Source organism: Plectropomus leopardus, chromosome 2 (assembly GCF_026936395.1).
Source record: "Plectropomus leopardus strain MGB_pleo_1.0 chromosome 2, ASM2693639v1, whole genome shotgun sequence".
In the NCBI taxonomy this organism is placed as follows: domain Eukaryota; kingdom Metazoa; phylum Chordata; class Actinopteri; order Perciformes; family Serranidae; genus Plectropomus; species Plectropomus leopardus.
Window position 1 is genome coordinate 17,372,041 of NC_142177.1, and position 222,781 is coordinate 17,594,821.

A 222,781-nucleotide genomic window follows, 5' to 3' on the forward strand; every position below is an offset into this window, starting at 1 on the left:
TGTGCTCCGGCAGTGAGCATGAAATGGGAAGCAACAGAGTGAAATGAACTGCTCATCTGATTTATATTGGAGTTTGTTCTGGTTTACGCCGGTCATGACCTTGAGTTATTTCTTGTATCACTTCGAGCCGCAGTAGCTTCAGTTAAAGTCAACACAGTGAAGACATCACAAGAAATGCTAATAATATGATTCACTGTAAGTAGTAAGCCCATTAAGAGGTCACTACTGGGCATCACAGAAACCCTCCAACCCTGCAATTAAACTAATCATTCAGCAACTATTCAGTCATTAGCATTTGATTGTTGCCCCAGCTGACACCAAGGAGTTGTTTATGTTTCCATTAGAATATTGTAACAATAATCTATTTCAGGAAGCTGAAATGTGTTTCTGAGGTATCTTCTAAAGTTATCACAGGCGAAAAACCACAACAGAAACTGGCATTTTTAGAAATCAGTCATGTAGTCTAGTGAAGTGTAGAGAGGAAATGTGTGTGCATGTCACTTTAAGGTAAAAAGATAAAACTCCACTCTTCATTATAAAGCAGTTATCACAGTAAACACTGAACTGGAGGCTAATGTGTTTTATGTAATAACGGCACTCATCTGAGAAACCACAGTCTTAATTCACGCTCTTCAGTTTGGGTTTAGAGTTGTTTCAAAGATTCGCCTCGACAAGTGTATTTCTGCCAGTTACTAATATAACAGGAAATAAACTCGGAACATAGCTGTTACCAACAATAATTTACTCAAGTACTGCGGCAAATGAAGGCCCGAAATAATAAAAAAAATTAAATCTGAAAAGTAAAGTGACGATTTCAGAGGACTTTGAAACTGAAATCTTAGATCAGGGGTTCTCAAAGTTTTGATGACTAATTGACATTTTAAGTTGCGAGCATATGATTGATGACTTTTTTGACATGCTACATTATGACTTTTTTTTTTTTTTACATGGCTTGAAATGTCATCATTATGTCATGCCAAAATGTGATTTTTTTGGTAATTTGTTTTTGAACGACATACCACACAAAGGCATTTTATGATGTTATAAATCAAATTCTATACTATGACTTTTTTGACAAGATACTATAATATGACTTTATTGTGCAATATTGGATGAAATATTACACTAACGCTTTAATTTTGATTTGGACGTCATCTCACACACACCATGACTTTTTTATGGTATTTTTGTTGACATACTATACTGAGACTATTCAATGACTCTTTAGAGTATTTTGAATGCCATACGATACTATGACATTTTTTTGAAAAACAAACTATACAATGGTATTTTCATGATGATTTGATCGAGGTACTTTATTATGATATTTTTGTGATGTTTTGTACGACATACTATACTATAAAATTTTATAATTTTTTGACTGTACTCTGACTATTAAAGCTATTTAGGACAGCATAGTATACTGTGACTTTTTTACTGTATTTTGGACAACATACTATTTTTGGAAAGAAATACGTTACACTGACATTATATGTTTGACGACATATCATAATATAACTTTTTAATACAATTTGTAAAACACATTACGGTATGACTTTTTTTTAACATATTTTGAATGACATTCTATACTATGACTGTTTTCTGCTATTTTGGATGACAAAATATACAATGACTTTTGTATGCTATTTTGGTCGACATATACTAGTTTGCACAACATACAATTGTATACGTTTTTATACTATTTTTGATGACACACTATATTATCAAATTTTTAAGCTGTTTTTGACGATATACTATACAATGACTTTTTATACTAATTTGAACAGCATATTATACAAAGACTCTTTTTGTGCGATTTTGAAAGACATACAACATACTATAGTACAAATTTTTGTGCCTATTTGGACAGCATACTTTACTATGGCTTTTTTCTGCTATTTTGGACAATACATGATACTATTTGTTTTTTTATACTTTTTTGAACAACATACTATACTTTGATTTTTCCGATGCTATTTTGGATGACATACTGTACTATGACTTTTGTATGGTATTTTGGACAACATAGTATACTGTGACTTAAAGTGATCGCAAGTCACCAGTTGGTCAAACCACCCTCATTGGACTCATCTCTGGTGGGGATGAGCTCTGAAGACAGTGGAGATGGTTGTGGATTTCAGAGGGATCACTGCCGCACTCAGCCCCATCACCCCCTGTTTCCACTGTGGGATCTTTCCGCCTCCTGGGGACCATCATCACCCAGGACCCCATCAAGAAAGCCCAGCAGAGAATATACTTCCTGCGGCAGCTAAGAAATTCAACCTGCCAAAGATAATGATGGTGCACTTCTACACCGCCATCACTGAGTCCATCCTCACCTCCTCCATCACAGTCTGGTACGCTTCACCCACGGCGAGGGACAAGAACAGGCTGCAGCATTTCATGCGAGCTGCAGAGAGGGTGATTGGCTGCCACCTGCCATCTCTCCATGACCTGAACACCTCCAGGTCCCCGATGCGTTCTGGTAAAACTGTGGCCAACCCTTCTCACCCTGGACGCAGACTGTGTGACACCCACCCCTCTGGCAAGAGGACCAATACCTCACTATTCAAGAACAGTTTCTTTCGCTCTGCTGTACACATCATGAATACTCTGGCCCTACCCCCTCCCTCTCCACCCACATGACACAAGCTCTAATCCAGCCCCAGAGTCTGAAAACATTACATTAATGTTAGGCTAAATCAGTTTTTATGTGTTACATAACTGTGTAACTTCAATTTCTGCACGGATGTACAATCCCTCCATTTTTTTCATTTTATGTTTAAAATTGCTGCTATACACTCTATTGTATTTGAATTCACTGTCACTGTCTATTATTTGCAAAAAGAACTGGATTCTAAATATGATTTTTTGACATGTGAGATGATAATGTTGTGGGAATGTTTTTCCCACGTTGTAAAGTGTGAATGGTCTCTACAAGCTATAGTATGTTGTTTGCAGCCAATTTTAGCCGTTGTTGCAGCATACTATGTTATGGTGTGTGTCTGCAGTCTTTTATGCTGTTTAGAGGTGTTTTCTGCAGTTTTTAGGACATGTCATATTTTGACATCTTTTGCCACACTATAGCCTTGCCTCTTTGGTAATTTTTTCAACATACGATATTATGAAGTTTATTATGGTGTTTTTGGACGTATTTGCAAAATTCTATGCTATGGCGTGTCTCAGCACGCTATTTTATACTGTTTTGAGGTGTTTTCAGCTGTTTTTGGGACATGTCCAATTTTGACATTTTTGCCATACTATAGCCTTGCTTTTTTGGTCATTTTTTCGACATGTTAAATTAACTTGTTTTTCACCATTTTTTGCAAGTTTAAATGCTATGGCGTGTCTCAGCACGCTATTTTATGCTGTTTTGAGGTGTTTCCAGCCATTTTTTGGACATGTCCAATTTTGACATGTTTGCCATACTATAGCCTTGCTTTTTTGGTCATTTTTTCCACATGCTATATTATGTTGTTTTTGGCCGTTTTTTGCAAGTTTTAATGCTATGGCGTGTCTCAGCATGCTATTTTACACTGTTTTGAGGTGTTTCCAGCCATTTTTTGGACATGTCCAATTCTGACATTTTTGCCATACTATAGCCTTGCTTTTTTGGTCATTTTGAAGACATGCAATATTATGTTGTTTTTGGCCGTTTTTTGCAAGTTTTAATGCTATGGCGTGTCTCAGCAAGCTATTTTATGCTGTTTTGAGGTGTTTCCAGCTGTTTTTTGGACATGTCCAATTTTGACATTTTTGCCATACTATAGCCTTGCTTTTTTGGTCATTTTTTCGACATGCTATATTATGTTGTTTTTGGCCATTTTTTGCAAGTTTAAATGCTATGACGTGTCTCAGCACGCTATTTTATGCTGTTTTGAAGTGTTTCCAGCCAATTTTTGGACATGTCCAATTTTGACATTGTTGCCATACTATAGCCTTGCTTTTTTGGTCATTTTTTCGACATGCTATATTATGTTGTTTTTGGCCATTTTTTGCAAGTTTAAATGCTATGACGTGTCTCAGCACGCTATTTTATGCTGTTTTGAAGTGTTTCCAGCCTTTTTTGGACATGTCCAATTTTGACATTGTTGACATACTATAGCCTTGCTTTTTTGGTCATTTTTTCGACATGCTATATTATGTTGTTTTTGGCCATTTTTTGCAAGTTTAAATGCTATGACGTGTCTCAGCACACTATTTTATACTGTTTTGAGGTGTTTTCAGCTGTTTTTACGACATGTCAGTTTTTGAAAGTTTTTCCATACTATAGCCTTGCTTTTTTGGTCATTTTTTCGACATGCTATATTATGTTGTTTTTGGCCGTTTTTTGCAAGTTTAAATGCTATGACGTGTCTCAGCACACTATTTTATACTGTTTTGAGGTGTTTTCAGCTGTTTTTTGGACAGGTCAATTTTTGAAAGTTTTTCCATACTATAGCCTTGCTTTTTTGGTCATTTTTTCGACATGCTATATTATGTTGTTTTTGGCCGTTTTTTGCAAGTTTAAATGCTATGGCGTGTCTCAGCAAGCTATTTCACACTGTTTTGAGGTGTTTTCAGCTGTTTTTTGGACAGGTCAATTTTTGAAAGTTTTTCCATACTATAGCCTTGCTTTTTTGGTCATTTTTTCCACATGCTATATTATGTTGTTTTTCACCATTTTTTGCAAGTTTAAATGCTATGGCGTGTCTCAGCATGCTATTTTACACTGTTTTGAGGTTTTTCCAGCTGTTTTTTGGACATGTCAAATTTTGACATTTTTGCCATACTATAGCCTTGCTTTTTTGGTCATTTTTTCCACATGCTATATTATGTTGTTTTTGGCCGTTTTTTGCAAGTTTAAATGCTATGGCGTGTCTCAGCACGCTATTTTATGCTGTTTTGAAGTGTTTCCAGCCAATTTTTGGACATGTCCAATTTTGACATTTTTGCCATACTATAGCCTTGCTTTTTTGGTCATTTTTTCCACATGCTATATTATGTTGTTTTTGGCCGTTTTTTGCAAGTTTAAATGCTATGGCATGTCTCAGCACGCTATTTTATGCTACTTTGGGGTGTTTTCAGCTGTTTTTTGGACAGGTGCAATTTTGACATTGTTGTCATACTATAGCCTTGCTTTTTTGGTCATTTTTTCCACATGCTATATTATGTTGTTTTTGGCGTTTTTGCAAGTTTAAATGCTATGGCGTGTCTCAGCACACTATTTTATGCTGTTTTGAAGTGTTTCCAGCCAATTTTTGGGACATGTCCAATTTGACATTTTTTGCCATACTATAGCCTTGCTTTTTTGGTCATTTTTTCCACATGCTATATTATGTTGTTTTTGGCCGTTTTTTGCAAGTTTTAATGCTATGGCGTGTCTCAGCATGCTATTTTACACTGTTTTGAGGTGTTTCCAGCTGTTTTTTGGACATGTCCAATTTTGACATTTTTGCCATACTATAGCCTTGCTTTTTTGGTCATTTTTTCCACATGCTATATTATGTTGTTTTTGGCCGTTTTTTGCAAGTTTAAATGCTATGACGTGTCTCAGCACACTATTTTATACTGTTTTGAGGTGTTTTCAGCTGTTTTTAGGACATGTCACTTTTTGACATTTTTGCCATACTATAGCCTTGCTTTTCTGGTCATTTTTTCAACATGCTATATTATCTTGTTTTTGGCCGTTTTTTGCAAGTTTAAATGCCATGGCGTGTCTCAGCAAGCTATTTTACACTGTTTTGAGATGTTTTCATCTGTTTTTTGGACAGGTCAATTTTTGAAAGTTTTTCCATACTCTTGCCTTGCTTTTTTGGTCATTTTTTCGACATGCTATATTATGTTGTTTTTGGCCATTTTTTGCAAGTTTAAATGCTATGGCGTGTCTCAGCACGCTATTTTATGCTGTTTTGCGGTGTTTCCAGCCAGTTTTTGGACATGTCCAATTTTGACATTGTTGCCATACTATAGCCTTGCTTTTTTGGTCATTTTTTAGACATGCTATATTATGTTGTTTTTTGGCCATTTTTGCAAGTTTAAATGCTATGGCGTGTCTCAGCACGCTATTTTATACTGTTTTGAGGTGTTTTCAGCTGTTTTTGGACATGTCAATTTTGACATTTTGCCATACTATAGCCTTGCTTTTTTGGTCATTTTTCGACATGCTATATTATGTTGTTTTTGGCCATTTTTGCAAGTTTAAATGCTATGGCGTGTCTCAGCACGCTATTTTATGCTGTTTTGAGGTGTTTCCAGCTGTTTTTTGGACATGTCCATTTTTGAAAGTTTTGCCATACTATAGCCTTGCTTTTTTGGTCATTTTTTCGACATGCTATATTATGTTGTTTTTGGCCGTTTTTTGCAAGTTTTAATGCTATGGCGTGTCTCAGCATGCTATTTTACACTGTTTTGAGGTGTTTCCAGCCATTTTTTGGACATGTCCAATTTTGACATTTTTGCCATACTATAGCCTTGCTTTTTTGGTCATTTTTTCGACATGCTATATTATGTTGTTTTGCCGTTTTTGCAAGTTTAAATGCTATGGCGTGTCTCAGCATGCTATTTTACACTGTTTTGAGGTGTTTCCAGCCATTTTTTGGACATGTCCAATTTTGACATTTTTGCCATACTATAGCCTTGCTTTTTTGGTCATTTTTTCCACATGCTATATTATGTTGTTTTTGGCTGTTTTTTGCAAGTTTAAATGCTATGGCGTGTCTCAGCAAGCTATTTCACACTGTTTTGAGGTGTTTCCAGCCATTTTTGGGACATGTCCAATTTTGACATTTTTGCCATACTATAGCCTTGCTTTTTTAGTCATTTTTTCGACATGCTATATTATGTTGTTTTGGCCGTTTTTGCAAGTTTAAATGCTATGGCGTGTCTCAGCAAGCTATTTTATGCTGTTTTGAGGTGTTTCCAGCTGTTTTTTGGACATGTCCAATTTTGACATTTTTGCCATACTATAGCCTTGCTTTTTTGGTCATTTTTTCGACATGCTATGTTATGTTGTTTTGGGCCGTTTTTGCAAGTTTAAATGCTATGGCGTGTCTCAGCATGCTATTTTACACTGTTTTGAGGTGTTTCCAGCCATTTTTGGACATGTCCAATTTTGACATTTTGCCATACTATAGCCTTGCTTTTTTGGTCATTTTTTCCACATGCTATATTATGTTGTTTTTGGCCGTTTTTTGCAAGTTTTAATGCTATGGCGTGTCTCAGCATGCTATTTTATGCTGTTTTGAGGTGTTTCCAGCTGTTTTTTGGACATGTCCAATTTTGACATTTTTGCCATACTATAGCCTTGCTTTTTTGGTCATTTTTTCCACATGCTATATTATGTTGTTTTTCACCATTTTTGCAAGTTTAAATGCTATGGCGTGTCTCAGCAAGCTATTTTATGCTGTTTTGAGGTGTTTCAGCCATTTTTTTGGACATGTCCAATTTTGACATTTTGCCATACTATAGCCTTGCTTTTTTGGTCATTTTTTCCACATGCTATATTATGTTGTTTTTGGCCGTTTTTGCAAGTTTAAATGCTATGGCGTGTCTCAGCAAGCTATTTTACACTGTTTTGAGGTGTTTCCAGCCATTTTTGGACATGTCCAATTTTGACATTGTTGCCATACTATAGCCTTGCTTTTTGGTCATGTTTTCGACATGCTATATTATGTTGTTTTTGGCCGTTTTTTGCAAGTTTTAATGCTATGGCGTGTCTCAGCATGCTATTTTACACTGTTTTGAGGTGTTTCCAGGTGTTTTTGTACATGTCCAATTTTGACATTTTTGCCATACTATAGCCTTGCTTTTTTGGTCATTTTTTCCACATGCTATATTATGTTGTTTTTGGCCGTTTTTGCAAGTTTTAATGCTATGGCGTGTCTCAGCAAGCTATTTCACACTGTTTTGAGGTGTTTCCAGCTGTTTTTTGGACATGTCCAATTTTGACATTTTTGCCATACTATAGCCTTGCTTTTTTGGTCATTTTTTCGACATGTTAAATTAACTTGTTTTTCACCATTTTTTGCAAGTTTTAATGCTATGGCGTGTCTCAGCAAGCTATTTCACACTGTTTTGAGGTGTTTCCAGCCATTTTTTGGACATGTCCAATTTTGACATTTTTGCCATACTATAGCCTTGCTTTTTTGGTCATTGTTTCGACATGCTATATTATGTTGTTTTTGGCCGTTTTTGCAAGTTTAAATGCTATGGCGTGTCTCAGCATGCTATTTTGCACTGTTTTGAGGTGTTTCCAGCTGTTTTTGGACATGTCCAATTTTGACATTTTGCCATACTATAGCCTTGCTTTTTGGTCATTTTTTCGACATGCTATATTATGTTGTTTTTGGCCATTTTTGCAAGTTTAAATGCTATGGCGTGTCTCAGCATGCTATTTTACACTGTTTTGAGGTGTTTCCAGCTGTTTTTGGACATGTCCAATTTTGACATTTTGCCATACTATAGCCTTGCTTTTTTGGTCATTTTTTCGACATGCTATATTATGTTGTTTTTGGCTGTTTTTTGCAAGTTTAAATGCTATGGCGTGTCTCAGCATGCTATTTTACACTGTTTTGAGGTGTTTCCAGCCATTTTTGGGACATGTCCAATTTTGACATTTTTGCCATACTATAGCCTTGCTTTTTTGGTCATTTTTTCGACATGCAATATTATGTTGTTTTTGGCTGTTTTTTGCAAGTTTAAATGCTATGGCGTGTCTCAGCAAGCTATTTCACACTGTTTTGAGGTGTTTCCAGCTGCTTTTTGGACATGTCCAATTTTGACATTTTGCCATACTATAGCCTTGCTTTTTTGGTCATTTTTTCCACATGCTATATTATGTTGTTTTTGGCCGTTTTTTGCAAGTTTTAATGCTATGGCGTGTCTCAGCAAGCTATTTTATGCTGTTTTGAGGTGTTTCCAGCCATTTTTTGGACATGTCCAATTTTGACATTTTTGCCATACTATAGCCTTGCTTTTTTGGTCATTTTTTAGACATGCAAAATTATGTTGTTTTTGGCCGTTTTTGCAAGTTTAAATGCTATGGCGTGTCTCAGCATGCTATTTTATACTGTTTTGAGGTGTTTCCAGCTGTTTTTGGACATGTCCAATTTTGACATTTTTGCCATACTATAGCCTTGCTTTTTTGGTCATTTTTTCGACATGCTATATTATGTTGTTTTTGGCCGTTTTTTGCAAGTTTTAATGCTATGGCGTGTCTCAGCATGCTATTTTATGCTGTTTTGAGGTGTTTCCAGCCATTTTGGACATGTCCAATTTTGACATTTTTGCCATATTATAGTCTTTCTTTTTTGGTCATTTTTTCGACATGCTATATTATGTTGTTTTTGGCTGTTTTTTGCAAGTTTAAATGCTATGGCGTGTCTCAGCATGCTATTTTACACTGTTTTGAGGTGTTTCCAGCCATTTTTGGGACATGTCCAATTTTGACATTTTTGCCATAGTATAGCCTTGCGTTTTTGGTCATTTTTTCGATATGTTAAGTTATCTTGTTTTTCACCATTTTTTGCAAGTTTAAATGCTATGGCGTGTCTCAGCATGCTATTTTATGTTGTTTTGAGGTGTTTCCAGCCATTTTTTGGACATGTCCAATTTTGACATTTTTGCCATACTATAGCCTTGCTTTTTGGTCATTTTTTCGACATGCTATATTATGTTGTTTTTGGCCGTTTTTGCAAGTTTTAATGCTATGGCGTGTCTCAGCAAGCTATTTTATGCTGTTTTGAGGTGTTTCCAGCTGTTTTTTGGACATGTCCAATTTTGACATTTTTGCCATACTATAGCCTTGCTTTTTTGGTCATGTTTTCGACATGCTATATTATGTTGTTTTTGGCCGTTTTTTGCAAGTTTTAATGCTATGGCGTGTCTCAGCATGCTATTTTACACTGTTTTGAGGTGTTTCCAGCTGTTTTTGGACATGTCCAATTTTGACATTTTTGCCATACTATAGCCTTGCTTTTTTGGTCATTTTAGACATGCTATATTATCTTGTTTTTCACCATTTTTGCAAGTTTAAATGCTATGGCGTGTCTCAGCATGCTATTTTACACTGTTTTGAGGTGTTTCCAGTTGTTTTTGGACATGTCAATTTTGACATTTTGCCATACTATAGCCTTGCTTTTTGGTCATTTTTCCACATGCTATATTATGTTGTTTTTGGCTTTTTTTTGCAAGTTTAAATGCTATGGCGTTTCTCAGCATGCTATTTTACACTGTTTTGAGGTGTTTCCAGCTGTTTTTTGGACATGTCCAATTTTGACATTTTTGCCATACTATAGCCTTGCTTTTTTGGTCATTTTTTCGACATGTTAAATTAACTTGTTTTTCACCTTTTTTTGCAAGTTTAAATGCTATGGCGTGTCTCAGCACGCTATTTTATACTGTTTTGAGGTGTTTCCAGCCATTTTTTGGACATGTCCAATTTTGACATTTTTGCCATACTATAGCCTTGCTTTTTTGGTCATTGTTTCGACATGCTATATTATGTTGTTTTTCACCTTTTTTGCAAGTTTAAATGCTATGGCGTGTCTCAGCATGCTATTTTACACTGTTTTGAGGTGTTTCCAGCCATTTTTTGGACATGTCCAATTTTGACATTTTGCCATACTATAGCCTTGCTTTTTTGGTCATTTTTCGACATGCTATATTATGTTGTTTTGGCCGTTTTTTGCAAGTTTAAATGCTATGGCGTGTCTCAGCATGCTATTTTACACTGTTTTGAGGTGTTTCCAGCCATTTTTGGGACATGTCCAATTTTGACATTTTTGCCATACTATAGCCTTGCTTTTTCGGTCATTTTTTCGACATGCTAGATTATGGTGTTTTGGGCAGTTTTTGCACGTTTTAATGCTATGGCGTGTCTCAGCATGCTATTTTACACTGTTTTAAGGTGTTTTCAGCTGTTTTTGGACATGTCCAATTTTGACATTTTGCCATACTATAGCCTTGCTTCTTTGGTCATTTTTTCCACATGCTATATTATGTTGTTTTTGGCCGCTTTTTGCAAGTTTTAATGCTATGGCGTGTCTCAGCATGCTATTTTACACTGTTTTGAGGTGTTTCCAGCTGTTTTTTGGACATGTCCAATTTTGACATTTTGCCATACTATAGCCTTGCTTTTTTGGTCATTTTTTCGACATGCTAAATTATCTTGTTTTTCACCATTTTTGCAAGTTTAAATGCTATGGCGTGTCTCAGCATGCTATTTTACACTGTTTTGAGGTGTTTCCAGCCATTTTTTGGACATGTCCGATTTTGACATTTTTGCCATACTATAGCCTTGCTTTTTTGGTCATTTTTTAGACATGCAATATTATGTTGTTTTTGGCTGTTTTTTGCAAGTTTAAATGCTATGGCGTGTCTCAGCATGCTATTTTACACTGTTTTGAGGTGTTTCCAGCTGTTTTTGGACATGTCCAATTTTGAGATTTTTGCCATACTATAGCCTTGCTTCTTTGGTCATTTTTTTGACATGTTAAATTAACTTGTTTTTCACCATTTTTTGCAAGTTTAAATGCTATGGCGTGTCTCAGCACGCTATTTTATACTGTTTTGCGGTGCTTCCAGCCATTTTTTGGACATGTCCAATTTTGACATTTTTGCCATACTATAGCCTTGCTTTTTTGGTCATTGTTTCGACATGTAAAATTATCTTGTTTTTCACCATCTTTTGCAAGTTTAAATGCTATGGCGTGTCTCAGCATGCTATTTTATGTTGTTTTGAGGTGTTTCCAGCCATTTTTTGGACATGTCCAATTCTGACATTTTGCCATACTATAGCCTTGCTTTTTGGTCATTTTTTCGACATGCTATATTATGTTGTTTTTGGCCGTTTTTTGCAAGTTTTAATGCTATGGCGTGTCTCAGCATGCTATTTTACACTGTTTTGAGGTGTTTCCAGCCATTTTTGGACATGTCCAATTTTGACATTTTGCCATACTATAGCCTTGCTTTTTTGGTCATTTTTTCGACATGCTATATTATGTTGTTTTTGGCCGTTTTTTGCAAGTTTTAATGCTATGGCGTGTCTCAGCACGCTATTTTACACTGTTTTGAGGTGTTTCCAGCTGTTTTTTGGACGTCCAATTTTGACATTTTTGCCATAGTATAGCCTTGCGTTTTTGGTCATTTTTTCGATATGTTAAGTTATCTTGTTTTTCACCATGTTTTGCAAGTTTAAATGCTATGGCGTGTCTCAGCATGCTATTTTATGTTGTTTTGAGGTGTTTCCAGCCATTTTTTGGACATGTCCAATTTTGACATTTTTGCCATACTATAGCCTTGCTTTTTTGATCATTTTTTAGACATGCTATATTATGTTGTTTTTGGCCGTTTTTTGCAAGTTTTAATGCTATGACGTGTCTCAGCACGCTATTTTATGCTGTTTTGAAGTGTTTCCAGCCTTTTTTGGACATGTCCAATTTTGACATTGTTGACATACTATAGCCTTGCTTTTTTGGTCATTTTTTCGACATGCTATATTATGTTGTTTTTGGCCATTTTTTGCAAGTTTAAATGCTATGGCGTGTCTCAGCACGCTATTTTACACTGTTTTGAGGTGTTTCCAGCTGTTTTTTGGACATGTCCAATTTTGACATTTTTGCCATACTATAGCCTTGCTTTTTTGGTCATTTTTTCGACATGCTATATTATCTTGTTTTTGGACGTTTTTTGCAAGTTTAAATGCTATGGCGTGTCTCAGCACGCTATTTTATGTTGTTTTGAGGTGTTTCCAGCCATTTTTTGGACATGTCCAATTTTGACATTTTGCCATACTATAGCCTTGCTTTTTGGTCATTTTTTAGACATGCTATATTATGTTGTTTTTGGCCATTTTTTGCAAGTTTAAATGCTATGGCGTGTCTCAGCACGCTATTTTACACTGTTTTGAGGTGTTTCCAGCCGTTTTTTGGACGTACAATTTTTACATTTTGCCATACTATAGCCTTGCTTTTTTGGTCATTTTTTCCACATGTTAAATTAACTTGTTTTTCACCATTTTTTGCAAGTTTAAATGCTATGGCATGTCTCAGCACGCTATTTTATGCTGTTTTGAGGTGTTTCCAGCCATTTTTTGGACATGTCCAATTTTGACATGTTTGCCATACTATAGCCTTGCTTTTTGGTCATTTTTAGACATGCTATATTATGTTGTTTTTGGCCGTTTTTTGCAAGTTTAAATGCTATGGCGTGTCTCAGCATGCTATTTTACACTGTTTTGAGATGTTTCCAGCTGTTTTTTGGACATGTCCAATTTTGACATTTTTGCCATACTATAGCCTTGCTTTTTTGGTCATTTTTTCGACATGCTCTTTTCTGTTGTTTTTGGCAGTTTTTGCAAGTTTAAATGCTATGGCGTGTCTCAGCATGCTATTTTACACTGTTTTGAGGTGTTTCCAGCCATTTTTGGACATGTCCAATTTTGACATTTTGCCATACTATAGCCTTGCTTTTTGGTCATTTTTTCCACATGCTATATTATGTTGTTTTTGGCTGTTTTTTGCAAGTTTAAATGCTATGGCGTGTCTCAGCATGCTATTTTATGCTGTTTTGAGGTGTTTCCAGCCATGTTTTTGGGACATGTCCAATTTTGACATTTTGCCATACTATAGCCTTGCTTTTTGGTCATTTTTTCCACATGCTATATTATGTTGTTTTTGGCTGTTTTTGCAAGTTTAAATGCTATGGCGGTCTCAGCATGCTATTTTATGTTGTTTTGAGGTGTTTCCAGCCATTTTTTGGACATGTCCAATTCTGACATTTTTGCCATACTATAGCCTTGCTTTTTTGGTCATTTTTTCCACATGCTATATTATGTTGTTTTTGGCCGTTTTTTGCAAGTTTTAATGCTATGGCGTGTCTCAGCATGCTATTTTACACTGTTTTGAGGTGTTTCCAGCCATTTTTTGGACATGTCCAATTCTGACATTTTTGCCATACTATAGCCTTGCTTTTTGGTCATTTTTTGACATGCTATATTATGTTGTTTTTGGCTGTTTTTTGCAAGTTTAAATGCTATGGCGTGTCTCAGCATGCTATTTTACACTGTTTTGAGGTGTTTCCAGCTGTTTTTGGACATGTCCAATTTTGACATTTTTGCCATACTATAGCCTTGCTTTTTGGTCATTTTTCCACATGCTATATTATGTTGTTTTTGGCCGTTTTTTGCAAGTTTAAATGCTATGGCGTGTCTCAGCATGCTATTTTACACTGTTTTGAGGTGTTTCCAGCCATTTTTTGGACATGTCCAATTTTGACATTTTTGCCATACTATAGCCTTGCTTTTTTGGTCATTTTTTCGACATGCTATATTATGTTGTTTTTGGCTGTTTTTTGCAAGTTTTAATGCTATGGCGTGTCTCAGCATGCTATTTTATGCTGTTTTGAGGTGTTTCCAGCCATTTTTGGGACATGTCCAATTTTGACATTTTTGCCATACTATAGCCTTGCTTTTTTGGTCATTTTTTCCACATGCTATATTATGTTGTTTTTGGCCGTTTTTTGCAAGTTTTAATGCTATGGCGTGTCTCAGCATGCTATTTTACACTGTTTTGAGGTGTTTCCAGCCATTTTTGGGACATGTCCAATTTTGACATTTTGCCATACTATAGCCTTGCTTTTTGGTCATTTTTAGACATGCTATATTATGTTGTTTTTGGCCGTTTTTTGCAAGTTTAAATGCTATGACGTGTCTCAGTACGCTATTTTATACTGTTTTGAGGTGTTTCCAGCCATTTTTTGGACATGTCCAATTTTGACATTTTTGCCATACTATAGCCTTGCTTTTTTGGTCATTTTTTCGACATGCTATATTATGTTGTTTTTGGCCGTTTTTTGCAAGTTTAAATGCTATGGCGTGTCTCAGCATGCTATTTTACACTGTTTTGAGGTGTTTCCAGCTGTTTTTTGGACATGTCCAATTTTGACATTTTGCCATACTATAGCCTTGCTTTTTGGTCATTTTTTCCACATGCTATATTATGTTGTTTTTGGTCGTTTTTTGCAAGTTTTAATGCTATGGCGTGTCTCAGCATGCTATTTTACACTGTTTTAAGGTTTTTCCAGCTGTTTTTTGGACATGTCCAATTTTGAGATTTTTGCCATACTATAGCCTTGCTTTTTTGGTCATTTTTCGACATGCTATATTATGTTGTTTTTCACGTTTTTTGCAAGTTTAAATGCTATGGCGTGTCTCAGCACGCTATTTTACGCTGTTTTGAGGTGTTTCCAGCTGTTTTTTGGACGTGCAATTTTGACATTTTTGCCATACTATAGCCTTGCTTTTTGGTCATTTTTAGACATGCAATATTATGTTGTTTTTGGCTGTTTTTTGCAAGTTTAAATGCTATGGCGTGTCTCAGCATGCTATTTTACACTGTTTTGAGGTGTTTCCAGCTGTTTTTTGGACATGTCCAATTTTGACATTTTTGCCATACTATAGCCTTGCTTTTTTGGTCATTTTTTCGACATGCTATATTATGTTGTTTTTGGCCGTTTTTTTGCAAGTTTTAATGCTATGGCGTGTCTCAGCATGCTATTTTACACTGTTTTGAGGTGTTTCCAGCCATTTTTCGGACATGTCCAATTCTGACATTTTTGCCATACTATAGCCTTGCTTTTTTGGTCATTTTTTCCACATGCTATATTATGTTGTTTTTCACCATTTTTTGCAAGTTTAAATGCTATGGCGTGTCTCAGCACGCTATTTTACGCTGTTTTGAGGTGTTTCCAGCTGTTTTTTGAACATGTCCAATTTTGACATTGTTGCCATACTATAGCCTTGCTTTTTTGGTCATTTTTTTCGACATATTAAATTAACTTGTTTTTCACCATTTTTTGCAAGTTTAAATGCTATGACGTGTCTCAGCACGCTATTTTATGCTGTTTTGAGGTGTTTCCAGCCATTTTTTGGACGTCCAATTTTGAGATTTTTGCCATACTATAGCCTTGCTTTTTGGTCATTTTTTAGACATGCTATATTATGTTGTTTTTGGCCGTTTTTTGCAAGTTTTAATGCTATGGCGTGTCTCAGCATGCTATTTTACACTGTTTTGAGGTGTTTCCAGCTGTTTTTTGGACATGTCCAATTTTGACATTTTTGCCATACTATAGCCTTGCTTTTTTGGTCATTTTTTCCACATGCTATATTATGTTGTTTTTGGCCGTTTTTTGCAAGTTTTAATGCTATGGCGTGTCTCAGCATGCTATTTTACACTGTTTTGAGGTGTTTCCAGCTGTTTTTGAACATGTCCAATTTTGACATTTTGCCATACTATAGCCTTGCTTTTTTGGTCATTTTTAGACATGCTATATTATGTTGTTTTTGGCCGTTTTTTGCAAGTTTTAATGCTATGGCGTGTCTCAGCACGCTATTTCACACTGTTTTGAGGTGTTTCCAGCTGTTTTTTGGACATGTCCAATTTTGACATTTTTGCCATACTATAGCCTTGCTTTTTTGGTCATTTTTTCGACATGCTATATTATGTTGTTTTTGGCCGTTTTTTGCAAGTTTTAATGCTATGGCGTGTCTCAGCATGCTATTTTACACTGTTTTGAAGTGTTTTCAGCCATTTTTTGGACATGTCCAATTCTGACATTTTTGCCATACTATAGCCTTGCTTTTTTGGTCATTTTTTCGACATGCTATATTATGTTGTTTTTGGCCGTTTTTTGCAAGTTTAAATGCTATGGCGTGTCTCAGCATGCTATTTTACACTGTTTTGAGATGTTTCCAGCTGTTTTTTGGACATGTCCAATTTTGACATTTTTGCCATACTATAGCCTTGCTTTTTTGGTCATGTTTTCGACATGTTAAATTAACTTGTTTTTCACCTTTTTTTGCAAGTTTAAATGCTATGGCGTGTCTCAGCACGCTATTTTATACTGTTTTGAGGTGTTTCCAGCCATTTTTTGGACATGTCCAATTTTGACATTTTGCCATACTATAGCCTTGCTTTTTGGTCATTTTTCCACATGCTATATTATGTTGTTTTTCACCTTTTTTTGCAAGTTTTAAATGCTATGGCGTGTCTCAGCATGCTATTTTACACTGTTTTGAGGTGTTTCCAGCCATTTTTGGGACATGTCCAATTTTGACATTTTTGCCATACTATAGCCTTGCTTTTTTGGTCATTGTTTCGACATGTAATATTATGTTGTTTTTCACCATTTTTGCAAGTTTAAATGCTATGGCGTGTCTCAGCATGCTATTTTACACTGTTTTGAGGTGTTTCCAGCCATTTTTGGACATGTCCAATTTTGACATTTTGCCATACTATAGCCTTGCTTTTTGGTCATTTTTTCGACATGCTATATTATGTTGTTTTTGGCCGTTTTTTGCAAGTTTAAATGCTATGGCGCATCTCAGCATGCTATTTTACACTGTTTTGAGGTGTTTCCAGCTGTTTTTTGGACATGTCCAATTTTGACATTTTTGCCATACTATAGCCTTGCTTTTTTGGTCATTTTTTCGACATGCTATATTATGTTGTTTTTGGCTGTTTTTTGCAAGTTTAAATGCTATGGCGTGTTTCAGCATGCTGTTTTATCATGTTTTGCGGTTTTTCCAGCCATTTTTTGGACATGTCCAATTTTGACATTTTTGCCATACTATAGCCTTGCTTTTTTGGTCATTGTTTCGACATGCTATATTATGTTGTTTTTGGCTGTTTTTTGCAAGTTTAAATGCTATGGCATGTCTCAGCATGCTATTTTATGTTGTTTTGAGGTGTTTCCAGCCATTTTTGGGACATGTCCAATTTTGACATTTTGCCATACTATAGCCTTGCTTTTTTGGTCATTTTTTCGACATGCTATATTATGTTGTTTTTGGCCGTTTTTTGCAAGTTTAAATGCTATGGCGTGTCTCAGCAAGCTATTTCACACTGTTTTGAGGTGTTTCCAGCCATTTTTTGGACATGTCCAATTTTGACATTTTGCCATACTATAGCCTTGCTTTTTGGTCATTTTTAGACATGCTATATTATCTTGTTTTTCACCATTTTTTGCAAGTTTTAATGCTATGGCGTGTCTCAGCATGCTATTTTATGTTGTTTTGAGGTGTTTCCAGCCATTTTTTGGACATGTCCAATTTTGACATTTTTGCCATACTATAGCCTTGCTTTTTTGGTCATTTTTTCGACATGCTATATTATGTTGTTTTTGGCCGTTTTTTGCAAGTTTTAATGCTATGGCGTGTCTCAGCATGCTATTTTACACTGTTTTGAGGTGTTTCCAGCCATTTTTTGGACATGTCCAATTTTGACATTTTTGCCATACTATAGCCTTGCTTTTTTGGTCATTTTTTCGACATGCTATATTATGTTGTTTTTGGCTGTTTTTTGCAAGTTTTAATGCTATGGCGTGTCTCAGCATGCTATTTTATGCTGTTTTGAGGTGTTTCCAGCTGTTTTTTGGACATGTCCAATTTTGACATTTTTGCCATACTATAGCCTTGCTTTTTTGGTCATTTTTTCGACATGCTATATTATGTTGTTTTTGGCCGTTTTTTGCAAGTTTAAATGCTATGACGTGTCTCAGTACGCTATTTTATACTGTTTTGAGGTGTTTCCAGCCATTTTTGTGACATGTCCAATTTTGACATTTTTGCCATACTATAGCCTTGCCTTTTTGGTAATTTTTTCGACATGCTATATTCTCTTGTTTTTCACCATCTTTTGCAAGTTTAAATGCTATGGCGTGTCTCAGCATGCTATTTTATGTTGTTTTGAGGTGTTTTCAGCCATTTTTTGGACATGTCCAATTCTGACATTTTTGCCATACTATAGCCTTGCTTTTTTGGTCATTTTTTCGACATGCTATATTATGTTGTTTTTGGCCGTTTTTTGCAAGTTTTAATGCTATGGCGTGTCTCAGCATGCTATTTTACACTGTTTTGAGGTGTTTCCAGCTGTTTTTTGGACATGTCCAATTTTGACATTTTTGCCATACTATAGCCTTGCTTTTTTGGTCATTTTTTCAACATGCTATATTATGTTGTTTTTGGCTGTTTTTTGCAAGTTTAAATGCTATGGCGTGTCTCAGCATGCTATTTTACACTGTTTTGAGGTGTTTCCAGCTGTTTTTTGGACATGTCCAATTTTGACATTTTTGCCATACTATAGCCTTGCTTTTTTGGTCATTTTTTCGACATGTTAAATTATCTTGTTTTTCACCATTTTTTGCAAGTTTAAATGCTATGGCGTGTCTCAGCATGCTATTTTATGTTGTTTTGAGGTGTTTCCAGCCATTTTTTGGACATGTCCAATTCTGACATTTTTGCCATACTATAGCCTTGTTTTTTTGGTCATTTTTTAGACATGCAATATTATGTTGTTTTTGGCTGTTTTTTGCAAGTTTAAATGCTATGGCGTGTCTCAGCATGCTATTTTACACTGTTTTGAGGTGTTTCCAGCTGTTTTTTGGACATGTCCAATTTTGACATTTTTGCCATACTATAGCCTTGCTTTTTTGGTCATTTTTTCGACATGTTAAATTAACTTGTTTTTCACCATTTTTTGCAAGTTTAAATGCTATGGCGTGTCTCAGCACGCTATTTTATACTGTTTTGAGGTGTTTCCAGCCATTTTTTGGACATGTCCAATTTTGACATTTTTGCCATACTATAGCCTTGCTTTTTTGGTCATTGTTTCGACATGTAAAATTATCTTGTTTTTCACCATCTTTTGCAAGTTTAAATGCTATGGCGTGTCTCAGCATGCTATTTTATGTTGTTTTGAGGTGTTTCCAGCCATTTTTTGGACATGTCAAATTTTAACATTTTTGCCATACTATAGCCTTGCTTTTTTGGTCATTTTTTCGACATGCAATATAATGCTGTTTTGGGCCGTTTTTGCATGTTTAAGTGCTATTGCGTGTCTCAGCAAGCTATTTCACACTGTTTTGAGGTGTTTCCAGCCATTTTTTGGACATGTCCAATTTTGACATTTTTGCCATACTATAGCCTTGTTTTTTTGGTCATTTTTTAGACATGCTATATTATGTTGTTTTTCACCATTTTTGCAAGTTTTAATGCTATGGCGTGTCTCAGCATGCTATTTTACACTGTTTTGAGGTGTTTCCAGGTGTTTTTTGGACATGTCCAATTTTGACATTTTTGCCATACTATAGCCTTGCTTTTTTGGTCATTTTTTCCACATGCTATATTATGTTGTTTTTGGCCGTTTTTTTGCAAGTTTTAATGCTATGGCGTGTCTCAGCATGCTATTTTACACTGTTTTGAGGTGTTTCCAGCTGTTTTTTGGACATGTCCAATTTTGACATTTTTGCCATACTATAGCCTTGCTTCTTTGGTCATTGTTTCGATATGTTAAGTTATCTTGTTTTTCACCATTTTTTGCAAGTTTAAATGCTATGGCGTGTCTCAGCATGCTATTTTATGTTGTTTTGAGGTGTTTCCAGCCATTTTTTGGACATGTCCAATTTTGACATTTTTGCCATACTATAGCCTTGCTTTTTTGATCATTTTTTAGACATGCTATATTATGTTGTTTTTGGCCGTTTTTTGCAAGTTTTAATGCTATGGCGTGTCTCAGCAAGCTATTTTATGCTGTTTTGAGGTGTTTCCAGCTGTTTTTTGGACATGTCCAATTCTGACATTTTTTCCATACTATAGCCTTGCTTTTTTGGTCATTTTTTCGACATGCTATATTATGTTGTTTTTCACCATTTTTTGCAAGTTTAAATGCTATGGCGTGTCTCAGCACGCTATTTTACGCTGTTTTGAGGTGTTTCCAGCTGTTTTTTGGACGTCCAATTTTGACATTTTTGCCATAGTATAGCCTTGCTTTTTGGTCATTTTTCGACATGCTATATTATGTTGTTTTTCACCATTTTTGCAAGTTTAAATGCTATGGCGTGTCTCAGCATGCTATTTTATGTTGTTTTGAGGTGTTTCCAGCCATTTTTTGGACATGTCCGATTTTGACATTTTTGCCATACTATAGCCTTGCTTTTTTGGTCATTTTTTAGACATGCTATATTATGTTGTTTTTGGCTGTTTTTTGCAAGTTTAAATGCTATGGCGTGTCTCAGCATGCTATTTTACACTGTTTTGAGGTGTTTCCAGCCATTTTTTGGACATGTCCAATTCTGACATTTTTGCCATACTATAGCCTTGCTTTTTTGGTCATTTTTTCCACATGTTAAGTTATCTTGTTTTTCACAGTTTTTTGCAAGTTTAAATGCTATGGCATGTCTCAGCACGCTATTTTGTGCTACTTTGGGGTGTTTTCAGCTGTTTTTTGGACAGGTGCAATTTTGACATTTTTGCCATACTATAGCCTTGCTTTTTTGGTCATTTTTTCGACATGCTATATTATGTTGTTTTTCACCATTTTTTGCAAGTTTAAATGCTATGGCGTGTCTCAGCACGCTATTTTACGCTGTTTTGAGGTGTTTCCAGCCATTTTTTGGACATGTCCAATTTTGACATTTTGCCATACTATAGCCTTGCTTTTTGGTCATTTTTTCGACATGCTATATTATGTTGTTTTTCACCATTTTTTTTGCAAGTTTAAATGCTATGGCGTGTCTCAGCATGCTATTTTACACTGTTTTGAGGTGTTTCCAGCCATTTTTGGGACATGTCCAATTTTGACATTTTTGCCATACTATAGCCTTGCTTTTTTGGTCATTGTTTCGACATGCTATATTATGTTGTTTTTGGCTGTTTTTTGCAAGTTTAAATGCTATGGCATGTCTCAGCATGCTATTTTATGTTGTTTTGAGGTGTTTCCAGCCATTTTTGGGACATGTACAATTTTGACATTTTTGCCATACTATAGCCTTGCTTTTTTGGTCATTTTTTCCACATGCTATATTATGTTGTTTTTGGCTGTTTTTTGCAAGTTTAAATGCTATGGCGTGTCTCAGCAAGCTATTTCACACTGTTTTGAGGTGTTTCCAGCCATTTTTTGGACATGTCCAATTTTGACATTTTTGCCATACTATAGCCTTGTTTTTTTGGTCATTTTTAGACATGCTATATTATGTTGTTTTTTGGCCGTTTTTTGCAAGTTTTAATGCTATGGCGTGTCTCAGCATGCTATTTTATGTTGTTTTGAGGTGTTTCCAGCCATTTTTTGGACATGTCCAATTTTGACATTTTTGCCATACTATAGCCTTGCTTTTTTGGTCATTTTTTCGACATGCTATATTATGTTGTTTTTCACCATTTTTTGCAAGTTTAAATGCTATGGCGTGTCTCAGCATGCTATTTTACACTGTTTTGAGGTGTTTCCAGCTGTTTTTTGGACATGTCCAATTTTGACATTTTTGCCATACTATAGCCTTGCTTTTTTGGTCATTGTTTCGACATGTAAAATTATCTTGTTTTTCACCATTTTTTGCAAGTTTAAATGCTATGGCGTGTCTCAGCATGCTATTTTATGTTGTTTTGAGGTGTTTCCAGCCATTTTTTGGACATGTCCGATTTTGACATTTTTGCCATACTATAGCCTTGCTTTTTTGGTCATTTTTTAGACATGCAATATTATGTTGTTTTTGGCTGTTTTTTGCAAGTTTAAATGCTATGGCGTGTCTCAGCATGCTATTTTACACTGTTTTGAGGTGTTTCCAGCTGTTTTTGGACATGTCCAATTTTGACATTTTGCCATACTATAGCCTTGCTTTTTTGGTCATGTTTTCGACATGTTAAATTAACTTGTTTTTCACCTTTTTTTGCAAGTTTAAATGCTATTGCGTGTCTCAGCACGCTATTTTATTCTGTTTTGCGGTGCTTCCAGCCATTTTTTGGACGTCCAATTTTGAGATTTTTGCCATACTATAGCCTTGCTTTTTTGGTCATTGTTTTGACATGTAAAATTATCTTGTTTTTCACCATTTTTTGCAAGTTTAAATGCTATGGCGTGTCTCAGCATGCTATTTTATGTTGTTTTGAGGTGTTTCCAGCCATTTTTTGGACATGTCCAATTCTGACATTTTGCCATACTATAGCCTTGCTTTTTGGTCATTTTTCGACATGCTATATTATCTTGTTTTTGGACGTTTTTTGCAAGTTTAAATGCTATGGCGTGTCTCAGCACGCTATTTTATGTTGTTTTGAGGTGTTTCCAGCCATTTTTTGGACATGTCCAATTTTGACATTTTTGCCATACTATAGCCTTGCTTTTTTGGTCATTTTTTCGACATGCTATATTATGTTGTTTTTGGCCGTTTTTTTGCAAGTTTTAATGCTATGGCGTGTCTCAGCATGCTATTTTACACTGTTTTAAGGTGTTTTCAGGTGTTTTTGGACATGTCCAATTTTGACATTTTGCCATACTATAGCCTTGCTTTTTTGGTCATTTTTTCCACATGCTATATTATGTTGTTTTTGGCCGTTTTTTTGCAAGTTTTAATGCTATGGCGTGTCTCAGCATGCTATTTTACACTGTTTTGAGGTGTTTCCAGCTGTTTTTTGGACATGTCCAATTTTGACATTTTTGCCATACTATAGCCTTGCTTCTTTGGTCATTGTTTCGACATGTAAAATTATCTTGTTTTTCACCATTTTTTGCAAGTTTAAATGCCATGGCGTGTCTCAGCATGCTATTTTATGTTGTTTTGAGGTGTTTCCAGCCATTTTTTGGACATGTCCAATTTTGACATTTTTGCCATACTATAGCCTTGCTTTTTTGGTCATTTTTTCGACATGCTATGTTATGTTGTTTTTGGCCGTTTTTTGCAAGTTTTAATGCTATGGCGTGTCTCAGCAAGCTATTTTATGCTGTTTTGAGGTGTTTCCAGCTGTTTTTTGGACATGTCCAATTTTGACATTTTTGCCATACTATAGCCTTGCTTTTTTGGTCATTTTTCGACATGCTATATTATGTTGTTTTTGGCCGTTTTTTGCAAGTTTTAATGCTATGGCGTGTCTCAGCATGCTATTTTACACTGTTTTGAGGTGTTTCAGGTGTTTTTGGACATGTCCAATTTTGACATTGTTGCCATACTATAGCCTTGCTTTTTTGGTCATTTTTTCGACATGCTATATTATGTTGTTTTTGGCCGTTTTTTGCAAGTTTAAATGCTATGGCGTGTCTCAGCATGCTATTTTATGTTGTTTTGAGGTGTTTCCAGCCATTTTTTGGACATGTCCGATTTTGACATTTTGCCATACTATAGCCTTGTTTTTTTGGTCATTTTTTAGACATGCAATATTATGTTGTTTTTGGCTGTTTTTTGCAAGTTTAAATGCTATGGCGTGTCTCAGCAAGCTATTTCACACTGTTTTGAGGTGTTTCCAGCTGTTTTTTGGACATGTCCAATTTTGACATTTTTGCCATACTATAGCCTTGCTTTTTTGGTCATGTTTTCGACATGTTAAATTAACTTGTTTTTCACCTTTTTTTGCAAGTTTAAATGCTATGGCGTGTCTCAGCACGCTATTTTATACTGTTTTGAGGTGTTTCCAGCCATTTTTTGGACATGTCCAATTTTGCCATTTTTGCCATACTATAGCCTTGCTTTTTTGGTCATTGTTTTGACATGCTAAATTATCTTGTTTTTTCACGTTTTTTGCAAGTTTAAATGCTATGGCGTGTCTCAGCATGCTATTTTATGTTGTTTTTAGGTGTTTCCCGCTGTTTTTTGAACATGTCCCATTTTTACATTTTTTCCCTACTATAGCCCTTCTTTTTTGGTCATGTTTTCGACATGCTATATTATGTTGTTTTTGGCCGTTTTTTTGCAAGTTTTAATGCTATGGCGTGTCTCAGCATGCTATTTTACACTGTTTTGAGGTGTTTCCAGGTGTTTTTTGGACATGTCCAATTTTGACATTTTTGCCATACTATAGCCTTGCTTTTTTGGTCATTTTTTCGACATGCTATATTATGTTGTTTTTGGCCGTTTTTTGCAAGTTTAAATGCTATGGCGTGTCTCAGCATGCTATTTTATGTTGTTTTGAGGTGTTTCCAGCCATTTTTTGGACATGTCCGATTTTGACATTTTGCCATACTATAGCCTTGCTTTTTTGGTCATTTTTTAGACATGCAATATTATGTTGTTTTTGGCTGTTTTTTGCAAGTTTAAATGCTATGGCGTGTCTCAGCATGCTATTTTACACTGTTTTGAGGTTTTTCCAGCTGTTTTTTGGACATGTCCAATTTTGAGATTTTTGCCATACTATAGCCTTGCTTCTTTGGTCATTTTTTTGACATGTTAAATTAACTTGTTTTTCACCATTTTTTGCAAGTTTAAATGCTATGACGTGTCTCAGCACGCTATTTTATGCTGTTTTGAGGTGTTTCCAGCCATTTTTTGGACATGTCCAATTTTGACATTTTTGCCATACTATAGCCTTGCTTTTTTGGTCATTGTTTCGACATGTAAAATTATCTTGTTTTTCACCATCTTTTGCAAGTTTAAATGCTATGGCGTGTCTCAGCATGCTATTTTATGTTGTTTTGAGGTGTTTCCAGCCATTTTTTGGACATGTCCAATTCTGACATTTTTGCCATACTATAGCCTTGCTTTTTTGGTCATTTTTTCGACATGCTATATTATGTTGTTTTTGGCCGTTTTTTGCAAGTTTAAATGCTATGGCGTGTCTCAGCATGCTATTTTACACTGTTTTGAGGTGTTTCCAGCTGTTTTTGGACATGTCCAATTTTGACATTTTGCCATACTATAGCCTTGCTTTTTTGGTCATTTTTCGACATGCTATATTATGTTGTTTTGGCCATTTTTTGCAAGTTTAAATGCTATGGCGTGTCTCAGCATGCTATTTTACACTGTTTTGAGGTGTTTCCAGCCATTTTTGGGACATGTCCAATTTTGACATTTTTGCCATACTATAGCCTTGCTTTTTTGGTCATTGTTTCGACATGCTATATTATGTTGTTTTTGGCTGTTTTTTGCAAGTTTAAATGCTATGGCATGTCTCAGCATGCTATTTTATGTTGTTTTGAGGTGTTTCCAGCCATTTTTGGGACATGTCCAATTTTGACATTTTTGCCATACTATAGCCTTGCTTTTTTGGTCATTTTTTCGACATGTTAAGTTATCTTGTTTTTCAACATTTTTTGCAAGTTTAACTGCTATGGCGTGTCTCAGCACGCAATTTTTGTTGTTTTGAGGTGTTTTCAGCTGTTTTTAGGACATGTCACTTTTTGACATTTTTGCCATACTATAGCCTTGCTTTTTCGGTCATTTTTTCGACATGCTATATTATGTTGTTTTTGGCTGTTTTTTGCAAGTTTAAATGCTATGGCGTGTCTCAGCACGCTATTTTATGCTGCTTTGGGGTGTTTTCAGCTGTTTTTTGGACATGTCCAATTTTGACATTTTTGCCATACTATAGCCTTGCTTTTTTGGTCATTTTTTCGACATGTTGAATTAACTTGTTTTTCACCATTTTTTGCAAATTTAAATGCTATGGCGTGTCTCAGCACGCTATTTTATGCTGTTTTGAATTGTTTTCAGCCATTTTTTGGACATGTCCAATTCTGACAGTTTTGCCATACTATAGCCTTGCTTTTTTGGTCATTTTTTCGACATGTTAAGTTATCTTGTTTTTCACCATTTTTTGCAAGTTTAAATGCTATGACGTGTCTCAGCACGCTATTTTATGCTGTTTTGAGGTGTTTCCAGCCATTTTTTGGACGTCCAATTTTGACATTTTTGCCATACTATAGCATTGCTTTTTTGGTAGTTTTTTCGACATGCTATATTATGTTGATTTTGGCCGTATTTTGCAAGTTTTAATGCCATGGCATGTCTCAGCACGCTATTTCATGCTGTTTTGAGGTGTTTCCAGCTGTTTTTTGGACATGTCCAATTCTGACATTTTTGCCATACTATAGCCTTGCTTTTTTGGTCATTTTTTAGACATGCAATATTATGTTGTTTTTGGCTGTTTTTTGCAAGTTTAAATGCTATGACCTGTCTTAGCACACTATTTTATACTGTTTTGAGGTGTTTTCAGCTGTTTTTTGGACATGTCCAATTTTGACATTGTTGCCATACTATAGCCTTGCTTTTTTGGTCATTTTTTCGACATGCAATATTATGTTGTTTTTGGCCGTATTTTGCAAGTTTTAATGCTATGGCATGTCTCAGCAAGCTATTTCACACTGTTTTGAGGTGTTTCCAGCCATTTTTGGGACATGTCCAATTTTGACATTTTTGCCATAGCCTTGCTTTTTTGGTCATTTTTTCAACATGCTATATTATGTTGTTTTTGGCTGTTTTTTGCAAGTTTAAATGCTATGGCGTGTCTCAGCAAGCTATTTCACACTGTTTTGAGGTGTTTCCAGCCATTTTTTGGACATGTCAATTTTTGAAAGTTTTGCCATACTATAGCCTTGCTTTTTTGGTCATTTTTTTCGACATGTTAAATTAACTTGTTTTTCACCATTTTTTGCAAGTTTAAATGCTATGGCGTGTCTCAGCACGCTATTTTACGCTGTTTTGAGGTGTTTCCAGCCATTTTTTGGACATGTCCAATTTTGACATTGTTGCCATACTATAGCCTTGCTTTTTTGGTCATTTTTTCCACATGCTATATTATGTTGTTTTTGGCCGTATTTTGCGAGTTTTAATGCTATGGCGTGTCAGCAAGCTATTTCACACTGTTTTGAGGTGTTTCCAGCCATTTTTGGGACATGTCCAATTCTGAGATTTTTGCCATACTATAGCCTTGCTTTTTTGGTCATTTTTCGACATGTTAAGTTATCTTGTTTTTCACAGTTTTTTGCAAGTTTAAATGCTATATACTTGCTGGCCTTGCTTTTTTGGTCATCTTTTCATCATACGATATTTTGGTGTTTTTGGACGTATTTGCAACATTCTATGCTATGGTGTGTCTCAGCACGCACTTTTATGCTGTTTTGAGGTGTTTCAGCCATACTGTAGCCCTGCCTTTTTGGTCATGTTTGGGACATGCAATATCATCTTCGTCTCTACAAGCTATAATATGTTGTTTTCAGCCATTTTCATGACATGAGAAAATTTGACATTGAGCGACATAAAATACTATTGCCGTTTTGGCCATGTTTATGACCATTTTCATGACCTCAAAACATAATAATATAGTATGTTCTCAAAAATAACCAAAATGGCTTAAAACCATCATAATACAGTATGTCGTCATACTATTCTCTGACATTTAGGGTCATTTTTGATGACATACTGTACTATGACATTTTTTAGTCATTTTGGGTCATTTTTGACGACATACTATATTATCATGTTTTCGAGCCATTTTGGGGTCATTTTTGAAGACATACTATACTTTGACATTTTGAGGTCATTTTTGATGACATGTCATACTATGACGTGCTTGAGCCCTTCCGGGTCATTTGTGATGGCATACTATACAATGACATTTTTGGGTCATTTTGGGTCATTCTTGACAACATACTATACTATGACATATTTGGGTTATTTTTGACGAAATACTGTACTATGTCATTTTTGATGACATACAATGCCATGATGTTTGTGTGCCATTTTGGGTGCTTTTTGATGGCATACTATACTAAGACACTTTCTGTCGACATACCACACCATGATCTTTTTTTTATGATTTTTTATGATAACACATTATAGTATGGTGTTTTCTCATGATTTCAGACGGCCTGCTTTTACTATGACATTTTTTCATTATTTTTAACGGCACACTACAGCATGTTTTTCATGATTTTTGATGACATACTTTACTATGGCATTTTTTTTATAATTTCTGGCACCATACTATACTCGTCACAGTGTGAGGCAGGATGAGGACCAAAAATACAGAAACACAAAAGGGGAGCCAGGGGTACAAACAAAAGGGGAGCTTTAATGCTGATAATGACTCAAAAACAAACGGGTGATGAAAAATGCAAAGTATAAGTAAAACATGAAACAAAACTGGAACAAACCAGGATGATGTGGGTAGCTGCCCAGCGGGAGCAGGACATGTGGGCAGCCAGCCAGCTGGAGCAGGGTTAGGGGTTGTGGGCGGTGGTCCAACCGTAGCAGGGTTAGGGGTTGTGGGCGGTGGTCCAGCTGTTACAGGGAAAGGGGTCGGGGCAGGGGCCTTGCCCCGTGTCACCAGGCGCTGACCACTGACAGGGAGCAAGGACATGAGCAGGAGCTGGAACAGGAGCCAGCATGGGACGGAGCCTCTGCGTTGTCGAGAACCATGCTTGCCAGAAAGAACCCTCCTGATTGCGAGGCTCCCCAAAATGTTGAGCTGTCAGACTCAACCCCAACCACCACTAGGCTGAAAACCAGCCAGCGTGTGAACTGTCTCAGGCTGGGGGCTAGCATGCCAGTGGCTAGCTGGCACAGGGCAAGAAGGCTGCATTCGAACAATCCCATGCCTAATTGAAGAAAGTCCAGGCTGGTTAACAGCAGGCTTGGATGTAGGCTCAGGCTTTGGCTGGTAGTTAGGAACCTGGGGCTGAGGCTTGGCAGCTTAGGATGAGACCTCAAGCTCCACAACCTCCCAGCAAACCTCCATTAATCTTGCCGCCAGAGCTAGTTTCCCCTTAAAAGCTAAACGGAAAAACATCTTCATGGACTCAGCATCAGAGTCATTAGGGTGAAGAAGAGGCTCAACAACAGGTACAAAAAGTTCTGCTGGGTCCATGATTGGTCAGTTCGTACTGTCACAGTGTGAGGCAGGATGAGGACCCAAAATGCAGAAACACAAACAAAAAGCGAGCTTTAATGCTGATAATATCACAAAAACAAAAAGGTAACCAAAAATGCAATGTATAAATAAATGAAACAAAACTAAACAGAAATAAATCAGGTTGATACTGAAGGACACAGGAGAAGACACGAGGAAACACTGAGGATCACGAGGAAGATGAATGGGCAGGATACACAGCAGGAACAACAGCAGGGTGCACAAAAGCAGGGAGAACAGCAGCATGGACAACAGACAAACTCACAAAGAACAAATGACACAGGGCCCCCCTGTGTGTTTCCTTTTGTTCCTTTTGTTCCATCAAGGTGGCATAAGGAAAAGCTTGTCTTATTTTGGTAAGTCTCAATAGTTTAAGTGAGATATCTGCTCCATGAGCGTGGCTTATGTGAGTTTCTGCTCAGTAACCATGGTAACTTATGCTGTCTGCTTCATGGCAGGATAACTGTCAAGCTTGGTTTAAGCTGCATGTCAAAGAATATGAAAATACAGTTCCTTACAGCAGCCTATTTTTACTTTTGCGCCATGCTTTGGATGTTTTTCTCACAACGAGCATGAATGAAGATGTTTGACTTAGTTACATATAACGTGATGATAATTAAGGTTACAAAAAATAATGTCCCATCACTTTCACGGTCTTAAAAGTTTTTTATTTAGGCCCGTCCGTTTCAGTTAATTCTCATTTAATTCACAATCACTCTCATTTTAAAGATTTTAGACTGTAAGATATGTTGTGGCGATGTCCCATTTTGCATTTTGTATTTATTTTTTTCCCAATTGCATTTAGTCTGTCAGCATTTCTCTCCAGGCTGACTCCCACGCCCTGTAATGTAAATATCACTTTGTAATCTTTATAAAGCTCCATAAGCAGCATTTGTTCAGCCACTGAAAAATACATCGCTCTAATTTTTCCCTCTTCCTGACTAACTTGATCGTCTTTTCGTGCATCCATTCATCGGGGCTTCTTATGGACCCGGGCTGTGAACACAAAGTGAGGCTATGCAAGTCTGCCTTGATTAGACGAGGCTAGAATGACTTAGCGGAACGACTTGAGTCTTAATAGGGAGATGGCGGTGGTTTAAGCTGGGCATTTTCAGGTGCGCTTGGCTTTTTTTTAAGCTACATTGATGAAATATCCCCCTCAGGTATATATACAAAGGGCACTAATCAAGACAATGACACAGCTGGGTAAGTGTCCACAGGAACAGGAGGGAAACATAGTGACTGGTTAACTAAAGAAGGTGTGACTGGGAACATCAGGGTGGAGCAAATGAGACTTAGAAAGAAACAGGCGTGAAAGAGAGACTGACAGGGAAGGATAGGCAAGACTGATGTAGACAAATGAGGAATGGAAATACAGGAAAAAAAACAGGAAACACGGAAAACAATAAAACTGAAAACCTCAAAACAAGACTACTATAAACTCAAAATCCCACAATACTATGACGTTTTTTTCATGATCTTGATGACATGCAATACCATGATGTTTTTTTTTCATGATTTATGACAACATCGTATACTATGAAAATGTTTCATGATTTCTGATTAAATGCTGTAGCGTGACTTTTTAAATGATTTTTGATGACGTGCTATACTATGATGTTTTTTTCATAATTTTTGCCGATTTACCATACTATAACATTTTTCTATGGTATGACAATTATTCATGATTTTTGACGACTGTACTATGATTTCTTTTTTATGATTTCGGAAGACATACAATGACCTTTTTTCAAGACTTCTGACAACCCACTACACTAACATAATATTTTAAAATTATTACATACATTACAGAAATATATTTTAGACACATATTACGCACATACTGTTTTAGTTACATAGAAACATTTAGTTTTTGGTCAGTCTCCTCTCTCTCTCTCCGTGCTTTTGTCTTCATATCTCCTATCTCTCTCTGTCTCATCTCTCCTCTCTCTGCTTGTTTTCATATCCTCTGTGTGCTTTTGTCTCAATCCCTCTTCTGTCTCTGTCCTTTTGTCTTCATCTCTCCTCTCTGTGTTTGTTTTCATACCTCCTATCTATCTCTCTCTCTGTTCTGGCATCTAAAACTTGACTTTGCGATACTTGGCTTCAGCAAATCTTGCTATCACATCTTTCATTTTTCTAAGGTTACTATGAGCGGGCGGCGCGGCTGGCTGCTCTTGTCTGTTGACAGGCAGTCCCGCCAAAAAGTGATTGTCTGCCAGAAACTGATGGCCGTCTGCGGGAGCGCAAGCAGCCTGTTAAAACTGTATCGCCCAGTATTCCCGTATTCAGCTGCTCTCACATGGATCAAACAATTGTAGCATGCAAATACACACATCTGTGCTAAGAGCATTTTAATGTTTCTTGGAACCAAATTATTTACGATTTATAGTTTGATCAGGCAAGACATTTACACAATTCTAGACAATATTGTTGTTCCGCTGTTTGTATGTCAAAAATCTTGGTTTCATTTGGAAAATAGTTGATCATTATCTGCTATTATACTTATGAGCCTGCATTATATTACATGGAAGTAATTTTGAGGCAGGAACAACTCTCTCTTTTTGGCAGGTGTTTATATGTTGTACTGGCTCTTCAAAGGTATTTCAACAGGTAAAAGGAGGTTAAAAAGGATTGGAGAGGTTATACTCTCGGGCACAGAGCAGATTATATAATGCAGGCTCATAAGGATAACAGCAGATAATATCCTTATTTTTACATTGCCCATCTGGAAAGTATGATAGACTACTTTCCAAACGTAAACAAGATTTTAGACATATTACACACATACAAACCATGGAAAGAACAATATTGTCTGTAACCGCATAAATGTCATGCCTAATCAAACTATAAATTGTCGACACATGAAAACTATGTTTCAAGAAACATTAAAGTTTTACAAAGACGTACCTATGCTCTTACCACGGACATCAGGTTATATGTATTTAAATGTTACGACTGTTTGATCCATGTGAGAGTAGCTGAAGACATGAATACTTGGCGATACAAATTTAACAAGCTGGTTGCGCTCCCGCGGACGGCAATCAGTTTTCTGGCAGATGATCACTTTTTGGCACAACACCTGCACTGCTTTAAAAAAGGTACATACCTATTGCAGGTTTGTTAAAAACTCTGTTTTTTTCTAAATCGTCTTCTTTTTCTGTGAACCGCTCTCGTTGCTTAGCTTCATGGTTTATCTCGATTAGTCTCTTTTTCGTATTTTGTTTACACAGATTTCACTATAATACATCCATGTGTTTACATGAATTGATTCTTGGCGCGCTGGAATCATTTCCGCATAAGCCCTGCGCAGTACCGTGATGCGCATCATGGAATAGTCCATGTAGTGCCGACAGGTGGGGGCGAGGGGGGGAGGGGCAAATGGCCTAATGGGAAAGTCCGCCTAGGCCTTGGATTGTTGTTGTCCAACAACTGCAGCCTGTGAGTTGACAGATACACAATAGCAAGCCGGATAAATCGTTTTGCTATGGAAAATAATGTGAAGCTATTTCTATTTGGCATAACAAGAAACGTTAGCGTGTGCTTTTTGCAGTGCATGCATTCGGTAATAGAAACGGTAGTAAGCAGAGATTTAACCATGCGGTAGAACAGTGATAATGACAACATTATACAGTGAGAGCATACATAAATATCAGTAATGAACCCAAACTGATAAGACTGTTTGGTCACTTCACAGATTTTTTTCAGCCACTCTGCAATGAAACAATGCTAACCATCGAGACCAAGCTAACGTTAGCTCCACATCAACATCAGAGTAAGGCAAGATATAGCCTGTCACCAACTTAGCAACGTGGCTTTATTACAAGTTTAATCAAACAGAAATTAACCAGGCGTTACATTAATTTGCTTTAATGCAGAAATGAGGCGAACTCACCATCGTTTGGAGTCCTATCGGGTCCCTTTAGCTCTGGCCACCTCGGAAAAGCAGCTCCGGTGTTTACCCTCGTTTTATCTCGGGCTCGGTTGAATTCTTTCTTTTTAGCCCGCTTTTCGTCTTCGGTCTGCTTTTGTGACTCTGTCTTCACCGTGCACGCCGTTGTCGGCAGAGGAATGGGCAGTTTTTTTCATTGTTGATTGTTGTTTTTCGGCCTTTGTGTTCCTAATTATCCTCCCGATGCCGCGCGCTGACAGTCGTGAGCTTGACTGAGCGTGCGCGAGGGAGGGGAGGGGGTCTGCGCAGCGTGTGCGCGAGCAGTGACTGACACTGCGTAGAGACCCCCTGACTCTGATTGGTTGAGCTCTGCCGGGGCGTGGATGATTTCAATAATTCCCAACATAAGCACCAGAAGAAGCCAGAGGAACCTGATTATTTTAACACAGATCACCTGTCTCATGTAGCCTACTCCTCTCAAAATATTGTGACAGTCCTGAGAAATGTGACAAAAACGTATTTTAATAGTAGTTCCCAAATGAAGCTTAAAAATAAACATCCAACTCTGCTCCGTTTCCTCTACTGTTGTTGCACTGTGCCCCTCAGCAATCAGCGCCCCCTGCTGTCCACACCGTGCCCCCGCGCCTCAGCAGTGTCAGACCCTCCCTCCAGCCTGTGGGCCCCGTCTCCTCATTTACATACAACTCTAAAATCCAAATGGAAAATGCAAATGGAAAAATGGAAAAGATTACATTTAAATGGAGAATATAAAATTTAACTTTCGACATGATTAAGTGAAACGCAAGTTTTTGATATAAGTATTTCAATTTCACATTTTAAGTGTCATATTTGATGTTTCCCTTATATTTTCCCATTGCCATTGACAGTTCCTTACAGTTTAAGATTTCAGTTTGAGCTTTTCCATTTAAGCTTTTGCATTTTAAATTTCACCTTTCTGATTGTCACTTTACATTTCCAAATTATCATTTAAAATTCTAAATTTGCTTTTTCGATTTCCTTTTTCTTCTAAAGTCTTTTATGACCTGATTATTCCTAGTTAGGTGGTTAAATTAAAAATCTTTTCAATTTTATGTCTTTTAATCTTCTTTTTGAAATTTTAATTGGAATTGTGTCCATGAAACAAAGTCAAAGTCAGCTGTACTGCCAATTGGGACATGTAGCCTATGTTAGACATACTGGAATTGAAATTGCGTTTCTCTCCATCATGCCCACGGTGCAAAAAAGTACAAAGAGAAAATAAAGAATAGGCTACTGGAGCCTTCACTTAATCAATTTGTCGTTTGTCCACATGATGTCCTCAGTTTTCCTCTTCTCCTGCCCAGACACTATATAATTCACAGGTCTTTGACGACGTGAGGAGCTGCCTTTTGCCAAACTGTAAGCTAATATTAGTCAAATATATTCGTTGTGTCCACTTCTTAACTGAGCAGCTTATTGTTTATAAATTGCTCGTAAGGAAGCATTCAAACAAAGGGTCAGACAGCAGTGAGTCCTTAGTCTAATCCAGGTGTTGTTAATTAGTGCTGAGGTAGTGAGGGCGCTCGTGTGGCTGCACTTGCGGGAACACTCAAGTGAAAAGTAAGTCTGAATATAAAAATAAGCTGTCTTTGTCTTGGGTTATATAATAATTTGCTGTCTACAAAGTAAAACAAGGTAGTGCATAGAAACCACTGTTTTTCTGTTACTTAAAGTTTAACATTATGTTATGTTGGTATTTTCAGATTCTCATTAGGGTGACCAGTTGCTTCATTTTCAAAGGACTCCACTTAAGTGGTTGTAAAATTAAATTTTTTTATACCTCAGTTTGTTAATACAACAGGTTTTGTTCTATCCGACTGCTGAATATATGTGTATATTTTCTCCAGTTGAGATGGTTTTATGTTGTGTTACTCAAACAGGTGAACCCCAAACCTCTACAAGTTCGACACTTTATTTCGGACTGCAGATAGTCTTTTTTTTTTTTTTTTTGCAGTTGTAGTTGTGTGACCATAAAGATGAACAGTAGATTACAGACTGTTCAGTTGGCAAATTATGCACTTAAAACCATTACGTCAGGACTGTGTGTGTGTTCCTTATGTGTGATGAGATTAAGTTTTACTCTCATGTCCTCTGTTTCCTTTCATGATGCCTCAGTTGTGCAGGAGTCTGCTGAGTGTGAATGATATGCTGCTCAGCTGAGCGTAAACCTTCAGAGTCACAGATATTGAAATGTAGCCACTGGCAATGAATTGTGTGAGAGAACAGCAGTGTGTGGCCTTTCATCTGAACCCAAAGTTTATGTAAGAGGGGCAGTCATTGGTAAATCTCTTTTAACATCACATCAGGTGTGTCACACCGGGTCACTTCTGATCCACTGAGTTGTTTGTGTTTTTTGAGACAAACATACAGAAATCTAACTTTTTAAACCATTTAAAGAGCATTATTAGCTGGATTACTGGGCTGAACTTGGCTCGTGTGGCCCTAAATCAGACCCTCTGCGCGAAGTTGCTGTTACTGACTTTACATTTCTTGTCACATAGTTAAACTTAGTCATTCATGTCGATAACAGAGCCCCAAAAGTCCCACTGAAAAACAGAGAGAATAGCCTTTACATTCACTGTGAACGTGTCACAAGACAGAAAACATAATGATACATTTTAAATGAGTGTTGGTCCCATCATTTAATCTAAATGACTTTAGAGGAGCTAAGCTGTCTATGCAATCTGGGCCCTTCAAGACTGATTTGATGATCATTTGAAGAAAGCTTTTTGATATATTGTGCATGCCAGATAACCTACATTGAGGGATTTTTTTTATTATCATTCATTTATTTTGTGATGTTTCACTTGACTGTATACTCCTTAAAATGTGTAACTGAATAGTTTTAAGGGCCCCACCTCTGCAAAAAAACCCCTATTTTTGTGCAGATATAATAATGTCAATTCAGTTGTCGTCATTTTTTAACAAAGAGAAGTTTGTCTGGACTACAAATGTCAATTCCCATTACATTAATGGTTGTGGAAACTGGTCCGTTAAGGCCAAATTAGTTACCGTGCCCAGGTGCTCATTGTTTCATAATCTACCTATGACATAGTAGATGTGGCTCTGCTTCTTCCCACTAAAACATCAGATGTGCCTGGGTAATAATGCTTTCACATAACTTTCATATCAATTTGTGGGTTTTGATTGTTGTGACGGCGAGACTACGCAGGTGATCTCAGGCTGCCTGTATATCTAGTTGTGTAACATGATGTGATAACAGGGAGGTGTGGGCCCTCATTGCCTACACAAGGCGGTACACCAAGATAACGTGTGAATGTTAACCCAATGACCTAATGGGGAAATTTTTCAAGAATTATGCTTTTGCAGCAGTTGAATTACTGTCAAATATTCTCCACAACCTCTGAGACAGAGGGAGTGAGGTGAAAATTGTTAAGTATTGTAAGTTTTCTCAGATGTTGAAGTTAAAATAGGTCTATATGAAAAAAAATCTATAATTTTCTCCTTTTTAGATAATGGGAATTTATTTTTTGTATAATCAACAAAAAGTCTTTTGACTGCATTGAGAAAATTCAACTCAAACATGGCAGGTATCACTTCTTCATTGTCTGTGTGTTTGTTAAAGGTTTTTTGTGTAGGATTTAGACAGATTAATTGGCAGAAATGGAAAATAATATGTTTCCTACAGTATAATCACTGGGAAAATAAGAATGGTCATGTTTTCGTTACCTTAGAATCATCCGTTCTTCAAACTTCTGGTAGTTTTGTCACAAACCCTGTGTTTTCTTGAGAGGGTTGATTCACCGTTATTAGCCTAAACAAATCATATTTTTTACACCAGCTGTTATTTAACCATGCAGACAGAGGTTTTCTGCCACCAATCCAATACAGTGGAGTTAAACAGAATGTGTTCTCCTCTTATCATTAAAAGTTACGTTTTAATGTCTTTTGAAATATTTCCAACAACAGTCAGCATGTTTTCATGGGGACTATTTGTTCAGTAGAAGTTGTTCCAGTGAAAACTGGGGCTTTCACAGGGGAGTGTCACTTTGAGTGTTCATGGTGAATTACTCAATAAAGCTTAAAACTAGCTCACCAGTCATCAGCACAAAGTTCAGTGACCAAGTGGTGCAAGAAACAGCAACAAGAGAAGAGAACGTGTGTTATCAGATTGGTCGAATGGAGTTAAGAGCCGCACTTCAGGATCTCAAGGACAGCTACAAGGATTACACTCAAAAAGGGTCAGGAGGACAGCTTCCGAAATGTCAACTTTTAAAACATTAAGATTTATGTTGCAGATTTCTTTTGTCTCTTTATCTGAACATTAGTGTCAAGTGTTTTTTTTGGAAAAAAAGGTTTAGTTTTAGAGATTAGAGTTGGTTGTGATAGATGTTGACATAGACATGAAATAGAGCATGTGGTACCAAAATTTACTGTATTAGTATTCTCTCAAAGTTACTACTTGTGCCCTCTGTGAGGCCTGTTAGTAATGTTGTTTACTAGGGATGATGTGCTGCCTTGTAGTTTAGTCTTATTGTTAAACTGACGTTTCCTCCAATTGCAGTTCAATGACCACTCAGATGGATTATGCGATGAGGTCTCTCAGCCTTCTGACTCCGTCCTCCCTCTCCAAGTAAGAGCACTGCTCCGTGGGGTGAATGGGATCGTCAACAATCACCAGTTGAGTGTTTAACATAATGACTTTGTATCTTTTTCTCAGGCGTGTGGCAGACAGCGTCTCAGCCAGCGCCTCCATGACCCAGCAACTCCTGTCGGGTCGAGCTCCTCGGCCAAAACCCTTTAGGGTCACAAATGCTGATCGCAGTATGAAGAAGGGCATCATGGCGGACACGTTACAAGACCTGATGAACAAGGTAAGGAGTGTGTGTGAAGTGTTGAGAGGGCCAGGGAGGAATATTGATGTAGTAGATGGTTAATGATGTCCAATTTGACAAAAACTAAAATTAAGGACATTTCCTGTATTTTTATTTTCTTTCAGCTGGTTTTGTAAGAACACAATGTCCTTTCAGTTACTTTAATCGAATTTTTATTTTTATATTTTGTTGACTAAAATGTTTTTTTCGCACCTAGCTTACTCTTTAGCTTTAGTCAACCATAATAATGTTGCAACAGACTGGCCTGTGACTCACTTATTGCATCACCATCTGTGAACTAATGCTGGTGAAAGTTCACAAGAATGAGGTGTACATTTGGTATCTGACTGTAATAGTGCTCTATCTGTGTATATGAATTGTCTTCTAATGAGTAATATGCCCACATGACCTGTGACCTAGTTATGTACCATGTGATGTATACCTAAGATCTGTCTGCGCTTGCGCTGTCAGGTCAGCGACTCGTTGAGTGCACCGTGCGTCAGCACCCTGGTGTTGGATGAAGACGGCACGGGGGTCGACACAGAAGAATTCTTCCAGACGCTGCCTGAAAACGCCGCCCTCATGGCTCTAGAGAAGGACAACAAGTGGACCCCACATCCGGTATGATGGTGTTTGACTCACATCAACCACTGGGTGACACTGTTGATCAGCTGCACAGTGTGACGCTCAACATCTTCATCTTCGCTACTTTTACTCAGCTTTTGTTATGCCAGTGATTCTTTGATGTGGTGACTGAACAAATATCTGTTGCTTTAATGCTGCAGCTATGAATGTGGATGGTACAGGGCTCTGCAGACTGAAGAATAATACACTGAGTGAAATTTAATCAGCAAATATTGTATGCTGCATAATGAATAGGGGAACAATATGTCAGTTATTGTGCAGAGGGCGAACACCAGAGATTAGTTTCCTCCTTTATATAATTTTTGAATCAAGAAGAATCAAAGGCTGGGGTTGAATATTAATCAGACCCAGAGGTATTATCAAATCTGAATGCCGTTCACCCAAAAGCAATTCATTTCCATAGAAATGGATGCATGCATTGATCTAAATCTAGAATAGTGACCACACATTGACCTGGCTTCATTGTCCTTTACCATTCCCATCATCATTGGCAGGAAATGCTCCATTCTGCAATCCAGCTGTCTGCTGGTGGAGCTGCTTTTTGTCCAGTTTGCCGGCTGCAATCACACCAACAAAAATGTGTCTGTACCCTATTGACCCGACTTGTGTTTCTGTCCCTGTCGCCTTACAGAACAGCCTCTCCAGGGATCAGCTCAATGCGTGCAAGCCACAGCAGCGGAAAGATGTGGCCAAGCTGACCTTTGACCTCTACAAAACCAATCCCAAAGATTTCATCGGCTGCCTGAACGTCAAAGCGACCCTGTACGGTGCCTATTCTGTGTCCTATGACCTGCGCTGCTACGCTGCAAAATCTATGCTGAAGTGAGTGAAGGAGTCGGCCAAGTTTCTGAAACCTTCTTGTGCATTTGTGTAGAACTATTATGTAATTGATGTCTGTTTGTTTCTTCATATCAAAGCATTCCCCTGGTGACTTTACTGAAGCACGCTTTGGAGCCAGAGTAATAGTTTAATCCAGTTAGAGATGAAAATTGCTGCATTTGAATTAGTTTCTAATCCATAAAATACCACGCTAATCATCACCTTCTGCAGTTCAGCCACCCACAAACAATTCAGTTTTTTACTGTAAATCAACTGTTTTTCTAGTAGTAATATGCATAAAACCCCTAACATGCAAAGTCTAAATGTATATTGTGCTGTGTATACCTATGTGGGTGGTGGAGTTGAAATGATCAGATTGCAGAGGAACAAAGGCTAGATTTTACCGAGATTAATTTTGGGGGAAGTTATGTCATCGCTGCTGAGATCTGCTCTCTTTCAGCTTTGGCACAGAGCTTCAGTCAGAGAGGATTACATTTTGCAGAGTTGTCAAATATGGGGCTTTTGTGCTCACAGTGCAGTGGGTTTGATTCTTAGGTCCATTTTTAAGTTTTTTTTTATTTCCTGTCAGTCCTTTTCTCGTCAGCCTGTTTAACCTGTCATGCTTGTCTATTTAATTCTGCATAACCATTACTCAAGACATGATAAAAGGTATATAAAAGCACGCACATCCAGATAATGAACACTAGGTGCTGGACTACAGATCATGCAAAGACGTTTAAACAAAGTCCACATACTAGTCTGTCCTTCCATGAATGTTTATTTATTTTAGTTACCAAGGGGGGGACGTTTCATCTTTACGTTTAGTGGAGAGTGTGAAGCTCAAAACAACACCTTGGTGGTAGTTCAAATAAATATTCATGGGAGCATAGTCTAGTATTTTGGACTCTGCTTTTCTGTCATTTACTCAAGACATAACATCTATTTTTTTTGATAATATAATATTTATTTATAAAGTGCTTTTCAAAGCAGTTTAAAAGTGCTTAACAAGCCAACAAAATACAAGACATGTCATAAAAAATAGGTTTTAAAAGAAAACTTTCACAGGAAATTCAAACTCAAGTAAAATCAATAAAGACTCTCCGACATTAGTTTGTTATAAGAAGAAACTCAAAAGACTCGCCCGACCCAATTTTCTCGGGCAAATCATTCCAGAGCCCCAGACCTCTGACAGCAAATGATCTGTTTCTGATAATATTCTAATACATAGGGAAAACCTAAGTAGTTCAAACACTGTGCTTGTGCTTGTCTTTAGCTGTTTCTGCATGTGAAAGTTTGCTATCTATATTCACTCCCCCCTTTTCTCTCTTCATTGTGCTTCCAGGGAGGTTCTGCGATGGACCATCTTCTCCATGCAGGCCACAGGCCACATCCTGCTGGGCTCCTCCTGCTACATCGAGCAGCTGTTGGAGGAGGAGGAGCGGGCAGAGAAGAGCCTGACACTGCCTCAGGAAGGCCGGCTCAGACAGCTGCAGAGCATGCTGCTGGGAAAGATATCCCACTGATGATGGACTAGAGCTGACAATGGTGGAGCATCGTCCTCTCGTAGACTAAGGGCACATTGTAGATGGTCACGGATGAAACTGTTCTCCACATGTTCAGTTTCCTGTGAAATTTATTGACATTGCAACAGTCTCACTGTCACTTTCTCGCTCTGTTACATTTATGTACCTCAAAGCTGTCACCACAAGTTATTCCTCAGAAAGCACTTTTACTCACTACTGTAACTTTTTCCTATGGAGATAAATAAATAAAAGTAAGACTTTTTTTTTATTTTCTCATTCCTGAAAGTCCATTTAAGTACACATACAGTGAGTCCACATGGGAGCTTAGATGTGCAGTGTGAGCCCATTAAGCTGGTTTTGTGTGTGTGTGTGTGTGTGTGTGTGTGTGTGTGTGTGTGTGTGTGTGTGTGTGTGTGGTGCCTGGTCAAAGTCAGTGTAATTGGCAACAGGTCCAGCTGTCTCTCCCACGCTTCCCTAATTGTCCCCTGGTCCGTACTGTCCTGTCAGCTGCAGCCTGCCTCTGCCTCAGAAAATCAGAGGAGGAGAGCGAAGAAAGAGCAAGCAGCTGCAGGGGGCGAGGGGATGGAAGCAAGCCATTATACTGAGAGAGAAGAGAGAGATGATTGCTTCAGCTGGTGACAGAAGTGCTACTTTTGCCATTTTGTCCTGGAAGGTGGCAGCAAAAAATCTGAGGGCAGATTTTGAGCCAAATTGGCTGTCTGATACACCTGACAAAGATAAAAGTCTGAGGTATATATTCAGGAAGTCAAGAGTAGGATGGTCCACTCCTCTTTCTTCTCATCTGCTGGTTTCTTTTCTTTTGTTCTATACAGTACGAACATTGTGACCAGAGAGAACAGAAACCTGTGCAGAATCGGTCATTTCTGATTCAGTCCATGTTTATATGAAATATAATAAATACCCCACTTTGGTTTATTGTTTTCTTATGTATTGATGGATGTTTAAATATATAATGAGGTGAATCATTGGATAATCAGTACATTTTCCTATTTTGTATTGGCATTGCATCAATTAAATTACATATTGCATGAACAATGGTTGCATGCACACTCAACATAAAAGTGAATGGTCATGTGCAATTTTTTGTTCGCACTGAAATGAGTCATGGGTTGCATGCTGACTGTCTTGTGCTCTAACCTACATTTTCTATGGTTCACAGTATTCCTAAATGGCACTACCAATACAGTTGTCTGCATTTACACTGGTTTCTTCAGAATCAGCTCTTTGCCAGTCTATTCAACAGGTTTGGCAAGTGGTTTATCCCATTTCTTTCCCATTTACATTTTTTCTCCGTTAAAGGTTTCATTTCGTTTTATTCTATTTAATTTTATTTATTTTTTAGGAGTTTTTCTTTAGTCGCTGTGAGGGCCCAAGGACAGTGGGATGTTGTATGCTGTAAAACCCCCTGAGGCAAATTGTGATTTGTGATAATGGGCCTTATAAATACAACCGAATTGAATTGAAAAATTGCGGACTGGTGCTCTAAGTTCTACCTCAAAGACAGAAACCAGTATCAAAGACAAATTTGGAGTAAACCTTTAATCTGAATGACCTCGTTGGTCGATCCCTCCTCCCTCCTCCTCCTGTCAGTAGAAGTCATCCAGACAGCAGAGTCCTCTGTGGCTCCAACACAAAGCTGAGCTCTTCCTGCGGACAGCCTTCAGTCCGTCAGTCCCACTGAGCTCAGCTCTTGTCAGTGGCCCCTAGTGGAGCTGTTGCTGCTGCTGCTGCTGCCGCTGCTGCTGAGCATGTGCTCGGCTGCTCCACTGGAGAGGAGGGACGCTTCCCATCAACACACAGGTTGCAGACATGGATCGCTGAGCGGCTCCGACTCCAGAGGTAAGAGTGCAGTTTTGCTCATGAATCTCCGTCCTTTTAACAACATCTCCGTTTTCTGTACAGCTGTTCGTCTAATAAAGACATGTAGTGTAAAATTGCGCAGCCGTTTGGCAAGCATATTGGCACGCAGGTGGCCCCCACCTATCCAGTCCATCAGTTACTTAAAATGCCAGATAATATTATTTTGTATGATAGGAGCATGTACATTTCACACATTAAAATGCCTGTTTAACTTTTGCCTTGCTTGAAATTTTACGCAGCGTTTTTAAATCCAATTCTAACCTTCCGTGGAGACATTTAAGTCTTCATAAACTGGACACACTGTGTTGGTGATGCATATATCCAACTTTTTTATTTGATGCCTACTTGCACTCCTCCCGTGCAGTGCACAGCGCACCGCTCCGTGTGCTGTTTGGCACCTGATGCTCCACAAAATATCGATTTAGCAGAGGAATCAGGGTTTTATTAGAAACCACGGGCTGTATGTGGGAGTAGGTGCTTGACACAGTTACGGGCTCTGAGGCTGTGTATTTCTCCCACGCTCCCGAGGGAGTCCTCACTGCAGCCCGCTGCAAACATCTCACCATGCATACTGTACATCAAAGCGTGGTTGTCTGTGTGGATGGTGGTGTTTTTGTGTTTGAGATGTGTTGCATTTGTGTTTTTGTTGTGTGCGCCAACAGCCTAGGGGCCAAACATGCCTTAAAATATCTGTAAAATGCATAAACATCTCGTGATCTATTCTCACAGTCTGTCAGTAGTAGTATCAATGGCTGAATGATAGTTATATATCTCTTTTATTTTAGCAGTTTTAGGGAACAATAAAATTAATACAGCTTTAATTAAATAGCTAAACCTTAATCATTCATTTAAGGGGAGAATGAGGAGCTTAAGAAACATGAAGGGTTTCCACTGTCTGTTACACAATCATTATTTTTCTCTGAAAGTTACAACAATTGTGCACATTTTACCCTAGTATTAAACTTTTTTAAGGTATACAGGTTTCCTGCATGTGTGTTTATACTTATTTCATCCAAAATGTGGATATCAAGTTTAATCAGCCATTTGATTAACAGCTAATTGAAATTTCGAGTGTCAAAGTTGCATTTAAAATTAACTATTGTAGTGCTGCAGAAATGTCCTTGCCTGCATATTATATTCAACAGACTGAAGAAAACATATGTTTGGTATAGATTAACGCAAAAATGTATTATTCAATGAAAATGCAAATAATAATGTGGAAACAGTAATTCCCTCTAATGTCGCCAATTATATCGTAATTACAATATCAGTCAAAATAATCCCAATTACAATTTCTTTCAAACTCATTAAGCTCTGCACTCAGTGGACAATTCAATGTATCTGCAAAGCAGAATACCAAAAAATATCTGGTTTCAGTTTCTCAGCTGGGATTATTTACTGGTTTTCTCTATTTCTTTTGGGCTGTTTGCTGGCAAGAACGTGCAATATAGTTGTCACTGTGAGTCCTAAGAAATTGTGACTTAACTATTACCCATTTTATAGACCAAAATATGAATTGAGAATATAATCGGCAAATACATTGATAGTGAAAGTTGGTGTTTCTGGTATGGTGCATGGCTTTGTGTTTTGTAAAGTGAACAGTATCTTCTAGAGTTTTGATGGATGGAAAAATATTCTTCAGATCTGCAACATTAATCAACTGGTTACTGACTAATGAATTAATCAGCAACTAATCTGATAAGAGATTAATCAGTTTAAGTCTTTTTTTAGCACAGAGTCAAAATTCACTGATTAGGCCCATAGCTTCTAAAATGTGCATATTTTCTGTTTCTTTACTACTCTGTGAGAGTAAACTGAACATCTTCAAGTTGCAGACAAAACAAGACATTTGAAGACGTCATCTCTGGCTTTGGGAAAGCCTGACTGACATTTTATATTATGTTCTGGCATTGTATAGACTAACCAACTAATAAATTAATCAAGAGAATAATCAACAAATTGATTGACAATGAAAATAGTCATTAGTTGCAGTCTTAATAGCCCATTCAGCATTTCAGCACTGCAATCTGCCCTCACAGAATGAAATAACTGAGATTTACACTCTCATACAATCCACGTGTTATATCACGCAGTTTCTCTCCCAGCTGTTTGTCACAAGCAACAGCATTTTATGTCAAAGAACAAAACAATTATAAAGAGACATGTACAGAGGCACAACTAAAGACTGTAAAAGTGAAACTAAATGCAGTACGACACAGCAGGCAAGATGAGGATTAACGGAGGAGGGTGGGGGGAGTGCCACAGTGTGGCGGTGGAAGAAAGCGAAGAGAAAAAGGGAAAAGTCTTGATGAAAGCATTCTGCTTTGAGCTGCGTCTCTGCCACCACGCCGTCCCCATGTTCTGCTGTGGACAGCTTTGATTGGGAACATGAAGGCTGGACACACGAAGACAGGAAGTGTGTCTGTGTGTGTGCCAATACATCATCATCATCATCCCCTCTCTGTCTGGCTGTCACCAGCTCACACACAAAATGGATAAATTGTCTTCTAATTGTCTCCTTCTGCCGTCAAGTAAGCTCATCATTTCTCACAAAGTGGCTTTCTGTTTAGCATCTTGCAAAACACCTTTTTTCTCTTGTGTCTATTTTCTGCTTCTTTTCCCCCAGTTTTCTTTTCCCTGTTTTTTCCCCACGCTTAGATTTTCAATGGCTGGCTATTTCAGGTCCATATTTCAGCTTAGCGATAAATAATTCAGGCAACAGGACAACACAAAGGTCCTCTGTGAGAGCCTGGATGCTTTGCTCATACCTGAATTGCCTGTCGTTTGGAGAGTCTGTCTGAATAATAGATTTGTTTCCCAATACCAAGTGTATTCTGGTCAATGACTGAAATGGCAATAGGTGCACTGACTGTGCTCAAGTTTTATCTCTAAGATTTCTCCTCTCTCCGTCATTTAAAGAATGACATACATTAAAGATGAGTCTCCTGAAGAAGATGAGTTTTTGCTTGACTTTACCCTCCTTCATATTTTTTCCTAAAAGCACACTTTGTATTTCTCCATATTTCATGCCTTCCTGCTCACTATTTCCAGCTGCTCCTCAGCTCCATTATGAAATGAGCCAAAAATATTTATGACTTGGACCAAGATGATAATTAGATTTCTGCATAGAAAGCATGGATGCTGCTTTAACAGCAGCCACAACTAAGGGCTATAAAAACCCTGAACAGAGGGTCAATAAACCAATAAGTGAGGCAGGCCCGGGACCCTCTGCTGTATTAAGAGTGTCCAGATGCAGTGTGTGTTTATGTGTTTGTGTAGATCATAAGACACACAGCACTTTACTAATGTCTAGATCTGGCATTTATTTTTTTCCTTTAACAAAATTTGGAATATTTTCGAGGGCAAAAGCAAGTAGATGTCAAACGGAAATTTGGATTCTCTCTTTTCATGCAAGGAAATCATATTATATATATACATATATGATACTGCAGCTATCGTTTACATTTTTCAGATATATTTGTGGAAACAGCATCTAAGCCTCAAACCTCTTAGTGGAAACTTCTAGCCCAGTCACCAGAAAAAAAATGTTGACATTGTGCCTTTCTGCAAACCATGGATATGTTACAATTGTATGTTTCATATGTATCATATCAGTGTTTTTAAAGTGGTCTATTTCTGATTACATGTGAGGTGAGTTTCTCATCAGTAGGAGGGGATGGTGTAAAACTCAGCTGCCAAGCAACAGACCACTGTTTGAGCCCTGTGATATTTCCAGTCATGTTTAATGTAACAAAACTGGATAACTTAATCCAAAACATGATGTCTTCTACTAACCACTAACCACAGCATTGTCACAACATAAAATTAAAACATCAAACGTTGAGCTTCGACTTATCATCTACATATGAAATTTGCAAATGTAACATATGTGGTTTGCAGAAATGTACAACACCAACATTTATTCTGGCGACTGGGTTGACACTGTAGTCAACTTCCTTTGTGCACTACTGACTGGAGAACGGTTGGTCATCAACCGTTAGCAAATTAAGATTTAATAATTATAAATTAAGATAATTTTGTCCTTTTACCACATTCAACATTGGGAGGACCCACTGTGCTTTCAGTCATCTCAAAATGTGGAGGCTAGTTAGCTTAGCTTGCTAACATGAGCACTGATTTCAACTAATGTTACTTTTTGTCCTTGCTACTTATCTGCTTTACTTTTAATTTAATTAAGCCAATAGAAAAAGAAAATACTGCACATATCACAGTGAAATAGGCCTGCAATAAATACAGAAGGGGGTACAGTTTTCATAACATCTCAGCACTTTGACAGTTTAATGCAATAACAGAACAGCTTGCAACATTACAACCTGACGCTTAAAAGTTTGAAAATTTTCAGTCAGAGAGTAGTTGATTTAATCATCTGATGGCTGTAGTGGTCAATACACTCGTATTTTACACTGAAAAACAATTCAACACTACATAGTGTTAGTATGATACTACAACTATGTTCAAATGTCCAACCCTCTTGACCTTGGATATAGTATTTGACCAGCCTGGTCTCACGACTAGGGCGTCAAAATATGTAGCTTGAGCAGTGCCACCACCATAATTATACTAATATAGATTGGTCCACCAACACTGCACTTCGACCCAGGAGACCAGTTGTCCAATATGACAAACAATAACATTGGTTGTAGTGTTTTTGCGACTCAAAGCTGTGTGTTTTGTAACAACACACTACTGCCTTTCCAGCCGTATCTGTGCCACTTGAATCTAGGCGTTTTTTGTTTTTAGCTGCATCTGCAATCTTTTTCTAATAACAACAGAGTCATTTCTTTGCATAGACCTATCCACCAACCCCCTTCTTTGTTGAGATACAACCTGAATGGCTGCCCCTGGCGTCACTTTAGTAACACTGGAGCTTCTGCTCAAGTGGCCAAATATGACGGGTAAAGATGAGAGCAAATTTGACACAGAAATCTCAACTTAAGGTCCACTTTTTTAGCAATTCTGGAGCTTTAAACCGCATTACATGGTCTTCATCAGTCAATAGCTCAGTTGTCGAGGAGATGCATCTGTTTACATGAAGACCCCGAGATAATAAAACTCCGTAAAAAGCTAATAAATGGACTTTGAGTTAGGATTGTTTTGCCAAAAGACCACCTTAAATTTACTTTTCAGTGGTCACAGTCCCAGCAGGGCTTCACAGTTAGACCTGTGCAATCACATTTCCCATGATGTCTCCACACACATGCATACTGTATGCATTAACATGTCGACATGTCGGCAGTACAGAACAATGTTTTGGTATTAAACGAGGTCATTACACTTTACATGATGAGAGTAATCTGATAAACATGATGTCACTGTCCTGTCATTTGAAGGTCGCAGTCATGCCTCAAAGTGCTGACGTGTTAAAGGCCAACGACCAGCTGGGAGGCAGAGTCCGTGGGGAACTCTGTATTCAGTTTTTATTTGTTTTACATTTCATCTTCTGGCAGAGAACATAATCCCTAACATTTACAGCTCTGTAATACACTCTAGGGCTGCTCCAGATGAGACTTTCGTCCTCGCTGTATCCATCTACAGCTACAAGACCACTTAGACTCAGCAGGTGTTCTGTTGTACTACTCTGTGTGTGTGTGTTTGGATTTTTTTTGTGTGTGTGTGTGTGCGGCTCTCCCCAGCCAACTGTGCTGAGGATGAGCAGTGGCCTGCGAGTGTTTTGCTCTGACATGACATTTTGTCTCCATCATGGCGTGGTGACTGGAGAGCGTGCTCAAATAACAGCTTGATGTCTCAGTAGGAAGTCTTTTTACACTGATGCGAGCACACACATGCTGGTGGGTGTTTACTGCATAGAGGGAGTGTGTATGTTCTGAGTTCCCCCCATACTGACAGCAGACTCTTGGTTGAAAGGGACAGTTCCTTTACCTGTAGTGCTATTTATCTGGATTGTTTTGGTGTGAGTAGTCGAATGTGTTGGAGATATCAACTGTAGAGATGTCTGCCTTCTCTCCAATGTAAAAGAACTAGATAGCACTCGGCTTGTGGTGCTCAAATTTAGAAAAAAAAAAAACATTTGAAAAACTCAACAACAATGTCTCTTTCCAGAAATTATCACCTGATTGCTCAGACCTTGTTGTGAGCAGTTTAATGTAGGAACTAATTTCTTTCTAACCAACTACATCCACCAAACAAATCGCCATGCAGAAGGAGGTGTGTATCTACTCAGGGACCAGAGACTCGTGACAGCGTGAGACGTAAACATCATCTGTGTCCATCTCCCCTGAGCTGTAATATAGCTACTTTAGTGGTGCTAGGTGAGCTAACAGTAGACGCTCGCTTCCTTCTGTGTGATGATACAGTTGTTGGGTGTAGTTTAGTAGACAGAAAAGAATATAATGTGTTGTTAAAAGCTCTGATAAGCTTTGTGATGGACAGATTTATATTTTATTCATAACGTATTTCCTAAAGTGTAGTAAAGTATGTATGTAGTATGTAAAGTATTACACATTGCTGTGACAAGTGATTATAGTGACCTCACTGGACAAGGAATGATCAGACTTCTTGCTGCCACACAGATGTTTTAATAACTCTTCTGTTGTTGTGAATTTAAAGGCCATCTGACATTATCTGTAAATTAGAAATTAGAAATAATGCAATTAGAAATTAATTACAATAAAATATAATCATTCAATGCCAACCCTGATCATTCATTTTAATCCGTCCTGCCACTGCAGTGTCCTCTGACTCTCTCGTCAATGGTACATGACAGAAATTTCATACTTTCCCCACAGCTTCCCTCGGTTGAGTTGACGGTCTGATTAGATTTTCAGGCACCTTGCTGCATAACTTTGCATCTTAATGAAGAAATCTGATTTACTTCAAACTGCTATGAACCTGTGGTGCCACCCATGTGTTGTGCGAAGACACAGTAAATGTGTGTATATGCTCGCTTATAAAGAGGTTGGCAGCTTAATGACATGGGCTCAGGTGCGAAAGAAGTACTCAGATTACAAGCAACTCTGTTACCGTTTACTTGTACCAATTGTACCAAAAAGTAAAAGTCCTGCATTAAAATGCTTACTTATGTAAAAGTACGAAGGTATGTGCATAAAAATTATTTTAAATGTCAAAATTGAAAGTACTTATGATGCAGAATCGCCCATTTCAGAATAAGATATTATAGTACAGGTGTGTAATAATGATTTATAAGTGTGTAAATGTCACAAATGTTGCAGCAGGTAAAGATGGTGTTACTGTAATTTAGTTCAACTTCTTCCACTTTGAGCTAATTGTTTAATAGCTTCATCAAATACTAATTATGTGCTTTACTAAATGTTTTTATTAGTAATCTGAATGTGCAAAATAACTAAAGCTGTGGAAAATATGTAGTGGAGTGAAAAGTACAATACTTGCCCCTGAATTGCAGTGGAGTAGAAGTGTAAAACTGAAGCTTTTAAGTTAAATATAAGTACTTAAAAAATGTACTTATTCAAATCGTTTGCCAATTTTCAACCAGCTCTTTGTTGCTGGGATGTAAGGAGTGTGTGCAGGTGAACAGTGTAAAGGTGCCCTCCAGCTACCAGAGCATCACCACCAGTACATCAGCCAAATGGTATCATCAGATGGATTTTTCCCATGGCACGAGCGAAAAGTTCCTGGTGCTGTCAGCTCAGGGGGTAAAACAAACACACTGCTCAAACACTATTACATTGCACCTTTCTAATATTATAATAAGAATTGACATCATTCGTGACTCTTGGTAACATCCTGAATCCCCTGTAAGTATGTGTACATGAAATTACTGGGAAAGACAAATACAAGTGCATTTTGAAAATAATTTAAACATGATTTTACTCTAATTTATCAGGAAATGTTGTAGGCAGTAACTAGTTGAAGTAGTTTATTGCTGATGTAAATCTCTCAGCCACTACTGAATATATTGACATTAAATGTGGTACAGACACTCATGTCCCAATAAATTGTAATACCTTTGAAAGTCACCTGACTTAATCTAGTGCTGTCATTAGCTCAAATGTTTAATTTGTTTATGACCAAATACCTTCAAAACGTATGACATTCCCATCACACTCAGCTGTACTGCGTAGGAGCAAATGATGGCGACCAAGTTAAACGCTATATTTGCTGGTCATCACTATGTTTGCATGCCCACTTTAACATGTAGCTTAAAGTACTGATGTGCCTGAGTACAGTCTCACAGAGTTGAATGCATTATTTTTGATTTTTTTTATTACAGTGTTAGCACTCAGTGTTGTCTGGTTCTGCTGCCACTGAGAGCAATACAGTAACATATCAAACACACGTTGCCTGATTTGATTTAATCATGATCTTTTTTAGTTTAGTTGATAAATAAATACAATTTTCCACAGTATTCCCACAAAAAATTCAACGTTAAGTATAAAAAAATGAATTCCCTTTTGGTGTACTTTTCTTCTGCATTCCTGTCTTCTCACTATATGTCATTTTGACAACCTGTTACATCAGCTTGTCTCACAGGAATAGCAAGATTATCTTCACTGTCTTTTAATCTGCTGCTCCTGAGGAATGGCGATGTGACTATTGCTGTTCAATTATACATGTTATAAGTCTCATAGTGTCACATAGTTTCTGGCTTCCTACACTGAAGGGGAAAAGGTTGAAGAGCCACTCTTAGATCTGAATAGAAAGTGGGAGCTCTCGATGCTTGTGAAATAACCCTCCTGCTGTGATGCACTGTTAAAGTGAAAAATATCCAATATACGAACCATCAAATCAGACTCAGTGTTCAGGGGCTGCTTTGTAATGGAGTGTTTTAATTTAAATATTTATTGCACTTTCCCTCAACTTGCATTGATTTTCCTAGCATTACATTTTAAAATCCACCGGGACCTAAATTGTTTCATTCAAGTCTGATTGTTTGGGTGCAGAGACAATTTTTGAAATGGGCATCACTGTTCTTAAAAGGATTTTTCCTTGTGTGTTGTTGACCATTAGTGTGAAGCAATAGACAAAGAAAGAAGTTATTGCTATTTAAATTAGTTTGCAAAACCTGATGTCAGAGATACTCAGGGAGGAGTGATAGAGACACTCCTCCCAACTGAATCAAGGGAAAAGGATGCAGATGTGATGTTAAATGCTGAGCAGAATGACATGACTTTGTTTACATATTGCATATCCTGATTTGCAAAGTTTTGCATTTTGCACTGAAAATGTCAGGCAGCGACTGTAGCCGTGACCAAGAATAACATCAGTTTATCAAACAATAAATTGTTTAAAAGCACAAGGCACAGCATGCACAGTTTTAAAACTGAGGGATTTAGGGTGGGTTTTTTTTAGAAATAGTTCAGTATACATGGTGGTTAAGAAAAAGTACAACATTATGGGAAATGATCGGAAATAATTAAAAATAGCCTAATAATGAAAAATAAAATTTACTTTCTTGCCAAGTTAGATGAAACCACTGATGTATGGTAAATATAAAGCCACCAGCAGCTGGCTAACCTAGCTTAGCATAAACACTGGATAGAGCGGGAAACGGCCTGACTCTGTCAGCAGGCGACAAGATCCAACTCTTAAAGCTAACTGTAACGCTCACTGGTTAACAAGTTATATGCAGTGTTTTGCAAGAACATGCTAAAGAGCACATTCATTGAACAAACTTTTTGTCTAAGGGTGAACTTAACATATCCACCTCCAACTATTGAACATGAATGTTGTTAACTCTTAAAGCAGTTGATGCACTGCGTTATACAGCACCTGTTGATTTACAGCACCAGCATGATGGTCGGCATGGCTCGTGCAACTGACAAGTCATACAATGCAGCTGAAGCCAGAACATATTAATATTTGAAGGAGATTCATAAATAAATCAGTATAGATTCCAATGAATGAAGCCCACATTTTGTGCAAATTTTGCCAAGCAGTTTAAACTAGAACGTCGACCACATTGGCAATGAGTTTGAAACAACAGTTTGGGTTAAAGCACATGACCAGTTTTGGGGAATCTCTGTAAATTTATGATGATCACAAGATTTTATTTTTATTTTTTTAAATGGAAGAAATAAATGTAAACCAGTTTTGTTGGGACTGTAAAGTTAGTTCAAAATTATAATGTAAACTTGAAGTTGTTCATTTCAAAAGTGCAGTATGTAAGTCTGGAGAAACGTAGTTGATTATTGAGTCTCAGTCCCATGTCGTCCAATACCAACAACCCAATGTTGTCGGTATTGGGACTGAGACTCTACAATTAATCTTTCTACAGAATTACAGAAACAAAACACAGGCATGTTTTTACATGCTGGAACTATCTCTTTGCCAGCGTTAGTTAGTGTTTCTGTCCAAGAACAAATATTCCAGCATATCACTCCCAATGAAGCCACAGCTTGCCTTTTTACAATTGAGTTTTTGTGTGACTTAAACTACAAGATATTACAATTACAGATATTACAGATATATTACAGATTACAAGATATAATGTCTTAATTGGTGAGCTGTAGAAAGGCTGATAGGAGGAGTTTCTTTGTTTTTATGTTGAGCTAATCCAAACAGTTGCTGGTGGTAATATCAGATTTTGGTACCAACCCTCTCATCTAACTCTCAGCAAGTGTTCACATCTCAGAAGGATTCAAACTGAAAAATCAGGTCTCTGTGTTAACAAGTCCAGAAAACTCACATCACAAAATCACACGACCTCTTGGTTCTCTACAGCTTCACCTTACATTCAGTTTTCTATTAAAACGTGTCATTGCGCTGACATTCGACCTTATTATATTATACACGGGTAAATGGAGAAGGTGTTACTGAAAAACGGCTACCACTGATGAAATGCAGTCTCCTTGATGTGACCTTTTCCTCTCAGTATGTTAGGGTCTGAGTGAGATCGTTGCCTTCTGCATAGTGAGAAAATGGTCACACACACACACGCACAAACACACACACACACACACACACACACACACACACACACAGTCACCTGGTGAGCACTCCCTGGTGAGCATCTTCCACTTGCAGGCGACATAATTAGGAAGCCATCTTAAGAAATGCACCTGATTTCACACTCGCCTGCCTCTGGCTCACAGCTAGTTATCAGGAGATGTGGAGGTGCTTTCTGACAAGGTGTTATCTGGACTCAGAAATGAAAAGCACTTTAACCTGAACCATCCCCAGGATCATTCAGAATTAGGTTTTTCAAAGAAGGAGGAAATTCTTAACAACCAGCTGGTGGATAAGGAACAGTGTGAAACAGCGCAGTGCTTTCTGGGGTCATACATGAGGCTCTCTGGGTCAAAGCAGGGTCATATTGATTGATTTTTCACACTTCTGCCTCACATGAATGCACTTTGTAACTTAACCTTTTAATTCGCTGAGATTAAACAGTACAGAAAACCAATGTAACTGAATTGTTTCCCTTAGAAAACTTTACCTCACGAAAAAGTACAAAAGCCTCCCAAAAACAACCCAGCACAGCCAAAACATCAGTTCCTTTATTAGAGAAAACCTGTGCATCATATAGAGCTCCAGTCTCAATTATCTGCTGTGCCATTCTACGGCCAGATTGCTTTCCGCTGCAATTTCAAGATTGCCAGTATCCGTCCACCTTTCCTGTGCTATAATCTAACCCGTGCAGCTATCATGCTTTTCACTCAGGCAATAAGCAAAGTCTTTTGGGACTGAAGCAGTCTGTTGGGTACTGGAGGCTACCAGGAAACCAGCAGCAGTTGTAAGAGTTTAGAGTGGAAAAAAGAGCTGCCACCTCTGCACCCTGGGACATCTTGTTTACCAGTGCTGCTGGCTCGCCCTTCGTTTCTACTTCCTTTCCTCACATTTCTTGTACTTTGTCTCAGTTCTCTCAAAAGGCATTTCAGATGTCCTACTTTCAGGTGATGCATGCCCTCTTTTAAACAAGAATTCACTCCTTACATTTCCAAATCCACCCCCCTTGTCCACTTATCTTCAGTCTCTCTCTCAGCTGCAGCCTCTGGTGGCAATCAGACAGTCTGCTCACGAACAGACCAGCTGGAAACCTCCAACACGAGTCAAGCAAAGTGGCTGCAGGGCTGAACTCATGCACTCCCGTCAATTCTTCACTGGCTGTTTTTTCACTTTCCCAAGTATCCCTCAATTTCCATCCCTCATTTCTCCTTACATCCCCATGAGATATCTCTTACAGTTTTAGACTTCACCATGAATCTGTATCTGCCAACTGCTCCATCGCTAGCTTAAAGGGATAGTTTGGATTTTTCAAAGTGGGGTTGTACGGGGTACTTATCCACAGTCAGTGTGTTTCATACAGTACATTAGGGCTGTATTCAACCAAAGAAAATCTACCTACTCTTCAACCAATAGGTTGGTTGACTAGGGGGAAAAAATCTGCAAATTATTTCTAAGTGATAACTTAATAAGCCACAGTGCACTTAGTGCTCTCTACCTGGTTGGGTCATGATTCCAGCAAAGTGTTTTTACAGGGCTGATATTGGGCAAGTCAAATGCCTCCTGCAGTTTTTCGGTCAAGCGAGTAATATAAATATGTGATGTCTAATGTAACATTATCTGAAAATAAACTGAATACTCTATCACTGAAGTGGAGCTTTTCCCCCTGTAGTGAGTGGAAAAGTCTGTTTCACCACCAAGTGTTGAACAAGACTGATGAGAAAAACCTTCGAGGCTATAGAAGTTAACTTTAGCGCTTGCAATGTCATAAAGGACATGACATTACGAACATTATCTCTGCAAAGTTAAGCCCAGAAGCTAACGTGAGCCGTCATGCAGCTTCAAAGTGGGTTCTGGTACTTTCATGTCTCTTTCAGAATCCAGCCTTGAACTGCAGAGTCCTTTGAAGACTTTGTAAAATCAGCCCATAGTGATAAATCTGAATATCTTTGTTTTTCAATTGAAAATGAGAGTTGAAAATTGTTCAATGGCTCAATGTAAAAAGCTGCACTCCTCACTGTCACTTTTCACCTAGCCATCCAATCACAGTGGAGGAGGGGCAGGACTCAATCACAGGACCAAACGTCATATACATATTCAAGTGCTGAAGAAAAGCAACTGCTGTTTTCAAGGATGGGAAAAAATGTTTAAGGTCCTTGCGAAACCAATACCAGCAACTGTCAAATCAATGAGAATATGGCTGGAAAAAAGCATATCGACCAACCAACCAGAAGGTGTCAGCTGACGGTAAATGTCAGTTGGCACGACTGCAGATTGGAGAAGTAACAGGAATGCCGACCTGGAAGCTAAGAAATGTAATGCTGTTGACGAGAACCACAGCAAAACATATTTTGGCAACCTGAAAAAAGTCCCCCCTAAAAAAATCTACAAAATGTACGCTATTTTGAGAGGATTTTCACTGCTTGACCTTTCCATTTCGATGAGGAGGCTGTTAGCAGCTCCCATCCATGCTCTCGTCAAAGCAACCAGACTCCACTGAGAAACATTTTAGCATGCTGAAGACTGGAGCTGCTGGTCTATCACTGCTTCAATCAGTTTGCCAGTTTGTGTTCTTGTGTGACTTTGGTGAATCCAAGCCAAATGTCAATGTCACACAATAACACCAACAAACTGTTCGAGGCAGCACTAGACCAGCAGCGTCTGTGTTGAGCAGTATTAAATCACAGTTTTTCTCATTGGAGTCTGGCTCTGAAGAGAGCAATTTAACAAATTAATTCCCCTGTCGGAAACTTCTGTCTGATGTCAAGGTAAAGCGGTGAATACATTCTAAATATAGTGCACACTTAAACTGATATTGATTTTTTTTTTTTTTAGGTGGCTAAAATACATCTTACTGACCCCTGTACAACAGTACATTAGCTTTCTGGTCGGACTCCAGCCTGCTCCTCCAAACTATGGACGTGCCAATAGATATCTGCTGTATGTAATACACTGTCTATGGATAAGAACCTCATACAACCACACTTCAAAAGTTCCAAACTATTGCTTTAGAAAGTGCTGTAGAAACATGCCTCTTGTTTCCATGTCTGTAATTTGTGTACTTAAAATAGCTTAAAGAAGAGCGCCATTGGTCTCAGGGGACTTCCACTTCCTCCCCTGCTCTGCTTTTAACAATGCCCAGGGAACACATGAAAGTCAACAGACAAGCAGACATGTACCATCATGTGCATTTGTTTTTGTCTCCTTTATGTTTTCTGTAGGACTGTAACATGTTATAAGCTCTCTGATTTGTAGTTGAGAGATGTTTTAACTCCCACCAAAGAGCTCGGTGTCACATGCTTCAATACTACAGCACCTGTGCCCTCATTAATCTACACTCTGGTAGTGTGGTTGCCGTGGCAACAGAAACTGGGAGAAAATGAGTCCATCACTCAACCGAACGTCTCGTTGCCAGCAGTTGATAGTTGAGAGTTGATTTGTTGTGTTGTTTGTTTTCCTGCACTCCTGACTTGCAGGGTTGTCAACAAATCTGTGAAACACTTGATGCTGAGATTTTCACCTCTTGATGATTTTAGGGGAAAGGAAGCTGTGATTTTAATCATTCAGTTGATTTCCCACAGGTGCAATCAGTGGCCACCCTCCAATCAACTCTATTTTACACACTGCCTTTAATCTTGTGGTTGTCAATAAAACAGTGAGATACTGTCTGTGTGCATAGCAGTATCAACAGGTTCAGGACATAACAAAAACCACAACAACAGTCATCAATGACCTGCGAGCTGCAGCATTGAATCACAGCAGCCAAGACTAGTCTTCATTAACTGCTCCAGATATTGAAGTGTAGTGTGTAATTGGATGGAGTGAATGTCTTTTGTCCTCCTCCTGTAATGCCATTTATAATGAGAAAAGAGCTCCCTTTGACACCTAGTTGGACGTCAGTTTTCCTCTTCTGCATTCAGACGCCTTCCACAAGCATTTAAACCTCTAAAACCTGAGCAAATAGCTTTAATCTTCTTTGAAACAAGGGGAAAAACATAATGACTAACTTGACAAGAGATGACATGGAAATTGCAAAAGGTGTAAGAGGTGACAGGAATAATCCTAAAAATAGCTAGAAGGGGATCATTAGATTTCATTACAAAAACAAGGAAAAATGTCCAGAGAACTACATTTATAATTCTTAAATTTCTTCTAACTTTTTAATAATTTCTTGCTCATTGTTGTGCCATTTCTCAAGTTGCTTGTGGCCTTCTTCCCATGTTTTTGAAAGAAACCAAGCCAAATTGCTCATGTTTCAAAGGGTTAAAGGCACCAACTTTGATTCCCACAACCAAATTTCAAAACAGAAAGATCATCATCATCATTATCATCAACAATACTTAATGACTTGTTTTCAGTAGGTTCAACTGAAATTAGAATAGATAGTTAGCTGGGCATGTATTCAGTCATGAATCTCCCTGAAATCTGCATTATGTTTGGTATTTACCTTTGTCCTTACACTGTCTTTTTTAATGAATTAACCCTCAAATGTGACTCTGATACTAAAATACATTGACTTAAGTGGCCATCAGTTTTCTCCGAAAGCTTCCAACATTTAATATTCCTTTGGCAGTAGAGGTGTAGTAAATAAATCATGTGGTCTGCTACAGCTGGCAGAGCAGAGATCATGGCCAATCTTGTGTAAGCTGCTGAATGTTTTGTTATCAATGGTACACTGAGAGGGCAGTTGATTGGTTTGAGTACTTATCCCCATTTAAACGGCCGTTCCCCTGAGCTCCAGCAGTGATGGCCCATTGTGGCCGCCTGCAGTTCTGACAGCTTGTGTGCAGTTCATGAGCTGCGGCTGAGCCAAAAATGGTAATCAGAGACAGATAGGAGACAGATTGAAGGCTGGATTGATGCATAATGCAGCACCTGTTCAATCTGCAGATGCTGGGGCTGATATATATTTATAATGATCAATCGATGGATGGATGGATGGATGGATGGATGGATAGATAGATATTTTCTTTCTATCCCATGTTTCACTATTACAAGAATTTGACTTGATCAACAGCCTCTCCAACTCCAACTCAACTGGAGCTTTTGGGATTACCCCTTTTTCATTAGTTAATGGCCTACTTCTAACTTAAATAAATGTTCTGAAAAGATAGGCTAACTTCCCATTAAATGAATCAATTCAATTGGTTGTTTAGACATTTGTATCATATTGCTTCACCTGCTGGTAGTCTGAATCCAGCCCTGACCAACTGTAGCACAACATTATTTTAAACAGAAATGATGGTGCATTGAACACCTTGTTGTGTTACCCATGCACACTTAATTTAAAATAGCACGGTTGAATTCAGTTCCAGTTAAAGGGACTTTATTGGCATGGGGAACAGATGTCTACATTGCCAAAGCAAATGTGAAGAAAAAAAAGTTCATACAATAAATACAGATACACCAGAATTTGGTTTATACACAGGTCACTGCTGATTGCTTAAACACCTCTGACACGCCCACCAAACGAGGTAAAAACATAACTCAAAGCCTGTTGCACACCATTTTGAAGGAACATGTTTAACATGAAAACCGAAGCAAAACGCTGCACACTGTTTTGCGATTGACTGTGCCCTGGCTTTGTAGAGTTGTGCTCCCCTTAGCACTTTCTCTCTCCGCTGTCTCTCTCGTATGTTGCCTGTTGCCGATGTGTTAGTCAGCCAGCTAAGACCGGTAAATGTAAAAAGCATGACATAAGGCAATATTGTGCAATATGATGCAAACATGAAATGTGTTCATTGTTCAAGAACATACGTGGAGGTTTTTAACCACAGGGGATCCCATTGGTTAAACCAGTCCTCATTAATCATTTCCACAACTTAACTCACCCCATCAGAACCCTCCAACCATCAGCAGTGTCACATGACAGGGGTCATGGGGCATCGCTATGTGTCATATGCTGTCACAGAAAAAAATGTTTTGTTCCTTACAGCTAAATACCTGATATCAAGCGAGTCCAGGATCATTTCACGCTGCGAGAGAGAAAATGTGTTTTGATTTTCTCCTCCACAGTTCATTTCTCATCTTGTGTTCTTGTCTCCCCAGCGCTGTCACCGAACTGTTATTCATCCCTGCATCATGGAGGCTCGGCCTGGTGCATCATGGGAACTCATCAGTGCTTTGACAGATACAATATATGAAGGCTGAGAGGTCGCCATGGAGACTGACAGCTACACCTTGGACCCAGCCACCACTGAGTGGCCTGGGACGGTGGCCGGCCTGGAGGGAGTCCTTCAGGAGCAGGGAGGAGGGGGCTCGGCCAGCAGCCCGGCATCAGGGTACGCACCATACTCGCTAAGCTTCCAGGTGTCGCTCACCGCCTTCCTCATGCTCGAGCTGGTGTTGGGTTTCAGCAGCAACCTGACGGTGCTGGTGCTCTACTGCTCTCAATCAAATTTGGTGGACTCGGTGAGCAATATGGTGACCGTCAACCTGCATGTGCTGGATGTGGTGGTGTGTGTACTCTGTCTGCCCCTCACTCTGGTGGTTGTGCTGCTGCCTCCAGGACCAAACCTGGCCCTGCTCTGCTGCTTCCACGAGGCCTGCGTCACCTTTGCCAGCATAGCTACGGCCATCAACATCCTGGTAATCAGCTTGGACCGATATGACATCTCAGTGCGGCCGGCCAACAGACTGTTGACCACACGCAGAGCAACACTGCTCCTGGCTGCCGTTTGGATCACCTCGGTCGCTGTGTTTTTTATCCCGTTCTTGGAGGTGGAGTGGTCCAGTGGAGTAGGAGAAGAGGAGAGAGGGCAAGTGACGCCCTCGTCCTTACATGCTTTCAGCGCCATGGTGGTGCCAACCTGGCGAAACCAGACGCTGCTGTGCGTTGGCGAGCAGGGCTTCCACACAGGCCTGGGTATGCACTACCATCTTATCCTGCAGGTGCCCATCTTCTTTACCACTGTGGCAGTGATGCTGTTCACCTACTCCAGAATACTGAGGGCTTTAAATATCCGCATCGGCTCCCACATTAAGAGGGGCCAGCGGTTCAGGGGGCACCACAAGAGACAGAAAAAAAAGAGGGCGGGGCTCAGAATGACTGACGGAGGGGAGGTTGGACGGGAGCAGTGCACCACAGACGGTACTAAACAGCTCAGCCATCCTCCCCTCATCCCTTCCCCCTCCCCGACCCCCACAGCTACCTCCCCCCCTGCCCTGTCCTCCTCTGCACCACTCGTCACACCCGACACAGGCGCTGCAACCGCCATGCCCACCACTATGGGCGTCCAGGCATCCGTGTCAGCTATTATTGCTCTGAGGCGTGCAGTGCGGCGACACAGGGATCGGCGAGAGCGACAGAGGCGGGTGTTCAGGATGTCCCTCATCATTATCACCACCTTCCTGGGCTGTTGGGCTCCGCTCTCTGTGACCAACGTGCTAATCCTGGGCATCGGCCCCAGCGACGCCCTGGTCAGCTTACGCCTCTGGTTCTTAGCCCTGGCTTACGGCACCACCGTTTCCCACCCTCTACTCTACGCCTTCACCCGACAGAAGCTGCGTCGTGCCCTCCGCGCAAAAGTTAAAAAGAGGGTGGTATCGCTGCTCCAGGTTGACCCGTCACCCGGGGGCACCGTCATACACAACTCCTGGGTGGAGAACAGAAAAACCAGCCGACAGGTGCGGCTGGAAGCGAGCGAAGGTACTGACCGCTGCCTGGCAGAGGTCCTGTGAGACTGACACGCATAGGCCGGGCAATAATTAAAAGCCAGTCAAAGGTGTGTTTCATTAAGAAACTCACTGGTGCGTGAAGCCAGTGTAAGATATGTGAAAAACACATTTCCACCTCTGGGAGATGTTTTAATGTAACCACCAGCAGCAAGCCCATGCTAAACACAGCTAACATAGACCTCAGGCAGCAGCGAGAGCAGGATGCTGTCACCACTGCGGTGCACGCAGCATCTGAAGAAAATCACACAACAACAAACACACAAGTGTATATAATTTGCACTCTGTCAAATATTAAAGTCAGTTTACATATTTTAAGATAGAGCGTTCTCATAGTGGTGCTTACCTAACTGCTCCAAAGAATGTGTTTAGTCAGCAGATGATCTGATCTGCCTCCCACTCAAAGACTCCAAGGCAGCTGTTAAAAATGTTGATACACTTTGAGCAAACACTCAAAAACACTCTTTAAATATATTTAATATTGACTCAGCCTTAATTCTGCTCTGATATTATGATATTCAAAACTAAAAGGGGGACATGCTGGGCATTTACAAGCAACGCACAGTGATAATATGATGATGACAAAATGTAAATGTGTCAGCAAACAAGTCAGAGAATAATTAAAGGCTAGTGTGAAATATTAAATGCAGTTTTACTTAAACTTTAGTCATTATCGAACGGTGAATGTTACAGTGTCTTGCAATGCTCTTTCACATAAATGCAATTCTTTTGCTCCCAAATTTGTATCAAATGGTGTAATGTCTTATTAATTTTTTTTTTGCACATGCTGATTGGAGCAGGTACATTTGACATTTTGGGAAATAGGCGCATTGACTTTCTTGCAGAAAATTAGATGCAAAGATTGAGACCATCCTTATGTGTACAGTAAATATGTAGCTACAGCCAACGGTCAGTTAGCTAAGCTTAGCACAAAGACTGGAAACCAAATGTGATATAACACATTACCCTCAGACAGAGCCAAACTTGTCCTGACTTTAAGCTAAACTAAATGTCTAAATGCTCACACGCCTGAATCCTGTTACCAGCAGCTCAGGTAAATGCACTTCCTCTATCAATGCTCCACCTTGTGTTAAATTTTAGAACTGCACATGTATAATATCCTCCTTGTATTTAAAGATAAAATAAACAAATTTAAAGGACATCATGGTTCCAATACTAGTTGGTTCAACTCTTTATGCTAAGCTAAGCTAACAAGCTGCTGACTGTAACTTTTAGCATACAGACATAATAAGTCTTTCCCCCAGAATGTAGTCCTGGTCCTTTTTAAATACCAAAAAAAAGTAATTTATGATTAATTAAATGTTGACAACACTTCGGGTAAAGTCAGCTGGCCATGCTGAATTAGCTAGTTAGGATGACACTGTAAAATTTAAAATGCACAGGTGACAAAATAACATGAAAACCGTCCAATGTAATGCAGTCCAGAACATCAGCAAAAATTACAATCTCAAAACCAGCCGTTGAGTTTAATCAGAACCACTCTGACACATTCCCAACAAAAACTGATTACTTACAGTCTTTAGAAAAATAGTGGGGGAGACCAGGACCAATTGTATCATCTCAACATGCACCAATCAGAAATTAGACAGAGCTATGTGTGTGCTCTGTGGTTATGTAAGGTAAAGTGGGTTGCCTTATCTATACCCTTGGGTAGATTTGGTCTTGACACATTTTTACAAACACTTTGGTGATTGATCTTTGCCCGCCGACGGACAATCTGATGTCTCATACTTGATATAAGTAGTTATACTGTTTTAATGTAACTGAAATTAATTGTTCAATTCATGTTAAATTGTTGTGATCGTATTTATATTCTTGAAAGTTTAATGTTTTCTTACTGCCTCTTTGATTAAATTGAATGTTGTTTTTTTATGAAAAGGCTGATTTATCTTTGTTAATAACATGTTGGATTAATGTTGACACAACATATTTGGGTAAAAATAAAAAATAAAATTCTAACTTTAACAATAATTTGGCAACACCCCTTCAGTAACTCTCAGGACCCCCTAGGGGTATTAGGGTATTAAGTGTGTCTGTTACTGTGATGATGTAACGTGATTTCTAGTGTTTAGTCAATATTGTGACTCGAACATTGCTTATAGAAACAATTCATGACTGTCAAAAAGTACAACACACAAAAAAATACTCACATAGAATTGGATCCAAATAGTTCACGAGGTATTTGAGTGATGACATCAAAACCAGAAAATGTTACAATTGCCCCCGGTCTCCCCTATTCACTGCATATCTATTGTCTTGGATTCAATTATATTTAAGGTATCTCTGTTGTTCAAGTTAGGGTTTTGGCATGCTAAAAGCATGCACTTCTTTTCTGAATTTACACTCATGTACATGTTGTAAATACTGAGCAGATTTAAATTTATTTCATGTGAGTTCTACAGAATAAGTCACTTGGTCCGCATGTGATTTTAGGCTGATGTTCTAGATGTAGAGAAGTGTTTCAGTTGCAGCTGGCTTGTCCAGACATGTGGTCCCATGGTGCAACGCAACCTCAGCGTCCAGCGCACATGAGAGAGCAACTGTCACTACAGCCGAGCATTGACTGATTGTGGAGTTTATAATAAGACGAGTGTTTCCTGTTGACTTCGTTTTACATCCTTGTGTGTTCACTGCTCTGATGCTGTTCTCACACTGGAGCTCATTACAGAGGCCATGGGATCTCTCTCTCTCTCTCTCTCTCTCTCTCTCTCTCTCTCTCTCTCTCTCTCTCACACAAACACATGTACACAAACACATACACATGATTGATGCATTCTTGAATGTAAACACATGACAAAGATATATATTATATTGTATGTACACCAAGAATATGCTATATTTATAGTTTTTCTTCATGGTGTTGTTTTTATGTGAATGTATCACCATGCAATGTTGAATTATATCAATAAATATGAAATACTAAGGTCTGAATTTGCCGCCTGCTATGAGTTTGTTGAATGTCAAAGACACGCTATACATGAGATACTAAAAATATACAATACGAACAATACTCATGCCTAAGAAGTATAGCTGTGATAACTGCATTTTCCCTCCACATCGACTTTGGTGACAAAAGAGGAAACATGCTGTGAGGGGAACAGCATGAGGACAATGTACACCACTGTTGTTATAGCTCACATGATTACTCCCTCAGTACCAGAGCGAACACACAGTGCAACTAAGTCATCCTGGAGACAAGCATATATTGTTGCAATAAATAAACACATTCTCGGGATTAACATTTTCTGTATGGTCTGTGTTGAACAGAGACCGCATGTTGCATGCATTTGTACACTCATAACAATCAGAAAGCAGCAAATAATATACTGAGTAGGCGGTGCAATTTCTATGTGTTAATTTTAGCATTGTCTTGTCTCCGTTGGCATGGCAAAATCAAACTTCCCTGTTGAACTGGCTTCATGCTTTCTGATGAGAAGTCATCCTATACTGTTTCAAGTGGGTGCAGTCACGTTCAGTTTGTTGGTGCCCTCAGTAGGCACCGGGCACCTCCAGTACCTGGCAGTGCTCATGTCACGCTCCTTTCAGCGAGCTATACTGTACGCATTTGTTGAGAAGCTGCCAGCGTGCTGTTTGGAAACTTTGCGTGGGTTTTGTGTTGTGTGGGAGGGAGGCCATGCAGACCTCTGCAGTATGGGAAAAAAAGGTCATCCATGTGGGATGCAGCCTGCAGGGCAAAGTAATTCTGCAGCATTTAAACCTAGCAAGAACAATCAGACCACTGCTACTATATTTGATGTTTTTTGCATTTTAACATATTTTTGGCTAAAATAATATTAAAAAATTTATATTCCAACATTTGAAAAAAAATTGCTGTTAAGATCTACAGAAAATCTAGACATATGAAAAATTTGATTGAGGGCGACCTCTGCAGACATTACTCAAAATAGCACCTATATATATGAAAGTGCAAGCTGAAATACTGTAGCTCAGCTGGGAGATGGTTAGACTGAAGTTCTAAAGGCCCCTGATTCGATCTTGGGTTTTGGCGGGAAGAGTGGCTCCTTTTAATAAATACAATACAACCTAATGCCATTTAAGTCATCATGACATGACCTTCAGAATAAGGACACCAATAATAAAAACATAAATCATCACTAAGCAAATGTAATTGTCAAGCTCAATGGTAAATAATAATGTACCTTTAAAATGGAGCCTATAATACACTTTTTTAAAAAAAACAAGGTCTTTTAATTATAATTTAAAATATTTAAAGAACAAAATCCAGTTTTCCCTTCCCTCCCATTCCTTCATGAGTAAAAGTGAAAGTTAGACAAATATATAAAAACTCAAGTAAAGTACAGATACTCTCATATAATACCTAAGTATTGTAAAAATAAAAATAAAAAAGTATTATTACTTTGTAACATTACACCACTGTATATACAGTGTTGTGGAGTAACTAGTAACATGTCATTTAATTAGAAAACATGTAATTGTTATCAGTTTGAGTTACCGAGAAATAATTAAATTACAGCCACTAATCAAGATGTTTGATTACACATGGGCTATTATTATTATTATTATTATTATTATTATTATTATTTTCAATATTAAGTTTGTATGTGGAAAATAACATGTATTCTGTTGCTTTGCATCTTTTCTCCAGAATGCCTTCTTTTGCATAGCCAATTTTCATACATTTTTCAGCTTTATTGTGCAGTTTTAAACAATTGTTAGTCAATGTTAGAAGTGACCTATATTTGATGAAGTAATTAAAATAGTTGCATAATTTGGCTTCTGTTTCTTTTGATTTAACTCCCATCTTTGTTGCAGCTTTTGAGATAGATAGATAGATAGATAGATAGATAGATAGATAGATGAACAAATAGACATTGTATAGAAACTGAGATTAATAGAAAGAGAACAGAGTTTGGGTCTGTATGGCTACATGTGCAGAGTTAGTCTTATTGGCAAAACTGTGGGACCAGCGGCCTGTCACAAAAATTATGAGAAACCAAATGTGTTTTAAAATTATGAGAGTACATGAAGTACCGTTGGAGTTCATATGAGGAATCTGCTGAAAGAAACTCAGTTTGATTCAATCAACAGAAATGCCCCAAGGCATTCAAGCAAAATTCACAACTTAAATTTTGCAGCAGCTGGTAAAACCTCCCCTGATATCAAAAACTGGAAGTCAGAGAATACTTGAGGACAGGACACACACACACACACACACACAAAAGTCAAGAAGAAAATGAAGAACCATTGGGGGTAAAGCCATAAGACCTCATAAAACCACAGAACATCCCTCTTCTTTGTACGCTCAATGTCATGACATTTTGATAAAATCTATGAATTGTGAATCAATTTCTGGATCAAAGTTGTATTCATGTAAAAATAGAATAAAGCCCCTCATTGTGTTGTTGCTGTGAATACATCTGTGTTCAGGGAACAAATCCTCTGGCTATGTTTGCGTTCTTTGCATAGCTTACTCGTGTATAGTAGCACGCTGATTTTATAACTGTAAAGCATTTTTAATGCTGAATGGTAAAAGGGTACATGGAGTACTGAAAAGAGCAGGAAACCCTGCTGTGAGACAAACAGCACGATGATAATGTACCGTATTGTGTATCAGAAGCTCATATGATGATGCACTAGCTGAAGGGCCACTGAGCAGATCCTGCTGCTCATCTGGACACTCAGTGCTTTTCCAAACATCCAGACATCGTTGGAGCAAATTCATAAAACTGTTATGATAAACTGTATCACTGTTCAAATTACATCAGGTCAGACTGCTGGACCTGTTAGTGGTTAGTGAAAATGCCAACAACTCTAATCACAGCCTCTCTGCTCTCCGTCCAACATCTGCCACACATTCTACATCTGTAATATGTATTCTGACTGACCTCCTCCATCTTCGACTCCCTGCTCTCTTGCCGACTGGCAAAATGTAAAGCAGCATCTGAGCCATTTCTGCCCAGTTTCTGCCACCAGTCTGTCAGTCTCCTGAGATTTGAACTTTATGATTTGAATATCCCAACTTCCACAAGTACAGCTCAAGGTCAACCTTGAGTTAGCTCTGCTGAATCTAATGGATATTTACAAATTACTAGTTACTTTTCAGATTGCAATTTTTCACACCTGTAGTTTCCAGGTGAAAACCACGTAGGCCTATGTTTGATTTGAATGTTTCTGATAAACTAAACAATGAAGTCCTCCTTTGTGGGTTGAGAAAATTCTCCTGCCTCTTAAAGGGACAGTTCACCCCAAAATTAAAACATTTTAAAAACTTTTTTTAAAAACGCGTTTTTCTTCTTAGCTGCTACTTAGCAAACTAGACTGTTTTGGTGCGAGTTGTGTTGCAGGTCATGATCTCTGGAGAAGCACAGCAGTTGAGTTTTTTGAGCACCAGAAGCTGATATCAATCTAGTTTTATTAGGGACTGTAATTTATTTATCAGAGCAGAGGAGCTATATCATGACCCTCCCCAAAACCACAGATATTTTTCCTTGAGCCTCCCTGTGTGAGTGGGAGAAAATGCATTATCCCCTCACCATAAATAACAAAATGTCACAGTTTCTGGATCCGATAAAAATTATCATTTTTGAGATTTTTAAAGCCACTTGCAAGTTTTCAGGGTAGAGACAGTATTTAAAATTAATACAAAATACGACCATCATGTCCCTGCCTGAGCCAAATCAAAAACATAATTCCCCCTACAGGGCTTAAAATAATATCTGAAGTGCCATCATCCCCCTCGTCTCTATGGTCATTATCTCCAACACTCAGTTACTCACACCAAAACAATCTGGATGTATAAATAACACTACAGGTCAGAGGAAACATATACATTTTTAATGTGGTTATGAATTGCCCCTTTAAGCTAAACAAACTTTTCAGATCAGCTGGACGATGCATCTTCCCAAGGCTGACAATACTTTTTTTTCTGACCACATGAAATGTTGCCTTTTGACAGATATGTGGTCTTACCTCACTAATTTCTGAAGCCTGGCTTCAGCCTTGTTTATAATAACTTTTGGGGGGCATAATTCAGATTCATTTTCACCTTCCAAATGAGTAAAGTTATTATTGTTATTATTATTATTATTATTATTAAACATGCAAATCTGATTAAACCCAATGTATTTCATCTTTGTTTTGTTAAATTTAAAGCTGTAGCTGTGCATTGTGTTGTCCCTGTGTTCCAGTGGCTCAGCAATGAAAATGGTGAAAATTATATGAATTGTGGCTTTTTTTTCTCTTTTTAGTAAATATGTACAGCATGTAAACCAAGTTAGCTTAAACTTTAAACAAGAATATTCCCATCATCATTTCAGACTGCATCTGAAACACACAACTCCTAATTCAAATCACAAAATAGGAACTGTGAGAGAATAAATAAAGTAATAAGTGAATTGTATTTGTGAATGCAAAAATATGTTTTCTAAGACGTCAACTTCACCCTGAACATAACATACAGTGTATACTATCAGCATATTGCACCACACTGAGAGAGCAGAGTGTAGCCACACATATGAAGGGTTATTTGCTCCTTCTTATTAAGGCCAATCTGTCAATATTGCCAGTGGTGTCTCATATCCTGTACGACATCGCCCTCTGGTGGGTACAACTAAGTATTTCACCAGCTACACAGGATTTTCAACGCCGAAATAGCTCAGTTGGGAGAGCGTTAGACTGAAGATCTAAAGGTCCCTGGTTCGATCCCGGGTTTCGGCAGAAGTGGGTGTGTTTTGGAGGACAAAGCATGACACATTTCACATTGTAATTTGGCCATGATACAGATCAAAAATTCGGATAAAAACTGCAACTCGATCTGTGATGACAAATGACATAAGCACAATTAAATAACCATATATTGAAATGCAAATACAAATAAGTACAGATATGAAAATGTGACATAAATATGGAAATAATTAGTGGGTGCAGCCACTAAGTTCCCTAGTACAGACATTTGCTCCTATGTGACCAAAAGAATAATCTTAAAATTAAGGCATTTTCTAAGAATTTCCCCTTAAAGTTAAGACTAGGTCCAGGTAAAGATGAAGTTATTCGCAAAGCAGATAGCCCTTAAGAGAGTTCATGAGGGGGCAACTGTGAGGATTTTTGAGAGGCTCAAGAGTTTCTCAAGCAGAGGACAAAATGACAGAAATTCAAAGCGGTAGGAGAAATATTCTCCAAGCAAAATGACAATGAGTTAATAAAATGCTACAGATTGGATCTTGCAGGGATGTTTGTGTTTGATCTCTTTAAAGATACACTCACATCTGCCACCCAATGAAATAACAATATCATGGCAGGAAAAAAGTGATCACAACAATAAAATATTTGCAACTGGAAAAATGCAACAGTACGGTCAAACAGTTAGCAGTGTGTTAAAATCAGCACCAACAACATTAAAAGCCGACATTTGGATACACAAACTCGATAGTCGTTTTGCGGTGTGTCAGCCTTGTGAGTCACTGTTAAAACACTGCAACAATACCACATTACGGACCTACGTAACCATTTGAGCCGACACCACACAGATGTTTTGCAACATGTTGTTACCGCTAAAATTGTGGATCACAACCAAATGCAGGTCGACAAATCCTGCATAAATGTTTATTCCTTTTGTTAAGTTTGGCTAAGGAAAAAATGTGCAAAAAAAATGCTTTTCTATACTTCGAATTCATTTGCTTTAATTTTTATTTAATAAAGAATAATGTAATGGTAAAATAAGTTTTGGTGCCAGATAATGCACACTTTATTGAACACATATCAGAAGGTATTAATGAATTCCTGACATCAACACACATAACTGAATCGATATCAAAGTAACTGGATCAATACTGAATCGAATTGTGACCCAAAGAATCAAAATTGAATTGAATTGTGAGGTTCTTGACAATACCCAGCCCTAACACAGTTCATTTCAACTGGTTGTCTAAATCTTTAAGACTCACAAAAGGGTGTGTACGTGACAACCAATAACATCTGTTGTTAAAAGAATGCATCACAGCTGGGAACGAGGTCAACCAAACCTCATGAACAAGTTTGGTATAGCTGACACAAGAATACTAGAAGGCTTATCTTATGTAAAATGCATATGAATGTGGCTCAACACGTTTTCAGAATCAGAAACTGGTTTATTGCCAGTGTGTGAGTGTTTCCACATACACAGGATTTGCCTGAAAGATTTGATACATAACAGTCAAAACATACAAAGTAAGAGAACTGAAGGCAGAACATTTATATCTTTTAGTTGCTGCCTAACTCAAAGACGTGTCCCTAAATTTGCAAGATGTGCAACCATTTTTGAAAAATATTCTGAGAAAACTTTCAGAGAACACCTAAATTATTCTAAAAAAAATCCAGCAAGAAGTCATAGCATAGAAGAGATTTAGGAAAAATTCTTTGAGTAACTCTGAGCAAGGTAGAGACAGAAACTTTAACCTTAGTTAGGAGGCATAACACATATTTCTGAAAGTATGATTGGTTCATTAAACAAAAAAGTAGACATAAATATATACTTTTAGAGATAATGGGCATAGAATGGACAGTGAAATTATAGAATCATAGAGAATATTTGAATACTATTCTATGTTTATGAGGGGAAATTCTTAAAAAAATGTAAAAATTGTAAGAGATTTCTTAGAATTGTGTCACTAGGAGGATGCTTTATTAATGTGGCACCTGGCCTACAGAAAAGAGTACTATTTCTAATTTGTGGTTTTGTTGTGGAGCTCCTCTCACATAACTAACCATGATGCATACAGTTCAGATATGACAAGGGAAGTTTGTGTAAGGGACAGAGAATGATCTTGCTTTTGTCCTTTCACACATTTTTCACATTGTCTCCTCAGACTGACCATGTAGAAAGTAACAAGCCCCCTCACTGCTTCAATAAGGTGAAAACTGTTCGGAGCAGAGAGGACTTAAGAGTTTGTTAAGCAGGAGGTAAAACAGGTCAGAGAAATAATCTCCAAACTCCAAGTGATTATGAGTAAATGAAATGCTGCAGATTAGATCACGTAGAGATGACTTGTGTCTGTCTCAACCTTCCAACAGCAGACTGATCACATAAAAACAACACTTTGAGTCTCATATTGTGATGCAGTTCCTTTTATTCCCACTGAGTATCCACACCTTGCAGGCTCACAAAAGGACAACCTCAAGATATATATATATGTGTGTGTGTGTGTGTGTGTGTGTATATATGTGTGTGTGTGTATATATATATATATGTAGGTGTGAATGTGAGCGTGAATGTTTGTCTGTCTCTATGTGTCACTTATCCAGGGTGTACCCCACTGGGAGCTAAATTATCCACAGAGGTCTCTTCTTCTCCAAATAAAAAATGGACTAGGTAATTGGAACTGTTAGAAACACTGAAAAAAAAGTTTCACATTACAAATCAGAGTAAGTTTGGCACTGCTTATTGCAGACAGACTTTCGCAGGCAACATGAATGACTGGCCTGCAGTGGCAGCCAGTGAACTGTTTTCCTCATTTGTCTCTTGCATTTGGCATGGAGCAAACTCTGTTTATTAATAGCCACCATAGCTTGCAGCCTAAATTACCAACAGCATAAGGTACTTTTAGTGTGGGCTTAGGTGCAGGTGATCCATGAGCGTTTGGTTAGTAGGCTTATCTGGGACAATGACATGTGAGGTGATGAGTCTGTAAAATGTCCCCAAAAGTCAGGTAAGATCAGCCTATCTCTACTGCACTCAGTCAGGTGCCAGAAGGGCAGAGGTGCAGTTTGTGTGTTTGTGCACACATTTGTTTGTGTTTTGTATTTGCCTTTTGTGTATGTGTTGCTCTATTTCTGCCTGTCTGCACAAGTGATCTTCATGGTCTCTGATGTTCCGTGTACCTGAACATGAGTCAGTGTTTCCATACATTTCCGCCTGGCTCACTGCGTAAATCAGTCCAGATAAATCCAGACTCGTGCAACCTAATCTTAGATCATTTGTCTCATCCTAAATCTTTTGAGGCTCTTGAAGCAGATAAGGTCAGCAGTGGCAAAATCAAACAAACTAGTTCTCAGAACCCTGAAAAATAGTCGTATGCATAAAATTTATTAGAGGCATCTATGCACAAAGGATGTCATGTTATGTTTACTGTAAGTATGAGCTATGCAATAAACCTATCCAGATATATTTGTGAGTGCTCTTTTATACCTTGTCTTTTACGTCCTCCTCTAACACCTCTATAACTTGCATTTTTATTACATCTAAATTCATTCAGCAAAGAAGTAAAAAAAACCTGAGAGAAATACAAATGTACCTGAACAAGACAATGAATTAAGTCAAAGAGAACCAAATGACTACATGAGGTCCTCAATACAGATATGACATTTATGAAACAATGAAACATCTTCCCACTTGACCTACTCCCACTCTGTCTTACTGGTTTATGTGTGAATGTGTTACTGTGAAGGAAGTGCCATCTGGTTATGATGGTGACCCCAGTAATTGGATGATAGACACTTTTTAAAACATTTTATCCCCAGGGAAAATTCTCAGCAAATGAATGTGGAATGCGGACACAACTTTCAGGTGTCTTGTGGGGAAGGGGCTGGGCTCTGCAGCTACTTAACTGGATCCCAGCCTGCCGGCAGCCCAAACCTCCGGCTGGGAGCAGCACTTTTAGATGGCTTCTCCTACTACTACTACTACTATTGTAAGTGTGATGCATTAAAATTGAGGTATCATTTGCTTATCATATCGTAACTGCACTTTTTTGTTTTGGTAGCTTTCTCCAGTTTTTTGTGGGTAATATGTGGGCTATAGTTTATCTGGTTTTACCTTCTTTAATGGACACCAATATACGGCAAGACAGCATCCAGCTTGACACTTAACTGTGGCAAGTGTTAACCTGTCTCTGTTACACTAACAGCTGTTCCCTACAAAACAGTGACAAGTAGGAACTCCAGTTACTCTTATCTGGGACTTAGGAAACAACAACAATAGCAACTTGGAAGTACACATGACAAAATATATGAAATTATAGTTGCTGTGCCACGGCTGATAACGGAATAATAACTGTATTTAATAATACTAATTAATTCTATAAGTCAAAAATAGCATGTGGAGTTTTTCCTGCCAAAATATTATGCTTTCCACAGTATTCTGTGACAACATATATTATTATGATGATTTAAGTCATTAAAATAATCCAAAAATATAGTGTGTACAGTAAAAAGTTACAATATCAAAACTGTAGGCTATTTCAGGTGATTTTTCTATGTAGTTAGAATTGTTTATATTTGACTACTGTCGCTGTATTTTGTATCAGTTTCTATGGTACGTGTACTGTGCGCCGTTTGTGAGGGTAAAAAGCCTTGGGACAAGACCAGGCTTTTTCTGTAGCGGCTCCTCAGCTCTCGTATGTACAGACTGTTGATGGTTTTAAAGATCTGGTGTGTAGGATTTAGGGGGATATATTAGCAGAAATATAATAAAATATTCATCATTTTTATAAAATTAGTTTATAATCACCTGACAATGTGAATTGTGTTTTTTTCACTACCTTAGAATGAGCCATTTATATCTACATACAGAGTGCGTCCTCTGCCAAGGAGTCCACCAGGTTGCTTCTACAGTAGCCCAGAAAGGGCAAACCAAACACTGGCTCTAGATAGGATGATTTGGGTTTTGGTGTCATAGTTCTCCTGCACGCTTGGCACATGAGAGGTGATTCTGTAGGTAGATTAACGTTAAGACCCACTTTGTTTCTCTGGCTTTCAATGGGACTAAATTGTATTGTATACTTGATTTTATATTTATATTGCCGTTTCTCCACCACATCTATGCACATATACACTGTGTGTGTTTAGGCTGCTGCATGTATAAGCAACGTGTCTGTACATGTGAGCACCTGGGTGCAAAACCTGTTTGCTTGGTTTTGCAAAGTGCTATAAGAACAAAATAAACGTGAAACTTCCACCAAAACCTCACTTTGTATGAGGGCATAGCGCTGCTTGTTCTGTGAAGCTGTTAAAGGGACCTATCACCTAAATTTCAAATTCAAATGTGTTATTTGCATGGTTTAGGAAAGTTCAATCAATATCTGTGAATATGAGCTACTCTCTCTCAAATCCAGAAACCAGCCAGAAGTCTAGAGCTGCTCCATAGATAATGAATGGAAGCTTTATTTTGTGGACCCACAGCATGTTTAGTTTCTTTAACTTTTTTTCTATTGCTCTAAATTGTGAAACAGAGGATGTAGCCATATTCCCCTGGGTTCTCTCAGTGTCATCTATAACAGTGGTTACCAACTGGTCCAGCCACAGGGTCAATACTTTTCCTTAGTCGTTAGTTCAAGTTTCACACATTAGATAAATGACCACAAATTTTATTTTACTTCACAAAATATCGAAATCATGTTTGCTTAGAGCACAAAGAAATAAAACATGTTGCAACAGTAAACAGATACGGCACATCAAAATAATAGCTCTGTGCCATTATCTAAAAAAAAAAAGGTGTTTTTGTAAGTTCTCAAGTTACTTGAGGTCCAATTAAGAATGTACCAGCGACCTACTTGGAACCACTGACCTGTAACATCCTTCTCAATTCATTGTCTATGGAGCAGCCTAAGCCTTTATACCCTATAACATCATTATACCCAAAACAGTATGAAATTTGAAAATGGGCATAAACACCATGTTGACAGAAAAACAGCTGTCTTCAGCTTCCACATCTTCTTTTTTCCTCTCTCTCCCTTCCACCTCTCTGATTTGCTTGCTCCTTTCCCTCAGGAAGGGTTAATACCCAAAAACCTGCTTTGGGTACTCCTGATTGGTGGCTTGCTTGTGATGGGGGTGGGTCCTATGTCAGGCTTGTGAGAGCTTTACCAGTGGTGAGCCAGCTCTCAGCTGTCAGAGAGCATTCGGTCTGCGGTGGAGTCACAAGCAGGACCTGTCTCTGTTTGCTCTGTCTGCAGCACTAGTCCAAGCCTTGACGTTTATAGGACTTTCTATGGCTTTATGTTTCTACTCAGCTACAACACCTTCCTGATAAGGACATAAAAAGGAATTAAATATCCATTAAAACTTGGCATTTTGTTGTGTTTCCTCCTTCCTTTCCTAATGCCCTTGGTAGTGTGGCCAGGGCCAGAGGAGGATGGGTCCAGCTGTGGAGGCTCCGGCCCAGAAGGCCATGGATGCAGAGCAGCAGCAGAACCAGCTGCAGCACCAACAGTGCCATGTGGAGAATGAGGTGCTGCTTGAGCCCTTCCTACACCAAGTGGGGGGACATTGCTGTCTCTTGCGCCTTGGGGAGAAGACCATCTGCAAACCTCTCCTCCCCAGTGAACATTGGTTTTACAAGAATGTGCCTGCTGCATTGAAGACATTCACTCCTGAGTACAGAGGTAATGCATCCTTTCCTAACCTGTGCTGTGGCTGCTGTGTTTTTTTTTTGTGTGTGTTGTTGTGCTTCTCTTTCTTCATTTCGCTGCTCTATGTGCAAATGTGCAAGTCAGGTGGGAAGTGGTGTTTTGCAGGCTGCATGTCAGATGTAAAGTTTGAGAATTTGGGGAAGCAGGGCTCCCTGCTCCTGCTCAGGTGTTGTCTCTAGGTACTTGCCAGAAGTATGTGCCAAATTGTGCCACACGAGGGTGCCGCAGTGGGAGGCTGTATTATCAGTACACCACACACTTTTTGGGATCTTTAAAAATGAAGCACAAATAACAGTAGAGAGACTGATCATGAGGAGATTATGGGACAGTGGGCACCTGGGCACACACGGTCCCACCAGATCTCCTAAATAGGAACATGACACACAGACACTCTAGTCGTTAAGCCTCTTTTTGTTGTTGTTTTGCATCTCTTTGTGGTTTTGTGTCTCTTTATAAGTGCTTTGTATCTCTGCTGTTTTGTGTTTTTTTGTGGTTGCCTCTTTTCAAACTCGTGTGAAAAAAGACATTAAATCAGTGTCTATCATATTTCGTCTTCTCTTTACACGTTTCAACTTGTGATTATTCAAGGTTGAAAAGTGAAAGTTTAGTAGAAGTCTACTCTTAGCCTAGAAGAAAGAAAAATAAAAATAATCTGTGTATAAGACAAAAAATAAACATTGATCATGTAAATGCGGTGGCATGCATTACTTTTGTTAATTATTTACAGGTTTTGATGTATTTTTAATATATTTAATGATTATTTTAAAATATGGTCTAAAATTGGGCTATATGTCAATGATTAATCCTGGTTTATAACAAGGCTAAAGCTTTGAGACGATGTTTAAATGACGTCTATTGCTAAGTGGGTTGCACAATTTAATGTCACTACCTGCACATTAAAACTGAATGATTGATTGCTCTTTCACTTCGTCCTTTTCTGTGCTGCTTTGAGAGCTCAGTATCTCTGTCCCACCCTCTGTCAAAGATTTGCCCAGGTGTTTCTAAGGCGACATGGGTGAAGACACAAACTAGACAGTACTGCAAAAAAAAGCAGCAAGATAAGGATTAGTGATTCTTAGCACTTAAGAGCTTATGTTAAGTCATCTTTTGTGCTTAGATTCTTTGTGAGTGACATATTGTCTTTAGTGCTTTAGTGCTTTAGTGCTCATTTCTAACAGATGTCTTTCTGTTTCTCTCTGTGTTCCACTCTCAGGTGTGGTGACAGCGAGCTTCGAGGAGGATGCAGAAGGGAACCATTGCTTCAAAGCCTACCCCCTCCAGAGTGACTCCGAGGAAGATCTGGAGAACAAGAAGCCCTCGACCGACAGTGAGCCCAAAAGCGAGATGCTCTGCGAAAATTACAGCAAAGATGGCCAAAGCCACCGCTTTTGTACAGACAAGGACAGGAGGTGAGATGACAGAAAATGTCTCTGGTAAATTAAGTGAAGATTATGCATTGATCACTTCAGAACCCTTTTAAACGTGATATATTTAAAACAGCTGCTACTTTTCCATGAATGGTAAAGCTGTAGTCAGAAGCACAGGTGGAAAAAAAGAACTACAATACTGTACTGAAGTAAAAGTACTGATACTTGAAAGCAATTTTACTCAAGTAAAAGTGCTTACATAAAAATAAAAAGTAGGTTAATAAAACTGTACACAGGTATAAGAGGAATAAAAGGGAATTGGGAGGGGGCGACATGTTTGGGCTACAAAATAAACTGCATTAAATGCCAGCGTACACATTAGTAGAACGACATAAGTAACCTGACCCAAAACCAACAGTAAATTCTACTTCTATAGATGCCATGTTTCTACTTGTACGTACAACTGATTAACAGTTCAGCCTTACCACAAAAGAGACAAAACTCAGACAAAAGTGACCAGTACACTGGTCAGTATTAAGCTACACAAATTAAATTTAATAACCTGACACTTATTATAGAACCAACAGCAGAACAAGGATAATATATACTTATATATAATAATAAAAACGCCACAGCAGCTACAGCCACAAACACCTGTCATGGCAAAGAAGAGACTGTACAATTTTTATGTTGACGTTTTTGACATTCTCATCTGGAAAGTGAGTTCAAAGAGATAACACCTGTCTGAACGTAACCCTGTGGGTCTGTGCACGGCAGAGAACTTCTCAACTTGCTCTATGTTCAACTTTTCTGCTCATTCATTGTCTTTTATACTCTACTACCCACATACACACTTAAACCACATACACAAGCAGTTTCTGTGTGTCTGCTCTTCATTTCTTGTTTGCCATAATGTTATGACGTTGTCTCTCCATCTGCCGTCCAGCGTTTACAAGCAGCAGCAGGAGCACAAGGTGCTCTACTTTAGACTGGAGCACAGTCACAATAATGCTGTGCCACAGCTCAAACACAAACCCTGGATCGTAGAAGGTCAAAAATACCACCTGAAGAAGCTGAAGGATAAGGTCATGCACTGCAACCGATGCAGTATCCTTTCATTGACTGAGAACTACACTGTTTCTTTTCCCTATTTCGTGAGAATTCAATATCAACAAGAACAAGACAAGATTGATTGTTAAAAGGTTCCAGGCCAGAGGACATGGCATGAGCCCCAGCCAAATCAGCCACCGGGACACAGTACCTGCAGCTGAAAAGCATACATGATTATCAGTGTCTCCAGCATGTACCTGAGGCCTGTTATCTAATGCAATCAATGTTTCCCCGAACCATTACTTTGGGAGAAAAAAGCAATGGTTTAGTTTCTTCTTGATATTGCTATAACTTGACTGTACATGTTCTAATATTTATAGCATTTGTGTGAATGCAGTGAAAACTGTATTGTGAGCTGACCTACTTGACTCAGTTTACCAGAATTTATCCTGCTGGAGAACCTGACGTGGCAGCACACATTGCCGTGTGTGTTGGACCTGAAGATGGGCACACAGCACTATGGAGACGAAGAACCGGAAGAGAGGAAGGCCATGAAGATACAGCAGTGCCAGCACAGCACATCAAACCTAATAGGAATGTACATATCTGGCATGCAGGTGGGCCTTGAGCCAACACTGGCTTCAATGTTAATGGCTCTGTCCTAAAGGAATAGTGTGATATTTTGGGAGATACATTTATTGGCTTTCTGTTGGAGAGTTTAATGACAAGATCTACACTATTGTCTTATCTTTCTGTCAGCTTGGACTTTTTTCACCATGGTAAGTATTTACGTGACTAAGTGGAAAAACAATTTTTAAAATAGCTCCAGTATTGAGCGAGAGCACTGCAATTGGCAGCCGTGAAACTGAGTGCAATAAAATCATCAGGGCAATAGTGTACTGTCAAGATACGTCCACTAAACTGCTCGTTTTTTTAACTACTGACAGGCCCAAATTGTCATTACAAGTGTCTGACATTAAAGAAATAAAACATTTCTGCTTGATCCAGTCTGTTATTTTGTCTACACTCAAAAAGGGTTGTCCCTTAATCTCACAAGAGGTGATTTAGGAAGACAATAACAAACAGACCAGATCATGCAAAAGGTAAAGAAAAACATTTCATTTCTCTGTGGGGTCCTCTGTGGAATGATGTAAGACTCTTATAATAATTGTAGCCTGTCAGTGTATCTGTCTATATGCAGCTAATGTCACTTACTACTGGGCCAGCCGGCCTAATACTGTATTTTGCCCATGTATGGCTGTATGCTCAAGGATCTCTTGTGGTCCCAGTGATTCAAAAGTGTTTTATTGACTGTTTTTTATGGTCATTGACTGCTGACTCACCCATGTTAACCAGCCACTAGGGACTCTGGAAATCGGCTTGGCTGTAAACAAGCCTTACCACATGTTGCAGGCTACATTTGACATCAATTGAAAGGTTTGGTCACATTTTAAACCAGAGTATCTGCAGATTAATTCCAGACCTGTCATGTAATAATTCATCGTGCATGATACACAATAATTTAGTCTACTGTTTTTGTTATCTTTGACAAAGGGAGTTGGGAGGGACAACTTTCATCCTCATAATTATATTGTATCTATTTTTCACATACAGTGCCTGTTAGCAGTATCTGCAAAACTATTTAGCTGGCTAGTCTAGTCCATGTGAATAAAAAGCCAATTTTAGGCAGCACTTCAAACAAATCTTGGGTGTTACACAAGTAATCACTGTTCCTTCTCTTCCTTTCTAACCCCTCTGTGTCTCTCCATCTCTTCAGGTGTACCAGTGTGACACAGGCCAGCTAATGTTCATATCCAAGTTCCTTGGCCGCAGGCTGAGCCTGCAGGACTTTAAGGACTCTTTGTTTCAGTTTTTCAACAGCGGACGACATCTACGACGTGAACTCTTCTCCCCGGTGCTGCGCAGGCTCCGAGAGTTGAAAGCTGCTGTGGAAACCTGTGAATCCTATCGCTTCTACTCTAGCTCCCTGCTCATCATCTACAATGCAGTGCCGCTCCAAAAACACTCTGAGAACGGCTCTTTGAAAGAAGAAGAGGATGAGGATGAGGATGAGGATGAGGATGTGGAGGTTGAACGCCCCCCTTTGGTGGATGTAAAAATGATAGATTTTGCCCATGCCACCTGCAGCAATTACCAGGGGAACAGTTTGGTATACGAGGGCACTGATAGCAGCTACGTCTCTGGACTCCAGAACCTGATAACCATCATCTCTGAGCTGGAGAACCACAGCACAGACTGAAGACTGACATGACACGCACACGGTCAGACACAGATGCACATGACACAGAGGAGGGAGATTGGACTACAGAAGAGGAATGAAATTTCTCCTTTCATCTTCAAAATTAGACCTCACTGTAATCAGCAATTCATTTGACCCACTTCCTGTTCTTGCTGTTGGTGCTTCTCAAAGTTCCTGGTTTATGAGTCTGTAGAATATGAAAGAGACCTGTGCGTAAAATATATGAGCCATCTGTGCGACTGATGCAGTCATTTACCCATCATTCTGTTAAACCCAGTTCACCATGAGGACAAAAGGATAGGCAGTTTAAAGTCTGAGAATTTTTTTCCTTATGATAACTTCCAATGAAGGCATCAGCATTTTGCGCGCGCACACACACACACACACACACACACACACACGCACACACAAACACACACACACACACACACACACACACACACACACACACACACACACACACACACACACACACACACACACGCACACACACACACACACACACACACACACACACACACACACACACTGTGTAGAACAAATGTGTGTTTACTCTGGGACAGGGCTATATAAGAGAGTTGAAAGGATGGAAGGAAAGGTAGTGAGCCAGCATCCTCCAGTCTTTTTTTTTTTTACGTTTTTATTCTGCCATCCTTCTCTCTCTGTTCTTCTTCACTTAAACAATATTCATTTTGGCATCAGGGACAGATGATAAAGGTTATTTTGTATTTTAATAAATAATGTGAGTAACACAAAAATAACTTTTTATTCAATTAAGACAATAATTAGCTCAGAATTATGCAAAAAGTTTTCATGCAAAAAAATCTTCTCTGTTGTCATTTAACTCACATTATTATCTTTTTTTTTTCAAAAATTCTCCTTTTTTTTAGTTAATAAAGTAATCTCATCAATCCAGGAAAACAGAGCAGATTTTCTCAAGTGAATGCATTCAACTTACGTGGAAGGAGGAGTACTACATTCCATGTAATGTATGTTATAATGACGATATTAATTAATATTGTTATTTGACATGTTTGGATAGCTTCATCGTGTATGTATGTGTTGTCCTTGGTTTGTTGGGGAAGAAAATAAATACTTGTGTGTGTTAACAATTGCATCTTCTTTCATATTTGCTTTTACATGTTGACAAGGTCGGACGCTTTTGAAATCACTGAGTTCAAGAAAAAAAATCACAGACTTTTAATGTTGCAGCTGCAAAATCTTTTGTAAATAACCAGGATGGGAGGTCGTCCCCTGAGTGTGAACAAATCGCTGCTTTCTGAGCGCCATCCACAGCAAGCACACGATGACAGATTAATTCATATATTTACTAATAACCTGGAAAGTATTACAGTACTTATCTTCTGTAAATATGAGCAGGCCTAGTCCTGTGCACACAAATAACTGGAGAAAATTCCAAGCTGAGGCCGTAATGTGATGTAATGTTGTGGCGTGTAGCTAAAACACAAGATTCCCCAAACATCTATAGACTTTCATTAGTCTAGAAAAATCTGTTGCACAGACGTTAAAATAAAGACAGGGGTTCTTATGACAAAATGATGACAACACAGCACGCTGTGCTGCCTCAATTCCTCTCATGGCAGTCTGAGACGGACAGAGGAGTTGAACGCTCTGCTCTCAGAGTCACATCCTCTGTGTCACAGGTGAAATACAGGCAGTCTGCATGGAGGAGAGCTATTAAGCCAGTTTATGCTTGTGTCAACAGAGAACACAGATAATGAACACTTCAGTGTCCTCTCTTTGAAATGTACTGTACTGCTGCAACAGACATCAGTCTGACACACACACACTTAAATTAAGGTGAAATTATGAAGCACTATGTCACATCAAAAGTCATTTTGATGCTTAGCATTTCAATCTTAATGCAGCTTCACACATTACTTTGTTAAATTAAATCAATGAACTGTATAAAAACTTTACTTTAAGTCCCCCATTGTTTTGTGGTCTGTTTTTAAGCATTGAGTTTGGCATTTTGGCTATCGTCATTTTCCATTTTTGGAACCTCAATTGACCCAAAGTGACCATATTTAGAACAGACAGTGGAGCTATAGAGGGGTGAGGGATGGATCTGATGGAGAACCTGAGGACACTACCGTGAGACGGCCTGTCATACAGAGCGGCCATGCCCGTAATTATGCAGAACTTCAAGCCCTAAAAGGGTAGGCCAATATCTCAAACAATCTACAACTCACACATTTAGACTGGTAAATAGCACCACAGGTATGAGGAAAAATATGGGATTTTTCGGTGGCCTTTAATCTTTGAGAGTCTTGGTAAGGGCAGTGTTCGGGTTTATGAGCACATACCATACTTAATCACCATTTTAAGACCCCTGTATTTGTTAGACTGCCAAAGCAGAGCCACGGTCTGCCTGAAGCAGGATATACAGGTGACGTTTCTGTGCTGTGTGACTGTGGAGAGACAGAGAGATTGATAAACGAGAGGATGGAGAGACGAAGAGGATAAGCTATTCCATCTTCACTCTATTGGGAAGAGAGAGGGAGGGGGGTTGGGGGATGTTAGCCAATATTGCATAACAGCCTCAGGATCAGTGGGCTGCTTTAAACCATCACATTTATCCCATTTTCTTATCACATTGTGTGTGTACATGTACTGTATATTACACCACACACGTGCTGTAGATTCACTTCTGCTGTGGTGCTTGCATACCATCATGACACGTGTGTGCATGTGTGTCCTTGTAGCCCTTTGCTTTGTCAGGGTTACCACTGCCAAGTGGAGCAGTTGCATAACAGCCATTAAAATCACTATGGCAACAACAAAGTGTCATAGCATTTTGGGCCTGGAGAGTCATGCCCCCATTTATTAAAATTTGAATACATGCTGTCACTCATGTGCACACATAGACTACAGGTGAAGCTTCAGCAGTTGTGCTTTTGGCCTCTGAATATATAAGTGCCCTTTTCTGTTTTTTTCATTTTTTTCATTTTAGATTTTAATTTTTCCTCATGGCATCAATTTTCAATTAAATGAGTGTTGCATGCCCAACAACTGCATTTGAGTCGAGCCCTGCCACTCCCTTCTCAACTTCCCTCAGTTAGCACAGTTGAGTTAACGCACATTGAGTGTCCTGCAAAGCCGAGGCATAGATTGTATATAAGATGGACAATATGACAGTTCCCCCAAAAGCGTAACATTACAATCTATGAGCTAACACTCAATGGGGCTGCTCCTGACTGGTCGGACCCCAAATATCGCTACTGCTAAAAATCCGGCTCCGAATGACATCACTAGCGCAAACAGTCAGCGCCCCCATCTGGGATATTTTAGCCTCACTTAAGCATGGTGGGAGTAAGTGGGCAGGTGTCGTCCATCTTTGTAAACAGTCTGAGTCACACCCATGTCTCCTGCCTTTGTTAACAGACAGGTAATAATGATGTTTGCCCTTTGTCTTTGCATTGTTTGTCACTGTTGTGAAGTGAAACCACTCTTAAAAAATGTAAATACATCCAGCTTTACTTAAGCAAAACAATAAGTAAACTAGAGCTGTGTAAAATCACACCTTCCCCCGTCAACTCTCTGTCAGGTTTGGGTTTATCAACTGCCTGGTGCCAGCAGAGAAAGGCACAGAATTGCTTTCTCACTTACACGTGTCTTCAAAAACTAAAACTCAGCCTACCTGGAATCCCTGAGGCAGGTCTACTGTCCTCCTCGCCCACTACGCTCTGCATGCGAAAGACGCCTGGTGCTTCCAGCCCAGCACGGCTCTAAATCTCTAGCCAGACTCTTCTCTTCTGTTGTTCCCAAATGGTGGAACAAACTTCCAAACTCTGTGCGTTCTGCTGAGTCTCTTTCTACTTATAAGAGACAATTGAAAACTCAATTGTTCCGAGAACACCTAGGCACTTAACCTGACTCTTCTCTGCTTTGCCCTTTGGGGTAAATTAAGTCAGAAGGTCCAAAACCCAGCACCTAATGATTATCTAGCACTGACAAAGTTGTGTGATGTTGTATGTTGACTGTCATCGTAAGTAGTGATACTGGGATTGTTGAATCTCAGATGCTGAGGTCGCCACTGGTTATTACTTTGGTTTCAAAAAAGAAAAAAAAAAAAAAAAAACGGGGGGGGGGGCTGTGCAGCACTTCTTCTGCCACTAGACGGCAATACCTGTGACCAATCACATCTGAAGCACTTTTTGCACTTACTAAGGGTTTTTTTTCCTTAAGTCTGAATTCTTGCTTGTGTTGTACGTCGCTTTGGATAAAAGCGTCTGCTAAATGAAATTGTAGAATTGTAGAATTGTAGAAATAATGTATACATCTCCCATGGCACTGTTCATTGATTTCAACAAATGTGACATATTGTGTGCTAATCATGCTGTGTACAAAGTTAGTTACAATATAATATAAGACCCTTGTGCTCCTTAGTTCGAAGCACACAGGTATAGGCATTGGCACACACTTAAATATGCACACACAATTAGGTGTATAAAGTACCAGCCATGAGTTGGATTTTTACAGTGGGAACGTGTTAGTTAGGCTATTGATTTTGCAGAGTGGAGAGGTCAATGAGAAAGTGACCAGAAGCATGGACAGTGCTGTGACAGTTTAAGTTGACAAACGTGACAACAAGCTGCTGAGAGCAGAGGAGATGTCCATTTCACTGTCTACTGAAATGACCGCGGACTTTTTCAGGTAATTTTAGTACGAAAACCTCACAACTCACGACAACCGCACTCCTCTTAGACACAGAGGAGAGATTATAATAAATAGGAGAGAAGAGAGCTACAATACTTTTACCAACACCATGTCCAGAAAACTGGTCAGCTAAAGCGGAACGCGCATACTTAACCCCCAAAAGTAAACACGCGCACAAACACACGCACGCACTCAATGAAAAAGGTGCGTGGCAGCAACCTGAATCCGAAATTATGACAACATCTTAGACAGGGGCACGGCGGCCCAACACGTACCCCAAATCACCTTTAAAAAGCACTTGTACTCACCTATTTGAGTGGGTCTGTCTCTGACTGGTTGGACCTGCAACCAAAAATATGTAAATGGTTAACTAATGCTAGAAACAGCTAGCATCTACTAAGCTATTAGCTTTCCATAATAATTCACGGGCTGGCTATCCACCGGGAAGAGACGTTAATTTAAAAGTAGCCCCAAAGTAAGATAACATATTATGTATGCCTCGTCTTAAAATTTATATTTGACACAACAGCCTGTTGTTAAAATTATTTTGAACAACGTTATCCAGCTCGCTGCTAATGTTAGCCTACCTGCTACACGTTTGTTGTCATACACTGAAGGCGAGGAGGGGGGTTGTCCGTGGTCTGGCGACTGTTTGTAAGAAATTAATCTAATATGAGGCGCTTTGCGACCTTCTCCTGTTTTTTTTTCTCTCTCTGCTGTTTTTTACTGGAAACGCTTTCATGTTTAAATGGCCTGACTGCTCGCTGGGCTTGCCTATGTGTCCTCAGCTCGCCGGTGTTGACAAATTTTGCGCTTCACTTTGTCAGGCTTGTCATCTTGTCACGTGACCAAATAAAGACTTTAGATTGGACAACATCATACTCACGTTATCCAGCGTTGCATCTATACTTGGTATTAATATAAAAGAAAATTAGAAAATATAATTTAATTGATTACTTTTCGATAGTTTTATAGTATGTGTACGTAATCCTATAATTTTAATTTTATCATGGTTTGATTAATGTTGACTGATTTTATATACACCACAACAGAGATAAGTTTGCATATTTAAGGGTTAATAATTCAACTTGAAAACCTTAGTGAAATTTATTTGGGGTAGAATTCTCCTATAATATGCGTTTTTCATTACACAAACTATGTTATGAAAATGTGCAGATATATTCCACATTTCTATGTGGTGTGAATTTTCAAGATTTTTTAAATCTTATTCATAAGATAATTGCAATTAGTAGGAGACTAACAAACTACAGACACCATGGGTATACCCCTTACTGTATATTATGGGTATATTGACAATAAGCAGGTTTCTCAGCAGTTTCCAGAAAAGAAGTGCTCGCCATCCAAATGCTGAAAAACACAATTCTTACACAGCACAGACGTTTCTATGGTTTTCTTCAGGGTCTTGGTTTCTTGATATGGTATTTTGGGGGATTTTAGTCACATTCAGCAAAAAATATCGACCCAAAAACTGCTGCAACAATGTGAGACATCAGTGGAATATAGTTCAGTGTGGTAATGGTCATCATATACTTTGATTAAATGTTCTAAGCCCCTAAGCACTTGAAACTTTCAACCTGGGAACAGGCGCCTAACCGTAACACAATGTTTACTATATAACGTGAAAAACTTTACACACAATGATGAGCTCAAACTAAACTTCAGGTTCACAGCTTTCAGATGATCTATATCAATTCTCTGTGGAGTATAATGATAACCTGCTATCTCCCCCCAACGATCCCCTGCTCCCCCCTCTAACAAAGACAAAAAATGGTCTATGCTTTCTCTGTGTTAAAAGAAGTGTAACTGAGCAAATGAGACTGGCAAAATGAACGGTACACTGTCAAGAGAAAGTGAGAACTACGGGAATAAAGCCAAGCCTGTTCTGACAGGCTCTAAAGTGAGTGTCCTCCGTGGTGACAGGCTCCACACAGCCAGTTACATAAATGGGTCAATAAAGTAATGAGGCAGAGATGAAAGATGGAAAGACAGACAGCATGCCTCCCTAGTCTTTCTCACTCATATGCAGAAAAGAAGAAATATGATGTGAATAAGACAGCAGCGGTTGAGGGGATTAATCTCCAACCTGCTTAAAAATCTGTATATGATTTCAGTTCAGCCACTAATAAAGTGTGTGTGGGCAAGTGTAAGAAAGTTGGTTTTTGGCTCAGTATAGAAGAGAATACAGGTAGCTGCTTTAGTGAGAGGACAGTGTGTTGAGAAGACAGATAAAGCAGAAATATGTGCTACTGATAAATAATCATAGAAATGTAAAATATGTGTTTACATTCCCCAAAAATACAGGTGTGTTTATACAACAATCGACTGAACCCCCTGAAAACACTCAGGTGGTCTCCATTTAACTAATTATGTCTTTTAAAACAAATCGGCTGCACCTCTGATGATTGAAGTGTGCTGTTATTTTGTTTTTAAGGAAAACATCTATTCTTTCAAGGACGTAGGTTTGGTTTCAACTCATATGAGTTTGGGGTCATCTGGCACAAAAAGTTTGAGCATCAAAAACTTAATTTCCTGCAGTCTCGTGTTTTTTATGCATCAATTTGTGCTTTTCCTGCATCAATTTATGATGTAAATGTGTTTCATTTTGTCAAAATAAATGTCCTTTGCTACCCATATGTTTTCATTGGGGGGACAAATGCACATGCTCTAAATATTGAGGGGTGTGTCCCCTGTGTCCCTCCTGAAATCTACACACAAGTATTCAGTATTTTATATATGTAGTCACTTTAAACGTTACTTTTAATAGACACTATATTAAGTGGTTGTCCTATGATTTATTTAACTTGTCTCAATCTACTTCTTCACAGAATATAAAGGAATTTGAATTAAATTGATTTTCAGTACTTTGTCTCCAGCAAAGGGAGATATATTAAGCTCTAAGGCCTATCAGGAGTCCTTCCTTTTCACAACCAACAATACGAGTAAAGATATTAATAGCCATTGAGTGCACTATTTTGTACAAAGGATCTGTTTTTAGGTTCAGCTGCCCTGAATAGACTACTGAAATTCCTCTAATCAGGCCAACTTGTCACAACTCAGAAAGGCATGAGTTATGAATATGAAACAAGGAAAAGAGTCACTCTGCAGCAGGGCTGCTCAAAGTGGGGCATGTGCTGTTCATGCTGTTTTGGTTGTTTTTTTTTTTTGCAGAATAGAAATGCTCTTCAGATATGTCAGATAACTATTTTTTCCCACAATCTGGGCAGAGTCACACTTTGCCCAGGAGGCAAGAAAAAATAGAGACAGCAAAAGTGGCACACCAACAAAATGGATCTCAATTAAGGGAACTTGGGATCCAAGTCCCATTTTGTATCTTGACAATACAACACATTACGGTACATAGAGTCTTGCTTTTGGCCACTTGCCCACTGTTAAGTTTCAGTTTTGGACCTTCAAAGTGACAAAGTTTGCCCCCCCCCCTGGACTGCAGTGATGTTAGCAGATCTGTGAGGCATAAGGAGAAATAAATGATCAAAACAAATATTACAATATGAAGGCCCAACCAACAATTATTTGGGCCTATCATTGGCAGATAAAATCATGACATGACATCGTTGATTAAATCGCTACTGTCTCACTTGAGCCTACTCTCTCACATACACAGACTGCAGCTTCAATTAACCCTTTGAACCTGAGCCAACTGGATTATTTCTTTCAAAAACATGAGAACAAGAAAATTACATGAAAATAAACAAAAGAAAACGTTTTTTTAAAAAAGACTGAAAAAAGTGCTGGATATTATTAATTTTCTATATATATATTTATATATGATATATTTTGTTATTTTTTTTATGTAACATGTATATAAGTACAGTTCTCTGAACTTTTTTTCACGCTTCTGGGATGATATTCAAATAATCTTCTTCTCTTTTTTTAAAACTATTTTTGGGTAATTTTCTTGTCACTTTTTACTAATTCTTGTAATAATATGAGACATTTCTTGACAAGTTGGTCTTTACCTTTTTCCCCAAGTTTTTGAAAGATATCAAACCAATATGCTCAGGTTTCAAAACTGTCAAATAGTGTGTGAAATATGTCCTAACGCAGTACACGAAAACTAACGTTGATCCAGGTTTCAAAGGGTTAACCCGTGTTGATACTAAATGAATCCAGGTCTAGAAGGATTTAACAGCTAAATAAATTCAGATTGACTGTTTATACATACAGTACATGAAATTACAACACAGTGTACAGAGGCTCGGCTTACTCGCCCGGTCACCGAAGCAGAGAAAAGCAGAGAAATGGACAGCAAAAGCAAAACTGAGCCAAGATATAATTGGTGTATTACATAACAGAGACTGTGACGCTGTCTGCCAGGCGTCTGGTCTCGACCTGGCCCGAGGCCCTAGTCGTACCCAAGGCATGCTGGTCCACTCTGTCAAACTCATTTACACTGACCGCTTAATTACTCTAATGAACCATCAGAGACACAGATTAACACTAAACACACTCTTTATTCAAGCTCACTCACGAAGGTCAAACAAAGGAAGATTTCCTGCCCTCTGGAATCACTCCATGGGTTTTACTCCGGCTCACATTAAACTATTACACCGCCAAGCCTAGACTGGATTGGGTTATTACAGCAGTTTGGGTTTAGGCTTTAGCTTGCTAGTTTTTAGCCATAAGTGGCCATGTCTTCCAAACAGAGCCTCGGATGTCTGCATGGTGTCAGACAAAGTGCTATGACAAACTTCCGAAATAAAAAATCAAATATTAAAGCCAAGGGTTCTAATTTAATGCTCTCTGACCTTACGACTACTATTCTTTTTATACATTGATATCTCTGTCCCCCTCCTCTACTTTATGGACAAGACTCCATCAGTAGTGTATTTACATAAGACCTTCACATTCATTTACATGATACCTTTAGCTATTTATTTTGTATAAAATGTCTTAGTATTAGCATTATTTATATTGCACTTGCACTATACTGTATATACTCAACCCTCAAAACGTAGAGTGACATCACTGTTCTTATGCTGCTTTCAGACACCTTAAACAAGTATTTAAACCTTTGAAACATGATCAACTTGGTGAGATTTCTTTTAAAAACACTGGGGAAAAAGGCAATGAGCAACTTGGTTGGAAATGTTACACAAATTGCAAGAAACGTAAATCTAGAAAATTATTTTTTTAAAATCTCAGGAGAACTCAACTTTGCTCCATTCAACCTGCCAATAGATTAAATAAAGATCATTACCAACTACTCACTTGCTCTGTTGTGCTGCAATTGGGTCCTACCACACCCCGTTACAAGAATTAAAGCCAATTTGCTCTGGTTTCAAAGGGTTAACAACACTGCCTACTATAACGATTGCTCGTTTCATACCATTGTTCATATATGCATGTCAGTGTAGTCACAGACACTGTTGATACTTCTCATACATATATCCAGCATATTCATACCCCTTACTGTTTATTCCATGTTTTCTTCTTTTTGTTTGTTTTGTATATTCCTTGCTTTATTCTTAATGTATTATTTATATTCTGTATAACCTATACACTGCACAACTGCTTTTTGCACATCTGATTAAACTGCATTTTGTTGTGTTGGTACTAGTTCTTTGTGCAAAGACAAAAAAAATTGCATCTAATGCAAAGTAATATACTTATAATCCTTCAGAGTTAGCTAAAGAGAAAATCCAAACATTTTTAATTAGGAGGAATTAATGCTGATTCCTTTGTACAGCCTAATCAAAAATTGTTAGACTTTTACCACTCAGACCTGAGGCACAACATGTCCTCTTACTTTTGTTAGTCTATATGCAAATTAACAATATAAATAGTGTGGCCCTGGGTCTATCTCAGTGTGATGTCCCATGAGTGCCATCATGGGGAGTTCTGGTAGGAGTGTCCAACCTGTGATTCTCTTGCAGCTCCATTAATTTGTAACTCAGCACACCTGAGCCTGCTGTGCTGCAGTTAAGCTCCTGCAGCCAGGTCTCTCTGTCTCCCCTGGCTGACTCCACAGGCATGCCATGTTTTGGGTTTGGTAATGCTGGTCTAAGTTTTCCCTTTGCTATGCTCACACTTTACAACACTGCCACACACACACACACACACACACACACACACAAATTCCACTCCTGCACACCACTGACTTTACTGATTTCCACATCCCACCTTGTAGATACTTATTTTGCGATTTAATCTGGTCTAATTTGGTTTTATTGGTTAAATAAAGTATTGTTTGAACATTGCATGGTGTTGTCTCCCTTTTTGTTGTGGCTGCTTGAACCACTTGTCATGACCTGGCTCAAGCAGTCACAACAAAAAGGGAGACAACGCTGGGCCCCGGTGTGCTGAGTTACTAATGAGTGGAGCTGCATAAGAATCACAGTTTAAGACATTACTACCAGAACTCCCCACGATGACCCCTCTGGGGCATCACACTCAGTGAATAATGTCCACAAATGTCCTCCATGTGCACACAGAACCAGCCTTAGCAACTGTCTGGGGAAACATCACTGTTATCAAAACACTGGATCAGAGTTAGTTTAGACTGATCACATGGCTAAAAGCTTCAGTCATTGTTGTGCTAGTTACATGTGCCATCAGTATTGTGCAGCTAAAGGTGCTCACCACCATGGACCTTTTTCACTGCAGATATTTTGACTTACCATTGCAGAAAAAGCACAGAAATTGATAACATTAACGATGGTTCGGTTCTATGAAGTGTTAGTGAGCTATTCCAGTAAGCCAGCATGCACAGCACTATTACCTTCTCTGAATAGAATTATCCGTTAATGTTACTAAATACACTTGTGATTTTCCTACAATTACATGTCAAAATGTCTGTCATGAAAAAGGGTTTTTCAATTTAAGAATCACCATTACAACTTGAAAGTGATAAATCATCTCAGTAAACATTAACTAGCCTTTATTTGCAAAATCTACTTTTATTCTAATCTTTTGTTTCTTTGCATCTGATAGAATCCCACTTATCATCATGTAGCCTAGTGTCCACACCCACACCACCAACAAAAAACCAACACAAGTGATGAGAAGTGACAGCATCAGAAAATAGTCTACTGAGATTGGGACTGGACAATATGTCAATTTCGTGATGTGACACTACAAGTACCATTGGATTATCACTGTTGTACTTTCACTCCCTGGTGGTCTAGTGGTTAGGTTTTGGCATGCTTACCGCCCCATCCAGGGTTTGATTTCCAGTCAAGAAAATGTCACTTAGTTCAAAAAGTCTTGGCTTATAGAGCTTGACTTTACTGGTTTAAGTCCCTGTTTGGGCCGAGTGTGGACTGGAAGCCGTAGTATCCATGAGCAAAAAAAAACAATCCAAAAAATATCTTTAAGAAAAAAAGAGTGAGAAAACAGAAATTCCCCTCTAGAATTAAAGTAGACCTATGTCTTTTTCCAAATGTGTTTCCCTGGTTTTAAAGGCTGTATTACAGTAAATTGAAGAAAAATTCTGAGCTGCTCTAATATTAGCCTTTATCTGCCTGGTCAATATATCAATTTATAACATTTATAAAAAAATTTTTTTTAAAAACTCATGGTGTAATGACTTTGTAAAAGCACCAATAGTTGACCCCACAATAATATTGCAGTATTGATATAAAGGTATTTGGTAACAAAAAATCAAATAAAAATTGTGATGTTTTATTTTCTTCATTTTGCCCAGCCTTACTTCACGCACTTTATCAGTACAACAAATGTATTATGGAATTTTAAATCTGCAAACAGATGACTTTAAAAGTCTACAAAATAGCTGATATCCTTAAACCTTAAAATAAAACACGATACTGCTAAAACATTTGCACATAAAATATGAGATGTTTTGATAAAGAAAGAGGAAGTAAAATAAAATAGGCCTACCAAATCTCAAAAACTCAAAATTACAATACTTGGTTATAGTCCATTACCGCATATGTGACGGTGTGGATGACTTTTTCTTTTTCTTTTTTTTTCTTTCTTTTTTTCCCTCAATAATCATACCGTACCCTGACGTACATCAGTAAAATAAATGGACGTTGTCAATCTGATTGTGTAGCTGCATTACTTCAGAGAAAAAGCAAAATAAATAGCCAAACAAATAAAAAAAAGAAAGAGAAAAAAAACAGTTTGCAGTGTTACCAAATGAAATAAAGACATATAAGTCTGTACAATTTACTGTTATAATTGAAATATGGCCAATTAAAAAAAGAATTCAGACAGTTTTACATCTGTCTTCTTTTCAGTTTCCATCTATTCCTTGCCTGATGCTATGTAAATATTATATCAGTGCTTCCATGACTTATATCCATAGGTTTTTATCAGAAGAAAGGATCACACATTAAGAGGTCCACTGGTCAGAGTTAATGAACAGTCTGGAGTAGGGCGCCCTCAGGAGGATGGGAGAGCTCTTTCTTACAGAAGGTTAGATTATACATGTTAATAATGTAAAATCGTGCGTTGTCCAAGGGGACTGTATTTATTAAGCATCTCAAATAAAGTGTCTTCGTGGACACGTAAGAGCGCATCCTGCAGTGTGCAGTGCATAGATTTTAATAATACCAGTGGCTGCGTGTGTCTCGGACGTATGACGTGTGTTATCGGTTTGTCTGGACGAAGCTGAAGTTCGCTTTCGATTCGTTGCTTCCGATTCAGCAGTTAAGGGGAGAGTTAAGGGAACTTCTATGTCTTAGCGACCGATCCTCGGCTATTTGCGCCCCTTACTGTTGTGAACGCATGTTAGATATTTAAGATTGTCTAAAACCCACTTTCATATTTGTAAAACCTTTGTTCTATTTGTGAAAATTAAAGAAAATGAAAGTGTCACTGTTGTTGTTTTCATTTTGACAAACAGAATAAATGTTTCACAAATGTGAAAGAGGGTTTCAGACAGATTTACCTTAAATGTCTAACATGCGTTCACAACAGTGGGGGGCAAAAAGATGCAAGAGATGCAAAAAGTCAAACATCGGTCGCTAAGCCATTTTAATAACTTTTCCCTTAACTGCTGAAGCGGCCGCCTCTAATCGTACACCAACTTCAGCGTCGCCTTGTCTGGTGACGTGTCTCTGTGCTCTCTCTTTTCTGACGGAGCGGCTGGATGGAGCCACACTGACTCCACTGAGCACCCAAACTGGTACCAGTAACACGGCAGGAGTTGGCCAAAGGACACCATGGGGAGTACGTGACATTCTTCTCTTGTTTACACGTGTTGAGGGTGGATAAAATACCCGCTGTCTTTGTTTTAGTCGCGAACAATAACGGATATAAAGCGCTCGTCGGCAAGCTAATTAGCTAACCTTGGATAGGTTAACTCCAGGTAGCAAGTTGTAGCTAGCTCATAACGGGGGCTAATTTGAAGCTTTTATTTTAATCAGGTTCGTCTTGCTGGGCTTATCTAACATTTGATTCACAGTCAGAAGCCAGTGTCTAGCACCTCGTCTTTGTCTTTCACAACAGACGCCCAACCTTCCTCTTTTAAAGTGATTCATTGTGCAGTGGTTTGTGATTGAAGGCTTGTTAGCATCATGCTAACTCTATCTACTGTTCAACGAGGGTAGTTTACTGCAAAGACAAGCTGAGACTGTCTTCTTGTGTTTCTATATGAGCACAGATTTGCAATGTCAAATAGACTAGACTAGGATCTGATTATAATTCAATGTCATGTGTTTAAGCGCTTGCTGTCAAAGTCAATTTCAGTGATTGACACAGCTGATAAACAACACCACAGAGAGGCTGTCAAAAATGACCACACACTGGATACAAATTGCTCTCAACCTAGCTCAAGTTTATTATTTTTTATGTTTAGATCTTGCTGAGATAATGCAGCTTGTTGCTGAATTGCCCAGTTGATCGCTGCCAGCTGTTCAGCTGGTTAGCTGGTTGTTGATAGTGATGACGTTGCATCTAAAATAACCCGGTTTAAGGAGATCTGCAAAAATTTAGAAATGCAATGTTAGTTCTGTCTATTATAAACAGTATGCTTTTCAATTCGGAGTAAGCTTAAAGTCTTATCTTTATTTAAGTTTTAATGATTGATTTTTACCTTATTTTAGCCCTGATGTTTATTTTTGGTGCATTTTTTTTAATTCTATATACTTTAATTGTTTGTTTTGTTTTTTTGGTTTGTATGCATTTTAATTTTTTTTGTCCTATTGCAATTTTCTAGTTTTGCAAGTTTATATATTGTTGTGTTCCTTTAAATTGTGCCTGCTACTTGAATGTTGCCATGTGAAGCACTTTGGGCCGCATGTTTGTATGAAAGGTGTTACGTCAGTAAAGGTGAGTTGAGCTGAATTGAGTTAAAACCTGCTAATGTCTTTCTGCAGTTAAATTTTTGGAGGTCATCAAGCCGTTCTGTGCGGTCTTGCCAGAAATCCAGAAACCAGAAAGAAAGGTACATTTAGATATTAATTTTTAAATCATATACATTGCTAATTTGCATTATGTCTGTACTGTGTATACGTGAATGGATATCTCTGACTCTTTTTTTAATCTTGCAGATTCAATTTAGAGAAAAAGTACTATGGACTGCCATCACACTATTCATCTTTCTGGTGTGCTGCCAGGTTGGTATCTGTTTATCACAATCAACCTACTGGTTCTCCTAGTGGTGATAGTGGTTTGTGACATGATCTGTTTTATATATTTTTCTTGATTTAGATTCCGCTCTTTGGCATCATGTCATCAGACTCAGCAGATCCCTTCTACTGGATGAGAGTAATCCTGGCTTCCAACAGAGGTGCTTAAGCTGTATATGTTAAACAGAATTAATCAAATTGTTGTTTTATGTCCTGTGCAGCTCCCACAAGTAGAAATAATCTAATTCCAGTGTTGTTATCAGACCTGACATTCTCTTGTTATCACATGTGTGAGTCAAAGGTCAACAGACGTAGGCTCTTCTGTATTGTTTCTGATGCTGCTGCCTTTTTTCTGTACTAAATGAGATTTACACTGACACTTAAGCTGACTGCTGACTTTCGACTTCCAGGTACTCTGATGGAGCTGGGCATCTCCCCCATCGTGACCTCAGGCCTTATCATGCAGCTGCTGGCTGGTGCCAAGATCATTGAGGTGGGAGACACTCCCAAAGACAGAGCCCTCTTCAATGGAGCCCAGAAATGTAGGTCTACTGCTCGCCTTGTTTGCTATCTTTAGAACTTGTCAAATCTATTTTGAAACGGTGGAGATTTTTTATTTGCTTTGAAGATGGCAGGCACAATACTCTGTTCAGTCTGCAGTAGTTGCTGTCTCTGCAAGATTGCCAATTGCAACTCTTTGTTTGTGTTTCTCTTTGCAGTGTTTGGAATGATCATCACTATTGGACAGGCCATTGTATATGTTATGACTGGCATGTATGGAGACCCCTCAGAGATGGGTGCTGGGATATGCTTGCTCATCATCATCCAGGTTAATAACAACTCTCACTGCAACTGTCCAGCTTAACCTCTGGAAATGTGTGCATCTGGAAGCAGACACACACATTTCCAAAGCTTAGGCTCTGTGTCTGAAATTGTGTTTTAGGTCATTTAGGCTCTAAAAAACATGAATAATTGCCTGCTGAAATAACATTTGTCAGCAAAAATATTTAATTTGCATCCTTTATAGTGGTCTGTCACTCAGCCTAGTTTTAATGTTTAATTTCGGATATTGTGTGAAGCACTTGTAAGTTTAATATAAAACATGTTTGCTCTTGTGCCATATGTTTTCCCTTTATTTTCTGTCTTGTAGCACATAAACAAATTAAAAAATATAATTTCCCTTCAAGGGTTAGGCAAAAAAAAAAGAAAATTCAAACAAGTTGTTGTGTATAGATTGTTGTACAAGTCCCCTTTAAACAGCCGGTTGTCTCTTGTCCCTTTCTTTAGCTCTTTGTTGCAGGTCTGATTGTCTTGCTGCTGGATGAGCTGCTGCAGAAGGGCTATGGTCTGGGCTCGGGTATCTCTCTCTTCATTGCAACCAACATCTGTGAGACGATCGTCTGGAAGGCCTTCAGCCCCACCACTGTCAACACTGGCAGAGGTATGGGTACTAGGAACGAACACATTACGAAGCTGAGTGCTGATAAAGGAGGCAAATCTTCATCTGTGACCCTGTGACTCCTGTCGTTTATCCAGGCACTGAGTTCGAGGGAGCAATCATTGCTCTCTTTCATCTTCTGGCCACCCGCACGGACAAGGTGCGCGCCCTGAGAGAGGCCTTCTACAGACAAAACCTGCCTAACCTCATGAACCTCATCGCCACCGTTTTTGTGTTTGCAGTGGTCATATACTTCCAGGTGAGCTGGCAACACCACTTAAATACTGTCCATTGTACTGCACTGACGGAATTTGGAGGATAAATACCATCTTACTGATTGGTGCACTTTATTACCTCACCAGGGCTTCAGGGTGGACCTGCCCATAAAGTCAGCACGCTACCGTGGTCAATACAACACCTACCCCATCAAACTGTTCTACACCTCCAACATCCCCATCATCCTGCAGTCTGCCCTGGTCTCCAACCTCTACGTAATTTCTCAAATGCTCTCAACGCGATTCAGCGGCAATTTCCTTGTCAACCTCCTGGGAACCTGGTCTGTAAGTATATATAATGGATGCTTTGCCTCCAAAACACCCAGTCCATGCAATATGTCTAAAAAGCAGGGGGATTAATTAAGGAGTGTTTTGTTATTTCAATGAAAAGGTTTAAGTCAGATTATGTGTCTTGCTTTGTGGCCCCTGTCCAAGCCTATACAGAAATTTCTGAAAACTGATATTTTCTGCCTCTGTTTTAAAAATAGATTTTTTTTCACCTAACCTTTGTTTTAAAAAATATCTAGGATCACAAAAAAAACTTCACATGCTCGCTGCCAGCTGTTTTATGCAGTCTTCCCTTGTTGCAAAGGTAGTTAAGTGTACAGGCTAATGTCACCTCTTTCAGAACACCTACTGGAGATCTCACCAGCGTTGACTCCCCTTCAAAATAAAGATAAAGGAGCTCACTTTAACATATGAATGATGCTCTGGAGATGTGAAAGTTTTTCTTTCACTCCTTATTGACAACAATCCCACTCTGGAAAGTGTCCAGTCACCTGCTGGTTCAACCAAAACGATTGTTTCTGCTGGACTTTAAACTGCAGACAACTCTGAGGTGGAGCAAATCACATTTTCCACAGCAGATGGGTTTGTTGGACTGTGAGGTGTTGCAGCAATGAAGCGGTCATTAGACCAAACAGTAATTACAAAATGTGAACAAACCGGTCGTCCATCATTGTTGTTATTGTTTCTGGTGCATAATCATTACACAAAGCAACAAAGGCCATGCATGAATCAGGGAAATCAGGTCAGTGTTTCCCGAATGGTTGGTTTTACATGTCCACACATATAAGTAACTGGAGTTTAAAAAGTTTTGCAACTTAGAAGGCATTTTCAGAAATTCTGTTTTAGTGACCTAAAACTCTGTTTGTGTACAAAAGGCCAAAATGTGACGGTTAATATCTGTTTTCAGAAATACCTGTTGATAGGGCTTTAGTCAGCCATGAACATTCAGCTTCTGACTAACAAAATCTTTCTTGTTTAGGACACCTCAATTGGCGGACCAGCTCGGGCCTACCCAGTCGGTGGCCTCTGCTACTACCTTTCTCCTCCAGAGTCGTTTGGCTCCGTCCTGGACGACCCGGTTCACGCTGTTATCTACATTGTCTTCATGCTCGGCTCCTGCGCCTTCTTCTCCAAGACCTGGATCGAGGTCTCAGGATCCTCTGCCAAAGATGTAAGTCTCTGTTTAAAGAAGCATTTACAACTTGCTCTGTGTCAGTCCCTCGTGAAATGAACCTGTGTGTAACACGTTGTGTGTGTCAGGTGGCGAAGCAGCTGAAGGAGCAGCAGATGGTGATGAGGGGACACAGAGAGACCTCCATGGTGCATGAACTTAACAGGTACAGAGCAAACAGAATCTAAAGTTTCATGTTTGTCACTTGCAGCATATGGAAAGGTGTTCTCCAGAGTATTTATGTATTATGTAATTTACGATTCACAGGTACATCCCCACAGCTGCTGCCTTCGGTGGCCTTTGCATAGGAGGGCTGTCTGTCATGGCTGACTTCCTGGGTGCTATTGGTTCGGGTACAGGAATCCTCTTGGCTGTGACCATCATCTACCAGTACTTTGAGATCTTTGTGAAGGAGCAGAGCGAAGTGGGCAGCATGGGAGCACTGCTCTTCTAGAAACCTTCTGACACACATCAGACACAAAACATTCACCTCCCCATCATTTCTTTTATTTTGCATTTTTTTTGCAATTCACACAATCAGTGCACTTTGCAGCTGGGACCTGTGTTTTCCACCATTACCTCTCTAGCATGTCAATGCTGAGAAAACCGTTTCGGTTACTCCCAGCGCTGAGCATAGTATTGTGTGTCCTCAGTCCCTTTTTCCCCCAATAGCCGTTACCCATCTCTCCGCAGGCTGCCTAAGTCCCCACTGACTCTTATCAGCTGAAGAATGCCTAAAAGCACACAGGTGTGGGGTGCTGTCTTTGACTTACCTCAGGCATTGTTCTCATTGCAGCATGTTCAAGGAACAATAAGACGGTGAAAACATGCAAGTGCTTATTTCAAGCTGGAAGCACTGCCTGGAAGTTTCGGGGGAGTTGAAAGAAAGCCATGCCATGTTCATCAAAGGTAGCAATCATGCTTGAGGGTTCTGGGGGCCTTTAGTAAGGATGAAAAGTATAAATAAAATATACTTGTATTCCTGATAAGGTTTCTGGTAATCTCAGGCAAGCTGTTGGTGGCTTTTATTTACCTTTATTTTGATATTTTAAATGATGGACTATGTTTATATCACTCTGGTCTTAAGTAGGGCACAGTGTTTGTCCTCTGTCTCTGGGTCCTCAAAGGAAAGTGTTTGTCTGTGTGTCATCATGCTCTTTTATTCCCAGACTGAATCGCTGCACAATACTGCCGAGATGGTCGGGATGAGGGTGGGTTTGATAGGGACGAAAAGGGGTTTCATTTTGGTTTTTACTTTATGTAACAGACATAATTGTGTTATTAAAAAAAACAGGATTTTTTTTCCAAAAAACTTGGAAATTGTGTTTTTGTTACTATAACCTTCCCGTTGTGCTTTGTCCTTATATGTTCAGCGACCACCACAGGATACTGTTTGTGGATCAAATAATGAATAATTTATTGTGGCATAGGAACCGATTGGTCGTAGCTCTCATTATTTATAGTTTAAGTTAGATTTGACACTAAAGGGCAGTACGACTATAGACTATTACTTATAACAACAAGCTCTGACATGATTATCAACTAACTAGGGCTGTTGCATTGACATTAGCCTCTGGAGTCCAGATTGCACTCTACAAATCTGCTATTGTTTAATTCAGTTGCTGTACATTGTACTAATCACTTTAGAGGTCACTGTAGGGTCTTAAAGATAATCTTGCTTCAAATAGTAAAATACCCTATAACACTAAAAGGTTGGATTTTGCTGTTGAAACTGCGTATGTCAGTACATCACACCCAGCAATCTTCTTCCATCACATAAAATGTTGCTTAATAATATGACAATGAAAACAGGGATACATAAGAAATGTCTTCTAGACTAGTCAGAAGTCCAGTTACCTGTAACGACATCATATTTCTAGATATCCTGTAATCTGAAGAATGGGAGTCACCACAACAAATTATGAGACAGTACACTGATGGATAACTAATTGTGTCATCAAGAACATATTTTAAAGATATATTTTCCCTCAACTTGCTTTTTAGTCTACCATTTTGAATCCTTGTAGCTCTTCAACTTTGGGATGTCTGAGCTAATCACGTGTAGTTTGTCATGCACAGCAGTGTGGCAGAAATAAATCGCCCTTCTGAGGGATGTAATGGACAAACAAAAAAAAATGTGTAGTCTGATTGCTTTGGTAGGTATGTACAGAAAAACAAGGTCATATGATTGTAAAACCAGAATAGAAACTTCTTTTTAAAACATTTTTATTGAAGATTATAACACATTGGCTCAGTGAATGTGGCAAGTAGGGAGTCCACACAAGATTTAGTAAAAACATTTGTAATTTATTAAAGTGAGACATTTGAAAAATGAACAAAGGAGTGTGGAAATCAGCAAAATCAGTAGTGAAAGCCAGGCATGGATGTGTGTCAGGTGTGCTGTAGAGGTGTTGAAAGTGCAAAACCAAAACCAACAATGCAGGGTGGATGTCTGCTACAGGAAGAGAGATCACCTGGGCCAGCCTTTATAGCCTTTCAGGTCGAGGTGAGTGTAATCAAACCGACAATCCTACCATGTCAGCCAGCTGCCTGATGAGGCTGGCCAGGACAGCGACAAGTATGACAACATTCATTAACTGCAGAAAGTACAAAGAAATTGCCAAGTGAGAATAGTAAACAAATGTAAACATCTTACAAAACAAGACTGAAAATGGATTACAAATGAAGTGCTTTTAACTGGAGGTTCTGATTGGAAATGTTAAACAAAAAAAAAAAAAGGGGGGGGGGGTAATAATGTTAATAATATTAAAATAAATAGATTAATACTTAAGAGGAAATGTAGATTAACTTAGTCATCTGATACAGAGGGATTTTTTTCTAATTATACATCAATTATCTAATAATTTTCTAATTATACAGCGTTTGTGCTTTGATTCCTTTTATCAGTTTTAAAGATCGTATGTGCAGTTTAATTTCATTTGAGGAAAAAAACTATTTGGAAGATAATTTTAGAATTATTATTATTAAATTATTATAATTTTGAAATTGAGTTAGAAGAAATATTTTTGCTGTTATTTTGTGCTTACTTAAATAGAAAACCTATATTAACGATGGTTATTTTATTTATTTATTTAAAAATACCGGGTGACGTCATTATCGTGCGCCCGCATGTGACTCAGGTCAGAGGCTGTCGGACGCCGGGTAGCTTGTCAAATGAGATCCTTGCAATTGTTAAGTAATTCCTCTCACACCGGTCATCCTTTAACACAGACGGCGAGGCTCGACGGACTAAAACAGCGGCAGACATGTCGTACTGCAGGCAGGAGGGTAAATTTAGTCTTGTTTCATTCATTTTCACTCCTCGGCTGGGCAATGTCACCGAGCGAGCCTCCATGCTAACGTTAGGCTAACCCTCCAGAAACAGCGTTAGTTTACCGCAGATTACTGCAGGTTAGCTGCATGGCTAGCTGCGAGGAAGCCCTCAGCAGTGGTAAAGGGTTTATCATTAGGTATAGCGTGGGAGATACTTAATATACAGTAAAGTAATACTGGGAGAAACGGCTAACTGCGGTCCTGCTGGTTACTGTCAGAGCTATTAAACACAGAGCAGGTCAACTCATGTTAGAGCGACTTTTAAAGTGGGCCCCCAGGGGTCACTGTCAACCAGATATTGCAGGTATTTCTTTCAGGACCACGTTTTATGCTTTAGCTTCATGTTGACCTGTGATGTTGTTTGTGTTTTTTGTCATTTAAGGCAAAGATCGCATCATCTTTGTGACCAAGGAGGACCATGAGGCACCCAGCAACGCTGAGCTCATCGCAGATGACCCCAATGATCCTTATGAGGAACAGGGTTAGTCATTTTTAGTCATTGTGGAAATAGTGGACCTGACTCCCAAACATCCTGTCAGGGTTCCCACGGTCATGGAAAACCTGGAAATCTCATGGAATTTTACAATCTTGCTTTCCAGGCTTGGAGAAGTCGTGGGAATAGTAGAAGTCGTTGAAAGTTTTGGAACAGTCATGAAATTGTGTTGTGTGTAATGAAAGTAATTGTTACAGTAAACTTCTCGGGTTAACCCTCAGTGAAATTATGGCTAATGTGTTTCCTGTATGTTAGCTGACGTAATGTAGCTTTAACGTACATCGTCTTAGAACCAAAGAATATATCCATCAAACTGTCCATCCGCTCTCAGCCACATTTGTGGGACTGGGTCGAGTCGCAGGGGCAGCAGGCTGAACAAAGCACTCCACACTCTCTCCAGCAGCGCTTTCCTGCTCCTCCTGGGGGACCCAAAGGTGTACCCAGACAATGTATCATTTATGTTTAATAGTCACTCTGCAAGGCGTACAATGTCAAGAAAGGCAAATAAACTCAAACAATTTATTTGCTGTTTGATACAAATGGAAACTTGCACGGTTTTTATTTTCCATGACTGATACTGGACAGGCCTTCCCCTTAATGACAGGTTCCATGTGAATGTGACAGCATGTGGTGGCATTTGTTAAGTGCCACAGACACAGTGAAGTGCATGCTTTTCCACAAGGAAATTTAATGGAAAGTCGTAAAAAAAAGTTTTGACATTTTCCAAATCCAAATTTGTTTATGAAGCACATTTAAAAACAACAGATTTGACCAAAGTGCTGTACATAGATAAATAAATTGAAAAATAATAGTGGTAAAAATAATAAATAGAAAAAAACATAAATGAAATAAGAGAGGATGAAAAAGGAAGGGGAAAAAACAAGCTATTTAAAACAAGATTTAAAAACAGGCAATGTAGGGGCTAGTCTTATCTGGGGGGGCAGCTCATTATGTCCATTCTGTGTGTTTTCTAATGTCATTAGGTCTGATCCTGCCAAATGGTGACATCAACTGGAACTGCCCCTGCCTGGGCGGCATGGCCAGCGGACCATGTGGCTCTCAGTTCAAGGAGGCCTTTTCCTGCTTCCACTACAGCAAGGAAGAGGTGAAAGGCTCAGAGTGTATTGACAACTTCCGCAACATGCAGGAGTGCATGCAGAGGTACCCTGAGCTCTATCCTCAGGAGGAAGATAAAGAAAGCTCCTCCCAAGCAGAATCCAACTCTGCCTCCGCTGCCCCGACTGAGGGCTCTGCCTTACCTCCTGAAACTGACTCAACCCCAGCCGCTTCAACATCCGAAGCTGTCTCATCTGACAGCACGTCGCCTACAGACAACCAGACTGCCAGCTAAGGTCCATCAGTTGTCATTCAGGCCTCTCTGTGTGCGAGCACTGCCCGGCATCACTGACTCTCTGTGAGGAGCTGTGATCGGTCGCTCTTCCTGTTTCAGCCTGCAGAGAGGGCTTACTGACACAGCTCTGACTGCCCGTGGGTGATATTTACAGGCTCCAGGGAAGGACTTTGTGAATGCTGAGAAACATAGCGTATGTGCAGAATGATAGGCTGCTTTGTTTGGTGAGCACTCAGAAATCATTAAATAATATGATTTAATAACAGCGGGCCAAGCCGTTTGCTGCAGGGACATTAGTTGAAAGACTCACTTTATATGCAATAATTTAATTTGCTGCGTGTTTTCAATCACAAGAGCTTCGTTATGTGTGTTGTCCTGTTAATGCCGGCGGGTCAGGAGTATCACTTAACACTGATTTATCTCTAATTTTTCAATCAGACAGAAATTCAAGCAGTAATCACTCAATTTATTGATGGGAGCGTTGTTCTGCTTTTCTTGTTCAGTTTTGACATCAATTTAACAGTTTAATCCCTTTTGCGTTCCATCACTTGAGAGACCAAAACACATGGAAATGGTAAGAAAACAAGGCTAGTGTTTCGAGGGCTGGGTATCAGTATGCGACACCTTCAAGGAACTGACCAAAATAACCCCGTACCAAGTATTGTCAAGACTTCTCCATTTCTGATTCTGATTCTGAAACAGTACCTGCATTTGATCCGTCTTGTACCCAGATCTAGAAAAAGTTGACTATACGATTTTGCTCGCTGCCAATCACCACAAGCATCCTTCAGTTTAATGCAAAGTGTGATTGGCCGACTACCACAGAAGCTACAACCTGTACAGTCTGTGGTGTGGTGAAGCCGAACGCGGTGTATTTGTAGGTCAAATGAAGTCGGGGAAAAAAAGGTATCAAAGTACTCTTTCTGTATTACTTTAAGGGTACTGATATTGCAATTTTTTTAAAATAATACCCAGTCCTAACGGTTTCAACTAATATTAAGAGATGCTCTTAGCTGTTTGTTGACATCTTGTAGTAACTTTAGGGTCTCCATCTCCATCTGTTGCCGTATGAACAATAGTTTTCATATTTCATTGATGCTGTATCCGGCCTAGACCAAAGTGGTGTGTCACATTTAACTGTCACTGCATAAACATTTTTGTCGTTTAAACACTGTCTGGAGTCTCCAGTTGGATGCTGTGGTCACCATGAAGTGACATTTAGGCCTTAAAAAAACTTGATGTTTTTTTCTCAGATGTGTCCAGATTAAAATTGTCCAACAATTCAACTTTTTCTTTTTTGTTCAAAAGTCAAAGCAGGACACACTTTAAAGTGATTTTCTTTTTCACACGTTTACAATCAGATGCATTTTATGTGGGCTTTTCTTACTGAAATTGCTTAGACTTACAAGTTGAAGAAAATGTGTGGTTATTTAATAATATCGAACCACACCATCACTTTAAAGCCATCACTTATCTCATTATATCACCTGTGTTTTAGTATATGTTTGGTTTAATAGCATTTTATTGAATCCAACATACCTAAGTTAAGCTTTTTAAATGCGTTATATTTGCCATTCACAACAAAAGTTATATAAATAATGAATCAAGCCCCCCCTCCAGATAGTTCTATGACATATAAAAACCCTCTGCTAGGAAAAAATAATATGCATCTGATATAGTTTTTCCAACAAAAAGTGTCTACATAATATTTTCTTTTTTGTCTCTTATTTCTCCCTGTTTGTGAACTGTAGGTTTCAATTTCCATGTCACACTTGTGTGAGATTTCGCACTGGGCCACAATTGGTTGTCAGACAAGTTGTGATGTCACAAATCATCCTCGTGTATAACCATTTAAACCTCATCATCATTTTACCCTAAAGAAACAGCCTTTTGGTGTCAAACTGTCATAGCTTAGTCATGCTGGTGAAGTATCAGTTACAATTTGTTAGACCCAAATCTTAACAAATTATATTTGGTATTCATTTCAGTCTTTATTTTGTGCTGCGCACTCACACATAGGGAGTAACTTCCTTCAATCCTGTGACCTTGATTCGTCATGAGTTTGACTCTTTAATAGTTTCACACAGCATGTTATCCAGTGATCTCAGTCCCTTTGCTGAATTGTCCGCTGACTCAATCAGCTCTGTGAAATACTTTGAAGTCTGTCAGTGTTTGGATCATTTGGTTCATGGACATCCATTCCTCAGACCCTCTGATATAAGTAGACCAAGTTGGGGTGTCCATGGGACCACCACGCTCTGCATGGTGACCAGCAGACGGCCTGTCCCGGCTTCCTCTGGGCCTGCCAGCAGGTACTCCATACCTGGTGAAAAGGTAAACATTGTGTTTTGATTTAATCTGATAGCAAATCTATCGTTTTGGTGTGAACTTGATGTTTTCGAACACTTGTGTCACTGTTGAATATAATGGTTTAATGCTAAAAGTCTCTTTAAGAAAACGGTTCACTAAGCAGCACTGTGTTTCCTAAACTTTATCACAAATTTTTTTTCTTTGTCCTTTTTGGAACTAGTCCCACCTGGGTTTAGGATAGGACAGGTGCAGCCGCGGCTGGTCCAGGACAGAGGATAGATGCTGATGGTCCCCAAGGAGAGCGCCACTTGGTCTGATCGAAGGACCTTGCGAACTTTGACCTGCACTTCTGCGTGGCTGCCTTTATCATGAGCAGACAACACACTGGCCTTGATCACTGTCATGGGTCACACAGAAAAACAGAGGATGAGGAGGCATTCTGAAGCAAGTATTGATTTCAATTTATTAAGCAGTTTTTGAACATGAGAAATTTGCCTTATTTCTTACCATAATCATGTTTGGTCTTACACAGGTCAGACACGCTTCTCAACTTTTTCTCCTTACAGCTACACTTTCCTGTGTAAAGACATTCAGTTATGCTCCGATCCACCTTCATCTCCATAATTACACTGATGAAATACTGTGATTCCTCACTTTCAAGCCTTTTAATGCAGATGAATGTCACAGAAACGTAAATATTCTGGAATCTTTTGTCCCATGTTTTTGTGTTTTTAGGTGACTAATGGGCACAACAGTTTCTTTAAATTGGTCCGGTATTGTATTGAGGGCTGCAGCTTACAGCAGTGAAACAGGCTTCAATGTAATCACTAGTAGAAATGATGCACTGTCACTTCACATCCATTGTTTTTTGCCATTGACAGGCTCAGATTGGTATTATAAATGTGGAACAACATTATTGAGGATCACTTCAGAGGGTGAACTTTTTGTAAAAGAGCAAAATCCTTTTTGTTTATCCAGAAACAAGCCCGAAATTGCTATTACCATACTCACCAGACTCCTTTCAAATAAATAGCAGTTTTATCATTGTAAAACACACTTCATTCAGAGTCTGCAGAAACAAAATAAAACTAATAGAAACCTTCTTGATTTGTCTTTCCACTGTTCCATCAATTACCAGCTCTGGCTCTGACTAAATAAACTCTCAGCTCCTCCAGTTAACCGTGAAATTACACTGGCTCTATGCACGCTTAAATGACTTTTTATTTAAATGGAGTCTGGTGGGTTTAGTAATAGCAATTTCAGAGCTATTTCTTGTTAACCAAAAAAGAACCAACTCTTTTTAACGAGACGTTCTATCCCTGTAGGGATCATTTCCATAATGTTTTCAGACACCTTGCAATCTGAACCTATCAGTGTTAAAACAAACACTTTAAGTGGATGTAAAATGAAGTGCATAGTTGCCCCATGTGGTACATTGCAGTCTGCCGCTGCCCTCTTCACAACACTGGACCAATTTCAAAGATTGTTGTTCCCATTGGTTACTAAGATACATAAACATGGGAAAATTGGGTCCAGGTTGAAAATCTGAAGTTACCCTTTAATGAGAAACACAGCATTCAGTTGTAAAAACATTCACCTGTATAATGCAGAGCAGAGACTGCAAGCTCCTTTGACCACTGCACGTCTTCTTCTATTGTGAACATGTGGTCCAGATCAGGGATTTTTCCACCAATGGGCACATTGAACACCTGATTATTTGAGTAGCTGCAAAAGTGGAAGTGAGCAGTCAAGGTTCATTGTTAGCAAGCAGCCACACTGAGTTCAGTTTTTCTGTTCTGCATTAAAGAGTAAAGAATTTGGTCATGGATTAATCACATAGCTAACCTGTTTAAACACTGCCCAGTGGTTAGATCACAGCTGTGGGGGCAGGCGCAGGGTTTACAGCCTTCCTCTCCAAAACCCCAATAGCCAGGCAGGCAGTGGCTGCAGCTTGTGCCGCCTACACCAGATTTGCAGTGACACTGCCCACTTCTAGGGTGGCACCATGGTCCCTCCTCTCCAGGATGAGGAGGCAAAGAGCCCTGTGGATCACACCAGCAGCCTGAGAAGCAGAGACACAGACACGGTTGTGTTTGCGGCTCAAACATTTACTTTAGCTCTAATTTTATTGTCAAATTTTGAATTTACAAACATATGCCAGTAGATGGAGCTATGAAATAAAATGGTTCCTTTTATTTTATCCACAAACCTCCCTAACTTTGAATTAATTCCACTAAGATCAAATATATCCTGAAACCTCCTTCGTCTGGTTTTTCCGACTAGTCTAAAACACATTCGGTTTTTTCTGAGTCGTCTTACGTGTGCAGGCGTGGGGGGAGTTGAGAGGCAAGGATGGGTGCCGGTGGTAGCCATGGCGACAGCGCTGGCACCTGCGGCCGACAGTGTTGTGTCTACAGTCATCACAAACGCCCCCACTGGTGCCACCGGAGGAAAGCCATGCCCGCCGAGAGAAGTGACAGCTATCTGCATGACCATGGCACTGACACTCTGTTTGATGTCGTCGCGATCAGAGAGATGAGAGACAAAGTGAGGACATCCGGATGGGGAGGAGAGAGAAAATAACAGGGGACATGAATGAGTGAGTGAAAGTCTGTATTAGATTTTTATTTAGTCTACTTTTGTCAAAATACTTTTGCAACCTGTGCTGATGTTGTCTACCCAAAACAGAATTTACAGATTAGACCTGTAACACAGGTGGACCCTGGTATACCAAGCAGCCACACGACATGCAACCACAGAATGAGACCATCTCTCAATATGTATGATAAAGGTGGTTTAACATGTTTTTGTTTGTATGCCTTGGGGCTGATTTAAAAATAAAACATCTCAACAAAGTGGTGAATGTAAATTATATTGTTTATCTATGCTGAAAAACTGATTCATGCCTTTTTTTTAAAAAAAAAAAAGCCAACTCAATTCAGTTTGATTCAAACAACTTTATTAATTCCAAAGGGCAATTCTGTTTTAGCAGTCTACAGACGACACAAACATCTACAAATCTAAAACAGACAGGAGCAAGGAGGACTCTGCAGTTTGGCTTCTGACCATAACCAAAGGAGAGAGCAAATCAGTTCAGTTTTAGCTGCTCTGCACTGGCTCCCTATAACATTTAGAGTTTATTTCAAGGTCATCCTTCTTGTACACAAAGCCCTAAGGACCAAGCTACAGTACTCATTCCCTGGCCAAATTTACCTCCAAGAACACTGTGATCATCTGCTGCTGGTTTATTTGAGGTTCCCAGCAACAGTCAAAAGAAAATTTGGGATGCAGTCTTTGACAATTATGTCCCAAAACAATGGACCACACTATCGTAGACATCAGAGAAGCCAGCTTGCTAAATAGTTTTAAAAGAAAGCTTAAAATGCATTTCACTTTTATTTTTTGACTTTCCCTATACAGGTAGTAAACTTTTTTGTTTTATGCTTCATGTGCTACAGTTCTTTTAAAATGTTGTACCTCACTTGATCTTGTGATCTATGGTTTCACAGTTTTGTGATTTATGTTCTTCCTGAGCTATGATGCTCTCTGTGGCTTCTATCTTTTCTATTTTCATCTTATTTTTGTTTTTACCTGTTGTCCTGTTGGCCTGTTTTATGTTCATACTGTCATTTTTTTATGTGAAGCATTTAATGCATAACTCCATTACTGTAAAGACCTTTATGCTGCATTTCTTGTATAAAAGGAGCTAAATAAACTTTATTGTTAAATTACTGCTATCTAAATATGTCTTCAGTATGTATTTAAAGCTCAGCTAGTTTAAGCCTTAATAAGAAGAAAGCATTTAATAAAGCTAATTTTTAAGGCTCTTCTCTGACTTTTTCTTCATCAGTAAGATGAGTGCCGTGCAGTCCTGTTGGTGGTCACTTACTCTGGCATGGGTTGGACTCCCCGCTGCTGCTGTTGGCAGGCCTCCAGGGACGATCGTTGTAGAGCGGGGCACACTTCTCACAGTGATCTCCTTCTGTGTGGTGAGTACAAAGGCACCTACCAGACACCTGGAAAACACATCTGTGCAGCTCAGTTACCTCACCTACACAAGCGGACATTACAGGCACCTGCTGTCTGGAGACGGCCATAAAATAGGTCCAGACAGGTGGTGTAAAGAGTAAATCAAGATATTTAAAGCTCTTTAACTGGCAATTTTTCCATCAGTGAGTACATTTTACATCTGGACCTAACATCCTGACATGTGTGTTATACAAGACTGTAATAGAACACAGGCCAATGAAAAAATGACTCTTCAACACGCACGCACACACACACACACACACACACACACACACACACACACACACACACACACACACACACACACACACACACACACACAGGAAAAGAAACTCACCGTGCTGCCGTCCTGTCTTGTGTCTTGGCTGCTGTTCTGTGGTCCACAATACTCAGCATGTCCGTGGCACAGGCAGGTCCCTCTGGCCAGTAAAGTATAAATAGCATAAGGTGCTGAGTCTGGGCTTTCTGTGGTGGAAGTGGAAGTCGGAGCTGAGGCTGTGTGGCTTGTCCAGGCTGCAGGGGGGTTTAGAGATGCAGGACAGCTCTGAGGTTTTAGCAGTCTGATGCGGAGGTTAGTGAGGGTGAGGCGGGTGAGGACTTCTGGACTGTAAGCATCCAATGTTTTAGCACTGCTGGGGTCAAGTGTCCGTAATATTACCTGCAAGGAGAAACAGAGCACTAATCTATCAAAAGATAATACGTCTAAAGCTGCAACAATTAATCAATCAGTTGTATTTTAATCAACTATTAAATTAATCACCAACTAAGTTGATCATTAATTGGTTTGAATGACTTTTAAGAAAACAAATGTGAAAATGTTCAGTTTTATTACCTCTCTATAATAGTAAACTGAATATCTTTGGGTTGTGGACAAAACAAGACATTATTAGATTTTCTTACCTCCCCTCCACTGCAAGGTGTAGCGCTGGTATAACGGGATGTACACAAAGACCCTGGCTGAATTAAATCATCAGGCAAACCAAACTCTATGATGCAATTGTGCGCAAAGAGCTTAAGAGCTTCCCATGTCTTCCCAAAGTCAGCTGAGCGCTCGATGGCCATGGCAGCAGGCCGCGGTGACCTAAACACCAAGACTACATGGGAAAGACAGAACTGTGTTTCCAGGTCCAACCGAATCTCATCCTGCTGCTCCGGCATGGCTGCACCTGATGCCCACCAGGTGTCTGGATGCAAGAAAGGGTCATCAGTCATGTAAGCAGATGGGTGGGTATACTCGGGGCAGGGGTGGGGGATCATAGGAGGATGGGGGCAAGGGCTGTTCCCACAGCAGCTTGAGTGAGTGAGGAGAGTCCTGCCACTAGCCAGGTTCCCAATGGGTGGACTGCAGGCGTGGTCCACACATCTGGAAACTGACACAGAGGGTGATCTGTTAGATTCTTATGATATAGCAGAGTATATTAGCTAACACACATCAGTGCTTTTACAGCATATCTGGTGAAAGAAAAGCATTTAAAAAGGAACATGCACTTTCCAGCACTGACATCAAGGACAAAGTCCTCTTCATTGTTCCATGAATATTTAATTTGCCTGAGCATTGTGCCACTGCTGATGTGACACAGAATCCTGCACTTTTCCCATTGGACAGTATTAATACTCTCCGGTTACATGCAATTGCAAAACACAGACTTTGTTCTAGGACAGCAAAAACTATGCAAATAAAATGTCACCTGCAAATGAAGAACCATGTAAGACATAATTTTCTTTGACATTTAACCCTTTGAAAACTGGAGACACATTACTTTTCCTGTGCTGCTTTCAGATGCCTTTCACTAGTATTTAAACGTTTAAGCCCTTGGCAAATTGATGCAATCTCTATCCAAAAAATGGGGTAAGGGGCAAGGAGCACCTTGGTAAGAAATGTTCGAAAAATTGTGAGAAATGAAAATATTTAGATTAAAAATAAAGCTATAGGGAGTGTCTCTCTCTCTCTCTCTCTCTCTCTCTCTTTCTCTCTCTGTGTGTGTGTGTGTGTGTGTGTGTGTGTGTGTGTTTTCATTGCCCCTCTTCCATGTTTTTGAAAGATATCAAGCCAGTTTGCTCAGGTTTTAAAGGGTTAACGCAGCTGAGTCACCTTAACTGTCACACAATCAATAACAAAGCCTAACCACAACGGGGAAAAACCTGAGTTCAACAGGAATGACGCATCTGATTCAGAGAAAAAGCCCCGAACAGCATCAGCAAAAATGGTGATGATGCACGGTCCTCACCTGCTCCGCTCCTCGTCACAACCAAAAACAGCCAACAGAGCGCCACCAGCATCTGATGTCGACACATACTAAACACTCTAATTCTTGTTTAATTTGTGTTTACAACATACACGGTGCGATAAACGCCTTCCAGCAGAGATTAGTCTCAACATTATGCGTAGTCTATCTAACAGACAAGCGCATTTCCTTGCCAATTACGCAATGCGCAAAGATAAATCCTGGAGTATTTTCCAATGTTCTCCAAGCGACAATAGTGGCACAAAAAAAAAAAAATCCGTGTTAAAGTTCAAAGCATCCTAAGAAGCAGCTGGTACATTTCTCTGAAAGAAGTGGATTGTGCGTCCCCATTGCAGCCAAATATGAATCATTGGTTAGTCCGTGAAGGCTCCATGTTAGCCACGAAATGTTACTAATTTCCACATGATAGTTTGTCTTCATCCATCTTACGCAATAAAAAAGTGATGGAAATTACAATAAAGTTCATTTCCGTACTAATTAGCTCATGTGAATGTTTAAATTAACTCAACGCCAACCTGAGAGCTCTGTATTGCAGTCAGGTCCAGCGCTCCCTGAATTTACGCACAGGAGAGGAGTGCACGCTCTATTTATCCACCGCCCTCCCCGCCCACACACATACATTACACACACACACTGCGAAGACTGCAACAACACTTGACCAAAACTCCCCTGGACTGAGAAGGTGTATTTTTCCCTCCACTCACTGGCTGACTTTCATCCACTGGGAATTTACAAAAGATCGCGCGCATGCTGGCGAGGACAGACCTGCGACTTGCACGCGTTCATCAACGCAGATAATGCGAACCAGCCGCACAGCGCATACCAGCTAAACCAGGTCCCTTCTCTCCTACTAGGGCCTCGTGATGGGGCGAGGAAATTAGTTTATCTGCTTCTGCCCTCCTGTTTTTCAGCTGCAGTAATTCCAAGTTAAAGGTCTCTTTGAAGTCTAGTTGGAAACCTGAGGAGGGAGACAAAAATAGTCCTCCGTGTAGTTATTTGCAGCGCGATAGCGCATTGTGGAACTGAAAGAATCTGACAGCTTGGAGTTTCATGCAAATGACTAGGACAAGAAAAGAGCCTTTCTCCCATCATTCTGCCTGACTGGATAGATTACTCTGCCATTCTTCATTACAGTGCTGGATAATCAACACATGGTGTGATACATGACAGTCATTCTTTTTTAAAATTCTTTTTAACCACACACGTCAGGAAATCTTTAAGTGCTTTGCTGAGCCTGATGTATTTTCCTTTCTTGGCATACTGAAGAATAAACACCCTGTCTCTTCAGTTTTATGGCTCAGCTTCAAATACTAGGGGGCTCAGAAAATTGGAGTCGATGCACAGAATTGGATTGCTTTCCATAAATGTCTTTAATGCCATACAAATTGTTTACAGACCTGCCTGCTTGCTTTCCACGCAGAATGGAGAACAAAAACAGAGTTACAGAAGAATGGCATATGGACCATTATTTTTGCTGACAGAAAATACTATATGATGTTTAATAGCAGTGGATCATTCACATCATTTTGCTCCAGCTGTCCATCCTCATCAAAGGGATAGTTTGGATTTTTTGAAGTGGGGTAGTATGAGGTACATATCCCTAGTCAGTGTGTTACACACAATAAAAGTCTGTCAGCACGCTCCCAGTTTGGTGAAGCAGTCTTAAGAGCTGAGACAAACTGTAAGCAACACACTGCTGTGGATGGGGATTAGCAAAACAATGTATTTTAGCCACCTAAAAAAATCCAACCTGAAAAAAAATCAATATCAGTTTAAGCAAACTTTATACTGAGAGTATTTTTACTGCTTTACCTTTCTGTCAGACAGATCATTCTGATAGAGTAGCTTCAGTTCCCATCTATGCTCCTGTCAAAGTCACCAGACTCATTTAGAAAAACAATCATTTTAGCTTACTAAACACGGGAGGTGCTGGTCTGCTGCTGTGTTGATCATTTAGTTTGTGTTATTGTGACTTTGGTGAGTCCAAGCCAACCCTTTCAAACACCAAAGTCACATAATAACACACACATACTTACTGATTAAGGCAGTAGCAGCTTCTGCATTCAGCAGTGTTAAATCACTGTATTTCAAAGGAATCTGGCTTTGAAGAGAGCAATATCATCGCTTCCTTTTCCCGTTGAAAACATCTGTCTGGCATTAAAGTAAAGAAGTAAAAATGAATCTCATTGTACATTTAAAAAGACACTGGCCTGTTTTTTAAGTGTGCAAGAATATGTTTTGTTGCTGACCCCATCTACATCAGTGCATTGCTTAGTTTTCATGGTGGACTACAGCCAAGAAGTACCTCATACAACCCCACTTAAAAAACGAAAATACCCCTTTAATCTGACATTTCTCCACCTGTGTTGATTTTAAATGTATCTTCCAGTTAAAGCTTTTATTCTGCTTTTTTACACTTTCTCACCTCATACATCACTCCATCGCTCTCTGCTGTACATTTGTCTTTGTTCACCCCTCACTGGTCTGTCCTTTCATCTCTCCATCCTCCTGCTCTCTGCTCTAACACCAGCTACAGTGTCTGGCAGGCCTCCACACAATAAAACCCGTACAGTCTCCATCTTCTGGCTTCTCACAGTTTCTCCTTTCGTCTCACTCCAGTGGTGCAGTTTATGCTAAGAATAGCTTTACAGAGATTAGGGTAATGCCATTTATGAGGGATTAGCTGTTATCAGGTTGTGTGAGTGGCATACAGACAGAGTTTATGGCTGCTTTGTAGTCATTTGGAGTCAGCTCTGGCTCACATGTTGAAATGAGATTCACATCTTTTCATGGGATGCAGGACGGGAGGACCTGTGTGCATTTGTGTGTTGAAGAAGAGGGGGGTAATGGATAAAACACAGCGTCAAATCATCGGTGTGGTCCAGCTGTGATTTTGCTTTCACTGTCAGACTCAGGTTGGTTCTGGATGAAGTACATACTGTATGCTGATTTCTGTAAAGGCACCAAATTCCGTCACTGAGGTTTGAGGTCAAGGTTTGCAGCAGAGCTGTAAAACATTTTAAGAGCAGCTGGTTCAAGTGCAAGTATTTTTTGTTGCTCATTTCGCTTTCAAAATGCAAAACACATTGACATCTTAATTGACTGAATTGTAATTAAGGGCAATTTCTGCGATATGGGAATGCAGAGAAGCCCACAGCCAATAAAGTGCTTGTTTAGAACGTGAGGAGAATAAACAACACAGTCCACACCACACTTAACATGTCATTTTCAGTGCGGAGAGAAAATGTCTTTGTTTCCCATTACCTTTCAGAAAATACATACTTGCAATGTTCAGGATGTATATTTATTATGGCTCCCAGCTGTGAGAGGTCAAATACCAGCAAGGAGAGGTCACTGGGATCCCCTACCTGCCCTGTGACTGCCTCTCTAATTGCTCCTCTTTCTCTCATTTCCAGAGCTTAATGGGGGCCGGGGGTTAGAGAGCTGGGGTCAGACGAACAGGGACTCCACCTTTCTCGCTCTTATAATCCTCAATGTTTGTCCAGGCTGCTCGTACATGTGTGTCGAGCACACGGTGTCACTCCACACCTCTCCATCTCCGAGTCTTCTCTCGGTCTTTGTGTTCTACATGTCAGCTCATATATTTTACTCCAGGGATGAAGAGGATTAGCTGCTTTCTTGCATGATTTTACTGTGGTTAGGCCTCACAAGCCAGGCCTTGATTTCATGGGTGGGTTTTGAGACAATGGGCCCCTGAGCACAGATATGCAAAAGGCCCCATCACATCTCCTTAACAAGTAAGACACACAGACTTTGTGGTTTTTGCCTCTTTTTTTGTGGGTTTGTGTTTCTTCAAGGTCATAATGGGTCTTTTTTTGGTTGTTTTTGTCCCCCTTTCCTCCTTTTATGTAGTTATTTTGTATCTCTTTACAGATTCTTTGTTTGTCTTTCCGGTGTTTTTGTTTTTCTTTAACCATTTTCCCACAAAAATAAGTGTGTGTATGCAGGTTTTTCAAACACTGTAAGAATAAGTTAAATTAGGTGAAAGCTTCCTTTCCCATTGCCAGTAGCAAGTAGCAATAATGTTAGACGAGTATGCCTGTCTGTCCTTTTTTTTCTGGTGTGTCATGTTTGACATCACTGACAGGCCAGAAAACAGGTTAGTAAACAGTAGAAAGCAGCATGGAGACCAGTGAAAATGTTACAGTGATTACTTTTTTTAATATCTGTTACTTATTCAGTCTCTCTTTCAAATTCAGTGCCAACTAAATGTTAAATGTGAGACCATTGCTTGGATGGAGATGGACGGTACTTTGTGGCAGCCAGTCATTGCAATGTTCCAGCAAAGGGGCTAAAATTAGTGCGTCCACCTGAATTTGGTATTTCCATTACTCCCAATCAGAGCTGGAGCAGATAAATACCCGTGACTATGGCAGAGTCATTTATCCCAGGAGTAAATGCCACATATAACCTTTCCCATTAAATAAAAAAGCCAGATGTAAGTGGGTGTTAAGGTTTTTTGGTCCAGTGAGAAACAAGCTTTTTTTTGGTCATTTTGATTCTCTTTTGGCCCTTGGGCTTTTGCCCAGTATAGGCCCACTGAGTAAAATCCATGCTTGATTTGTTTCTCCAAATAATACATCTACTCAGTTAGTATGTGTGGATTCAGAACAATCAAGTCTATGCCAGTCTATTTTAAATGTCTTCACTTGTTATGGCATTGTTGTTATGGAGACTATAACGACAAACAGTACAGTCTCCTATGACGTTATCCACTGGCCAAAAGAGCAATCAGTGAGTGCCACGGTCAAAAGGGTGTGCCTCAGTTAAGCACTGAGGTCAGAGGTAATTATCCTTTTGAATATTTGAAGACAGACTCATTGCTTTTACAGTATAATGAACACAGTTATGCTGTACAGTATATACTGGACACCCAAAAAACTCTATCTTTCACTCTTTACATTTAAATACTTTACCCTTACGGCCACCAGTTGACATAGTTTGAAGTTAAAATGTCAAGGTGATAAGTCAGAGGTCTACAGTTCAAGTCCAATAAAACCAAGAGGACTGTAATTCTTTTGGATACTTTCAGTTGAACTGTTTGAATCTATTATTATTGTGACAGTATGGTAATCAGTGTGGACAGCTTATAAAAGACAGTTTCCTCACTATTCATGTCTTTTGTGATCCTCATGTCATGGAGGGCTTTTTAATAAGCACAAAGAGACAGTTTAAGTCTGTTAAAATGTGACTTGCACATCTATTCTGTGTGTGAGTGTGTGAGCATGATAGGTTTAGATTGCATGCTGCCTCTTTGATGTGAGAGGATGAATGACACAGATTAAGCTGTCAGACCAAAAACTGATAGAGGCCAGATGAGGCAGGATGACGAATCAAGGCCCCGGTAAAGCACTCAGGCAACTTGCCAAGCCAATAATATGTGCATATGTGAGCTTGTGTGTGGATTTGTGGGTTATGTGTAAGTGGAAACCATGCAGAACTGTTTCAATTTATTCTTTATTAATTCTTAACAAGGAGGAATGTCAGGAATATTAAAGAGCGGCTCACTCGAGGAGGCTTCAGCTGAGTGGTGTTGACTTATTTATAGCTGAAACTCCTGTTTAATATCAGACAGCAAATTAACCTACCACCCACAAGCACACTTGAAAACACACACTCCCCCCCTCAGTTTCGTGTCCCTGTATGACTTCTTTATATCTGTCTATGATGTCATCAACTAACGAGCTCAAGATTTACTTTGTGCGTCACCATCGGGCTCTCATAAACAAGTTGTCACTGACACACAAACACAAGCACAAGCGTGCACACACACAAACGCAGACACAACTTCTTGATAACGCTTTCTCAGCTTTCCCTTGCCTACCCACATAAACAAACTGGAATGCCAGCACACACACAGTTTGTTTTCTTTCTTTTTTTTTACCACAGAAACACACATGCACATGTGTTACAGATTCTACTCACCACCTTCTTAATCTTCTGTCTTATATTAGCACACCCACTTAGATAAAGCATAGTCACTTGGTGTACATCATGATTTATTTTAACTGTCTCAAACGGGAGTGCACAATATTGGATTGTTTGCTAATATCTGATATAGCAACATTTTCCAGTTAATTTTAGCTGATTGCTAATGCCAATACCGATATATACACTTTTTTTCCACTTCATTGCAGAGATCATAAAGTCTCTCCTGTACTGCAATTAACATATTATTATGCCGGTAACATTTTATGTGGATAGTCAGTTAGTTTATAGAGTATTTGCAATATTTCATCAGCTTATTAGCTGAGATTCAACACTTCAACTGTTTGACTTTGTTTAATTTATATATCTATATGTTTACAACCAAATGTCATAAATTTGCTTATGCTGTTGAAGCGATAGGCTAGATGAAAACTATGTTACTGTGAGAGTTAAGATATTGCATCCTGATATACTTTGTTTTCTTATGTTACAGATAATAATACTTTTTATCTGATGTGCACAGACTAATACAGATACAGTTGACATTTGACTGATTGTTCTTTAATGACTAGTTGTCCTTTTCCTTAAAAAGACAAATATACAGCTTTAATCTGAAGGAGCACATTGATTGCAAAGAACAAAACACTTAACAGAAACAAGCTTTCGGAGGGTTTGAGGGAGACTTGTGGTACCCATAAAACCCATTTTCATTCAGATATCTTGAGGTGAGAGTTCAAGCTACCCCTTTGGAAAGGACTGTGATAGTTGTTCCCCCACCAAAGTTTTGCCTAAATTTAGGGCATTAATTAGCTCCCAACCTGACAAGCTATGCCAACATGGTTGGTACCATTGGATGCCTTAGGGTGTCTAATTTCGCCATAACCCTCCTCGCTACCAAGCTTAAAAAAATGAGCATGCCACAGCGTTTTAAAGACATTCATGTCAGCCACTTATTTTCATTAGTATTTGTATAAAGAGGCCATGCACCCTGCTGGCCTCCATTTGGGGACACCTCAGCAAGTCTCAAAGAACTTCAGTGGATTCAAAGGTCCTTTGCTTGGCACAAGTGTAAACAAGCTGAAATAAGCTAACTACCATCAAGTGTGCTGGGGGTCAGAGGTCAGCACAATGAGGCTGGGATAAATACTTCACTCACTGGAGTTCAATGTCAGTTAGTTGCAGGGAGCCACTAATATAGTGTTTATGCTCACGTACACACAAACAACTTCAATTCTTTAACCTAACATCACTAAGATTCTCCCGCTGTGATGAATATTTCTTTCCTATGTTTTCTGACTTAAGTTCTCCTCCTTAGGGTCACACTAACAAATGTAGCAAATGAGAGGAAAAAATCAAACGCAGCTGTTTGAGGTCCTGGCCCACAGGTTGGGGGTTCCAGTCTGTCTCTCATGTCTGGCCACTTCGCTTCTTTGAGGCCCTTCTCAGGTCATTAAACAAGCCTTTACTGGCATGTTAAGAGTCCACCTGTGAGTCATCCAAGCCGTGACGGCAACTTCAATGTATAGCCAGGCACAAGGGTCACCGTTAACTAACAGTACCTCATATGACTGGTCAAAAACCAAATCTGCATGGAGACAGCCTCATACGTTGCTGGTATCTGCTTTGCTCTCGTAAAGTGCGCTGCTACAAAACACCGTGATGTTAACGATACACTAGCCGCCCTCATGGTGGTTCTGTTTCATCTATGAACTGACAGCAGTGACATTCATTGACCACAGTGGTGTTGTCACTCAGATCAGATGCCCAATAAAAGAGAAAGTGCTTTGGAAATGGGCCCTAGCAAAGGTAGGCTAATTGTTTTTGCAAGTCACAAGTCAGCCTTAAGTCTTTGTACTCAAGTCCAAAGTCAAGACTGACAAGTCTCAAATCCTAAAGTCATTATGCGTTCTTCATTATATGTAATGCCATTTTATCAACAGAGTAATGATATCTTACATTTACAAAAATCATGAATTCTTTTTAGGAAATTGTATTTACTTGTAAAAAGACAAGTCTGTTAGAAGTTGTTGCATCTCTATTTGTAATTTTCACCTGCACATTTTGCATCCTATTCATTTGTTGTTGACCACTGAGTAGTTTTTGTACTTGAAATGATCTTTTTATTATTTATTTTTCAACTGGTGCTCAGTAACATGATATTAGTTCGTCATAGTTCTCTCCTGCAACCTGACTGGATGCTGTGGGATTGATGCAAACAAAGTGGATTGGGGGAATAAAGTGTCCACTTGAAATGAAGGGAAATAATTAATTAATTAATGGTACATTTCTAAAATATTCTACTTTTAAATCTTTCAGCTTGGGGGAAGGTATCAAATACTCTCAAGTCAAAAGACTCAAGTCCAAGTGTAGTCACGAGTCATTAGCTTTAATGTCCAAGTGGAGTTGCAGGTCTTTTTGGATTTTGTCAAGTGTAAAGTCATCAAATTTGTGACATGAGTCTAGCTGAAGTCCACAACTCTGGGGTCCTGGAGGCAAATCTGTGAATCCTAGGATAATGAAGGAATGACTTGCGCTACTCTCCCTATGAGTGGCGTGAACTCGTTGCCTTCACTGGTTGGATTAGTTAGGAAGATTGTCAGAGTAAGTCAGTCAGAGGCAGAGTAAGGAGGACCCTTTCCTCACCATCCTAGGATTGGCAAATTTATGTCCAGGACTTTTATTTATTCCTTACACTCTAGTGTAAGTCATGAAGAAGGCTTTATAGCTCTGTGGCAAATGACTGCGGCTGCATGTTTTTCCACACTTTCTTTAGATATAACTAAACAAAATTTCAATCCATTCTCAAGAAAGCTTAATGAGACTTTACTGGAAACCACAGCATGCCTTTGTATGTTTCCATTTCTGTGTGCAAATGCAAAAATAAAATCACACTGCGACTTGAGGGCGTGCCAGCATTTGTGGTTGGATTGTGGGTTTCTCCTGGAGGTATGTGGGAATATGTGCAACTGCTAAACCCTCCTGGCTTTCCCAACAATGTGACAGTTAGAGGGGGGAGAGCCAGTGTTTGATCCCATCAGCCAACATCTGGCCCTCAGGAGGAGCTAAAGTTAGCAGCACATGCTGATGTCATTAGCGTAAAATGGGAGTTATATTCACAGAGCCATGACCCTCACAACATCCCAATACTGTGAAAGTAGGAGAGAGGGAGGAAGAGAAGTGGATGAATAGTGTGAGGATTTTAGGATGAAGAGGGGAGAGGATGGATAATACATCTGGGTGGTTATGTAAGTGACTAATATTGATGTTCTTCAATAGTTGAGCCAGATCTTTCATGGCGGCTTATATCTGCTGATGGACTGTTAGAATGAGATGTGAGAAATGGACGAGGACAGGGTGGATCAAAGCTGCAACGAAGCTTGTTAGGATTTAATCAGTTCCACACACCCAGAGCTGCTGGCCACATCTCTCCAATCAACTCCACAGTGAGCTCCAGAGATGGCTACCAAACGAACATTGGTAGGCGACCATGTTTCGAGGACCACCACCTCATCAGAGACTTGTGGTTCTTCTGAGGTTTTCTTTGGAACCTGGATTTCCTCACTGATTTCGTCGACCATTAGACATGTGCTAATGATTAATAAATTGCTGTGGTCAGGATGCTTTGAGTACTGAGGCCACTCTGATATGATAATGCCATTATTAGATGTGGGTAAATTCAACCCTTGGGGAAGTCTTTTATTTGGTTTAGGCTTCCATGTTGGCTAAAGTCATTACTTTCCATTGAAAAGAAGCCAATGAAGCAGAAAACCTCTTACTAAACATTTCAGCAGTCCTATTTCGGTAATGAAAGCTGCACAGAATCCATAGGATCCATATCAAGTCACTCTCTTTGACCTTTGTTCTTTGTCTCCACTGTAAAGCATTTTGTTCGCGGCCTTCTCACAAAGCTCATTACAGTGACGTAATTCACCTCTGACCCCCTGTCCTCATGATCCCAGCCACACTATACCTCCTCAATGACTCTCTGGTCCCCTCTCGACCTTAATTTATCCCTATCTGCGTGGCAGCATGTCCTTCGAAAGTGACACGTGAGGGTTCAGACACATGAAACTATTCGTTTGTGCTTGGCTACCCAATCTCAGGCTGCTCTGATGGGTTTCAACTAAAGAGGCCAGGGGCAGGAGCAGGGGCCGCAGTGCATGATGCCTGTGATCTGCCCTGGGAAACAGACGAGGTTATGATGCCCTTGTGACCCAGGAGTGTGGGGATCGCACGGGTCAATGGGGTTTCCCCCCCTTGTGGATACATGAGTGAGAAAGGAAGAGATTGGAAAAGCGCACACAGGAAAGAGTGCATTCCAATCAAATTCCATTAGCTTATCATTACTGCCATTACCGTCACTATCTCCAACATGAGCAGCATGGGATGTGAGTGTTGTGGTGCTTACCTGTGGAGAACAGCGTCATGTGAAATTTCTGTGGTGATTATGTAAACTTACTATCACTTTTGAGAACCAACCTCCTAGATGCTTAACCTGTCCAAAATACATATGTATGTATACATATATATAAAAACTGTATTTAATTTTTTGAGCTGTGACTTTGGTTTAGGTCTTCTTTTGCTTTCAGATTATTGCTATTCTTGTTTCCCACAGTTAATCAGCTGTTTGAGTCAGAGGACAATAGAATTTTGAGACTGGGGGTGGTTTGATGAGAAATTGTCTTATTCATGGGCGGATTATGAGGCAATGGGCCCTTGGGCCACATCACCTCCCTCAGATATGAGCAAGACAAGTTCACTTCATTTATCCTGCATAGCTTTCTTATTCCACTCACTTTTTCCCATAAGAGATATATTCAGATATACTGTATACAAAATTATTAATGCTATAATGTGACAACACTGTTAAATTTTCTTTGGTAGGCTACAGTGAACAAAATTTTAACACATCACTTCTCCCATTTTTGCTGGTTTAAGTTACAGATCTAAGACTTTTTCATGCACTCAATAGATATATTTCTCTCAAATTTTGTTTGTTAATCGGTCTGTGTTAGTGAGCACTTTTCGATTTCCATGATAATCAATCTATCTGACAAGTGTGGCATTTCAAGATCCTGACTTAACTGCATCAGTAGCCCACTATACAGGTGTGTCTTGGGCTGATCACAACAAAAGGCTAAAATGTGCGGTTTGATCGCACAACACGTTGCAACAGATGCCTTAAGTTTTGTGGGAGCGTGCCACTGGCGTGCTGACCGCTGCCTGCAAATTCAGGGAAATTACATTCGAGACTTTTTATTTTAATCAATCCAAGGCACCACAGTAATGATGTTGTTTAATCAGCATCTTGATATGCCACATCATATCAGCCTATCCTGGAAAAAAGGGAAGTGCTCATTAATAAAGATTTTAACAAATTAGCAAACAAAATTTGAGAGAGATATATCTACAGCATGCATGACAAAAGTCTAAAATCTTAAACTTGTGAAAAATGAGGGCAAAGACAAACCTGATACGTTTAATTTTTTGTTCAAGTTCTCATTATGCAGCAAAATAGCCACTATTAGGCCTACAGATTACAGGGAAGGCTGCCTCCGGTTATTTTTGTACTTTTCTCTTGCTTTTCTTTTCTTTTCGTGCAAGAGTGTGTGACTTTTGTTCACTGAGTGGACATTTTAAAGCTCTTTCTTTTGGTCTGGTCTTTCTTCAGTCTGTCTCAAAGCCTCAGGTTGCTGTGAGACGCTCTCCGTGCCGTCGGTGGGGCTTTACGTCTTCGTCTCCTTGACAACTGTTGCCGCGTGCAACGCTTACACACCAGTAGTTAACTTTCACTGAGAAACCGAGATTTCACAAGTTCGTCTCGACAGTATTTTATTCATGTAGAGGATACTTTAAAGATCCGTTACAACTTGATGTAGACTTTAAAACAAGGTAACGTATGTCAAGAGTGTTTTTTTCCCTGTTGTTTATAAAATTAAAATAGCAAACGTTTGAGCGCTGGTGATGCGCTAAATGTGCTAACAGCTAGCACTAGCTTACTACCTTACGTTGGAATGTCGTTTTACTAGTTTGTTACCGTTTGTTAGCGTAAGCTAACGCTTGTCACTGTAACTTAGTGTGCAGCAATTTGCTTGTGAATTATGTTGGTTTCTACTCTTCTTTTTAAATATAACCTTAGCTGTGTCTTACTTATGGGAAAATTAAATTAAAAAATGAGTTTGTTAGGTTCTTCCATGGGCTATTTAAAGTCTATGGGTGCTCCTAGGACAGAAACAAATATGGGTGGAATGTAACTAAGTACATTTACTCAAGTGCTGTACTAAAGTATGAATTTGATGTACTTTTGCTTTACTTGCATAATTTTACATTTCTACATTTATCTGACCACAGTTGTTACTTTACAAAGTAAGACTTGTGCATTAAAAAAACATAAGAGATTATAAAATATGATGTTTTGCTATAAATTAAATTACCAAACAGTTTATACTAGTACAGCTGCAATTATTAGTTGATTAATCATTGCATCTGTGATTCACAGGAAATTAACTGCCAGTCAGTTGATATACATTGAAGAATTTTTCAAATTTATCAGATGCTTTTGAGTTTTGGGTTTTGTTTTGGGCTTTTTTCAATTTTGTTTATAGTTTTATACTTTCTTTTGTTTTTAATTTTTTTTTTGATTTTTTTTCTATCTTTTTTATTTTTAAATAATATTGAGTTTGGGGGTGTTTTTTCTATTTTGTACAGATAATTTGGATTTTACAAAATATTTTTCTTCTTAGTTTTTAAATTTGAATTTATGGGGTGTTTGTTTTTCTAATAATTTTTGAGTTTTTTGATTGTGTGTGTGTTTATTGCATTGGGTACTTTTACTTTGAATACTTTAAGTACATTTTCCTGATTATACTTACGTACTTTTACTTAAGTACCATTTTCAATGCAGGACTTCTTTGTAAGCAAGTATTCTCACAGGGTAGTATTTGTACTTTTACTTAAGTAACAGATCTGAATATTTCTTCTTCCATTGCTGTAATGTAAATATTAACTTATAGTTGGCAACTGCATTTTGCACGTAACATAAAGTATTTTGAGGAAATAGTCCATACTGCTCAGATTATTTTAGAAGCAGCTGAAATTATTAAATCCAGGCTCCATTGTTGCCACATAAATTATTTTTTTCTCCAAGAGGATGGCAACGAAATATTTGCCTGGTTTTGGTGTACTGGTGCCTCGTCCCCCCAGCAAACCTCCAGAGCTCAAGCCTCCAGCTCCAGGTCACAGGTGCAAACTCCCTCCAATCAGTAAATGCTCTGTGACTGAACAAAAAGGCATCTACTCAGATATCGTCACTACATCCAAGTACCAGGTAAAAGCCCAATGCATTTGATGCTTCTAATTCTGACTGACATTTATGAAGCCCATGACACCCAAATGTTGATCTTCTGTAGTTCTCTGACCAAAATCAAAAGTAACTGTTTATTGACTAGCCTTGTACAGCGGGACCTGAAACCCAGCAGAGGACACAGGGCCTTGTTGAAAAGGATAACCATGGACCTGCTGAACAGCTTTCACAGACTTCTTACTTCTGCTGTGGTGGAGATAAACCCAAGGTCCAGATACCCTACCAAACCATTTCTGGCCAGATCCCCCGCAAGTTAGCGATAGAGAGGTATGCAGTGTTTGTTTGCACCATGTATGACAGAAGCGGATGATTCATCTAGTGTTGTAGAGCTTTGGTTGCATTTCCCACAGTGAGGGTATTCCATATACTGTGTGTCAAGATTCACTGATCATGCGCTGAAGTAAGACGCTGGATTCCATTATATGATACATATTTAATGGTTTTGTCTTACTGTACATTAGCTTGTTTATTGAGGTCCACGAGTCACTTTATTTTAACAGTCTGTTTTAAAATGTATTTTTATTTTTTTATATTGTTTTCTCATAGACTTCGAAGGGAATATTCAAAGTTAGACTTTGAACAGCTCTTGGCAGAAAAAGGCATATACTCCAGTCTCCTAATACCAAGACATCTGAGCAGTAGTGATGAGCATATGACTACGACAGACAATCCTGTATCACCCTATCTCCCTCTGGAGGTGAGTCAGTTACTGCTGCTTTTTTTCTGTGGCATTTTGGTTGCCTTTTACCATTACATCCCATATTTTGGGGAACAGCACAACCAACACTCATTTTTCCTATTTTTCGCTTTTAGATATTTGACAATGAGGAGTATGACTGCAGGTCTCCAGAGGACTGGCTTGCTCTGGGCAATGTTGAAGGATCACCTGATCGAAAACCTATTCCTGCAAAAGCCCTGCTGCCTATAGAAGACAAGATTCCTTCCGGTAAAATGTCAGAGTCATACTGTGTCAACAGAGATAGACATTCATTTCTGTTCTTTGACGATTACTCTCTTCTCTCTCTTTTGTGAAGAGGACCCAAAAAGCTACCCTCTGGAGTACAACTGGCATTTAGTTGGGGTTCTTGACTATTGCAAAGAGAAATGCCAGTACCTGGTTCAGAAAGTCCACCAGGAAAGCAAACGGACAGATGACGAAGGAAATCCTATTTTGAATGCAGAACACAAAAAGAGGAAATATTGTGGTTGGTTTCATGTCTTTGCGCCGTAATGACACAGTATTATCTTATCTTGTCCTCGTTGTTACCAATTGTTATATTGATCATATGTGTATGTCTTCCATCTCCCGGTGTTTTACAGAAGAAAACTCCATGCGAGCGGGCACTCAGTTCTGGGTACCCAGGATCCGATTGTTATTCAGTGCTGAGGACCCACGAGTCTTTGTTGAACGGATTCAGTTTGCCTTGTGTTTGAGGAAGGACACAGAAGCCCTGCTTCTTTACCACTTGTCTGTGGATTGCATGCCCATCTGGAGGGGAACACCATCTCTTGATACCCGCAGTCTCCAGCGTATCAAAGGACACACCCTTTCAACCCCTCGGCTTCGACTGAAAATGTGAGTAAAGCCAGTGTCATATTACTGCTGTCACAATCCACTTGTTCAATATGACCTACTTGATTAAAGATCCCTCTGAATTGAAATGTGAACTAACAAGTAGGGTGAATAAGGTGTCTAAAAAATATGTAATGTTCAGTCTAGAGAAGTGTATAGAGGATCTGGAGAAGGAGGTCAAACTTGAATACGACCGTACAATGAACCGCATGAGCTTTGACAAAGTAGTGATGAGCCACCCTGAGGAGTTTTCACACATCACCCTGCCACAGAGGGATCCTGAGAATGTACCGCAAAAAGGTAAGACAGTTATACATTTCTTTGAGTCAGTGGTGTCAAGATTTAACAAATGTAGTACAGCTCTGTACCTGACATTCACCCCAGAATCTAAACACTGGTTTGTTTTATGTATTTACAGAGAGCATTGAAGTTTCTCATCATAATTTCAAGAAGAACCAAGCTACTGTTGTCTTCCGTTCCCTGCTGACAAAGCCACAGGTCATCTGTGCATTATCTGAAATATGGATTGAGTGCAACAAAGTAGCAACCATGAGGCTATTCAATGTTGCCTCAATCAAACCACTGCGACTGGACGAGTTTGAAACCATCCAGTCTCAAATGCACACCCAGGTACTGTAATAATGGAATTGCTTTTCTTCTGCCAATACTAGGGTTTAAGTAGCTTTAAATTTTTGATTTCTTTTAAATACGAATTTGAATGCATTGTCCTAATTTAAGCATGACCCGTGCTAAAACAGTTTGTCATCAGGGCAACTTATGAAGCAACTTATTTGTGGTCAAACCATTTGTAAAAGATTAACATCAACATCTCTTTTTTTCTGTGATACTGGTAACAATTTCACATTTAATCATGGACACTTTTATGCAGCTCATGTTAACTGGAAATGACAAAAAAAAACTTGCAGAGGAAGAAGACGCCTACGTTTCACATGAATAACGATGTATCAAGTGTTTTTCTCTTTCTCCAGATAAACTTGTTTCTCAGGGAGGCATGGATCATCACGCTGAGCAACAGTATACGTTCCAACTTGGGGAATATTGGCCCGGGCTCGTACAACGTGTACGAAGACCACTGGGAGATGTACAAGATGTCTAAGCTGTACAGACTAATGTCTGTGGTGCGCTTTAACCAGCAGGACTCCTTGCGCTTCCTTGTGCAGGATTCACTGGCCAGCCTGACTCAGCTGCTGTTAAACGCTTGCCACAGTATGCTGACATGTCCTCAGGACCTGGTCTGGGGCCATGATCTTGTCACAAGCCCCTACAAGTAAGATGGCATGCGCCTGCACACATTGGCACACACTCACATTTATTTGAACATTTTCACACACTTTTATGTCAGTATGCATCTGTGATTTCTTATGATGTTTCTATATCTTGTAGTATGCTTAGTCCAATTTTAAGGAGTGTGTGAAGGATTTAGTATGGTGTTGGTAATATTACTCCATTCTCTCTCTAGGCCAAAAAAGAATCCTCTGTTCCTGGTGGACTTGGTTCTGGATCAGACTGGGGTTCATTACAGCACTCCACCAGAGAACTTTGCAACATCCATCATTAACCTTTTTGATAAGGCCATTTTGGCCACGTACAACGTCCCGCAACTTGATAAGGTAAAATAAAATCTGTAATCAACAGAATCGTAGAGCATTAAATCACCATTGGAAATGGATGACGATAATGACATGTTAACTTTGCAGGACAGTGATTTAACCGTTCCTCTCTTGTCCATGCCAGTTTGTGATGCAGAAGTTGTTCATTGGTGGTGATCCATTGCTCGAATCAGTGAATTTGTGGGAACCAGAGGTAACTGAGCTGAGAGAGAAGGTCCACAGTGCCCTGATACAAGCAGCCGTACCTCTCAGGGCCTATGCTGCTGAATATGAAAAACACCTAGAGCTACACAACTTGGACATAGAAACCTATGTCAAGTAAGTCTGTTTGAAATTTTTAATGCAAGCTCTCCAACAAGGTGTCAGATTTATGGTCCATTCAGCATGCTTTCTTCATTAAATGGAGTCATTTAAATCTTCTTTGTCAGATCTCATACACATGCAGAGCAGACATCTCAAGAAATAAAAAAAGAGGTGGAACAACATCTCAAAGACAAGGAAAGGCTGGAGCACTCTCTGCCATCCTCCATTGTTATTGGTCCATTTGTTGTCCGTGTGGAGGCTGTACGTCTGGCTCTGTGCAACAAAAGAAAGGCTTTAGCCAATGCAATGTTGGACCACCTTGTTCGGAAGCTACGCAAGCAGGTTGATGATGTAAGTCATTTGTTTAGAGACCAGAAAACACTTATAAGAAATTAATAATTCAGTATATACTGCATGTGTATCTCATATTGAAGTACTTTGTTAATTACTTTTAGACAGGACCTGCATTTATTTCAGTTTGAAAGCGGCCCCATCCCTGCCTTCTTAACTTCGATTATATGTTTTGTCTTGTATGTGTGTAGGCATGTGAAGAGTGCAACACAATGAGTAGAAAGCTAAATGAGAAGCCCAATAGTATTGAGGAACTGACTGAAAAAAGGGATTGGATGAAGCAAATCCCAGAACAGCTCAAGAGTTACAAGGTGCGCATTTATGGACTGGCTATTTCTGTTATGTGTCATATGAAGGGATACTTTGTCAATAAATCGGATTATTTTTTCCAATGCGTCCACAACAGGAACTTATTGGCAAGACCCTGTCTGACTATGAGCTGATAGAAGAGCTCTCCTACTGTGTTTCAGATGAAGATGTCACTAAAAAGTAAGTGTAAAATAACATGCTAATGTTTGGAAAAGTTGTTTGCAGTGGTTAGAGTGATCAGAGGAAACTGAGGAGTTATTATAGTCATTGCTAGTGTAACTTATTTCTGCAGGTGGAGAGCTATAGGGTGGCCTCATAAAATAATCGGCCAAATGGAAGCAGTAGCGGTCCAGAGTGTGGAGGATGAGGCGCGCTTCCATAAGATCCAGCTGGCTAATCAGAACAACTTTGAGGAGCAGCTCGATTCTCTACAGGTCAGCTGAGCCAACAAGTTTTTTTTTTTCAACATTAACTGAACATACAGCCTTGTTTGGCCACATCTGATAGTAGACGTCCTTTGTGATTTTTATTTTTTTAGTGGTCATCTTGTGAGATGTCCACCCAACAATCTCTAATCTATTATGTTAACATGTTATAAATGATAAGTTCAGGAGAGCAAATTGAGGCCATTTCATTCTAAATCACAGCAACTGTGTTTATAGATGCTGGTTGCTGGCTTTGCGGGTCATGCAGACATTGAGCATGCCCATGAGGTGGCCAATGAGATGAGGCGCACAAGCAAGCAACTTAAGGAGTGTCAGACAATGGCTCAAACCTACAATGCAAGGGAACGTCTGTTTGGTATTCCTATCACTAATGTAAGTGAAAGAGAAACCATCAAATAAACATACTGAGAATCAATATACATTTGTATTGTTTTTCTGATAATGAAATCTAAATGTATATTACAGTACGATCGGCTGCAGAAGCTGGTAAAGGATTTCCAGCCTTTTAAAGATTTATGGACCACAACCTCAGACTGGCTACGTTGGCATGAGAGCTGGCTCAATGACCCGCTGTCTTCCATAGACCCCGAGCAGCTTGAGCACAATGTTACAGATGCCCACAAGACCATGCACAAATGTATTAAACAGTTCAAGGATATTCCTGGTAGGTGGTACATCTATCACCATTCAAACTTGATAAAGTTAAGTGTGGTTGTTATAGTAATATGTCTGATATGTTCTTTTCTTTGTCTTTCGCAACACCAGACTGCCAGTTGGTGGCAACTGTAATCCGCAGAAAGATTGAGGACTTCCTTCCTTACGTTCCTCTGATTCAGGGCTTGAGAAACCCAGGGATGAGGAGCCGCCACTGGGAGATGCTTTCAGAACGCATTCAGATGAAAGTCAAGCCCAAAGCTAACCTAACCTTCTCCCGCTGCATGGAGCTTGGCCTACAGAACCATGTGGATGACATAGCTCATGTGGCTGAGGTGGCTGGGAAAGAGTACACCATTGAACAGGTACCTTGGAGTGGGAGTCATGTATAGTATTTTATGAAGTGTGAAGTTGTGTTTGTTTCAGATGTCTGATGAACAGAGTGCCACCGTGGAAAAGCAAAGTTTGTTGCACCATTCTCTTTTCCCAGGGCTATCCTTAACCCAGGGTTAGGAGTTGTCCCTTTTCTTCTTCTATGTTTTTTTTTAATTGAAATTTTATTGATTTTGAATGGGTTGGTACATGGCAGGTTAACATATCAGATGAGACATTCCATTGGCAGCAATAAGAATAAAATGGCTGTACAAGAGAGTGCATCACAAAAGTCATCATTCCCTCCAAAAAATAAATTAATTACTTGAATATACTTACTCATGTGTCTAAGAATTTTACTCCAAAAGGGTTGATTAGGCAGACAATCTCAAAAACAGTCTAAAAAAAGTGCCCTTTTCTTTTTGGCATTTGCAACATGAGTTATTAGTTAGTAAACCCCCCTATGTAGTCTGGTTGGTGTCCAGTAGTACCTGTGTATTTTTTTATACTGAGTGAATTTGCTCTTGGATTAGAGCTGGCTCTGTTTACACTCAAGTTGGTAATTTAGGGTTAACCCAAACTCAGGGCTGTATAATTCACACTGGACCTCTAATAGCCCTAAGTCATATGTCTGTTGGCACCATATATATATCATCAAAAAACGTTTAACTTATCAGAAACTGAAGTGGGGGTGGGGTTTATGATCTATACAGCAGCCAACCACCAGGGGGCGATTGAAATGTTTTGGCTTCACTTATGGGGAGCTGTCATGTTGTCAGTCTTTATATACAATAATGCAAACTAGTGCGATATACTATTTTGTTATAACATTGCGGCCTGAACATTGACACTCTCGATGATATATCCATTACTTTGGAGATAAAACACATAACCATTCATTAAGATCATAAGAGATGGAGGTTAATCCAGAGAGCTGTTCAGTTAGTTTGTAATGTGTAAGTTATATGTGTAAGTTATAACCACATACATTGTTGAATCTAATATATGTTCACAGCAGTAGAATGAGACTACATATGCATTTCTCTGTCATTGTTACTTTCATAGTTATGTCATTTTGTTGCTGGTCATATTTATGATCAACTCAATGGGATTGTGGGTCAGAGTAGCCACAAAAACATGTTGGCTTGCATGCTGCAAAATGCGACTGGATGCAGTGGAATATTTTGGTATTTTTAGCATGCTGCATTTGACATACTGTGTATTCGGACATACATAAATCTTTCTCTGGCATACTAAATAGTATGGTAGTATGGGTATTGAGACGCACATAACAGAGTAAGCCACTCATTTTTAGCTCACAACAACTCCACCTACTTTTTTTTTTCACTCCTTCTCACCCAGGCCCTGGAAAAGATGGAACGAGAGTGGTCAACAGTAGACTTTGATGTGTTGCCCTACAAAGAGACAGGCACCTACATCTTGAAGAGCCCAGATGAAGCATCACAATTACTGGATGACCACATTGTTATGACCCAGAGCATGTCCTTCTCTCCCTTCAAAAAAGCCTTTGAGGACCGAATCAACTCCTGGGAGAGCAAACTCAGAATAACTCAAGTACACACAAACACACTGAATGAGGGTCTTGTGTCTTCTGTCATTTTCATGCAGTGTCTTATGTGGTGCTGCTGCCCTCTTCTGGTGCTTGCAGGATGTTCTGGAGGAGTGGCTGACCTGCCAGCGCTCCTGGCTCTACCTGGAGCCCATCTTCAGCTCTGATGATATCAACCAGCAGCTGCCTGTGGAAGGAAAAAGATACCAGCAAATGGATCAGACATGGAGGAGAGTCATGAAAAATGCCTTTAATAATCGAAAGGTCAGAGATTCCACACAGCTTCATATTAAAGGAGGAGGTTTTGGTTTTATACAGAGATAATGTAGAGAGATAATACTGACGTGTTTGTTGTAAACTGTTTAATGTGTGTTTCTACGTTTATCTCAAGGTGATTGAGCTGTGTCCAGATGCACGTCTGCTAGACAAACTAAAGGAGTGCAACACATTATTGGAACAGGTGCAGAAGGGTCTCAGTGAATACTTGGAGAAAAAACGAGGTGCCTTCCCCAGGTAAGCCTCACTGAAGGTGTCCTAAAATTCTCCTGGCTTTCACTTTGTGATTGTGGTGATAACAGATTTATGACATGACTTTACATATCATTCCTTGGGGAAGATATGTATTGATACAACATTTTCATATGATACCACAATCTCACCAACAGTGAGTGGCCAAAGAAACTTTCTTCATTTGCTATAAATTTGAAAAGCTATGGTACCAGAAGGAAAACAAGCAAATATCTTGAAAAAGTAAAGGCTTCTTATGTACAATAACCCGTGGATGATTTGTGGCCATCTCTAAGCTAAATTATGACACACTGTTGATTACACAGACAATTTACTGTACAGTGCATATTTTTTTGTAGATTTTACTTCCTGTCAGATGATGAGCTCCTGGAGATTCTGTCCCAGACCAAAGACCCTACTGCTGTACAACCGCATTTACGCAAATGCTTTGAGAACATCGCACGGGTATTTTATGGCCAGTGTCTTTAACAGTTACTCTGCTTTTACAGTACTGAAAGTGTAACATGTACTACATATGACTGAGACTTCTGTTGGTTCTCAGCTTCAATTCCAGTCGGATCTACAGATTACTCACATGTACTCTGGAGAAGGGGAGGAGGTTAAGCTGTTCCTGCCAGTGTGGCCGACTGGAAATGTGGAGGACTGGCTCAGGGAAGTCGAGAAATCTATGAAAGCCACATTGAGGGATAATATTGACCGTTCACTTAAAGTCTACCCTGAGGTCTGCGACCCTGATTCTTACTTTGATGTTTTTAGTGTGTTTGTACTCTTTTATCACTTGTTTAGAATTCCAAAATGTGGGAATATTAAAGTTTTACAGCTTTTGTGTCATCTGTGTGTGCTCTGTTGACCTCTCAGCAACCACGTGCAGAGTGGGTGTTAGCGTGGCCTGGTCAAGTGGTGATAGCTGGCTGTCAAGTCTTCTGGACTGCTGAGGTGTCTGAGGCCCTGGAGCAAGGAGTTTTGGCTGATCGTCTTTATCCCCAGCTAGAGACACAGGTGTGGACGTAGTATTAGACTGGCAAATATTCCAACTAAATAACATTTTAAATATTGATAATTAATGAAAAACATACACTTTCCATTATTTATTGCTCACATTTGCATCGAATGTTGGCCATTCTATTGTATACTGTGTACTGACGTTCTTAAAATGTTCCCTTTTGTTTCTGAAGCTGGGTGACTTGGTGCAGCTGGTGAGAGGGCCACTGTCTAAGATGCAACGAGCAGTGCTGTCCGCCCTCATAGTCATAGAGGTCCATGCTAAGGATGTTGCGGCCAAACTGGTGGAGCAGGAGGTCTCAAGCATCAATGACTTTGAGTGGATCAGCCAGCTCAGGTTATCTTTTTGTTTTGTTGTTCTGTAATCTTTTACTTTTCACTTCTGTCAGTCTTTACCATCATTTTGTAATTCTGTGGGTGCAGAGTCAGTCTGATACTGATCTGATACTGTTTGTAGGTATTACTGGGCAAAAGATGACTTGTACATCCATGCAGTGAATGCAGAGTTTTTGTATGGATATGAGTACCTTGGTAACTCTGGACGTCTGGTCATTACCCCGCTCACTGACAGGTAGTTTTTAAGTCTACTTTTGTCCATTCTGTTATTTTCCTGAATGTTGTGTAATCATTTGAATACCATTCTTCCGACTGAGATATGAATGTGCTTGTGTCTTTATATGGCTGGCTTTGCTCTGTGATGATGATTTGCCTGACAAAGATTATTAGATCGAAATGTTGTACAACTAAAGTGTACTCGGAACTTTTAATACAATTTGCGGATCTTTTGTTTAATCAATACCTTACTTCCTGCCTCTTACAGATGCTACCTGACCCTAACAGGAGCTCTACACCTAAAGTTTGGAGGGGCTCCTGCAGGTCCAGCAGGGACAGGAAAGACAGAAACCACCAAAGATCTGGGAAAGGCGCTGGCTATTCAGACAGTTGTTTTCAACTGTTCTGATCAGCTAGACTTCATTGCTATGGGCAAGTTCCTCAAAGGACTGGCCAGGTTCGAGGCAGTTACTAAAGTGTGATGTCTGTTGTTGCTGTTGCAGTTGTCTGTCTGCTGTTAAATATCCAAAATCTCCCACTAATCACATTCATGTTGCTTTTTTTGTGTTTCTTTTTGCAGCTCTGGGGCCTGGGCATGCTTTGATGAGTTTAATCGGATAGATGTGGAAGTGCTATCAGTGGTGGCACAGCAGATTACCACTATACAAAAAGCCCAACAGCAAAGGGTGAGAATTTAATTCACTAGAATTTCACACACTGGTACCTACTGTACATATCCACAGAGTGCTTGAGTTGTAGAAGTTCTGTGCATAAGTAAAGCCGTTGTGTACATCATGTATATATTTCGACTGCATTTCAAGAAAAAAACAAATATGATTGTTTTGCTTCAGTAATTTTTACATGCTTTATATATTTGATTCAATGGACTTAACCCTCTAGAGCAATTCCAGAGACTTGGAAGTAGGACTATATATATATATATATATATATATATGTGTGTGTGTGTGTGTGTGTGTGTGTGTGTGTGTGTGTGTGTGTGTGTGTGTTATTTCAAAGCCAACACAAGAACAGATAAAATACTGTGTTGCACATATGTCAGAGATGGTCATGTTGCTCTAAAATGACAAATATTGCTTATATTTGTCAGTAAAAACAACTAAGTTATCTATGACTTTAATAAAAAAAATAAATACACTGCTAGTCTTTAAAGTTGGTAATAACAGAATGATGTTTTATATGAACAGTTATATCATAAAAGATGCTGTTTATGTAGCTAGATTACATTACACACCAGTATAGAAAGTAGATCAGTCAACTACAGGACTTAACATTTCCAGAATTGAAGTTAATGCCAATTATTTATATTCTGATAGTGACCAGTTTTATTACATGTATTATTTGGAATCAGTTTGTACCTTGAACTAATAATAATATAGTAATTTCATATTATGAAGTTGCAGAATGGAGAAATTGTAAGAGTAAAGAGTGTTTGTTTTTTGTTTTTTTTTACCACATCTGCATTCCACGCATAAAGAAGCAGTTATATGTATCTCTAAATAATAGGTGTATGTTGTGATTTTAGGCAGAGAGGTTTGTGTTTGAGGGGGCAGAGATTCCTCTTGTCCCTTCTTGCGCCGTATTCATCACTATGAACCCTGGTTATGCTGGACGCACTGAACTGCCCGACAATCTCAAGGTATGAAACAGTGATTTATTTTTAAATAACTAAATAACATTGAGGATAACCAGTTAGGGTTGAACAAAGGAGATTGTATCTTTTACAGGCACTGTTTCGTCCTGTGGCTATGATGGTCCCTGACTATGCTATGATAGCTGAGATCTCCTTGTACTCATTCGGCTTCAGTGATGCCAAACTCCTCTCCAAGAAGATCACCACCACTTTCAAGCTCTCCTCTGAACAACTGAGCTCTCAGGTATTGTATAGATTCAAAGGAAATCTGAATAAGAATCAGCTGAATCTCCACATCAATTTCTGTCAGCCAAGAAAACATGCAGTTTGTGTTATTAAAGTGGGCATATGTGGTATTGAAAAAGCAAATTAAACTGGCATGCGTATATTATATGTATATTGTGATAGACATTACTTTTTAAAACTTTAATACAACTTTAATTTTACAGCATTACACTATAAAAAATGCCAAACACATAGTTACATATAAATGGAAAGATGAGAATCTAAGTGTATGTATATAGGAATAACAAAGATATGAAGATGTGCTGACATTTGCTCATTGTCTATAAAGGATCATTATGACTTTGGAATGAGAGCTGTGAAGACTGTGATTTCAGCTGCTGGAAACTTGAAGAGAGAAAATCCCATCATGAATGAGGTTGGAAATATTTATTTTGTTTATGATGGAAATAAGATGTCAGAAAATATGACAGATTTTGAATTAAGTTTGAAAAACTACCTGTCCAATTTAATATTTTATTCTTCTGCAATCTCGCTGTCTCCCAGGAGTTGATCTGTCTGCGAGCCATTCAAGATGTCAATGTACCAAAGTTTTTACAGGAAGACTTGAAGCTCTTCAATGGTATTGTGTCTGATCTTTTTCCGAAGACAAAACAGGAGCCAATCAACTATGGCACACTTGAAGAGTCCATGCGTAATATCTGCACCAAGAAAAACCTCAAAGATGTGGATGGTAAGTTTTTCTGGAAGTTAAGAAAGTATGTTTTCAGATGTGCAGGTACCTGTTTTTTAAGGATGAGTAGATGATAGTATTGTGGTGATTGCAGGGTATATTAATAAGTGTATTCAACTGTATGAGACCACTGTGGTAAGACATGGCCTGATGTTGGTTGGACCCTCTGGATCAGGTAAAACCAAGGTGAGTCTTTTACAGTTTTACTAGCATGTTGATCATTTGATTGATTGATTTAATTGATTTTTATTTTGCAGTGTAGAGTCCTGTTTGTAAGTATTAGAGTTGTGTGTGTCAGTGTTATGAGATACTAGGTGCAGCAATAACAGCTTTGAAGGGCCAGCCCTCTGTGAGCGGTGGTGTGTATGAGGCGGTTCAGATATATGTCCTCAACCCAAAGTCAATCACCATGGGACAGCTCTATGGGGAGTATGACCTGCTCACACATGAGTGGTAAGTGATTCTTTGTTCTACATAAACTACAGAACAAATGTAAAATGTTAGACTTACAAATACACACATTTTCTCCACCCCTGTAGGACGGATGGTATCCTCTCATCTGTTATCCGTGGAGGTGCCTCATCCTTGGACAAAGACAAAAAGTGGTACATGTTTGATGGACCAGTGGACGCTGTATGGATTGAGAACATGAACACTGTGCTGGATGACAACAAAAAACTGTGCCTTAGCTCTGGTGAAATCATCAAGCTCACTGATGTACGGTTAAGTTTTCACAGTCCTAATTTTTTGGCCCTTTTGTTGTACCATGTGCATTAAGATGTTTTCCTCTTGCAGGTGATGACCATGATGTTTGAGGTGCAAGACTTGGCAGTGGCTTCTCCAGCCACAGTGTCTCGCTGCGGTATGGTCTACCTTGAGCCCAGTATTCTCGGCCTCATTCCATTTACAGAGTGTTGGCTGAAGCGGCTCCCTAAAGCCCTGAAACCTTTCACAGAGCAGCTCGACTCCCTATTTTCCAGGTTCCTGCAGGTCAGAGGGTAGACATAATTGACAGACATTAGCAGGGAATCCTAAAGGTTTTCAATACAGTAGATTATGATGCTATACACAATATTCTGCTTTTGTTTATATTTTACCCAGGACTCCATCACATTTGTCCATACCTCTGTAAAGGAGGTCATCACATCTCTGGACAGCAACCTTACCTGTAGTCTGCTTAAACTTATGGACTGCTTCTTCAGTCCCTTCAAAATTAAAGAGGTGCGTGCAGTTTTTTTCCTCTTAGATTAAACCCCATTAAGTGAATATAAAGAGATTTGTAATGCAAATATGATGTTTGAATCAATTACAACCCAAGCAGGATTTTAAGTTTCGATGGTCAATTGAGAGTGCTTTAGGGAAGCTGTACAAGCAACTATAAGCATCAGGTTTTGAGTTGTTAAAAAAAGGCAATTTAATTTGTGTGTTATTTAATTTATGTGTTATTATAATATCTGTCTTTGCAGTCATGTGTGGTGAAAAAACACAGAAGATGCTCTGCGATTTAATAACTTTTTCACTATTTCGGCAACAATTTCATGGGTGTAAATTCATGCGCAGGAAAGTTGATAAAAAATATTCCACTCTTTTATATGTATGCATTTTGTCGATTGTGATCCTCTGGCCAATATTCTGTCTTGGCCAATATTGTCTTTTAGGACCAGAAGCCACCACCCCAAAAGAAATTGGACCGCCTGAAGGAGCTGATTGAGCCCTGGTTCTTTTTCTCGCTGGTGTGGAGCGTAGGAGCCACAGGAGATGCAGGCAGTCGTAAACGCTTTAGTGCCTGGCTCAAGAACAAGATGGCAGATGAAAAGGTCATATCAGCATTTCCGCTTTGGCATCCTAATACCAAAATAGATTAGTGTCATTTGTATTGACAGTTGGATTATATCTTGACAGAGATTAATGTAAATGCATTTGTTCTTCAGATTGAGTTATGCTTTCCAGAGGAGTCTCTGGTGTATGACTACAGGCTTGATGATGCGGGGATTAGTAACTTTGAGGATGATGATGAAGACGAGGAAAGAAAAGTAAACAGATAAAACATAATCATACAGATTTTCTATGCAACAAAAACCATCAAATACATTTATGCATTTAATGCAATTATCCTTTTGCCTTCACTCTAGGTTCAATGGGTCAACTGGATGAAATACGCAGAGAGTGTTGTCATAACCCCAGAGACAAATTATGCTGACATCATGGTTCCCATTCCTGATACAGTGAGAATGTCTTTCCTCATGGATATGCTTTTGACCAATAAGAAACCTGTGAGTACTTTGATTGCAGTTGAGCTTCACACGTCTGTCTACAATTTTTTTTATTTTAACATTGTGAAAAATGGAATCACTTATCAATATAAACTGTGAACATTTTACACTGAAGCACTTATTCAGAATGCGTTCATAAATGTTTTAATGTCTTTATTCCTTTGAAAATGCAGCATTAGGTTAGATTTTTGTCTGTCTGTATGTGTGATCCAGTTGCTCTGTATTGGACCAACTGGCACAGGAAAGACCCTGACCATGTCAGACAAGCTGCTGAGGAACATGCCTGCTGAGTACATCACACACTTCCTCATGTTTTCTGCCCGCACCTCAGCCAACCAGACGCAAGACTACATAGACAGTAAACTAGACAAAAGGTTTGCTTGCTACTCATTATTTACACTTCAACAATGTATCTGTGACCCACCACTTCTTAACAATGCATGTGACTGTGTGTCAGGCGGAAAGGTGTGTTTGGACCTCCAGTAGGGAAGCACTTCATCATATTTATTGATGACCTAAACATGCCCATGTTGGAGACCTATGGTGCTCAGCCTCCTATTGAATTGCTGAGGCAATGGATGGACCATGGAGGCTGGTATGACAGGAAACAGATAGGTGAGAAAACTGTAGGCCTTTTCCCACCTTGCTTTTCTTTAAGTGTTTCTTAATGCCAAAAATAATAATTGTTGCTGTTTTAATGCATAGTTTGGCTTTTGTTATTTATTAGGTTTCATATTTGTTTTCCTGTCCTTTCTCCATAGGGACATTCAAGCGCATTGTTGATATCAACTTTGCCTGTGCCATGGGACCCCCAGGTGGAGGCCGAAACCCCATCACCCAGCGCTTCACACGCCACTTCAACTTCCTGTCTTTTACTGAAATGGAAGATGGCAGCAAGAAAAAGATTTTCTCCACCATTCTGGGCAGTTGGATGGGTAACTTTGGTCTGCCATTGTATTTAAATTCACTGGTAGGACAGCAGAATGGAGATTGGAGAGTAGATGATACTTATATCAGGCTATGAAAAAAAACATTTTCTTAATGAAACTCTGCTCTCTTTCAGATGGACTTATGAGTAGAAGGGAGCCAGGCAGTAAGTCAGGGACACAGAGGAAGGAAGTAAATTAAGAGTGCAAAGTTTGTGAGATGTTGTTCAATACTCAGCATCAGTTAGTTGAGCTTGCATGATATAAGAAGATACAAATCACATGTGTGAATAATTCTCATTTTCAGTCATTTTATTCCTGCAGAACATTTGAAAACAAACCATTGACTAAAGTAAAACTGTCCTCTGATAAAGCATTGTCTCAAATCCTACAGAAAACAAATTTTAACATTTCATGTTTTATTATTATCACTTTTGTCTTCTATCCTGCTGTTTCTCATCAGGACCTGTGCCAGCAATCCAGCCCCTGAATGAGTCTCTTGTCGACACTACTATCAGAGTCTACTCTACCATTACCTCCCAGCTCCTCCCAACTCCAGCCAAGTCACATTACACCTTCAACCTCAGAGACCTGTCCAAAGTCTTTCAGGGCATCCTCATGGCTGAGGCTGGAATGATAGAGGTAGTCAGATCCAACAGAATCACATTAAATTGAAATAAGCACGTTTCTATAATGAAACACAGTGTTGGTATTTCCTTTCTGGTTCAGTCAATTGATCCATTAAGTACTTACAAATTTAATTTCTTTTGAAACAACTAGTATCAGCAATGTACTGTATGGCTTATGACCCCTTTAAAATAGATGCAAGAAATATGGGTGCCCCAGAATAATTATATATATTTAAAGAAGTTTGAACCAAGCAGAAATGTCATTAAAATTACATCTCAAAATCCCCTTAATAAAAGTACAGTTACTTTGATGATTTTAGGACAAGTTGCAGCTGCTAAGGCTGTGGTACCACGAAAGCTGCCGGGTTTTCCAGGATCGCCTGGTGTGTGCTGAGGACAGAGACTGGTTCAACAGGCTACTGAAGGATTGCATTCAGGAGTTTGACTGCAGGTTTGAAGAGGCTGTGCCCTGCCAGCCTGTTTTGTATGGAGATTTCATGATTCCTGGAGCTGACCACAAACTCTACACACTCATTGAGGACAATGAAAAGGTGAGTGGCACCCATCAGTGTTAGAAATATATTCAAGTATGTTAAACCACTGACACAGTTGGCTTATTGGTAGTTACATTGTATTTTGTGAGGATGCTTGATTTAATTTAATTGTTTTTTTAACCCCATATTATATAATTTAGTTGGTGAAAGTGATGGAGGAATACATGGAAGACTACAACCAGACCAATACCAAAAAGATGAAGCTGGTGCTCTTCATGGATGCCATTGAGCATGTGTGTCGTATTAGCCGTATTGTGCGCCAGCCTCTGGGTAATGCCCTGCTGCTTGGAGTGGGCGGGAGCGGGCGACAGTCACTTACTAAGCTGGCCTCACATATGTGAGTTTGTCATATTTTGTACATCTAACAAGCAAAATGTAACTTTCATGAAACAGAGTTTTTTTCGTCATAAATCTGCTTTTTTATAAAGATCACACTGATGGTTTTGCATGTTTTCAATACTATTATTTTACTGCTGACTGTTTCTCAAAGCAAACACAACTTTTTGGGTTGATGTTTGACTTTATGATCAGCTGATGGTTTCTATTAAGCACACTATAAAAACAGAATGAGAGATGAGAAATAGTAATACATAACAATGGACGTTCTGTTGCCTGCTTTGTCAAAATTGCATCATTTATTAATTATTGAACAATAGTTTAGGTATTGCTTAAAACATTTTTTAAAAAACAGAAAATTCTTCTAAGGCTTTTCAACCATGAATTAACGCATTCTACTGTTAATGTGCTAAAACATGCAGGAACACCAGTGTTATTCTTTAAGTGTCTTGTGCCCTAGTTCTCAAAGTGTGTTTGTCCATATTCAGGTCAGAGTATGAGTGTTTCCAGATTGAGCTGTCTAAAAACTACGGTCAGACAGAGTGGAGAGATGATATTAAAAGCATCATGCTGAAGGCCGGCCTTCAGAACCAGCAGATCACCTTTCTATTTGTGGACACACAGGTAAAGAATTCTCCTGTCACATGATTCAGTATACGGCATGTACGGATTGAGTTCAACCACTCATACTTTCGCACTATGTGTCACATTCACCCATTCAGACACACATTCAAACACAGGTGGCTGAGGCTACTGTAAAAGGTGCCACCTGGTACTCAGTTTTAAAAACACTTGCACTCATACACAGCCATCAGGAGCAATTTGGGGGTCAGTATCCAAAGGATACTTCAGCTGGGGATCGGACTGCCAACTCTACCTACTGAGCTACAGGTTTCCATGTGTTTGGTAGTTTAATAGCATCACTACCACATAAACTGTGCTGGGGCTGTGTGGTAGGAATGTTGTTGTAGTGTTGGCATGTATTTAAAGTCAGTTTGAATAAAGCATGAACAGAGATTCAAAGCATACTGTATTGGTATTTACATGATCTAAAGCAGGCATGTCAAACTGGTCCACAGGGGGGCCGGTGTGGCTGCAGGTTTTTGTGCCAACCAACCAAGAGCACACAGTTTGACCAATCAACTGTCTGAAGACAGAGATCAGTTGATTAAATAAGTCAAGTCTGGTGTGCTGCTACTTGGTTGGAAACAAAACCTGCAGCCACACCGGCCCCCCTGTGGACCGGTTTGACATGCCTGATCTAAAGCATGTAATGCATGATGCAATGGACAGTATTTCTATTACCTGCAGAAGACAATGCAGCATTTTACTCATTAGTACCTTTGTGTCAATTTCCCAGATTAAGAGTGAGTCATTCCTGGAGGATATCAACAGCATTTTGAACTCTGGGGACGTCCCAAACCTGTATGCAACAGACGAGCAGGAGCGCATCCTGACAGCCATGAAGCCAGTGGTGCAAGATCTGGGCCAGCAGCCAACTAAATCCAACCTTATGGCTGCATACATCAGGAGGGTCCGCAGCAACATCCACACTGTACTCTGCATGAGGTTAGTAATTGTAATAAGTTTGATCACAATGTCAAAAGACAAATAAAAGAAGTGTCTAACTGTGGCCTTCACATTGTTCTTCTTATACACATCTTTATTCTCTCACTTACTCCCACTAACCCCTCTCCTCTTCATTCCTTCCTCTACAGTCCTATCGGTGAGGTTTTCCGTGCACGGCTGAGGCAGTTTCCCTCATTGGTGACATGTTGCACCATAGACTGGTTCAGCGCCTGGCCAGAGGAGGCTTTGCAAGCTGTAGCCACATCGTTCTTGAATGAGTTGCCTGAGCTAGAAGCCAGCCCCACAGTCATGACAGGACTGGTGAGGATTCTGTGTGTGTGTGTGTGTGTGTGTGTGTGTGTGTGTGTGTGTGTGTGTGTGTGTGTGTGTGTGTGTGTGTGTGTGTGTGTGTGCGTGTGTGTGTGTGTGTGTGCGCATGCGTGCGTGTGTGCGTGCGTGCATGTGTGTCAATGGGTTTTGTGTGTTGAAAAATACAATATTGATAATCTAAATAATGTTTAGAAACAAACAGCTACTGGACATAAACAAAATGTGTCAACAAGTTAAATTTCATATAATATAAAACCTCTGTAACTGTGAGACCAGCTTATGATTTTATATTTACGTGTGACTGGCTAATTGTTTGTCACACTGAGTCCATGTTTGGCAAGGGTTCATCTTTGTGTTTTAGTTTTTACAATAAGAAATAAGATACCATAGACAGTAGATACGGGCATGTGGGTCACAACAACATTCTTGAGGAAAGTAATCAAACACAGTCAACATCTGGTTGTGAACAATATAGTTATTGTCAAAATGTGTTGGATGGTAATGGAGTTCAACCAGCAGTGATCAGCATACAGCTGATTAACTGCCATATAATAATGATACATGAACTGGGCTAACTTCCCTCACTTTCTCAAATATTTCACATGTAATAAAATGGTAAAAATAAAATGATATTGGTTGAATTTGGGGGTAACCATCAAGGAAATTGTTCAGGCATAAATGAGGATAATGCGTTGTTTGGGAAGGAAATAACCCTTTAGTGTAAAAAGATTGGAAGTATTACTATGTAGCAATACTAGGTGCGTGTGAGGACTGCTGGGGCCATGAAGCCTGTGTACTACACATTTATTTGAATTTGTAAAGTTATCTCAAAGGTTTTCACAGCATAACCATGTAACAATGAGAGACCAGTGACAACAAGTAGGTTGCTGTGATGGATCACCTTACTCAAGCAATTGTTTTAAGTCTCTGCAAATGCATTTTTATACCTCGGGTTAAATAAGTGGAAACTGGCCGCCTGAAAAGAAAAGGAAAAAGGGGGAAAAACTGTAATCAAAAAATTTAAATACTAAAATAACTTCTGATGAAGCACAGTCTCCCCTTATTTAATTGCCTTCTTTAGACACTGATGTGTGTGAAGATCCACCAGATTGTAGCCAGGAAGTGTGAACAGTACCTGGCAGAGCTTTCTCGACACAACTATGTCACACCAAAGAGCTACCTGGAACTGCTCAACATCTTCTCAGATCTCATTGGACTCAAGAAGCAAGAACTGTGTGGGGCTCGTAAGCGCATGAAGACTGGCCTAGACAAGGCAAGATGCTTATCCAAAAAAATTACCATAATGGAAATTCAATATGTAGTTTGTGTTCATATGCCTAATTATCACTGACGGACTACCTGCTGTTCTGTGTACCTGTAGCTTCTCAGCACAGCGGAGGATGTGAGTAAGATGCAGGAGGAGCTGGAAACGATGAGACCTCTTTTGGAGGAGGCCGCTAAGGACACTGAAGTCACTATGGAGACCATCAAAGTAAGAAAACTAACACACAAAAAGTCTTACAGTTAGGCTTCAAACTGTCTCTGTATGAATCCCATAGGGTGTCATTTCTATATATAAAGTATGGAAATTTATGCTTTTGTTTTTTACAGAATGTCAGTAATAGTGGAACAAAAACTGGGGCCAATGTTGTTTTTATTCTAGTGTTAGTATACATGTATGAGCTGTTTTTTAGAAAACACATCTTATAACTTATGGACCTTGAGTGTGATTTATACTCTGTGTTGACAGAAAGACACAGTGGTTGCAGAGGAAACCCGGAAGTCAGTGCAAGCAGAGGAGGCCAAGGCTTCAGAGCAAGCCCGTTTTGCAGGAGCCATTGCAGCAGATGCCCAGAGAGACTTGGATGAGGCTCTGCCAGCCCTAGATGCTGCCCTCACCAGCCTCAAGTCACTCAACAAGAATGATGTCACTGAAGTGAGGGATTTAGATGATGACTGGTTGAAGATATTCTTCAAATAGTACTGTATTGCTAGTTTACAAGTAGATTATAACCTCCTGAATGTTTTCTTTCCATAGGTGCGAGCCATGCAGCGACCTCCCCAGGGGGTGAAGCTGGTTATTGAGGCAGTGTGCATTATGAAGGGCATCAAACCCAAAAGGGTACCTGGAGAGAAGCCTGGCACAAAGGTTGACGACTATTGGGAACCTGGTAAGGGTCTGCTACAAGACCCTGGCAAGTTTCTGGAGAGCCTCTTCAAGTATGATAAGGTAGAGCAAACATTAAGTGGATTTAGTGCTGTGTCATTGTATTGAGTGTTTATTGGTGTTTCTTAAATGGGGGTATGCGTACTGCTAGGGGAACTCTAAAGTACTGAAGAGGTTATGTTCAATGTTTTAAAATTGTTCACTTAAATAATATAAGTCATGATTCCTAAAATAATTGTATCACTAAAGTATAACTTATAAAAAAGACAAAGCTCAATGCAGGTACAATGCAGTCTCAATGTTGTTGCATGATGACAAAAAAATGGTTTGCCATGAATTTAGTGATGGATTCTAACAGTTAAAATGTAGCATTTTGATTTTTTTTCAGTTAAAGGTTGTTGTTGTTTAGTAAATCAGACACTGATGATGCAGCACTGTACTACACCCCCTTATAGAGGTGTCTTTTTGTGCTGGTCAGTGGGTAGTTAGCTAGAAAAGTATTTTAAAGGGGGTGCAGTCATAAAAAAATGTTTTAAATCCACGGTTGTATGTTATTACAGTATCTCCAGAACATGATTATTGTCTCTTTCCAATTTGATGTAAACCTCTAAAGTTCTCTAAATGTAAAGTAATGTATGTTTGTAGCTGATTTGGTCATTTCCTGTTTGTAAGATGTATTAAATCAGCTTTTTCCAACAATCATTTTTGCAGGACAACATCCCAGACAACGTGATCAATTTAGTCCAGCCCTACATAGATAATGAGGAATTCCAGCCGGCCTCCATTGCCAAAGTTTCCAAAGCCTGTACCTCTATTTGCCAGTGGGTGCGAGCCATGCATATATATCACTTTGTGGCCAAGGCAGTGGAACCTAAAAGGGTAAAAATAGAAATCCACATTTTAGCCATTGCTATGGTTATGTTAGACATCACTGTACCTACATGAGAGTCATGTAAATGTTAAAGATGATGTGAATGTAGATGTAAATATTATGGTGTAAATATGTGCACAGCAAGCTCTTCAGGGGGCCCAGAATGACTTAGCAGAGACACAGCGCATCCTGGATGAAGCAAAAGAACAGCTGGCAGCGGTGGAGGGCGGCATTGCGACTTTGCAGGCCAAGTACCAGGACTGTGTGGCTAAGAAAGACGAGCTGGACAACAAGTACCAACTGTGTGAGGCCCGCCTCGTCCGAGCGGACAAGGTCAGAAGGAGGGATAAGATAAGATAAGACAGCACTTCAATGATCCCCAGGGGGAAATATAGTATTACAGCAGCACATAAAAAAACATATACAGATAACAAATGAATCGAAGTTAGAGGGCTACATACTGTACAATAACCTAAACAAGTGTGTTGTAATAAGTACTTAAAAGCAGTAATGCAAAAGGGAAATAGTAGATACAGAGTACAGTATACTTTGAATATATGTAGATTTGTTTGTATGCATTTGAAGATAATCAAGCATACAGTGCAAATAAAGACACATAATATTCTCATATATATATTATGAATAATATATCTAAGTATAATATTGATATTTTATATGCATGTTTGCATAATACATAAAAATATGTTTTACAAACATTTATATATATGTATTCACATAATAAGTTCTAAGTATGGGACAGCAGAATACAACTGGATACAGAAATAAAAATGTGTGTAAAACCCAGTATTAGCACCACATAAATCGCACCACTAAAGATAATGCATTTGATAGTTATATCATATTGATGCATTGATCTTCTTCTCCAGCTTATAGGAGGACTGGCAGATGAGAAGGTGCGTTGGAAAGAAACAGTGCAACATCTGGATTACATGGTCAATAATGTGGCAGGCGATGTGCTTCTATCTGCTGGATATGTGGCGTACCTGGGACCATTCACTGTAAGTTGGTTGCAATTAAGTGAGTGCATGTGGAAAAAGTGGCTTAGGTTAAAATCAAACATAACGTGTTCACTCGCAATTAAATGTTTTCAGACTGGGTGCTGATTCCTCAAAGTGCATCTCAATGCAGTCAAAATCAGGACAACACTCCAATTATAACATTTTTTATTGCCATACCATGACAATAAATTTTGAATGCAAAAAAGTTGCTTTACCCATAATAAACTGCACACATGCACACACACCAATTATAATTAATGACATTTTTAGGACTGAATATTGTTTTTGTGATTAGGGAGAGTACAGGACTGCCATGGCTGAGGAGTGGCTGCATTGTTTCAAAGAGCTAAGTGTTCCACACACTGATGAACCGAACCTGATCAGCACCCTGGGAGATGCGGTCAAGATCCGCTCATGGCAGGTGAGAACCGATATGTTGTAAGCTGATTTTCAGCGTCTAAGCCTCTTAAGACCAATCTTAAATTTCAATAAGACCATCAGACTGTAATTTTTTTCTGAGTGCTTAAATTAATTCAGTTATTTACCTTTTCTACCATCATACTTTGTCATTTTTGTGTACAGATATCCGGTTTGCCTAAGGATAACCTTTCAGTAGAGAATGGTGTGATTGCCCAATACTCTCTGCGCTGGGCTTTATTCATTGATCCTCAGGGGCAAGCCAACACGTGGATCAAAAACATGGTGAGGATGCTTATCTGTGTGCTGATCCATCTGTAACTGCAGAGGGTGCCAGTGAGATAAAACAACATGAAAAGTACATGTATTGTTTGTAATGATAATTTATGTACCAGTACTGAGAGTTAACATAACAGTATCCAGTGGGTGGTGGGTATATATCTGGGGTTACCGTTTAATCCACATCACTCACAACTCCTCTGGAAAGCCTCATGGTTTCTGTGGTCATTTTAATTCACTGCTCATTCATACTTACTTCCTGTTGTCACCCAGGAGAGGGACAATGGATTGGAGGTTATGAAGCTAAGTGACCGGGACTTCCTCCGTAGTCTTGAGAACGCCATTCAATTTGGTAAACCCTGCCTCTTAGAGAATGTGGGAGAGGAGTTAGATCCTGCTTTAGAACCTGTACTTTTGCAACAGGTGACTACACACACATCTTTTACAAATAAAAAATGACTTGCACTGTACGACACTGTTATACAAAAATCTACCACATACTGGTATGCTTAAGTGACTGTTTGGCCCTTAGACATTTAAGCAGCAAGGCGGCACAGTGCTGAAGCTTGGTGATTCAGTCATCCCTTACCATGAAAGCTTCAAGATGTACATCACCACCAAGCTGCCGAACCCACACTACTCTCCAGAGGTGTCCACCAAAGTTACCCTCATTAACTTTACCCTATCACCCAGGTAACACATTTTAAATAGATAACATATCTTATTTTTGTCATTACTTTAATCATTTATTACATTACATTTTACTCAGCTCCTTTTTTGCTGAGATCTGGCAGAAGAGTCTTACTGCTTTACTCAATGGACCCTGCATCCAAAATACACAAGTGGTCTGATTATTGAAGTATTACAAGTGCAAAACATGCAATAATAAGTAACATTTAAAAGCAATGACATGCAAGTTCATGTATTTGGTAGGTCTGAAAATTCATATGACAGTCTTTCAGTCTCAGCTGTTTAATTGCAGATAAATACTCAACCAAAATAGTCTGCATTCTATATCTTAAAATAAAACTGTGAGCTAAGGATTTTAAGAGGAGTTTAAAAAATGATTGTGATTGTCTACCAGACAGAAAACCAAGTCAAGTCAAGTCAAGTCAGTTTTATTTATATAGCCCATTATCACAAAACAAGGTTTGCCTCAGAGGGCTTTACAGTGTACGACATCCCTCTGCCCTTAGACCCTCACATCACCCAAGGAAAAACTCCCCAAAAAGAACCAATAATTTTTCATCATCAATTTGGGATATGACCTTCATTCTGACAATTATGGTTTTATTGTGTGTGTGTTTGTGTTGTAAATGCACACGTGTGTCTTTCCAGTGGTCTAGAGGACCAGTTACTGGGCCAGGTTGTGGCTGAAGAACGTCCAGACCTGGAGGAGGCTAAGAACCAGTTGATCATCAGCAATGCAAAGATGAAACAGGAACTAAAAGGAATTGAGGATGAGATTCTGTTCCGACTCAGCTCCACAGAGGGAAACCCAGTGGACAACGAGGAGCTCATTCAAGTGTTAGGGGCCTCCAAGATTAAAGCTGGAGAGATCAAGGTCAGACAGTGGGGGAGCTATGTATGTATGTATGTATATATATATATATATATATATATATATATATATATATATATACACACACACACACACACACACACACACACACATATATTATGGAGAAACCGATGTGGTGCATCAGATGTTGCACGATGCAACAAGATACTTGGACAACCGCTTACTGTTGGACTTGATGTAATATCTTATATGTCCCAACATCAAGGTCTTAAATAACCAGATTAAAAACCTCATACAGTGTGTGATGCTTTGGTGATGTGCCATCAAACTAATGTGCTACTATTGTTGGATATTGTATTAATGCAAACTGGTTTTACTGGCAGGCCAAAGTGATAGCAGCAGAGCAGACAGAGCAGGACATTGACGCCACCCGTTTGGAGTATGTGCCGGTGGCTGTGCGCACACAAATCCTCTTCTTCTGTGTATCAGACCTGTGCAACGTTGACCCCATGTACCAGTACTCACTTGAATGGTTCCTTGGCATCTTCATGGCTGGCATTGCCAACTCTGAGAGAGCAGGTAGGACACTTTTCACAGTAAATTCCATTATCCTCTCCGATTACAAGATTATACACAGAATTATGTCTGTGCAGGTGGAAAAATCATGGAAATTGGTTAATGGCGCTGAAACCAGATTTAAATGTTTATTTTTTCATATATCTCATAGACACAGTGGAGCAGAGAATCGCCAACATCAATGAATTTTTCACCTTCAGCCTATACAGCAATGTGTGTCGCAGCTTGTTTGAGAAGCACAAACTCATGTTCGCCTTTCTCCTGTGTGCTCGCATCATGATGAATGAGAACAAAATTGACATGGTGAGCAACAGATGAGTATGCAGTTTCTCACACCCCTCTTAAGTAGTACACAAATACACAAGTTGAGTTAATCTAGTACATATAGTGAATCTGGGCATGTGTCTCTGCTGCAGGCTGAGTGGCGCTATCTACTATCTGGAGGAATGCCTGTCCAAGAGCTGACCAACCCAGCAGTGAGCTGGCTTTCGGAGCGTGCCTGGCAGGACATCCTGGGCCTCAGCACGCTGGACAACTTTAGCAACCTGGCAGAGAGCTTCACTGAACATCTGCAGGGTTTCAAGAGAATTTTTGACAGCAACCAGCCTCACAGGCAAGCATAAGATAACCACTCTCTTAACAAATTCACATTTGTTTCCTTCATTTGTACGTGCAGAAGTTTCCAATATCTAACAAGGTGTGTTCATATGTTTCGCCTACAGGGAGCCTCTCCCAGGAGAGTGGGACACAAAGCTGGACTCATTCCAGAAATTGTTGGTCCTGCGCTGTCTGAGGGCTGACTGCCTTGTTCAAGGCCTACAGGACTTTGTCTCAGCTCAGCTGGGACAACGCTTCATAGAGCCTCAGGTAGGATACCTCCCTCTTGCCTTTATGTTGATAATAAAACCAATATTTATGTGTTGACACAAAGTGAGCCTTATCTCTGTGACAGTGGCTTACAAGTGTGTTAATAATGGTTCAGTTTGTTCTGGCTGGGTCTGCAGCAGTGCAAACATTGGTTCATGTTTGAAGCACAGAATTAACTATGCTAACTTCAGCTAGAAATGATTTCCGGTTGTTTGTTTGATAGTATGCACGAGCAGTGTTTATGGCTTGATACTCTTTCTCTCTCCATTTTTCCACAGACGTCAGACCTGTCTGCGGTATTCACTGAGTCGTCCCCGTCCACTCCCCTCATCTTCGTCCTGTCCCCTGGGACTGACCCTGCTGCTGACCTCTACAAGTTTGCTGATGTCATGCAGTTCTCCAAGAAAATGAGTGCCATCTCTCTGGGCCAGGGCCAGGTCAGGGCTAGGGTTAATGCCTGTGAATTCTCTCTCACCCTCACTCTCCCCTTCTTACACTCTCTGTGACCCTTCAGAAAGGCACTGTAAAACACTGTCTCACAGAGCCATGCCATTCTCATTTGTCTGGTTGAGAATGGTCCCCTCTGTGCTAATGGTTTTCTCTATTTATGGCTTTAGCCCACGAAAATGCACAATACTACTTTGATAGATTCTAGATTCTACCTCATGTGTAGGTTTTAGGATAAATGCTGACTCATCCTCCACAAACCTGAAACCAAGTGGCCAGACAAACATTTCTCCCAGCAACACACTACCCCTGTGGCTGTTCAATAGGTGTTAGTGTGTGTTTATCACATTACTTACAATTATGTGAGTTAGAAACCTGGCTAATGCTGGGGTGCTCTATCACCATGTCCTCGGTTTAGGTCCACATAAAATCGAGGGCTCTCAAACCTTCCTAAAAGACTCCTGGAAATGTCAAACTGGCTGTAGATAGATGTGCTGCATCCCACTGTCAAAATATTTCCTGTCTCTTTATATACAGATCACAAGTCTTGTTGTTGTCTTCACATCTGCCTTTGCTTCTGCTGCTGTTTGTGTGATTCAGGGCCCCTGGGCTGAGATCATGATGCACACCGCTATGGAAAGAGGTCAGTGGGTCTTCTTCCAGAACTGTCACCTGGCGCCCAGCTGGATGCCTGCCCTGGAGAGACTCATCGAAAACATCAACCCAGTAAAGGTCAGAGCATATGCAGACACATACCATGCATTACAGTAGTACTGTACTGGGTTCTTGCACAATGTGGAAAACATGGAGTTTGATTTTAGTAATTTCAAGGTCTGGATAAGAACGAACATAGTTTGGAAAAATAGTTGTGTTTCCAGACTACTACCCCTAATCTGTGTTCCAAAATTTAAAATTCTGAAATTCTTAAAATAAATTGCTCATACAAACAGTGTTTTTCATGGCCAGGCAGCCAGGTGGGCTTTTGTGTAATTTTAGTTTATATCCTGAAAACTGGCTGAAGTGGATGAGTAGTGATAGCACATTTGGTAGTAAAATATAGGGGCTTGATAAGAAAAGTAAAAGATTGTCTGTGTATAAAGCCACTTTGAGTTTAACTCCCTTCCTCCAAACCCCTGTGAACTCTTTACAGCTACAGCTTTATGGCCAGGTCAAAAAGTAGTGGGCTTAAGGGGCACCATTGATGAGTTCCCAGTTGGAGGTTGAAAGGTAGGGACTGTTGACAGTTGGTGAGGACTGAGGCGGTAGGGCACAAATGCAATAATCTAATCCTTGTGATGAAATTAGTTTCAAAGTCGAACAGGTACCTCCACTCCACATGGTCAAAAGCTTTCTCGGCGTCCAGAGAAAGGACAAATTCAGAGACCGCGTTGGAGGGAGAGTACAAAATATTAAACAAACGACATGCATTAAGATAAGAGTGGTGGTTTTTGATAAAATCAGTTTGGTCTTCAGATATGACCGTTAGCAGAACATTCTCCAATCTACGGTCCAAAACTTTGGCAAGAATTTTGATAAAGAAACTGGCCTGTAGGAGGAGCACCATTGGTTTTTTATCTTTCTTTGCATTACAGTGATGGATGCTTCACTGAATGATGCTGGAAGTTAGATGTCTGAAATTTTGAGTTTGGAGAAGTATGGAATTTTGAACTGAAAAATGTGTAGGAACACTGATTGTATGTCAGACAACCCTGTCATTTACTTTGCCCATGTTAGTTTACTACCTTTGCTGCCTACCACATGCCCCACAATCCAAAAACAGGTGCATAAGGACTTCCGTCTGTGGCTCACAAGTCTTCCCAGCAACAAGTTCCCTGTGTCCATTCTCCAAAATGGGTCAAAGATGACCATTGAGCCTCCCAAGGGAATCAAAGCCAATCTCCAGAAAACCTACCTGAGGCTCACCAATGATTTTATCTCCTCTTCCACTAAGGTCTGCTTTGTCTCTTACTGCTTATTATATTTCCCACCTCATACTTTAGAAAACCTGCCAGTATATTATTGACAACATGTAACATCTCTGACCTTTTCCTCTTTCATCTCCAGAAAACACACCTCAAGTCTTTGCTCCTGTCTCTGTGTCTCTTCCATGGAATTGCTCTGGAGCGGCGAAAGTTTGGCCCATTAGGCTTTAACATTCCCTACGAGTTCACTGATGGAGACCTGAACATCTGCATCAGCCAACTCAAAATGTTCCTGGACGAGTACCAGGACATCCCATATAAGGTGGGGGAGAGAAGGTGTCTGCTTATATTTAACAACCTATTGAAACAACAGTAGCTCCAAATCTACATCAGTTACAATCACTGTGATCCTGTCCTGAGAGAGAGAGAGAGAGAGAGAGGCTCTCTGTGTGTGTGTGTGTGTGTGTGTGTGTGTGTGTGTGTGTGTGTGTGTTTGAGAATGTTCATCTGTCTCCTGTTCTTGTCCTCCACCTGTCCAGGTGCTAAAATATACTGCAGGGGAGATTAATTATGGCGGCCGTGTGACAGATGATTGGGACAGACGATGTCTACTCAGCGTGCTGGAGGATTTCTACTGTCCCGCTGTGCTTATTGATGATCATGTCTACTCTACGTCTGGAGTCTACCGGCAGATAGACACAAATCTGGATATCAAGGTGAGATAAGCACTGAAGCACTGAAAAGACTGTGATAAGAGGAGTGCATTAGACTTGACCTTTGTCTGCATCAGTTTGTATATCATATACAAAATACATATATATTCAAAGTAAGAGCATCACACGGTTACTCACTGTTCTTTATATCTAATATTGAGTCTTAAGGTGAGTCACAGTAAAAGAGATATGTGTAATTAAGCAACATACCACAAAAATAGATGATTCCTTTAAAAGCAGATAACTGTCATGCAATGTTTATCCATGGCATTAAATTGTTTGGAACAACCCTTTAAGATACAGCAACAGTGACACATGAACAACAGTTTTCTTTTGAGAAGCCTGACTTTAATTTCATGAAATGAGCTGAACCACAGGCTGTGTATAAGATCATTTTTTCAACAAAATTACTGAAAGTTATATGCTGTAGTATTTATAGTGTCACATCAACTTCTGAACTACTGACTATCAAACTAATAATGACAGTGAGTGAGTGACTTGTTGTCATGGCAATTTGATTCTAGGATTACTTGGTGTACATTCGTGGTTTGCCCATCAATGATACACCTGAGATTTTTGGTCTCCATGACAACGCTAACATCAGCTTCGCCCAAAATGAGACCTTTGCCCTGCTGGGAGCCGTGGTTCGTCTCCAGCCTCGAGCTGCATCTTCTGGGGGCAAAACTCTAGAGGAGGTACAGATTTGATTTTCTTTGTTCTTAACTTTATGGGACTCCTGCGGTCTGATTCCAGACCTTTATATCGGTCCACCCCGAGTTTGAGTTGACTGATGGGCTGAGTGTAACTTGTTGAATATTCTGTTTGATATCAGGCAATCATATTATAGTATATACACTAATTCAATACAGATTGAGATGTACAGGACAACAGGAAACATAATTTTCTTCATCAATAAGTTTTTAGCCAAACATACTTAACTGAGCAATTTGGAGTCACCTCGTCAGGAAATTGGTTGTGATGTGTGTATTTCTATATGCCTAGACTACAGATGTGACCTCTTGAGTTTCAAGGGAAAGAATCGGCTGACAACACTCATAAATTTGCAGCTTCCAACTGTACGAACATTTTGACAGAACTGTCTTAATCAGAGTAAAAAAGACAATGTTTGATTCTTGAAGACATATGTGTAGAAACGTTAATTTGTTTACTCTAATTAAATACTGCAAATTAATCAAAGTCCACCAGCCCTTTGTTTTTCCCTTGACGTTCTCTGTCTGTTTTAGCTGTATGCTTTTGAAAGATGCACAGGGGAACTCTTCTTCACATTTTCAGAGTTCCCACGGTCTTGGAAAACCTGGGAAAGTCATGGAATTTCACAATCACATTTTCCAGGCTTGGAAAAGTCATGGAATTAGTACAAATCATTGAAAGTTTTGGAACGTTATTGAATTTTGTTGTATTATGAAATTGTTACAACAATCTTACATGTATAACCTTCCAAATAATGCAACATACCTGCAAATTCATTGTCTGGAGCTGATGATGTAATGTACGTAGCTCTTATACACATGTGTGAAAACATTTTTGTTTACCATCACACACATTTTTCCATTTTCTCCATGTGATCTGTCTCTCCCCTCATGTATGCCAACAAGCTGAAGTTACATATGAATAGAGTTTGAATCTGATACGAAAAAAAAAGATGGACAAGTGGAGAAAGAAAAAAAGATTATTAGGGTCCTTTGAAAAGTCATTAAGTTTTGTTTTTGTTTAAGTTTTGACATTTTTTTCATTCAATTTTTTGTCCTAAATGTGTGGGAACCCTGTATGTTTTGTTTCATTGCTGATGTGCGTCTTCCTGTACCGTAGATAGTGGAGGAGATCGTGGCGGGCATTGCTGAAAAGATTCCTCAGCCTTTCAGTGTTCAGGAGGTAATGGAAAAGTATCCGGTCCTCTACGAAGAGTCCATGAACACTGTGCTCATCCAGGAGGTCATCAGGTAACAGACAAAATCGCAAACCACACTGCAAGTCTCCCAGGTATAATAACAACACACGTCACTATGCTCTGTTGCTGTACACTCACGATCAGGGCTCAAAAGATGTGACAGGATGGAGGAAAATTCCATTTTCTTTCTTTTAACTTTTTATTGTAAAAACAGTAAGTTGTCTGGTCACAGTTTTTATCAACTGAAAGTAGCTGTGCAATCAGTTGTAATGGCTTTTGTATAAGATACTTTTCTAGCACAGTAATACTTATTCTGTGTGTGTTGGCAGTGCTTTGATCTAGCATCATGTATCAGTCACACAGGGATCAGCTTGGATGACCCTGAATAAGTCATATCAGCAAATGAATCTGTCCTTTATCTTTTGCATAATATGACCATTTATTTTAAGATATTAAAAGGAAATACTCATCTAGCAGCAGAACAGTGTCTACAGTTTTGTAATTCTTGGAGATCAGAGAAAGAAACTGCCATCTGTGCTGCACTGAAATCATCTTTAACAATATTAAGCTCACCATATGCAGCCAGTCAAGTGCCCAGAATAGTCCCAGTGATTCTTCCAAATGCAAATGTAAAATTGTTTCACCTTTGAGGTTAAAAAACAGTAATTAAATGTGTAACCGGTAATGTAATACCTCTATTTGAGTCCAGTAGCTGAAATTGTACCTTTAAATATCACAGCCAGTAATCATAATTATATGGCTTTGTGATCATTCTGTGAAAATAACAACTTTTTCATTTGGTTACGTGTGAGCTGCTGGAGCTTGTGATGTCAGCAACTTGTCCAGAGAGTTTGGGATGCCAGAAATGTCTGAACCTGGCATTGTATCTGCTGAGTCATTGGTATTGGTTCACAGTCCTACCAGCCTCTCACAAATGCATTATGTACCTTTGTATACTGTGGGGTAGTCAAAGCTTTTCTAAGTTTTCCTTTAAAAGTTGTTGTCATCGTGTTATAAGCAACGTCTTTGGTGGCCAGTAGGTTGTTGTTTTTTTGTTTTTTGTTGTTGGAGTGTATTGCTGCCACTCTAGAATATAAAGATATGGATCAGTATTACGTTATAACGTGATACAGTTATTGTCATAACATATTTTCACGCTATGACGTGATAGGTTTATTGTTCTAACAATAAACCCTATCACAATTTAATGTGAAAACTTATATTGTTAGAAAGATAAAAGTATCACTTTATAACTTGATAATTTATATTCTTAGAACAATAAAAGCATCATGTAATGAAGTGACTTTTATTGTTCTAACAATGTGTTTTCATGTTATAACGTGATAAGTTTATTGTTAGAACAATAAACGTATCACGTTATAACGTAATACTGATCCGTATTTTTATATTCTAGAGTGGCAGCAATACGCTGCCGTCTTTTTCTTTGTGTGTCTGAGAATGTATTTGGATCAAGTTTTGTGCATTGTTTGTCCTTTGACTGATCAATGAATTAATTTTACATTTATAAACTCCATCTGGGAATTTTAAGTTATATATTAGTAATTTACATATTATTTCTTAGATATGTAACTTAATCTAACATATTTGTTATATTTTAGTTATATCAGGGTGGAAAATTATTTCACTACTTACTACACTACACTTAGACTACACAACTACCTATTTTGGGCCCTCAGAGGAATTGTTTAAAGTATTTATGTTACATTTTTACTTCACTTCATGGTTTAGAATTGATGCATGTTTGTCATGTTATGTTTTTGCATAACTTGATCAAATGAATAAACATGAATGATGCACATGTTCTTGTAATTGTTTAAAAGTAGGATACATGAATGAGTGTAATCAGTCATTATATTACCAGTTTAACTCTTTATTGTTTTAGTAATTAGTCCTTGTATCATTTGTCTTTCAGATACAATAAGCTCCTGGCGGTCATCTCTCAGAGTCTCAGTGATATTGTGAAGGCTCTGAAGGGTTTAGTGGTGATGTCATCAGAACTGGAGCTTATGGCCAACAGCCTGTTCAACAATGTGGTGCCTGATATGTGGAAAGCCAAGGCAAAACACACACACACACACACACACACACACACAGTTATTCTCCTTCTGAATATCTTGTGGGCACCAGTGGTCAGATGGCATGTTACAACTACTGCAAAACATTATGTAGCATGACATGTTGAAGACAACCCGATAATGGATACATCACAAAATGCAGTTTTAATGTGGAAGTTTTCTCTTTTTACTTAAAAATCATATTGAGATTTTTTTTTCACATTTTTACACATTTAACATTTCTGTAGATAGGGTGGCTCATCCAGGATAATTTCAAAGAGAAACTTTTACTCACACACATTATGTCAATATGCACATAGTCTCTTAAAAAATATTTTTTAAAAGGAACTCTCTACAATATTCAGTGCATATCTATGTTTCAGAGATTATCTGCACATGACTCTTTAGTGGCTGAGCTGGCAGCTAGCAGCCAAATATGCTAGCAGCTAACAATATTGATAACAACACCAATAGTCCTGACAGAGCTCAAAATTGGGCACTATGCTTATGCATCACTGCCAAACATATATCAGCAATAACCGCCATATGAGCAATGTGCAGCGCGGCGGCGAGTAGCTAGCCAGCAGGACACATACAGTGGACTCTCATGTACATGTGGCCAGGCCGTCTACAACTAAAATGAACAGAGAAACTCAGATTATAACACACACTTACTTACTCCACTGTGTCTTTACATAGAAAACAGTTGTTTGCTGCTATATTAATGTTCCTTTAAGGTAATGCAAGCCTAAAATGTCAAAAGTACAGAATACGGCAGTGTGCCTTGAACTGAATTAATATTATGACATCGATCCATGTGTTTTATGCAGCTGATGATGAGACTTGAAGAATGAGACATTTGACATTTGAGATTTCAGTGTACGTGATATCAGATGAACTTTTGGGGACATTTCTGTTCTGCTAAAGTAACTCCAGGCTCTGCTTTCTAAGAATACGCAGCTCTTTGACGGACCATGTGTCTCTCCCCCTCCAGGCCTACCCGTCTCTGAAGCCTCTGGCATCCTGGGTATCAGACCTGCTTCAGAGGATCAATTTCCTGCAGAGATGGATCCATAACGGCATTCCACCTGTTTTCTGGATTAGCGGCTTCTTTTTCCCCCAGGCTTTCCTGACTGGAACCCTTCAGAATTACGCCCGCCGCTCCGGCACATCCATCGACACAATTGGATTTGACTTTGAGGTCAGACAGTAAGCTGTATGACTAACAGTCTGTGTCACTTTCACAGTTTCTTCCCAACTGGCTAAAACATACTGATTTCAGCTAAATATTTTCCACTCTAAATTCCCCGTGTATGTATATCAACATATACCTTCAGTTTTTAGTTGTTCGTTCTGACTATCATCCCATCTCCTCCTCATCTCTCATTTATCCCTCAGGTTGTAGTGAAGTCAGCATCAGAGATAACAGAGAAACCAAACACAGGCTGCTACATCCACGGTCTATTCCTGGAGGGGGCTCGCTGGGATAACGAAGGAGGTCAGCTCACAGAGTCTCGGCCCAAGGAGCTCTACACAGACATGGCTCTCATCTGGCTAATCCCCAAACCCAACCGCAAACCTCCAACCTCTGGGGTCTATGTCTGCCCCATCTACAAGACCCTCACACGTGCTGGTTAGTACACACACAATCTCAGCGTGACTGGACTCGTCTATACTACAACTAATATTAGATGGTGCTTGGCTAACAAGTTATTTATGAAATTTGTGTTTTAGTCAAGAAAATGGACTAACTGAAACTTTTACTTTGTGTACTGACTCTGTTTTTAGTGTGATGACACGTTGAGCTGCTCACTCCAGTATTTGTGTGTATCTCCTTTTAGCGGTTTTATTACTCACCCAAAATAGACTCCAGTTAGTGTCTTGTTTCACGAAGCGTCTGAAAGTGCAGCTCTGTATTTTCCACCCACAGCAGCACGTATCCAACACCTTATGCTGGCACTGCTCAGAAACACTGAACTTGGTGCAGTGATGGAAAAGTACAAAAACAATTTAAATGTCCTCATGTCACTGAACTGCTTTGTGTTGCTTTTGCAGGGACTCTGTCTACAACCGGTCATTCCACCAACTATGTGATCGCGGTGGAGCTGCCTACTGATTGCAGTCAGAGACACTGGATCAAACGGGGAGTCGCCCTTATCTGTGCACTGGACTACTGAGCACACACACACACTTTTACATACACAAAATATTGTTTCACAGTGCACAGCAATCAAATCAAACACAGACACTTTGTCTTTGCACCATATGTCACTAAAAATAAGCTCGTCGAGACTATGAGTTTAATAAACTGTTTTCACAAGGTTATATTAGTGTAATATTTATGTGTAAGACTGCATGATTAAATCACTTCATGATACTTCACAAGTCCAGTAGCTTTCCTCATTCTCCAAGTCCTCAGGACCTCCCATCAATATGTAAGTTTTGCTCTAAATCTCCTCCTTTACTCTCTCATATGTCCTCAACCAGCTTCCCTTGTTCTCCACAGAGCTCACTGAACAGATTAGACGTCCTGCTCCTTTAAGACCTGCACATAGGGCCTGTTGAGAAATATGACTGGCGGAGGGTGGTGCTTCGGCAAACCGTGACAGTGACTAGCCATGTGAGCACAACCAAAGGACTTCTGATCAACGGGAAGCTGAGATCAGCAGAATCAAAAGAATATCCTCACCACTGCTGTCAGAGAAAGACTTTCCTAACTGGATTTTTGTGACATTCATATTATTTGGATTTTTCTGAAGTGACAGCTTTGACCGGTTGACAAAATAGTTCTTTTGAAAAATAGGCGGGTATTTCAGTTCTGTGAAGAAACTGTTATAGTGTTAAAAAAAAAATGTTTTGTTAGTTTTCTAAGCTATTTTGTAGATACAGTGAGTAAGTTTCTGGAGTCCATACAGGGACTGCGGTGCCCAGGACAACCAGACGCTCCAGCGGGGCTCAGGGATTGCCTTCAGCTTTACGCAATTACCGGAGAACAGCAGGCGTCATCGCATTGCTTTGGTAAATTACTCACGCTTTCTCCCCCAGACTACCGCTGGTTACAAGAAGTCGGTGTGACCATGCTACAAAATGGAAATGGAAAGGAGACTCCGCTGCAGGCGCCAAAGGCTGAGGCAGAGCCGGATTCCCCGGCTGACGACCCGAAGGATCAGCAGCAGCAGCAGCCGCAGCAGCAGCAGCCGCAGCCCGCCCCCCCAGCTGCTGATAGCGAACCCGCACACTTCGCCATGCCCGCTCATCCCAAACTGGAGATAAAGCGCAACGCAGTGACGGACGATTACAAGATCTCCACTCAGGTTCTGGGCTTAGGGATCAATGGCAAAGTCCTTCAGTGCTTTAACAAGAAGACGGGAGAGAAGTGCGCACTGAAGGTACTGAAGTCACATGACACATACTGTATGTGTACGTTATAAACAGGGCAGTTTAGAGGGTAGACCCTCCAGGTCAGTTTACACACCTCATAAGTAAAGTTTAACCAGCCCAGTCACTACTTTTAACCATAGAGGTTTAAGGTATGGTCACTAAAAGACAGCATAATTGAAGACTGTTTCCCAAATGACAGTACTTGAACATTTTTAGGCTATGTTTGTGTTTACAAACATCAAGTTGATTTGAGAAATGTTTCACTGTGTATAGAAGAAGTTGTAATTACATGCACTTTAGTACAATTTAAAGCACTTGTACAGTACTTTTATTGGAGAAAAATATTGTACTTTTTACGCCAATACAATACTCCAATTTATCAGGCGGCTTTAGATATTTGTTACTTTCCAAATTCAGATAAATAACTTGAAATATAAATAAATCAATTCTGGTCTATCCATAACCCAGCAACCAAAGTATTTAAAATTAGCTCCACCTTTACTACCCGCAACATTAAAGTGGTAAACACATTAATGCATCAATAATTATAATCCAAGAATATATTTATCACTCTGAATGGCCAAAAGCATACAAGAAAGGGGTGGCAGCTTCTTCTGTCACTGATTGTGTTAAATAGGCATACACCATCATCATATCAGTCGCGGGCCCCTAAATCGAATTGAATCAAAATTGAAATGTGGCAGACTTTGTTATATGGTCAGATATCATTATCCAAAGAATCAATATATCGTATTGTGATGAAACCCTATGATTTACACCCTTAATACTTATGTACTTTTACTTAAGTAAGATTTTGAATGCATTGTTTTGTAACAGTGTACATATACGCTGTAGTATTACTGCTTTTACCTCTGTAAAATATATATGTACTTCTTCCAGAACTGCTGTCTGATGTCCAAACCTGTCTATCAGTACGGAATAACCAGCAGCAGAGGAGGATTTTCTTGCTGAATCCACATATCTGTTTAGTTTTAGACAATAGATCACACTGTTTGTTACATTGGCTACAAGGTCCAGGCATTAATACCTGTCTGGAAAGTCTTAAGCCATATTATAGAAGAACTTTGACCTTAATTGACAATCTGTCTCAGACATACAGGACTAGTGATGGTGATAGTGACAACCAAAACTCATTTTTGTGCCTTTGAATGGCCCTCAGTCACTGATCGGTGCACTGATCCATGCTCATGCTGCTTCTTGTGTGTATTTTTGGGAAAGACTATGACTGCATCTGTTGTCTATACTTGGTGCATGTATGTGTACCTGCTGTTCACACTGGGTACTGCACATGTTGCCCTCTAAACTCACATGCTGTGCATGTGGACTGGCTGAATGTGATCATGGAGCTGTGTTTCATGAAATCTCAGTCTGTCATTGGATCAGATGCCAGTTAAGAGGTGCACAGGCACCAGCCATATGCCATAACATGTTACGGTGCTTCACAGAGACACGTGAATTTTAACAGTGACACCTTTTTCTGGGGGCAGTGGAAACTTGGGCATGCCTTCATACATGTGTAGAGGCACACAAGCACGGGTCGTCTGACTGTCACCACCCGGGCACAGACTCAGAGATTTACTGGCTTACAGTAATCCATCTGGATCTGAGGTGCCAAAGCAGGCTGCAGTGTCACAAGCAGAGCTGTAGACACAGGCTCTGGGGCAGAAAGAGAAACCGATGAGGAGAAAGAGAGATAAACTGCAGCAGAAAATACGAAGTCACAAACAAAACATTAAAGGCCAAGAGCAAGAGGGATAGGATGCTTGATAGCGTCATGTCAGTCTGAGAGGGAGAAAAAAACAATTATTGTTTAAAATCACAGCAGAGAGAATGATATAAATCTATTTCTGCCAGTGTGACGAAAAAAGGGTCCTGTAAGACATTATAGTGTGAAACTTTGTTTTAGAATTATGTATTTGTATCTTGAAATAATGAGAAATCTTTCATAAAATAATGACTTAGTATCTCAAAATTATGCAAAGGTTTCCCAAAATTGAGACTTAGTAACTTAAACTTAAGAAAACATTTCTGAAAATGATAACTAAATATCTCAAAGAAATAGAGAAACTGTTTTAAAATTTTGACATAGTATCTCAAAATGATAATGTTTCTCAAAATAATGACAAACTGTCTCGAGATACTAAATTATGTCTAATTATTGAGCTTATATCTATTATATATATATAATAGATATAATATATAATACTTATATATTAAGTCATTATTATGAGAAAGCTCCTCAGTATTATTTAGATACTAAGTCATTATTTTGATATACTGCCATTATTTTGACATATTAACTTATTATTTTGATAAATTTTCTCATTATAATGACTAATAGTATCTTTTTCCATCACACTGGCAGAAATGGGCTTCCATAGTAATATACATGTCACCAAAAAATACTTTTTGAATTGAATTTGACATTTTTTCCCCATGTCAGAGCTGATTTTTTTTAAATGTCAGAATTTTTAAGAATACACTGAGCTATTTTCATTGTACCACAACAGAAGAGGGATTTGCTCTAGAAAAGTATTGGTGGCTGTTAGGAGAAGGTGTGTTCATCTGTGAAAATGTTGTTCTTTGTAGTCATGTAACTCCTGACTGCATCACCTACTGCTCGGCAAGTTTCAGCTTCCACCGGGGAAAGCTGACAGCAGGTCTGGGTGACCCCAGCTTTAAGTAAACACCACAAACTCTCCACTCTCAGCATCTGAAGCCTCTTAGCTCTTTGAAGACCCTTAAAAGCTTTGAGCGATTAGAAAGAAAACACTCATGAAATCACAATATGCCTTCTCTGTAGTTGCTCTTACTAGCGTCTGTGTTGGTGTGCCTGTAAATTGGATTGCACTGGACTATCTGACAGAACGTAACTGATAGTTTTTACTCTATTTTATTGCTGTTCCAATTCTAATTTCCGACCATACTTGTATGTTTTTAATCTCAAGGCAAATAGAAAGCTAAAGGAAATAATCAAGAGTGTTTTGGGGGGGGGGTGACCAGCACACTGGCTTTTTAATTAAGTGTTGCTCTGAGCGCTAAACGTAATGGATGAGTGTAGGTTTAATCCACTTTGCTGTGGAGCTGGAGGGGAGCCATCCTTTTAATGTAATTCAGTTAATCAGGATTCTTTTAACTTGGATTTTTCTGGCTCCTGGGAGGGGAGGGACCTGGGAGAGTCCTCAGACCCCATTAACTGTTAATACCAGTAGAAGCACTTATTTGGCCGGTCATTGTTCCATTTTAGTGCCTCAAGTGCCTTCCAGCTTACAGCATGGAAAGCTGTACAAAGTTACAGCTCTGCGCACAGGCCTCCATTCATAGTCAAAGTCTTCCCTTCCACATGTTTGTTCGTGTTCACCTCTGTGGTCAGGCCTTTGGCACGCTGATGGCACATCTGAGTTTCCTCTGAGGCCAATGTCATAGAAATTCTCAGTGGTTTGGTCAGACGCTGCATGGAGGAGATCTTGTGCGGGAAAACTGCAGTTAGATCTTACGCAGGCTCTCTGCGGGCAATCTGTGCTGGTTAACAAGTTAATCAGTCTCAGAGGTTTGAGCTTTATGTGTCCATTGACTCTTCAGCTGCTCATTGTGAATTGCGTGCTCATTATCTGCTTTAAAGGTAACATGGAGAAACATGCTACAGCACTGAAGCTCCATGAGGTGGCCTTGAATGAACGCCTCAGGAGATGCTTTGTACCTGAAGATCTCTGTAATATTCATAAGAGCTGAAAGTATTGCTCTAAATCACTTGATCACTGCTGTCTGTTTAGTTGATATAACAGAGGAATTTAAGATATGATAAAATATAATTTGCAAATCCAAAATATATATAATATATGAAATGCCAAAAAGAAATAAATGTCCAATATATATAATTTAAAAATATATAAACAGGTTCCTATTAAGGATCTTAATGGGTTACATACACACACACACACACACACACACACACACATATATATGGCATTGTCATTGTGAACTTGTTGACTCGCTGATGTCGGCATTTAGCACAAAGCACTGTTTTAAGAAGCGATTATATGTCTTAATATTAAACTGTCATAATATTAAGGACCTTTAATGCTGTATTATTATAGGTGCACAAAGCAGGAATACACAATCAATAGAACACAATGTATACGAACACCTACTGACTAACTTTATACCACTTCACTTTGCTGTAGACTTTATGAACAGCGAATCATTGATAGAAGTTGTAAAGATAAACCACCTTTTATTAAGACATGCAGACTAGCGCTTGCCAAGCAGTGTAAACATGTTGGAGCCATTTGTGTGTGTGTGTGTGTGTTATTGAGGAGGGAGCTTCAGTTAAGAGGAAGTGTGCTGTTAAACTCATTATCAGGTCAAGGTGTGAGTGTGTGTTAAGTACAGCGATCTGATTGGTTTAGAGGAGTGTGAGGATGTGGTTGATTGGTTTACAGCAGGATCAGAGACAAGCGTGCGTTTAGTCTATGTATGTCCCCTCACATAAGAAAGAGAGATTATCTGCGTCTGTTTTATTCTTTTAATCATCTCTGTCTCCCCTTTAGTGTTTTATGTGTATTTAATCCAAAACGGACCTCTTTTATTGTAGCCAATTCGGGTTCACGGCAGGAAATTAAAGAAACCAGCTCACATGCTGCCAGCTCTGATTAAAGTCATAAAACTATAAATGACACAGCAGAAACAAGCCTTCCCACTGCTTTACTTTACAAACTAGGACACATATAGTAGTTGATCAGACGCCGGAAACCCCTAACTTCTACTTTCAACACCCCACTGCTCTGAAACACTCCCTCACGCCCTCACTTCCTCTTTCACATTAGTGAGCTGAAAGACAACATTGTGGGCTGCTCTGACACTTGACGTTTCCCAGAATTGTGATATTATTTCACCTCCACCCACAGAATCTGAAATTTCACAAATGGTCTTTTTGCGTTTTGTGAATTTTAAAATCACCTGTTTGGTTTGTTTGTGTGTGTGTGTGTGTGTGTGTGTGTGTGTGTGTGTGTGTGTGTGTGTGTGTGTGTGTGTGTGTGTGTGTGTGTGTGTGTGTGTGTGTGTGTGTGTGTGTGTGTGTGTCAGTCATGGGTCAATGAGTCAGCCTCGCTGTGTGTTATGTACTCCAGGCTCAGGCCTCCTGAACAGTGGGAGATCGCTTCATGCCTATCACATCCAAAAATACATCCTGACTGAAGATGTGTGTTATGTCAAGGTCCACCACCTGCTGTGTGTGTGTGTGTGTGTGTGTGTGTGTGTGTTTACAAGCATCTGCTTATGTCAAACACACACCCTATCATGTATCCAGGCTGACTTTATTAAAGATTATATGTATTTGTCTTACACAAGTGGATCAGTGAAGACGGTCAATAATTGCATTGTTGTTCAGCTTTTATTTTTATTTTTCTTTCACTAGATTAATACCAGTGAGGGTTAATTACTAAAAAAAGTAATAATCATTCAACCATGTGTGACAATAGTTTATGGTATAGGTAGGTATGAAAAACAAAATATTGTTTTGTTGTTAACCAAATAAGTAATACTTGTTATTTATTACAGTTTTGTATTTGAAAATGCTCTTAATTGTTAATTTAGTCAGCAGAAAAAAACCACAATGACGCTGTGATTTCACTGAAAGATAAACAACAATATAAACCCAGCGTGGAATTTATTAATAGAAGTGAATGTGTTGAATTTATCAGGTACGTCATACACTGAAAATGAATCACTATTTAACCTTTCGAAACCTGGATCGAAATTAGTTTTCTTGTGCTGCCTTCAGATGCCTTTCACAAGCCTTTAAACCTTTGAAACGTGAGCAAATTGGTTTGATTTTTTTCAGAAAAAACTGAAAAAAATCGCCAACAGCAACTTGGTGTGAAGTGTCCCACAAACTGCTAAAAAAAACGTGTGAAAAGTGAAAAGAAAACAACCTTTAAAAAAAGAGAGAGAATCATTAGAAAATTATCAAATAAATTGGGAAAACTATCAAGAAAGCTATATTCACAATTGTTATAATCATTTACCTAAAATAAGGTTACAGAAAAAAAATCATGATTATTATTAGTTGTAGTATTTTTTATTTTATCACCTTTTTTAGGTAATTCTCTGCTTTTGTTCTTTTTTGTGCTAATTCTCACATCATTTTCTTGCAATGTTTTTTTTTTTAGTGACATTGCTTATTTTTGGGTAATTTCTTGGTAAGTTGCTTATTGCTTTTTTTCAATGTTTTTGTGAGAAATCAAGCTAAATTTGCTCAGGTTTCAAATTGTTAAATATACATTCATCATCATTCTTTCTCTCTCTGTGTCTCTCAGATTCTGTACGACAGCCCCAAAGCGAGACGAGAGGTGGAGCTGCACTGGCGAGTGTCAGGAGGACCATATATTGTTCGCATCCTCAGCCTGTATGAGAATATGCATCATGGGAAGAAGTGCCTGCTCATCATCATGGAGTGGTGAGATGTACATTTCACAGCTCTACCCATCACTTTACACACCCAACCTGTCTGTATATCTTATTATGTCTCAATCTGTGGTGATATTTAGTGTAAGTTATTAGATAAACCGAATGATTACATTCCCTTATCTAAAAATATAATTAGAAATGCACTGATTATTTAAAAAAACAAAAAAACAAATATGAACTTTGAAAAGTTGACACTGTGTAGATTTCCATTGAATTGTGATATGTCCTGCTTTTTTAATATCAGACATAAAATATACGTTGCAGTACTGTGTAGCTCAGAGCACAGACCTTAAAAAGGATGTTATGGATTTATCTGACAAGCCTCTTTTAAACTGATGTTTGTGACCAGAAAATGGGAAGTGACGGTCACTCTGTTTAGATCCTACAAGTTTCCACTGGAATATTTGCATTGCTTTGTGATATATAAAGAATAAGAGCTCTGTAGTAAATACCAATACAGACTTGTCCCACTTAGTGGCAGAGGAAGTATTCACATCCTTTACTTAAAGGTGGAGTCTGCGATTAAGGAGAAATATCGCTGATACTCAGCATCAAAACAAATACACCCCTCCCACCAGTGCTCCGCCAGATGCTGCAGTTAGATGTTTTTTAGGTTTCGTTACTGTCATGGTGTAGCTTTGTTCCTCCGGGGCGAGGACAGGAAGGGGAGAGTAGCTGGAAAAGTGTTCTGTAGCTCAGTCCAAGCCTTTTTGTTTGTTCACCATTTACAGAGTCAGGGCTTTGAATGAACACCAGATTTTTTTAGCACACAGACAGAACAGACTGCTAGTGGACTATGAAGAGGTATTTGCTAAATTTGGCAAAGAGTATTAGAATACAATCAATGACTGCACCTTTAGGTGAAATACCAACAATTTAGAAATGCTTTAACAAGTAATATCATTCAAAACTTTACTAAAGTAAAGTCAACAACACCAATTCCACCAGACTCCTTTTAAATATTCATTTTAACGTGTATAGAGCCAGCAGATTTTCACATCTAACCTGTTGAATCAAGAGTTCATTTCAGGGGTAGGCAACCTGCGGCTACACTGTGGCTTTAACAAAAAATGATACTGATATGAATAACAGTTTTTGATTTTAATTTTTAATTGTTGTCAGCCTAAAGAGATTCTTACATTTTCCAGCTGTGAAAATGTGTTGCCTTTACACCGAATTTAAAAACAAGGTTTTAACATTTTACCAACTGAAAATTTGACAGCTGCTGGACAGATTTGTTTGCTTTCAGCTGCTGTGCTGCAAGGTCAGTGAACAGAGCACAGCCCACTGCAGAGTGGCCACCTTGTGGTGGACATATTAATGAATGCACATTTAGAAATATTGGTAATGTGGAAAGGCTAATACAGACTTACTATTACCTTAATTATAAGGCTCAAATATGTTTTGCGGCTTCGGACAGATTTTTTAATTCTTTTTTTTTTTTGCTTGTAAATGTAGCCTTGTTTATTTCAACCAAACCAGAGTGAGTTAGTGATTGTTGGAACATTAGGGCAACAAACCAAGATGGTCCTTCTGGGTTTTATTTTGTTTTTGCTCACTTTAAATGTTTTATAGGGATAAGATAACTGGTTATTTAAATGAAATCTGGTGGGTTTGGCGATAGCCATTTCAGAGTTGTTTCTGGTTACACAAAAAGGATTTTACTCTCTTACCAAAAGGTCGATCTCTGAAGAGATCCTTTCCATAATTTTTCAGACACTTAAAATGATTATTTGTGCCTGTCAGTGGCAAAAACAAGCACTGTTTGTGGATGTATGTATATAGATGATGTGACATGCCCCGAGTGTTTATCTTGCAGTCTGTTTTGCTGTTACCGACAGCAGTTGTCTTACTCAGGAGTGGACCGCTGTTAAAAAAAAGAGTTCCAATTGGTCTCTTAAAGACCAAAACATAGGTAAATAGGGTGAAAAATACTGCACTTACCCCTCAATTCTTAGCTTAGGGCAGTCTAAAGGTCAGTCATAAGACCTGACACCCAGATGGGACAAAGTGAAGACGTCAGGCCTGATGGTGAGATAGAGGGACAGAATTCCATCTGGGCTTCACATGTCGTTACAAACTGTACATAATAATACCCCTGAGCGACTCCAATGACACTGCTGAAACACTGGGTGTGTGTGTGTGTGTGTGTGTGTGTATGTGTGTACATGTAGTTAAACTTTGTACTTTTTATTGCCTTCCACTTGTGAATGGAAAAAAAAGCGTGCAGTAATTCAGAGGAATAGAGAGAAACCTCAGAGGATGAAAACAGAGAAATGTCACTGTCCTCCGCTCAAAGGAATTTTAACTAGTGACTAACTGGTTCTCATCATCTCATTTAATGACACTGCAACTGTTTGTGTTTGCCCTGTATATAGTGGCCTTGTGTGTGTGTTTGTGTGTGTGTGCTCTCTCGCTGCTTCCTGTATGAGCAAGGGTCAGAGGAGGACAGCGGTTCAGCCCATCACAGTCAGTTTAAGCACATTTTCACACACATTTTTCTTATCAGCTATCTGTTCATCTGGATGCTCATAAACCACAGAAAGTACGCTCTTACTTCATGCACAGTAACTCAAATCTGCGTCACGCAGAGCACATCTAGCACAGGACCAGGGGGAGAGTTTCAGTGTTTGATGTGTGATTGTGATTCTGAAACTGTAACATTTTTGTTGGTGAGTGTCTGAGCTTTTGAAGAATTCGGTCAAGGTCTCAGGTATGAAATCTCTAAATAGTGTATTATTGTCGAAGTCACTAATTATAAAAGCAGAAATGAATGAGACTACAGAGGAGACCAAAAGTAGACACATTATAGTTAAAATAATAAAACACAGTTCCATAAACCCTGTATGTTCTTTTCAGTGAGAAGATTTTGGTGCTTTTTCCTTCTTCCTTTTTTGATCCGGGTTTCCTCTCTGTTTTACTGATATAGACTTTCACTCTGTATTTTTATAATTCCAATTTCACTTATCTTTTTTTCTTTGTAAGGAACTGAAAACTGTGGGTGAAACCCCAAAGAGCTTCTGAGCTGCAAAACAACTCAATGGATTTCCACCGAAATCCAACCCAGTGGTTCACAGTGTAAAACTGTGTAGATGAAGCAAACAGTAAATGTATCTTTTAATCAAATTTGTTGTGGCAATGTATTATTGTTGTCAGTTGTAGTACTCAACATCAGTCTTTGTCCCAAGACCGTGTTTTTAAAGATCTTGGGCTTAAAATCAACCCCATTTTGACTCTGTCTTGTCTTGATCTCAAACCAGCAGGACTCAGGATTTTGTTTTTGAGACTGTTTAAGACTATAAAGATGGTTACCACTTTAAAACCTGAGCAAATTGGCCTGATTTCTTTCAAAACCAGGAGAAGAAAAGATCACCCAAAATTTGCAAGAAATTTGTGAAAAGTACAGCAATAATACCTGAAAATTAATTTAAAAAGAAAGAAAGAAAGTTTTTAAAAGAACAAGGGCTTAAAATTATAATATAATTATAATATGTTTGTAAAAATAATTTTGAATATGTAATTATGATCATTATAAATATATTTTTCCATAGATTTAAAAAATATATTTTTTTAAATCTACTAATTTCTTGTAATTTGTGGAACATTTCTTACCAAGCTGCTCATTGCTTTTTTAGCCCCCCAAAAAATTAACAGATTATCTCAGGGTTGGGCAGGGCCCTTCTGTGCGGAGTTTGCATGTTCTCCTCGTGTCTGCGTGGGTTCTCTCCGGGGTCTCTGGCTTCCTCCCACAGTCCAAAGACATGCAGCTCAGGTTGATTGGTGACTCTAAATTGCCCTTAGGTGTGACTGTGAGTGTGTGTGGTTGTTGTCTGTCTATATGTGTCGGCCCTGCGATAGTCTGGTGACCTGTCCAGGGTGTACCCCGCCTTCCACCCGATGACAGCTGGGATTGGCTCCAGCTCCCCCGCGACCCTTACGAGGACAAGCGGTTACAGAAAATGACTGACTGACTGACTATCTCAGGGTTAAAAATGAAAGGCATCTGAAAACAGCAGAAGAAAGTGACATTGCTCCAGGTTTCAAAGGGTTGCTTATAGAAATCAAAGGAAAATCCCCACACATAAAATTCACCTCTGCAAAGGCATTTTGATTATGTTATCAAGACCTTTTTCATAGTGCACATTCATACACACACACACATATAAGTGTATAAATATATATATATATATATAGAGGAACCATCAGTTGTTGTCTGTGTGTCTTTTTATAGTAATGGGAATCTTTCAGGATCAGTTTGAGAAGTGCCTGTGGTTTACATGTTCCACATTTTATCTTAAGTGTTTCCTGCAGTGCAAGACTCACTCTGGTCATACCATTGCCTTGACTCAGTTTTAGTGGTCTCGACTACAACACTGCTGGGATTTACATGCTGTCATTAACATGTAATTTTTATGATTAAATCAGCTGATCATTTTCTTTTTTTTGTTTGTTTTTGGTAAAGTCCTCTTCAGTCTACTCTTCCCCTTTGTAGTTTACCCATTTTGTAATTGTGGTGCTTTGCGTAAAAAAAAATGTCAAAAATATCCCAAAAATCATCCATTATTAATCACATTATTGTTTCACAGTGTCTGCACTGCGCTGCATGATGCAAGTAGAAATTCATATGAGGAAAACATTTATTTGGCAGAACAACTTGAAAAACATTCTTCCTATATTTATCCATGCAAAAGGCAGATTCCAAGTGTGAAAAGAAGTAAATATTTAAATGAAGAACACTGATCTGCTCAACTTCAACTTCAGCTTATTTAAAGTGCACATCACCTAGACATGCACTGTAAACCTCGTAAGTCAGGAAAAAAAAAACAGCAGAAAAGAAGAAAAATGATATAACATGTAAAAAAAAAAAACACACACACACACACACAGTTACACAGGTGATAATGTTATTATGATGACAGGTTGAGGTTCATCAACAGAGAAAATAGCTTAGTGATTACCAAAATTTGTAGAAATGCTCAAATGTTATTAATTTCCTTCATTCAAGGTTGATGTATGTTATACACAGGAGACATTGTGTTTAATTTAATTTGTGCAGTTGGCAAACTGTGTGTGTGTGTGTGTGTGTGTGTGTGTGTGTGTGTGTGTGTGTGTGTGTGTGTGTGTGTGTTTTCAGTATGGAAGGCGGGGAGTTGTTTAGCCGAATCCAGGCCAGAGGAGACCAGGCCTTCACTGAGAAAGGTGAGGACTGATGGACTGTGTCATAAACACATCACAGGATGTAAGAGAGAAGGAATTGAACAGTTTTCCCAGGACAGACGGATGTAAGGCAGACATTTTGGATAACATTTGACAGTCAAAATACGTTTGTTTATTTCTTTTATATGATCTCTATTTCATTTGTATTCTTTCTTGTGTGACACTGTTTTTTTGGTTTGAGAGTGTGTTTTCTTCTTTTCTTCCCAGAGGCTTCAGAGATTATGAGGGACATCGGCACGGCTATTGATTATCTCCACAGCATCAACGTGGCTCACAGAGACATCAAGGTGCACAGAGATAAAGACCGTCACACGTCATGCACAATGTCATCCGTTCTAGGTCATTAGAGGATCTTCTGTCAATTAATTTTCTTTCTCTTCTGCCTCATAACCAGCCAGAGAACCTACTGTACACCACTAAAGAAAGAAATGGGGTGCTCAAATTAACAGACTTTGGATTTGCAAAGGAGACGACGCTACACAACCCCCTACAGACCCCCTGTTACACACCGTACTATGTGGGTAAGTTGCTTTATGCTTAGGCTTGGAAACAGTGGCATTGTGTACAGTTCTTATCCTAAGTTTACAGGTTTTACAGATAGATTAAAAAAAAACTGTATTTTATGTAAATGTATTTTTCAAAACCAATTTCATTGCCATTCATAATTCTATCTATTTCTGTGTGTTTGTGTTTGCCAATGATAAGCTCCTGAGGTTTTGGGTCCAGAGAAATACGACAAGTCATGTGATATGTGGTCTCTGGGCGTTATTATGTACATTCTGTGAGTACTGGGCGTGGGGCTGGGTAGGGTGGGTGTCACTGATGTTTTGATATAATGCATTCTGTACACTTGTAAAAATGTAGGTGAAAGTTTTAAAGTTGCTGTGTCTGTGTCACCATGTTTGTCTCTGTAGGTTGTGTGGCTTCCCTCCATTTTACTCCAACACTGGCCAGGCCATTTCTCCAGGTATGAAGAGGAGGATCAGGATGGGCCAGTATGAATTCCCCAACCCAGAGTGGGCAGAGGTGTCACAGGAAGGTGAGAAGCTCATACAGGCGTGTCCACACTGACACAAATGTAAAAACTGAAAATGTCGATTTTCAAAAACATGCTTCAGAGAGGACAAATTTATTGTCAGACAATACAACATGTAATAGTAAACCTACATCTTCAACTGCACATCTATGGACAGTTCAATATTTCATAGCTATTACACTACCATTTAATACTCTATAAATATGCATATATGTCAGTGACAACACATTATTGTGTGTTTAGCTTTATTCAACACAAATGTAAGAGTATGGGGTTAAAAAGACTGACTTTTCCTGCCTAGACCACACAGGCTGTCTTTTAAAAAATGTCAGATATCTGCACACCAGGAAGTGCCGCAGTTCAAAAGAGTAAAGAAAGAGTAAGATGATGACACTAAGCCATTTTGCAAACGCTTGTGGAAAGTTACGTGAAGTGCTTGTCTCTGCAAACACATACGTTTCAACTATGTTTTAGGTAAACAATGTTCACTGTTTGCCTTTGTTGTAAGTACAGTGCTGCCTTGCAGGTCATTAGGTTTTTAGAGGTTTTTATCTCTAAAGGCTTAAAGTAAACTATGCTGCCCAAACTCTATATCTTACAGATAACTCAAGAGACAAGTGCCAGCCGGTGTCTTCCTCTTAACCAGCGCCAATAACAGTGCATGGCTCTGTGCACATGCTGCTGTTTTTCTGTTTTTTTCACTCAATCTCACTTTTCTTTTCCAAGTGATTGTATATGAAAGATTAAACGAATCAATAAATGAATGAAAGACTGATCTTCATTGTCACTGTTTGGCCACTCTGGAGAATTAAAACTTATCCAAAACAAGACAGCCAGATGAAGACAAAGACAAAACTTTAATTGGCTGAGAGAGGCACCACAACTGATAACACAGCAGCAAACACGATAAATAAAATGAAACCAGCATTAGACAAAATAAAAGCAGCATCAGAATCAAACAGTGTAAAAGGGACTTTTACACACACTACACATTATTAGTCGTGTTTCTGTGTGCTGTGTTTGTTAAATTCTTAAGTATGTGTCAAAAGTTGTTTGAAGTAGGCCACTCTGTCCCTGAGACCAGGAGAAGCTTCACAAGAAACGAGATTTGTATGTGTGTATCTTGCTACTAATACTTTGCATTGCCTTTGTTCTTTCAGCCAAAGATTTGATCCATCAGCTACTGAAGACGGACCCTAATGAGAGAATGACCATCACACAGTTTATGAACCACCCCTGGATTAATGTAAGTATCTGTCAAGTACAGATAGACAATGTATGCTTCCTTTCCCATACTGCTTCCTGTTTTATCTGTGTGTCTGTTTCCTCAAATCTTTATCTGTTTGTGTGTGTGTTTGCACTTTGTAGAAGTCCATGGTGGTTCCCTCCACTCCGCTTCACACCACGCGGGTCCTGACTGAAGACAGGGAGATGTGGGAGGATGTGAAGGTCAGACACACAATAATACTGACCCCTTCTGGTCTTTTAATAACATTACATCCCGTCACTGCAGAGCTGTCAAAGCGTTAAGTTGGCCCAGTGTTAAGGAGGCACTCCAGTGACAAAGTTTTATACATCTGTCAAACTTATGGGCTATTTAGAGACAGAGTTTAAAAAAGATTTGTCAGAGTCAATGGAGCAAAAGCAGAGTCAGATATTCTGAGTCCATCCTGATATCCAGAGTCAGATATCCTGACTTTTAGTCTTTTTATGGGACAAGCTCCAAAAGCTCTGGATCCTACATTTCCCATAATGCAACTCATGAATGTCTTTCATGACACCCTGCATGCCAAGTAAATGCCAAACTCCACTCCCTCACAATGTAATGCTTTCTCTTGAAATTTGGAGGTTCCAAGCCCAAGTTGAGATACCCATGATGATATTCTTATGGCATCATCTGGGCACTTTTCCCAGCCTTTACAGATCCCCTTCAGAGCCACAGAAGACATACACAACAGTTTTCACAATTTGAGTAGTACCCAAAATGACTAGTAAACTAATCTTCATTTGTAAATTCAGTGGATTGACCCTTTAATGGTTACAATGATTATATATATATATATATACATACATATATAGTTCAGTGGTTCTCAAACTATGTTGCATGACCCACTGGTGGTAAGTGAAGTCCCTCTGGTGGTACACAGAGGAATCTCGGAAATATTTTTTGAAAATAATTAATTTGAATATAAATTAATTACATGCATATATTGCTCTCAAATTACTACATTTCAAGTGAAAACACTTAATTAAAAATATGTTTTGTCTGTCTTTTAGCATTTTTGTTTGGATCACATTAACGAACATTTTGTGCAGACATCCATTGGGCCTCAGCAACACTCTCTTAAATTTCTCTTATACTCCCTCTTAATTTTCTACTGAGAGAAAATTTAAGAGAAGTCAGCTCCAGGTGCAATAGATACCTTGAACCATAAAAATCTCCCCTTACCAGGTGTGCTCAATGCTGAATCCCACTTGATCATAAGTCACCTATTATTACAGGTAACACCCCCTAAGTACTATATAAGGGCATGTGTGGTGCTGTGTGCAAAGACTCTGGCACATAGCCAAGACTGGAGAGACGCCACCAAAAAAGGCTGAAAGAAGATATTCTACAGAAGTGAAATTAACGTAGGCCTACTGTTAATAAACCTAAACAAAGTAAACATGATTTTCCAGTGTCAGTCCTGGTGTTACAGGAGAATCAAAAAACCTGTGATGACAAAACATTTGTCATTTCAGCAGCAAGAAGTATTCAGATTCTTTTCTTAGCCTAAGCCTAAGTAAAAGTACAAACATCAAACCATGAAAATACTTTGTTACTATTCCTGTATTAAAAAAAGTTACTGAATGTAAGTACAATCAGGGAAATTATTACACGTAAAAATACGCATGCAGACAAGTTAAAATACATTAAATAAATCAAAAATGATTAAAATAATTAAAAGCCACAAGTCCTCATACACATATATGAGAAGCTGGAACCACGACATGCTTTTTAATGAAACTAAAAGAGTTGCAAAAAAATGTTCTAATTAGTTAACTAACTGTTGAAGCTGCACTTGTATATTTTTGCACAAAAATCTAAATTTTTAAATTAGTCGTCTAATATGAGTAGTGGAGTTAAAAGTACAATATTTCCTTGTGAAGTGTTGTAAAGTAAAAGCAGAAGTGTCATGAGATTAAAATACTCAAGTAATGTAAAAGTTCCTCAGATTTGCACTTAAGTACAGTACTTGAGTAAATATAATTAGTTTGCGGATATGAACAAAAATAAGAGAAAAATTGTTTGTATATTGTTTCTTGCCCATTATGTCCTAAGCCGTGATGGTAGTAAGCAGAGTTAAAATGTATGATTTCAAAGCACTGCAATGCTGGCTCCAAATTGGAGCTGCAGTATTAGGAAGAGAAGTGTGGATCGGGAGGAGATTCAAGCTTCTGTTGAAACTTCAGTGGATGAGAATTAACTGAATGCAAACATTAATGGCTACTTAAGCAGCTCCAGTGAAGTCTTTACAGCACCTGATGAGGGGCTGGCCCAGCGGTGAAGTCCAGTTTACTGCTGTGGGAGTACTGGGCTGGCCTAACATCCCATAGTGGTGGTACTTGAGAGCTCAGTATTTTCTGAGGTGGTATGTGGTGTAAAAGAGAACCACTGATTTAGTGCATTGACATCTGGTCTCCTGATGGCCACCAGGGGGAAACAGTGGTCACAGTCTAGTCTGCACAGGTAGTTGAGTTCAACACACACACACACACAGTTTACATATAACACACATAGTTAAACACAAAGGAGCTGTGCCATTCTTCCCAACTCTGTCTCTATGGTTCACACAAAGAAATGTGTTTAAGGAACAAGAGCGCTGTTTGCTCTCATCAAGTCACCGTGGGGTTAAAGCCCCAGTATTGTACAAAATGTCTCAGTCGTGCAAACACATATTTTTTTCAGTAAATGTGCAAAAAAAATCATGAGTGGAATGGCACGTTCCTGCACAGCAGCTGAATGAGCAAGTTTGTGGCGATAAAGTGTGAAAAGGACATGTCTCTAAAATGATATGAACACAAAGTGTCACTGTTCAGTTCTGCAATGGGCCGTGCTACGTTGCGTAAAAAATTCACGGATCACACTTTAGAACAACCACTTCTCAAAAAACACAATAACATTACATTCTTACCACACAGGCAGTCTCACGACCGACAAGTGTTTTCTAAAAGCATTGACACATCCAGGGCTGCAGCTCTCAGCTCCAAATGCAGACAAGTCTTCTGACATTTGAGTTTATCTTTTAGGGTCTGAGGCCTGTTTTCGCTCCAGCTTGTCTTGGCCTTGGCTAGTGAGGACTTACTTGAGCTTTCCCCAGCTAATAAAAATGTTCTCAGAAGGATTTCTCTCTACTCTGTCAACCTTTATTTATTTCCCCCAGTGCTTCCAACCTATTCGTGAATTACTGTGTACTACAGAGCAGCCCTCAAAGGAGTAGTTTGACATGTTGATAAACACACTTATTCACTGTTTGAGATTGAGAGTTCAAGAATGTTGATAGCACTTATTAGTTTGTGCGTTCAGTATAAGGCTGCGGCAACCACTCAGTGTTCTTGGTACAAAGACTGGAAACAGCTATCCTAGCTCTGTCAAAAGGTAATAAAATCCACCTACCAGTACCTCTAAAGCTCACTTATAACATCTCATCTAATCTTTCTGTTTTTTTCCAAAACCAATGTGTAAGATGATCAAGTTGTGTTTTTACCGAGGGTAATGTGCCAGACTGTCTTAGCGAGGAGCTAGCCTCTGGCAAACCACAGCTAGACCTTTTTACACTATTTTTGTTTAGATTAAACAAACCAGATGTAATGTGATAATTATCAAGCTTTAGCGGTGCCGGTAGGCCGATGTTATTACCCCTGGACAGAGCTGTTTACAGTCTTTATGCTAACTATGCCACTATTTACTGCATAGACATTGGAGACTGGCATCAATATGCTTGTCTAATTCTCTGCAGTAAAGTAAATAGAGTGCCGTAGGGATGAGTTTTTTCTGAAGGCTGACGCAGAAGTTTGCATCATCCTGGTTCTTTTGCTAGAAAGCCTATGAGATTTTTTCACTAGCTTTTGGATTATTGCAGAAAATAACCTCTGTGGCGAACAAACGTTTGTGATACTTACACATTCTATTCACCAAGATTATCTTCACAAGTGAACACCAGTTTTCTGATTTTTGAAGCTAAAATGCAATCACCACAGGTAAAAAGCTGACATTAGGCTATAAATAAACGACACCATGGTTGCATGATTCAATGTTGCCACCACAGCGTGGCCGTAAAGCTGTGTTCAGTGTGATGACGTTCTGTAGTCTCATTTTACCACTTGTTAGAAATTGCACTTTTTAAGACATAAAATCTTCAGAGTTTGTGAGTGGAGCATTTACTGACATATTTTATATCATTAAAAAAATGTGAAAGTCTTCCTTATTTCAGACACAAAACCAAAAACCAATTCAACAACCCACTGATTTTGAGACAAGAGGACCAGAGGTGCTGAAATGCGAGCAAATTTCTAGGTTTTGGGACTCATTACTAGGGTCCTCTATGAGGGTATTTAACAAAACGTCCAGCTTTAAACATGTATGTGCTGATTAGTTTGAATTCTGGTTGTAAAAGGAGAAAAGGCAGAAATGTCAGTCATCCAAAAACTCCTAAAGCACCAATTAAAATGACATTTGTAAAGATGGGTTTAGAGGAGGACTCAACAAAATTGTTCTTTCAATATGACACAATACTAATATCACAGTATTGTCCTGTTTATTATTGACCATGCACTATGTAGTCTGCTACAGGTGTGCTCTTCACTGAACTAACACACCTGCTCCTCTGCCTTGTTTCTCACAGGAGGAGATGACCAGCGCTTTAGCAACCATGCGTGTGGACTACGACCAGGTGAAGATCAAAGATCTGGACACTTCCAGCAACCCGCTACTCAACAAGAGGCGTAAAAAGGCCGCTGCGGGGGCCAAGAGTGGGTCCACAGTCTGCCAAAGTCAATGAGGACTGTTTGGGTAAATTCAGGCGGAACAACCAATGAGGAAGAAAAGCAGCTCAGAAGAGGAAGGAAAAGTTGATTCGGGTCATACCCCTGCTCGGGTCACTTGAAAGACTGAGTTTTGAGGAAATGTTCTCTGAAATAGAGACACCAGCAAAGTCAGAGATGCACATTAATAAGACATATCATGTTTCTCCTGTCAGTGGTGGAAATCAGCAGCTCTACTCACTGTGGGGTTATATTGGTTTTTAATTATTTTTATGTATCTATGTCATTTTTAGACCTTGCAGGTTTGTCAGAGCGTCTGTGTGCAGACATGAAGTATTTGTAGTGATCACGTTGGGTTGCCTAATAGAGGTATCTTTTGTAACTATGCACTAGTGTGCAAATCACACACAGACAGACAAGCGACTGTGAAACGAGAACACTCACCATTACCTGCGTTGTCTTAACATTGTTTGCTTCCTTCCTTTCAGGAATAAAGCAACATCTGACACTGACTGTCTCGTTAATATCATGTAGCCTCCACCCAAGGAAGTATATTTCAATGACTTAACCATAAATCGGCCCAAGATATATTATCAAGTCGTAGCTTTCACTCAGTCACTGCCGCAGATCATCATGTGTGATCTGAATGGAGCCATGAGAGGCAGCAGACACTGCTTCCTGTCAGTGAGGCCAGAGAGCGATATGCAAGCTGCAGTGGGGTAATGTTTGGTTGTGCCAAATGGATGAGTTGTGACACTTTTCTTGAGAAATCTCTTGTGTGTGTGTGTGTGTGTGTGTGTGTGTTTATGGGGGTTGAGTAAAATGCTTCCACTAAATAGGGGCCGCAGTTAAACTTCACATTAAAAACATGAATAACACAGAGCAGCCTTTTGATTAAGGAAACCTCATGTGTCAGACACACGCTCCGTGCAGAGGATTGTCCATACGGTTGTAAATAAAACTTTATAAAGTAAGGCTTTAAAGTGCAATATGTTGTCTTTCTGAAGACCTTGAGACTATTGTTTTTGCCGTTGTGCCTTTCAGGCTTTGTGAGGCTGTTATAAATAGCAGGAGTGGAGCAGTTATTTGGGACGCAGCCATCTGACTTGGTGTTCGTCTGGAAAAGGTCAACATTATTATGTTTAGATTATATGGTAAGTACCTTTCCCCCACTTGGATCACATGGTTCAGCTACAGTATTTGGGGGATGGGTGAGAGGAAGCTTATCATAAAAACTACTTGGCTCTCCCTGCTGTAAATACGGGATGTCGGCCATGATCAGATGAGGCCCAAATAGAGCGCGACCGCTCAGCTTGTGTTTGCTGTCACATGTCTAAGTGTAAAAGTTCTCAGACAATAGAATAAGACAGAGAGTGTTTGTGGGTGGAAATTTACAGTGTGTTGCAAATGACATACTTCCTCATATAGGAAGGCAGTTGGTAAGTACTTTTCCTTCATTAGTCATTTTGTAGAGACAAGTGCAGTCATGATTATGCTGAAACTCTAACACTAATGTGATGTTGACATAACAGCATCTGGCACACTTCCTACTTGTGTTATTCCAAACAACAAGTCACCTCTATCCCCCAAAATGTCACTCAAATGAATATGTTTTAACCAGAAAGAGACTCAAATAATCACAAAGATAAACAAAATGACAAGACACCAACATACTGTACCTCAAATAAAAACATTGGCCTTTAAAGAAATACAAACAACAGCAAAGACATGCAAAGGAACTACAAAGAGACACAAAACAACCAAAAATATGGACACAAATATACCTCAAAAAGACAAAAACATCATTTAAAATAGACACAATATGACAAAAAATACACAGAGACATGAAACAATAACAAAGACATGCAAAGAAAATACGAAGAGACACAAAACAACTACAATGATACACAAAATGACCCAATTAAATAATTAATTACACAAGTTTCAATAGATTACAATAGGAACTCAGTACAATAAGGGACAGACAAGACCAAAAAAAAAAAAAACAACAGCACATGGAGTGGCTGTAAAGGAAGACTTGCCTGTAAAGGTGGGTTTTCAGTAGACGCTTAAAATGTGACTCAGCAAATCTGATGGACTGGGGATGACTGTTCAAGAGGGCTGGGGCTAAAACAGCAAATGCACCATCACATTTTGTTTTGCTTTTGGAGTGGGAGATAGACCAAATAGGCCAAAATTTGAGGATCGGAGTGGTCAAGAAGTGGAATAAGGAACAAGGAGATCAGAAATGTAACAGGGAGGGAGGTGCAGTGCCTGGTATGTAATCAATCTTGTAGTTTGTTCTGAACTTTACAGGAAGCCAATGGAGGGATGCAAGAAAAGGTGTTATGTGGGACTGGCGGCTCATCCTAGTCAGAAGTCTTGCAGCTGCGTTTTGAACCAGTTAAAGTCTATGTGTCATGCTCCTATGAAAGAGAGGTGGCAGGGCATATACATTTTTGTGCCCATGCAGGGGCCCATTATCACATTGTTCCCTGATGATTATAGAATACAGTCAGACCAAAGCTACCCTGATTAAAAAAAAACAACATAATATATCTATTAAAACTGTGCAATAAAATGATGTATGAAATACCCCGCTGTAAGGAGAAGAATGACGTTTGGATATTGATTATCACAGTCATGTAAGGCTATTGTCAATCTGCTGTTACAGATGCCCAAAAGGGATTCAGGTGGATAGGCTACATCAGGACATGCTGGCCACTTCACTAAGTTTTATTCTGCACATTACTATCTAAATGTGTTATCTTATGCTACGCTCTGTGATAAAGTCCAGCAAGACAGGTCTGACCAGGGTGTTACACAGCGAGTGTGTGCGGGGCGAGCTGCCTGAGGCGTGGGTGTGTGCAGTGTGTGGCAGCGAGAGTAGGATGAGTAGGATGTGTGGTAGGGTTCGATCTCTCTGTCCTTTAGGGAGGAATGTGTTTAGGGTCAGCTGAGTGCCGTCTGACCTTCCACTGTTTCTGTTGTGCTCAATCCAAGTTATCTGAGCTCCATTTGCTTCCCTGTATGTTTTATCTGTCTTTTGTGTGTGTGTGTGTGTGTGTGTGTGTGTGTGTGTGTGATTGTCTCTCGTCCACAGATATGCAGTTACAGGTCTTGTGCCTGACAATTAGTATCATCACTATCACAGGTTGCTGATAAGGTTATAATTTCTGCCACTGTAATTGCCTCAAGTCAAGAATGTGCTTTCCCTTCCTCACCTGAAATCAATGATGTACAACAGCATGTTTAACATATGACTTTTTCTGTTTAAATAAACATTTTGTTACGTTTTGTCAGGGCTGAACGCAGCCCAGGAGAAGTTTCAGCTGGTTACGATCTGCAGTCCTCACCACTGGATGCCACCAAACCCCACACACTGTTTCTTTAACCAAGGAAAACTCAAGGATACTTTTAATGCAGAAAAACAAGTTCTGCAAGTTGTTACTAGAAAATGTCCATACACTTCCTGTTTTATACCGGTATGGACCTAAGTTTTGCATTGCAACATTCAAAAGTGAACGTGGTGTCCTGAATATGCATTGTAAAAATAAATTCTGTGCTCTTTAAAAAACACGGGAAGAAGGCAATGAGCAATGGAAGAAGACATTAGAAAAAATTTGAAAAAAGTACAAGAAAATTACCTGAAAATCAGTGTAAAAAAAAAAAAGTTTTAAAAAAGTAAATGATGATAATAATAATAATAATAATAATAATAATAATAATAATAACAAGGAAGTGGCCTGGAAAAAGTGTTTTAAAAATGTTAGTAATTCTGTAACATATAGTACTGTGAAAAAGTCTTAGGCCACCTTAAACTTTGTTATTTTAGCAAGGTTATAATGTTCACACATATTTATTTCTCTGTAGTCTCTTTAATAAAATACTACCAGAACATACAGGAAACATGTATAAAGTATTTTAAAAAATGCAATTTTTTCAGAATAAAAGACCTTCAACAGGCTAAAGTTACAACATTACAAATAGAAGTAATTCTGTAATGATTAAACTTGTCTTCTCAAGTTCAGTCAACTTAATATTTTTAAGGCAGCCCAGACGCTCACTTTTTAAAGTTAAAACCAAGTGTTAGTTTTTACAGTGTGACGTGTGTCACTTTATGTATTAAAATAGTCTATTCACACAGTATCCTATAGAAATTATTCATATGAAGTCTGATGATGAGTTTTAGTGTATGACTGCATGCTGCAATGTTTGCTGTAATGTCCTAAGTTTAACCATATAGTGTTATCAGGCCCTGAGAGGACTTGAGGGGACATTTCTCAGCAGTCAAAGGGTGGGTAAGGTGGGTGGGGTAGGGTGGGAGGGGGCAGGTAGACTGCCACCTCACTCCATCCAGTTTTGGAAAAAGCCATCCTCCCGGGCCGAGGTCCCACACAAAAACGCACACACAGAGAGAGAAGTGGGTGTGTGAGAGCGGTGAGCAGCATCAGTGAGGCGCTGCTGTAGGACGCACGTACACACACCGTCAGCCAGGCACCGCGCTCCATCAGACAGACGCCCATGATGAGAGGCTGCTCCAGCCGCACCAAGCTCACACACAACCAGGACAGAGCAGGTAAGACACGGAGGCTTTTTTTGGGCAGAGCAGCGCGTGCTGTGGGGTGAAAATTGTGCATCTTTAACCGGATGAGGGGCAGAGTCGAGCGGAGCCAACGACAAGACGTAAACAAGAGCCGATGTGCTGCTGTTGTGCTGGCGCTGTCACCGAGACCTTTACCCTACATTACAACAACAGGCGACAATCTTTGCTGTTATTACAGGAAACAGCCTCATTTGTGACAGCAGCAGTTGTGCTTTGAGGATGAAGAGCCAGGCGGATGCTTTTGGGCTGCTTGCGAAATGTATATTTAAAAAAAAAAATCTAGTTTCGTGTAGCTGGAGCTGATCCGAGGTGTCTGTGGTTGTTATGAGGCTGTTATTTTGATTTTTCACACACAGATCGTGACGGAGATTTTGCAGCGGGTGATGGTTTTCTGGTCGTTTGTTGTGTTTATGCTTGTTGTGATTGTACGGCTCTCACTGGGCTGCAGCGGTAACATTGTGTCTGCTCATACTGAAGCGCTGCGTGTTGACTCGTGAGTTGAGTAAGTCTCTCGGTGTGTTGGATGTTGGTTAACTGCCGAGCGTAATGTTAACACACTATATTGGGAAATGACTTGTCCAGTATAGTACAGGCTAAACGCTGCTAGCTGCAATCACAGCCTGACAGCTGCTGGGAGGAGGAGGAGGAGGAGGAGAGGAGGAGGAGAGGAGGAGCTCAGAGCTGTTTCCTGTTCATGTCCCTGTGTGAAGTGTATGCACATTTGACCTCACTGAAAAGTAGCTGGCATGTTTCATACAGTATGAATGGTTGCCAGCTGCTGTTTTCACACAGGCTGCACAAGCTTTATGCAGATAAGCTATTTTAAAGGGATAGTTCAGTAGTTTTTTATTAAAGTGAGGTTGTATGGACTACTTATTCATAGTCAGTTTATTCCATGCAGTAGGCGACAGGTTTGGAGAAGCAGGATGAAGTTTGACATGGAATAAGCAATCTGCTGCTATGGAGGGGTCAGCAACTAAAACTATTTTAGCCACCTTTAACCCTTTGAAACTAACCCTTTGAAGAAATTATCCAGAAAAAAGCAAGAAATTAATAGAACTAAATAAATACAGGAAAATTCCCTGAAAATTAGTTCAAAAGGAAAAGAAAAAAGGAAGAAAAAGTTGCTTTTTAAAAAATAAACTAAATAATAATAATAATGATGGTGATAATAATTATATTAATAATGACAAGGAAATGACCTGGGGAAAAAATGCTAAGAATTTTGTAACACATAGTACTGTGCAAAAGTCTTAGGCCACCGCAAGGTAATAATGTTCATGCATGTTTATTTCTCAGTAGTCTTGATAATAAAATACAACCAGAACACACAGGAAATATGTATACAGTATTGAAAACACAAATATTTCATAATAAAACAATAAAATAGTAATTAGTATGACCTCCTTTACATTAACATGTCTTGAACTCTATTGGGCAGACAATATGGGATTTACTATACCAATCTGCTGGTATACCAGAAGATTATTTAAGAAAACCTTAAGATAGTCTGTCCAAGAGAATTCAAGAACGTGCTACCTGTAAAGGGAGGTCACACTAAATGTTAACTTCTTGTGCCGACTTTTTTTGGGTGTTTCAATGCATTGTACATGTTCCCTGTTTTCTTTTTTTTGTATTATAATAAAAAGACTGATATATATACTTGCCAACTAACATCTACTGTATGTTATATGATATGGTTTATTACCCCATACAATTCTACTTCAAAACATCAAAATTATCCATTTAAATATGATATGTATGATATGACCAATTGTTCTGCAGCCAACAATGTACAGTATGTGCCACAAAACTCTGCACTGCAGCGTTTGTAGCCTATTACTCGGCTAAGAAAGCCAAAAATATATCCCCAGCATGACTTAGTGTGCCATTTATTTGTGGACGTGATGAACCTGACATATATTATAGTCTACTCACAGTCAGGGAATTTGAGAGAGTAGGAGCTATTTAATTAGAAAACCTCCATCTCACCATATTTAGGTCACAGGCCCTGTTGCTTTAAAGACTGACTGTAAAGCTCAACTTAATCTGTGCATCAGTCCACACGGAGCGTATAAACACACAGATAGACTGTGGATCACCACTGTATTATGCACACCTGCACAGTGCAATCCAATGCAACAACTCTGCAAACAGTCTTGTTTTTGTAAAGCTTATAATGGTTATTTTTGTTGACACTTTGGATGTATTTCTATTGTTGTTCTTAGACCGTTGTGAAGGTGGAGTTACTGAACTGCGTTCATTCCTAAGGCACCTGAGACAGACAGAATATCAGAAAACACCTTGATACAAAAATCCTCTTACAACTTTCCAACCCCAATTTTCATTTAATTGTCACTAGTTCAGGTCATGTTAAAGCACAACAATAAGATTTACACCCAAAACAACTCTAATTCACATGCCATGATCGAAAAGGAACAGGGAAAGGAAGAAATAATCTCATTTTACATGCCCCTTCCCGAAAACATACATAAACAAAAGAAATAGATGGTCTGTCAGTTACAGTTGCTTAACAACCAACACTTACAGTAAACTTGGATAGAAAAAAAATACATAGAAAAAATTAAGAGCCACAAGTCACATTCAACAAGGGGACAGATTCTACCTGACAACTTCACACAGTCTAATTAATTTGTCATTATTTATCTTCTTAAACTGAAAATATTTTCCCAACACAATAATACTGTAATCCACAGTTTGACGCTGACCACTGAAATACACATCTGCTTTAATGTAGTCCAAGCAAACTTAAACTAAAATTTCCCTCTGTGTTCCTTGTCCTCTGAAATAAAAACAAACAACTTTAGTAAATTTTCTGGTAATACTCTGCTCTTTGCCTTATACATATCTTATAATGTCTGTAACTCAGCCAAATCTTAAAGTTTCAATAATCCTGATGTAATAAAAACTCTTACATCTGCACATTATAAGCATGTCATGAACAGGAAATGTATCATTTGTGACATGCCTGTTGAGTCTGATTGCATTGCATACTTGTACACTGGTAGAGTATGAGCCTGAGTACACACAGAGGGAGGGAGGGAGAGAGATGCTGCCATCTCATGGACATTGTCAGCTCAGTCTTGTTGGATTACCTTAAATGCCCCCATGAGAAGTTAAAACATTTGTCACTTGATTTCTTATTTTATCTGTGAAAAAATTACAGTACCGAGAAAAAGTGCAGATTGTATTAATTGTCACAAGAGCTATAACAATTTGCCGGTGAATCATTTAGTTGATTGATAGAAAATTAATAGCCAACTATTTTGATAAATGATAACTGAATGTCAAACCTTTGCTAGTTCTAGTGTATTGAGTGAGAGATTTTGCGGCTTTTCTTTGTCATTTATGATAGTAAATGAAGAGTCTTTAGGTTCTGGACAAAAGAAGCAATCTAAAAATATCACTCTGGCCTCTGGGAAAATGGGAAAACTTTATTAAAAACATTTTATAGGTTAAACTATTAATTAATAGTGAAAAATTACATCAGTCAATAATGAAAATAATACTTAGTTGCAGCCCAGTCACAATAGATTGTTTCCCCAGAAGATATTGTGACTAATTATGGTAGGAAAAGCAAAGGTGTTACTAAGAACATTAACAGTCACTTTTTAGCTTAGATGTCCAGTAAGTCATGACAGTGAGTCAGCATGTACAGAGTTTTTTCCCAGTAGATGGTTTGACTTGTTATAGTGGGAAAGGCGCAGGTCTAATTCCTGTAAAGATGAGACAGCTCACAGGAATGAGGTCTCCTCTCTGGTCGATGGTGCAGCAATAACAGCCTGGAACTGTACGTCAGCATAATTTAAGAGCTTGCGGTGGACTTGTGTAATAAGGAGGGAGAGCTACTGCTGGTTATGAGCAAACAGGTGGTTGAGAGACAATCTCCTCCTTACTGAAATGGGAAGATGGCTGTGCCTCCACAGAACAAAGCTCACCAAAGAATATTATTTTTAAGAGCTTAGGAAATTTGGAGGGTGAAAGATTGTAGTGTTACAGTTCTACTGGACTGATACAGAAAGTATGCTCAGTTAAGTATCTATCTATCTATAGTGTGTGTGTGTGTGTGTGTGTGTGTGTGTGTGTGTGTGTGTGTGTGTGTAAGTGTGTACAAATTTATACTGATGTGTCTATACATATAAATACACACATACACAAAAGCTAAATATATTTACATGACCAAGTCTGATGTGCAGATCAGATTCCAAATTTGATCTCCCATATTCAAAAATTAACAAGATTTATCTTTACAAACATTAACTTCCTATATCTATTTATACACATGGAATATATCATAGTTGTCTACATATATACACAAAAACACATAGGCTGCTTATTAAATCCATATGACAACCAGTGCCTGCGAAAGCCCTTCCTCATCCATTTAGGCTTAAACTGGATAATGTTGTTGACATTCCTGCAGTTCCCTGTTTAAACTATCCCACAGTTTCACTCCACAAGTGGGATTATGAAAAATGTTCATTGTTGTTTTATCAGATGTTGTTTGTTTTCAGTGTTAAATTTAACTTTAACCTTAATCGAGGTCAAACCTGAAACACTGTAGCCTTTTCTTGCTGCTACATTTGCATCCTCCCGCCTAAAGAAACGTGTCTGAGCTCTTTGCGCAGCTCGTGTCAATTACGGTGAAGCAGAAAATGCGCCGCGCCTGTATTGCAGTCATTACGGTCGACCGTTGGCCTCCATTGTGGCCAGACCGGAGCACGTGACCGCTGCGCTGCGAGACATACCGGATTATCTCCATCACAGCGGAGCAGCGCGGATGAAACACCGGTCACCTTCAGAGCAGCATCACGGCAAAAGGCCCCGTGCTCCCGCCGCGGCTGCCTCCACCTCACCGCCAGCCGGAATGGAGGACAGACCACCGTCAAATCCGCGGGAACTCACCCAAAACCCCCTCAAGAAGATCTGGATGCCGTATAAAAATGGCCTTCCCGAAAAACACATTTCTCAGAGAAAGGGTGCGTATGGCGACGTGGCGCCGGTTAGCAACTGTATGTTTAGCTGTATGGTGACTGGTTTTCAACAGATGTGTCGTTTCTTTCGTCCGACGTCCGCATTTGCAAACCAGAAGCACCTCGGTAAGTGAAATAATTACCGCTGATCTGCCCTCCGCACGGAGCGCAGACCTCCCTGCTGTGATGTTAGATGACGTTACCACGGTTATCAGCGCGTGGAGCTCAGTGCGCGTGGCTCAGATGTCTTGCTGTCGCTGCAGCCATCTGGCTCACACGGTTATGTAAGGATCCACGCGATGATCCCCGCAGATGAAGGGTGCTCGCAGCCAGGAGAAAGGACTGGTGGTACTAGGGGAGTCCATCTCGTTGTTGCTGTGTGCCAAATGTAGTTGTGGGTAAACAGGAATTGTATCCCTGCAGTCATGTGAGTGATTTGCACCCTGTGGATGTGCTGGGGTTTTTTTCACACATAGGTCACTTGTCTGTGTGGTCAGTGTCTCCTCGCTGTGGAAATTTGTTTTAATCAGTGGGCTAAAAAGTTGATTGGCAGACTATAACACTGGGGGTGGAGGGTATGCACAGCCAAAAACATTTACAGGTGCAAGGTGATCAGACTGAGGCAATCAGTCAACCTGCTGTAGTAAAAGCTCCCAGCAATTTTAACAATGCAGAGAGAGATCTTCATAAGGCAGCGTTTCCCAAACCTCTCCTGCAGTAGCACTAGTCGTGCATGTTTTAGATTTCTCCCTGCTGCAGCGCAGCTGAATTTAACAATCAGCCTTTCATCAAGTAGCTGCACAAGTTCACAACAAGTGGATCACTTGAATTAGCTGTGCTGCAGCAGGGAGAAATCTCAAACATGCAGGAAGAGCGGTACTGGAGGAGAGGTTTGGGAAACACTATCATAAGGCATTGTCAAATCATCACAAAGCAGAAGAAACAGTATATGGACACAAACACATTAATCACACAGGCGATTTTGGGCTGTATGACTGAGGGTCAGTCTACTCTCAGGCTGAAATATTCAGAGCAGAGCTGAACAACATTGTCTGATACTCCCACAGCCTGATACTTGCAGAGTGGGGAGAGAGCATACCTCAAAGGGATTTGAAACATCACAAACAATATTATACAGGCATATATATATATATATATATATATATACATATATATATATATATATATATATATATATATATATATACACACAATGCAACAGTAGTTAAGTCAGATGTATATTATATGTCACAAATCATCCAGAACTTATCGTAAAAACTTCAATGTAGAAAAAAATACAGAGAAATAGTAAAAAAAACAAAAAACAGTAATTGCCCAAAAATATTTTTAGGAATACAGCCAATTCAGCTTAGCAATTGATAAGAATTTTGAATACATTTTAAATTCAGCTCATCAAAAGTTAAGTTAATGTAGTAACTCCTTGAGAGAATGGAATTATCTTGAAAGCTACTATGTTGAGAAATATGTAGAAAAATACAAAATGTAATGTATTCCTTGCCCAAAAAGAGACAAAATTTGTATTTGGACCTACGAAAGGAAGAATGACACAAACAAAAAGGTCAGTGAAAACAAGGGTTGCATTAACAGAAATAAACTTTTTGGAAAAGGAAATTCATACAGATGATTTGTAAAAGTAAAGTGAGGTCTTTCAGGTCACACTGTAGAAAAAAATGCTTTCTTTTCTTCCAAACTATAATCACTTACAAAAAAGGATTGAGATCAAACGCTACATTTTAGCCCGTAGGTGATAGATAGAGTATTATGTGTAAAAATATGCAGTGCCTCTCTTTGTAAACAGATGTTAATGTCCCCTCTCTTCTGGGGGGGTTCACATGCTCAGTGTCAGTATACTTGTGTTGAAATGCGCAGCCACAGGGTTGTTTTGGCCGTTTGTGTGTATGATACTTATATGAAAGTTTTAAAACTTCTCTGAAATGTGGGTCTGGAGACGGAGAATCATCGGACAGCTGCAGCCAACTCTGATCTGATTGTTTCAACCTGAGAGAAGATCACAATCTCCTGAGTGATGGCGATGTTTGTGTCTATGTTTTGCTTGGTCAGCTTTGCATATTGGAAGTTGCTCTGAGCTTTTAGTACAGTGTGTGGATCTCCTGTCGGATTCTTGCCAAAACTACCTCCCTGATACTTCTGCGTTACTGCAGTATCAGGGAGGTAGTTGTGAAAGGTACTTTTTGTAAAGTATTCCATGCATGCAGCAGACCTGTTTGGACAGACGGTGCCGTCTTCCTGCACTTTCACAGACAGGGAATGTTAAAACATGGACGTTGCAACTCCGATGTACGCAAGACATTGCATATGGCGAAGGAGCACCCTCAGAACTGATCACGCTCTCTGACCCAGTCATCTGTGCACACACTGCGTCTGTGTGTGGAAACTAGCTGTTAGCTCTCTCCAGATGTCTTGAGCAGTGCAGTGTTTCTCAACTCCTCGGGCACGGCCTGGCGCCACCGTGACCTCTGCTCCCGGCCGACGATGCTCAGAGTGGTGTGACGTGTGACTCGATTGCACACACATCAATAATAAGGACAATCTGATATTTATGTTAATATTATTTCTTATGAATTCTGAAATATGTAAGATAGTATAGAGATTTTGGATGTGATGAAGGCATATTTGCAGCTGTGAAAATAATAGTTGAACAAGACCTTGTTGACCTTTTATGTTTGTGCTGAGGTGTTACACGTTTTTACGCAGAAATTGGTTTAACGTCTCCCGTGTGCATTGTGTGTGATCAGCACATGACTTTCTTTTTTTCATCTTTCATTCCAGTATGTATGACCAACTGTCCCACCCTGATCGTGACTGTGGGCCTTCCTGCCAGGGGGAAGACCTACATCTCCAAGAAGCTGACCCGCTATCTGAACTGGATCGGTGTGCCCACCAGAGGTACGACTTCTCAGCATTGTCGGCTCTCTTCTGAATCTTAGAAACGTCAGTGAAGAGAGAAAAGACACTTGATTCACTAGATTTAAGTGTCCTCGCTTCCATTTTTCCAATAGAGTTCAATGTTGGACAATACAGGAGGGAGTGTGTGAAGATTTACAAGTCCTTTGAGTTCTTCCGTCCAGACAACGAGGAGGGGTTAAAGATCAGACGGTAAGAGTTTCAAGTGGCCTCAAACTTCCTCAGTAATTTGTGTGACCACCGATGATGTGACATTTCCTGTGGTTATCTGTGATGTTTACAGCCAGTGTGCCTCAGCAGCGCTGAACGATGTGCGACAGTATCTCACAGAAGAGGGAGGCCAAGTGGCGGTGGGTGAAATGTTAAATGCTGTCTTAGGAAGGTCAAAGACAGTGCGCATTGTATAAGAGCTTATTGATGTTTGTTCTTTTTCTGTGAAACAGGTTTTTGATGCAACAAACACTACCAGAGAGAGGAGGGAAACCATCATCCAGTTTGCAGAGCAGAATGGCTTCAAGGTAACCTGTTAGGTCATAGTTCTGCGAGGACACGCTGCATCAGTTTACATTCACACAAAGCTCGATCTGTTGCTCCTTTTTTTCTCAGGTGTTCTTCGTAGAGTCTGTGTGTGAAGACCCAGATGTCATACAGGAGAACATAGTGGTAGGTGTTTGTTTGTTTTAAGGAAATGAACTTCTGCCCACGTTGCACTCACTCTTCTGCCGTTTCTGTGTTTAGCAAGTGAAGCTGGGGAGCCCCGACTACACCAACTGTAACACAGAGGAAGCAGTGGAAGATTTCATGAAGAGGATCAAGTGTTATGAAAACTCCTATGAGACCCTCGATGAAGTCCTGGACAGGTGAGGTGGAGAGTGTGTTAGGAAAGACGTCCTGGCTGTGCAAAAATGTGGAGAATAACTATCTAAGCATTTAAGCATAGGTTTTCAAATTAGCTGCAGCCACCAGCCAAACGCAGGGAAATTATGCAAGTGGTTGCCAGATTTGTTGAATTCACCACCCAAAAAAAACAATGGTGAAGTAATGAGTAGATGGTAGATTTTGGAATCCACTAGCCCCAGTGGCAGATGGACAAAAAAAAGTTTATTTCTCAAACTGCAAATTATTAGGTTGCAACATTTAGTTGATTAGTCGATTATTCGATGATCAAAATAGATTGGCATCTATTTTGATCATTGAATAATCATAATTAATCTTTTTTTGTTGTTTTTTAAATATATTTTGGGGTCATACTTCTTAAATGTGAGAATGTGATGTTTTTTTTATCATACATGATAAATTAGAATAGTTTTGTATTTTTGGACTCTTGGTGGGATAAAATATGCTATTTCAGGATGTCACATCGAGCTCTGGGAAATAACACATGGCATTAATCTCTATTTTCTGATGTTTTATTGACCAAAAAAAAAAGAAAGAAAAAATTAATTATAATAATCAGTAGTTGCTGGCCGCAGCTCTACTAATGATGCTGCGGTTCCCAAATCCAAACACAGGTTTTGGCTCAGTCACATGAAGAATGCTGAACTGAAGTTTTCGTGTGTGTGTGTGTGTGTGTGTGTGTGTGTGTGTGTGTGTGTGTGTGTGTGTGTGTGTGTGTGTGTGTGTGTGTGTGTGTGTGTGTGTGTGTGTGTGTGTGTGTGTGTGTGTGTTTTCTCTCCTCTCAGGGATCTCTCCTACATTAAAATCATGGACGTGGGTCAGCGGTACTTGGTCAACAGGGTGTTGGACCACATCCAGAGCCGAATCGTCTACTACCTCATGAACATTCACATCACGCCGCGCTCCATCTACCTGTGTCGCCATGGTGAGAGCGAGCTGAACGTCAATGGTCGAATTGGAGGAGACTCCGGCCTCACGTCTAGAGGCAAAGAGGTACATCAAAACTTTTTCAACAACGGGGATATTTTTCCTTTTTTTTTCACGTGACTTGATTGAAAATATAAAAATCTTTTCCGTTCAGTTTGGGAAGAAGCTGAGCCACTTCATCCAGGCGCAGGGCATCAGCGACCTGAAGGTGTGGACCAGTCAGATGAAGAGAACCATCCAGACAGCCGAGGCTCTCAGTGTGCCCTACGAACAGTGGAAGGTCCTGAACGAGATCGATGCAGTGAGTACTACGTTCCTGACTGCTGAACACAGCTGTTTGGTGACGTGTGCGGTATTAATGGAGACAAATCTGCGTGTGATGTCATTTCAGGGCGTGTGTGAGGAGATGATGTATGAGGAGATCCAGGAGCACTATCCTCTGGAGTTTGCTCTGAGGGACCAGGACAAATACCGCTATCGCTACCCGAAAGGAGAGGTCAGTGTCTAAAATCTAACGCCATTATGTCTAATGATGTGATGTAGTTATGTAACTGTTTAAGTGTATTTTTTATGGTAATGTCAGAGTAGCATATTTGTGGACAATGTGTCTCTGTTTGAATTTTGGAATTTCCCAAAGCTCCTTTGTGAATATAAGGCCACACTCACTCTCTCATAGAAACACACGTAACCACAAACACAATTAAACTGTATCCAGATGGCTGCCGGCCACTTACTCTCCGCTAATGAGCCTCAGCCCGGACGAGCAGCCTCTTAACAGATTTGGCTCAACACCAGAATACAGTAAACAAAGACTTCACATTAGTGTGTGTGTGTGTGTGTGTGTGTGAGAGAGAAAAATGTGAGGTTAGGTTGTTTACTGTGTGTCTGAATGCCCGCCGGTCTGTTCTCACCTTAAGTCCATCCCATTACCTTTCCATTAATCTAACACAGAGAGATGGATACGGGCATTAGTTGGCTGCTGGGCGGACAGTGCTGATGTATAGCCTCGGGGAATCTTGTTAAATCAAGTGTTTGTCTAGACAGCCCGTATCGATTTTCCCCCCGCTGAAATGTCAGTCTGTTTAACTGTTAAACGATTATTCAGCAGACTGTGTGAAGAAAATGGATTGCACTGAAGTTGTAATGAACAGATTTACAGCTCTTTCACTGATTTATTTATTCATTTACTTTCATTTTAAAGGTGTTAATATGTTCTTCTTTGGTGATGATCTCAAAATAAATTTAATGGAAAAAAATAAACATGGACAGGGATGTCTTAAAGGGACAGTACAACCCAAAATAACAACAACCTGTAGTGCTGTCTATGTGTGAGTTGGAGAGTGTTGGAGATATCGGCCGTAGAGATGTCTGCTTTCTCTCTAATAAAATGGTGCTCAAAGGGCCAACATTTTATTTTTTTGAAAAACATAACAGCAATGTCACTTTCCAGAAATCACGACCCAGTTACTCAAGATAACCCACAGACTGTTGTGAGCAGTTACACGTAGGAACTATTTTCTTTTTAACAAACAGAATCAGGATTTCTGAAAAGAGACATTGTCGTTTTTTTCTCTTTTTTTTCCTCCAAACTTTTTTCAATTCAATGCCTCCAGCACTCAGCAACAATCTGCACTGATAAATAGCTCTAAAGGTAAACTGTCCCTTTATGCACATAATAATAATCCTCAGATTAGATTGTACTTTGCTGTCTGCCTGTCTGATTTAGTGCTTTTTGTGTCTCCTGTGACTCAGTCCTATGAGGACCTGGTGCAGCGGTTGGAGCCGGTCATCATGGAGCTCGAGCGGCAAGAGAACGTGTTGGTCATCTGTCACCAGGCCGTCATGCGCTGCCTTTTGGCCTATTTCCTGGACAAGACAGCAGGTCAGCCATTTAACTGAACCCCTGAAGGCAGCTAAGTAGAGCACCTTAGCACACATATAGAAACATACACACCAAAACTTACACAGATAAACACAAAGCACTGTGGGGAATGTAGGAAATAAATTTACAAAATAGAAATACATACAGTAAGTATAGGGAAAAGTGGATTTAATGCTTTTCCAAATTTAGGGTTCAGTAAAGATTTGAGTTTGAATAAGATTATCTTGAAGGTACATTTCCCCTCGTAGTTATGCAGTTACCTTTTCACCATAATAAGGTATTCATGTCTCCAGTCCTGGTCTTTCATAAGGCACTGGATAAAATGTTTTGTAAACTTTCAGTTTTCAGTGTAAATCTGACATACTTGGACAGTGCCCACATTAAAAAGTGTGTTTCACTCCTGGCTGACTGACCCGATTTCCACTTTGTAGACCAGATCACTGTAGCAAAATATCTGACTGAAAAAACAGAAAAAACTCAAATCTTCTGTTAAAAATGCACAAATACAGAGTACATTTTGACATTTTGCCAACAGCTAAGGCTACATTATTTACCACAAATCTTTTCTTCTTCTTCTACATCAGTCGCCAGAGTGCAAATTGCAGTGCAGGCTACTGTTTCAGAGCAACGAAGAAGAATTGATTTGTTTGTGAAAGTACTTTAAAGTTTATTCATAAATTCTGTGCCATCTCATCAGTGCATAGACAGTTGTACTCGCTGGTACCTGATCCAGCATTTTAAGAAGTATCGGAGGCCTCTCCAATACCGGTATTGGAACAACACTGGATCTAACAGTTGAAAATATCGTTCTTCTGCAAGTTAATACATGTTGAACAGGCATTTTGATAAATTACTCTGGTCATTTACTCTCAAATATATCATAGCAATTATAGAAAAAAAGCATAGTTGTTAACTCAAGTAATATCTTTCCCTCCTCACTGTTGTCCCCTCTATAAAAATTACAGACAAAAAAAAATAGAATCTATAAATTATGTACAGCAGTAAGAGTTCCTTGTTTGTTCAGGTGTTTTCATGAACCTGTGCAATTTTTCTTTACACAGAGGAGCTGCCGTACCTCAAGTGCCCGCTGCACACTGTGCTGAAGCTAACGCCGGTGGCCTATGGTAGGACTGGTCTCCTATTAGCATTTAATGCGCATGATGAATCCATTTCTAATAACAATAATTAAAACACTCCAAACACTCTTCTGCCTCCTGAACTAATGAAACAACACCTCTGTGTGCATACTTAGGCTGTAAGGTGGAGTCCATCTGCTTAAATGTGGAAGCAGTCAACACACACCGAGAAAAGCCAGAGGTGGGTATAATGGCATGCGCGCACACACACACACACACACACACACACACACACACACACACACACACACACACACACACACACACACACACACACACACACACACAGAGAGAGAGTAAGCACACACATACTACAGCTGATCCGCTTTGTATAAAGGTAATAGATGGTTCACAAACAGGCTGATCCGACAGCCTCAGGTGCTGAACGTCATGTGATGTTTCACTGCAGCTGCCGCTCCTTCTGATGGCCATGTTTTTAGAACCAGTGGTGTGAATCATAATGAGCCCAGAGCAGGTCTTATGTGTGGATTATATGTTCTCAGGACAACAACAATGATTAATGCTCCTGTTCCTCACACCCTTTAAACAAATATGCCTGTGAGCGGATCAGGTTCCAAAGTTTGATGCTGAAAAGAACTGATAAAAGTAGTAACAACAGCCATTTATAGTTCTCAGTGTAAAAAATCAAAATAATAATTACAGCCATACCAAACAGTTTGAAGATTTATTCAAAACGTTGATATTCAAAGCCTAAATCAATCTTACAATGCTGTGCAGTTTTTCTTTTTCTTCTTTTTTTTTTTGCATGTCAGTCGACTCTGTTTGAACGCTGTGTTTCTGCACAGTCGCACACAAAGATTAGGCTACACTAATATTATTAGCATTATGTCATTTGCGGTATTAGATTCTACCGATGGTTGCATAGGATTGTTTCTGACCGGAAAAAAAGAGGCAATCATTTCCAAAATTCACAAGATGTTTTAATCTGAGGGAATATTCTACTCCAATCCACATTTGTTAGTGTTTAGCCTTTCAAAACAAGCATTTTCACTGCTGTCAAAAAACTGTTTGCTCTCCTGCGTTACCACACACAGAGGGAGGCACGCATCTGTGCGAATAAGGCGGTGTGGCACCAGTCTAACAGGACCATAAATCCCATTAATATTACTCTAACGCTGTTATAGTAAATTATGTAAAGGTCCTGTGTGTAGAATAAGGGGCACCTATTGGCTAAAATGGTTTATAATAATCATAACTATATTTTCGTTATTTTATAATCGCCTAAAAAAGAATTGTGATGTTTTTGTTACCTTAGAATGAGTTGTTTATGTCTACATATGGAGCAGGTCCACCAAGTTGTTTTTACAGTAGCCCAGAACGGACAAACCAAACTCTGGTTCTAGAAAGGGTTAAACATTTGCCTGTTTTTTTGTTTATTTTTTTTTTTTGCTTGACACACAGGAGATTCAGTTGGTTGCATCTGCAGCTTCACCACTACATGCCATTAAATCCCAAACACTAGATGTTTAAGTTGTTACAAAAAATAGATGAATAAAGTGTGGCCCTCTGTGGTATGAAATGAAGTATTTGGTTTGAGGAACACTTTTGTTTGCTTTTGTTTTTGGTTTGATGATGAGGTGAGACATTTAAAGCATCATTTGAAAACCTCAACAGAAACTTCAAATGTTAAAAAATGACATTCAGAACTGCCTTTTTCAAAATGCAAACATTGGCTTGTTAGCAAGGACTATGACAGGGAATATATAGTAATGTACCTTATATGAGTAATGTGATGTAAGGCTTAAAAAATCTGTACAATCATGATTATTTCTTCACACTCACAGGTGAAGGTAGGGATTTTTTGTCGATTGTCCATTTTTCATAAACCCTCTTTGTGGGATCTTTCTTATATTTTTGTAGATGTGAAATCATCTTATTGGATTAAAAAAAAAACATTAGCTCAGTCTAAGAAAAGCCGCTGCAGTGGTTTAATTTCTTCTTGACTCTCACTGCGAACACACAACCGACAAAGACAGGAACAAAAATGTCACATCTTTCAAGTCTTGGCCCAGTCTGTGTGCAGTGGATTTCCGATGTGTTTTGATCCCTCCCCCTCTTTGTGTGTGTGTTTTTTTTTTATCAAACAGAACGTAGAAGTGTCGCGGATGTCAGAGGAGGCTTTGCTAACAGTGCCAGCTCACCAATGAGGCAGTACCCCTCACCCCACCCCCATCCTCCTTTACCCCTCTTTACGCACAACGCACCTGCCAAACTCAGTCTTTCTTCTCCATCTTCTTTCTGATTGAATCACACTTCACTCTTCTATCCTTCTGGGTTTTTTTTTTATATTTAAAGACGGGATGATGGTGGTAATTGACTGGAATCCAGTTCCTAATTTTGATTATTAATCTTATGACACGGATCTTGTGTCTCGAGCACATTCTCCCTTTTTTTTTGGAGAATAACTGAAGAGCCTGTGAAGGTTGTTTTTTTTGTTGTTGTTTTTTAACTGACGCTGTAATCTCAGCTATGAAGGAATGAAACTACAGCACCTTTTTTTTGTTTATGAAAGTAGCGAGTCGTGATGTAGTTTGTTTTTTCATTGATCTGAACTGATTTTACAATGTGAACTTTTATCAGTATCACTTTATATTTCTGTTGGTAGGACTCAGGACACTCTAATCTCAGTTTTACAGAATCGCACAACTCTAACCACGGTTGTGCCTTTTTATATTTTGCACAGAAAAAAATCAACTCTATGTTAATTTTCTTATTAAATGTCCTCTATTACAGTTTGTCTCTAGTTTTCAGATGTCCAACACTGTCTTATGAAGATCCTGGAAGTGCAGACTTTGTTTTATTGTTTTTTTGTTCAACAATGTGAAGGTACTTCAAAGTATATTCATCTCACTGAAGAGGAGATATTTCTGTTAATGTTTCTAAATAAACTCCACTCCACAATTTAACGAATCCTTACCACACTCTTCTTGTGCTTCATTTTAGAAAATTTGACATGAAAGCAGTTTTACTCCGAAAGTTCGGATCTTTGGTGAAATGCTTTACCTTGATGGTACGATTAAATACATCTCGACTCAATCTTACTCAGAGATCAAAAGTGTCTGACTACTTCCTTCCTATTCGTACAGTCCACAGATCAGATGCTGAGTGCGGTGCCCTTCCTGTGCACTCTGCTGTGCAAACTCAAGAGATTTCCCTATTCATTCACATGCAGAGGGCTGCACTGGGGTGCCATTCATCAGCCTGAACAAAACACTCACTGTCACACACAGATCTCTTTCTGGCTCGATTGAGAGCGATAACAAAATGAAAGCTGATATTCACAGATAATAATACTGGCACTTTGTTAAAAGGCTTAGTCGGTTTTTGAGAATAAAAGATGATATTGCAGAAAGTACAAGTTTACCAAGACATGCTACCATGAGCACGGTGTGATTCGACTAAAGAAAACATTTAAAAAGCTTAAATCATGAGGTACATAATAAATGCTGCTATCGTGGTTCATTATATGTTGATGGCAGCATCTTAAAGCTGTAAAACAGGTCTGGTAATCTGCACTTTAATGAGGTTTCAACCTGAAGCATCCAGAGCAGCTTTAAAGAGGTGGAATCCTCTGAGGCCAAACTGTAAGCACATCACTTAAAAAGTATAACCTTTTCTGAACTGGCAAACGTCTGCCCCACACACACACACACACACACACACACACACACACACACACAGAGAGAGAGAGAAAAGAAAAGAAGTTATCACAAGTGCAAAAACAGCAGGGATCTGCAGTATGCCACTGTACGTAACTTGTGTTTGTGTATGGCAACTTAAATTGCAGCGCTTTTATCGATTCCCTGTAAAAGTTTATTAAAAAGTCGTCTGACACTGACTCGTTCCTCTTTCCAGAATGTGAACATTCACCGTACGACTCAAGACGCCCTGCAGACTGTCCCTCCTCACCTCTGACTGCAGCTGGACCTCTAGCTCTCTCGCTGTCCTTTTCGACGGACTCTTGTGGTAAATTCACTTTTCCAATGTGCACGACCTGCTCACCGCGGTGACCGTCTGGGTGATGTGCCTCCTCTTGCTCCGTCAACACCTCTGCCACACACACACACACCTCTCTATAACTGTCCGTCTTTTTGGTTTTGAAGGAACCTGAACACAGTGAGTGTTCGGGCCTCAGTGTTCATATTTGAAAGCTGACTCAGCACAGCTGGTCCAGATTATTTATGAATTGAACACTTTGCTCACGGCAGGTTCTTGTCTGTGTGTTGAGTTACTGTGTGTTGATATTGTGCAGCAGTAGAATTAACACTGAAGGTCAAAGTATTATTATCCATGTGGCTTCATCAAGTGATCTTTTCTGCTACATGTGTGACCTGGTACTGTATTATGAAATCGTTTTATGTGACGTGTCTTCAGTGATAATGTGCAATGTGAAGGTTATAAACCTACCTGGAAACAAAATGATGAAGCTTATAATATTTAAAATATGTGATGATTCAATGAATGAATGGACTGGGTCATTATTAGGTTTTCTATGGTGAAAACAAACTTAAATTTTATATAGAGGGGTTAAATCAAATCTCAGCTTTCTTCCGATGATTCTAACTTTTAGTGAGATCTGAACACTTTTTTTAGTGAAGATTATTAGCAGTATTGGAAATTCAACAATGCAATATCAGCTCAGAGCTGTTGGTGTTGATACAGTCGTGACTTCGGATGTACATCCCAGCTCCACTGTAATGAAGATGTGATATTTTTGTAAACATATTGGTCATTATCTCTGCCATTAAAGGGTTTAATTATTTATTTTGGCCGCACCGATAATTGTTTTCATGTTTGGTTCATATGCCAATACTTTCTGAATTAATCGATTCATTTTTGAGTCTAAAAAAAGTCAGTAAATAATGAAGAAATGGGCATCACATTTTCTCAGAGGCTAAGTTGACGTGTTCAACGATGCAGTTTTGTCTCACCAATCATCTACAACCCAAAGATATTCAGCGCATCATCTTAAACTATGCGATCTGTTTTTCGTGGTCGTATTTTTAACAATTTTACTCCTGTCAAGCACTTTGTGACCTTGCTCTTTGAAAGGTGTTCTACTAAATAAACTTTTAACATTGGAAAAGCTAGTAGCTGAATGTTTGCTTTAAAAAGTCACAAATCAATGTTGCTGCCAGTTAGTTTAATGCTGATGAACTGAATGACTGATTGTCTCAGCTGTTATTTATTGAGAACATGTGGAGGTGTCGGTGGAGTGCATTGGCACAATAATGTGTTGGGTGAACTGGTCAACGGATGGAGGTTGAATGAGGCTTTTCTTTGTCTCTCTGTCCCATGTGGGTTTCCTAAAGTGAGGGACAGGTGGCGCATAATGAGGTGGAGGCTGCATGATCAGAATCAAACACATAAACTGGCACAATGTAAATATATGATCATCAGCAGTGAGTGTCCAGAAAATAATTTGATCTGCTCAGGGTTCCCACACTTTTTTCACACATCCAATTCAAGAACTTTCCAGGCCTTATTCCCTCGAATTCAAGGACCCAACACTGCATTGCAACAGTGGTCATTTTTATAATAAAGTAGCAGGCTTTACAGGAGCTCACAGACAATTAAAAAGAAGGAGGCCTGGATGTGTGAACATCTCTGAGGTGTTACAGTGATGACAGACTGCGGCCTCTTGACTTCTTTAACACAGCAAGACAAAAAAAAAACATGAAGGTTGAGGGACAGAGATGGGGAGTCTATTTTTAACTAAATGCATACATTTGAGCACTTTTAACAACCTTTGTCTATCAATGTCTGTTTTCTAAAAGTTTCAAGGCCTTAGATTTTTCCCCGCACAAATTCACAAACTGAAAATTTCAGAGACCCTCAGGATCCCATCTAGTATCTGTCCATTTTCTCCTTTTTTAAAATCAAAATGATGCCATTAAGGCTTCTCCTCTGACTTCCTCATGCACATGAAAGACTTTTGAAAGACTGATTTAAACATTTTAAAGACTTTTAAGGATCTGTGAGATCAGTGCCGATGTTAATGTTAATATTTCTTACCAAATTTTATTTAAAAAATCAGCACGTCATGGGTTGAAAGTGGCTTAATCGGCCATCTGCTGTCTTAAATCGGCTTTGAATCTTGCAAAACCATTGCTGACATAAGAGTCAACTAGTTAGGACTTATCTATGTCATTAAAATTTGACAAAGACGCTAGTGATACACTAATCAAAACTTTAACTAGTCAACTCTTGCCTCACAAATCCACCCCGTCGCCTCCTCGCACCTCCGCCTCTTGTCCCACTTTTTCACATTTTTCAGAAATATTCAGGGGGTGGAGTTAGGCTCAGAGGTGGGGGCAAACTTCACTACTCCAAATCAGTTGGAACACATTGTAAATGTGACCAAATGGAGCACAACTAAAATGGTACACACACATTCAGCAGCATGACGATACTACTTCCTCTTCTTCACAGCTGAAATAACAGTGACTGCATATAAGGTGAGATGTGGTCAGAGTGCTGACTAAAATCAACTTCCTCAGACGCAGAATAAATCTGCTTAAAAGTGCAGCAGCACAAACGCTCACCATGAACAACTGACCGCATTGAAATAAGAACGCCAAAGGTATAAACAACAGAGTTTTATTATATTTCATTATTTTCATTCATGTGTTTTGGTAGCCTCTGACAGCTCCTCTCCGTGTCTGTGATTTGACACCACACAGACTACTTTCTGCAAACGTGTGAGAAATTTTGGAGACAAATTTGAAACAACAGTGACAGAACGCACAGACTCACAGACACCAAAATACAAAAACCTGGCCATTTCGTTTGCAACAACACGTCCTCGACGCCCCTGTACTCATGGCTATCAACTTGATTAATACTTTAAGGACCCGCCTTTGTTTGGGGATTTGTTCTAAGTGGCTGAAAATGAAACTGGTAAATATTTCATTATATACAGTCATTGATACTCATGAGTACAGGGAGATACTCGAGACTGGTGCAAAGGGTGTCACTGCCAGATTGGTCATGGTCCTCTCATCTCCTTGCTGATTGACTGTTTACTCCACTCATGTGCTGATTGGCCCTTTGGAGCGTTTTTATGGCGTGTGAGGGACCAACACTGCCATCAGAACTGTGGAGAGGAGAAGTCAAATTATTTTCCATGCGAACACATCTGTCTTTTACAATAAAGACATTTGTACACACATACATATATATAGAAGATGTAGAGAAAAAAACAAAACTGTAAAACTGAAGTTATAAAACCAGAGAACAAGTTTCTTACGTTCTTCAGGAATTCCTCAGCAACAATACGAGCCCGGGCATTAACAGACAGTTTCATCTCGCTGATCTCCTTGTCGATCTCCTCCATGAAATGGATGACAAAGTCCACCAGCTTGTGTTTGTACATCTGCTCCGTGTGGAAGTTGGTAATCAAGAAGCTAATATCATATCCCTGAAATCACAGTCAAAGAAGTGAGTCGGAGAGACTGGTCAACACTTTGGAAATTTGACAAAAGGTATTACAAAATACCACATTGTACATATTGAGGATTGTTGTGTTTGTATATAGTTTCTACTAGTGTTGTAAAAAATATTAATTTATTGATACATAACAATTCTGAATATTTGAAACAGTTTGGGTTTTCATTTCTGACATACTGACACATCGGTGCCAGCTGCGCTTCCTCGTTCTCTCTTATTATTTGTGTTTATTAGAGTCGTGCTTGAGTAAGAGTCGTATTAGAGAAAAGCCGTCATTGTCATGTTACAGCCTTGTTATATTCATCTTTAAATAAAAATTTGGAATTGTTTGCCCTCAATGTCAATTTTGAATATTTATGGGGTTTTTTCAGGGTGTTGTATCAAAACTTTTCCAAATTCCAGTCTCATGATAACACAGCTCTCTAAAACATCTGTGCATGAACAGCCCTTTGATGGTATTTAAATGGTCACGCTGTTCCTTTTTTAAAATCATCCTTCCTCTGTACCGATTCCTCTTTTGTGACTCACTGTCTTTAATTCCTTTATACAAAGCCCAGATCATGTTGACATCAATGTCTCTCTTGTCTTACCTCTACTGGTTTCCTCCTCAGAATGAAGAAGTTCTCCGCTCTCATCATCATGAAACGCATGAACTTGTGGCAGAGGATCTTCTCAATCTCATCAGCCTGCGGGGAAGATTTTATTAATGCATATCAGAATTTGAGGGGAAAAAATAATAATAATAGCTCATAGCTAAAAATAGTCAAATCCTGCTGCTTTTAATCACCTGTTTGACAGCGATGCTGACTCTGACAGAGTTAATGGATCCCTCAATGAGAACCTTCTCCTTTTCATTACGGCTGATCACCACAGGCTGAAGAAGCAGCTCCTTACTGCTCCTGTAACCACAGCACAGTCCAGCCGTTACAAATGAACACAGTTCTGTCAGTTTTAAATCCTTTTGTTTTACAGATACTGAAATTATTGTGCTTGAGACTCTACATAGGACCTCAGGAGTTATGGTGACTTCATGAAAAACTCTTTGTCTTCTCCCTGTATTAGGAAGACACCTGAAAACAGGTTGCAGCAAGTCCCCGCTGGCTAATTTCGCAGCCCTGCCTACACTTGTGTCATTTTTTTTCCCTCTTGGATTTTCTTATGCAAGTTTGCACAAGCCTGCACCTGCATGGCAGCTGTAGCTGCTCTGCAAACAGCTCAAGGGCAGGAGAAAAGAGGAGAAACTGCAATGCAGGAGGCAAACCAGTGAGCCTGCTAGCTCCAAACACTTACCTGACCTCCACCTCTGGCTTGTTGTGACGTTCCACCACCTGAGAGGAGAAGTTCTCCAGACAGAGGGCCGCCTGCAGTGTGGCCCTCACAGCGTTTAAGTAGGGGCGCAGAGTTGCTGTCTGTGGATAGAGAATGAGGTTCATTTTTTGTATTGTTGCCCTGTGTATGATGACTTGAGAAATGTACTTTTTTTACAAAAATGTCATCAGTTTATACGCCGATTTCTTTTGGTTGGATGAATATGAAAAACTTGAGTTGAGCTTCAGGAAGGAAACTTTTTTTGTTGCAAGTTTTTCCTGCTCAAGCTTGGGAAAGAAGTCAGAATATTGTTAAAGACCAAGCTATAAAATCATCTGTAAAATTTGTAATGAAATGATTTATTTTTGACTGATACGACTGCAATTTTGGTATCCTATAAACCCAAGAAATTTTGGAGGATGCATTTGATACTTAAATCAGTGTTCACACTAAACCTCCCAGTTAGTTGAGTGGTGACTCAACCTGCAGGGTCAGCTTTGATCAGGGGCCAAAAATAAGCTGTATGCGGGGATGAAGTGGCTCATCTACGATCCACATAACTGAAAAACATAGTACTATTAAGTATTAAAATAAAACACGGTCCTTAAAAACGTCAATGATTTCAGTTGCATTAACGTCAGTCGACAGATGACCGACATTGCAGCAGATCCAAAATATTTACGTCCATCTCCATCACCCTACTTTCGCCAAACATACACACACCTTCCCCACTGTCCACTGACAGAGCTTTTGGGGAGCTATCAGTCACAATAACGATGTGAAAAGAGGCCGAGAGGAAAAGACAGCTCGATCACTTCAGTTTCTGCAAACCGTAACAAGGATGCCCGTCCTCTCATTTCACTGTCGCCGACCAGAAAACCTCGTCTGTGAGAAACACGAAGTTAGCTAGCTAACCTCGCCTTAAATGTAGTCGTAGTTAACGGAGATAAGCGGCTAAATAATAACATACAAAGATACATTTGGTGCAAGAGACTTACCATTTTTGTGCCGTAAAAGACGGAAGTTCCTCAGCCACGCCTGGGACTCCTCTTCCGTAAATCCTACATCGTCTGGTACGCACAGGGTGCGCTCGTTTTTGTTTTTTAACGCTCCGTTTGAAGAGAATGATTCATCCACACAACACGAATGCAGCTGCTTTCGCGTATGACTCCGCCCGGGTGGAGTGCGTTTTCGATAAATCGAGCATGTCCTACGACGCGTCCATTCCGGTTTGTGCACAGGAGACATATCACTCATCGGCCGTTGGTTCAGGACCTATTTTGACATTTTTTAGCCTGTTTTTCTCAATAAAATATATAAAATTACAATGTTTTAACCTAAATATGACGTATCTGAATTTCTAAATGACGGCTTTAGCAGTAATATATTTTTTATGCACCATGACACACTATGGTTTGCGCCACTGATACCATTGTAGCAATGAAATATTTTTCCGTTTTAATCTCAGTTTTATTTTGTCGGGTAGTGACGCTTGAGACCACGCCCCTAGATTTTTTTAAGCTAAAGTCTCATACACTTTGTCCTTGAAATTATTATTATATTGATAATAGACTGCAATTTCATTTGACTGTTTCTCAGCAACACCCCGCCTTCAACCTCAATGGTTTCTTCCATCATGGACGCCATTCACTGACGGTAAATATCGTAGCTCCCAAATGTTTAAAAATGTGTATTATTGCTTTTGATTGGTACCATTCAAGTATCTTAATTTCAAAACGTAAAGTGTTTTTGTATTAAACTGTAAATTATGATGACCGTTATTAAAATGTAAACGTAATTTGGGCAGTGTGGGCCCAGCAAGCTCGCGCTCTATGAGGCAGACCTGCGTGTGCGTGTATCTGTGTGCGTGCGTGAATGAGTCTGTTCAGTACGTGCGTGCGTGTGTGTGTGCGCGCGTGTGTGTGTCTGTATGTACGTGTGTGTGTGTGTATGTGTGTGTGTGTGTGTATATGTATGTGTGTGTGTGTGATAGCTAAACACATAACACAGGACCACAGCTGGACTCCACTGTATGTGTCTCATCTTCTTGTCCTGTCCACCCTGTCCATTTCCTTCTGTCAGTTGATTCAGACACTGCCAGGTCTCTGTCTCACAGCAGCATCATGAGCGAGCTGAAGGACTGTCCCCCACTGAAATACTACGACTTCAAGCCTGTCGAGCATGTCAAGGTTTGTCCCCGCTACACTGCTGTGCTCGGCCGCTCAGAGGACGATGGCATCGGCATTGAGGAGCTGGACACCCTGCAGCTGGAGCTGGAGACACTCCTGTCTTCAGCCAGCCGCCGCCTCCGAGCCCTGGAGGAGCAGAGACAGGTAGGAGGAAGAAAGTTGGGGGCCCCTCTTCTTTAGCTGACCCTTTGAAACCTGAGCGAATTGTCTCGATTTCTTTTAAATAGATGGAAAGAAGGCGATGAGCAACTTAACAAGAATCTGTTTTCTGTGTCTGAGTTTCCCAGATGAAGGCATCAAATACACCACTGTTCCCATTGCCTCCCCTGTTGGTTGCTAACTCCCCATCTGTCCTTCACATCAGATCCTGACAGACTGGCAGGACAAGAAGGGAGACAAACGCTTTCTGAAGCTGGGAAAAGATCCAGACCCTGCTGCGTCTTCTCGCCACAAACCAAAGAAGCAGAAGTTGGACGGCAAAGGCGGTCATGCACCAGGTCCAGGTCCAGGTCCTGGCAGACCCAAATCCAAAAATCTACAGCCTAAAGTCCAAGAATATGAGTTTACAGACGACCCACAAGACATTCCCCGCACACCTAAAAACGATGCACCCAACAGGTCAGAAGCAGCTGCGCTTCATGATGTCCCGTAGTCTCGTATTTGCTTTGCCTCCATGATTTTTGTACTCCATCAGATTGTACTCAGCTTCTAAGTGTGCTATAGTAAGAACAACATTTATGAGTTTGTTCTAGGGAGGTATCTCTGTTTTCAAAATGTGTTTTTAATTTCAGATTTTGGGCATCAGTTGAGCCATATTGTGCTGATATTACAAATGAAGAGACACGTTTGCTAGAAGAGCTTCTCAAACCCCCGGAGGATGAGGCTGAGTATTTCAAAGTATGACATACAAATACATACCTATCTGTTGTTATGTTTCACCTTCATTTACTCAAGGCATGACCAAAATCTGTTTTTTAATTGTGTTAAGTAGAATGTGTCATTATAGATGTTTGTTGATATTGTCTGTGTTAACTGTAGATTCCAGCTCTGGGGAAACACTACTCTCAGCGGTGGGCTCAGGAAGATCTGCTGGAGGAGCAGAGGGAAGGAGCTCGAGCCAACGACAAGAAAAAGAGCCTCATGGGAGGGCCGCTGTCTGAGCTGGATGCTAAAGGTGAGTCAAGACTGCAGCCTGCGTGTTATATGACTGAATATAGGCCATTCTGCCCAAAATACACTGGGGGCAGCAGTAGCTCAGCCCACAGGGCCTTGGCTTGGGAACTGGAGGGTTGCTGGTTAAAGTCCCCATCTGGACCAAGTATGTGGCTTAGACTGGTAGCTGGAGAGGTGCCAGTTTACCTCCTACTGCTGAGGTTCCCTTGAGCAAGGCACTGAACCCCCACCTGCTTGGGGCCCCTGTCCATGTACAGCCCCTTCACTCTGACATCTCTCCATTTAATGTATAGCTCAGGTCTGTGCATGTGTGTGTAATTTAGGTGTGTGTAAATGACAACAGAGTGAAAAATTGAATTAATTTTTATTTTGTTAATAAAGTATGCAAATTCAAAACTAAAATACTGCCATACTGCACATGCATTTATACACATTAGTTAATTTGTCTGTTCGTTCGTTCGATCGTGCTTTCATATGTTCATTTTGTACAGACAGCACAGTGGTATTAGAATTGTAACATAAATTTACGCTCAAGAGTCAGATGCACTTTCTTTAGTGTTTGCAAAAATGTACTAATTTGCACAAATTGTCCACGGGAGGCTTTTTAAAAGTTAAAATAGGACAAATAAAAGAAAATACATTCACAAAATACAGGAGTGTCTACGGGGGGGGGTATCAGACGTGAGAACAGCTATGTTTGCTGTAAATATTCCTCTTCATGTTCACCTGCTGTAGATGTGGACTCCCTGTTGAAAAAGTCCGAGTCCCAGCATGAATCTCCAGAAGACGGTTGTCCCTTCGGTCCTCTTACACAGCGTCTGCTCCAGGCCCTTGTAGAGGTCAGTATGATGTGATCTGACTGAATAAATGAATGCTTTTATTTTAGTGTAGGTATTATATGACACCTTTACAACAAGAGGAACAATAGTCCACAGTACATATTTCATTACATGAAGATAGCTTCTGCTATTGCTGGCCAGAAATCATAATTACAGCTGAACAACAGACACAAAATTATACAAAGAAAAGAAATTTTAAAAAAGTAATAATAATAAAAGAATAAATACAATGGCAAATAAAAATGCATTAATACACATAGTACCCCTAATGAAACAATGCTTCCATCCTCATGTCCCAAGCTTTCTCTAAATATGTTGCTAACTTAAATGTCTCTTTCTCAGACAGCCAGGTCAGTCGCTGTGAGTCATCAATATCTATCAAATCTACTTCATTTTTTGTATTAGTAAAAAAATCCTCATGAATTTTCCAATAAAAAGGACAATACAGAACAAAGTGATACTCATTTTCTATTACTTTAAGGTCATGCACTGGGCAAAATCAACTTTCTTCTTCCACCCCTCCGTACCTACAGGTTTCAGTATGAAGTGGCAGTATACCTGCTCTGATCTGAGCACAAAGTGATCTCTTTAAACAGGACATAATTTTTAGTGGAATATTCATTTTTAATTTCACAGCAGGTACATAGCTTTGGTTTACTCCAAATCTCTGCCCAGTTAGGTTTACCTTCATGAATACCTACAACACATGCCATGCATGTCCGCTACCCACACTCCATTCTCCATTAGTAAATCCCATTTAAATCGTTTTTTTGGTTAGTCTGTTGTCATCCATATCGAGTAGCCTATTCCATAGCCTGGCAGTGCAGACCTTCCACTGCACCTCGCAGGGCTCCTAACCTGCTTCTCCTGAAACTGCCAACAGTGGTGCATATTTATGTAAACCCAGAAAGTAACGGAGGCCCCGATTATGGACCGCTACACTCTTAGAATAACTCCCATGACCCAAGATCCCAGAACCATAGTGAAGAATTGAACTAACGCAAGCCTGAAAAAGTTGTATTTATGTAAGAAACCCAATATCTTTAGGTGTCTTAAATTTAACAATAACTCCTCCTCCGCCTGCTGACGCAGAGAGGACTTTTTGGCCTTGAACAGGACTTTACAAAATTAATCTTTTTATCACCTAAATAAAACTGATATTTGCTAATGCAAGTTAAAGAGCTTCTAAAGTTTTATCATTCCTGAATGAAACTTCCAATAATGCACAGTGGCTTTTGAAAATGCAAATGATAAATGAGATATGAAATATTCATGTTTTAAATATTGTGAAAATGCTGAAACATGATGATATATTTTCTCTGTGTTTTTTCCTTTAGGAGAACATTATTTCACCCATGGAGGATTCTCCTATACCTGACATTTCAGGGAAGGATGCTATGGATGGTGCTGGGACCTCTCCCCGAAGCCAAGGAAAAGCTTTTAGGTATTTATTAGATAACACAGCATGTTGGCAACCACGTTCACACGTGAGTTATTTCACACAATGACCCCAAAATCTGACGTCGGATAATAAACACAAGCTTACCCACATTATCTCACATCTTTGGTCTTGTTTCCTCCTGCAGTGTTCCTCACACACGCTCTCTGGAGGCTCGGATCAAAGAGGAGCTGGTGGCTCAGGGGCTGCTGGACTCTGAGGAGCGACCTGGACCAGGAGGAGACTCTGAGGACGAGGTCCTGGCCGAGCTGCAGAAGAGACAAGCAGAGCTCAAAGCCCTGAGTGCTCACAACAGAGCGCGTAAGCAGGAGCTGCTCCGGTGAGGACACAGGACAGTCGATATATCTACCATGAAGTAACCTGTGCATCAGATGTATTCACTTTGTATTTGGTGCTGCCTCACAGGTTGGCGAAAGAGGAGATGCGCAAGCAGGAGCTGAGGCAGAGAGTCAGGGTGTCTGACAACGAGGTCATGGAGGGATTTCGGCGAATCATGGCAGCCAGGCAGAAGAAACGCACTCCAACCAAGAAGGAGAAGGACCAGGCCTGGAAGGCCCTGAAGGAGAGGGAAAGCATCCTCAAGTTACTGGATGGATAAAGGAACAGTTAGTGTGTGTTTGTTATCCAACAGATTGACACAGATTAGAGCAGCTGTGACAGCTGTGAGACGGTCGGTGAACAGCTGTATTTATGATGATGTATGATACAGTCTACTGCAGGTCTGCGTGATTTGACTAAAGACATTTGTGTAGTAGTTTTTATGTCCTGTACAACAGAATGCTCATGTGATCATTAACGTTTAGTACACATCAGAGACTTTTTCTCCTTTGTTGATTTTTTTTTCTTTGTCATTAAAATTATGTTTTTTATTTTTATCTTTGTAATGGAATGAAAACAATACACATGAATGTTTGAATAAATCACTTAAAGAAAGCTTTTGTTTGTGTGTGAAATGCACATTTTAGAGGAGGAGCATCATTACAGTGCAGGCGATGAGTCCTCCTGGAAGCCGTCTGGTTACCAGCGTCAAAAATAACAGACCGAAATATAGACCTCTGATAGTGATTTAAATAATGGTTAAACATCATTGGATCAATTAATAGTTCTTATTTTGCCATGCTTGTATGCTAATTTTGACTATTTTCTATAACTACCACATTGTATAGAAAGATTTTTTTTTTGTCAAATATATTTTTACTAAACTTTACAACAAAGGGCTCTTTTTGTTTTAGTGAGTCAGTGGCAGCATCCATTTTCCTGAACATGACACAGTGCTGGATCTATAACTTTGGTCATCAGAAAGAACAGTGTTTTCATGGTAAAAAAAAATGTATTGCTTGAAAATATTTTTGGATGAATGTTTTTATAGCTGTTATCTCAGTGCAAATGTATTTATATTTAAAACCACGTCTTAAACACCTAAAACTCCAGAGCTGTGGATTTCAAGTGACTTGAAGATTTCAGGACTTGACAATATCAAAAAAGATGAGCAAGCACACTTTGACCTCAACACCACTGACTCATAACTTCACTTGGACTTCAGCCTTTTCACTTGATACCTTCCCCAATACCAAAAATTTTAAAATCCATTATTTAATAGGTGTGCCACAAATAAATCCATTTCTCTTTATTTCCTGAGTCAGCTAATGTTAACACTATTAAGTCCACCCTTTATTCCCCAGACGAAAAAAAACAAAACAAAAACAGATACCAAATATAATTTTTGCATGTAAAAACTATGTGGCGGTAAACACAAAATAAATTAAATTGACGTGTGAGATGAAAATTACAGATGGAGATGCACTGACTTCCAAAATAACTACTTTTAACAAATAAGTACATATTTAAGCATTGATGAGATTTGTAAATCTTATATATTATTACTCTCTTTTAATTAATTAAATAATTATGATAAACAAATAATTAAATTAATTAATTGCATTACATTTGGCTAAGGGCAAATTACGACTTGCTTAGGACTCATAACTGAGTTTAGGACCTTGTCAGTGTGTACTTGGGACTTAGGTGCAAAAACTAGAGACTTGCAAAAAATGCAAAATAGCACATGAAAAATGTTCTGCGTCAGAGTTTGGAGAAACTGTATTTTCAGTTTTGTTTTTTCATTATTTAGTAAGTTAATATCTTGAGATATGGATAAAGTTTTTGTTTTAGTTCAGGCTCATTTCCCCTTTTTGAGAAAACATTTAAAAAAGTGTGTCACCTTATCCTCCCCTTCACATTAACTATGGGAGGAGTTCCTCTTCACTGAGGCACCACTAGATGTCAGTCACTGTCTCTTGTCTGGAGCCACAGAATTAAACACAGCAGAGGCTCCTGTGGTTGGCGTCAGCCCAGCACAGTGTGTGTCAGTGCCGTTTGTGTCCAGTCTTCACTTGAAGATATCCTCACTGATCTTGATCCCAGGATAAAGCTGGAGACTGTGTGTCTCAAAGTGTGCAGCTGTGTTTGTGAGGGTCACTCGGTTCACAACAGTCAGACACACACTGCTGTTTCTTGACCCCCACAGACATGCGACAACCAGTGTCAAAGTTTTAACAGCCACGTCAGTAGTTGCCAACTTTTTTTTTTTCCTAAAGTAGTTTTGGATTACTGAAAAATCAATCTAAAACACATATCCAAAGAATACCCAAAGTAAACTGAAACCCGTTCATGTTCCACTTTTTTTGTACATGCATAGTCTTATGTGGAAAGAAAAACTCTTTTTCAGTTTTTCCTCAATGGTCAGAATCACTGTAGTGCTTCTGTCATTGAATAATATCAGCTTAAACACACAGAATAAAACATGTTTTTTAATGTTTGCCTGAATATTTTCTTTAAAAAATGCTGCAGATGGCTAGAACTGGGAGGTATTAGCTGGAAAAAAAGCAGTGGGGCCATAGAATGAAGCCTTGTATAGTCCAAATTCAGTATATAACAACATCACAGAAAATAAACCTTTTTTCCACATGTTCTCTAAGGTCATTATTATTATTATTATTATAGGATAAAATAATCTACCAAATAAAAAAGAAAAATAATGAACACAGACATAAATGTCTATTTAAGACTTTACTGTATAATATTTTACGTACTTTACTGTACAGTATACTGTATACTGTATATAAAACACCCTTCGAAAGCAATTCAATTGATTGGACCACATAGGAGCCATTTATTTATCATTTCTGTACATGTATTACAGTCTGTGGTACAAGCAAAGGGCCGTGGGGCTTAGAAGTGTCTTTACTACAAGACCCAGGGTGCCTCGGCCGCGCGCTGTCGCTTTTCCTACCTTGAAACTACAAAAACTTCAGCTCAGGCCGTGATTGGCTAGAGGTCACCTGGCAACCCATTCGAAGCTCCTATTGGCTCAGTGAGTAACGTATCGAAACTTCGGCTCTCTAACATGGCGGCTAGCAGGTGTTTATTAATCCCAATTAAAGATATAAAACTTCAGTGTTAGTGAAATATGAATCTTTAAAACGATGCGACGGCTGTTTGTGGTAGATGTACTAATGCGTTTGGACTAAAGATTTCACTGGAGTAAGATTGTCTGGACATTTGGGAGTTAACGAGCAGCGTTTCTGTTGGAAAAGAATGGCAACAAATATGGATTATTGGGTCACAAACACTTCATAGGTAAGAAATAACTTATTACATAGGTAAGTAATAACTGTTTATTTGTTTGTAGTTTGTCGGACAGAATGGTTTATTAAGCCAGCTGTGGTGGTGAGTGTCTTTAAATAGACAGCATTAATGTCGCCACATTAAGCTAGTTTTCCATTGATATGCTTTGTGTTAGTCAGAGCCCTGAGCGGGACTGTTTTCTTAATGCCATTCCTGCCGGATTTATGACTGTTTCCACCTGCTCCCGCCACGGGTCTGTCTGTTTCACTCCCGCCCTGACCCGCAAACAGATAGTTTTTTTTAATCTAAACTGTTAAAAAATACTCAAATTCACAGTGTATCTCTGTCCAGCTGGCAGCCCACCGACCACTGAGTATTTTTTGACCCCATTCTCAGCAACATCAATACCGCCTGCTCCTGCAAGACTTGGGTCTGAATGCAGGACTCTACTGTGTAGCACTCAAATAACAACGAAAAAAGGCAGATGTTTTATATGGTAACCAGCAAAAATCAACTCACAGGTCCCGTGGAGGGGCTGTCGGATTTCTAGCTAGCCAGGCATGTATGCATAGGTATTGATTGTAGTTTATTCTGGTCATTTTTAACTTTTAAAACTCAAAATCATAGCCTATAAAATATATCTAAAAACAATAAGCCGTTACTTTTGAAGCAGTGATAAACCAAAAGAAGTTTATACTGACAGATAAGGTTTCTGAAGCCTTAGCTCATGCACCCAGGCTTATTAGATTAAATATTTTTACAGTTCCCTGTCGTTTTATTCACTGAAAATGAAAGAAAACAAAATATACATAGCTTATATGTGGCAATAGTACAAAATAAAATGGATATACATAGTAGTGTTCACATCACAGTTTTATATTTGTTAAACATCTTGTGTTTTGCATATTTTCATCTCCTTTTAAAAACTAAAAATTTACTGCTTTGACTTATACTGTACATCTCGGTTTTACATTTGTGTATCTTTATTATTATTTATTTTAATATATGTGTGCGGGTTCCTCGTTATTCATACTGACTAATTTGGAACAACTTCTGGATGCTGTCTGGGAGCATCTTTTCTTTTTTAATTTTTACATTATGTGTACGGTTTTAAAGTGCACTACATCTGAGTTCGTAAATAAGAGTAGGATTTCCTGCAGGTGTAGGATATACAGAATATGCTGGCGAAACCCTGATTGGAAACTGACTAAATCCACAACAACACAGCACGACCATCTTTTCAGAGCTGACTGGTTAATAATAATATTTAAGCTCATGATCAGTGTCCTTGAGTTCAGAGCTTACAGCCAGACTGGAGGCTGCAACAATGGCCCAATCATCATGTAACACCCCCCCCCCACCCTCAGTTTAGGTCGGTGTCCTCTCTGCAAATTCATAATGCCATCAGTCCATGTGTATGAAAGCTTTTAATAACACACAGACCTATTGAATCCTCCTCATAGGTGAATGAACGGCTGAATAAATAGCCGCGGCGGCCCCTGGAGGCTGGGCGTATTGCACAGGGCTTTTGTTGCATTTGTTGTCATTAGACCTAAACTGAAGGGCAGGTGGGTTTTGTGTTGATGCACTGGTCATACACGCTCAATGATGCTCGTCCGCTGTTTGCCCATCCTGTATTGAGCTGCCTTTTTTAAAGGCCAGGCAGACTCCTTTTGACAGCCCAGGTGGTACATCCCTCACAGATCTATGAGGCTCTCTAACTTCAGCCTCAGCAACTCAATCACGTAGCTCTCGCTCCTCTCACCATGTGAAATTCAGCTCCGTGGTGAGCTTCTTCACTCCTCTCTGTCATGCCCTGTAAATGTTTACGGCTGTTTAAGTAGAGGGCTCTCCGCTGGAGGGTCTGGGTAAATAACTTGAACTTCAGTGTTCTAGCGTAAGACGTGCAGCGGCTGCATGTCTGGGACCTTTTCCCTCTATCTTCTCAGGCAATTACTAGACGGCAAATAGAGTGTAAATACGGTACTATCATGCGGGCAGGCTGTTGTGTGTTGCATGTTTACATGAGTGCACACTTATCTATGCTGCTATCACCCCAGACCTCCTGTCAGTGGGGACCTTTCTGTCCATTAGCTCTTTGTTTTCCCAGTTAGTACGCTTCTTTCTCCATGGCTCTCCTCCTACTCCACCTCCGGGCCTGCGTTCCTGAGCTGGTACTGAGCGTGGATAAACACACACGCACATGCACACACACACACACACACACACACACTCACAGATATAGGAGTAAAGGGATTTACCATAAATGTGTTGATCCTTTGTCCTAATATGTCAGCTTTCCTGCTGAATTGAAAATGTGTGTGTGTGTGACAGAGATATAGACAGAGGTTGAGACAGCTGCTAAGGCTGGCTGCTCCGCTGAGAAGACCCTCTGTCCAGCCAGGCCACGCCTCGGCTCTACTCCCCGCACAGTGAACTATTGTCTTCAGTGCTGCTTCCACTATTCTGATGTCATGGTTTGTCCCTCCCCAGAGGACTGCTGTTGCTGCTGTGTAAAACTTGACAGACCCTTTAGCCCACAGACAGTGCCACAAAGGACTACATGCATTATATAGTCGCACATACAAAAAAAACACTCCTGTGCTCTCACCTGTTCAACCCCTCCTTTACAATGGTATGGTTTGAATCTGATTTGCTTTTCATTTGCATGGCAGTTGATGCTTTTCTTGTGTGACTCCTGAATTTGGTAGTTCATATGCAAATGTTTTTGACTCGTTCAGCTTCCGCCTGCCTGGGCTTTGCCCCTCAGTGAGGTAAAGAGTCTCAGGTCCCCTTTCCAGACTGTCATGCCTCCAGGGTAGTTTTTACAAAATAAGCACAATCAGCCACAGACACGCCATTCACTGAAGGGCAACAAACCCAGTTAGACAAGAGTAGTATATAAGCTGTAATGGCATTATTAACCATGATGGTGGCATGGCTGCATGGATGACAATGTGAGTTTGTTGGTTGGTTGGCCCAACGCTTCGATTCAGACTACAATATCTCAGTTACTATCTCATCAATTGCCACGAACGTTAGTACAGACTTTCATGATCCTCAGAGGATGATTCCTACTGATTTGGATCAACCCCTGACTTTTGCTTTACTGCCACCATGAAGTTCAAGTGCTCTCTGCCACAAACGCTCCAACAGAAATTGGGAAAAGGCCTTTTGGGTTTTCTGCACCCCCGGCCTGGAATGTGTTGCATAATGATTTGAAGCTTAAGGAGCTGGTGTTGTTAAAAGGCTTTTAAATCTAAAATGAGACTTAGAAGAATATTCTATATGATGTCGATGTTTTTAGCCTGCCCGGTTGTACAACTTACTCCCAGAGCTGACTCATGGATAGTTCTTTTTTCTTTTTTTAAAAAAAATTTTAGTGCTTGTGAATTGTATTTTGTCTCCCTTTATGTCTCCGTCTGCAACTTTGTGTTTTCACTGTTTTGATTGTCTCAGCCAGGTCTGCCGTGAAAAAGAGAATCTTAATCTCAGCGGGATCAACCTGGTTAAATGTTGAATAAATAGAAGTCGCCAAATATCATGACAGCTTTTAGATGGATTTGTCATTCATGTTCCCCTCAGGAAACATCCAAATGAGTTTGGTGATCCCCTGACTTATCCTCTGGCGCCATCAGGTCATTTATTAACTTGTCAAATAGTATTGATGATATAAAACTAATGACACCCCTGTTGGCCTACGCTGTACTTTGTGTGTAGCGGTTATCATAACCATTAGCATGTTAACATGCTGACCGTGGTTGTATAGCTCCCAGCCATCATCATGTTAACATCAGCACTCTGGGCATGTTGCCATGCTAGCCTTAGCATTAAGCTTAAAGCACCACTGTGCCTAATTATATGCTAATATATATGCTTTAGACCATAGACAATATAAAAAAGTGTAAGTAGTCACCATAATGTCACCCACTGGTTTATGGACTACAGTTTTAAATCCTCAAGTTTAGCATTTTAGCTGTCGCCATCTTGTTTTTGGTTTTTTTTGTGCCAGAAGTGACCATATTTGGACTAGACGGTGGAGCTGTGTAGGACTGAGGGTTTGATCTGACTGAGAAGCTGATGACACCGCTGTTGTAGCGACTTGTCAGTTATAAAGTAGCCATGCCCCAAAGCATACTGTGCTTTATTGTGTATTTTTTAATCTTAATGATGCCATCATTTTAAAAATAAGCATCCTGCTGTATTGAGGAAAACTTTTTTTTAATAGAGATTAAGGCCATAAACTCATCAAGAAAATGTTTAGTGAGGTAATAAATCATGTGAGAATCTGGGTAATTTTCTCATAGACATTAGAAAAAATTGCAGGTTTAAAGCACTCTCGCATTGGCTTCACTTTTCAGAGGTGGATATACTGCTGCAGCCCCCTGCTGCAGACTCTTAGACCATGATTAGATGAGAATAGCCCTACTAAAAACAGAAAAGCCTTTACTTTGCGTTTAAAAAACAAAAAACAAAATCTGTGTTCATATGATAACATTGTGAGAACAATAGTTGTGTACATGGATCTACAAAAAGAAGAACGTAGGGCTGCACGATTATGGCCAAAATTTTAATCACGATTATTTTGATCAATATTGTAATCACAATTATTATTCACGATTATTCATCATGTTAGGGAAAACATCTTTATTTTTATTGCACTACTTTTCAACAAACAATATGTAAACAGTTTTCAGTGCAAAATGAAACTTTAAATAATTTTATTTTTTTGTTATTTCACTTGTCAATTGTAATAAATAAATTAATAATAAATATTATATAACATCTGATAATTCATCCATTTACATTCACTCCATTATATTAGTATAGACTACAATTCACATATGTGCATATTTAAATTGTATTTTTTATTTGTCCTACTCACCAATTGCTAAATGGAGCTTATGGCCAAAGCACTGAAGTCTCATCCATTTATGTAGAGAAGCTGCCTTGATGAAATTCGTGCCACTGTCTGTTGTGATACAGACTAGTCTGTGCTCTTGCAGGCTTCAAGAAACCAGTGCCTCCTGCAGTCCCTGGGCTGTAGCTTCTCCTCTGTGGTCTTGTGGTCTGACAGAGGATGCCCTCTGTCAGTTTACAAAGGCGGTGGCATTTTCATCACATTGCACTCTGGAACCCGGTTTCAAATGTTTGCGTTTTCAGGTCCCCTGTTGTCATGTGAACAAAAGGCCATACCGCAAACAAAACTTTAACGTTTCATACAAGAACCATTGCCAACGGCCCTTCAAACTGCATTTCAGTCATTTCAATGAGGGGAAGGCGGCAAAGGGAAAGCGGTTTTCAACACGGTGGTAGGGGTGTGAAGCGGTCACTGCCCATGTGCATGTGCACAGACTTTTCTCTGCCATGTAATGTTCACTATGTTGGACTTTGGGCAGTTTTCGCCTAGGTTTGGCTGATCAAATAGTGGGCATTGTGGAGGCAAAAAG

The 222,781-nt window shown here is 39.4% G+C and overlaps 11 protein-coding genes and 1 non-coding gene across 21 annotated transcripts; 10 read left to right on the forward strand and 2 right to left on the reverse strand.

The window, feature by feature from the left end:
* Window positions 1–34,805: 34,805 nt before the first annotated feature.
* On the forward strand, window positions 34,806–41,656 carry cidec (cell death inducing DFFA like effector c). 3 transcript variants are annotated; one of them, XM_042497307.2, is made up of 6 exons: window positions 34,806–34,931; window positions 38,098–38,166; window positions 38,254–38,407; window positions 38,879–39,028; window positions 39,684–39,874; window positions 41,214–41,656. In XM_042497307.2, exons 2-6 carry the CDS (start codon window positions 38,102–38,104, stop codon window positions 41,392–41,394), a joined length of 741 nt encoding a protein of 246 aa, XP_042353241.2. In that variant the 5' UTR covers window positions 34,806–34,931; window positions 38,098–38,101; the 3' UTR covers window positions 41,395–41,656. The 3 variants fall into 3 exon arrangements, with proteins under 3 accessions (XP_042353241.2, XP_042353232.2, XP_042353224.2); XM_042497298.2 differs by lacking the exon at window positions 34,806–34,931 and adding an exon at window positions 34,938–35,132; XM_042497290.2 differs by lacking the exon at window positions 34,806–34,931 and adding an exon at window positions 37,626–37,774.
* A 141-nt stretch (window positions 41,657–41,797) lies between these two features.
* LOC121952654 (G protein-coupled receptor 22-like) lies at window positions 41,798–64,797 on the forward strand. The gene is made up of 2 exons (XM_042499457.2): window positions 41,798–43,254; window positions 60,226–64,797. Exon 2 carries the CDS (start codon window positions 60,337–60,339, stop codon window positions 61,855–61,857), a length of 1,521 nt encoding a protein of 506 aa, XP_042355391.1. The 5' UTR covers window positions 41,798–43,254; window positions 60,226–60,336; the 3' UTR covers window positions 61,858–64,797.
* A 4,700-nt stretch (window positions 64,798–69,497) lies between these two features.
* On the forward strand, window positions 69,498–69,570 carry trnaf-gaa (transfer RNA phenylalanine (anticodon GAA)). The gene has a single exon. It is a non-coding gene; the product is annotated as a tRNA-Phe (tRNA).
* A 6,170-nt stretch (window positions 69,571–75,740) lies between these two features.
* On the forward strand, window positions 75,741–82,024 carry LOC121960536 (inositol hexakisphosphate kinase 2-like). The gene is made up of 5 exons (XM_042510302.2): window positions 75,741–76,208; window positions 77,449–77,644; window positions 78,549–78,709; window positions 79,094–79,269; window positions 80,430–82,024. The coding sequence occupies exons 1-5, from the start codon at window positions 75,959–75,961 to the stop codon at window positions 80,910–80,912; spliced, it is 1,266 nt and encodes a 421-aa protein (XP_042366236.2). The 5' UTR covers window positions 75,741–75,958; the 3' UTR covers window positions 80,913–82,024.
* Window positions 82,025–94,615: 12,591 nt separating this feature from the next.
* Window positions 94,616–100,650, forward strand: LOC121955097 (protein transport protein Sec61 subunit alpha-like 1). The gene is made up of 12 exons (XM_042502897.2): window positions 94,616–94,766; window positions 95,915–95,982; window positions 96,089–96,154; window positions 96,249–96,327; window positions 96,577–96,708; window positions 96,886–96,995; window positions 97,454–97,607; window positions 97,703–97,863; window positions 97,967–98,164; window positions 99,147–99,338; window positions 99,428–99,504; window positions 99,606–100,650. Exons 1-12 carry the CDS (start codon window positions 94,760–94,762, stop codon window positions 99,790–99,792), a joined length of 1,431 nt encoding a protein of 476 aa, XP_042358831.1. The 5' UTR covers window positions 94,616–94,759; the 3' UTR covers window positions 99,793–100,650.
* A 1,789-nt stretch (window positions 100,651–102,439) lies between these two features.
* Window positions 102,440–105,801, forward strand: chchd4a (coiled-coil-helix-coiled-coil-helix domain containing 4a). Its single transcript, XM_042502919.2, has 3 exons — window positions 102,440–102,626; window positions 103,054–103,152; window positions 104,148–105,801. The coding sequence occupies exons 1-3, from the start codon at window positions 102,605–102,607 to the stop codon at window positions 104,513–104,515; spliced, it is 489 nt and encodes a 162-aa protein (XP_042358853.1). The 5' UTR covers window positions 102,440–102,604; the 3' UTR covers window positions 104,516–105,801.
* Window positions 105,802–106,019: 218 nt separating this feature from the next.
* LOC121955106 (netrin-4) lies at window positions 106,020–113,994 on the reverse strand. 4 transcript variants are annotated; one of them, XM_088086746.1, is made up of 10 exons: window positions 113,866–113,994; window positions 111,755–112,224; window positions 111,192–111,512; window positions 110,715–110,841; window positions 109,145–109,333; window positions 108,671–108,887; window positions 108,423–108,550; window positions 107,333–107,401; window positions 107,052–107,222; window positions 106,020–106,838 (listed from the first exon to the last, which is right to left on the reverse strand). In XM_088086746.1, the coding sequence occupies exons 2-10, from the start codon at window positions 112,109–112,111 to the stop codon at window positions 106,702–106,704; spliced, it is 1,716 nt and encodes a 571-aa protein (XP_087942872.1). In that variant the 5' UTR covers window positions 112,112–112,224; window positions 113,866–113,994; the 3' UTR covers window positions 106,020–106,701. The 4 variants fall into 4 exon arrangements, with proteins under 4 accessions (XP_087942872.1, XP_087942870.1, XP_087942867.1 ...); XM_088086744.1 differs by having other exon boundaries at window positions 113,805–113,899; XM_088086741.1 differs by lacking the exon at window positions 113,866–113,994 and adding an exon at window positions 113,616–113,736.
* Window positions 113,995–121,114: 7,120 nt separating this feature from the next.
* On the forward strand, window positions 121,115–162,108 carry dnah1 (dynein, axonemal, heavy chain 1). Of its 2 annotated transcripts, XM_088086756.1 has the most exons (77): window positions 124,389–124,941; window positions 126,197–126,376; window positions 126,498–126,679; window positions 126,959–127,109; window positions 127,226–127,358; window positions 127,447–127,617; window positions 127,733–127,988; window positions 128,128–128,285; window positions 128,404–128,615; window positions 128,975–129,273; window positions 129,466–129,616; window positions 129,741–129,934; window positions 130,045–130,270; window positions 130,462–130,581; window positions 130,677–130,759; window positions 130,872–131,013; window positions 131,242–131,397; window positions 131,491–131,689; window positions 131,791–132,044; window positions 133,414–133,626; window positions 133,721–133,885; window positions 134,013–134,134; window positions 134,488–134,593; window positions 134,691–134,870; window positions 135,008–135,148; window positions 135,325–135,488; window positions 135,609–135,722; window positions 135,972–136,160; window positions 136,284–136,389; window positions 137,247–137,360; window positions 137,449–137,598; window positions 137,929–138,015; window positions 138,144–138,330; window positions 138,425–138,516; window positions 138,629–138,783; window positions 138,870–139,047; window positions 139,126–139,320; window positions 139,432–139,551; window positions 139,989–140,147; window positions 140,262–140,363; window positions 140,463–140,603; window positions 140,817–140,977; window positions 141,061–141,218; window positions 141,365–141,538; window positions 141,993–142,171; window positions 142,479–142,709; window positions 142,853–143,049; window positions 143,537–143,672; window positions 144,409–144,617; window positions 144,767–144,938; window positions 146,029–146,220; window positions 146,329–146,439; window positions 146,698–146,883; window positions 146,986–147,177; window positions 147,826–147,993; window positions 148,127–148,318; window positions 148,873–149,004; window positions 149,300–149,425; window positions 149,587–149,706; window positions 149,974–150,123; window positions 150,233–150,393; window positions 151,039–151,264; window positions 151,606–151,801; window positions 151,950–152,101; window positions 152,215–152,411; window positions 152,521–152,665; window positions 152,944–153,102; window positions 153,713–153,844; window positions 154,893–155,063; window positions 155,177–155,356; window positions 155,574–155,750; window positions 156,272–156,442; window positions 157,578–157,708; window positions 159,590–159,734; window positions 160,726–160,932; window positions 161,130–161,364; window positions 161,787–162,108. In XM_088086756.1, the coding sequence occupies exons 2-77, from the start codon at window positions 126,200–126,202 to the stop codon at window positions 161,906–161,908; spliced, it is 12,537 nt and encodes a 4,178-aa protein (XP_087942882.1). In that variant the 5' UTR covers window positions 124,389–124,941; window positions 126,197–126,199; the 3' UTR covers window positions 161,909–162,108. The 2 variants fall into 2 exon arrangements, with proteins under 2 accessions (XP_087942885.1, XP_087942882.1); XM_088086759.1 differs by lacking the exons at window positions 152,521–152,665; window positions 152,944–153,102; window positions 153,713–153,844; ... (7 more) ...; window positions 161,130–161,364; window positions 161,787–162,108 and having other exon boundaries at window positions 121,115–124,941; window positions 152,087–152,101; window positions 152,215–152,314.
* Window positions 162,109–162,258: 150 nt separating this feature from the next.
* Window positions 162,259–182,867, forward strand: mapkapk3 (MAPK activated protein kinase 3). The gene is made up of 10 exons (XM_088086765.1): window positions 162,259–163,120; window positions 169,451–169,590; window positions 174,736–174,800; window positions 175,026–175,105; window positions 175,213–175,339; window positions 175,524–175,599; window positions 175,733–175,857; window positions 177,015–177,100; window positions 177,223–177,303; window positions 181,740–182,867. The coding sequence occupies exons 1-10, from the start codon at window positions 162,809–162,811 to the stop codon at window positions 181,893–181,895; spliced, it is 1,248 nt and encodes a 415-aa protein (XP_087942891.1). The 5' UTR covers window positions 162,259–162,808; the 3' UTR covers window positions 181,896–182,867.
* Window positions 182,868–186,273: 3,406 nt separating this feature from the next.
* Window positions 186,274–204,373, forward strand: pfkfb4a (6-phosphofructo-2-kinase/fructose-2,6-biphosphatase 4a). Of its 4 annotated transcripts, none has more exons than XM_042502989.2 (14): window positions 186,274–186,457; window positions 194,290–194,406; window positions 194,520–194,616; window positions 194,708–194,774; window positions 194,868–194,942; window positions 195,031–195,087; window positions 195,163–195,284; window positions 196,107–196,314; window positions 196,403–196,549; window positions 196,640–196,744; window positions 198,001–198,130; window positions 199,192–199,254; window positions 199,383–199,447; window positions 203,143–204,373. In XM_042502989.2, exons 1-14 carry the CDS (start codon window positions 186,403–186,405, stop codon window positions 203,200–203,202), a joined length of 1,368 nt encoding a protein of 455 aa, XP_042358923.1. In that variant the 5' UTR covers window positions 186,274–186,402; the 3' UTR covers window positions 203,203–204,373. The 4 variants fall into 4 exon arrangements, with proteins under 4 accessions (XP_042358923.1, XP_042358914.1, XP_042358898.1 ...); XM_042502980.2 differs by lacking the exon at window positions 203,143–204,373 and adding an exon at window positions 201,375–202,203; XM_042502964.2 differs by lacking the exons at window positions 186,274–186,457; window positions 203,143–204,373 and adding exons at window positions 191,183–191,484; window positions 201,375–202,203.
* Window positions 204,374–205,871: 1,498 nt separating this feature from the next.
* On the reverse strand, window positions 205,872–209,301 carry LOC121955168 (actin-related protein 2/3 complex subunit 4). The gene is made up of 7 exons (XM_088090190.1): window positions 209,043–209,301; window positions 208,768–208,802; window positions 208,027–208,145; window positions 207,524–207,635; window positions 207,327–207,422; window positions 206,537–206,707; window positions 205,872–206,383 (listed from the first exon to the last, which is right to left on the reverse strand). The coding sequence occupies exons 1-7, from the start codon at window positions 209,299–209,301 to the stop codon at window positions 206,378–206,380; spliced, it is 798 nt and encodes a 265-aa protein (XP_087946316.1). The 3' UTR covers window positions 205,872–206,377.
* Window positions 209,286–214,637, forward strand: tada3l (transcriptional adaptor 3 (NGG1 homolog, yeast)-like). The gene is made up of 9 exons (XM_042503002.2): window positions 209,286–209,700; window positions 210,127–210,377; window positions 210,598–210,851; window positions 211,025–211,130; window positions 211,272–211,407; window positions 212,142–212,245; window positions 213,583–213,689; window positions 213,832–214,023; window positions 214,110–214,637. The coding sequence occupies exons 2-9, from the start codon at window positions 210,168–210,170 to the stop codon at window positions 214,300–214,302; spliced, it is 1,302 nt and encodes a 433-aa protein (XP_042358936.2). The 5' UTR covers window positions 209,286–209,700; window positions 210,127–210,167; the 3' UTR covers window positions 214,303–214,637.
* The last annotated feature ends 8,144 nt before the right edge of the window (window positions 214,638–222,781 follow it).

Excerpts from the sequence above, each read along its gene's own strand:
- chchd4a (XM_042502919.2), top strand. The coding sequence starts at position 102,605 with ATGTCGTACTGCAGGCAGGAGG. Across the intron at positions 102,627-103,053 it reads GTCGTACTGCAGGCAGGAGG|GCAAAGATCGCATCATCTTT; the intron begins GTAAATTTAGTC and ends TTGTCATTTAAG. Across the intron at positions 103,153-104,147 it reads TGATCCTTATGAGGAACAGG|GTCTGATCCTGCCAAATGGT; the intron begins GTTAGTCATTTT and ends TAATGTCATTAG.
- pfkfb4a (XM_042502964.2), top strand. The coding sequence starts at position 191,286 with ATGAAACACCGGTCACCTTCAGAGCAGCATCACGGCAAAAGGCCCCGT. Across the intron at positions 194,943-195,030 it reads CAGAGCAGAATGGCTTCAAG|GTGTTCTTCGTAGAGTCTGT; the intron begins GTAACCTGTTAG and ends TTTTTTTCTCAG. Across the intron at positions 196,315-196,402 it reads TCACGTCTAGAGGCAAAGAG|TTTGGGAAGAAGCTGAGCCA; the intron begins GTACATCAAAAC and ends TTTTCCGTTCAG.
- LOC121955168 (XM_088090190.1), bottom strand. The coding sequence starts at position 209,301 with ATGAGTGATATGTCTCCTGTGCACAAACCGGAATGGACGCGTCGTAGG. Across the intron at positions 208,146-208,767 it reads GTCAGTGGACAGTGGGGAAG|ACAGCAACTCTGCGCCCCTA; the intron begins GTGTGTGTATGT and ends CTCTATCCACAG. Across the intron at positions 207,423-207,523 it reads TCAGCATCGCTGTCAAACAG|GCTGATGAGATTGAGAAGAT; the intron begins GTGATTAAAAGC and ends TCTTCCCCGCAG.
- cidec (XM_042497290.2), top strand. The coding sequence starts at position 37,713 with ATGGAGTTAAGAGCCGCACTTCAGGATCTCAAGGACAGCTACAAGGAT. Across the intron at positions 39,029-39,683 it reads ACAAGTGGACCCCACATCCG|AACAGCCTCTCCAGGGATCA; the intron begins GTATGATGGTGT and ends GTCGCCTTACAG. Across the intron at positions 39,875-41,213 it reads GCTGCAAAATCTATGCTGAA|GGAGGTTCTGCGATGGACCA; the intron begins GTGAGTGAAGGA and ends TTGTGCTTCCAG.
- LOC121952654 (XM_042499457.2), top strand. The coding sequence starts at position 60,337 with ATGGAGACTGACAGCTACACCTTGGACCCAGCCACCACTGAGTGGCCT.
- LOC121955097 (XM_042502897.2), top strand. Across the intron at positions 96,709-96,885 it reads CTTCAATGGAGCCCAGAAAT|TGTTTGGAATGATCATCACT; the intron begins GTAGGTCTACTG and ends TTCTCTTTGCAG. Across the intron at positions 99,339-99,427 it reads CAGGATCCTCTGCCAAAGAT|GTGGCGAAGCAGCTGAAGGA; the intron begins GTAAGTCTCTGT and ends TGTGTGTGTCAG.
- tada3l (XM_042503002.2), top strand. The coding sequence starts at position 210,168 with ATGAGCGAGCTGAAGGACTGTCCCCCACTGAAATACTACGACTTCAAG. Across the intron at positions 211,131-211,271 it reads ATGAGGCTGAGTATTTCAAA|ATTCCAGCTCTGGGGAAACA; the intron begins GTATGACATACA and ends TGTTAACTGTAG. Across the intron at positions 214,024-214,109 it reads CGTAAGCAGGAGCTGCTCCG|GTTGGCGAAAGAGGAGATGC; the intron begins GTGAGGACACAG and ends GCTGCCTCACAG.
- LOC121960536 (XM_042510302.2), top strand. The coding sequence starts at position 75,959 with ATGGGTCCAGCTGTGGAGGCTCCGGCCCAGAAGGCCATGGATGCAGAG. Across the intron at positions 77,645-78,548 it reads TGTACAGACAAGGACAGGAG|CGTTTACAAGCAGCAGCAGG; the intron begins GTGAGATGACAG and ends TCTGCCGTCCAG. Across the intron at positions 79,270-80,429 it reads TGTACATATCTGGCATGCAG|GTGTACCAGTGTGACACAGG; the intron begins GTGGGCCTTGAG and ends CCATCTCTTCAG.
- dnah1 (XM_088086756.1), top strand. The coding sequence starts at position 126,200 with ATGGCAACGAAATATTTGCCTGGTTTTGGTGTACTGGTGCCTCGTCCC. Across the intron at positions 127,359-127,446 it reads AGAAGACAAGATTCCTTCCG|AGGACCCAAAAAGCTACCCT; the intron begins GTAAAATGTCAG and ends TCTTTTGTGAAG. Across the intron at positions 135,723-135,971 it reads ATTACCCCGCTCACTGACAG|ATGCTACCTGACCCTAACAG; the intron begins GTAGTTTTTAAG and ends TGCCTCTTACAG.
- mapkapk3 (XM_088086765.1), top strand. The coding sequence starts at position 162,809 with ATGCTACAAAATGGAAATGGAAAGGAGACTCCGCTGCAGGCGCCAAAG. Across the intron at positions 175,106-175,212 it reads TGGCTCACAGAGACATCAAG|CCAGAGAACCTACTGTACAC; the intron begins GTGCACAGAGAT and ends CCTCATAACCAG. Across the intron at positions 175,600-175,732 it reads GGCGTTATTATGTACATTCT|GTTGTGTGGCTTCCCTCCAT; the intron begins GTGAGTACTGGG and ends TTGTCTCTGTAG.
- LOC121955106 (XM_088086741.1), bottom strand. The coding sequence starts at position 113,721 with ATGTATGTGTGTGGGCGGGGAGGGCGGTGGATAAATAGAGCGTGCACT. Across the intron at positions 110,842-111,191 it reads CAAGACAGGACGGCAGCACG|GTGTCTGGTAGGTGCCTTTG; the intron begins GTGAGTTTCTTT and ends TGTGTTTTCCAG. Across the intron at positions 108,888-109,144 it reads CTCCCCCCACGCCTGCACAC|GCTGCTGGTGTGATCCACAG; the intron begins GTAAGACGACTC and ends TCTGCTTCTCAG.